At 51.0% G+C, this 288,358-nt stretch overlaps 4 protein-coding genes across 9 annotated transcripts; 2 read left to right on the forward strand and 2 right to left on the reverse strand.

Moving 5' to 3' along the window:
• Positions 1-4,874: 4,874 nt before the first annotated feature.
• DUSP14 (dual specificity phosphatase 14) lies at positions 4,875-7,903 on the forward strand. 3 transcript variants are annotated; one of them, XM_073648796.1, is made up of 3 exons: positions 4,875-5,024; positions 5,271-5,931; positions 6,692-7,903. In XM_073648796.1, exon 3 carries the CDS (start codon positions 6,764-6,766, stop codon positions 7,421-7,423), a length of 660 nt encoding a protein of 219 aa, XP_073504897.1. In that variant the 5' UTR covers positions 4,875-5,024; positions 5,271-5,931; positions 6,692-6,763; the 3' UTR covers positions 7,424-7,903. The 3 variants fall into 3 exon arrangements, with proteins under 3 accessions (XP_073504897.1, XP_073504898.1, XP_073504899.1); XM_073648797.1 differs by having other exon boundaries at positions 5,276-5,931; XM_073648798.1 differs by lacking the exon at positions 5,271-5,931 and having other exon boundaries at positions 4,888-5,024.
• A 695-nt stretch (positions 7,904-8,598) lies between these two features.
• HIRIP3 (HIRA interacting protein 3) lies at positions 8,599-35,121 on the reverse strand. 3 transcript variants are annotated; one of them, XM_073648792.1, is made up of 9 exons: positions 34,966-35,121; positions 24,554-24,674; positions 15,202-15,313; positions 13,871-15,084; positions 13,259-13,816; positions 13,025-13,184; positions 12,833-12,931; positions 9,225-9,295; positions 8,599-9,152 (listed from the first exon to the last, which is right to left on the reverse strand). In XM_073648792.1, exons 1-9 carry the CDS (start codon positions 35,082-35,084, stop codon positions 9,006-9,008), a joined length of 2,601 nt encoding a protein of 866 aa, XP_073504893.1. In that variant the 5' UTR covers positions 35,085-35,121; the 3' UTR covers positions 8,599-9,005. The 3 variants fall into 3 exon arrangements, with proteins under 3 accessions (XP_073504893.1, XP_073504891.1, XP_073504892.1); XM_073648790.1 differs by having other exon boundaries at positions 13,259-15,084; XM_073648791.1 differs by lacking the exon at positions 9,225-9,295 and having other exon boundaries at positions 13,259-15,084.
• A 60-nt stretch (positions 35,122-35,181) lies between these two features.
• INO80E (INO80 complex subunit E) lies at positions 35,182-38,867 on the forward strand. Of its 2 annotated transcripts, none has more exons than XM_073648794.1 (8): positions 35,182-35,326; positions 35,598-35,683; positions 35,774-35,844; positions 37,148-37,200; positions 37,645-37,723; positions 37,814-37,907; positions 38,092-38,220; positions 38,304-38,867. In XM_073648794.1, exons 1-8 carry the CDS (start codon positions 35,317-35,319, stop codon positions 38,514-38,516), a joined length of 735 nt encoding a protein of 244 aa, XP_073504895.1. In that variant the 5' UTR covers positions 35,182-35,316; the 3' UTR covers positions 38,517-38,867. The 2 variants fall into 2 exon arrangements, with proteins under 2 accessions (XP_073504895.1, XP_073504896.1); XM_073648795.1 differs by having other exon boundaries at positions 35,251-35,423.
• Positions 38,868-40,017: 1,150 nt separating this feature from the next.
• On the reverse strand, positions 40,018-132,223 carry DOC2A (double C2 domain alpha). Its single transcript, XM_073648799.1, has 11 exons — positions 132,064-132,223; positions 121,695-121,952; positions 113,641-113,720; positions 112,627-112,701; positions 108,824-108,933; positions 107,019-107,145; positions 92,715-92,774; positions 51,318-51,475; positions 43,985-44,066; positions 43,775-43,871; positions 40,018-43,551 (listed from the first exon to the last, which is right to left on the reverse strand). The coding sequence occupies exons 2-11, from the start codon at positions 121,942-121,944 to the stop codon at positions 43,415-43,417; spliced, it is 1,176 nt and encodes a 391-aa protein (XP_073504900.1). The 5' UTR covers positions 121,945-121,952; positions 132,064-132,223; the 3' UTR covers positions 40,018-43,414.
• Positions 132,224-288,358: the final 156,135 nt, after the last annotated feature.

A 288,358-nucleotide genomic window follows, 5' to 3' on the forward strand; every position in this document is an offset into this window, starting at 1 on the left:
GCGCCCCCTGCAGGATGGATTAGTAATGTCTGTGCTGTATGGACTGTACATGTGTGCGCCCCCCGCAGGATGGATTAGTAATGTCTGCTGTGTATGGACTGTACATGTGTGCGCCCCCTGGAGGATGGATTAGTAATGTCTGCAGTTTATGGACTGTACATGTGTGCGCCCCCCGCAGGATGGATTAGTAATGTCTGCAGTGTATGGACTGTACATGTGTGCGCCCCCTGCAGGATGGATTAGTAATGTCTGTAGTTTATGGACTGTACATGTGTGCGCCCCCTGCAGGATGGATTAGTAATGTCTGTGCTGTATGGACTGTACATGTGTGCGCCCCCTGCAGGATGGATTAGTTATGTCTGTGCTGTATGGACTGTACATGTGTGCGCCCCCCGCAGGATGGATTAGTAATGTCTGTAGTGTATGGACTGTACATGTGTGCGCCCCCTGCAGGATGGATTAGTAATGTCTGCAGTGTATGAACTGTATATGTGTGCGCCCCCTGCAGGGTGGATTAGTAATGTCTGTGCTGTATGGACTGTACATGTGTGCTCCCCCCGCAGGATGGATTAGTAATGTCTGCAGTGTATGGACTGTACATGTGTGCGCCCCCTGCAGGATGGATTAGTAATGTCTGGACTGTATGGACTGTACATGTGTGCGCCCCCTGCAGGATGGATTAGTAATGTCTGGACTGTACATGAGTGCGCCCCCTGCAGGATGGATTAGTAATGTCTGCCGTGTATGGACTGTACATGTGTGCGCCCCCCGCAGGATGGATTAGTAATGTCTGCAGTGTATGGACTGTACATGTGTGCGCCCCCCGCAGGATGGATTAGTAATGTCTGTAGTGTATGGACTGTACATGTGTGCGCTCCCTGCAGGATGGATTAGTAATGTCTGCAGTGTATGGACTGTACATGTGTGCGCCCCCCGCAGGATGGATTAGTAATGTCTGTAGTGTATGGACTGTACATGTGTGCGCCCCCTGCAGGATGGATTAGTAATGTCTGCAGTGTATGGACTGTATATGTGTGCGCCCCCTGCAGGATGGATTAGTAATGTCTGTGCTGTATGGACTGTACATGTGTGCGCCCCCTGCAGGATGGATTAGTAATGTCTGCAGTGTATGGACTGTACATGTGTGCACCCCCTGCAGGATGGATTAGTAATGTCTGCAGTGTATGGACTGTATATGTGTGCGCCCCCTGCAGGGTGGATTAGTAATGTCTGTGCTGTATGGACTGTACATGTGTGCGCCCCCTGCAGGATGGATTAGTAATGTCTGGACTGTACATGTGTGCGCCTCCCGCAGGATGGACTAGTAATGTCTGGACTGTACATGTGTGCGCCGCCTGCAAGATGGATTGGTAATGTCTGGACTGTACACGTGTGCGCCTACTGCAGGATGGATTAGTAATGTCTGGACTGTACATGTGTGCGCCGCCTGCAGGATGGATTAGTAATGTCTGGACTGTACACGTGTGCGCCCCCTGCAGGATGGATTAGTAATGTCTGGACTGTACATGTGTGTGCCCCCCACTGGATGGACTAGTAATGTCTGGACTGTATATGTGTGCGCCCCCCGCAGGATGGACTAGTAATGTCTGGACTGTACATGTGTGCCCCCCGCAGGATGGATTAGTAATGTCTGGACTGTACATGTGTGCTCCCCCCCCGCAGGATGGACTAGTAATGTCTGGACTGTACATATGTGCGCCCCCTGCAGGATGGATTAGTAATGTCTGGACTGTACATGTGTGCGCCCCCTGCAGGATGGATTAGTAATGTCTGGACTGTACATGTGTGCGCCCCCTGCAGGATGGATTAGTAATGTCTGTACTGTACATGTGTGCGCCCCCTGCAGGATGGATTAGTAATGTCTGGACTGTACATGTGTGCGCCCCCTGCAGGATGGATTAGTAATGTCTGGACTGTACATATGTGCGCCCCCTGCAGGATGGATTAGTAATGTCTGGACTGTACATGTGTGCTACCCCGCAGGGTGGACTAGTAATGTCTGGACTGTACATGTGTGCGCCCCCTGCAGGATGGATTAGTAATGTCTGGACTGTACATGTGTGCGCCCCCTGCAGGATGGATTAGTAATGTCTGGACTGTACATGTGTGCGCCCCCCGCAGGATGGATTAGTAATGTCTGGACTGTACATGTGTGCGCCCCCTGCAGGATGGATTAGTAATGTCTGTACTGTACATGTGTGCGCCCCCTGCAGGATGGATTAGTAATGTCTGGACTGTACATGTGTGCGCCCCCTGCAGGATGGATTAGTAATGTCTGCAGTGTCTGGACTGTACATGTGTGCGCCCTCCGCAGGATGGATTAGTAATGTCTGGACTGTACATGTGTGCGCCCCCCGCAGGATGGATTAGTAATGTCTGGACTGTACATGTGTGCGCCCCCTGCAGGATGGATTAGTAATGTCTGTACTGTACATGTGTGCGCCCCCTGCAGGATGGATTAGTAATGTCTGGACTGTACATGTGTGCGCCCCCTGCAGGATGGATTAGTAATGTCTGCAGTGTCTGGACTGTACATGTGTGCGCCCTCCGCAGGATGGATTAGTAATGTCTGGACTGTACATGTGTGCGCCCCCTGCAGGATGGATTAGTAATGGCTGGACTGTACATGTGTGCGCCCCCTGCAGGATGGATTAGTAATGGCTGGACTGTACATGTGTGCGCCCCCTGCAGGATGGATTAGTAATGTCTGGACTGTACATGTGTGCGCCCCCCTGCAGGATGGATTAGTAATGTCTGGACTGTACATGTGTGCGCCCCCCGCAGGATGGATTAGTAATGTCTGGACTGTACATGTGTGCGCCCCCCACAGGATGGATTAGTAATGTCTGGACTGTACATGTGTGCGCCCCCCGCAGGATGGATTAGTAATGTCTGGACTGTACATGTGTGCGCCCCCCGCAGGATGGATTAGTAATGTCTGGACTGTACATGTGTGCGCCCCCCGCAGGATGGATTAGTAATGTCTGGACTGTACATGTGTGCGCCCCCCGCAGGATGGATTAGTAATGTCTGGACTGTACATGTGTGCGCCCCCCGCAGGATGGATTAGTAATGTCTGGACTGTACATGTGTGCGCCCCCTGCAGGATGGATTAGTAATGTCTGTACTGTACATGTGTGCGCCCCCTGCAGGATGGATTAGTAATGTCTGGACTGTACATGTGTGCGCCCCCTGCAGGATGGATTAGTAATGTCTGGACTGTACATGTGTGCGCCCCCTGCAGGATGGATTAGTAATGTCTGCAGTGTCTGGACTGTACATGTGTGCGCCCCCTGCAGGATGGATTAGTAATGTCTGCAGTGTCTGGACTGTACATGTGTGCGCCCCCCGCAGGATGGATTAGTAATGTCTGGACTGTACATGTGTGCGCCCCCTGCAGGATGGATTAGTAATGGCTGGACTGTACATGTGTGCGCCCCCTGCAGGATGGATTAGTAATGGCTGGACTGTACATGTGTGCGCCCCCTGCAGGATGGATTAGTAATGTCTGGACTGTACATGTGTGCGCCCCCCTGCAGGATGGATTAGTAATGTCTGGACTGTACATGTGTGCGCCCCCCCGCAGGATGGATTAGTAATGTCTGGACTGTACATGTGTGCGCCCCCCGCAGGATGGATTAGTAATGTCTGGACTGTACATGTGTGCGCCCCCTGCAGGATGGATTAGTAATGGCTGGACTGTACATGTGTGCGCCCCCTGCAGGATGGATTAGTAATGGCTGGACTGTACATGTGTGCGCCCCCTGCAGGATGGATTAGTAATGTCTGGACTGTACATGTGTGCGCCCCCCTGCAGGATGGATTAGTAATGTCTGGACTGTACATGTGTGCGCCCCCCGCAGGATGGATTAGTAATGTCTGGACTGTACATGTGTGCGCCCCCTGCAGGATGGATTAGTAATGTCTGGACTGTACATGTGTGCGCCCCCTGCAGGATGGATTAGTAATGTCTGCAGTGTCTGGACTGTACATGTGTGCGCCCCCCGCAGGATGGATTAGTAATGTCTGGACTGTACATGTGTGCGCCCCCTGCAGGATGGATTAGTAATGGCTGGACTGTACATGTGTGCGCCCCCCGCAGGATGGATTAGTAATGTCTGGACTGTACATGTGTGCGCCCCCCGCAGGATGAATTAGTAATGTCTGGACTGTACATGTGTGCGCCCCCTGCAGGATGGATTAGTAATGTCTGTACTGTACATGTGTGCGCCCCCTGCAGGATGGATTAGTAATGTCTGGACTGTACATGTGTGCGCCCCCTGCAGGATGGATTAGTAATGTCTGCAGTGTCTGGACTGTACATGTGTGCGCCCCCCGCAGGATGGATTAGTAATGTCTGGACTGTACATGTGTGCGCCCCCTGCAGGATGGATTAGTAATGGCTGGACTGTACATGTGTGCGCCCCCCGCAGGATGGATTAGTAATGTCTGGACTGTACATGTGTGCGCCCCCCGCAGGATGGATTAGTAATGTCTGGACTGTACATGTGTGCGCCCCCTGCAGGATGGATTAGTAATGTCTGTACTGTACATGTGTGCGCCCCCCGCAGGATGGATTAGTAATGTCTGTGCTGCATGTACATGTCTGTGCCCCCTGGGCTCAGTGTCGCCCCCCAGTGCTGCTGGTCCATCTGTAGGTTGGTGTTGCTGGCGCCCCTCTTATTTGTGTGCGCTGTTATGTCGGACCCCCCAGCACGGAGCCCCCCGTCCTTCCTGTCGTGTTCTTTTTTTGCACTTTCCATTTACAGTCAGGATTTGTCGCCGTGGAAACACAAATAAGCCGATGACATCCGCCGAGAGATTGCAGCGGATTGGCCAATTACTGTGTATGTGATGATGTCATAAGTCTTTGCACCCCTCCCCGCCCCCACCTGACATCACAGTCACCGGAAGAGCCGCTAACTGCCAGGTGAAGGGGAGCTGCTGGGGGCGCGATGCTCTGCAGAGGGAGCGATGCTCTGAAGGACGACGTGCAGTGAGAGGTGTGACGCGTGTGATCAATACTGTATGATAGGGAGGGGGGAGATCCCAGGGGCATGTGAAGGGTTAATAGGCAGAGGGCGCTGCAGCCTGGCGGCGCGGCCCTCCGCTACTCTCTAGTGCAGCGGCTGAGGGGTTAACGGAAGCGGCTCATAGCTCCTGGCATGAATATGTATAGCAGTGAGGGGGCATCATGTGTCCCTGCCTCTCACACGCCCCCCTCACACCCTGCATCATCCTCTCCGCAGAGCAGCACATAAAGCCGGAGGAGCCGCGCACGCTGCACCCACTGTATCCAGGACGCACTGTACCCGGCGCACCCACGACCCGCTGCACCCGGCACCTGCTCTCCCTAGGACCCGCTGTACCCGGCGCCCAGGACCTAACTCTACCCGGCACACGCTGCACCCAGGACCCACTGTATCCAGGACGCACTGTACCCGGCGCACCCACGACCCGCTGCACCCGGCACCTGCTCTCCCCAGGACCCGCTGTACCCGGCGCCCAGGACCTACTCTACCCGGCACACGCTGCACCCAGGACCCGCTGTACCCAAGACGCACCCGGCACCTGCTCTCCCCAGGACCCGCTGTACCCGGCGCCCAGGACCTACTCTACCCGGCACACGCTGCACCCAGGACCCACTGTATCCAGGACGCACTGCACCCGGCGCACCCACGACCCGCTGCACCCGGCACCTGCTCTCCCCAGGACCCGCTGTACCCGGCGCCCAGGACCTACTCTACCCAGCACACGCTGCACCCAGGACCCGCTGTACCCAAGACGCACTGTACCCGCCCCCCACGACTTGCTGCACCTGGGACCTGCTGTACCCAGGACTTATTCTACCCGGCACACGCTGCACCCAGGACCCGCTGCACCTAGCCGGCATGAGACTGCGCCAAGAAGGTAAGACACAGAGGAGGGCATCCACCGTGTTGTGGTGTACTCTGCCAGGCTGTGCCAAGCCCCGTACCATCACTGCCCTGTACTGTCAGTGCCACCCATACACACCACCTTTTGCCAGCATCTGCCATCTATACACCGCCCCGTACAGTCAGCGCCTCCCGTACACCGCCTGGTACCAGGGGAATAGGACTGGCAATCCTTATAGCCACTTCATGTACGCTGGTTGTGAGTTCCCGTGTGGCATGGGCGCCCCGGCCGGCAGCAGTGGGCAGCGCTTTACACATAGTGGCAGCCATGTGACACTGAGGACAGCGCCGGTGAGTCCCAGATGCGCCGTCACCCGCTGCTCCACCCCCGCCGGCCTCTGATTCACTGCGTGACTCGCACGGGCCCTTCATACCTCGCTGGTACCTTGACCCCCAGAACCTGCAGACATGGTGCTCGCAGGGCCGGACCGCCGACATCAGCAGCGTGACGCCATCACCCCGAGGATCAGGCCGCCAGAGTTCTGCACCTTCACACCATCTCTGCTTGCTGTCAGTGATCGGACCTTGCTTTGACTAGAATTGCTGGATACATTGTGACAAACCCTCCGCTGTGTGTAGCATTAGGTCTGCGGAGGGTCTCGGTGATTTCCATTACCTGACAGCGAGCAGAGTGTGGTCTCTAGGTGATGACTGGGAACTTTAGTGTTTGGGGTCTGATGTTCGGGGGTCTCCGATGTTTTGTGTGATTTCACCCCCCTCATTTTGTGTTGCAGGTTGTGAGCAGTGATTGACAGCTGCCCCAGACCCGGAGCGCCGCCTGCCACCCGCCTGCCCGGAGCCGCTCTATGCGCCTGCAGCTGCCTACCATGAATTTCCGCAGTCACCGGCTCCTGCGCCGCTCTCCTCCCCCGGCCCCAGCTCTGTCCACCAAACCCACGGCGGCGGGGGGAGCGTCCAGCACCGGACTGTCCAGCCTCGGCAGCATCGCCCAGATCAGCCCCTGCCTCTACCTCTCCAGCGGGAACGCGGCGGGCAGCCGGCAGCTTGTCTACGCCCGCAACGTCACCTGCATCGTCAACGCCACGCTGGAGATTCCCAACTCCAACTGGCCGGACGTGGATTACATCAAGGTGCCCGTACCGGACCTGCCGCACGCCCCGCTCGCCCTTTACTTTGATTCGGTGGCGGACCGGATCCACCAGAATGGGAAGAGGAACGGCAGGACATTGGTGCACTGTGTGGCAGGGGTGAGCCGCTCCGCCACGCTCTGCATCGCCTACCTGATGAAGTACCACCGCCTGTCACTGCTGGACGCCCACCAGTGGGTGAAGACCCGGAGGCCGGTGGTGCGGCCCAACGCCGGCTTCTGGCAGCAGCTCATCCAGTACGAGAAGAAGCTCTTCGGTAAAAACACGGTGCGGCTGGTGCCGTCTCCGCTCGGACTCATCCCCGACATCTACGAGCGGGAAACCCGCAACCTCATCCCCGTCTGGAGCTTCAGATGAAGCCGCTCCGACCGCCACAAGGACAATCACTGGTGCTACTGCTCCAGCCCACCAGGGACAACGGACACCAGACCCCCGGTCCAGACTTCTGGGAGCAAATCCTCATCTGCAACGTCCTACTACTGTAAGATCTCTGCTGGCCGTCTCCAGATCTGAACATCTGAGGGTTTGTTACATTCGCGTCCAGTCTTCGAACAATCCACAGCAGCACAAATCCCTTCCCGATAGTTCGCTACAATGTATCGGGGCAGGTAAAAACGTATCAGTCCAGGACTGTGGAGACCGGGCACATTGTAACAGACCCTCAGCTGTGACAAGCATTAGCTTAGTAATGTTTCCCTTCCCTGACAGCAAGCAGAGATCTGAAAAATGAGGAAGGATAAAAAAATTATTGGGCGTCCGACGTCTAGAGAACGTGCGGCCTTATATTAATACGACTAAATATCGGGCCGTGCACGAAGGGCGCCGCCTCGTAAGGACTAAGAAGGCGTAAGAAGTTGTGACTCTCTGCCAGGGCCGCAGAGGGCGGCGGGCCAGGGCCGCAGAGGGCGGCGGGCCCGGGCCGCAGGGGGCGGCGGGCCAGGGCCGCAGGGGGCGGCGGGCCAGGGCCGCAGGGGGCGGCGGGCCAGGGCCGCAGGGGGCGGCGGGCCAGGGACGCAGAGGACGGCGGGCCAGGGACGCAGAGGGCGGCGGGCCAGGGACGCAGAGGGCGGCGGGCAGCAGGGGGCGGCGGGCCAGGGACGCAGAGGGCGGCGGGCCAGGGACGCAGAGGGCGGCGGGCCAGGGACGCAGAGGGCGGCGGGCCAGGGACGCAGAGGGCGGCGGGCCAGGGACGCAGAGGGCGGCGGGCCAGGGACGCAGAGGGCGGCGGGCCAGGGACGCAGAGGGCGGCGGGCCAGGGACGCAGAGGGCGGCGGGCCAGGGACGCAGAGGGCGGCGGGCCAGGGACGCAGAGGGCGGCGGGCCAAGGACGCAGAGGGCGGCGCGTCGTGCAGAACGTTACAAGATATAGTTGATTTATTTTTCTGTGATTGTATGGAGGACGGCGGCGTCTCCCCCCGCGGCCCCTCGTTTATTTTTTTCGTGCAGACGACTTCTCTCTATAGGATCCTTATTTTTCAGCCGTGGGGGCGACATCAATGTAGATTTCTAAATAAAGATGAATTTACCAAATATTTGTGGAAAAAAAAAAAAAAAGTTTATTTACAACAAAAACAAAACATGTAAAAGTGAATTAAAAAAGCAGAAATATCACAACGGACGGAGGCGGACCGGAACAGACCAAACATATACAGATGGGGGGGACGCAATACTACACCCAGTGACAGGGGGCACCGGGGACCCCGCACCTCGCCAAATACACAAGATCACCAGATTCCACATGGCCCAAATGGCAGATCCTAGCATACTAGGAATGCTGGGTGTTGTAGTCCTTCCCCGGAGTGCAGCATGTACAGTAATGGGGCTGCCGGAGATGGTTTTCTTGGCGATGACGTCTCCAATTATTTCTTCTGAGTCCTATGTACAAGAGATCCGAGATTAACCCCTCAATCACTGTCGCCATCGTCACTGATGATCCCCTTTAGGCCGGACCAGTCCATTGGCCTCTTTTTGCGGGGTGGACCTTCCTCTCCTTCGGAGTCAGATCCCACAGTTTTCCTATAGGGGGAGTCGTCACGGACTGGGGATGCCTGATAGGGATTCCAGGTGTTTCGACGTCGAGGTCGTCCTACAGAAGAAACAGGTCGTCAGAAACACTGCACCAGAGCATGCTGGGAAATGGAGATAGGTCTTTACACACCCAGACTGGCAGGCACTCTCCACGTCCCACAATGCAGCACAGCAAAATAGTGAGTGCAGCTCTGGAGGTGACTGGAGTAAAGGACAATATAGTACAGGATTGGTAAAGCAAAGTTACTGGACAGTTCTACAATAAAATGTTGCCTATAGCCACCACTAGGGGGAGCTCCTTGTATACAGGGATACATGATAAGATTCTGTCTGCAGTCACCACTAGGGGGAGCTCCCTGGATACAGAGATACATGATAAGATCCTGTCTGCAGCCACCAATAGGGGAAGCTCCCTGTATACAGAGATACATGATAAGATCCTGTCTGCAGCCACCACTAGAGGGAGCTCCCTGTATACAGAGATACATGATAAGATCCTATCTGCAGCCACCACTAGGGGGAGCTCCCTGTATACAGAGATACATGATAAGATCCTGTCTGCAGTCACCACTAGGGGGAGCTACCTGTATACAGAGATACATGATAAGATCCTGTCTGCAGCCACCACTAGAGGGAGCTCCCTGTATACAGAGATACATGATAAGATCCTGTCTGCAGCCACCACTAGGGGGAGCTCCCTGTATACAGAGATACATGATAAGATCCTGTCTGCAGCCACCACTAGGGGGAGCTCCCTGGATACAGAGATACATGATAAGATCCTGTCTGCAGCCACCAATAGGGGAAGCTCCCTGTATATAGAGATACATGATAAGATCCTGTCTGCAGCCACCAATAGGGGAAGCTCCCTGTATACAGAGATACATGATAAGATTCTGTCTGCAGTCACCACTAGGGGGAGCTCCCTGTATACAGAGATACATGATAAGATTCTGTCTGCAGCCATCAATAGGGGAAGCTCCCTGTATACAGAGATACATGATAAGATCCTGTCTGCAGCCACCACTAGAGGGAGCTCCCTGTATACAGAGATACATGATAAGATCCTATCTGCAGCCACCACTAGGGGGAGCTCCCTGTATACAGAGATACATGATAAGATCCTGTCTGCAGTCACCACTAGGGGGAGCTACCTGTATACAGAGATACATGATAAGATCCTGTCTGCAGCCACCACTAGAGGGAGCTCCCTGTATACAGAGATACATGATAAGATCCTGTCTGCAGCCACCACTAGGGGGAGCTCCCTGTATACAGAGATACATGATAAGATCCTGTCTGCAGCCACCACTAGGGGGAGCTCCCTGGATACAGAGATACATGATAAGATCCTGTCTGCAGCCACCAATAGGGGAAGCTCCCTGTATATAGAGATACATGATAAGATTCTGTCTGCAGTCACCACTAGGGGGAGCTCCCTGTATACAGAGATACATGATAAGATTCTGTCTGCAGTCACCACTAGGGGGAGCTCCCTGTATACAGAGATACATGATAAGATCCTGCCTGCAGTCACCACTAGGGGGAGCTCCCTGTATACAGAGATACATGATGAGATCCTGTCTGCAGCCACCACTAGGGGGAGCTCCCTGCATACAGAGATACATGATAAGATCCTGTCTGCAGCCACCACTAGGGGGAGCTCCCTGTATACAGAGATACATGATGAGATTCTGTCTGCAGCCACCACTAGGGGGAGCTCCCTGTATACAGAGATACATGATAAGATCCTGCCTGCAGTCACCACTAGGTGGAGCTCCCTGTATACAGAGATACATGATGAGATCCTGTCTGCAGCCACCACTAGGGGGAGCTCCCTGTATACAGAGATACATGATAAGATTCTGTCTGCAGTCACCACTAGGGGGAGCTCCCTGTATACAGAGATACATGATAAGATCCTGTCTGCAGCCACTACTAGGGGGAGCTCCCTGTATACAGAGATACATGATAAGATCCTGTCAGCAGCCACCACTAGGGGGAGCTCCCTGTATACAGAAATACATGATAAGATCCTGTCTGCAGCCACCACTAGGGGGAGCTCCCTGTATACAGAGATACATGATAAGATTCTGTCTGCAGTCACCACTAGGGGGAGCTCCCTGTATACAGAGATACATGATAAGATTCTGCCTGCAGTCACCACTAGGGGGAGCTCCCTGTATACAGAGATACATGATAAGATCCTGCCTGCAGTCACCACTAGGGGGAGCTCCCTGTATACAGAGATACATGATGAGATCCTGTCTGCAGCCACCACTAGGGGGAGCTCCCTGCATACAGAGATACATGATAAGATCCTGTCTGCAGTCACCACTAGGGGGAGCTCCCTGTATACAGAGATACATGATAAGATTCTGTCTGCAGCCACCACTAGGAGGAGCTCCCTGTATAGAGATACATGATAAGATTCTGTCTGCAGTCACCACTAGGGGGAGCTCCCTGTATACAGAGATACATGATAAGATCCTGCCTGCAGTCACCACTAGGGGGAGCTCCCTGTATACAGAGATACATGATAAGATCCTGTCTGCAGCCACCACTAGAGGGAGCTCCCTGTATACAGAGATACATGATAAGATTCTGTCTGCAGTCACCACTAGGGGGAGCTCCCTGTATACAGAGATACATGATAAGATTCTGTCTGCAGCCACCACTAGGGGGAGCTCCCTGTATACAGAGATACATGATAAGATCCTGTCTGCAGCCACCACTAGGGGGAGCTCCCTGTATACAGAGATACATGATAAGATTCTGTCTGCAGCCACCACTAGGAGGAGCTCCCTGTATAGAGATACATGATAAGATCCTGTCTGCAGCCACCACTAGGGGGAGCTCCCTGTATACAGAGATACATGATAAGATCCTGTCTGCAGCCACCACTAGGAGGAGCTCCCTGTATAGAGATACATGATAAGATCCTGTCTGCAGCCACCACTAGGGGGAGCTCCCTGTATAGAGATACATGATAAGATTCTGTCTGCAGTCACCACTAGGGGGAGCTCCCTGTATACAGAGATACATGATAAGATCCTGTCTGCAGCCTCCACTAGGGGGAGCTCCCTGTATAGAGATACATGATAAGGTTCTGTCTGCAGTCACCACTAGGGGGAGCTCCCTGTATACAGAGATATATGATAAGATCCTGTCTGCAGCCACCACTAGGGGGAGCTCCCTGTATACAGAGATACATGATAAGATCCTGTCTGCAGCCATCACTAGGGGAAGCTCCCTGTATACAGAGATATATGATAAGATTCTGTCTGCAGCCACCACTAGGGGGAGCTCCCTGTATACAGAGATATATGATAAGATTCTGTCTGCAGCCACCACTAGGGGGAGCTCCCTGTATACAGAGATATATGATAAGATTCTGTCTGCAGCCACCACTAGGGGGAGCTCCCTGTATACAGAGATACATGATAAGATCCTGTCTGCAGCCTCCACTAGGGGGAGCTCCCTGTATACATTTATACCGGGTTTGAGATGAGCATCGGCCTCTCCTCTGGAATGACTGATAACAGAAAACAATAGATTATATCCGTCAGCCTTGTGGATGGAAACACCGGAGATGTTCGGTGCATTTTGCAGCAGACAGGACGTTTCGTCGGCGCTCACATGAGCAGGGGGGCGCTGTGTGTCTGCACAGCCACGTTTTACCCCGTTTTGGGTGCGAGTGTGGTGTTACGGTACTGCCTCTTCCTCCCGCGGACTCACCGGCGGTGGCGATGATGTTGCCGGTGTCCAGCTCCGCCAGCTCGGCCGCCTCTTCCCTCTTCAGTCGCACCACGCGGCATTTCTCCAGCGACGGCTGCCCTGCAGGGAGAGATCAGGCTCGGTCACTACGCAGGACGCCCCCCAGTAACCCCGATTATTCCTCACTACCAATGACCCCTCCACCCATCTCACCCTTGACCCCCAGGTCCTCCAGCTCCTTCTTCAGCACCTCCACCATGGCCTTCACCGAGCGGCAGTCCTGGAACAGCTTCTTGTAGTTCCTCCGGGCCCCGCAGGTCAGGATGTACTTCTTGAGGCGCAGGATGGAGGGGTGCTCCTCCTTGGAGGCGACCTGTGAAGAGCGGAGGTCTCATATGGTGGACGGTCACGGCTTCCTCCCCTCCCCCACACTCCCGCGGACTCTACCTGTTTCTTGCCGCTCTTCCCCTTGGTGTCGGGCTCCGATCCGGCGGAGGAGTCACAGTCTTCATCTTTTGCTTTGGTTTTCTTCTTGGCTCTGTCCTTTGAGTCGCTCTCCGCTCTCTTGCCCTTCGCTCCTTTGCCGTCTGTCTCTCTGCGCTCACCGGCCGCAGTCTTGGGCTTCTTTGCCGTCTTCTCTTCGTCACTCTCTCTGTTCAGGTCGCTCTCGTCCTCCTCACTGTCACTCTTCGATATCTTTTTAGAGGGAGGTCTCTTATCTTGATTCTTACGGTCACTCTTTGGCACTCTCTTTCCAGGCCTCTCTTCTTCATCACTCTCGCTAGCACTATCTTTCTTGGCGGCTGCGCTCTCATCACTATCACTGCTGTCCTCTGATGCTCTGGTCTCTTCTGAGCTCACTTCCTCGTTGTCTTTCTTAGGAGTCTTTTTAATTGACACACTATTTTGTGCACTCTCGTCCTCTTCACTATCACTCTCTTTCTTAGCTGCTTTCTTTTTGGGTGCTCTCTTTCTAGCACTCTCTTCCTCCTCCTCACTATCACGCTCTTTCTTAGCCGCTTTCTTTCTAGCACGCTCTTCCTCCTCCTCACTATCACTCTCTTTCTTAGCCGCTTTCTTTCTAGCACGCTCTTCCTCCTCCTCACTATCACTCTCTTTCTTAGCCGCTTTCTTCTTGGGCGCTCTCTTTCTAGCAATCTCTTCCTCCTCACTATCACTCTCTTTCTTAGCTGCTTTCTTTTTGGGTGCTCTCTTTCTAGCACTCTCTTCCTCCTCCTCACTATCACTCTCTTTCTTAGCCGCTTTCTTTCTAGCACTCTCTTCCTCCTCCTCACTATCACTCTCTTTCTTAGCCGCTTTCTTCTTGGGCGCTCTCTTTCTAGCAATCTCTTCCTCCTCACTATCACTCTCTTTCTTAGCTGCTTTCTTTTTGGGTGCTTTCTTTCTTGTGTTCTCTTCCTCCTCCTCACTATCACTCTCTTTCTTAGCCGCTTTCTTTCTTGTGTTCTCTTCCTCCTCCTCACTATCACTCTCTTTCTTAGCCGCTTTCTTTCTTGTGTTCTCTTCCTCCTCCTCACTATCACTCTCTTTCTTAGCCGCTTTCTTTCTAGCACTCTCTTCCTCCTCCTCACTATCACTCTCTTTCTTAGCTGCTTTCTTTTTGGGTGATCTCTTTCTAGCACTCTCTTCCTCCTCCTCACTATCACTCTCTTGCTTAGCCCCTTTCTTCTTGGACGCTCTCTTTCTTGCGTTCTCTTCCTCCTCACTACCACTCTCACTCTCTTTCTTAGCTGCTTTCTTCTTCGGCCCTGTCTTTTTTGCACCCTCTTCATCACGGCCTTTTCCTTGCACTCTATTTATCTTGATTTGTGGTCTCTTCCCTCTCTCAGTCTTTCGCCCCGGTTCCTCTCCTTGGCTCTCGCTGTCGGTCTCATTTTTCGGCAGACTCTTCGCCGCCTTGGCTCTCTCTTTCCCGTCGGCACGTGCAGTCTCTTTGTGGCTGACCTTCGGCTTGATCGGCTCTGCCTCGCTGTCTGAGTCCAAGACCTGAAACTTCATGGCGGTCTTCTCTATGTCGCTGCGGGCAGTCACTTTTTTCTTGTCCGTCTCTTCCTCCGAGCTCTCTAGTGCGGTCCCTTTGCCTCTTTTAGGTGTCGTCTTTACCCTCCTCTTCGATCCGTCTCCTTTCTTCTCGGCCGCTGTCTCTTCTGCTTTTGTTGGGGTCGTCACGGACACTGGGGCCTCGGGGGAGCTCCCGGACAGTCTCTTGCTGTCTCGCTGCTCGATTCCAGAATCCTCTTCAGAGTCGTTACCTGCAGGGACAGACACCACATTAGTCCTGATCCGGCCGGACGGAGCGCTGACGCATCCATGGCTCCACTCCGGCACACGATCTATGGCTCTGCAGTCGGTAACACCGCGGTACATACCGCCCGTCTGCCGCTGTCTCTTCCCCGGGGGCTCCATGTCCTTGTCACTGTCCTGGCGGCCCCTCTTCTGCACTTTGATGATGAGGGGCTCGTCGTCACTGGCGTCTTCCTCCTGTCAGTGATCGCACAAGACCCAGGTCACATTGATTGATATAATAATTACATTATATGTGTAATCGCTGCCAATCACCATTATGGTACAAACACGTCAAATACAGTCATGACCGGAAGTGATGGCGCCCTTGAAATTATTCCAGAAAATGAGTATTTCTCCCAGAAAATTATGGTAATTCCACGTTTTGTTATACACAGGTTTATTTCCTTTGTGTGTATTGGGATGCGCCATTTCAGGGGCCGTTGAGGGCTGATATTATTACCTCGGAGGGGGCCAGGATCCATGGTCCCTTCCCTGGCTATTACATCAGCTCACAGCAGCCTATTTAGCCTTTGCTGGTAAGATTTTATAGGGGGACCCTACGCCAATTTTTTATTGGGGTCCCCCTGTGATGTAGCCAGTAAACACTAATCAAACAGCTGTGAGCTGTTATTAATAGCCAGGGAACATCTTTGGTTAATGGTCCCTTCCCTGGCTAGTAATCTCAGCCCCCAGCGGTCAGGTTTCCCTCTTCTGGTTATGAAAATGATGCGGGAGCCCACGCCGTTTTTTTTTTTTTTTTAATTTAATTCTTCATTTTCTTTCATTTATAAAAAATCCCATGCCCACTGTACTTTTTTTTTTTTTTTTTTTTTTTGACGCTGCGTAAACTTACCTGCAGCATGTCAACTTCTGTAGTGGAGACAACTCTACACTGCAGATTTTAACTGGATCCGCATGTACTGGAACACAAGTGCGGCATTATAGCGCGGCGTTTTGGACACAGCGAAAATAAACTGCATCCAAACCGCTGCTGGTTGCTAATCGTGGGGACCTAGCAACTAACCAAACAGCTGTGAGCTGTTATTAATAGCCAGGGAACATGTTGGCCTAATAGCCCCTTCCTAGGCTAAAAATATCAGCCCTCAGCTGCCCCAGAAATTACATATCATATTTGAATGGGATTGGGGCTAATGGGATTAGGTGTCACTGACACAAAGCCCTTTGTTTAGTGATGAAGAGGTGTCAACCAGACACCATCATTACTAAACCTGTAAGTAAAGAGTTAAATAAACACAGAATAAAACACTTTTTTTGAAATACAACAGACATTCTTTAATCATTTAAATTAACCAAATATACTCACCCAGGTCCGACCGTAATCCAAGCATTCATTGCTGTACAAAAACGCACCAAATCACGGCCAAAAAAAACCACACTTTTTTTCCCACAGCATTTTTGCTGCCAAGAGGTGCAGAAACCATCAAATACTGAACGTGTGCACAGAGCCTTGGACTCAGAATCTATGGGTCATTGGTTGCAAGGACAACCCCAATGGTCGGAAAATCGGGGTCGTGTGTATACACAGGGACCTTTGGGAGTATTCGACAGTGGAGGTTACCTTTTCCACTCCGTGTGGGGATATTAAACATACAGTGGGAGTGGTAAATACTCTTCCATACTGGACTGTTTTGGGACGAGATTTGCCCCTGTTCTGGTCCCTATAGGAGAGCAAAAGTAAGCCTCCCAAGGCAAAGGTATATCCGGGCACTGAATCTAAAGATCCCGAGTCAGAAAAAGCACCATCATAGGGAAGGAGTGTGAACCCGATAGGTTTCCCCTAGAGGTATTGGCAGGAGAGGTCGAGGAGACCACATCCGCTCCGGAGCTGAAGTGTCTCGGCACAGCTCAGCTTCAGGATCCTACACTATCCCGGGAACAGGCGATAATGATAAATGGGGTGGCACAGCAACCTGGGGCAGAGGATGTTTTTCCTTGTATGGTGGCCAACTAGAAGTTATACCAGGTTGACAAAATAATAGAGCAGGTGGTAGTGCCCCAATCGAACCTTTTGAGCGGATTGCTATGGATCTGGTAGGGCCAATAGTGAAATCAGCCCAAGGCCACCAACACATATTGGTCGTAGTGGATTATGCTACTCGTTAACCGGAAGCGATTCATCTCAGTCATTCCTCGGCGAAACGTATTGCCCGGGAGCCGTTTGCCATCTTCTTTCGCCTTGGGCTACCAAAAGGAGATCCTTACGGATCAGGGGACTCATTTTATGTCCAAGGTCACTAAAGGATTGTGTAAACTGCTCCAGATCAAAACAGTTGCGCATGTTGGTGTACCACCAACAAACCAATGGTCTAACAGAAAAAGATTTAATAAGACCCTAAAATCTATGTTAAAAAAAGGCTGAAGCTAAAGATGGGAAGGACTGGGATAAGTTATTGCCGTCTCTACCGGGAGGTACCGCAGCCCTCAACAGGCTTCTCTTCTAACTATTATATTGTAGACATCCCAGGGGCATGCGGGACACCGCCAAAGAGACATGGGAACAGGAGCCTACGCCCCATAAAAGCGTTAGAGAACGTTGCGAGTATGCAGGACCGGATTACGGTCAGAGCAGAGGCTACAATAGGAAGGTCACTATTAGATCCTTTAAACAAGGGGATAACGTGTTGGGTTTTGGTAACCACCGCAGAAAGTAAGTTTTTGGACAGATGGAAGGCCCATGTGAAGCCCGGTAAAAATTTGGGGAGGTGAGCTACAGGGTATATCAGCCTGGGAAGAGGAAACCTGAGCAAATTTACCATGTCAATCTACTAAAAGCATGGAAATGTTTGGTTACAGAGGAGACTCCGGTCACATCTCCTATGGTCCCTCCGACACCGGCCCAGGAAGAGGCGGCGAGAGACTCCGGTCACATCTCCTATGGTCCCTCCGACACCGGCCCAGGAAGAGGCGGCGAGAGACTCCGGTCACATCTCCTATGGTCCCTCCGACACCGGCCCAGGAAGAGGCGGCGAGAGACTCCGGTCACATCTCCTATGGTCCCTCCGACACCGGCCCAGGAAGAGGCGGCGAGAGACTCCGGTCACATCTCCTATGGTCCCTCCGACACCAGCCCAGGAAGAGGCGGCGAGAGACTCCGGTCACATCTCCTATGGTCCCTCCGACACCGGCCCAGGAAGAGGCGGCGAGAGACTCCGGTCACATCTCCTATGGTCCCTCCGACACCGGCCCAGGAAGAGGCGGCGAGAGACTCCGGTCACATCTCCTATGGTCCCTCCGACACCGGCCCAGGAAGAGGCAGCGAGAGACTCCGGTCACATCTCCTAAGGTCCCTCAGACACCGGCCCAGGAAGAGGCGGCGAGAGACTCCGGTCACATCTCCTATGGTCCCTCCGACACCGGCCCAGGAAGAGGCGGCGAGAGACTCCGGTCACATCTCCTATGGTCCCTCCGACACCGGCCCAGGAAGAGGCGGCGAGAGACTCCGGTCACATCTCCTATGGTCCCTCCGACACCGGCCCAGGAAGAGGCGGCGAGAGACTCCGGTCACATCTCCTATGGTCCCTCCGACACCGGCCTAGGAAGAGGCAGCGAGAGACTCCGGTCACATCTCCTAAGGTCCCTCAGACACCGGCCCAGGAAGAGGCGGCGAGAGACTCCGGTCACATCTCCTATGGTCCCTCCGACACCGGCCCAGGAAGAGGCGGCGAGAGACTCCGGTCACATCTCCTATGGTCCCTCCGACACCGGCCCAGGAAGAGGCGGCGAGAGACTCCGGTCACATCTCCTATGGTCCCTCCGACACCGGCCCAGGAAGAGGCAGCGAGAGACTCCGGTCACATCTCCTAAGGTCCCTCAGACACCGGCCCAGGAAGAGGCGGCGAGAGACTCCGGTCACATCTCCTATGGTCCCTCCGACACCGGCCCAGGAAGAGGCGGCGAGAGACTCCGGTCACATCTCCTATGGTCCCTCCGACACCGGCCCAGGAAGAGGCGGCGAGAGACTCCGGTCACATCTCCTATGGTCCCTCCGACACCGGCCCAGGAAGAGGCAGCGAGAGACTCCGGTCACATCTCCTAAGGTCCCTCAGACACCGGCCCAGGAAGAGGCGGCGAACGAGGTAAAGATTATGCAATGCCTCGGGTGGACAAGCTGATTGAGAGACTGGAGCAGGTCGAGTACTTCACCACGCTCGATCTGACCAAGGGTTACTGGCAGGTACCACTGACAGAGTAGGCAAAAGTAAAGACCGCCTTTGTAACACCGGAGGGTCTCTATCACTATGTCGTCCTGCCTGTTTGGTTACGTGGGACCCCAACCACCTTCCAGAGGCTGATGGACATAGTGTTAGAGCCCCATCAGAAGTACGCGTCTACGTACTTAGATGATATCATCTATAGTACCGACTGGCATACACACTTGTCCCAGGTGCAAGCGGTAGTGGATTCGTTCAGAGCCGCGGACTTCACAGGGAACCAGAAAAAAAATGTGCGATAGGTCTTGAGAAAGCCCGATGCTTGGGGTACGTAATTGGCCACGGGATTGTCACACCCCAAATAAATAAGATCGAGGCCATTCAAAACGGGCCCTGGCCTCTCACTACGGAACATGTGAGAGCGTTCCTCACCATCATGGGATATTATAGACAGTTTGTACCTAATTTTGCTGGGAGATCGGCACAGCTAAAAGATCATGGGCACCCTTTATGGTGACAGGTGTTCAACCCCACAAGTTTAAACAGAGAGGGGTAGGGGGGATATGCGAGGGCCATTATGTATCCCCCAGGATGCGCATAGAGGCATAGATTGAACCGCTGGTGTGCACTGTAATCTTAGCCACGGCTGTGCTTACCATTAAAATACGTGTGGACTGGGTCAAATTGTTAGGAAAACTTGTATCGGGCTTTTATTTTTGTAGAGATCTGCAGGATGGTAGTGGGGCGGATCTCTCCAGCCCGGGTCTTACAAGTGGTCCGTAGCCACAGTTTTCATTTAAACCTGCAGTTAAGGTTTGGGTTTGTCAATTTTGTGTTTGGCGTCACCATGTAGCAGAGCTGAATGTGCTGTGGATGTATCCCTGGCTGTGTGAAGCTAATACAGACCAGAGCCGGCGACATGAGCAAACACATTAGCACCCGAGAAACTAACGGGTGCAAGTGCCGGCGGCACTGGACTTTAGATACGTATTCCCGGCTGAGATCCGGAGGGGAGCAATTTCATGTGTGCAGAATTTGGAATATAAAGGATGTTTGATGTAACTTGCCTGGGTCACTGTCTCACTAAATTCACTGGAGAAACGCCGCTGCCTTCCACCATCAACAAGCTTCTTACACCTCTCAGCTGGAATCTTGGACTCTTCTTAGGCTGTGTTCCCACGATGCGTTTTTTAAGCGTTTCCGCAGAGGCAATTCCACTGCAGAAACGCTTAAAAAAAACGCATGGTAGAAGGTCTGCCATGTTCCCCAATGATAATCCTCATTTGCTGTGCACATGCTGCAGAAATTTCCGCTGCGGATTATCATTGCGGAAAAATATGCAGCATTACCAATTATTTTGCGTAATCGCGGCGTTTTCGCCGCCATTGACTTGCATTAAATCGCATAATATCCGCATGACTACATCTTCAGGTGTGGATACCATGCGATTCAATGTGCGGATGGTACCCGGGTTTGGAGAAGAGGAGACTCATCCAGACCCGGGTACCATAGTACCTGTAAAAAAAATAATAAAAATAAATAAAATAAAAAATATACATTATACTCACCTTCTGATGGCCCACGGTCTCCATAGCGATCCGTCCGGTGTCCCCAGCAGCTCGCGATGGTCTAAAAGGAACTTCCATGACATAATTTAGTCATGCGACAGGTCACACGACCGCTAACATCGACGTGCTGCCACCACGTTTCACTGTGGGGATGGTGTTCTTGGGGTCATGAGCTGTGTTGGTTTGGCACCAAACATAGCGTTTACCTTGATGGGCAAAAAGTTCCGTTTTGGTCTCCTCTGACCACAGCACCTTCCTCCATATATTTGGGGAGTCTCCCATATGTCTTTTGGCAAACTCCAAATGAGCCTTCCAATTTTTGTGTGTAAGTAAATGCTTTTTCTGCCCGCTCTTCCATAAAAGCCACCTCTATGGAGTATACGGCTTATTGTGGTCGTATGGACAGATACTCCAGTCTCTGCTTGGGAACTCTGCAGCTCCTTCAGGGTTACCTGTGGTCTGTGCTGCCTCTCTGATTAATGCCCACCTTGCCCGGGCTGAGAGTTTTGGTGGGCGCCCTCTCTTGGCAGGTTTGTTTGGGTACCATGTTCTTTCCATTTGAGAATGGATTTGCTGGTGCTCCGGGGAATCATCAGAGATTGGGATATTATTTTTTATAACCCAACCCTGACTTGTACTTCTCAACAACTTTATTCCTGACTTGCTCGGAGATCTCCTCGGTCTTCATGGTGTTGCTCGGAGATCTCCTCGGTCTTCATGGTGTTGCTCGGAGATCTCCTCGGTCTTCATGGTGTTGTTTGGAGATCTCCCCGGTCTTCATGGTGTTGTTTGGAGATCTCCCCGGTCTTCATGGTGTTGTTTGGAGATCTCATTGGTCTTCATGGTGTTGCTTGGTTAGTGCTGCCTCTTGTTAATGGTGTTGCAGCCTCCGTGGCCTGTCAGAAAAGGTAAAGTGTATATACTGACAGACATGTGACATTAGATTGCACACAGGGGGACGTCCTGTCACTAAGCATGGGACTTGATGAAATTTTTAGGGGTTTCATAGCAAAAGGTGTGAATACATATGCACATGCCAATTTTTATTGATCCCATAAATTTAATTTTTGCCTATATTTTTCTCACTTCACCAATTTAGACTACTTATTTGCAAGCCACTGTATAGCCGCACACAAAATGCCCTCGCCATTACCCTATGTGGTAACTAATCTGGAATATTGGTCTTTGCAGGTGTCTCGTTTGGTGTAAATCTATTCTAGGCCTATTTTTTTTTTTTGCTTATAAGCCCTCTTTAGGATCCCCCTTGGGATTTCCTCTTTCAAGGAATCTTTCCTTCAGATCTTTTGCCTGTTTTCTGAATGTCTTAACACATTAACAGTTCCTTCATATCTGTAAATATGACCCTTATGGGATCCCCCTTTTCAAGGTGATTCCTGCCCCCATCTTAATCTAGGAAGTTTATGGCTCTGCCATTTAACCCGGTTACACATTCCAAAAACTATTACGTTGACCATTTCCAGATGAGAAAAATGTCGTGAATATAACCAGCCCACAAATCTATCATCCCTGTGGATGGGTCAGGGTCACTTCTGAAGACCCCCGGTCCCCTCCCACCAGCCCAGGAGCAGATGAGATCCTTTAGGGCCCCTCCGTCATTGACACCTGATGAAGGGTTTAATTGGACGGTTATATCCAACCCTTCCAATATCCCTCTGTCTGGGATGTTATATCACGTGTTTGTACCATGATGGAGAATTGTCTGTAGGGCGTCATCAACAGGGAAGGAACGCAGGGCGTCTACACATACAGTGGTGAGAAAAAGTATTTGCCCCCTTCCTGATTTCTTATTCTTTTCCATGGTTGTCACAAATGTTTCAGATCACAAATGTAAATATTAGACAAAAGATAACACAAGTAACCACAAAATGCAGTTTATAAATGAAGGTCTTTATTATTAAGGGAAAAAGAAATCCAAACCTACAGGGCCCTGTGTGAAAAAGTGATTGCCCCCTAAACCTAATGGCTGGTTGGACCCTTAGCAGCAACAACTGTAATCAAGCGTTTGTGATAACTGGCAATGAGTCTTTACAACGCTCTGGAGGAATTTTGGCCGCTCATTTTTGCAGAATTGTTGTAATTCAGCCACATTGGAGGGTTTCAAAGCATTAACCGCCTATTTAAGGTCATCTCACAGCATCTCAATCGGATTAAGGTCAGGACTTTGACTAGGCCACTCCAAAGTCTTAATTTTGTTTTTCTTAAGCCATTCAGAGGCAGACTTGCTGGTGTGTTTTGGATCACTGTCCTGCTGCATAACCCAAGTGCGCTTCAGCTTGAGGTCAGGAACAGATGGCCGGATATTCTCCATCAGGATTTTTTGGTAGACAGCAGAATTCATGGTTCCATTTACCACAGTAAGTCTTCCAGGTCCTGAAGCAGCAAAACAGCCCTAGACCATCAACTACCACCACCATATTTTACTGTTGGTATGATGTTCCTTTTCTGAAATGCTGTGTTACTTCTATGCCAGATGTAATGGGACATACTCCTTCCAAAAAGTTCAGCTTTTGTCTCGTCAGTCCACAGAGTATTCTCCCAAAAGTCTTGGCGATCATCAAGATGTTTTCTGGCAAAACTGAGACGAGCCTTTATGTTGTTTTTGCTCAGCAGTGGTTTTTGTCTTGAAACACTGCCATGCTGTCATTTTTGCCCAGTCTGTGTCTTAGGCTACGGCCCCACTATCAGTATTTGATGAGTATTTTTCCTCAGTATTTATAAGCCAAAAAAAGGTGAGGAATAATCAGAGAAAAGTTATAAAATAGGAACAAGTGCACCAATTCTGCATTTTTGACCCACTCCTTGTTTTGGCTTACAAATACTGATGGAAAATACTGACCGAAAACTGACCATATACTGATAGTGGGGCTGTCGCCTTATTGCGGAGTCATGAACACTTACCTTAACTGAGACAAGTCAGGCCTGCAGTTCTTTGGATGTTGCTGTGGGGTCTTTTGTAACCTCTTGGATGAGTCGGTGCTGCGCTCTTGGAGTAATTTTGGTCGGCCGGCCACTCTTGGGAAGGTTCACCACTGTTCCATGTTTTCACCATTTGTGGATAATGGCTAATACTGTGGTTCGCTGGAGTCCCAAAGCTTTAGAAATGGCTCTATAACCTTTTCCAGACTTTGTTTCTCATTTGTTCCTGAATTTTTTTGGATTGCAGCATGATGTCTGGCTTTTGAGGATCTTTTGGTCTACTTCACTTTGTCAGGCAGGTCCCATTTACGCGATTTCTTGATTGAGAACAGTTGTGGCAGTAATCAGGCCTGTGTGTGGATGGGGAAAGTGAACTCAGCTTCCCAAAAGAGGTGATAAATCACAGTTAATTTATGTTTGGGGGAGGGGGGGCAATCACTTGTTCACACAGGACCCTGTAGGTTTGGATTTCTTTTTTTCTTAATAATAAAGACCTTCATTTATAAACTGCATTTTGTGGTTACTTGTTTTATCTTTGTCTAATATTTACATTTGTTTTGTGATCTGAAACATTTAAGTGACAAACATGCAAAAGAATAAGTAATCAGTAAGGGGGCAAACACTTTCGCACCACTGTATATACACCGGCGACTGCACGTATATACACAGGGCTTTGTGTGTGGAGCCAAGCAGCCGCAGAGATGTGACTGGAGCAGTGATGGTGGCAGTGCAGGTGGTCCCCGGAGCCCCCCCATCACCTGCATCCTCAGCAGCTCTTCCTCCACTATTTTCTTCAGAATTTGCCTCTCCGGGGAGGACAGCGCTGATCGTCCGCAGTGAGACAAGAAGCTGGAGCGCACCGACGACTGGGACAGGATGCTGCGGACAGAGGAGAGTCATGTGACTACCACCCGCCATGACATCACACAAAGTGCAAACGGCGATGTCACCCCCTGCAGGGCTGTGGAGGTGGTATAAAATGGACAGACTCATACACTATGTAATACAGGAGTACAATGCAGGATGGGATGTATAAACGTCCGTTCTGTTCCTGATCTGAGGATCTAGGCCAGGGATCTCAAACACGTGGCCCCTCAGGTTGCTTCATGAAGCCCGCAGGCACCGGAGCCCCTGTGATGATTGTGGCCCGGTCCAGGGGGCCGCCGCCGTCTGTGTTTTTTTCAATTGAATGTGCGTCCTCGTGATGGAGACACCAGCTCTCTGCATCGCAATACCAATACGAGCCACCGGCCAATCAGAGAGCGGCAGCTGACGTCGGCAGGCAGGCGCAGGCAGCGTGTGACGTCACTGCCGTGCACCGCCCAGGCTGCGGAGGAGAAGAGGACGCTGCTCGCTGAGGGAGCGAGCTCAGGGAAGGAGGACTTTTTTTTTTAATGTGTATGTGAAGCGTGGCAGAATTGGGGACATTAACTCAAAATGGGGACCAGGGTGGGACATTACTACAAGGTGCTGACCCCCCCCCCCCACCGTGATTTAAACTGTTTGAAATACTCACCTCTCCCTGTTCCTCCGCAGCCCGGTGTCTCCTGACTCTGACGTCTCAGGGCAGAGGGAGCGATGACGTCACTACAGCACGCCCTCTACGCTGAGCACTGCAGACAGCCAGAAGACGCTGAAGACACAGGACCTGCGGCCAGCGGGGAGCGAGGAGAGACGAGTGTTTCATTTTTTTTAATGTATGGAGCATTAGATGGGGCCCACTATTCTGTATGGAGCATTATATGGTGTCCACTATTCTGTATGAAGCATTATATGGGGCCCACTATTCTGTATGGAGCATTATATGGGGCCCACTATTCTGTATGGAGCATTATATGGGGCCCACTATTCTGTATGGAGCATTATATGGGGCCCACTATTCTGTATGGAGCATTATATGGGGCCCACTATTCTGTATGGAGCATTATATGGGGCCCACTATTCTGTATGGAGCATTATATGGGGCCCACTATTCTGTATGGAGCATTATATGGGGCCCACTATTCTGTATGGAGCATTATATGGGGCCCACTATTCTGTATGAAGCATTATATGGGGCCCACTATTCTGTATGGGGCATTACATGGTGCCCACTATTCTGTATAAAGCATTACATGGTGCCCACTATTCTGTATGGAGCATTATATGGTGCCCACTATTCTGTATAAAGCATTACAAGGGGCCCACTATTCTGTATAAAGCATTACAAGGGGCCCACTATTCTGTATGGAGCATTATATGGTGCCCACTATTCTGTATAAAGCATTACAAGGGGCCCACTATTCTGTATGGAGCATTATATGGTGCCCACTATTCTGTATAAAGCATTACAAGGGGCCCACTATTCTGTATGGAGCATTATATGGTGCCCACTATTCTGTATAAAGCATTACAAGGGGCCCACTATTCTGTATGGAGCATTATATGGGGCCCATTATACTGTATGGAGCACTATGCGGGGCCCATTATACTGTATGGAGGACTATGCGGGGCCCATTATACTGTATGGAGGACTATGCGGGGCCCATTATACTGTATGGAGGACTATGCGGGGCCCATTATACTGTATGGAGGACTATGCGGGGCCCATTATACTGTATGGAGGACTATGCGGGGCCCATTATACTGTATGGAGGACTATGCGGGGCCCATTATACTGTATGGAGGACTATGCGGGGCCCATTATACTGTATGGAGGACTATGCGGGGCCCATTATACTGTATGGAGGACTATGCGGGGCCCATTATACTGTATGGAGGACTATGCGGGGCCCATTATACTGTATGGAGGACTATGCGGGGCCCATTATACTGTATGGAGGACTATGCGGGGCCCATTATACTGTATGGAGGACTATGCGGGGCCCATTATACTGTATGGAGGACTATGCGGGGCCCATTATACTGTATGGAGGACTATGCGGGGCCCATTATACTGTATGGAGGACTATGCGGGGCCCATTATACTGTATGGAGGACTATGCGGGGCCCATTATACTGTATGGAGGACTATGCGGGGCCCATTATACTGTATGGAGGACTATGCGGGGCCCATTATACTGTATGGAGGACTATGCGGGGCCCATTATACTGTATGGAGGACTATGCGGGGCCCATTATACTGTATGGAGGACTATGCGGGGCCCATTATACTGTATGGAGGACTATGCGGGGCCCATTATACTGTATGGAGGACTATGCGGGGCCCATTATACTGTATGGAGGACTATGCGGGGCCCATTATACTGTATGGAGGACTATGCGGGGCCCATTATACTGTATGGAGGACTATGCGGGGCCCATTATACTGTATGGAGGACTATGCGGGGCCCATTATACTGTATGGAGGACTATGCGGGGCCCATTATACTGTATGGAGGACTATGCGGGGCCCATTATACTGTATGGAGGACTATGCGGGGCCCATTATACTGTATGGAGGACTATGCGGGGCCCATTATACTGTATGGAGGACTATGCGGGGCCCATTATACTGTATGGAGGACTATGCGGGGCCCATTATACTGTATGGAGGACTATGCGGGGCCCATTATACTGTATGGAGGACTATGCGGGGCCCATTATACTGTATGGAGGACTATGCGGGGCCCATTATACTGTATGGAGGACTATGCGGGGCCCATTATACTGTATGGAGGACTATGCGGGGCCCATTATACTGTATGGAGGACTATGCGGGGCCCATTATACTGTATGGAGGACTATGCGGGGCCCATTATACTGTATGGAGGACTATGCGGGGCCCATTATACTGTATGGAGGACTATGCGGGGCCCATTATACTGTATGGAGGACTATGCGGGGCCCATTATACTGTATGGAGGACTATGCGGGGCCCATTATACTGTATGGAGGACTATGCGGGGCCCATTATACTGTATGGAGGACTATGCGGGGCCCATTATACTGTATGGAGGACTATGCGGGGCCCATTATACTGTATGGAGGACTATGCGGGGCCCATTATACTGTATGGAGGACTATGCGGGGCCCATTATACTGTATGGAGGACTATGCGGGGCCCATTATACTGTATGGAGGACTATGCGGGGCCCATTATACTGTATGGAGGACTATGCGGGGCCCATTATACTGTATGGAGGACTATGCGGGGCCCATTATACTGTATGGAGGACTATGCGGGGCCCATTATACTGTATGGAGGACTATGCGGGGCCCATTATACTGTATGGAGGACTATGCGGGGCCCATTATACTGTATGGAGGACTATGCGGGGCCCATTATACTGTATGGAGGACTATGCGGGGCCCATTATACTGTATGGAGGACTATGCGGGGCCCATTATACTGTATGGAGGACTATGCGGGGCCCATTATACTGTATGGAGGACTATGCGGGGCCCATTATACTGTATGGAGGACTATGCGGGGCCCATTATACTGTATGGAGGACTATGCGGGGCCCATTATACTGTATGGAGGACTATGCGGGGCCCATTATACTGTATGGAGGACTATGCGGGGCCCATTATACTGTATGGAGGACTATGCGGGGCCCATTATACTGTATGGAGGACTATGCGGGGCCCATTATACTGTATGGAGGACTATGCGGGGCCCATTATACTGTATGGAGGACTATGCGGGGCCCATTATACTGTATGGAGGACTATGCGGGGCCCATTATACTGTATGGAGGACTATGCGGGGCCCATTATACTGTATGGAGGACTATGCGGGGCCCATTATACTGTATGGAGGACTATGCGGGGCCCATTATACTGTATGGAGGACTATGCGGGGCCCATTATACTGTATGGAGGACTATGCGGGGCCCATTATACTGTATGGAGGACTATGCGGGGCCCATTATACTGTATGGAGGACTATGCGGGGCCCATTATACTGTATGGAGGACTATGCGGGGCCCATTATACTGTATGGAGGACTATGCGGGGCCCATTATACTGTATGGAGGACTATGCGGGGCCCATTATACTGTATGGAGGACTATGCGGGGCCCATTATACTGTATGGAGGACTATGCGGGGCCCATTATACTGTATGGAGGACTATGCGGGGCCCATTATACTGTATGGAGGACTATGCGGGGCCCATTATTCTGTATGGAGGACTATGCGGGGCCCATTATACTGTATGGAGGACTATGCGGTGCCCATTATACTGTATGGAGGACTATGCGGTGCCCATTATACTGTATGGAGGACTATGCGGTGCCCATTATACTGTATGGAGGACTATGCGGGGCCCATTATACTGTATGGAGGACTATGCGGGGCCCATTATACTGTATGGAGGACTATGCGGGGCCCATTATACTGTATGGAGGACTATGCGGGGCCCATTATACTGTATGGAGGACTATGCGGGGCCCATTATACTGTATGGAGGACTATGCGGGGCCCATTATACTGTATGGAGGACTATGCGGGGCCCATTATACTGTATGGAGGACTATGCGGGGCCCATTATACTGTATGGAGGACTATGCGGGGCCCATTATACTGTATGGAGGACTATGCGGGGCCCATTATACTGTATGGAGGACTATGCGGGGCCCATTATACTGTATGGAGGACTATGCGGGGCCCATTATACTGTATGGAGGACTATGCGGGGCCCATTATACTGTATGGAGGACTATGTGGGGCCCATTATACTGTATGGAGGACTATGTGGGGCCCATTATACTGTTTGGAGGACTATGTGGGGCCCATTATTCTGTATGGAGGACTATGTGGGGCCCAATATTCTGTATGGAGGGCTATGTGGGGCCCAATATTCTGTATGGAGGACTATGTGGGGCCCATTATTCTGTATGGAGGACTATGTGGGGCCCATTATACTGTATGGAGGACTATGTGGGGCCCATTATTCTGTATGGAGGACTATGTGGGGCCCATTATACTGTATGGAGGACTATGTGGGGCCCATTATACTGTATGGAGGACTATGTGGGGCCCATTATACTGTATGGAGGACTATGTGGGGCCCATTATACTGTATGGAGGACTATGTGGGTCCATTATACTGTATGGAGGGCTATGTGGGGCCCAATATTCTGTATGGAGGACTATGTGGGGCCATTATACTGTATGGAGGGCTATGTGGGGCCCATTATTCTGTATGGAGGGCTATGTGGGGCCCATTATTCTGTATGGAGGGCTATGTGGGGCCCATTATTCTGTATGGAGGGCTATGTGGGGCCCATTATTCTGTATGGAGGACTATGTGGGGCCATTATACTGTATGGAGGACTATGTGGTGCCCATTATACTGTATGGAGGACTATGTGGTGCCCATTATACTGTATGGAGGACTATGTGGTGCCCATTATACTGTATGGAGGACTATGTGGTGCCCATTATACTGTATGGAGGACTATGTGGGGCCCATTATTCTGTATGGAGGACTATGTGGGGCCCATTATTCTGTATGGAGGACTATGTGGGGCCCATTATTCTGTATGGAGGACTATGTGGGGCCCATTATTCTGTATGGAGGACTATGTGGGGCCCATTATTCTGTATGGAGGACTATGTGGGTCCATTATACTGTATGGAGGACTATGTGGGGTCCATTATTCTGTATGGAGGACTATGTGGGGCCCATTATACTGTATGGAGGACTATGTGGGGCCCATTATACTGTATGGAGGACTATGTGGGGCCCATTATACTGTATGGAGGACTATGTGGGGCCCATTATACTGTATGGAGGACTATGTGGGGCCCATTATACTGTATGGAGGACTATGTGGGGCCCATTATACTGTATGGAGGACTATGTGGGGCCCATTATACTGTATGGAGGACTATGTGGGGCCCATTATACTGTATGGAGGACTATGTGGGGCCCATTATACTGTATGGAGGACTATGTGGGGCCCATTATACTGTATGGAGGACTATGTGGGGCCCATTATACTGTATGGAGGACTATGTGGGGCCCATTATACTGTATGGAGGACTATGTGGGGCCCATTATACTGTATGGAGGACTATGTGGTGCCCATTATACTGTATGGAGGACTATGTGGTGCCCATTATACTGTATGGAGGACTATGTGGGGCCCATTATTCTGTATGGAGGACTATGTGGTGCCCATTATACTGTATGGAGGACTATGTGGGGCCCATTATTCTGTATGGAGGACTATGTGGGGCCCATTATTCTGTATGGAGGACTATGTGGTGCCCATTATACTATATGGAGGACTATGTGGTGCCCATTATACTGTATGGAGGACTATGTGGGGCCCATTATTCTGTATGGAGGACTATGTGGGGCCCATTATTCTGTATGGAGGACTATGTGGGGCCCATTATTCTGTATGGAGGACTATGTGGGGCCCATTATTCTGTATGGAGGACTATGTGGGGCCCATTATTCTGTATGGAGGACTATGTGGGGCCCATTATTCTGTATGGAGGACTATGTGGGGCCCATTATACTGTATGGAGGACTATGTGGTGCCCATTATACTGTATGGAGGACTATGTGGTGCCCATTATACTGTATGGAGGACTATGTGGTGCCCATTATACTGTATGGAGGACTATGTGGTGCCCATTATACTGTATGGAGGACTATGTGGGGCCATTATACTGTATGGAGGACTATGTGGGGCCATTATACTGTATGGAGGACTATGTGGGGTCATTATACTGTATGGAGGACTATGTGAGACCCATTATACTGTATGGAGGACTATGTGGGGTCATTATACTGTATGGAGGACTATGTGAGACCCATTATACTGTATGGAGGACTATGTGGGGCCCATTATTCTGTATGGAGGACTATGTGGGGCCCATTATTCTGTATGGAGGACTATGTGGGGCCCATTATTCTGTATGGAGGACTATGTGGGGCCCATTATTCTGTATGGAGGACTATGTGGGGCCCATTATTCTGTATGGAGGACTATGTGGGGCCCATTATTCTGTATGGAGGACTATGTGGGGCCCATTATTCTGTATGGAGGACTATGTGGGGCCATTATACTGTATGGAGGACTATGTGGGGCCCATTATACTGTATGGAGGACTATGTGGGGCCCATTATTCTGTATGGAGGGCTATGTGGGGCCCATTATTCTGTATGGAGGACTATGTGGGGCCCAATATTCTGTATGGAGGACTATGTGGGGCCCAATATTCTGTATGGAGGACTATGTGGGGCCCATTATACTGTATGGAGGACTATGTGGGGCCCATTATACTGTTTGGAGGGCTATGTGGGGCCCATTATACTGTTTGGAGGGCTATGTGGGGCCCAATATTCTGTATGGAGGACTATGTGGGGCCATTATACTGTTTGGAGGGCTATGTGGGGCCCAATATTCTGTATGGAGGACTATGTGGGGCCATTATACTGTTTGGAGGACTATGTGGGGCCCATTATTCTGTATGGAGGACTATGTGGGGCCCATTATTCTGTATGGAAGTCTATGTGGGGCCCATTATTCTGTATGGAGGGCTATGTGGGGCCCAATATTCTGTATGGAGGACTATGTGGGGCCCATTATACTGTATGGAGGACTATGTGGGGCCCATTATACTGTATGGAGGACTATGTGGGGCCCATTATACTGTATGGAGGACTATGTGGGGCCCATTATACTGTATGGAGGACTATGTGGGGCCCATTATACTGTATGGAGGACTATGTGGGGCCCATTATACTGTATGGAGGACTATGTGGGGCCCATTATACTGTATGGAGGACTATGTGGGGCCCATTATACTGTATGGAGGACTATGTGGGGCCCATTATACTGTATGGAGGACTATGTGGGGCCCATTATACTGTATGGAGGACTATGTGGGGCCCATTATACTGTATGGAGGACTATGTGGTGCCCATTATACTGTATGGAGGACTATGTGGTGCCCATTATACTGTATGGAGGACTATGTGGGGCCCATTATTCTGTATGGAGGACTATGTGGGGCCCATTATTCTGTATGGAGGACTATGTGGGGCCCATTATTCTGTATGGAGGACTATGTGGTGCCCATTATACTATATGGAGGACTATGTGGTGCCCATTATACTGTATGGAGGACTATGTGGGGCCCATTATTCTGTATGGAGGACTATGTGGGGCCCATTATTCTGTATGGAGGACTATGTGGGGCCCATTATTCTGTATGGAGGACTATGTGGGGCCCATTATACTGTATGGAGGACTATGTGGTGCCCATTACACTGTATGGAGGACTATGTGGTGCCCATTATACTGTATGGAGGACTATGTGGTGCCCATTATACTGTATGGAGGACTATGTGGTGCCCATTATACTGTATGGAGGACTATGTGGGGCCATTATACTGTATGGAGGACTATGTGGGGCCCATTATACTGTATGGAGGACTATGTGAGACCCATTATACTGTATGGAGGACTATGTGGGGTCATTATACTGTATGGAGGACTATGTGAGACCCATTATACTGTATGGAGGACTATGTGGGGCCCATTATTCTGTATGGAGGACTATGTGGGGCCCATTATTCTGTATGGAGGACTATGTGGGGCCATTATACTGTATGGAGGACTATGTGGGGCCCATTATTCTGTATGGAGGACTATGTGGGGCCCATTATTCTGTATGGAGGACTATGTGGGGCCCATTATTCTGTATGGAGGGCTATGTGGGGCCCAATATTCTGTATGGAGGACTATGTGGGGCCATTATACTGTATGGAGGACTATGTGGTGCCCATTATACTGTATGGAGGACTATGTGGGGCCCATTATTCTGTATGGAGGACTATGTGGGGCCCATTATTCTGTATGGAGGGCTATGTGGGGCCCAATATTCTGTATGGAGGACTATGTGGGGCCATTATACTGTATGGAGCACTATGTGGTGCCCATTATTCTGTATGGAGCACTATGTGGTGCCCATTATTCTGTATGGAGGACTATGTGGGGCCCATTATTCTGTATGGAGGACTATGTGGGGCCCATTATTCTGTATGGAGGACTATGTGGTGCCCATTATACTGTATGGAGGACTATGTGGTGCCCATTATTCTGTATGGAGGACTATGTGGGGCCCATTATACTGTATGGAGCACTATGTGGTGCCCATTATTCTGTATGGAGGACTATGTGGGGCCCATTATTCTGTATGGAGGACTATGTGGGGCCCATTATACTGTATGGAGGACTATGTGGTGCCCATTATACTGTATGGAGGACTATGTGGGTCCATTATACTGTATGGAGGACTATGTGGTGCCCATTATACTGTATGGAGGACTATGTGGGGCCATTATACTGTATGGAGGACTATGTGGGGCCATTATACTGTATGGAGGACTATGTGGGGCCCATTATTCTGTATGGAGGACTATGTGGGGCCCATTATTCTGTATGGAGGACTATGTGGGGCCCATTATTCTGTATGGAGGACTATGTGGGGCCCATTATTCTGTATGGAGGACTATGTGGGGCCCATTATTCTGTATGGAGGACTATGTGGGGCCCATTATTCTGTATGGAGGACTATGTGGGGCCCATTATTCTGTATGGAGGACTATGTGGGGCCCATTATTCTGTATGGAGGACTATGTGGGGCCCATTATTCTGTATGGAGGGCTATGTGGGGCCCATTATTCTGTATGGAGGGCTATGTGGGGCCATTATACTGTATGGAGGACTATGTGGGTCCATTATACTGTATGGAGGACTATGTGGTGCCCATTATTCTGTATGGAGGACTATGTGGGTCCATTATACTGTATGGAGGACTATGTGGTGCCCATTATACTGTATGGAGGACTATGTGGTGCCCATTATTCTGTATGGAGGACTATGTGGGTCCATTATACTGTATGGAGGACTATGTGGGTCCATTATACTGTATGGAGGACTATGTGGTGCCCATTATTCTGTATGGAGGACTATGTGGGTCCATTATACTGTATGGAGGACTATACTATCCGGTCTGCACTGTGCGCTGCGGAGATTCTCCGGTTTCGGAGCCATTGTAGAAGTTACTATAGATATCACTCATGTAATGTTAGTCAGTGAAACCTTGAGCCGGCCCTGCCCCCTTTACACACAGTGACGTCACTCCCGGTACAGGCCGCGCACGGTGACGTGCTTCCCGCGCACAGGTGACCCGGATGACGTCCCCGCTCCACTCTCACCTCAGGTCCGGGCTGCGCTGGAAAAGCCCCCGGGTGAAGAGCCGCATCTCCCGCTCCACATCTCCCGCCATGTTTAAACCCCGCTCTCCGCCACACGGGCCGCGCCCCCCGCCTCTCATTGGTCTGCACCGGCTGCTGATTTCTGATTGGTGGATACTAGGAGGCTTTAGACTTGGCGTTTCTGATTGGAGGATACCTAACTCCGCCCACTGTGTCACAGGGTGGCCGCCATTTTGTCGGAGGTTCACAGTGTTCCCCGTTCACTCATGGCGGCAGGACGGATGTGTGGTGTATCCTCACGGGAAGTGACGTCATGTTACCAAAGTGACGGGGCGGGGCCTGCGCTCCTGGATGTGGGGAGGTGAGAGAGCCAAACAATGAGCGACAGTCCGGGAACTACAAGTCCCAGCGTGCGTCCTGTGCTCTGGACTGAAGGAAGGGCGGCCTATACTCGCTGAGTATGTGTCTGTGCTCAGCGTGTAACAGCAACCAATCGGATCGCGGTTTTCACTCTCCAGAGATGAGAGCTCGTCTCTGATTGGCTGATGCCAACACATGACCCCAGCGCTGCATTGGTTAACCCTTTCCTGCCTGCAGTGGTCTTGCTGATGGTTTCCTTGTATGTTTTGCAGTGAGGATGAACGGCCAGGCTGACGGGGAGGTGGATTACAAGAGGAGGTACAAGAACCTGAAGCGCAAACTCAAGTTTCTGATCTATGTGAGTGCTGGGGAGCGAAGGGGACCGGCCCCGGGTACGTCTGCTGCTCCGGGTGTGACTGGAGCCATCACTTATGTGTTATGTGTCTAGGAGCAAGAATGTTTCCAGGAGGAGCTGCGGAGGGCCCAGAGGAAGCTGCTGAAAGTGTCCCGGGACAAGAGGTAAGTGGGGGGCTGTGTGGGAGGGCGCAGGGTCGCCCCCGGCCTCACCACCCAGCCTCGCCTCTGCCCCGCGCCATCCCATAGGGGGGCCCTCGCCTCTGCCCCGCGCCATCCCATAGGGGGGCCCTCGCCTCTGCCCCGCGCCATCCCATAGGGGGGCCCTCGCCTCTGCCCCGCGCCATCCCATAGGGGGGCCCTCGCCTCTGCCCCGCGCCATCCCATAGGGGGGCCCTCGCCTCTGCCCCGCGCCATCCCATAGGGGGGCCCTCGCCTCTGCCCCGCGCCATCCCATAGGGGGGCCCTCGCCTCTGCCCCGCGCCATCCCATAGGGGGGCCCTCGCCTCTGCCCCGCGCCATCCCGTGGGGGGGGCCCTCGCCTCTGCCCCGCGCCATCCCATAGGGGGGCCCTCGCCTCTGCCCCGCGCCATCCCGTGGGGGGGCCCCTCGCCTCTGCCCCGCGCCATCCCGTGGGGGGGCCCCTCGCCTCTGCCCCGCGGCATCCCGTGGGGGGGGGGGGGCCTCGCCTCTGCCCCGCGGCATCCCGTGGGGGGGGGGCCTCGCCTCTGCCCCGCGGCATCCCGTGGGGGGGGGGGGGCCTCGCCTCTGCCCCGCGGCATCCCGTGGGGGGGGGCCTCGCCTCTGCCCCGCGGCATCCCGTGGGGGGGGGGCCTCGCCTCTGCCCCGCGGCATCCCGTGGGGGGGGGGCCCTCGCCTCTGCCCCGCGGCATCCCGTGGGGGGGGGCCCTCGCCTCTGCCCCGCGGCATCCCGTGGGGGGGGGCCCTCGCCTCTGCCCCTCGCCATCCCGTGGGGGGGGGGCCCTCGCCTCTGCCCCTCGCCATCCCGTGGGGGGGGGGCCCTCGCCTCTGCCCCTCGCCATCCCGTGGGGGGGGGGGCCCTCGCCTCTGCCCCTCGCCATCCCGTGGGTGGGGGGCCCTCGCCTCTGCCCCGCGCCATCCCGTGGGTGGGGGGCCCTCGCCTCTGCCCCGCGCCATCCCGTGGGGGGGGCCCTCGCCTCTGCCCCGCGCCATCCCGTGGGGGGGGCCCCCGCCTCTGCCCCGCGCCATCCCGTGGGGGGGGCCTCGCCTCTGCCCCGCGCCATCACATAGGGGGGCCCTCGCCTCTGCCTCGCGCCATCCCGTGGGGGGGGCCTCGCCTCTGCCTCGCGCCATCCCGTGGGGGGGGCCTCGCCTCTGGCCTCTGCCCTGCGCCATCCCGGGTGGGGGGGCCCCTCGCCTCTGCCCCGCGCCATCCTGGGGGGGAGGGGGCTCTCCTCATCTCACCACCCCGCCTCTCTCTCCTCAGCTTCCTATTGGACCGGATCATCCAGTACGAGAACGTCGACGACGACTCATCAGGTACAGGTGACAGGAGGAGCAACTGAGAGACCCGGTAAATAGTGATGGGCAGTCTGGCACTTTTGGATCCTTATTAAATATGTGTTCACCATAGGTGAACACATATTTAAGATGACGATGATGATGATGCTGAAACTCCGCCCACCCATGGTCGTAACTCCGCCCACTCACACTTAGCCAATTACATTGGAGGGTGGGTTACTTCCAACAACCCCCAGAATTTTACGCCCAGTGAGAGCCATTCAGAGAAGTTAGTGGCTCTCACTGGTGTGCCGGCTCCCATCAGTCACAGCCGGAGCCGGCTCTTTGTGTCGGATCGTTCGCGACCGACGCATCGCTACCGGGAAATAATGGAGGACTGGCGTAAAGAGGCTGCCGGGACCCAGCTGTTTGCTGATGACCGCGCCTGCTACAGGAGGAGTAACATCCTCTTCTCACTTGCAGATTCTGACCTGACGGCGTCTTCAGATAACAACAGCGACACGGAGGGCGGCCGCGACACCAGCACCCCCACCACCAAGAGGTGAGTCCAGGAAATCATCCACACACTCAGATCTGCTCGCCGGCAGCCAGCGGAGGTCTCAGCAGTGATGATTACGCTTCATTTCCGCAGAAAGAGGAGCCCCTCCGCCGGCCCGGCTTCCCCGCCCCCGTCTTCCTCCTCGGCTTTGTCCCTGCACGCGTCTGGGGGCCCCTACCTGAGCGCGGTGAGTACGATCGCGGACCCCCCAGAGAGACGGAAACCTTCCCATTGCACCAGGGCATGATGGGAGGTGTATGGTTACGTTGGGTGGGGGGGCGGCCATATTGCTGGGGATGTGACATGACTTCTCCCCCTCCCTCATCCCATTTCATGATTTGTGTTTTCTCCACCCCTCCCCCGTCCATCAGATGAGCTCACCCCCCTACACCCCGTTCCCCTCGGAATATCTGGCTCCTCTCCCCAACTCCACGTCCCCCAAACCCGAGCGAGTCAAGAGAGACAGAAGGAGTCGCGGGGTTAAGCCCAGGAAGCCCAAGGTACTGGTGAGAGCAGCTGTGTGTGAGCGTGGTCCCCGCCGGCCGCCACCGCTCCACTCTGACCACCTCTCCTCTGCCCACAGATTGCTATGAGCTCGCCCTCGGGGGTCCTGCCCTTCAGCCCCCGGTCATCCGGACTGCCCCCGCTGTCGTCCTCCAGCAAGCACGCCCCTCCCCCGCCTGTCCTCAGCACCGTGCCCCAGCAGATGTTCAGCGATGGCGGGGAGGGCAGCGGAGATGAGGGGCCCATGGACGGGGACGAGGAGGACGACCTGGTCATAGACATCCCGGAGTAAGGGCGTGGGAGGCTGCTCCTGTCACTGCGAGCGCCGGCTGCTCCTGTCACTGCGAGCGCCGGCTGCTCCTGTCACTGCGAGCGCCGGCTGCTCCTGTGCAGGGCATAAGTCGGAGCGCTGCTGCAGATACACTACATCTCCTGCAATGCAGAGCGCACCCCCTGATCCTGAGGGAGCATAGAGTGCCACAGTGCATTGTAACTCGACATTTCCCACAATGCAGCACAGCAGAGCACGCCCCTTGTAATGACTCTAAAAGATCCTGGAGTTGTGGCCCCGGGTCCTACTTTTACAGCAGACATGAAACATGTTTACAAGGAGTCTGCGGAGGAGCGGCCGCTGCTGAAGGGGTGGGGGTGGGGGTGGGGGAGGGGGAGGGAAGGGAGCTGCCTCCGTTTTGCAGCGGCTGCACCATTTAGTATGTTTTTTTTTTTTTTTTATTATTATTGTAGTGCCACCTCGTGGTGACAGGATGACACTGCAACAAGATTAAATTCTGTATCAGTGATTGTAATCATGATTGAATAAAGATAAAAATACTCGAGAGTCTGATATCTATGATCTTCCTCATGTTACATATCGGCCGGTGGTGCAGAGCTCACGGATACCAGCGCGTTCCTGTAATAGGAGCCACCGGGGGAACAAGTACGTCCATGACATTTCTTCCTCTTGAATCTTCCTCCTCGATCTTAGTGTGAGTGATATTTAGAAATGAAAGGAACCAAAGCACATCGGCCACGAAGTGAAGACCCCTTAACTTTAACGAGCGGGGGGCCGAGTGCTGAAGAGCAGAGGGCAATAAAGTCCCCACTTCTCTGCTGACCCCAAAGCTGCAGCGTCCAGACCTCCTTTGGTATCAAACACTGCGCCCCCGCCGGGAACTTCATGGCCGAGCAGCTGTATGCAGCCGTACATCACCAAGCACAATGCCGAGAGTTGGATGGAGTGGTGTAAAGTCGCCACCGCTGGACTCTGGAGGAGACGTGTTCTGTGCAGTGATGGATCGCACGTCTCTATCTGCGTCTGATGGACCTTTTCCGTTCCTCATTACTGTGCTCGGTGCACAAAGTCCATACATACATGGGGGGAGAATGTGAGCCTGGCTTCCCCCTACATCAGGGTCTGACCTCACAAATGCTCTTTTGTATGAAGGGGCAAAAATTCCCATAGATGCCTCCAAAATACAGAGGGGCAGCTCTATTAATGTCTAGAGGTGGAGGACAGAGAAGCCCCCGGAGGTGGATGTTGGGGGAGGCACATACGTTCTCCATTTACAATACTGCAGTACTCACCTCTGACCAGTAGAGGGCAGGCGAGCAGCACAATGGTGTCATCTCTCGCTGTATAATAAACATTTTGGGATCTGAGCGGTAAGGTTCCTCCTTGTGGAGAGTGACAGGCCAGGTCTGGCATGCCAGTGTGAGGAGACTTAAACACGTGAACTTTTTGGGGGAGTTAGGTTTTTGTAACACACGACACAGGACAACTCAAGATTTTGCCTTTATTGAGTGCAGTTATCAGGAGGAGGCTGTGACATGCAAATATGGGGTGCTTCGCCTCCAGCGCACCCCGATCCAAACCTGACACACACGACACAAAACACAATCAGCCCAATGGTATAAAATCGGGCAATACTCAGTGGTGCCATACCCCATTATCATTACGGTGTCAGAGCCCAATATACATGGCAGCCCCAGCTCTGTCACTGTCCCTTTTTAAATCTCATCCACTTCCCCGGGTCCAGGTGTCTGACGCCCTTCAGTACAGAAGACGGGCCTTGGGACAAGCGGACCGCCTGGTTTTTGATACAGGAAGGGGTCTGTTTGCTTGGTAGAAGTCGTGCTCGCTCTAGGGTTGCCATGGTAACATCCACAGACCAGTCCTACTTAAGACTTCCTGTCATGTGTTTGTATGAGTAAAGGTCACATGACATGAAGTTCATGTTTGTTGCTTCCATGACAACCCCAGAGCAAGCACAATAGCGACATGGGTGTCGGCTGTCACGGTTCTAGCACAGGCCTTCTGACGATGGCTCTTACGTCCATTGATAGTAATAGCGGACGCGCCTGTGTCAGGTGACCGCGGTATAGCGTGTACAGAACATGGCGTCTTCTTGTTCAGTCATTAAGGATGCTCATCTACCCTCCACCCTGGAAGTTTTACGGGTTTCCGCCAGCTGACGTTCTGACCACTCCCACTTTGTCAGCGGGAAACAAATAGAGTATGTAATAAAGTTACAAAAGACACGATTTTGCATAAACGCAGTGCCGGCGTGCGAAGATCGAGCACTGACTCCCCCTGCCCCATTGTACAAAACAGATCACACACACGTTCCCCTCCCCCCACGTACAAAACGCGAAGTCACAAAACATAAAAAAAAAACAAGACGTGCAAAGAGTGAAAGTGTGAGCTGTGTGCATAGCCCGAGCCACGGGTGTGCATAGTGGGCGCCGTGGTATCGGCGGACGCACGTCCTCGCCATCTTGTCCAAATGTGGAAAGACCAATCAGAGCCCTCCTAGCATCATCTAACCGTCACTGGAGTCTGGTTGTTATGGAGGTGCTGCCCATAGCAACCATAGTTGTCAACAGCTCGGATACACGAGGTCTAATCTGTCCTGAGCCGCCATCTTGTCTGGGATGTCACCCCATTACAAATTATGCAGCCAATCAGATGCAAGCGGGATTGCTGGTTAGAGAACGCAGCGGCTCTTTCACCGCGTGAGAAGTGAATTGATCGTCGGGGCGAGTTGGTAATCATGGACGACTGACGGTGTGTGCTCGCTCCTGGGTTGTATGGCTGCGTCTGCCCCTGCATAGATCCATTTTATTGTGCGCCATAGTGGCGCCGTCACTCGGGTTCACAGCAATGGGAATTAGGTCTATCTATAATTTCTGATCCTCTCAAACATGGCCGCCAAGTTGCCGGATTAATGGAAGTTTCAGTGCGCGTACCTTTATTGCCAAGAGGTAAATGGCGGCTGTGAGGAACGTTTGTGGTGATACTAACGTGTACTTTTTTTTTTCGTGTCGCTGGGGGGGTTCGATCATCTAGGAAAACGTCTGCGTCGCCCATAGCAACAGCTGTTATTGGCAGAGTTGTGCTGAATGGTTGCTATGGTCGACTGCGGCATGTTCTGTCAGATCAGGCTTCGGGCCTTCACTGTCCTCCCGCTCGCACATAATGGCATTAGCCTGACAGAAGCCGCGGATCGCTTACAGATTAGCAGCGCTCAGCCGCCATGTGACCCGACAGGCGCGAGGCCTAATTAAATCCAATTACCAGACTGAAATCTCAGATAATGAGAGACGAGGCGCTGTCTTATCCGCCGCGGAGTAATGAGGCCTCACCAGGCGGGAGCGGCGCCGGGCGGCCGTCCCCAAACCTCATGGAAAATACTAATTGATCTCAATATTATAGATTTGGCCTTTTCCTTAGCGGATTCAGCCATTTTGTGAGAGTAACACTGTAGATTCGTCCATTTTCTGGAAGTCATAGACTGGACTCCACGATTTTGTGGCAGTCAGCCCACCGTCTTTGGAGCATAATACTGTAGACTTGTCCATTTTGTCATTCGCTTGGTTCTTTCCACCATTTTGTGGCAATCGTAGACAAGATTACACCTCTTTGTGAGAGTAACACTGAAGATTCGTCCATTCTGTTAGTCATTTCTGCCATTTTGGGATTGGCATAAATTGGATTCCACCAATTTGTGTCAGTCCGCCATTTCGAGAGAGTAACAATGTAAACTTGTCCATTTTGTGGCAATCATATACTGGGTTACACCATTTTGTGGCAATCATATACTGGGTTACACCATTTTGTGGCAATCGTATACTGGATCACTCCATTTTGTGGCACTTGTATACTGGATGACTCCATTTTGTGGCAATCGTATACTGGATCACACCATTTTGCGGCAATCGTATACTAGATTCCTCCATTTTGTGGCACTTGTATACTAGATGACTCCATTTTGTGGCAATCGTATACTGGATTACACCATTTTGTGGCAATCGTATACTGGATTACATCATTTTGTGGCAATCGTATACTAGATTCCTCCATTTTGTGGCACTCTTATACTGGATTACACCAATTTGTGGCAGTCATATGCTGGATTACGCTATTTTTTTGGCAATTGTATACTGGATCACATTATTTTGTGGCAGTCGTATGCTGGATTACACCATTTTGTGTCAGTCAGTCCACCATTTTGGGAAAATAACACTGTAGATTTGTCCATTTTGTTAGGCCCTTGGTTGTTTATGCCATTTTGTCGCAGTCATAGACAGGATTGCACCATTTTGTGGTCTTGTTCTTCAGTGACTTCTCTAGGTCTTACAAAATGGCGGCGTTCATTGCGATCCCAGGCCTCCATTTTTTGGCTTCTACTATCAATATGTTACCACCTGAGATATACTATTGCCCCCTACTGACCACTCAGAGGTAATTTTTTTGAGTAATTAAAGGGGTATTCCTTGCCATTTAAAGGGCTGAAGTCCTTTTCACACCCGAGACTCCAAGTGAGCACCTGCTTGTGGTGACAGTGGACCGGATCTGATGCTGGATTGGTTCAGGACAGTTCTGATCGGCGATTCCCACACAATGAGGTCATTATGAAGCAGCCATTTATATTGATATGAATATTTACATCATCAGTCATTGCTTACGGCGGGTGAGGACATTTATCACTCTATTGTCGCCTCCTCTCCAAAATCCAGCAGCGAAAGAATAAACAGGTAACGTCTTGTTATGGCGCAGACGTACACATAATCATCCATCCTCCCAGCAGCCATCTTTACGAAGACCATAACTTTCCATGAAGTGCATTTGGTGGGGTGAGTGTGCAGGTGAGTGATCTCTCTCTGCTTCCCGCCATCTCTCCACGTTCTTCTTTAGTCAGTGAAGGTGGATCCCGGAAGCTCATTGGTCAACGTATGCCAGTGTTCTGCCCTCTGATTTGTGGAAGAGAGACACTCCATCCAGTGTTTAAGACACTCTCCTTTTGCGTTCATGCCGAGCGTAACGCCCCCTAGAATACAGAAGAAGAATAAGATTATGGGGTGGATGACACAGCAGGCGCCCTACAGGTTCAATTCGAAATGGTGGATGCGTCCGAGCTGTCTTGTCTAATCAGAGCATTTCGGTGATTTTCATGATGTCCTCAAACCCTGTCTACGGGGCTTAAGCCAACCCGTGAGGCCTGTCATCCACGTGTAGCTGGCGACTTCCATGGCAGCCATTTTAAAACTCACCTATGAAATCGTTGGACTTTCCCAGGTCATAATCCCACACGGTCACCTCCAAGCTCCTCTTCTGCAGCTCATGGAGAGCGATTTTGTAGAAGAACTCCTGAATAACAACAGGATGATGATAATTACAATGGCGTCAGCCATTTTAAAAGATGAAACTCTCAATTACAAGATGGCCGCCAATACTGTGACCCCCCAACCTTACAATTTTACCTCATTAAATTCCGGGTTCAGCGTCTTCTTCTTCACCGCCGTCTTGTGCTTTGACTTTTTCTCCACATCTGGCTTCAGATAACTGGAAGACAAGAAGAGACGAATGTTTCCCATACATATCCTGCCGGGACAAAGTGGACAATCCATTTAAGGATGACCTCAAAGATGGAGGCCAGTTGTTGACAACCATATGTCTTTTGCATCTTCTTATCATCTGTACATGTGGGGTCCCCAGAACTAGGACCACCACCCTGCTCCTTCAGTCCTCTACCCTGCTAGTCTCCCACACATCTGCCTACACTTGGAGGGGACCCGAATTACTGTCGCCTCTCTTCCCACAGCTAAGAATAAGCCACTTGTCCCCAGGGGCCGAGGCAGACTGAAGCTTCAACGGAGGGATATGTAGGGCCGATTTATATGTTTAAGGGTCTGAGCCCCCTATTTACTTAGGACCCTTGAAAAAGGAACCTCAGGAGCAGATGAAAATCACGTATTCAGCGTGGTATGGTGGTATTCTTCAATGGCGGTAATATTTGTATACTGCACGTAATGTATACGCTATAGGATGGTATTATATATCTGTATATGGCAGTGTCGTCATCAGGGCATGACGTTGGGATTAGATCCAGCAGATTAGCTATTTCACACGATAGGCTGAGATACATTACTTTGTGCATAGGATTAGATGTGTATCTCTGTTCTGTATCCTCCCCTCACTTCCATTGTGTCGGCAGTGGGGAGACGGCTGAGGAACCGTGCGGGATCCAGGGCGAGAGTGAGGCGCAGCTTCCAGCCATTCTCTGCGGTGGGATTACTCACAGGTGCAGGAAAATCCTGAAGACTACAATTAAATCCATGAGTGTATGAGATGAGTCACGACGTCCTTGTAGACGGAGTCATATATGGTGGGATGTGAGGAGTAATTACTGCTGGGCACTGGGTGTGAAGAGGGAGAATGAGCCCAGTCAATGATGCAGCCCTCCGCCATGTCCGCCCTGCTCCAGCGGAGACCTGCGATTTACCAGGGTCTCTCCAGGGGGGCGACTTCTGTTTGGAATAAGTCATAATTCGTTGCGCTCGTCTGTAGGTGATCTCCACTCGGCAACATGGCTGCTGACTGCTAATTAATTATCACTCTGCGTTGTTCACTGAAGAATCATAATAGGGAATTGTAAACCAGTGGTGGAAACTGAGCCTTCGCCCTAAATATAGAGGACCCCTGACCAGTCAGCCGCACTGACACCGCACAATGTGTGCACCAGACCCAAAAATACATCATTGCAGCTGGCCGGTCCTATTCTGCAGCTTTGTGTTTCAATTCCTCTCCCATTCGCAAGGTCATCTCTTACTGTCAGCAAATGAGAACAATGTGCAAATGCAGAATGAGAAAACCAGTTCAGACCAACTCTCTCCACAGCTGAGGGTTTGTTGCATTGTTGTATCCAGTGTAGTCAATCCTTTGTGAGGTAAACACATCAGCAGCACAAGTCTCAAGTCTGGCTGGAGAAGACATGAAGATGAGACCAGTCATACATGATCACTGGCTGGAGAAGGTATGAAGAGGTGACCATTCATACCTCCTGGCCAAAGAAGAAGTGGAGAGGTGACCACTCATGCATGATCACTGGCCAAAGAAGATGTGGAGAGATGACCACTCATGCATGATCACTGGCCAAAGAAGATGTGGAGAGATGACCACTCATACATGATCAATGGCTGGAAGTGACTAGTCATACATGATCACTGGTTAGAAAAGATATAGATAGGTGAGCACTGATAGATGATCACTGGCTAGACAAGACATGGAGAGGTGACCACTCATACATGATCACTGGCTGGAGAAAATGTAGAGAGGTGAGCACTGATACATGATCACTGGCTAGATAAGACATGAAGAGGTGACCATTCATACCTCCTGGCCAAAGAAGAAGTGGAGAGGTGACCACTCATACATGATCACTGGCCAAAGAAGATGTGGAGAGATGATCAATGGTTGGAAGTGACTAGTCATACATGATCACTGGCTGGAGAAGACGTGGAGAGGGACCATTCATACATGATTACTGACAGGAGAAAACATGAAGTGACCACTCACACATGATCACTGGCTGGAGAAGACATGAAGATGAGACCACTCATATATGATCACTGGCTGGAGAAGATATGAAGAGGTGGCAATTCAAACATGATCACTGTCTGGAGAAGACCTTGTGAGGTGACCACTTATATGATCACTGGCTGGAGAAGACATAGAGAAGTGACCATTCATACATGATCACTCTCTGAAGAAGACTTGGAGAGGTGACCAGTCATATAAGATCACTGGCTGAAGAAGACATGGAGAAGTGACCACTCGTATATGATCACTGGATGGAGAAGATGAGGAGAGGTGACCACTCATACATGATCACTGGCTGGAGAAGGGACCACTCACACATGATCACTGGCTGGAGAAGACGTGGAGAGGTGACCACTCATACATGATCACTGGCTGGAGAAGACGTGGAGAGGTGACCACTCATACTTGATCACTGGCTGGAGAAGATATGTAGAGTTGACCACTCAGTCATGATCACTGGCTGGAGAAGACATGGAGAGGCGACCTCTCATGCATGATCACTGGCAGGAGAAGACATAGAAAAGTGACCACTCATATATAATGACAAGCTGGAGAAGCATTGAGAAGTGACTGCTCATACATGATCACTGGACACAGAAGAGGTGGCCACTCATACATGATCACTGGCTGGAGAAGACAAAGTTTTGTGACCTCAGGTCTAAATTATGACTGATCACACAAGAGTAGAAACTGAACAGTCTCTCACATCTAGGACCTCTCTAGGACCATTCTCTGATGTAGACTACTTTTTAATCGTCTCTAAGCTGGGGCAACATCCTGCAGACTTTCTGAATGTCAAGACCTTGACCATCACTCTCTTTGATTCACTCCATTTCTTTAAGCCTGAGGAACTTCGCAGGTAGGAATAAGTCAAAATGTGATGTCTCATTGCCTCCGCTGCATCTCCTCCAGATCTTCAGGCTTCAAAATCTGGTGACCTATTCCAGCTTAATGAACCGATAATACATGGACCACCATGATGAATAGGATCTTCTGTAGATGACGTGTGGCTCTAGTGCTGCAAAACTACATCCTTCAGTGGCTTCTGCTGCCCTGGTTGATAGTTAGGAGAAAGACCAGTTTTTTTGCCATCATTCTATTAGTAAAGCCACAGCAGTGTTACCGTTAGACCTGTCACACCATCGGCTCCTTATATCCTGTCCCTCCTGGAGCCTCGAAGTACCACAAGTCACTAATTTACCCACAAGTCTATATAATATCTAGTTATCTTTCTGTCTTATTTTTTTTCACTCTTACTACATAAAAGGTTAAGTCCTAGATGTGAATAAATTATCAAGCCCTCCGTGTATTGACGCCCCGTGTGCATGTGATTAACAACGTTCTAATGTGCTGAGATAAGTGAACCCAGGCAACCATCCCAGAGCTGCTATTCGGTAATTTGCCTGAAATAATTGTGCTTAATATAGGTGCTACATAGTGACATTGCCACAAATGCCGAAACCCGGTTCACGCCTCAGCCCTGCATACAATTAGCCTTTCATGCAGAAACACTCAGTGCCGGGGGGTCTCATAGCCTGATAGCGTGTGAGCAGCATTGCACCAGGGAGCCGCCAAAGAACGCAGGCAGATGACAGAAACAAGATAACGCCACGAAAATCCAAAAATCAACCATTACTCATCCTGTGTGCGGCATCATTCGATTTCAGTCAGAGGCTTATGGGAGCCACCGGGTCCGACCAACCTATTTGTATATGTGACTCCAACCTATCATCTATATCCTAAGCTTCCCAGCTCATGAGCGGACTACCAGGGCTACTGTCGAGAATGGTACATGGGTAGACAATAAATATAGAAGAGGAGGGTCCGACCAACCTATTTGTATATGTGACTCCAACCTATCATCTATATCCAAAGCTTCCCAGCTCATGAGCGGACTACCAGGGCTACTGTCGAGAATGAGACATGGGTAGACAATAAATATAGAAGAGGAGGGTCCGACCAACCTATTTGTATATGTGACTCCAACCTATCCTCTATATCCTAAGCTTCCCAGCTCATGAGCGGACTACCAGGGCTACTGTCGAGAATGGTACATGGGTAGACAATAAATATAGAAGAGGAGGGTCCGACCAACCTATTTGTATTTGTGACTCCAACCTATCCTCTATATCCTAAGCTTCCCAGCTCATGAGCGGACTACCAGGGCTACTGTCGAGAATGGTACATGGGTAGACAATAAATATAGAAGAGGAGGGTCCGACCAGCCTATTTGTATATGTGACTCCAACCTATCCTCTATATCCTAAGCTTCCCAGCTCATGAGCGGACTACCAGGGCTACTGTCGAGAATGGTACATGGGTAGACAATAAATATAGAAGAGGAGGGTCCGACCAACCTATTTGTATATGTGACTCCAACCTATCCTCTATATCCAAAGCTTCCCAGCTCATGAGCGGACTACCAGGGCTACTGTCGAGAATGGTACATGGGTAGACAATAAATATAGAAGAGGAGGGTCCGACCAACCTATTTGTATATGTGACTCCAACCTATCCTCTATATCCAAAGCTTCCCAGCTCATGAGCGGACTACCAGGGCTACTGTCGAGAATGAGACATGGGTAGACAATAAATATAGAAGAGGAGGGTCCGACCAACCTATTTGTATATGTGACTCCAACCTATCCTCTATATCCAAAGCTTCCCAGCTCATGAGCGGACTACCAGGGCTACTGTCGAGAATGAGACATGGGTAGACAATAAATATAGAAGAGGAGGGGTGCAGCGACATAACAATGCCGGTTTATATGTCAATAGGGGTCATTGGAAAGCTCAGTCCATGGCTAGGCAGCTGTTTGTGTCTCAACCCTGAAGACCACAAAGGTTACTGATTGGTATCTCAGGTCCTTTCACAATATATATCACACAAACCCAAAAGTTACACTACAGCCTCTATATAAACAATAACGTTAAAACCCCTAAAATTTGGATAAAACCTCCAGAATGTGACTTGCAGCAGAGTTAAGAAGTAAGGAAAGAAGATAGATGCCGAGAAAGAGAAGAACGTCAACTCATTGAGAACAGAAATGAGTAAAAAAAAAATCAAGATAGCAGAGGCATTGAGAGCAATAGCAGGAATTACACTAGAAATAAAGTCAAGGACAAGACTAAAGACAAAGGAAAAACCAGAGCCAAAATGTAAAACCAAGAGCAGAATTATATCCAAACTAAAGCCAATGACAACACTGGAGAAGAGGCCAAAAGAAAACGGGGAAGCCGTCATCTAAGACCAATCGAAGTAATATGTCTCAAACTAAAGGTGAAGACAGTTCTAGAGAAGAGGTCAAAAGAAAGGTTGGAGCCACCGTCTAAAACCAAGAGACCTAGAACTAAAGCCAATGACAGGCTGGGAGATAAGACCAAATGAAAGGTTGGAGCCACCATCCAAGAGCACATTTTAAGGCGAAGACAAGAATGAAGAAGAGGCCAAAGAGAAACTAGAGCAACTATGCAAAAGCAGAAATATGTTTAAAACTGAAGGCAAAAGAAAAGACTCGAGACAAACCCCAAATGAAAGACTGGAGCCACCAACTAAAAGAAGAATTGAATCTAGCATTCAAGCCAGTGACAAGACTGGAGATGATGGTAAAGGGAAGATTGAAGCCACCATCTAAAACCAAAAGCAGAAATAAGTCTCCAAGTCTACAATTAAAAGCAAAGACAAGATCGGAGAAGATCGGAGCTCTAAAATCAAGAGCAAAAATACAGCTAGAACTTCAGTCTATGACAAGACTGGAGAGGAGGCCAAAAGAAAGTTTGGCCTCCAAAGTTTGGCTACGACACAAAATCAAGAGCAAACATATGTTTAGAACTGAAGGCAAAGACGAGAAGGAGATGAGGGCAAATGAAAGGCTGGAGCCACAATCTAAGATCAAGAACAGAAAAATGTCTAAAACAGAAGGAAAAGACAAGACTATAGAAGCCGTCAAAAGAAAGGTTGGAGCCACCGTCCAAGACCGAGAGCAAACATATGTCTAGAATTAAAGCTAACAACAAGACTGGAGAAAAGAGCAAAAGAAAAGCTGGAGCCACCATCTAAGTTCAAGAACAGAAATCTGTCCAGAACTGAAGGGAAATACAAATTTACAGACAAGGCCTATATAAAGACTGAAGCCACCATCCAAAAAGCAGAGGATAACATCTAGAATTAAAGCCAATGGCACAACATAAGTGCAAAGGAAAGGTAGGAGCCACCATCTAAAACCAAGAGCAAATATAATATACATTTAGGACTAAAGCCAATGACAAGACCGGAGAAGAGGCCAAAGGAAAGGTAGGAGCCAATATATTTAGAACTGAAAGTAAATACAAGAATGGATGAACAGCACGAGGAAAGTCTGGAACCACCATCCAAGAGCAGAAGCAGTTTAGAACTTATGCCAATCAGCAAGACTGGGATGGGACCAAATGAAAGGCCGCAGAATTCGCTCAAGAGCAGAAATACATCTATACTTAAAGCCAATTACTAGACTGCAGATGAGACTGAAGGAAAGGTTGGAGCCACCATGTAAGACCAAGAGCAAAATTACATCTATAACTAAAGTCTATGACCAGCCTGGAGAAGAAGCCAAAAGGAAGTCTAAAGCCACCATTTAAAAAGCATGAACTAGAACTGAAAGCAAAGAGAAGACCAGGAGCCACCATCCAAGGGCAGAAATACATCTAGAACTAAATCCAAACACAGGACAAAGAGATTAGGGCAGAAGAAAGGCTGGAGCTACCATCGAAAAGCCAAAATACATCTAAAACTAAAGTCAGTGAGAAGCCTGGAGAAGAGGCCAAGCGAACAAGGTTAAAGCAACCATCCAAAAGCAGAAGAATGACATTGGGGTAGGAGCCACGACCAAGAGGAAAAAAGATTTCTAAGAAGATAGCCAATGAATTCAAGAAACATTGGGGATCTACTAGGAAAAAGTGGAGGAAGAAGGAGGAACAACTAAGAATGAAGAGAAGACCGAAGAATTAAGAACTACTAGAAGATAAGATCCATCCACCATCGGACCACAGAAAATCAACTGAGTCGCAATCTAGACTGGATTCCACCGATGAATTTTTAAAACCAGGACAGAAATGTATTTGTTTACAAGATCTCACTTATCACATAAAAAATCCATAAAACTGGAGTATTGCGAGATGACCTCCAATGATCCCCTCGTTCTCGGGACCTCCGCACTGATGTCAGTGTCTACTTACGTTTTGACGTAAGGGTCTGAAAATCCATTGACGTCCATAGCAGCGAGATGGGCGCAACGCATGATGCCGACTACGAGTCCCCCGCGTTCAGTGTTGTATGTGAGAGACAGAAGGAGCCGTCCTCGTTCCTCTAGTTCCCACTCCTGACAGCGCTCCAGCTGAGGACATAGAGAAGGGGGCACGTATTCATTTTCCGTAATAGGATTTTAGATTCTTAATTTATAGTATTATTACACAAGAACTGGTAAAAAGTATGAAGCCGTTGCACAGGGATTAAATATACATTGCTTCGGGCATTCAAGAACAGCGCCCCCTCCTGTCCACAGGATGTGTCTGATATTGCAGCTGAGCCCTATTGACCTGAATAGAGCAGAGCAGCAGTACCAGACGCAACCCAGGGCTCAGTGAGGTGGGGTTTTCTTTTAATATTTCCCCTTTAGATTCAATATCCCCGATGCAGCATTATATATTGGCTGAGAGCGCAGAGAGACACCTACATAACGCAGCAGCGAGAGAGTTCAGGGACATCCGCAGAAGCTGTCACTGTGCTTCACTCTGAAGCTGTTCCCAACCCCCGCAGGTGCCAAAGAAAAGTGCATGGAAAGCAGAAGAAAGGGAGATGTGGGGGAGACAGACGGAGGCTACAGACAGGGGAGGGGGTAGGTTCTAGAAAAGAGCTACAGAAGAGATGAGACAGGTAGGGAAATGGGGGAAGGGGGCGCTGTCTATAATGCAGGAGAACATCCCCACCAGGGGCAGCACTGAGTACACAGAGGAGGGGGCGCTGTCTATAATACTGGAGGACATCCCCACCAGGGGCAGCACTGAGTACACAGAGGAGGGGGTGCTGTCTATAATGCAGGAGAACATCCCCACCAGGGGCAGCACTGAGTACACAGAGGAGGGGGCGCTGTCTATAATACTGGAGGACATCCCCACCAGGGGCAGCACTGAGTACACAGAGGAGGGGGTGCTGTCTATAATGCAGGAGAACATCCCCACCAGGGGCAGCACTGAGTACACAGAGGAGGGGGCGCTGTCTATAATAGAGGAGTACATCCCCACCAGGGGCAGCACTGAGTACACAGAAGAGGGGGCGCTGTCTATAATGCAGGAGAACATCCCCACCAGGGGCAGCACTGAGTACACAGAGGAGGGGGCGCTGTCTATAATGCAGGAGAACATCCCCACCAGGGGCAGCACTGAGTACACAGAGGAGGGGGCGCTGTCTATAATACAGGAGGACATCCCCACCAGGGGCAGCACTGAGTATACAGAGGAGGGGGCGCTGTCTATGATACAGGAGGACATCCACACCAGGGGCAGCACTGAGTACACAGAGGAGGGGGCGCTGTCTATAATAGAGGAGTACATCCCCACCAGGGGCAGCACTGAGTACACAGAGGAGGGGGCGCTGTCTATAATGCAGGAGAACATCCCCACCAGGGGCAGCAGTGAGTACACAGAAGAGGGGGCGCTGTCTATAATACAGGAGAACATCCCCACCAGGGGCAGCACTGAGTACACAGAGGAGGGGGCGCTGTCTATAATACTGGAGGACATCCCCACCAGGGGCAGCACTGAGTACACAGAGGAGGGGGTGCTGTCTATAATGCAGGAGAACATCCCCACCAGGGGCAGCACTGAGTACACAGAGGAGGGGGCGCTGTCTATAATGCAGGAGACCATCCCCACCAGGGGCAGCACTGAGTACACAGAGGAGGGGGCGCTGTCTATAATAGAGGAGTACATCCCCACCAGGGGCAGCACTGAGTACACAGAAGAGGGGGCGCTGTCTATAATGCAGGAGAACATCCCCACCAGGGGCAGCACTGAGTACACAGAGGAGGGGGCGCTGTCTATAATGCAGGAGAACATCCCCACCAGGGGCAGCACTGAGTACACAGAGGAGGGGGCGCTGTCTATAATACAGGAGGACATCCCCACCAGGGGCAGCACTGAGTATACAGAGGAGGGGGCGCTGTCTATGATACAGGAGGACATCCACACCAGGGGCAGCACTGAGTACACAGAGGAGGGGGCGCTGTCTATAATAGAGGAGTACATCCCCACCAGGGGCAGCACTGAGTACACAGAGGAGGGGGCGCTGTCTATAATGCAGGAGAACATCCCCACCAGGGGCAGCACTGAGTACACAGAAGAGGGGGCGCTGTCTATAATACAGGAGAACATCCCCACCAGGGGCAGCACTGAGTACACAGAGGAGGGGGCGCTGTCTATAATACTGGAGGACATCCCCACCAGGGGCAGCACTGAGTACACAGAGGAGGGGGTGCTGTCTATAATGCAGGAGAACATCCCCACCAGGGGCAGCACTGAGTACACAGAGGAGGGGGCGCTGTCTATAATGCAGGAGTACATCCCCACCAGGGGCAGCACTGAGTACACAGAGGAGGGGGTGCTGTCTATAATGCAGGAGAACATCCCCACCAGGGGCAGCACTGAGTACACAGAGGAGGGGGCGCTGTCTATAATGCAGGAGAACATCCCCACCAGGGGCAGCACTGAGTACACAGAAGAGGGGGCGCTGTCTATAATGCAGGAGAACATCCCCACCAGGGGCAGCACTGAGTACACAGAGGAGGGGGCGCTGTCTATAATGCAGGAGAACATCCCCACCAGGGGCAGCACTGAGTACACAGAGGAGGGGGCGCTGTCTATAATACAGGAGGACATCCCCACAGGGGCAGCACTGAGTATACAGAGGAGGGGGCGCTGTCTATGATACAGGAGGACATCCCCACCAGGGGCAGCACTGAGTACACAGAGGAGGGGGCGCTGTCTATAATGCAGGAGGACATCCCCACCAGGGGGAGCAGTGAGTACACAGAAGAGGGGGCGCTGTCTATAATACAGGAGAACATCCCCACCAGGGGCAGCACTGAGTAAACAGAGGAGGGGGCACTGTCTATAATACAGGAGTACATCCCCACCAGGGGGAGCAGTGAGTACACAGAAGAGGGGGCGCTGTCTATAATACAGGAGAAAATCCCCACCAGGGGCAGCAGTGAGTACACAGAAGAGGGGGCGCTGTCTATAATACAGGAGAACATCCCCACCAGGGGCAGCACTGAGTACACAGAGGAGGGGGCGCTGTCTATAATGCAGGAGGACATCCCCACCAGGGCAGCACTGAGTACACAGAGGAGGGGGCGCTGTCTATAATAGAGGAGGATATCCCCACCAGGGGCAGCACTGACTACACAGAGGAGGGGGCGCTGTCTATAATACAGGAGGACATCCCCACCAGGGGCAGCACTGAGTACACAGAGGAGGGGGCACTGTCTATAATACTGGAGGATATCCCCACCAGGGGCAGCACTGAGTACACAGAGGAGGGGGCGCTGTCTATGATAAAGGAGGACATCCCCACCAGGGGCAGCACTGAGTACACAGAGGAGGGGGTGCTGTCTATAATACAGGAGAACATCCCCACCAGAGGCAGCACTGAGTACACAGAGGAGGGGGCGCTGTCTATAATGCAGGAGAACATCCCCACCAGGGGCAGCACTGAGTACACAGAGGAGGGGGCGCTGTCTATAATGCAGGAAAACATCCCCACCAGGGGCAGCACTGAGTACACAGAGGAGGGGGCGCTGTCTATAATACAGGAGGACATCCCCACCAGGGGCAGCACTGAGTACACAGAGGAAGGGGTGCTGTCTATAATACAGGAGGACATCCCCACCAGGGGCAGCACTGAGTACACAGAGGAGGGGGCGCTGTCTATAATACAGGAGGACATCCCCACCAGGGGCAGCACTGAGTACACAGAGGAGGGGGCGCCATCTATAATATGGGAGGACATCCCCACCAGGCGCAGCACTCAGTACACAGAGGAGGGGGCGAAGTCTATAATACTGGAGGACATCCCCACCAGGGGCAGCACTGAGCACACAGAGGAGGGGGCGCCGTCTATAATAGAGGAGGATATCCCCACCAGGGGCAGCACTGACTACACAGAGGAGGGGGCGCTGTCTATAATACAGGAGGACATCCCCACCAGGGGCAGCACTGAGTACACAGAGGAGGGGGCACTGTCTATAATACTGGAGGATATCCCCACCAGGGGCAGCACTGAGTACACAGAGGAGGGGGCGCTGTCTATAATACAGGAGGACATCCCCACCAGGGGCAGCACTGAGTATACAGAGGAGGGGGTGCTGTCTATAATACAGGAGGACATCCCCACCAGGGGCAGCACTGAGTACACAGAGGAGGGGGCGCTGTCTATAATACAGGAGAACATCCCCACCAGGGGCAGCACTGAGTACACAGAGGAGGGGGCGCTGTCTATAATAAAGGAGGACATCCCCACCAGGGGCAGCACTGAGTACACAGAGGAGGGGGCGCTGTCTATAAAACGGGAGGACATCCCCACCAGGCGCAGCACTGAGTATACAGAGGAGGGGGCGCTGTCTTTAATACAGGAAATCATCCCCACCAGGGGCAGCACTGAGTACACAAAGGAGGGGGTGTTGTCTTTAATACAGAAGAACATCCCCACCAGGGGTAGCACTGAGTACACAGAGGAGGGGGGCGCTGTCTATAATACAGCAGGACATCCCCACCGGGGCAGCAGTGAGTACATAGAGGAGGGGGTGCTGTCTATAATACAGGAGGACATCCCCAACAGGGGCAGCACTGAGTACACAGAGGAAGGGGTGCTGTCTATAATACAGGAGGACATCCCCACCAGGGGCAGCACTGAGTACACAGAGGAGGGGGCGCTGTCTATAGTACAGGAGGACATCCCCACCAGGGGCAGCACTGAGTACACAGAGGAGGGGGCGCCGTCTATAATATGGGAGGACATCCCCACCAGGCGCAGCACTGAGTACACAGAGGAGGGGGCGAAGTCTATAATACTGGAGGACATCCCCACCAGGGGCAGCACTGAGCACACAGAGGAGGGGGTGCCGTCTATAATAGAGGAGGATATCCCCACCAGGGGCAGCACTGACTACACAGAGGAGGGGGCGCTGTCTATAATACAGGAGGACATCCCCACCAGGGGCAGCACTGAGTACACAGAGGAGGGGGCACTGTCTATAATACTGGAGGATATCCCCACCAGGGGCAGCACTGAGTACACAGAGGAGGGGGCGCTGTCTATAATACAGGAGGACATCCCCACCAGGGGCAGCACTGAGTACACAGAGGAAGGGGTGCTGTTAATAATACAGGAGGACATCCCCACCAGGGGCAGCACTGAGTACACAGAGGAGGGGGTGCTGCCTATAATACAGGAGGACATCCCCACCAGGGCAGCACTGAGTACATAGAGGAGGGGGCGCCGTCTATAATGCAGGAGAACATCCCCACCAGGGGCAGCACTGAGTACACAGAGGAGGGGGCGATGTCTATACTAGAGGAGAACATCCCCACCAGGGGCAGCACTGACTACACAGAGGAGGGGGCGCTGTCTATAATACTGGAGGACATCCCCACCAGGGGCAGCACTGAGTACACAGAGGAGGGGGCGCTGTCTATAATACAGGAGAACATCCGCACCAGGGGCAGCACTGAGTACACAAAGGAGGGGGCGAAGTCTATAATACTGGAGGACATCCGCACCAGGGGAAGCACTGAGTACACAGAGGAGGGGGTGCTGTCTATAATACAGGAGAACATCCCCACCAGGTGCAGCAGTGAGTATACAGAGGAGGGGGCGCTGTCTATAATACTGGAGGACATCCCCACCAGGCGCAGCACTGAGTACACAGAGGAGGGGGCGAAGTCTATAATACTAGAGGACATCCGCACCAGGGGCAGCACTGAGTACACAGAGGAGGGGGGCGCTGTCTATAATACAGCAGGACATCCCCACCGGGGCAGCAGTGAGTACATAGAGGAGGGGGCACTATCTATAATGCAGGAGGACATCCCCACCAGGGGCAGCACTGAGTACACAGAGGAGGGGGTGCTGTCTATAATGCAGGAGGATATCCCCACCAGGGGCAGCACTGAGTACACAGAGGAGGGGGCTCTGTCTTTAATACAGGAAATCATCCCCATCAGGGGCAGCACTGAGTACACAGAGGAGGAGGAGCTGTCTTTACAACTGGAGGACATCCCCACCAGGCGCAGCACTGAGTACACAGAGGAGGGGGTGCAGTCTATAATACAAGAGAACATCCCCACCAGGGGCAGCACTGAGTATACAGAGGAGGGGGCGCTGTCTATAATACAGGAGAACATCCCCACCAGGGGCAGCACTGAGTACATAGAGGAGGGGGCGCTGTCTATAATGCAGGAGGACATCCCCACCAGGGGCAGCACTGAGTACACAGAGGAGGGGGTGCTGTCTATAATACAGGAGAACATCCCCACCAGGGGCAGCACTGAGTACATAGAGGAGGGGGCGCTGTCTATAATACAAGAGAACATCCCCACCAGGGGCGGCACTGAGTTCACAGAGGAGGGGGCGCTGTCTATAATAGAGGAGGACATCCCCACCAGGGGCAGCACTGAGTACACAGAGGAGGGGGCGCTGTCTATAATACTGGAGGACATCCCCACCAGGTGCAGCACTGAGTACACAGAGGAGGGGGCGCTGTCTATAATACAAGAGAACATCCCCACCAGGGGGAAGCACTGATTAAACAGAGGAGGGGGCGCTGTCTATAATACAGGAGAACATCCCCACCAGGGACAGCACTGAGTACACAGAGGAGGGGGCGCCATCTATAATACAGGAGAACATCCCCACCAGGGGCAGCACTGAGTACACAGAGGAGGGGGCGCTGTCTATAATACAGGAGAACATCTCCACCATGGGCAGCACTGAGTACACAGAGGAAGGGGTGCTGTCTATAATACAGGAGGACATCCCCACCAGGGGCAGCACTGAGTACACAGAGGAGGGGGCGCCGTCTATAATACAGGAGAACATCCCCACCAGGGGCAGCACTGAGTACACAGAGGAAGGGGTGCTGTTAATAATACAGGAGGACATCCCCACCAGGGGCAGCACTGAGTACACAGAGGAGGGGGTGCTGCCTATAATACAGGAGGACATCCCCACCAGGGCAGCACTGAGTACACAGAGGAGGGGGCGCCGTCTATAATGCAGGAGAACATCCCCACCAGGGGCAGCACTGATAACACAGAGGAGGGGGCGATGTCTATACTAGAGGAGAACATCCCCACCAGGGGCAGCACTGACTACACAGAGGAGGGGGCGCTGTCTATAATACTGGAGGACATCCCCACCAGGGGCAGCACTGAGTACACAGAGGAGGGGGCGCTGTCTATAATACAGGAGAACATCCGCACCAGGGGCAGCACTGAGTACACAGAGGAGGGGGCGAAGTCTATAATACTGGAGGACATCCGCACCAGGGGCAGCACTGAGTACACAGAGGAGGGGGTGCTGTCTATAATACAGGAGAACATCCCCACCCGGGGCAGCACTGAGTACACAGAGGAGGGGGCGCTGTCTATAATACAGGAGGACATCCCCACCAGGTGCAGCAGTGAGTATACAGAGGAGGGGGCGCTGTCTATAATACTGGAGGACATCCCCACCAGGCGCAGCACTGAGTACACAGAGGAGGGGGCGAAGTCTATAATACTAGAGGACATCCGCACCAGGGGCAGCACTGAGTACACAGAGGAGGGGGTGCTGTCTATAATACAGGAGAACATCTCCAACAGGGGCAGCACTGAGTACACAGAGGAGGGGGTGCTGTCTATAATACAGGAGGACATCCCCACCAGGGGCAGCACTGAGTACACAGAGGAAGGGGCGCCGTCTATAATACAGGAGGACATCCCCACCAGGTGCAGCAGTGAGTATACAGAGGAGGGGGTGCTGTCTATAATACTGGAGGACATCCCCACCCGGGGCAGCACTGAGTACACAGAGGAGGGGGTTCTGTCTATAATACAGGAGGACATCCGCACCAGGGGCAGCACTGAGTACACAGAGGAGGGGGTGCTGTCTATAATACTGGAGAACATGCCCACCCGGGGCAGCACTGAGTACACAGAGGAGGGGGCGCTGTCTATAATACAGGAGGACATCCCCACCAGGTGCAGCAGTGAGTATACAGAGGAGGGGGTGCTGTCTATAATACTGGAGGACATCCGCACCAGGGGCAGCACTGAGTACACAGAGGAGGGGGTGCTGTCTATAATACAGGAGGACATCCCCACCAGAGGCAGCACTGAGTACACAGAGGAGGGGGCGCCGTCTATAATGCAGGAGAACATCCCCACCAGGGGCAGCACTGAGTACACAGAGGAGGGGGCGCTGTCTATAATAGAGGAGGACATCCCCACCAGGGGCAGCACTGAGTACACAGAGGAGGGGGCACTGTCTATAATAAAGGAGGACATCCCCACCAGAGGCAGCACTGAGTACACAGAGGAGGGGGCGCTGTCTATAATACTGGAAGACATCCCACCAGGGGCAGCACTGAGTACACAGAGGAGGGGGCGAAGTCTATAATATTGGAGGACATCCGCACCAGGGGCAGCACTGAGTACACAGAGGAGGGGGTGCTGTCTATAATATAGGAGAACATCCCAACCATGGGCAGCACTGAGTACACAGAGGAGGGGGTGCTGTCTATAATACAGGAGGACATCCCCACCAGGTGCAGCAGTGAGTATACAGAGGAGGGGGTGCTGTCTATAATACTGGAGGACATCCGCACCAGGGGCAGCACTGAATACACAGAGGAGGGGGTGCTGTCTATAATACAGGAGGACATCCCCACCAGGGGCAGCACTGAGTACACAGAGGAGGGGGCGCCGTCTATAATGCAGGAGAACATCCCCACCAGGGGCAGCACTGAGTACACAGAGGAGGGGGCGCTGTCTATAATAGAGGAGGACATCCCCACCAGGGGCAGCACTGAGAACACAGAGGAGGGGGCGCTGTCTATAATACAGGAGGACATCCCCACCAGGGGCAGCACTGAGTACACAGAGGAGGGGGCACCGTCTATAATGCAGGAGAACATCCCCACCAGGGGCAGCACTGAGTACACAGAGGAGGGGGCGATGTCTATACTAGAGGAGAACATCCCCACCAGGGGAAGCACTGACTACACAGAGGAGGGGGCGCTGTCTATAATACTGGAGGACATCCCCACCAGGGGCAGCACTGAGTACACAGAGGAGGGGGTGCTGTCTATAATACTGGAGGACATCCGCACCAGGGGCTGTACTGAGTACACAGAGGAGGGGGTGCTGTCTATAATACAGGAGAACATCCCCACCCTGGGCAGCACTGAGTACACAGAGGAGGGGGCGCTGTCTATAATACAGGAGGACATCCCCACCAGGTGCAGCAGTGAGTATACAGAGGAGGGGGCGCTGTCTATAATACTGGAGGATATTCCCACCAGGCGCAGCACTGAGTACACAGAGGAGGGGGCGAAGTCTATAATACTGGAGGACATCCGCACCAGGGGCAGCACTGAGTACACAGAGGAGGGGGTGCTGTCTATAATACAGGAGAACATCCCCACCCGGGGCAGCACTGAGTACACAGAGGAGGGGGCGCTGTCTATAATACAGGAGGACATCCCCACCAGGGGCAGCACTGAGTACACAGAGGAGGGGGCGCTGTCTACAATACTGGAGGACATCCCCACCAGGTGCAGCAGTGAGTATACAGAGGAGGCGGTGCTGTCTATAATACTGGAGGACATCCGCACCAGGGGCAGCACTGAGTACACAGAGGAGGGGGCTCTGTATATAATACTGGAGGACATCCCCACCAGAGGCAGCACTGAGTACACAGAGGAGGGGGCGCTGTCTATAATAAAGGAGGACATCCGCACCAGGCACAGCACTGAGTACACAGAGGAGGGGGCGCTGTCTATAATAGAGGAGGACATCCCCACCAGGGGCAGCACTGAGTACACAGAGGAGGGGGCGCTGTCTATAATAGAGGAGGACATCCCCACCAGGGGCAGCACTGAGTACACAGAGGAGGGAGCGCTGTCTATAATACAGGAGGACATCCCCACCAGAGGCAGCACTGAGTACACAGAGGAGGGGGCGCTGTCTATAATACTGGAAGACATCCCACCAGGGGCAGCACTGAGTACACAGAGGAGGGGGCAAAGTCTATAATATTGGAGGACATCCGCACCAGGGGCAGCACTGAGTACACAGAGGAGGGGGTGCTGTCTATAATATAGGAGAACATCCCCACCATGGGCAGCACTGAGTACACAGAGGAGGGGGTGCTGTCTATAATACAGGAGGACATCCCCACCAGGTGCAGCAGTGAGTATACAGAGGAGGGGGTGCTGTCTATAATACTGGAGGACATCCGCACCAGGGGCAGCACTGAGTACACAGAGGAGGGGGTGCTGTCTATAATACAGGAGGACATCCTCACCAGGGGCAGCACTGAGTACACAGAGGAGGGGGCGCCGTCTATAATGCAGGAGAACATCCCCACCAGGGGCAGCACTGAGTACACAGAGGAGGGGGCGCTGTCTATAATAAAGGAGGACATCCGCACCAGGGGCAGCACTGAGTACACAGAGGAGGGGGCGCTGTCTATAATAAAGGAGGACATCCGCACCAGGCGCAGCACTGAGTACACAGAGGAGGGGGCGCTGTCTATAATAGAGGAGGACATCCCCACCAGGGGCAGCACTGAGAACACAGAGGAGGGGGCGCTGTCTATAATACAGGAGGACATCCCCACCAGGGGCAGCACTGAGTACACAGAGGAGGGGGCACCTTCTATAATGCAGGAGAACATCCCCACCAGGGGCAGCACTGAGTACACAGAGGAGGGGGCGATGTCTATACTAGAGGAGAACATCCCCACCAGGGGAAGCACTGACTACACAGAGGAGGGGGCGCTGTCTATAATACTGGAGGACATCCCCACCAGGGGCAGCACTGAGTACACAGAGGAGGGGGTGCTGTCTATAATACTGGAGGACATCCGCACCAGGGGCTGTACTGAGTACACAGAGGAGGGGGTGCTGTCTATAATACAGGAGAACATCCCCACCCTGGGCAGCACTGAGTACACAGAGGAGGGGGCGCTGTCTATAATACAGGAGGACATCCCCACCAGGTGCAGCAGTGAGTATACAGAGGAGGGGGCGCTGTCTATAATACTGGAGGATATTCCCACCAGGCGCAGCACTGAGTACACAGAGGAGGGGGCGAAGTCTATAATACTGGAGGACATCCGCACCAGGGGCAGCACTGAGTACACAGAGGAGGGGGTGCTGTCTATAATACAGGAGAACATCCCCACCCGGGGCAGCACTGAGTACACAGAGGAGGGGGCGCTGTCTATAATACAGGAGGACATCCCCACCAGGGGCAGCACTGAGTACACAGAGGAGGGGGCGCTGTCTATAATACTGGAGGACATCCCCACCAGGTGCAGCAGTGAGTATACAGAGGAGGCTGTGCTGTCTATAATACTGGAGGACATCCGCACCAGGGGCAGCACGGAGTACACAGAGGAGGGGGCGCTGTGTATAATACTGGAGGACATCCCCACCAGAGGCAGCACTGAGTACACAGAGGAGGGGGCGCTGTCTATAATACAGGAGGACATCCCCACCAGGGGCAGCACTGAGTACACAGAGGAGGAGGTGCCATCTATAATACAGGAGGACATCCCCACCAGGGGCAGCACTGAGTACACAGAGGAGGGGGCACTGTCTATAATAGAGGAGGACATCCCCACCAGGGGCAGCACTGAGAACACAGAGGAGGAGGCGCCATCTATAATACAGGAGGACATCCCCACCAGGGGCAGCACTGAGTACACAGAGGAGGGGGCACTGTCTATAATACTGGAGGACATCCGGAGGGGGCGCTGTCTATAATACGGGAGGACATCTCCACCAGGCGCAGCACTGAGTACACAGAGGATGGGGCTCTGTCTATAATACTGGAGGACATCCCCACCAGGCGCAGCACTGAGTACACAGAGGAGGGGATGCTGTCTATAATACAGAAGAACTTCCCCACCAGGGGCAGCACTGAGTACACAGAGGAGGGGGCTCTGTCTTTAATACAGGAAATCATCCCCACCAGGGGCAGCACAGAGTACACAGAGGAGGGGGCTGTCTATAAAACTGTAGGACATCCCCACCAGGCGCAGCACTGAGTATACAGAGGAGGGGGCGCTGTCTATAATACAGGAGAACATCCCCACCAGGGGGAAGCACTGATTACACAGAGGAGGGGGCGCAGTCTATAATAGAGGAGGACATCCCCACCAGAGGCAGCACTGAGTACACAGAGGAGGGGTGCTGTCTATAATACTGGAAGACATCCCCACCAGGGGCAGCAGTGAGTACACAGAGGAAGGGGTGCTGTCTATAATACAGGAGGACATCCCCACCAGGGGCAGAACTGAGTACACAGAGGAGGGGGCGCCGTCTATAATACAGGAGAACATCCCCACCAGGGGCAGCACTGAGTACACAGAGGAAGGGGTGCTGTCTATAATACAGGAGGACATCCCCACCAGGGGCAGCACTGAGTACACAGAGGAAGGGGTGCTGTCTATAATACAGGAGGACATCCCCACCAGGGCAGCACTGAGTACACAGAGGAGGGGGCGCCGTCTATAATGCAGGAGAACATCCCCACCAGGGGCAGCACTGAGTACACAGAGGAGGGGGCGCTGTCTATAATACTGGAGGACATCCCCACCAGGGGCAGCACTGAGTGCACAGAGGAGGGGGCGATGTCTATACTAGAGGAGAACATCCCCACCAGGGGCAGCACTGACTACACAGAGGAGGGGGCGCTGTCTATAATACTGGAGGACATCACCACCAGGGGCAGCACTGAGTACATAGAGGAGGGGGCGCTGTCTATAATACAGGAGAACATCCCCACCAGGGGCAGCACTGAGTACACAGAGGAGGGGGCGAAGTCTATTATACTGGAGGACATCCGCACCAGGGGCAGCACTGAGTACACAGAGGAGGGGGTGCTGTCTATAATACAGGAGAACATCCCCACCAGGGGCAGCACTGAGTAAACAGAGGAGGGGGCGCTGTCTATAATACAGGAGGACATCCCCACCATCGGCAGCACTGAATACACAGAGGAAGGGGTGCTGTCTATAATACAGGAGGACATCCCCATCAGGGGCAGCACTGAGTACACAGAGGAGGGGGCGCCATCTATAATACAGGAGAACATCCCCACCAGGAGCAGCACTGAGTACACAGAGGAAGGGGTGCTGTCTATAATACAGGAGGACATCCCCACCAGGGGCAGCACTGAGTACACAGAGGAGGGGGTGCTGCTTAAAATACAGGATGACATCCCCACCAGGGGCAGCACTGAGTACAAAGAGGAGGGGGCGCTGCCTATAATACTGGAGGACATCCCCACCAGGGCAGCACTGAGTACACAGAGGAGGGGGCGCCATCTATAATGCAGGAGAACATCCCCACCAGGGGCAGCACTGAGTACACAGAGGAGGGGGCGATGTCTATACTAGAGGAGAACATCCCCACCAGGGGCAGCACTGACTACACAGAGGTGGGGGCGCTTTCTATAATACTGGAGGACATCCGCACCAGGGGCAGCACTGAGTACACAGAGGAGGGGGTGCTGTCTATAATACAGGAGAACAACCCCACCCGGGGCAGCACTGAGTACACAGAGGAGGGGGCGCTGTCTATAATACAGGAAGACATCCCCACCAGGTGCAGCACTGAGTACACAGAGGAGGGGGCGAAGTCTATAATACTGGAGGACATCCGCACCAGGGGCAGCACTGAGTACACAGAGGAGGGGGTGCTGTCTATAATACAGGAGAACATCCCCACCCGGGGCAGCACTGAGTACACAGAGGAGGGGGCGCTGTCTATAATACAGGAGGATATTCCCACCAGGTACAGCAGTGAGTATACAGAGGAGGGGGTGCTGTCTATAATACTGGAGGACATCCGCACCAGGGGCAGCACTGAGTACACAGAGGAGGGGGAGCTGTCTATAATACAGGAGGACATCCCCACCAGGGGCAGCACTGAGCACACAGAGGAGGGGGCGCCGTCTATAATGCAGGAGAACATCCCCACCAGGGGCAGCACTGAGTATACAGAGGAGGGGGCGATATCTATACAAGAGGAGAACATCCCCACCAGGGGCAGCACTGACTACACAGAGGAGGGGGCGCTGTCTATAATACTGGAGGACATCCCCACCAGGGGCAGCACTGAGTACACAGAGGAGGGGGTGCTGTCTATAATACAGGAGAACATCCCCACCCGGGGCAGCACTGAGTGCACAGAGGAAGGGGCGCTGTCTATAATACAGGAGGACATCCCCACCAGGTGCAGCAGTGAGTATACAGAGGACAGGGCGCTGTCTATAATACTGGAGGACATCCCCACCAGGAGCAGCACTGAGTACACAGAGGAGGGGGCGAAGTCTATAATACAGGAGAACATCCCCACCCGGGGCAGCACTGAGTGCACAGAGGAAGGGGCGCTGTCTATAATACAGGAGGACATCCCCACCAGGCGCAGCACTGAGTACACAGAGGAGAGGGCGCTGTCTATAATACTGGAGGACATCCCCACCAGGCGCAGCACTGAGTACACAGAGGAGGGGGTGAAGTCTATAATACTGGAGGACATCCCCACCAGGGGCAGCACTGAGTACACAGAGGAGGGGGCGCTGTCTATAATACAGGAGGACATCCCCACCAGGTGCAGCAGTGAGTACACAGAGGAGGGGGTGCTGTCTATAATACAGGAGGACATTCTCACCAGGGGCAGCACTGAGTAAACAGAGGAGGGGGTGCTGTCTATAATATGGGACGACATCCCCACCAGGGGCAGCACTGAGTACACAGAGGAGGGGGCGCTGTCTATAATACAGGAGAACATTCCCACCATTGGCAGCACTGAGTACACAGAGGAGGGGGCGCTGTCTATAATACAGGAGAACATTCTCACCAGGGGCAGCACTGAGTACACAGAGGAGGGGGTGCTGTCTATAACACAGGAGGACATCCCCACCAGGGGCAGCACTGAGTACACAGAGGAGGGGGCGCTGTCTATAATACTGGAGGACATCCGGAGGGGGCGCTGTCTATAATTCGGGAGGACATCCCCACCAGGCGCAGCACTGAGTACACAGAGGAGGGGACGCTGTCTATAATACAGGAGAACTTCCCCACCAGGGGCAGCACTGAGTACACAGAGGAGGGGGCTCTGTCTTTAATACAGGAAATCATCCCCACCAGGGGCAGCACAGAGTACACAGAGGAGGGGGCGCTGTCTATAAAACTGGAGGACATCCCCACCAGGCGCAGCACTGAGTATACAGAGGTGGGGGCGCTGTCTTTAATACAGGAAATCATCCCCACCAGGGGCAGCACTGAGTACACAGAGGAGGGGGTGTTGTCTTTAATACAGGAGAACATCCCCACCAGGGGTAGCACTGAGTACACAGAGGAGGGGGCGCTGTCTATAATGCAGGAGGACATCCCCACTAGGGGCAGCACTGAGTACAGAGAAGAGGGGGCGCTGTCTATAATACAAGAGAACATCCCCACCAGGGGCAGCACTGAGTACACAGAAGAGGGGGCGCTGTCTATAATACAGGAGGACATCCCCACCAGGGGCAGCACTGAGTATACAGAGGAGGGGGTGCTGTCTATAAAACAGGAGAACTTCCCCACCAGGGGCAGCACTGTGTACATAGAGGAGGGGTCGCTGTCTATAATACAGGAGAACATCCCCACCGGGGCAGCACTGAGTACATACAGGAGGGGTTGCTGTCTATAATACAGGAGAACATCCCCACCAGGGGCAGCACTGAGTATACAGAGGAGGGGGTGCTGTCTATAAAACTGGAGAACTTCCCCACCAGGGGCAGCACTGAGTACTCAGAGGAGGGGGCTCTGTCTTTAATACAGAAAATCATCCCCACCAGGGGCAGCACTGAGTACACAGAGGAGGGGGCGCTGTCTTTAAAACTGGAGGACATCCCCACCAGGGGCAGCACTGAGTACACAGAGGAGGGGGTGCAGTGTATAATACAAGAGAACATCCCCAGCAGGGGCAGCACTGAGTACACAGAGGAGGGGGCTCTGTCTTTAATACAGGAAATCATCCCCACCAGGGGCAGCACAGAGTACACAGAGGAGGGGGCGCTGTCTATAAAACTGGAGGACATCCCCACCAGGCGCAGCACTGAGTATACAGAGGTGGGGGCGCTGTCTTTAATACAGGAAATCATCCCCACCAGGGGCAGCACTGAGTACACAGAGGAGGGGGTGTTGTCTTTAATACAGGAGAACATCCCCACCAGGGGTAGCACTGAGTACACAGAGGAGGGGGCGCTGTCTATAATGCAGGAGGACATCCCCACTAGGGGCAGCACTGAGTACAGAGAAGAGGGGGCGCTGTCTATAATACAAGAGAATATCCCCACCAGGGGCAGCACTGAGTACACAGAAGAGGGGGCGCTGTCTATAATACAGGAGGACATCCCCACCAGGGGCAGCACTGAGTATACAGAGGAGGGGGTGCTGTCTATAAAACAGGAGAACTTCCCCACCAGGGGCAGCACTGTGTACATAGAGGAGGGGTCGCTGTCTATAATACAGGAGAACATCCCCACCGGGGCAGCACTGAGTACATAGAGGAGGGGTTGCTGTCTATAATACAGGAGAACATCCCCACCAGGGGCAGCACTGAGTATACAGAGGAGGGGGTGCTGTCTATAAAACTGGAGAACTTCCCCACCAGGGGCAGCACTGAGTACTCAGAGGAGGGGGCTCTGTCTTTAATACAGAAAATCATCCCCACCAGGGGCAGCACTGAGTACACAGAGGAGGGGGCGCTGTCTTTAAAACTGGAGGACATCCCCACCAGGGGCAGCACTGAGTACACAGAGGAGGGGGTGCAGTGTATAATACAAGAGAACATCCCCAGCAGGGGCAGCACTGAGTATACAGAGGAGGGGGCGCTGTCTATAATACAGGAGAACATCCCCACCAGGGGCAGCACTGAGTACATAGAGGAGGGGGCGCTGTCTATAATACAAGAGAACATCCCCACCAGGCGCAGCACTGAGTACACAGAGGAGGGGGTGCTGTCTATAATACAAGAGAACATCCCCACCAGGGGCAGCACTGAGTACACAGAGGAGGGGGCGCTGTCTATAATACAGGAGGACATCCGCACCAGGTGCAGCAGTGAGTATACAGAGGAGGGGGTGCTGTCTATAATGCAGGAGGACATCCCCACCAGGGGCAGCACTGAGTACACAGAGGAGGGGGCGAAGTCTATAATACATGAGAACATCCCCACCAGGGGCAGCACTGAGTACACAGAGAAGGGGGTGCTGTCTATAATACAGGAGAACATCCCCACCAGGGGCAGCACTGAGTACACAGAGGAGGGGGCGCTGTCTATAATACAGGAGGACATCCCCACCAGGGGCAGCACTGAGTACACAGAGGAGGGGGCGCTGTCTATAATATGGGAGGACATCCCCACCAGGCGCAGCACTGAGTACACAGAGCAGGGGGCGCTGTCTATAAAACTGGAGGACATCCCCACCAGGCGCAGCACTGAGTACACAGAGGAGGGGGCGCTATCTCTAATACAGGAGAACTTCCCCACCAGGGGCAGCACTGAGTACACAGAGGAGGGGGTACTGTCTATGATACAGGAGGACATCCCCACCAGGGGGAGCAGTGAGTACACAGAGGAGGGGGCGCTGTCTATGATACAGGAGGACATCCCCACCAGGGGCAGCACTGAGTACACAGAGGAGGGGGCGCTGTCTATGATACAGGAGGACATCCCCACCAGGGAGAGCAGTGAGTACACAGAGGAGGGGGCGCTGTCTATAATGCAGGAGAACATCCCCACCAGGGGCAGAAGTGAGTACACAGAGGAGGGGGCGCTGTCTATAATGCAGGAGAACATCCCCACCAGGGGCAGCACTGAGTACACAGAGGAGGGGGTGCTGTCTATAATACAGCAGTACATCCCCACCAGGGGCAGCACTGAGTACACAGAGGAGGTGGAGCTGTCTATAATAGAGGAGGACATCCCCACCAGGGGCAGCACTGAGTACACAGAGGAGGGGGCGCTGTCTATAATACAGGAGTACATCCCCACCAGGGGGAGCAGTGAGTACACAGAGGAGGGGGCGCTGTCTATGATACAGGAGGACATCCCCACCAGGGGCAGCACTGAGTATAGAGAGGAGGGGGCGCTGTCTTTAATACAGGAGGACATCCCCACCAGGGGCAGCACTGAGTACACAGAGGAGGGGGCGATGTCTATACTAGAGGAGAACATCCCCACCAGGGGAAGCACTGACTACACAGAGGAGGGGGCGCTGTATATAATACTGGAGGACATCCCCACCAGGGGCAGCACTGAGTACACAGAGGAGGGGGTGCTGTCTATAATACTGGAGGACATCCGCACCAGGGGCTGTACTGAGTACACAGAGGAGGGGGTGCTGTCTATAATACAGGAGAACATCCCCACCCTGGGCAGCACTGAGTACACAGAGGAGGGGACGCTGTCTATAATACAGGAGGACATCCCCACCAGGTGCAGCAGTGAGTATACAGAGGAGGGGGCGCTGTCTATAATACTGGAGGATATTCCCACCAGGCGCAGCACTGAGTACACAGAGGAGGGGGCGAAGTCTATAATACTGGAGGACATCCGCACCAGAGGCAGCACTGAGTACACAGAGGAGGGGGTGCTGTCTATAATACAGGAGAACATCCCCACCCGGGGCAGCACTGAGTACACAGAGGAGGGGGCGCTGTCTATAATACAGGAGGACATCCCCACCAGGGGCAGCACTGAGTACACAGAGGAGGGGGCGCTGTCTACAATACTGGAGGACATCCCCACCAGGTGCAGCAGTGAGTATACAGAGGAGGCGGTGCTGTCTATAATACTGGAGGACATCCCACCAGGCACAGCACTGAGTACACAGAGGAGGGGGCACTGTCTATAATAGAGGAGGACATCCCCACCAGGGGCAGCACTGAGTACACAGAGGAGGGGGCGCTGTCTATAATAGAGGAGGACATCCCCACCAGGGGCAGCACTGAGTACACAGAGGAGGGGGCGCTGTCTATAATACAGGAGGACATCCCCACCAGAGGCAGCACTGAGTACACAGAGGAGGGGGCGCTGTCTATAATACTGGAAGACATCCCACCAGGGGCAGCACTGAGTACACAGAGGAGGGGGCAAAGTCTATAATATTGGAGGACATCCGCACCAGGGGCAGCACTGAGTACACAGAGGAGGGGGTGCTGTCTATAATATAGGAGAACATCCCCACCATGGGCAGCACTGAGTACACAGAGGAGGGGGTGCTGTCTATAATACAGGAGGACATCCCCACCAGGTGCAGCAGTGAGTATACAGAGGAGGGGGTGCTGTCTTTAATACTGGAGGACATCCGCACCAGGGGCAGCACTGAATACACAGAGGAGGGGGTGCTGTCTATAATACAGGAGGACATCCCCACCAGGGGCAGCACTGAGTACACAGAGGAGGGGGCGCCGTCTATAATGCAGGAGAACATCCCCACCAGGAGCAGCACTGAGTACACAGAGGAGGGGGCGCTGTCTATAATAAAGGAGGACATCCGCACCAGGGGCAGCACTGAGTACACAGAGGAGGGGGCGCTGTCTATAATAAAGGAGGACATCCGCACCAGGCGCAGCACTGAGTACACAGAGGAGGGGGCGCTGTCTATAATAGAGGAGGACATCCCCACCAGGGGCAGCACTGAGAACACAGAGGAGGGGGCGCTGTCTATAATACAGGAGGACATCCCCACCAGGGGCAGCACTGAGTACACAGAGGAGGGGGCACCGTCTATAATGCAGGAGAACATCCCACCAGGGGCAGCACTGAGTACACAGAGGAGGGGGCGATGTCTATACTAGAGGAGAACATCCCCACTATGGGAAGCACTGACTACACAGAGGAGGGGGCGCTGTCTATAATACTGGAGGACATCCCCACCAGGGGCAGCACTGAGTACACAGAGGAGGGGGTGCTGTCTATAATACTGGAGGACATCCGCACCAGGGGCTGTACTGAGTACACAGAGGAGGGGGTGCTGTCTATAATACAGGAGAACATCCCCACCCTGGGCAGCACTGAGTACACAGAGGAGGGGGCGCTGTCTATAATACAGGAGGACATCCCCACCAGGTGCAGCAGTGAGTATACAGAGGAGGGGGCGCTGTCTATAATACTTGAGGATATTCCCACCAGGCGCAGCACTGAGTACACAGAGGAGGTGGCGAAGTCTATAATACTGGAGGACATCCGCACCAGGGGCAGCACTGAGCACACAGAGGAGGGGGTGCTGTCTATAATACAGGAGAACATCCCCACCCGGGGCAGCACTGAGTACACAGAGGAGGGGGCGCTGTCTATAATACAGGAGGACATCCCCACCAGGGGCAGCACTGAGTACACAGAGGAGGGGGCGCTGTCTATAATACTGGAGGACATCCCCACCAGGTGCAGCAGTGAGTATACAGAGGAGGCGGTGCTGTGTATAATACTGGAGGACATCCGCACCAGGCGCAGCACTGAGTACACAGAGGAGGGGGCGAAGTCTATAATACTGGAGGACATCCGCACCAGGGGCAGCACTGAGTACACAGAGGAGGGGGTGCTGTCTATAATACAGGAGAACATCCCCACCCGGGGCAGCACTGAGTACACAGAGGAGGGGGCGCTGTCTATAATACAGGAGGACATCCCCACCAGGGGCAGCACTGAGTACACAGAGGAGGGGGCGCTGTCTATAATACTGGAGGACATCCCCACCAGGTGCAGCAGTGAGTATACAGAGGAGGCGGTGCTGTCTATAATACTGGAGGACATCCGCACCAGGGGCAGCACGGAGTACACAGAGGAGGGGGCGCTGTGTATAATACTGGAGGACATCCCCACCAGAGGCAGCACTGAGTACACAGAGGAGGGGGCGCTGTCTATAATAAAGGAGGACATCCGCACCAGGCACAGCACTGAGTACACAGAGGAGGGGGCGCTGTCTATAATAGAGGAGGACATCCCCACCAGGGGCAGCACTGAGAACACAGAGGAGGAGGCGCCATCTATAATACAGGAGGACATCCCCACCAGGGGCAGCACTGAGTACACAGAGGAGGGGGCACTGTCTATAATACTGGAGGACATCCGGAGGGGGCGCTGTCTATAATACGGGAGGACATCTCCACCAGGCGCAGCACTGAGTACACAGAGGATGGGGCTCTGTCTATAATACTGGAGGACATCCCCACCAGGCGCAGCACTGAGTACACAGAGGAGGGGATGCTGTCTATAATACAGGAGAACTTCCCCACCAGGGGCAGCACTGAGTACACAGAGGAGGGGGCTCTGTCTTTAATACAGGAAATCATCCCCACCAGGGGCAGCACAGAGTACACAGAGGAGGGGGCGCTGTCTATAAAACTGTAGGACATCCCCACCAGGCGCAGCACTGAGTATACAGAGGAGGGGGCGCTGTCTATAATACAGGAGAACATCCCCACCAGGGGGAAGCACTGATTACACAGAGGAGGGGGCGCAGTCTATAATAGAGGAGGACATCCCCACCAGAGGCAGCACTGAGTACACAGAGGAGGGGTGCTGTCTATAATACTGGAAGACATCCCCACCAGGGGCAGCAGTGAGTACACAGAGGAAGGGATGCTGTCTATAATACAGGAGGACATCCCCACCAGGGGCAGAACTGAGTACACAGAGGAGGGGGCGCCGTCTATAATACAGGAGAACATCCCCACCAGGGGCAGCACTGAGTACACAGAGGAAGGGGTGCTGTCTATAATACAGGTGGACATCCCCACCAGGGGCAGCACTGACTACACAGAGGAAGGGGTGCTGTCTATAATACAGGAGGACATCCCCACCAGGGCAGCACTGAGTACACAGAGGAGGGGGCGCCGTCTATAATGCAGGAGAACATCCCCACCAGGGGCAGCACTGAGTACACAGAGGAGGGGGCGCTGTCTATAATACTGGAGGACATCCCCACCAGGGGCAGCACTGAGTACACAGAGGAGGGGGCGATGTCTATACTAGAGGAGAACATCCCCACCAGGGGCAGCACTGACTACACAGAGGAGGGGGCGCTGTCTATAATACTGGAGGACATCACCACCAGGGGCAGCACTGAGTACATAGAGGAGGGGGCGCTGTCTATAATACAGGAGAACATCCCCACCAGGGGCAGCACTGAGTACACAGAGGAGGGGGCGAAGTCTATTATACTGGAGGACATCCGCACCAGGGGCAGCACTGAGTACACAGAGGAGGGGGTGCTGTCTATAATACAGGAGAACATCCCCACCAGGGGCAGCACTGAGTAAACAGAGGAGGGGGCGCTGTCTATAATACAGGAGGACATCCCCACCATCGGCAGCACTGAATACACAGAGGAAGGGGTGCTGTCTATAATACAGGAGGACATCCCCATCAGGGGCAGCACTGAGTACACAGAGGAGGGGGCGCCGTCTATAATACAGGAGAACATCCCCACCAGGAGCAGCACTGAGTACACAGAGGAAGGGGTGCTGTCTATAATACAGGAGGACATCCCCACCAGGGGCAGCACTGAGTACACAGAGGAGGGGGTGCTGCTTATAATACAGGATGACATCCCCACCAGGGGCAGCACTGAGTACAAAGAGGAGGGGGTGCTGCCTATAATACTGGAGGACATCCCCACCAGGGCAGCACTGAGTACACAGAGGAGGGGGCGCCATCTATAATGCAGGAGAACATCCCCACCAGGGGCAGCACTGAGTACACAGAGGAGGGGGCGATGTCTATACTAGAGGAGAACATCCCCACCAGGGGCAGCACTGACTACACAGAGGTGGGGGCGCTTTCTATAATACTGGAGGACATCCGCACCAGGGGCAGCACTGAGTACACAGAGGAGGGGGTGCTGTCTATAATACAGGAGAACAACCCCACCCGGGGCAGCACTGAGTACACAGAGGAGGGGGCGCTGTCTATAATACAGGAAGACATCCCCACCAGGTGCAGCACGGAGTACACAGAGGAGGGGGCGAAGTCTATAATACTGGAGGACATCCGCACCAGGGGCAGCACTGAGTACACAGAGGAGGGGGTGCTGTCTATAATACAGGAGAACATCCCCACCCGGGGCAGCACTGAGTACACAGAGGAGGGGGCGCTGTCTATAATACAGGAGGATATTCCCACCAGGTGCAGCAGTGAGTATACAGAGGAGGGGGTGCTGTCTATAATACTGGAGGACATCCGCACCAGGGGCAGCACTGAGTACACAGAGGAGGGGGAGCTGTCTATAATACAGGAGGACATCCCCACCAGGGGCAGCACTGAGCACACAGAGGAGGGGGCGCCGTCTATAATGCAGGAGAACATCCCCACCAGGGGCAGTACTGAGTATACAGAGGAGGGGGCGATATCTATACAAGAGGAGAACATCACCACCAGGGGCAGCACTGACTACACAGAGGAGGGGGCGCTGTCTATAATACTGGAGGACATCCCCACCAGGGGCAGCACTGAGTACACAGAGGAGGGGGTGCTGTCTATAATACAGGAGAACATCCCCACCCGGGGCAGCACTGAGTGCACAGAGGAAGGGGCGCTGTCTATAATACAGGAGGACATCCCCACCAGGTGCAGAAGTGAGTATACAGAGGAGAGGGCGCTGTCTATAATACTGGAGGACATCCCCACCAGGCGCAGCACTGAGTACACAGAGGAGGGGGCGAAGTCTATAATACAGGAGAACATCCCCACCCGGGGCAGAACTGAGTGCACAGAGGAAGGGGCGCTGTCTATAATACAGGAGAACATTCTCACCAGGGGCAGCACTGAGTAAACAGAGGAGGGGGTGCTGTCTATAATATGGGACGACATCCCCACCAGGGGCAGTACTGAGTACACAGAGGAGGGGGCGCTGTCTATAATACCGGAGAACATTCCCACCATTGGCAGCACTGAGTACACAGAGGAGGGGGCGCTGTCTATAATACAGGAGAACATTCTCACCAGGGGCAGCACTGAGTACACAGAGGAGGGGGCGCTGTCTATAATACAGGAGGACATCCCCACCAGGGGCAGCACTGAGTACACAGAGGAGGGGACGCTGTCTATAATACAGGAGAACTTCCCCACCAGGGGCAGCACTGAGTACACAGAGGAGGGGGCTCTGTCTTTAATACAGGAAATCATCCCCACCAGGGGCAGCACAGAGTACACAGAGGAGGGGGCGCTGTCTATAAAACTGGAGGACATCCCCACCAGGCGCAGCACTGAGTATACAGAGGTGGGGGCGCTGTCTTTAATACAGGAAATCATCCCCACCAGGGGCAGCACTGAGTACACAGAGGAGGGGGTGTTGTCTTTAATACAGGAGAACATCCCCACCAGGGGTAGCACTGAGTACACAGAGGAGGGGGCGCTGTCTATAATGCAGGAGGACATCCCCACTAGGGGCAGCACTGAGTACAGAGAAGAGGGGGCGCTGTCTATAATAAAAGAGAACATCCCCACCAGGGGCAGCACTGAGTACACAGAAGAGGGGGCGCTGTCTATAATACAGGACGACATCCCCACCAGGGGCAGCACTGAATACACAGAGGAAGGGGTGCTGTCTATAATACAGGAGGACATCCCCATCAGGGGCAGCACTGAGTACACAGAGGAGGGGGCGCCGTCTATAATACAGGAGAACATCCCCACCAGGAGCAGCACTGAGTACACAGAGGAAGGGGTGCTGTCTATAATACAGGAGGACATCCCCACCAGGGGCAGCACTGAGTACACAGAGGAGGGGGTGCTGCTTATAATACAGGATGACATCCCCACCAGGGGCAGCACTGAGTACAAAGAGGAGGGGGCGCTGCCTATAATACTGGAGGACATCCCCACCAGGGCAGCACTGAGTACACAGAGGAGGGGGCGCCATCTATAATGCAGGAGAACATCCCCACCAGGGGCAGCACTGAGTACACAGAGGAGGGGGCGATGTCTATACTAGAGGAGAACATCCCCACCAGGGGCAGCACTGACTACACAGAGGTGGGGGCGCTTTCTATAATACTGGAGGACATCCGCACCAGGGGCAGCACTGAGTACACAGAGGAGGGGGTGCTGTCTATAATACAGGAGAACAACCCCACCCGGGGCAGCACTGAGTACACAGAGGAGGGGGCGCTGTCTATAATACAGGAAGACATCCCCACCAGGTGCAGCACTGAGTACACAGAGGAGGGGGCGAAGTCTATAATACTGGAGGACATCCGCACCAGGGGCAGCACTGAGTACACAGAGGAGGGGGTGCTGTCTATAATACAGGAGAACATCCCCACCCGGGGCAGCACTGAGTACACAGAGGAGGGGGCGCTGTCTATAATACAGGAGGATATTCCCACCAGGTGCAGCAGTGAGTATACAGAGGAGGGGGTGCTGTCTATAATACTGGAGGACATCCGCACCAGGGGCAGCACTGAGTACACAGAGGAGGGGGAGCTGTCTATAATACAGGAGGACATCCCCACCAGGGGCAGCACTGAGCACACAGAGGAGGGGGCGCCGTCTATAATACAGGAGAACATCCCCACCAGGGGCAGTACTGAGTATACAGAGGAGGGGGCGATATCTATACAAGAGGAGAACATCCCCACCAGGGGCAGCACTGACTACACAGAGGAGGGGGCGCTGTCTATAATACTGGAGGACATCCCCACCAGGGGCAGCACTGAGTACACAGAGGAGGGGGTGCTGTCTATAATACAGGAGAACATCCCCACCCGGGGCAGCACTGAGTGCACAGAGGAAGGGGCGCTGTCTATAATACAGGAGGACATCCCCACCAGGCGCAGCACTGAGTACACAGAGGAGAGGGCGCTGTCTATAATACTGGAGGACATCCCCACCAGGCGCAGCACTGAGTACACAGAGGAGGGGGCGAAGTCTATAATACTGGAGGACATCCCCACCAGGGGCAGCACTGAGTACACAGAGGAGGGGGCGCTGTCTATAATACAGGAGGACATCCCCACCAGGTGCAGCAGTGAGTACACAGAGGAGGGGGTGCTGTCTATAATACAGGAGGACATCCCCACCAGGGGCAGCACTGAGTACACAGAGGAGGGGGCGCTGTCTATAATACAGGAGAACATTCCCACCATTGGCAACACTGAGTACACAGAGGAGGGGGCGCTGTCTATAATACAGGAGAACATTCTCACCAGGGGCAGCACTGAGTAAACAGAGGAGGGGGTGCTGTCTATAATATGGGACGACATCCCCACCAGGGGCAGCACTGAGTACACAGAGGAGGGGGCGCTGTCTATAATACCGGAGAACATTCCCACCATTGGCAGCACTGAGTACACAGAGGAGGGGGCGCTGTCTATAATACAGGAGAACATCCCCACCAGGAGCAGCACTGAGTACACAGAGGAAGGGGTGCTGTCTATAATACAGGAGGACATCCCCACCAGGGGCAGCACTGAGTACACAGAGGAGGGGGTGCTGCTTATAATACAGGATGACATCCCCACCAGGGGCAGCACTGAGTACAAAGAGGAGGGGGCGCTGTCTATAATACTGGAGGACATCCCCACCAGGGCAGCACTGAGTACACAGAGGAGGGGGCGCCATCTATAATGCAGGAGAACATCCCCACCAGGGGCAGCACTGAGTACACAGAGGAGGGGGCGATGTCTATACTAGAGGAGAACATCCCCACCAGGGGCAGCACTGACTACACAGAGGTGGGGGCGCTTTCTATAATACTGGAGGACATCCGCACCAGGGGCAGCACTGAGTACACAGAGGAGGGGGTGCTGTCTATAATACAGGAGAACAACCCCACCCGGGGCAGCACTGAGTACACAGAGGAGGGGGCGCTGTCTATAATACAGGAAGACATCCCCACCAGGTGCAGCACTGAGTACACAGAGGAGGGGGCGAAGTCTATAATACTGGAGGACATCCGCACCAGGGGCAGCACTGAGTACACAGAGGAGGGGGTGCTGTCTATAATACAGGAGAACATCCCCACCCGGGGCAGCACTGAGTACACAGAGGAGGGGGCGCTGTCTATAATACAGGAGGATATTCCCACCAGGTGCAGCAGTGAGTATACAGAGGAGGGGGTGCTGTCTATAATACTGGAGGACATTCGCACCAGGGGCAGCACTGAGTACACAGAGGAGGGGGAGCTGTCTATAATGCAGGAGGACATCCCCACCAGGGGCAGCACTGAGCACACAGAGGAGGGGACGCCGTCTATAATACAGGAGAACATCCCCACCAGGGGCAGTACTGAGTATACAGAGGAGGGGGCGATATCTATACAAGAGGAGAACATCCCCACCAGGGGCAGCACTGACTACACAGAGGAGGGGGCGCTGTCTATAATACTGGAGGACATCCCCACCAGGGGCAGCACTGAGTACACAGAGGAGGGGGTGCTGTCTATAATACAGGAGAACATCCCCACCCGGGGCAGCACTGAGTGCACAGAGGAAGGGGCGCTGTCTATAATACAGGAGGACATCCCCACCAGGCGCAGCACTGAGTACACAGAGGAGAGGGCGCTGTCTATAATACTGGAGGACATCCCCACCAGGCGGAGCACTGAGTACACAGAGGAGGGGGCGAAGTCTATAATACTGGAGGACATCCCCACCAGGGGCAGCACTGAGTACACAGAGGAGGGGGCGCTGTGTATAATACAGGAGGACATCCCCACCAGGTGCAGCAGTGAGTACACAGAGGAGGGGGTGCTGTCTATAATACAGGAGGACATCCCCACCAGGGGCAGCACTGAGTACACAGAGGAGGGGGCGCTGTCTATAATACAGGAGAACATTCCCACCATTGGCAGCACTGAGTACACAGAGGAGGGGGCGCTGTCTATAATACAGGAGAACATTCTCACCAGGGGCAGCACTGAGTAAACAGAGGAGGGGGTGCTGTCTATAATATGGGACGACATCCCCACCAGGGGCAGCACTGAGTACACAGAGGAGGGGGCGCTGTCTATAATACCGGAGAACATTCCCACCATTGGCAGCACTGAGTACACAGAGGAGGGGGCGCTGTCTATAATACAGGAGAACATTCTCACCAGGGGCAGCACTGAGTACACAGAGGAGGGGGTGCTGTCTATAACACAGGAGGACATCCCCACCAGGGGCAGCACTGAGTACACAGAGGAGGGGGCGCTGTCTATAATACTGGAGGACATCCGGAGGGGGCGCTGTCTATAATTCGGGAGGACATCCCCACCAGGCGCAGCACTGAGCACACAGAGGAGGGGACGCTGTCTATAATACAGGAGAACTTCCCCACCAGGGGCAGCACTGAGTACACAGAGGAGGGGGCTCTGTCTTTAATACAGGAAGTCATCCCCACCAGGGGCAGCACTGAGTACACAGAGGAGGGGGTGTTGTCTTTAATACAGGAGAACATCCCCACCAGGGGTAGCACTGAGTACACAGAGGAGGGGGCGCTGTCTATAATGCAGGAGGACATCCCCACTAGGGGCAGCACTGAGTACAGAGAAGAGGGGGCGCTGTCTATAATACAAGAGAACATCCCCACCAGGGGCAGCACTGAGTACACAGAAGAGGGGGCGCTGTCTATAATACAGGAGGACATCCCCACCAGGGGCAGCACTGAGTATACAGAGGAGGGGGTGCTGTCTATAAAACAGGAGAACTTCCCCACCAGGGGCAGCACTGAGTACATAGAGGAGGGGTCGCTGTCTATAATACAGGAGAACATCCCCACCCGGGGCAGCACTGAGTACATAGAGGAGGGGGTGCTGTCTATAATACAGGAGAACATCCCCACCAGGGGCAGCACTGAGTATACAGAGGAGGGGGTGCTGTCTATAAAACTGGAGAACTTCCCCAACAGGGGCAGCACTGAGTACTCAGAGGAGGGGGCTCTGTCTTTAATACAGAAAATCATCCCCACCAGGGGCAGCACTGAGTACACAGAGGAGGGGGCGCTGTCTTTAAAACTGGAGGACATCCCCACCAGGGGCAGCACTGAGTACACAGAGGAGGGGTTGCAGTGTATAATACAAGAGAACATCCCCAGCAGGGGCAGCACTGAGTATATAGAGGAGGGGGCGCTGTCTATAATACAGGAGAACATCCCCACCAGGGGCAGCACTGAGTACATAGAGGAGGAGGCGCTGTCTATAATACAAGAGAACATCCCCACCAGGCGCAGCACTGAGTACACAGAGGAGGGGGTGCTGTCTATAATACAAGAGAACATCCCCACCAGGGGCAGCACTGAGTACACAGAGGAGGGGGCGCTGTCTATAATACAGGAGGACATCCCCACCAGGTGCAGCAGTGAGTATACAGAGGAGGGGGTGCTGTCTATAATGCAGGAGGACATCCCCACCAGGGGCAGCACTGAGTACACAGAGGAGGGGGCGAAGTCTATAATACAGGAGAACATCCCCACCAGGGGCAGCACTGAGTACACAGAGAAGGGGGTGCTGTCTATAATACAGGAGAACATCCCCACCAGGGGCAGCACTGAGTACACAGAGGAGGGGGCGCTGTCTATAATACAGGAGGACATCCCCACCAGGGGCAGCACTGAGTACACAGAGGAGGGGGCGCTGTCTATAATATGGGAGGACATCCCCACCAGGCGCAGCACTGAGTACACAGAGGAGGGGGCGCTGTCTATAATACTGGAGGACATCCCCACCAGTCGCAGCACTGAGTACACAGAGGAGGGGGCGCTATCTCTAATACAGGAGAACTTCCCCACCAGGGGCAGCACTGAGTACACAGAGGAGGGGGTGCTGTCTATGATACAGGAGGACATCCCCACCAGGGGGAGCAGTGAGTACACAGAGGAGGGGGCGCTGTCTATGATACAGGAGGACATCCCCACCAGGGGCAGCACTGAGTACACAGAGGAGGGGGCAAAGTCTATAATATTGGAGGACATCCGCACCAGGGGCAGCACTGAGTACACAGAGGAGGGGGTGCTGTCTATAATATAGGAGAACATCCCCACCATGGGCAGCACTGAGTACACAGAGGAGGGGGTGCTGTCTATAATACAGGAGGACATCCCCACCAGGTGCAGCAGTGAGTATACAGAGGAGGGGGTGTTGTCTTTAATACTGGAGGACATCCGCACCAGGGGCAGCACTGAGTACACAGAGGAGGGGGTGCTGTGTATAATACAGGAGGACATCCCCACCAGGGGCAGCACTGAGTACACAGAGGAGGGGGCGCCGTCTATAATGCAGGAGAACATCCCCACCAGGGGCAGCACTGAGTACACAGAGGAGGGGGCGCTGTCTATAATAAAGGAGGACATCCGCACCAGGGGCAGCACTGAGTACACAGAGGAGGGGGCGCTGTCTATAATAAAGGAGGACATCCGCACCAGGCGCAGCACTGAGTACACAGAGGAGGGGGCGCTGTCTATAATAGAGGAGGACATCCCCACCAGGGGCAGCACTGAGAACAAAGAGGAGGGGGCGCTGTCTATAATACAGGAGGACATCCCCACCAGGGGCAGCACTGAGTACACAGAGGAGGGGGCACCGTCTATAATGCAGGAGAACATCCCACCAGGGGCAGCACTGAGTACACAGAGGAGGGGGCAATGTCTATACTAGAGGAGAACATCCCCACCAGGGGAAGCACTGACTACACAGAGGAGGGGGCGCTGTCTATAATACTGGAGGACATCCCCACCAGGGGCAGCACTGAGTACACAGAGGAGGGGGTGCTGTCTATAATACTGGAGGACATCCGCACCAGGGGCTGTACTGAGTACACAAAGGAGGGGGTGCTGTCTATAATACAGGAGAACATCCCCACCCTGGGCAGCACTGAGTACACAGAGGAGGGGGCGCTGTCTATAATACAGGAGGACATCCCCACCAGGTGCAGCAGTGAGTATACAGAGGAGGGGGCGCTGTCTATAATACTGGAGGATATTCCCACCAGGCGCAGCACTGAGTACACAGAGGAGGGGGCGAAGTCTATAATACTGGAGGACATCCGCACCAGGGGCAGCACTGAGTACACAGAGGAGGGGGTGCTGTCTATAATACAGGAGAACATCCCCACCCGGGGCAGCACTGAGTACACAGAGGAGGGGGCGCTGTCTATAATACAGGAGGACATCCCCAACAGGGGCAGCACTGAGTACACAGAGGAGGGGGCGCTGTCTATAATACTGGAGGACATCCCCACCAGGTGCAGCAGTGAGTATACAGAGGAGGCGGTGCTGTGTATAATACTGGAGGACATCCGCACCAGGGGCAGCACTGAGTACACAGAGGAGGGGGCGCTGTGTATAATACTGGAGGACATCCCCACCAGAGGCAGCACTGAGTACACAGAGGAGGGGGCGCTGTCTATGATAAAGGAGGACATCCGCACCAGGCACAGCACTGAGTACACAGAGGAGGGGGCGCTGTCTATAATAGAGGAGGACATCCCCACCAGGGGCAGCACTGAGAACACAGAGGAGGAGGCGCCATCTATAATACAGGAGGACATCCCCACCAGGGGCAGCACTGAGTACACAGAGGAGGGGGCACTGTCTATAATACTGGAGGACATCCGGAGGGGGCGCTGTCTATAATACGGGAGGACATCTCCACCAGGCGCAGCACTGAGTACACAGAGGATGGGGCTCTGTCTATAATACTGGAGGACATCCCCACCAGGCGCAGCACTGAGTACACAGAGGAGGGGATGCTGTCTATAATACAGGAGGACATCCCCACCAGGGGCAGCACTGAGTACACAGAGGAGGGGGCGATGTCTATACTAGAGGAGAACATCCCCACCAGGGGCAGCACTGACTACACAGAGGAGGGGGCGCTGTCTATAATACTGGAGGACATCACCACCAGGGGCAGCACTGAGTACATAGAGGAGGGGGCGCTGTCTATAATACAGGAGAACATCCCCACCAGGGGCAGCACTGAGTACACAGAGGAGGGGGCGAAGTCTATTATACTGGAGGACATCCGCACCAGGGGCAGCACTGAGTACACAGAGGAGGGGGTGCTGTCTATAATACAGGAGAACATCCCCACCAGGGGCAGCACTGAGTAAACAGAGGAGGGGGCGCTGTCTATAATACAGGAGGACATCCCCACCATCGGCAGCACTGAATACACAGAGGAAGGGGTGCTGTCTATAATACAGGAGGACATCCCCATCAGGGGCAGCACTGAGTACACAGAGGAGGGGGCGCCGTCTATAATACAGGAGAATATCCCCATCAGGAGCAGCACTGAGTACACAGAGGAAGGGGTGCTGTCTATAATACAGGAGGACATCCCCACCAGGGGCAGCACTGAGTACACAATGGAGGGGGTGCTGCCTATAATACAGGATGACATCCCCACCAGGGGCAGCACTGAGTACAAAGAGGAGAGGGCGCTGCCTATAATACTGGAGGACATCCCCACCAGGGCAGCACTGAGTACACAGAGGAGGGGGCGCCATCTATAATGCAGGAGAACATCCCCACCAGGGGCAGCACTGAGTACACAGAGGAGGGGGCGATGTCTATACTAGAGGAGAACATCCCCACCAGGGGCAGCACTGAGTACACAGAGGTGGGGGCGCTTTCTATAATACTGGAGGACATCCGCACCAGGGGCAGCACTGAGTACACAGAGGAGGGGGCGCTGTCTATAATAGAGGAGGACATCCCCACCAGGGGCAGCACTGAGTACACAGAGGTGGGGGCGCTGTCTATAATAGAGGAGAACATCCCCACCAGGTGCAGCACTGAGTACACAGAGGAGGGGGCGCTGTCTATAATACAGGAGAACTTCCTCACCAGGGGCAGCACTGAGTACACAGAGGAGGGGGCGCTGTCTATAATACTGGAGGACATCCCCACCAGGGGCAGCACTGAGTACACAGAGGAGGGGGCGCTGTCTATAATAGAGGAGGACATCCCCACCAGGGGCAGCACTGAGTACACAGAGGAGGGGGCGCTGTCTATAATACAGGAGAACTTCCTCACCAGGGGCAGCACTGAGTACACAGAGGAGGGGGCGCTGTCTATAATACTGGAGGACATCCCCACCAGGGGCAGCACTGAGTACACAGAGGAGGGGGCGCTGTCTATAATAGAGGAGTACATCCCCACCAGGGGCAGCACTGAGTACACAGAGGAGGGGGCGCTGTCTATAATACAGGAGGACATCCCCACCAGGGGCAGCACTGAGTACACAGAGGAGGGGGCGCTGTCTATGATAGAGGAGGACATCCCCACCAGGGGCAGCACTGAGTACACAGAGGAGGGGTCGCTGTCTATAATGCAGGAGGACATCCCCACCAGGTGCAGCATTGAGTACACAGAGGAGGGGGCGCTGTCTATAATACAGGAGAACTTCCCCACCAGGGGCAGCACTGAATACACAGAGGAGGGGGCGCTGTCTATAATACTGGAGGACATCCCCACCAGGGGCAGCACTGAGTACACAGAGGAGGGGTCGCTGTCTATAATAGAGGAGGACATCCCCACCAGGGGCAGCACTGAGTACACAGAGGAGGGGGCGATGTCTATAATAGAGGAGTACATCCCCACCAGGGGCAGCACTGAGTACACAGAGGAGGGGGCGCTGTCTATAATACAGGAGGACATCCCCACCAGGGGCAGCACTGAGTACACAGAGGAGGGGGCGCTGTCTATAATACAGGAGGACATCCCCACCAGGGGCAGCACTGAGTACACAGAGGAGGGGTCGCTGTCTATAATAGAGGAGGACATCCCCACCAGGGGCAGCACTGAGTACACAGAGGAGGGGGCAATGTCTATAATAGAGGAGTACATCCCCACCAGGGGCAGCACTGAGTACACAGAGGAGGGGGCGCTGTCTATAATACAGGAGGACATCCCCACCAGGTGCAGCAGTGAGTACACAGAGGAGGGGGTGCTGTCTATAATACAGGAGGACATCCCCACCAGGGGCAGCACTGAGTACACAGAGGAGGGGGCGCTGTCTATAATACAGGAGAACATTCCCACCATTGGCAACACTGAGTACACAGAGGAGGGGGCGCTGTCTATAATACAGGAGAACATTCTCACCAGGGGCAGCACTGAGTAAACAGAGGAGGGGGTGCTGTCTATAATATGGGACGACATCCCCACCAGGGGCAGCACTGAGTACACAGAGGAGGGGGCGCTGTCTATAATACCGGAGAACATTCCCACCATTGGCAGCACTGAGTACACAGAGGAGGGGGCGCTGTCTATAATACAGGATGACATCCACACCAGGGGCAGCACTGAGTACAAAGAGGAGGGGGCGCTGCCTATAATACTGGAGGACATCCCCACCAGGGCAGCACTGAGTACACAGAGGAGGGGGCGCCATCTATAATGCAGGAGAACATCCCCACCAGGGGCAGCACTGAGTACACAGAGGAGGGGGCGCTGTCTATAATACAGGAAGACATCCCCACCAGGTGCAGCACTGAGTACACAGAGGAGGGGGCGAAGTCTATAATACTGGAGGACATCCGCACCAGGGGCAGCACTGAGTACACAGAGGAGGGGGTGCTGTCTATAATACAGGAGAACATCCCAACCCGGGGCAGCACTGAGTACACAGAGGAGGGGGCGCTGTCTATAATACAGGAGGATATTCCCACCAGGTGCAGCAGTGAGTATACAGAGGAGGGGGTGCTGTCTATAATACTGGAGGACATCCGCACCAGGGGCAGCACTGAGTACACAGAGGAGGGGGAGCTGTCTATAATGCAGGAGGACATCCCCACCAGGGGCAGCACTGAGCACACAGAGGAGGGGGCGCCGTCTATAATACAGGAGAACATCCCCACCAGGGGCAGTACTGAGTATACAGAGGAGGGGGCGATATCTATACAAGAGGAGAACATCCCCACCAGGGGCAGCACTGACTACACAGAGGAGGGGGCGCTGTCTATAATACTGGAGGACATCCCCACCAGGGGCAGCACTGAGTACACAGAGGAGGGGGTGCTGTCTATAATACAGGAGAACATCTCCACCCGGGGCAGCACTGAGTGCACAGAGGAAGGGGCGCTGTCTATAATACAGGAGGACATCCCCACCAGGCGCAGCACTGAGTACACAGAGGAGAGGGCGCTGTCTATAATACTGGAGGACATCCCCACCAGGCGGAGCACTGAGTACACAGAGGAGGGGGCGAAGTCTATAATACTGGAGGACATCCCCACCAGGGGCAGCACTGAGTACACAGAGGAGGGGGCGCTGTCTATAATACAGGAGGACATCCCCACCAGGTGCAGCAGTGAGTACACAGAGGAGGGGGTGCTGTCTATAATACAGGAGGACATCCCCACCAGGGGCAGCACTGAGTACACAGAGGAGGGGGCGCTGTCTATAATACAGGAGAACATTCCCACCATTGGCAGCACTGAGTACACAGAGGAGGGGGCGCTGTCTATAATACAGGAGAACATTCTCACCAGGGGCAGCACTGAGTAAACAGAGGAGGGGGTGCTGTCTATAATATGGGACGACATCCCCACCAGGGGCAGCACTGAGTACACAGAGGAGGGGGCGCTGTCTATAATACCGGAGAACATTCCCACCATTGGCAGCACTGAGTACACAGAGGAGGGGGCGCTGTCTATAATACAGGAGAACATTCTCACCAGGGGCAGCACTGAGTACACAGAGGAGGGGGTGCTGTCTATAACACAGGAGGACATCCCCACCAGGGGCAGCACTGAGTACACAGAGGAGGGGGCGCTGTCTATAATACTGGAGGACATCCGGAGGGGGCGCTGTCTATAATTCGGGAGGACATCCCCACCAGGCGCAGCACTGAGCACACAGAGGAGGGGACGCTGTCTATAATACAGGAGAACTTCCCCACCAGGGGCAGCACTGAGTACACAGAGGAGGGGGCTCTGTCTTTAATACAGGAAATCATCCCCACCAGAGGCAGCACTGAGTACACAGAGGAGGGGGTGTTGTCTTTAATACAGGAGAACATCCCCACCAGGGGTAGCACTGAGTACACAGAGGAGGGGGCGCTGTCTATAATGCAGGAGGACATCCCCACTAGGGGCAGCACTGAGTACAGAGAAGAGGGGGCGCTGTCTATAATACAAGAGAACATCCCCACCAGGGGCAGCACTGAGTACACAGAAGAGGGGGCGCTGTCTATAATACAGGAGGACATCCCCACCAGGGGCAGCACTGAGTATACAGAGGAGGGGGTGCGGTCTATAAAACAGGAGAACTTCCCCACCAGGGGCAGCACTGAGTACATAGAGGAGGGGTCGCTGTCTATAATACAGGAGAACATCCCCACCCGGGGCAGCACTGAGTACATAGAGGAGGGGGTGCTGTCTATAATACAGGAGAACATCCCCACCAGGGGCAGCACTGAGTATACAGAGGAGGGGGTGCTGTCTATAAAACTGGAGAACTTCCCCAACAGGGGCAGCACTGAGTACTCAGAGGAGGGGGCTCTGTCTTTAATACAGAAAATCATCCCCACCAGGGGCAGCACTGAGTACACAGAGGAGGGGGCGCTGTCTTTAAAACTGGAGGACATCCCCACCAGGGGCAGCACTGAGTACACAGAGGAGGGGTTGCAGTGTATAATACAAGAGAACATCCCCAGCAGGGGCAGCACTGAGTATATAGAGGAGGGGGCGCTGTCTATAATACAGGAGAACATCCCCACCAGGGGCAGCACTGAGTACATAGAGGAGGGGGCGCTGTCTATAATACAAGAGAACATCCCCACCAGGCGCAGCACTGAGTACACAGAGGAGGGGGTGCTGTCTATAATACAAGAGAACATCCCCACCAGGGGCAGCACTGAGTACACAGAGGAGGGGGCGCTGTCTATAATACAGGAGGACATCCCCACCAGGTGCAGCAGTGAGTATACAGAGGAGGGGGTGCTGTCTATAATGCAGGAGGACATCCCCACCAGGGGCAGCACTGAGTACACAGAGGAGGGGGCGAAGTCTATAATACAGGAGAACATCCCCACCAGGGGCAGCACTGAGTACACAGAGAAGGGGGTGCTGTCTATAATACAGGAGAACATCCCCACCAGGGGCAGCACTGAGTACACAGAGGAGGGGGCGCTGTCTATAATACAGGAGGACATCCCCACCAGGGGCAGCACTGAGTACACAGAGGAGGGGGCGCTGTCTATAATATGGGAGGACATCCCCACCAGGCGCAGCACTGAGTACACAGAGGAGGGGGCGCTGTCTATAATACTGGAGGACATCCCCACCAGTCGCAGCACTGAGTACACAGAGGAGGGGGCGCTATCTCTAATACAGGAGAACTTCCCCACCAGGGGCAGCACTGAGTACACAGAGGAGGGGGTGCTGTCTATGATACAGGAGGACATCCCCACCAGGGGGAGCAGTGAGTACACAGAGGAGGGGGCGCTGTCTATGATACAGGAGGACATCCCCACCAGGGGCAGCACTGAGTACACAGAGGAGGGGGCAAAGTCTATAATATTGGAGGACATCCGCACCAGGGGCAGCACTGAGTACACAGAGGAGGGGGTGCTGTCTATAATATAGGAGAACATCCCCACCATGGGCAGCACTGAGTACACAGAGGAGGGGGTGCTGTCTATAATACAGGAGGACATCCCCACCAGGTGCAGCAGTGAGTATACAGAGGAGGGGGTGCTGTCTTTAATACTGGAGGACATCCGCACCAGGGGCAGCACTGAGTACACAGAGGAGGGGGTGCTGTGTATAATACAGGAGGACATCCCCACCAGGGGCAGCACTGAGTACACAGAGGAGGGGGCGCCGTCTATAATGCAGGAGAACATCCCCACCAGGGGCAGCACTGAGTACACAGAGGAGGGGGCGCTGTCTATAATAAAGGAGGACATCCGCACCAGGGGCAGCACTGAGTACACAGAGGAGGGGGCGCTGTCTATAATAAAGGAGGACATCCGCACCAGGCGCAGCACTGAGTACACAGAGGAGGGGGCGCTGTCTATAATAGAGGAGGACATCCCCACCAGGGGCAGCACTGAGAACAAAGAGGAGGGGGCGCTGTCTATAATACAGGAGGACATCCCCACCAGGGGCAGCACTGAGTACACAGAGGAGGGGGCAATGTCTATACTAGAGGAGAACATCCCCACCAGGGGAAGCACTGACTACACAGAGGAGGGGGCGCTGTCTATAATACTGGAGGACATCCCCACCAGGGGCAGCACTGAGTACACAGAGGAGGGGGTGCTGTCTATAATACTGGAGGACATCCGCACCAGGGGCTGTACTGAGTACACAGAGGAGGGGGTGCTGTCTATAATACAGGAGAACATCCCCACCCTGGGCAGCACTGAGTACACAGAGGAGGGGGCGCTGTCTATAATACAGGAGGACATCCCCACCAGGTGCAGCAGTGAGTATACAGAGGAGGGGGCGCTGTCTATAATACTGGAGGATATTCCCACCAGGCGCAGCACTGAGTACACAGAGGAGGGGGCGAAGTCTATAATACTGGAGGACATCCGCACCAGGGGCAGCACTGAGTACACAGAGGAGGGGGTGCTGTCTATAATACAGGAGAACATCCCCACCCGGGGCAGCACTGAGTACACAGAGGAGGGGGCGCTGTCTATAATACAGGAGGACATCCCCAACAGGGGCAGCACTGAGTACACAGAGGAGGGGGCGCTGTCTATAATACTGGAGGACATCCACACCAGGTGCAGCAGTGAGTATACAGAGGAGGCGGTGCTGTGTATAATACTGGAGGACATCCGCACCAGGGGCAGCACTGAGTACACAGAGGAGGGGGCGCTGTGTATAATACTGGAGGACATCCCCACCAGAGGCAGCACTGAGTACACAGAGGAGGGGGCGCTGTCTATGATAAAGGAGGACATCCGCACCAGGCACAGCACTGAGTACACAGAGGAGGGGGCGCTGTCTATAATAGAGGAGGACATCCCCACTAGGGGCAGCACTGAGAACACAGAGGAGGAGGCGCCATCTATAATACAGGAGGACATCACCACCAGGGGCAGCACTGAGTACACAGAGGAGGGGGCACTGTCTATAATACTGGAGGACATCCGGAGGGGGCGCTGTCTATAATACGGGAGGACATCTCCACCAGGCGCAGCACTGAGTACACAGAGGATGGGGCTCTGTCTATAATACTGGAGGACATCCCCACCAGGCGCAGCACTGAGTACACAGAGGAGGGGATGCTGTCTATAATACAGGAGGACATCCCCACCAGGGGCAGCACTGAGTACACAGAGGAGGGGGCGATGTCTATACTAGAGGAGAACATCCCCACCAGGGGCAGCACTGACTACACAGAGGAGGGGGCGCTGTCTATAATACTGGAGGACATCACCACCAGGGGCAGCACTGAGTACATAGAGGAGGGGGCGCTGTCTATAATACAGGAGAACATCCCCACCAGGGGCAGCACTGAGTACACAGAGGAGGGGGCGAAGTCTATTATACTGGAGGACATCCGCACCAGGGGCAGCACTGAGTACACAGAGGAGGGGGTGCTGTCTATAATACAGGAGAACATCCCCACCAGGGGCAGCACTGAGTAAACAGAGGAGGGGGCGCTGTCTATAATACAGGAGGACATCCCCACCATCGGCAGCACTGAATACACAGAGGAAGGGGTGCTGTCTATAATACAGGAGGACATCCCCATCAGGGGCAGCACTGAGTACACAGAGGAGGGGGCGCCGTCTATAATACAGGAGAACATCCCCATCAGGAGCAGCACTGAGTACACAGAGGAAGGGGTGCTGTCTATAATACAGGAGGACATCCCCACCAGGGGCAGCACTGAGTACACAGAGGAGGGGGTGCTGCCTATAATACAGGATGACATCCCCACCAGGGGCAGCACTGAGTACAAAGAGGAGAGGGCGCTGCCTATAATACTGGAGGACATCCCCACCAGGGCAGCACTAAGTACACAGAGGAGGGGGCGCCATCTATAATGCAGGAGAACATCCCCACCAGGGGCAGCACTGAGTACACAGAGGAGGGGGCGATGTCTATACTAGAGGAGAACATCCCCATCAGGGGCAGCACTGAGTACACAGAGGTGGGGGCGCTTTCTATAATACTGGAGGACATCCGCACCAGGGGCAGCACTGAGTACACAGATGAGGGGGCGCTGTCTATAATAGAGGAGGACATCCCCACCAGGGGCAGCACTGAGTACACAGAGGTGGGGGCGCTGTCTATAATAGAGGAGAACATCCCCACCAGGTGCAGCACTGAGTACACAGAGGAGGGGGCGCTGCTATAATACAGGAGAACTTCCTCACCAGGGGCAGCACTGAGTACACAGAGGAGGGGGCGCTGTCTATAATACTGGAGGACATCCCCACCAGGGGCAGCACTGAGTACACAGAGGAGGGGGCGCTGTCTATAATAGAGGAGGACATCCCCACCAGGGGCAGCACTGAGTACACAGAGGAGGGGGCGCTGTCTATAATACAGGAGAACTTCCTCACCAGGGGCAGCACTGAGTACACAGAGGAGGGGGCGCTGTCTATAATACTGGAGGACATCCCCACCAGGGGCAGCACTGAGTACACAGAGGAGGGGGCGCTGTCTATAATAGAGGAGTACATCCCCACCAGGGGCAGCACTGAGTACACAGAGGAGGGGGCGCTGTCTATAATACAGGAGGACATCCCCACCAGGGGCAGCACTGAGTACACAGAGGAGGGGGCGCTGTCTATGATAGAGGAGGACATCTCCACCAGGGGCAGCACTGAGTACACAGAGGAGGGGGCGCTGTCTATAATGCAGGAGGACATCCCCACCAGGTGCAGCATTGAGTACACAGAGGAGGGGGCGCTGTCTATAATACAGGAGAACTTCCCCACCAGGGGCAGCACTGAATACACAGAGGAGGGGGCGCTGTCTATAATACTGGAGGACATCCCCACCAGGGGCAGCACTGAGTACACAGAGGAGCGGTCGCTGTCTATAATAGAGGAGGACATCCCCACCAGGGGCAGCACTGAGTACACAGAGGAGGGGGCGATGTCTATAATAGAGGAGTACATCCCCACCAGGGGCAGCACTGAGTACACAGAGGAGGGGGCGCTGTCTATAATACAGGAGGACATCCCCACCAGGGGCAGCACTGAGTACACAGAGGAGGGGGCGCTGTCTATAATACAGGAGGACATCCCCACCAGGGGCAGCACTGAGTACACAGAGGAGGGGGCGCTGTCTATAATAGAGGATCGCCAATGAATACAGAAGGTTATGGAGCATCAGTCACTGATTAAAGGTCTCACCTCTTTCAGGTAACAAGAAATTCCCCGGAGAGCGGCCGACATTGATGAAGGGGAGGCCAACTACAAGAGAGGGAGGACGAGATCTCACACACTATAATGTCACATAGCGTAGATGTCACTGCTCCTGAGTATAGCAGGGGCCGTCCACACTGCGCCGACTGTCTCCTCTACTACTGATGTCTCCTCTACTAGTGATGTCTCATCGTAGTGATGTCTCCTCTAATACTGATGTCTCATCGTAGTGATGTCTCCTCTACTAGTGATGTCTCATCTTAGTGATGTCTCCTCTACTAGTGATGTCTCATCTACTAGTGATGTCTTGTAGTAGTGCCGTCTCTCTCAGTAGTGATTTCTCCTGGCAGTGCCGTCTCTCTCAGTAGTGAGGTCTCTCTCAGTAGTGATGTCTCCTAGCAATGAGTTCTCTCAGTAGTGATGTCTCCTAGCAGTGACGTCTCTCTCAGTAGTGATGTCTCCTAGCAGTGAGGTCTCTCTCAGTAGTGATGTTTCCTAGCAGTGACGTCTCTCAGTAGTGATGTCTCCTAGCAGTGACGTCTCTCTCAGAAGTGATGTCTCCTAGCAGTGAGGTCTCTCTCAGTAGTGATGTTTCCTAGCAGTGACGTCTCTCTCAGAAGTGATGTCTCCTAGCAGTGAGGTCTCTCTCAGTAGTGATGTTTCCTAGCAGTGACGTCTCTCTCAGTAGTGATGTCTCCTAGCAGTGACGTCTCTCTCAGAAGTGATGTCCCCTAGCAGTGAGGTCTCTCTCAGTAGTGATGTCTCCTAGCAGTGACGTCTCTCTCAGTAGTGATGTCTCCTGGCAGTGAGGTCTCTCTCAGTAGTGATGTCTCCTAGCAGTGATGTCTCTCTCAGTAGTGATGTCTCCTAGCAGTGACGTCTCTCTCAGTAGTGATGTCTCCTAGCAGTGACGTCTCTCTCAGTAGTGATGTCTCCTAGCAGTGCCGTCTCTCTCAGTAGTGATGTTTCCTAGCAGTGACGTCTCTCTCAGTAGTGATGTCTCCTAGCAGTGACGTCTCTCTCAGAAGTGATGTCCCCTAGCAGTGAGGTCTCTCTCAGTAGTGATGTCTCCTAGCAGTGACGTCTCTCTCAGTAGTGATGTCTCCTGGCAGTGAGGTCTCTCTCAGTAGTGATGTCTCCTAGCAGTGATGTCTCTCTCAGTAGTGATGTCTCCTAGCAGTGACGTCTCTCTCAGTAGTGATGTCTCCTAGCAGTGACGTCTCTCTCAGTAGTGATGTCTCCTAGCAGTGCCGTCTCTCTCAGTAGTGATGTCTCCTAGCAGTGACGTCTCTCTCAGTAGTGATGTCTCCTAGCAGTGACGTCTCTCTCAGAAGTGATGTCTCCTAGCAGTGACGTCTCTCTCAGTAGTGATGTCTCCTAGCAGTGAGGTCTCTCTCAGTATTGAGGTCTCTCTCAGTAGTGATGTCCCCTAGCAGTGACGTCTCTCTCAGTAGTGATGTCTCCTAGCAGTGACGTCTCTCTCAGTAGTGATGTCTCCTAGCAGTGACGTCTCTCTCAGTAGTGATGTCTCCTAGCAGTGATGTCTCCTAGCAGTGATGTCTCTCTCAGTAGTGATGTCTCCTGGCAGTGACGTCTCTCTCAGTAGTGATGTCCCCTAGCAGTGACGTCTCTCTCAGTAGTGATGTCCCCTAGCAGTGACGTCTCTCTCAGTAGTGATGTCTCCTAGCAGTGACGTCTCTCTCAGTAGTGATGTCTCCCAGCAGTGACGTCTCTCAGTAGTGATGTCTCCTAGCAGTGACGTCTCTCTCAGAAGTGATGTCTCCTAGCAGTGACGTCTCTCTCAGCAGTGACGTCTCTCAGTAGTGATGTCTCCTAGCAGTGCCGTCTCTCTCAGTAGTGATGTCTCCCAGCAGTGACGTCTCTCTCAGCAGTGACGTCTCTCAGTAGTGATGTCTCCTAGCAGTGCCGTCTCTCTCAGTAGTGATGTCTCCCAGCAGTGACGTCTCTCTCAGCAGTGACGTCTCTCAGTAGTGATGTCTCCTAGCAGTGACGTCTATCTCAGTAGTGATGTCTCCTGGCAGTGATGTCTCACTCAGTAGTGATGTCCCCTAGCAGTGCCGTCTCTCTCAGTAGTGATGTCTCCTAGCAGTGACGTCTCTCTCAGTAGTGATGTCTCCTAGCAGTGACGTCTCTCTCAGCAGTGACGTCTCTCAGTAGTGATGTCTCCTAGCAGTGCCGTCTCTCTCAGTAGTGATGTCTCCCAGCAGTGACATCTCTCTCAGTAGTGATGTCTCCGAGCAGTGACGTCTCTCTCAGTAGTGAGGTCTCTCTCAGTAGTGATGTTTCCTAGCAGTGCTGTCTCTCTCAGTAGTGAGGTCTCTCTCAGTAGTGATGTCTTCTACCAGTGCCATCTCTCTCAGTAGTGATGTCTCCTAGCAGTGCCGTCTCTCTCAGTAGTGATGTCTCCTAGCAGTGCCGTCTCTCTCAGAAGTGATGTCTCCTAGCAGTGACGTCTCTCTCAGTAGTGATGTCTCCCAGCAGTGACGTCTCTCTCAGTAGTGATGTCTCCCAGCAGTGACGTCTATCTCAGTAGTGATGTCTCCTGGCAGTGAGGTCTCTCTCAGTAGTGATGTCTCCTAGCAGTGATGTCTCTCTCAGAAGTGATGTCTCCTAGCAGTGACGTCTCTCTCAGAAGTGATGTCCCCTAGCAGTGACGTCTCTCTCAGTATTGAGGTCTCTCTCAGTAGTGATGTCTACTAGCAGTGAGGTCTCTCTCAGTAGTGATGTCTCTTAGCAGTGCCGTCTTTCTCAGTAGTGATGTCTCCTAGCAGTGACGTCTCTCTCAGTACTGATGTCTCCTAGCAGTGACGTCTCTCTCAGTAGTGATGTCTCCTGGCAGTGAGGTCTCTCTCAGTAGTGATGTCTCTTAGTAGTGACATCTCTTTTATAGTGATGTCTCCTAGCAGTGAGGTCTCTCTCAGTAGTGATGTCTCCTAGCAGTGAGGTCTCTCTCAGTAGCGATGTCTCTTAGTAGTGACATCTCTATCAGTAGTGATGTCTCCCATCAGTCACGTCTCTCTCAGTAGTGATGTCTCCCAGCAGTGCCGTCTCTCTCAGTAGTGATGTCTCCTAGCAGTGATGTCTCTCTCAGTAGTGATGTCTCCTGGCAGTGAGGTCTCTCTCAGTAGTGATGTCTCCTAGCAGTGATGTCTCTCTCAGTAGTGATGTCTCCTGGCAGTGAGGTCTCTCTCAGTAGCGATGTCTCTTAGTAGTGACATCTCTATCAGTAGTGATGTCTCCCAGCAGTGCCGTCTCTCTCAGTAGTGATGTCTCCCAGCAGTGCCGTCTCTCTCAGTAGTGATGTCTCCTAGCAGTGATGTCTCTCTCAGTAGTGATGTCTCTCTCAGAAGTGATGTCTCCTAGCAGTGTCATCTCTCTCAGTAGTGATGTCTCCTAGCAGTGACGTCTCTCTCAGTAGTGATGTCTCCTAGCAGTGAGGTCTCTCTCAGTAGTGATGTCTCCTAGCAGTGCCGTCTCTCTCAGTAGTGATGTCTCCTAGCAGTGCCGTCTCTCTCAGTAGTGATGTCTCCTAGCAGTGACGTCTCTCTCAGTAGTGAGGTCTCCTGGCAGTGAGGTCTCTCTCAGTAGTGATGTCCCCTAGCAGTGACGTCTCTCTCAGTAGTGAGGTCTCTCTCAGTAGTGATGTCTCCTGGCAGTGAGGTCTCTCTCAGAAGTGATGTCTCCTAGCAGTGTCGTCTCTCTCAGTAGTGATGTCTCCTGGCAGTGAGGTCTCTCTCAGAAGTGATGTCTCCTAGCAGTGTCGTCTCTCTCAGTAGTGATGTCTCCTAGCAGTGACGTCTCTCTCAGTAGTGATGTCTCCCAGCAGTGACGTCTCTCTCAGTAGTGATGTCTCCTAGCAGTGAGATCTCTCTCAGTAGTGATGTCTCCTAGCAGTGCCGTCTCTCAGTAGTGAAGTCTCCTAGCAGTGCCGTCTCTCTCAGTAGTGATGTCTCCTAGCAGTGCCGTCTCTCTCAGTAGTGATGTCTCCCAGCAGTGCCGTCTCTCTCAGTACTGATGTCTCCTGGCAGTGACGTCTCTCTTATAGTGATGTCTCCTAGCAGTGAGGTCTGTCTCAGTAGTGATGTCTCCTAGCAGTGAGGTCTCTCTCAGTAGTGATGTCCCCTAGCAGTGACGTCTCTCTCAGTAGTGATGTCTCCTAGCAGTGACGTCTCTCTCAGTAGTGATGTCTCCTAGCAGTGACGTCTCTCTCAGTAGTGATGTCTCCTAGCAGTGCCCTCTCTCTCAGTAGTGATGTCTCCAAGCAGTGAGGTCTCTCTCAGTAGTGATGTCTCCTAGCAGTGTCGTCTCTCTCAGTAGTGATGTCTCCTAGCAGTGTCGTCTCTCTCAGTAGTGATGTCTCCTAGCAGTGTCGTCTCTCTCAGTAGTGATGTCTCCTAGCAGTGTCGTCTCTCTCAGTAGTGATGTCCCCTAGCAGTGACGTCTCTCTCAGTAGTGATGTCTCCTAGCAGTGTCGTCTCTCTCAGTAGTGATGTCCCCTAGCAGTGATGTCTCTCTCAGTAGTGATGTCTCCTAGCAGTGTCGTCTCTCTCAGTAGTGATGTCCCCTAGCAGTGACGTCTCTCTCAGTAGTGATGTCTCCTAGCAGTGAGGTCTCTCTCAGTAGTGATGTCTCCCAGCAGTGCCGTCTCTCTCAGTAGTGATGTCTCCTGGCAGTGACGTATCTCAGTAGTGATGTCTCCTAGCAGTGACTTCTCTCTCAGTAGTGATGTCTCCTGGCAGTGACGTCTCTCTCAGTAGTGATGTCTCCTAGCAGTGCCGTCTCTCTCAGTAGTGATGTCTCCCAGCAGTGCCGTCTCTCTCAGTAGTGATGTCTCCTAGCAATGCCGTCTCTCTCAGTAGTGATGTCTCCTAGCAGTGCCGTCTCTCTCAGTAGTGATGTCTCCTAGCAGTGTCGTGTCTCTCAGTAGTGATGTCTCCTAGCAGTGCCGTCTCTCTCAGTAGTGATGTCTCCTAGCAGTGCCGTCTCTCTCAGTAGTGATGTCCCCTAGCCGTGCCATCTCTCTCAGTAGTGATGTCTCCTAGCAGTGTCGTCTCTCTCAGTAGTGATGTCTCCTGGCAGTGCCGTCTCTCTCAGTAGTGATGTCTCCTGGCAGTGAGGTCTCTCTCAGTAGTGATGTCTCTTAGTAGTGACATCTCTCTTACAGTGATGTCTCCTAGCAGTGAGGTCTCTCTCAGTAGTGATGTCTCCTAGCAGTGACGTCTCTCTCAGTAGTGATGTCTCCTGGCAGTGAGGTCTCTCTCAGTAGTGATGTCTCTTAGCAGTGACATCTCTCTCAGTAGTGATGTCTCCTAGCAGTGAGGTCTCTCTCAGTAGTGATGTCTCTTAGCAGTGACATCTCTCTCAGTAGTGATGTCTCCTAGCATTGAGGTCTCTCTCAGTAGCGATGTCTCTTAGTAGTGACATCTCTATCAGTAGTGATGTCTCCCAGCAGTCACGTCTCTCTCAGTAGTGATGTCTCCCTGCAGTGCCGTCTCTCTCAGTAGTGATGTCTCCTAGCAGTGATGTCTCTCTCAGTAGTGATGTCTCCTGGCAGTGAGGTCTCTCTCAGTAGTGATGTCTCCTGGCAGTGATGTCTCTCTCAGTAGTGATGTCCCCTAGCAGTGACGTCTCTCTCAGTAGTGATGTCTCCCAGCAGTGCCGACTCTCTCAGTAGTGATGTCTCCTAGCAGTGATGTCTCTCTCAGTAGTGATGTCTCCTGGCAGTGAGGTCTCTCTCAGTAGTGATGTCTCCTAGCAGTGATGTCTCTCTCAGTAGTGATGTCTCCTGGCAGTGAGGTCTCTCTCAGTAGTGATGTCTCCTAGCAGTGATGTCTCTCTCAGTAGTGATGTCTCCTGGCAGTGATGTCTCTCTCAGTAGTGATGTCTCCTAGCAGTGACGTCTCTCTCAGTAGTGATGTCTCCTAGCAGTGACGTCTCTCTCAGTAGTGATGTCTCCTAGCAGTGACGTCTCTCTCAGTATTGATGTCTTCTAGCAGTGAGGTCTCTTTCAGTAGTGATGTGTCCTAGCAGTGACGTCTCTCTCAGTAGTGATGTCTTGTAGTAGTGCCGTCTCTCTCAGTAGTGATGTCTCCTAGCAGTGAGGTCTCTCTCAGTAGTGATGTCTCCTAGCAGTGCAGTCTCTCTCAGTAGTGATGTCTTGTAGTAGTGCCGTCTCTCTCAGTAGTGATGTCCCCTAGCAGTGCAGTCTCTCTCAGTAGTGATGTCCCCTAGCAGTGACGTCTCTCTCAGTAGTGATGTCCCCTAGCAGTGACGTCTCTCTCAGTAGTGATGTCCCCTAGCAGTGCCGTCTCTCTCAGTAGTGATGTCCCCTAGCAGTGCCGTCTCTCTCAGTAGTGATGTCTCCTAGCAGTGCAGTCTCTCTCAGTGGTGATGTCTTGTAGTAGTGCCGTCTCTCTCAGTAGTGATGTCCCCTAGCAGTGCAGTCTCTCTCAGTAGTGATGTCCCCTAGCAGTGCAGTCTCTCTCAGTAGTGATGTCTCCTAGCAGTGCAGTCTCTCTCAGTAGTGATGTCTTGTAGTAGTGACGTCTCTCTCAGTAGTGATGTCTCCTAGCAGTGCCGTCTCTCTCAGTAGTGATGTCCCCTAGCAGTGCCGTCTCTCTCAGTAGTGATGTCTCCTAGCAGTGCCGTCTCTCTCAGTAGTGATGTCTCCTAGCAGTGACGTCTCTCTCAGTAGTGAGGTCTCTCTCAGTAGTGATGTCTCCTAGCAGTGCCGTCTCTCTCAGTAGTGATGTCCCCTAGCAGTGACGTCTCTCTCAGTAGTGATGTCTCCTAGCAGTGACGTCTCTCTCAGTAGTGATGTCTCCTGGCAGTGCCGTCTCTCTCAGTAGTGATGTCTCCTAGCAGTGACGTCTCTCTCAGTAGTGATGTCTCCTAGCAGTGCCGTCTCTCTCAGTAGTGATGTCTCCTAGCAGTGACTTCTCTCTCAGTAGTGATGTCTCCTGGCAGTGACGTCTCTCTCAGTAGTGATGTCTCCTAGCAGTGACGTCTCTCTCAGTAGTGATGTCTCCTAGCAGTGACGTCTCTCTCAGTAGTGATGTCTCCTAGCAGTGCCGTCTCTCTCAGTAGTGATGTCTCCTAGCAGTGACGTCTCTCTCAGTAGTGAGGTCTCTCTCAGTAGTGATGTCTCCTAGCAGTGATGTCTCTCTTTGTAGTGATGTCTCCTAGCAGTGATGTCTCTCTCAGTAGTGATTTCTCCTGGCAGTGAGATCTCTCTCAGTAGTGATGTCTCCTAGCAGTGACGTCTCTCTCAGTAGTGATGTCTTCTAGCAGTGAGGTCTCTCTCAGTAGTGATGTCTCCTGGCAGTGATGTCTCTCTCAGTAGTGATGTCTCCTGGCAGTGACGTCTCTCTCAGTAGTGATGTCTCCTAGCAGTGATGTCTCTCTTTGTAGTGATGTCTCCTAGCAGTGATGTCTCTCTCAGTAGTGATTTCTCCTGGCAGTGAGATCTCTCTCAGTAGTGATGTCTCCTAGCAGTGACGTCTCTCTCAGTAGTGATGTCTTCTAGCAGTGAGGTCTCTCTCAGTAGTGATGTCTCCTGGCAGTGATGTCTCTCTCAGTAGTGATGTCTCCTGGCAGTGACGTCTCTCTCAGTAGTGATGTCTCCTAGCAGTGACGTCTCTCTCAGTAGTGATGTCTCCTAGCAGTGACGTCTCTCTCAGTAGTGATGTCCCCTAGCAGTGACGTCTCTCTCAGTAGTGATATCTCCTAGCAGTGACGTCTATCTCAGTAGTGATGTCTCCTGGAAGTGACGTCTATCTCAGTAGTGATGTCTCCTAGCAGTGATGTCTCTCTCAGTAGTGATGTCTCCTAGCAGTGATGTCTCTCTCAGTAGTGAGGTCTCTCTCAGTAGTGATGTCTCCTAGCAGTGTCGTCTCTCTCAGTAGTGATGTCTCCTTGCAGTGCCGTCTCTCTCACTAGTGATGTCTCCTAGCAGTGTCGTCTCTCTCAGTAGTGATGTCTCCTAGCAGTGTCGTCTCTCTCAGTAGTGATGTCTAATAGCAGTGCCGTCTCTCTCACTAGTGATGTCCCCTAGCAGTGCCGTCTCTCTCACTAGTGATGTCTCCTAGCAGTGACGTCTCTCTCAGTAGTGATGTCTCCTAGCAGTGACGTATCTCTCAGTAGTGATGTCCCCTAGCAGTGACGTCTCTCTCAGTAGTGATGTCTCCTAGCAGTGCCGTCTCTCTCAGTAGTGATGTCTCCTAGCAGTGACGTCTCTCTCAGTAGTGATGTCCCCTAGCAGTGACGTCTCTCTCAGTAGTGATGTCTCCTGGCAGTGAGGTCTCTCTCAGTAGTGATGTCTCCCAGCAGTGACGTCTCTCTCAGTAGTGATGTCTCCCAGCAGTGACGTCTCTCTCAGTAGTGATGTCTCCTAGCAGTGTCGTCTCTCTCAGTAGTGATGTCTCCTAGCAGTGTCGTCTCTCTCAGTAGTGATGTCTCCTAGCAGTGTCGTCTCTCTCAGTAGTGATGTCCCCTAGCAGTGTCGTCTCTCTCAGTAGTGATGTCTCCTAGCAGTGTCGTCTCTCTCAGTAGTGATGTCTTCTAGCAGTGACGTCTCTCTCAGTAGTGATGTCTCCTAGCAGTGTCGTCTCTCTCAGTAGTGATGTCTCCTAGCAGTGCCGTCTCTCTCAGTAGTGATGTCTCCTAGCAGTGCCGTCTCTCTCAGTAGTGATGTCTCCTAGCAGTGCCGTCTCTCTCAGTAGTGATGTCTCCTAGCAGTGCCGTCTCTCTCAGTAGTGATGTCTCCTAGCAGTGCCGTCTCTCTCAGTAGTGATGTCTCCTAGCAGTGACGTCTCTCTCAGTAGTGATGTCTCCTAGCAGTGAGGTCTCTCTCAGTAGTGATGGCTCCTAGCAGTGAGGTCTCTCTCAGTAGTGATGTCTCCTAGCAGTGCTGTCTCTCTCAGTAGTGATGTCTCCTAGCAGTGCCGTCTCTCTCAGTAGTGATGTCTCCTAGCAGTGAGGTCTCTCTCAGTAGTGATGTCCCCTAGCAGTGTCGTCTCTCTCAGTAGTGATGTCTCCTACCAGTGACGTCTCTCTCAGTAGTGATGTCTCCTAGCAGTGTCGTCTCTCTCAGTAGTGATGTCTCCTAGCAGTGTCGTCTCTCTCAGTAGTGATGTCTCCTAGCAGTGTCGTCTCTCTCAGTAGTGATGTCTCCTAGCAGTGTCGTCTCTCTCAGTAGTGATGTCTCCTAGCAGTGTCGTCTCTCTCAGTAGTGATGTCTCCTAGCAGTGTCGTCTCTCTCAGTAGTGATGTCTCCTAGCAGTGTCGTCTCTCTCAGTAGTGATGTCCCCTAGCAGTGTCGTCTCTCTCAGTAGTGATGTCTCCTAGCAGTGTCGTCTCTCTCAGTAGTGATGTCTCCTAGCAGTGACGTCTCTCTCAGTAGTGATGTCTCCTAGCAGTGTCGTCTCTCTCAGTAGTGATGTCTCCTAGCAGTGCCGTCTCTCTCAGTAGTGATGTCTCCTAGCAGTGCCGTCTCTCTCAGTAGTGATGTCTCCTAGCAGTGCCGTCTCTCTCAGTAGTGATGTCTCCTAGCAGTGCCGTCTCTCTCAGTAGTGATGTCTCCTAGCAGTGCCGTCTCTCTCAGTAGTGATGTCTCCTAGCAGTGACGTCTCTCTCAGTAGTGATGTCTCCTAGCAGTGACGTCTCTCTCAGTAGTGATGTCTCCTAGCAGTGAGGTCTCTCTCAGTAGTGATGTCTCCTAGCAGTGAGGTCTCTCTCAGTAGTGATGTCTCCTAGCAGTGCCGTCTCTCTCAGTAGTGATGTCTCCTAGCAGTGCCGTCTCTCTCAGTAGTGATGTCTCCTAGCAGTGCCGTCTCTCTCAGTAGTGATGTCTCCTAGCAGTGCCGTCTCTCTCAGTAGTGATGTCTCCTAGCAGTGCCGTCTCTCTCAGTAGTGATGTCTCCTAGCAGTGACGTCTCTCTCAGTAGTGATGTCTCCTAGCAGTGAGGTCTCTCTCAGTAGTGATGTCTCCTAGCAGTGAGGTCTCTCTCAGTAGTGATGTCTCCTAGCAGTGCTGTCTCTCTCAGTAGTGATGTCTCCTAGCAGTGCCGTCTCTCTCAGTAGTGATGTCTCCTAGCAGTGAGGTCTCTCTCAGTAGTGATGTCCCCTAGCAGTGTCGTCTCTCTCAGTAGTGATGTCTCCTACCAGTGACGTCTCTCTCAGTAGTGATGTCTCCTAGCAGTGTCGTCTCTCTCAGTAGTGATGTCTCCTAGCAGTGTCGTCTCTCTCAGTAGTGATGTCTCCTAGCAGTGTCGTCTCTCTCAGTAGTGATGTCTCCTAGCAGTGTCGTCTCTCTCAGTAGTGATGTCTCCTAGCAGTGTCGTCTCTCTCAGTAGTGATGTCTCCTAGCAGTGTCGTCTCTCTCAGTAGTGATGTCTCCTAGCAGTGTCGTCTCTCTCAGTAGTGATGTCCCCTAGCAGTGTCGTCTCTCTCAGTAGTGATGTCTCCTAGCAGTGTCGTCTCTCTCAGTAGTGATGTCTCCTAGCAGTGACGTCTCTCTCAGTAGTGATGTCTCCTAGCAGTGTCGTCTCTCTCAGTAGTGATGTCTCCTAGCAGTGCCGTCTCTCTCAGTAGTGATGTCTCCTAGCAGTGCCGTCTCTCTCAGTAGTGATGTCTCCTAGCAGTGCCGTCTCTCTCAGTAGTGATGTCTCCTAGCAGTGCCGTCTCTCTCAGTAGTGATGTCTCCTAGCAGTGCCGTCTCTCTCAGTAGTGATGTCTCCTAGCAGTGACGTCTCTCTCAGTAGTGATGTCTCCTAGCAGTGACGTCTCTCTCAGTAGTGATGTCTCCTAGCAGTGAGGTCTCTCTCAGTAGTGATGTCTCCTAGCAGTGAGGTCTCTCTCAGTAGTGATGTCTCCTAGCAGTGCCGTCTCTCTCAGTAGTGATGTCTCCTAGCAGTGTCGTCTCTCTCAGTAGTGATGTCTCCTAGCAGTGAGGTCTCTCTCAGTAGTGATGTCCCCTAGCAGTGTCGTCTCTCTCAGTAGTGATGTCTCCTAGCAGTGACGTCTCTCTCAGTAGTGATGTCTCCTAGCAGTGTCGTCTCTCTCAGTAGTGATGTCTCCTAGCAGTGTCGTCTCTCTCAGTAGTGATGTCTCCTAGCAGTGCCGTCTCTCTCAGTAGTGATGTCTCCTAGCAGTGCCGTCTCTCTCAGTAGTGATGTCTCCTAGCAGTGCCGTCTCTCTCACTAGTGATGTCTCCTAGCAGTGACGTCTCTCTCAGTAGTGATGTCCCCTAGCAGTGTCGTCTCTCTCAGTAGTGATGTCTCCTAGCAGTGTCGTCTCTCTCAGTAGTGATTTCTCCTAGCAGTGAGGTCTCTCTCAGTAGTGATGTCCCCTAGCAGTGCCATCTCTCTCAGTAGTGATGTCTCCTAGCAGTGCCGTCTCTCTCAGTAGTGATGTCTCCTAGCAGTGCCGTCTCTCTCAGTAGTGATGTCTCCTAGCAGTGACGTCTCTCTCAGTAGTGATGTCTCCTAGCAGTGACGTCTCTCTCAGTAGTGATGTCCCCTAGCAGTGTCGTCTCTCTCAGTAGTGATGTCTCCTAGCAGTGTCGTCTCTCTCAGTAGTGATTTCTCCTAGCAGTGTCGTCTCTCTCAGTAGTGATGTCTCCTAGCAGTGTCGTCTCTCTCAGTAGTGATGTCTCCTAGCAGTGCCGTCTCTCTCAGTAGTGATGTCTCCTAGCAGTGCCGTCTCTCTCAGTAGTGATGTCTCCTAGCAGTGCCGTCTCTCTCACTAGTGATGTCTCCTAGCAGTGACGTCTCTCTCAGTAGTGATGTCCCCTAGCAGTGTCGTCTCTCTCAGTAGTGATGTCTCCTAGCAGTGTCGTCTCTCTCAGTAGTGATTTCTCCTAGCAGTGAGGTCTCTCTCAGTAGTGATGTCCCCTAGCAGTGCCATCTCTCTCAGTAGTGATGTCTCCTAGCAGTGCCGTCTCTCTCAGTAGTGATGTCTCCTAGCAGTGCCGTCTCTCTCAGTAGTGATGTCTCCTAGCAGTGACGTCTCTCTCAGTAGTGATGTCTCCTAGCAGTGACGTCTCTCTCAGTAGTGATGTCCCCTAGCAGTGTCGTCTCTCTCAGTAGTGATGTCTCCTAGCAGTGTCGTCTCTCTCAGTAGTGATTTCTCCTAGCAGTGAGGTCTCTCTCAGTAGTGATGTCCCCTAGCAGTGCCGTCTCTCTCAGTAGTGATGTCTCCTAGCAGTGCCGTCTCTCTCAGTAGTGATGTCTCCTAGCAGTGCCGTCTCTCTCAGTAGTGATGTCTCCTAGCAGTGTCGTCTCTCTCAGTAGTGATGTCTCCTAGCAGTGCCGTCTCTCTCAGTAGTGATGTCTCCTAGCAGTGCCGTCTCTCTCAGTAGTGATGTCTCCTAGCAGTGCCGTCTCTCTCAGTAGTGATGTCTCCTAGCAGTGCCGTCTCTCTCAGTAGTGATGTCTCCTAGCAGTGCCGTCTCTCTCAGTAGTGATGTCTCCTAGCAGTGCCGTCTCTCTCAGTAGTGATGTCTCCTAGCAGTGTCGTCTCTCTCAGTAGTGATGTCTCCTAGCAGTGCCGTCTCTCTCAGTAGTGATGTCTCCTAGCAGTGCCGTCTCTCTCAGTAGTGATGTCTCCTAGCAGTGCCGTCTCTCTCAGTAGTGATGTCTCCTAGCAGTGCCGTCTCTCTCAGTAGTGATGTCTCCTAGCAGTGCCGTCTCCCTCAGTAGTGATGTCTCCTAGCAGTGTCGTCTCTCTCAGTAGTGATGTCTCCTAGCAGTGCCGTCTCTCTCAGTAGTGATGTCTCCTAGCAGTGCCGTCTCTCTCAGTAGTGATGTCTCCTAGCAGTGCCGTCTCTCTCAGTAGTGATGTCTCCTAGCAGTGTCGTCTCTCTCAGTAGTGATGTCTCCTAGCAGTGTCGTCTCTCTCAGTAGTGATGTCTCCTAGCAGTGTCGTCTCTCTCAGTAGTGATGTCTCCTAGCAGTGTCGTCTCTCTCAGTAGTGATGTCTCCTAGCAGTGTCGTCTCTCTCAGTAGTGATGTCTCCTAGCAGTGCCGTCTCTCTCAGTAGTGATGTCTCCTAGCAGTGCCGTCTCTCTCAGTAGTGATGTCTCCTAGCAGTGCCGTCTCTCTCAGTAGTGATGTCTCCTAGCAGTGTCGTCTCTCTCAGTAGTGATGTCTCCTAGCAGTGCCGTCTCTCTCAGTAGTGATGTCTCCTAGCAGTGCCGTCTCTCTCAGTAGTGATGTCTCCTAGCAGTGCCGTCTCTCTCAGTAGTGATGTCTCCTAGCAGTGTCGTCTCTCTCAGTAGTGATGTCTCCTAGCAGTGCCGTCTCCCTCAGTAGTGATGTCTCCTAGCAGTGCCGTCTCTCTCAGTAGTGATGTCTCCTAGCAGTGTCGTCTCTCTCAGTAGTGATGTCTCCTAGCAGTGCCGTCTCCCTCAGTAGTGATGTCTCCTAGCCGTGCCGTCTCCCTCAGTAGTGATGTCTCCTAGCAGTGCCGTCTCTCTCAGTAGTGATGTCTCCTAGCAGTGCCGTCTCTCTCAGTAGTGATGTCTCCTAGCAGTGTCGTCTCTCTCAGTAGTGATGTCTCCTAGCAGTGCCGTCTCTCTCAGTAGTGATGTCTCCTAGCAGTGCCGTCTCTCTCAGTAGTGATGTCTCCTAGCAGTGCCGTCTCTCTCAGTAGTGATGTCTCCTAGCAGTGCCGTCTCTCTCAGTAGTGATGTCTCCTAGCAGTGCCGTCTCCCTCAGTAGTGATGTCTCCTAGCAGTGTCGTCTCTCTCAGTAGTGATGTCTCCTAGCAGTGCCGTCTCTCTCAGTAGTGATGTCTCCTAGCAGTGCCGTCTCTCTCAGTAGTGATGTCTCCTAGCAGTGCCGTCTCTCTCAGTAGTGATGTCTCCTAGCAGTGTCGTCTCTCTCAGTAGTGATGTCTCCTAGCAGTGTCGTCTCTCTCAGTAGTGATGTCTCCTAGCAGTGTCGTCTCTCTCAGTAGTGATGTCTCCTAGCAGTGCCGTCTCCCTCAGTAGTGATGTCTCCTAGCAGTGTCGTCTCTCTCAGTAGTGATGTCTCCTAGCAGTGTCGTCTCTCTCAGTAGTGATGTCTCCTAGCAGTGCCGTCTCTCTCAGTAGTGATGTCTCCTAGCAGTGCCGTCTCCCTCAGTAGTGATGTCTCCTAGCAGTGCCGTCTCCCTCAGTAGTGATGTCTCCTAGCAGTGCCGTCTCCCTCAGTAGTGATGTCTCCTAGCAGTGCCGTCTCCCTCAGTAGTGATGTCTCCTAGCCGTGCGGTCTCACTGGTGCGGTCTCTTACAGGGATCTGCCGCTCCAGGCAGAGGTTGAAGTGCTTCTTCTCCCCCGGCTTCAGCCGCCGCAGTGGGACTCGCGTTTCTCCTATGAACTCGTTATGACTCAGTTTGTCTTCATCACAGACCGAGATCCTGAGGAGACAGAGCGGAGTCTGGTGAGGATGATGAAGGTGTCCGCCGCACTCAGCATCTTATGGATTCATGCAGAACAACGGCCGCAAATCCACCGATCCCACACACACGTAACAATATCCGCCGTATAATACCGCCAAATGGTATCAAGATAGTACTGCAATATAAAGCCCACATAATACCACCCCATGGTGCCGAAATAATATAAAGCGTCCTATAAAAATACCCCGTATTACTGCCATATAGTGCTAACCTAATACTGACAGATACAGCACACATAACACTGCCATATAGTGCTAACCTAATACTGACATATACAACAAACATAACACTGCCATATAGTGCTAACCTAATACTGACATATACAGCACACATAACACTGCCACAGAGCTCCAAATAACTTACAATATCCAATAATACTACCTTGAATATTCGTTATAATACCACCATATGGTGAAACATAATACTGCTATATAGAACCCCTATAATACCTCCATAAAGTGCCCAAATCGTATGCAGTATTCCATTTTACTCACTTTAAGAAACCTCATATAAAAAACTTATAGTGCAAACATTATGCTGCCATATGCCACCTACAAAATACCATATTATAGTGTGGTGTTCCATATATTCCATTAAAGTGCCCTTATAATACCGCCATATAGTTCCAAGATAATACTATAATTTACATTATGTGTAATAATTGTGCCCATATAATATGCAGCATCACATAGTACTCCCATAAACAGTACCCACATTGTCATCATAAACTGCCAAAATAATACTGCCAAACAGTCCACACAACACCACAATATACCGTCTATATCTTATGCAACGTCCAATCAAACTTCCTACTATTGCCTTATAGTATCAATGTAATATTGACATATACAGTTCACACAACATCACCATATAGTGCCCCAAATGCGCAGTGTCTCATCATACGTCTTTATAGAGCCCCCATAATACCGCCATATAGTCCTCATCATCACATACTGTGTAATTATACTGGCGGTGAGGTCACAGTGGTCCCTTCGGTATCGTGGGCCTGGCAATGCACCCTATAAAATTAGATTACCGACAACCCCTCTTCGAGGCTTCAAGTGCAGCCAGATGGGTTGCACCAATCTTTCCCAAAAAAAAAACAGTTTTGGTGCCTTCAAAGGGGACCTGTCACCAAGGAAAAAGTGGCCGATTTTGCGCTCATTTTTTTTCCCGCTCCTCTTCTGAGTATTCTGTTTTTTGTTTTTTATAAATCCGCCATACGGTTCTAGAGATATGGGCCTTTATGGCCTTTACTAAGGGGGTGTGACTCTTAAAGACACGCCCCTGAGGATCTGTAAGCCACGCCCCCTTCAGCAAAACCATAGAAATTAGCACTAAATAAAAAGGCCTATATCTCTGGAACCGTATGGCGGATTTAAAAAAAATAAGGAAAGAAATACTCAGGCGAACAGAGGGAATAAAACAAGTATAAAAACTGGACACTTTTGATCAGGAGACAGGACCCCCTTTAAATTCTTGTGACCTTTAATTGTCGCACACATGCTGTCTTTTTTCTATCTGGTGATTATGGTTCGGGTCACATCACCGGCCGGGGCTCATCTCATGCCAACGATCTGCTGTAAAGCCACAGGAAACATGTGGTGGTGCGCCACCTGACGCTCTGCCCGCTCACCTCAGGATCTTCTTGGCCATGTCCTCGGGGGTGATGCCGCAGTAGGTGAGACTTTCGTTCCACGTGGGGTTCAGGGTGTTCCTCACGATTCGCGTCTTCAGCTTGTTTGCCTGGGAGAAGAACGTGGGTCATTGCTTATAGCAGGGTCTCATTATACGGGGTCGGCGGGGGCGGTTCTTATGTGTTATATATCAGGGATCCCCCCGAAAGCTCTTCCTGTCGTTACTCTCAGGGCCGGAGACCTCACATGCCCACAGTTTCCAGCCAGACCTGACTAATCGGATGATCGATGATACGATTAGCATCGATCCAGGCCTGACTAGCGGAGCGCAGAAGCGGATTGCTGAGATGGAGGTTATTACATTAGGCCCTAATAGGCGAGCCCAGAGAGACTCATTAATCTAGTGGCAGACTTGGCTGTGGCAGCAGCTCGGAGGGGTCGGCAGGGCAGCAGCACTGATGGCACAGTGACCGGCTCAGTGTGGAATAAAGGGTTAAGAAGGACACACACAGAGTGGGCACAGGGTGGGCAGGGGCACTGCAGACAGGATTAGTCAGGTCAATGCCCGCACAGCTCTCTCTGGCACTGCCATCACCCTAGCAATGCCATGTTACTCCATCAGGGTGGTGACAATCTACACTGTTAGTTTAGTGCCAACCTACACTACCTTGGATGTGCCAATCTACATCACTGAGACAGTGACCATTTATACCACCTGGGCACTGCCAACCTACAGCTCCTTAGACGTGTCAGTCTACCTCACCTGGGCAGTGCCATACCGCATGATCCAGGCGGTGCCAAGCTTCAGTATCTTGGAAGTGTCAATCTGCATTACATGGAGAGCAGCAACCTGCACAACCTGGGCATTGCCAATCAAAACCACTTGTGCACTTACAACCTATACCACCTTGGAAGTGCCAGCCTAGATCACACGTGCAGTGCCAACCTATGTAATCTGGATAGCAGCAATTACATCACTCACGCAGTCCCAAACTACTCCACCCAGGGGGTGCCAACCTACAGCACCTTGGAAGTGCCAGTCTACATCACAGCAGCCATGCAAATCTACATCACATGGTCCGTGCCAGCCTCACATCACATGGGCAGTGACAGCCTACATGACATGAGCAGTACTAGTCTACATGACAGGGGCCATGCCAGCCTACATCACATAGGACCTACCAGTCTACATCACAAGGGCAGTGCCACTGTACATAACATGGGCAGTGCCAGCTTACATCACAGGGGCAGTGCCAGCTTACAATACATGGGCAGTGCCAGCCTACATCACAAGGGCAATGCTACTGTACATAACATGGGCAGTGCCAACCTACATCACAAGGACAGTGCCACTGTACATAACATGGGTAGTGCCAGCTTACAATACATGGGCAGTGCCAGCCTACATCACAAGGGCAATGCTACTGTACATAACATGGGCAGTGCCAACCTACATCACAAGGACAGTGCCACTGTACATAACATGGGCAGTGCCAGCTTACATCACAGGGGCAGTGCCAGCCTACATCACATGGGCAGTGCCCGCCTACATCACAGGGGCAGTGCCAGCCTACATCACATGGGCAGTGCCAGTCTACATCTCATGGGCAGTGCCCGCCTACATCTCATGGGCAGTGCCAGCCTACATCACATGGGCAGTGCCCGCCTACATCACATGGGCAGTGCCAGTCTACATCATATGGGCAGTGCCAGCTTACAATACATGGGCATTGCCAGCCTACATCACATGGGCCGTGCCATCCTCACATCACATGGGCAGTGCCAGCCTACATGACATGGGCAGTACCAGTCTACATGACAGGGGCCATGCCAGCCTACATCACATAGGACCTGCCAGCCTACATCACATAGGACCTACCAGCCTACATCACATGGGCAGTGCCAGCTTACATCACAAGGACAGTGCCACTGTACATAACATGGGCAGTGCCAACCTACATCACAAGGACAGTGCCACTGTACATAACATGGGCAGTGCCAGCTTACATCACAGGGGCAGTGCCAGCCTACGTCACATGAGCAGTGCCAGTCTACATCACATGGGCGGTGCCAGCCTACATCACACGGGCAGTGCCAGTCTACATCACATGGGCGGTGCCAGCCTACATCACACGGGCAGTGCCCGCCTATATCACATGGGCAGTGCCAGCTCACAATACATGGGCAGTGCCAGTCTACATCACATGGCCAGTGCCAGCTTACATCACAGGGGCAGTGCCAGCCTACATCAAATGGGCAGTGCCAGCCTACATCACAAGGGCAGTGCTACTGTACATAACATGGGCAGTGCCAACCTACATCACAAGGACAGTGCCACTGTACATAACATGGGCTGTGCCAGCTTACATCACAGGGGCAGTGCCAGCCTACATCACATGGGCAGTGCCAGTCTACATCACATGGGCGGTGCCAGCCTACATCACATGGGCAGTGCATGCCTACATCACATGGGCAGTGCCAGCTTACAATACATGGGCATTGCCAGCCTACATCAAATGGGCAGTGACAATCTACATAACAGGGGCAGTGCCAGCTTACATCACATGGGCAGTGCCAGTATATATCACAGGGGCAGTGACAACTTACATCACATGGGCAGTGCCAGTATACATCACAGGGGCAGTGCCAGTCTATATCCCAGTGGCAGTGCCAGGCTATATAGCAGGGGCAGTGCCATCCTACATCACATGCGCAGTGCCAGGCTATATAACAGGGGCAGTGCCAGCTAACAATACATGGGCAATGCCAGCCTACTTCACATGGACAGTGCCAGCCTACAATACAGGGGCAGTGCAGGCTATATAACAGGGGCAGTGCCAGCCTACATCACATGGGCAGTGCCAGCTAACAATACATGGGCAGTGCCAGGCTATATAAAAGGGGCAGTGCCAGTGTACATCACATGAGCAGTGCAGGCTATATAACAGGGGCAGTGCCAGCCTACAATACAGAGGCAGTGCCAGCTTACATCACATGGGCAGTGCCAGGCTATATAACAGGGGCAGTGCCAGCCTACATCACATGGGCAGTGCCAGGCTATATAATAGGGGCAGTGCCAGCCTACAATAGAGGCAGTGCCAGCTTACATCACATGGGCAGTGCCAGGCTATATAACAGGGGCAGTGCCAGCCTACATCACATGGGCAGTGCAGGCTATATAACAGGGGCAGTGCCAGCCTACAATACAGAAGCAGTGCCAGCTTACATCACATGGGCAGTGCCAGGCTATATAACAGGGGAAGTGCCAGCCTACAATACAGGGGCAGTGCCAGTCTATATAACAGGGGCAGTGCCAGCCTACATCACATAGGCAGTGCCAGGCTATATAACAGGGGCAGTGCCAGGCTATATAACAGGGGCAGTGCCAGCCTACATCACATAGGCAGTGCCAGGCTATATAACAGGGGCAGTACCAGTCTACAATACAGGGGCAGTGCCAGTCTACAATACAGGGGCAGTGCCAGCCTACATCACATAGGCAGTGCCAGTCTATATAACAGGGGCAGTGCCAGTCTACAATACAGGGGCAGTGCCAGCCTACATCACATAGGCAGTGCCAGGCTATATAACAGGGGCAGTGCCAGTCTACAATACAGGGGCAGTGCCAGTCTACAATACAGAGGCAGTGCCAGGCTATATAACAGGGGCAGTGCCAGTCTACAATCCAGGGGCAGTGCCAGTCTACAATCCAGGGGCAGTGCCAGCCTGCAGGGCATGTACTGTGGTGCTCTACGCCCTACAGTGCCAGTCTGTACGTTGCAGCGAGTAACGTGGGCCGCACCTTGCAGGCTCCTGGCAGGAGATGGATCTTCACGTACGGGTCAGCGAGGCCGTTGAAGTCCATTGGTTTCAGTCCCTAAAAAGTAGAAGAGAGAAGTGAGCGGCTCCCTGCCCCGGTCTCCAGTCACCGCCCCACAGCATCCTGCAGCTGCAGAACCTCTTGCCTCACTGCTGCCCTCTATGGGTTCAGCGTCTGTACACGGCGCGCTCTGCTGTAGTGCATTCGGGGGGATGTAGTGCTCACATAAGGTAAGTGGGTGATTTGGGACTGCAGCTTATGGTGTGACTAGAGCAGCGGACGCCATCAGTGTGAGGGGTCGTATCTTCGCCTCCAGTATTAGGATTTCCCATGTTTCCGGCGTCACGACCTGACCACGGATCCCCGGTGGCGCTCATGGCGCTGAGCCACGCGATCTGTGTCACTAACAGGCTTAGTGGATTTCATGTGTCCGCCGGGGATTATGGGTAATAGCTGCTGGGGATTATGGAGGAGCGGGGATTATAGGGGCCGATCAGCCGCCCCCGCAACCAGCACCGTACCCTGCAGGATGGCAGCAGCCCCGAGTCACCCGCCGGTGCCATCCTCGGCCCAGGACCACAGCAGACACCACCCACAGGGGCAGCGGCGGAGGTCATTGTGTGGTGCCCTACAGTATACGGGGCAGGCGAGCAGTCACCAGGGGCCTCCAGCACTATAGGTGCCGTACAGGTCGTGCCGGGGGCTTCACTCCTCACATGTAATAAATCTGCGGTGCCGGATACATCACTCGGCATTACCGGCGGCCACAAGACACAGGGGAGGCACATGACTGATACCCCATATACAGTGCAGTCACGTTCTCATCCAGGGTAATTATATCAGGATTAGATACATGTATCACACCATGTATCACACTCTGCACAGTGGGTACATGACAGATGTCAGCAGGCAGGCCGCGCAGACAGCTCATTAGAAGAGACAGGCGCAGACATGGCCGCCTCATCATACCGCGCCCCCGTCATGGCGGCCGCCCACCTTCGCTCTCAGGATTTCGCACTGTAAGATGCATTTTTCTTGATCATAAAATAATTCAAATTCCAGAGTTCCCAGCGAAGCTGCAACGACAAGAAGATGAAATGTCAGAAATAAGACGTCCCCTCCCCCGCCGGCCCCCGCACAGCGCAAATATCCATCAAACGTGGTGGAATACTGCAATCATATCTACTCCAGTCACACCCAGAGCTGCATCCATAATTCTGCTATATCATATGTCTTCTACTCCAATCACACCCAGAGCTGCATCCATAATTCTGCTATATCATATGTCTTCTACTCCAGTCACACCCAGAGCTGCATCCATAATTCTGCTATATCATATGTCTTCTACTCCAGTCACACCCAGAGCTGCATCCATAATTCTGCTATATCATATGTCTTCTACTCCAGTCACACCCAGAGCTGCATCCATAATTCTGCTATATAATATGCCTTCTACTCCAGTCACACCCGGAGCTGCATCCATAATTCTGCAATATAATATGTCTTCAACTCCAGTCACACCCGGAGCTGCATCCATAATTCTGCAATATAATATGCCTTCTACTCCAGTCACACCCGGAGCTGCATCCATAATTCTGCAATATAATATGCCTTATACTCCAGTCACGCCCGGAGCTGCATCCATAATTCTGCTATATAATATGTCTTCAACTCCAGTCACACCCGGAGCTGCATCCATAATTCTGCAATATAATATGCCTTCTACTCCAGTCACACCCGGAGCTGCATCCATAATTCTGCAATATAATATGCCTTATACTCCAGTCACGCCCGGAGCTGCATCCATAATTCTGCTATATAATATGTCTTCAACTCCAGTCACACCCAGAGCTGCATCCATAATTCTGCTATATCATATGTCTTCTACTCCAGTCACACCCAGAGCTGCATCCATAATTCTGCTATATCATATGTCTTCTACTCCAGTCACACCCAGAGCTGCATCCATAATTCTGCTATATAATATGCCTTCTACTCCAGTCACACCCAGAGCTGCATCCATAATTCTGCTATATCATATGTCTTCTACTCCAGTCACACCCAGAGCTGCATCCATAATTCTGCAATATAATATGTCTTCAACTGCAGTCACACCCGGAGCTGCATCCATAATTCTGCAATATAATATGCCTTCTACTCCAGTCACACCCGGAGCTGCATCCATAATTCTGCAATATCATATGCCTTATACTCCAGTCACACCCGGAGCTGCATCCATAATTCTGCTATATAATATGTCTTCAACTCCAGTCACACCCAGAGCTGCATCCATAATTCTGCTATATAGTATGTCTTCTGCTCCATTCACACCCGGAGCTGCATCAATAATTGTGCAATATAATATGTTTTCTACTCCAGTCACACCCGGAGCCGCATCCATAATTCTGCAATATAATATGCCTTCTACTCCAGTCAAACCCGGAGCTGCATCCATAATTCTGCAATATAATATGTCTTCTACTCCAGTCACACCCGGAGCTGCATCCACAATTCTGCTATATAATATGTCTTCAACTCCAGTCACACCCGGAGCTGCATCCATAATTCTGCAATATAATATGCCTTCTACTCCAGTCAAACCCGGAGCTGCATCCATAATTCTGCAATATAATATGTTTTCTACTCCAGTCACACCCGGAGCCGCATCCATAATTCTGCAATATAATATGCCTTCTACTCCAGTCAAACCCGGAGCTGCATCCATAATTCTGCAATATAATATGTCTTCTACTCCAGTCACACCCGGAGCTGCATCCATAATTCTGCAATATAATATGCCTTCTACTCCAGTCACACCCGGGGCTGCATCCATAATTCTGCTATATAATATGTCTTCAACTCCAGTCACACCCGGAGCTGCACCCATAATTCTGCTATATAATATGTCTCCTACTCCGCTCACTGCATCCATAATTCTGCTGTTACATCAGGTGATGTCAGGTGTCGGCTCCGGGACGACTTGACCTGAACATCTCTCTGATCTAATGAACTATTGGTCCAAATCTGAGAGGATGAGCGGCGGAGGCTCATTAGCTGCTGAGCGGCGTGCACGGCCCCTGCTGATGCTTGGTCATCCTTGTACCAGGCTCACGGGACCTCATCTTATCCCCCAGTATTCCCACATAGAGCACAGCTCCCGGCTACCTGTCTCACCCCATGGTTATAACCAAAGGTCTGCACCTTCCACTCAAATGAATGGACACCACCAGTTGTATTATCAGCTCCTAGGACGTATGTGGGCGGTCATGTGTCCTTACCAGGCCCCTTATGCTGTGCAGCCATGCGACTATAATGCCTACCTCTCCAATTACTCAGAAAAACCACCATAGTGCAGGAGCCAATGCAATATACTCACATCACAGGAGGCAGAGGGGCCACAGCTGGTCAGTGACCCTACTGACTGCTAATGAAAGTGATCGAGAAAATCCCTTATTGTGCATACAGCACTATAATCATTAGTCTGTATAATCGGAGGTGGGAAGCAGCCTGTTTGAGAGTGGAGGGGTGGGGAGCAGTCTGTCAGAGAGAGGAGGGATGGGGAGCAGTCTGTGTGAGAGAGGGGTGGGAAGCAGTCTATGTGAGAGAAGCTGGGTGGGGAGCAGCCTGTGTGAGAGTAGAGGGATGGGGAGCAGCCTGTGAGAGAGAAGAGGGGTGGGGAGCAGCCTGTGAGAGAGAAGAGGGGTGGGGAGCAGCCTGTGTGAGAGTGGAGGGGTGGGGAACAGTCTGTGTGAGAGAAGAGGGGTGGGGAGCAGTCTGTGTGAGAGAAGAGAGGTGGGGAGCAGCCTGTGTGTGAGAGAAGAGGGGTGAGGAGCAGCCTGTGTGTGAGAGAAGAGGGGTGAGGAGCAGCCTGTGTGAGAGAAGAGTTGTGGGGAGCATCCTGAGTGAGAGAGGAGGGGTGGGGAGCAGCCTGTGTGAGAGAAAATGGGTGGGGAGCAGCCTGTGTGAGAGAAAGGGGATGGGGAGCAGCCTGTGTGAGAGAAAGGGGATGGGGAGCAGCCTGTATGAGAGAAAGGGGATGGGGAGCAGCCTGTGTGAGAGAAAGGGGATGGGGAGCAGCCTGTGTGAGAGTGGCGGGGTGGGGAGCAGCCTGTATGAGACAAGAGGGGTGGAGAGCAGCCTGTGTGAGAGGAGGGGTGGGGAGCAGCCTGTGTGAGAGAAGAGGGGTGGAGAGCAGCCTGTGTGAGAGAAGAGGGTTAGGGAGCAGCCTGTGTGAGAGTGGGGGGTGGTGAGGAGCAGTCTGTGTGAGAGAAGAGGGGTGGGGAGCAGCCTGTGTGAGAGAGGAGGAGTGGGGAGCAGCCTGTGAGAGAGAAAAGGGGTGGGGAGCAGCCTGTGTAAGAGAGGAGGGACGTGGAGCAGCCTGTGTGAGAGAAGAGGGGTGGGGAGCAGCCTGTATGAGAGAAGAAGGTGGGGAGCAGCCTGTGTGAGAGAAGAGGGGTGGGGAGCAGCCTGTGTGAGAGAGGAGGGGTGGGGAGCAGCCTGTGTGAGACAAGAGGGGTGGGGATCAGCCTGTATGAGACAAGAGGGGTGGGGAGCAGCCTGTGTGAGAGGAGGGGTGGGGAGCAGCCTGTGTGAGAGTGGTGGGGTGGGGAGCAGCCTGTATGAGACAAGAGGGGTGGGGAGCAGCCTGTGTAAGAGGAGGGGTGGGGAGCAGCCTGTGTGAGAGAAGAGGGGTGGGGAGCAGCCTGTGTGAGAGAAGAGGGTTAGGGAGCAGCCTGTGTGAGAGTGGGGGGGGGTGAGGAGCAGCCTGTATGAGAGAAGAAGGTGGGGAGCAGCCTGTTTGAGAGTGGAGGGGTGGGGAGCAGTCTGTCAGAGAGAGGAGGGATGGGGAGCAGTCTGTGTGAGAGAGGGGTGGGAAGCAGTCTATGTGAGAGAAGCTGGGTGGGGAGCAGCCTGTGTGAGAGTAGAGGGATGGGGAGCAGCCTGTGAGAGAGAAGAGGGGTGGGGAGCAGCCTGTGTGAGAGTAGAGGGGTGGGGAACTGTCTGTGTGAGAGAAGAGGGGTGGGGAGCAGTCTGTGTGAGAGAAGAGGGGTGGGGAGCAGCCTGTGTGTGAGAGAAGAGGGGTGAGGAGCAGCCTGTGTGAGAGAAGAGTTGTGGGGAGCATACTGAGTGAGAGAGGAGGGGTGGGGAGCAGCCTGTGTGAGAGAAAATGGGTGGGGAGCAGCCTGTGTGAGAGAAAAGGGATGGGGAGCAGCATGTGTGAGAGAAAAGGGATGGGGAGCAGCCTGTGTGAGAGAGGAGGGGTGGGGAGCAGCCTGTGTGAGAGTGGCGGGGTGGGGAGCAGCCTGTATGAGACAAGAGGGGTGGGGAGCAGCCTGTGTGAGAGGAGGGGTGGGGAGCAGCCTGTGTGAGAGAAGAGGGGTGGAGAGCAGCCTGTGTGAGAGAAGAGGGTTAGGGAGCAGCCTGTGTGAGAGTGGGGGGGTGAGGAGCAGTCTGTGTGAGAGAAGAGGGGTGGGGAGCAGCCTGTGTGAGAGAGCAGGAGTGGGGAGCAGCCTGCGAGAGAGAAAAGGGGTGGGGAGCAGCCTGTGTAAGAGAGGAGGGACGTGGAGCAGCCTGTGTGAGAGAAGAGGGGTGGGGAGCAGCCTGTATGAGAGAAGAAGGTGGGGAGCAGCCTGTGTGAGAGAAGAGGGGTGGGGAGCAGCCTGTGTGAGAGAGGAGGGGTGGGGAGCAGCCTGTGTGAGACAAGAGGGGTGGGGATCAGCCTGTATGAGACAAGAGGGGTGGGGATCAGCCTGTATGAGACAAGAGGGGTGGGGAGCAGCCTGTGTGAGAGGAGGGGTGGGGAGCAGCCTGTGTGAGAGTGGCGGGGTGGGGAGCAGCCTGTGTGAGACAAGAGGGGTGGGGATCAGCCTGTATGAGACAAGAGGGGTGGGGATCAGCCTGTATGAGACAAGAGGGGTGGGGAGCAGCCTGTGTGAGAGGAGGGGTGGGGAGCAGCCTGTGTGAGAGTGGCGGGGTGGGGAGCAGCCTGTATGAGACAAGAGGGGTGGGGAGCAGCCTGTGTAAGAGGAGGGGTGGGGAGCAGCCTGTGTGAGAGAAGAGGGGTGGGGAGCAGCCTGTGTGAGAGTGGGGGGTGTGAGGAGCAGCCTGTATGAGAGAAGAAGGTGGGGAGCAGCCTGTGTGAGAGAAGAGGGGTGGGGAGCAGCCTGTGTGAGAGTGGAGGGGTGGGGAGCAGCCTGTGTGAGAGTGGAGGGGTGGGGAGCAGCCTGTGTGAGAGAAGAGGGGTGGGGATCAGCCTGTATGAGACAAGAGGGGTGGGGAGCAGCCTGTGTGAGAGTGGAGGGGTGGGGAGCAGCCTGTGTGAGAGAAGAGGGGTGGGGAGCAGCCTGTATGAGAGAAGAGAGGTGGGGAGCAGCCTGTGTGAGAGAAGAGTTGTGGGGAGCAGCCTGTGTGAGAGTGGAGGGGTGGGGAGCAACCTGTGTGAGAGAAGAGGGTTAGGGAGCAGCCTGTGTGAGAGTGGAGGGGTGGGGAGCAGTCTGTGTGAGAGAAAGGAGGGGTGGGGAGCAGTCTGTGTGTGAGAGAAGAGGGGTGGGGAGCAGTCTGTGTGAGAGAAGTGGAGTGGGGAGCAGCCTGTGAGAGAGAGGAGGGGTGTGGAGCAGTCTGTGTGAGAGAAGAGGGGTGGGGAGCAGTCTGTGTGAGAGAAGAGGGGTGGGGAGCAGTCTGTGTGAGAGAAGAGGGGTGGGGAGCAGTCTGTGTGAGAGAAGTGGAGTGGGGAGCAGCCTGTGAGAGAGAGGAGGGGTGTGGAGCAGTCTGTGTGAGAGAAGAGGGGTGGGGAGCAGCCTGTGTGAGAGAGAAAAGGGGTGGGGAGCAGCCTGTGTAAGAGAGGAGGGACGTGGAGCAGCCTGTGTGAGAGAAGAGAGGTGGGGAGCAGCCTGTGTGAGAGAAGAGTTGTGGGGAGCAGCCTGTGTGAGAGTGGAGGGGTGGGGAGCAGCCTGTGTGAGAGAAAGGAGGGGTGGGGAGCAGTCTGTGTGAGAGAAAGGAGGGGTGGGGAGCAGTCTGTGTGTGAGAGAAGAGGGGTGGGGAGCAGTCTGTGTGAGAGAAGAGGGGTGGGGAGCAGTCTGTGTGAGAGAAGAGGGGTGGGGAGCAGTCTGTGTGAGAGAAGAGGGGTGGGGAGCAGTCTGTGTGAGAGAAGAGGGGTGTGGAGCAGTCTGTGTGAGAGAAGAGGGGTGGGGAGCAGTCTGTGTGAGAGAAAGGGGATGGGGAGCAGCCTGTGTGAGAGAAGAGGGGTGGGGAGCAGCCTGTGTGAGAGTGGAGGGGTGGGGAGCAGCCTGTGTGAGAGTGGAGGGGTGGGGAGCAGCCTGTGTGAGAGAAGAGGGGTGGGGATCAGCCTGTATGAGACAAGAGGGGTGGGGAGCAGCCTGTGTGAGAGTGGAGGGGTGGGGAGCAGCCTGTGTGAGAGAAGAGGGGTGGGGAGCAGCCTGTATGAGAGAAGAGAGGTGGGGAGCAGCCTGTGTGAGAGAAGAGTTGTGGGGAGCAGCCTGTGTGAGAGTGGAGGGGTGGGGAGCAGCCTGTGTGAGAGAAGAGGGTTAGGGAGCAGCCTGTGTGAGAGTGGAGGGGTGGGGAGCAGTCTGTGTGAGAGAAAGGAGGGGTGGGGAGCAGTCTGTGTGTGAGAGAAGAGGGGTGGGGAGCAGTCTGTGTGAGAGAAGTGGAGTGGGGAGCAGCCTGTGAGAGAGAGGAGGGGTGTGGAGCAGTCTGTGTGAGAGAAGAGGGGTGGGGAGCAGTCTGTGTGAGAGAAGAGGGGTGGGGAGCAGTCTGTGTGAGAGAAGAGGGGTGGGGAGCAGTCTGTGTGAGAGAAGTGGAGTGGGGAGCAGCCTGTGAGAGAGAGGAGGGGTGTGGAGCAGTCTGTGTGAGAGAAGAGGGGTGGGGAGCAGCCTGTGTGAGAGAGAAAAGGGGTGGGGAGCAGCCTGTGTAAGAGAGGAGGGAGGTGGAGCAGCCTGTGTGAGAGAAGAGAGGTGGGGAGCAGCCTGTGTGAGAGAAGAGTTGTGGGGAGCAGCCTGTGTGAGAGTGGAGGGGTGGGGAGCAGCCTGTGTGAGAGAAAGGAGGGGTGGGGAGCAGTCTGTGTGAGAGAAAGGAGTGGTGGGGAGCAGTCTGTGTGTGAGAGAAGAGGGGTGGGGAGCAGTCTGTGTGAGAGAAGAGGGGTGGGGAGCAGTCTGTGTGAGAGAAGAGGGGTGGGGAGCAGTCTGTGTGAGAGAAGAGGGGTGGGGAGCAGTCTGTGTGAGAGAAGAGGGGTGTGGAGCAGTCTGTGTGAGAGAAGAGGGGTGGGGAGCAGTCTGTGTGAGAGAAAGGGGATGGGGAGCAGCCTGTGTGAGAGAAGAGGGGTGGGGAGCAGCCTGTGAGAGAGAGGAGGGGTGTGGAGCAGTCTGTGTGAGAGAAGAGGGGTGGGGAGCAGTCTGTGTGAGAGAAGAGGGGTGTGGAGCAGCCTGTGAGAGAGAGGAGGGGTGTGGAGCAGTCTGTGTGAGAGAAGAGGGGTGGGGAGCAGTCTGTGTGAGAGAAGAGGGGTGTGGAGCAGTCTGTGTGAGAGAAGAGGGGTGGGGAGCAGTCTGTGTGAGAGAAAGGGGATGGGGAGCAGCCTGTGAGAGAGAGGAGGGGTGGGGAGCAGCCTGTGTGAGAGAAGAGGGGTGGGGAGCAGCCTGTGTGAGAGAAGAGGGGTGGGGAGCAGTCTGTGTGAGAGAAGAGGGGTGGGGAGCAGTCTGTGTGAGAGAAAGGGGATGGGGAGCAGCCTGTGTGAGAGAAGAGGGGTGGGGAGCAGCCTGTGTGAGAGAAGAGGGGTGGGGAGCAGTCTGTGTGAGAGAAGAGGGGTGGGGAGCAGTCTGTGTGAGAGAAGAGAGGTGGGGAGCAGTCTGTGTGAGAGAAGAGAGGTGGGGAGCAGTGTGTGTGTAAGAGAGGAGGGATAGGGAGCAGAGAGATTCCTACACTTTCTGTGACATCCTATTGAAGAACACTTTAGTCACCTCTCCCCAGTAATGGCTGATAACAGAAAACAATAGAGTTCATGCACTCTCAGTCCCTGTGTATTTTACATAAATACGTACTGCCATCGTCGGAGTCATAGTTGTCTAGGTCATCTGCGTCGTCCACGTGTTCGGCCTCCTGATGCGGTATGTCCAGTGGTGAGAGGTTGTGGGGTTGTCCTGTGGGGGACGGGGCGCCCTCCGGCCACGGACTGTATCTCGGGAAGTAGTCAGAGATTTGCTGGATGGGTCGGATGGGTCCGGGGCACACGTTTATGGCCATGTGCTCCTGGATGCTGATGGGAACCTTATCACCGCGCCGCACCGTCATCAGGGTGTCTGTGGGCGAGAGAGAAGGGTGAGAACAGAGACATCATGCATGAGCTTAGATACAAATGTGCAATTTGATAAATGATTAGATGCATACACGCTAATATAGACGAAGATAGACACATGAGATTAGATACATGACATACAGAAAACAGTGAGATTAGATACATGACATACAGAAGACAGTGAGGTTAGATACATGACATACAGAAGACAGTGAGATTAGATACATGACATACAGAAGACAGTGAGATTAGATACATGACATACAGAAGACAGTAAGATTAGATACATGACATACAGAAGACAGTAAGATTAGATACATGACATACAGAAGACAGTAAGATTAGATACATGACATACAGAAGACAGTGAGATTAGATACATGACATACAGAAGACAGTAAGATTAGATACATGACATACAGAAGACAGTGAGATTAGATACATGACATACAGAAGACAGTGAGATTAGATACATGACATACAGAAGACAGTAAGATTAGATACATGACATACAGAAGACAGTGAGATTAGATACATGACATACAGAAGACAGTAAGATTAGATACATGACATACAGAAGACAGTGAGATTAGATACATGACATACAGAAGACAGTGAGATTAGATACATGACATACAGAAGACAGTAAGATTAGATACATGACATACAGAAGACAGTAAGATTAGATACATGACATACAGAAGACAGTGAGATTAGATACATGACATACAGAAGACAGTAAGATTAGATACATGACATACAGAAGACATTAAGATTAGATGCATGCCATACAGAAGACAGTAAGATTAGATACATGACATACAGAAGACAGTAAGATTAGATACATGACATACAGAAGACAGTAAGATTAGATACATGACATACAGAAGACAGTGAGATTAGATACATGACATACAGAAGACAGTGAGGTTAGATACATGACATACAGAAGACAGTGAGATTAGATACATGACATACAGAAGACAGTAAGATTAGATACATGACATACAGAAGACAGTGAGATTAGATACATGACATACAGAAGACAGTGAGATTAGATACATGACATACAGAAGACAGTGAGGTTAGATACATGACATACAGAAGACAGTGAGATTAGATACATGACATACAGAAGACAGTGAGATTAGATACATGACATACAGAAAACAGTGAGATTAGATACATGACATACAGAAGACAGTGAGGTTAGATACATGACATACAGAAGACAGTGAGGTTAGATACATGACATACAGAAGACAGTGAGATTAGATACATGACATACAGAAGACAGTAAGATTAGATACATGACATACAGAAGACAGTAAGATTAGATACATGACATACAGAAGACAGTAAGATTAGATACATGACATACAGAAGACAGTGAGATTAGATACATGACATACAGAAGACAGTGAGATTAGATACATGACATACAGAAGACAGTAAGATTAGATACATGACATACAGAAGACAGTGAGATTAGATACATGACATACAGAAGACAGTAAGATTAGATACATGACATACAGAAGACAGTGAGATTACATACATGACATACAGAAGACAGTAAGATTAGATACATGACATACAGAAGACAGTGAGATTAGATACATGACATACAGAAGACAGTAAGATTAGATACATGACATACAGAAGACAGTGAGATTAGATACATGACATACAGAAGACAGTGAGATTAGATACATGACATACAGAAGATAGTGAGATTAGATACATGACATACAGAAGACAGTAAGATTAGATACATGACATACAGAAGACAGTAAGATTAGATACATGACATACAGAAGACAGTGAGATTAGATACATGACATACAGAAGACAGTAAGATTAGATACATGACATACAGAAGACAGTGAGATTAGATACATGACATACAGAAGACAGTGAGATTAGATACATGACATACAGAAGACAGTAAGATTAGATACATGACATACAGAAGACAGTAAGATTAGATACATGACATACAGAAGACAGTAAGATTAGATACATGACATACAGAAGATAGTGAGATTAGATACATGACATACAGAAGACAGTAAGATTAGATACATGACATACAGAAGACAGTAAGATTAGATACATGACATACAGAAGATAGTGAGATTAGATACATGACATACAGAAGACAGTAAGATTAGATACATGACATACAGAAGACAGTAAGATTAGATACATGACATACAGAAGACAGTAAGATTAGATACATGACATACAGAAGACAGTAAGATTAGATACATGACATACAGAAGATAGTGAGATTAGATACATGACATACAGAAGACAGTAAGATTAGATACATGACATACAGAAGACAGTAAGATTAGATACATGACATACAGAAGATAGTGAGATTAGATACATGACATACAGAAGACAGTAAGATTAGATACATGACATACAGAAGACAGTAAGATTAGATACATGACATACAGAAGATAGTGAGATTAGATACATGACATACAGAAGATAGTGAGATTAGATACATGACATACAGAAGACAGTGAGATTAGATACATGACATACAGAAGACAGTAAGATTAGATACATGACATACAGAAGATAGTGAGATTAGATACATGACATACAGAAGACAGTAAGATTAGATACATGACATACAGAAGACAGTAAGATTAGATACATGACATACAGAAGATAGTGAGATTAGATACATGACATACAGAAGACAGTAAGATTAGATACATGACATACAGAAGACAGTGAGATTAGATACATGACATACAGAAGACAGTGAGATTAGATACATGACATACAGAAGACAGTGAGATTAGATACATGACATACAGAAGACAGTAAGATTAGATACATGACATACAGAAGACAGTGAGATTAGATACATGACATACAGAAGATAGTGAGATTAGATACATGACATACAGAAGACAGTGAGATTAGATACATGACATACAGAAGACAGTGAGATTAGATACATGACATACAGAAGACAGTAAGATTAGATACATGACATACAGAAGACAGTGAGATTAGATACATGACATACAGAAGATAGTGAGATTAGATACATGACATACAGAAGACAGTAAGATTAGATACATGACATACAGAAGACAGTAAGATTAGATACATGACATACAGAAGATAGTAAGATTAGATACATGACATACAGAAGACAGTAAGATTAGATACATGGCATACAGAAGACAGTAAGATTAGATACATGACATACAGAAGACAGTGAGATTAGATACATGACATACAGAAGACAGTAAGATTAGATACATGACATACAGAAGACAGTGAGATTAGATACATGACATACAGAAGACAGTAAGATTAGATACATGACATACAGAAGACAGTGAGATTAGATACATGACATACAGAAGACAGTAAGATTAGATACATGGCATACAGAAGACAGTAAGATTAGATACATGACATACAGAAGACAGTAAGATTAGATACATGACATACAGAAGACAGTGAGATTAGATACATGACATACAGAAGACAGTAAGATTAGATACATGACATACAGAAGACATTAAGATTAGATGCATGCCATACAGAAGACAGTAAGATTAGATACATGCCATACAGAAGACAGTAAGATTAGATACATGACATACAGAAGACAGTGAGATTAGATACAGGACATACAGAAGACAGTGAGGTTAGATACATGACATACAGAAGACAGTGAGATTAGATACATGACATACAGAAGACAGTAAGATTAGATACATGACATACAGAAGACAGTGAGATTAGATACATGACATACAGAAGACAGTGAGATTAGATACATGACATACAGAAGACAGTGAGGTTAGATACATGACATACAGAAGACAGTGAGATTAGATACATGACATACAGAAGACAGTGAGATTAGATACATGACATACAGAAGACAGTAAGATTAGATACATGACATACAGAAAACAGTGAGATTAGATACATGACATACAGAAGACAGTGAGGTTAGATACATGACATACAGAAGACAGTGAGGTTAGATACATGACATACAGAAGACAGTGAGATTAGATACATGACATACAGAAGACAGTAAGATTAGATACATGACATACAGAAGACAGTAAGATTAGATACATGACATACAGAAGACAGTAAGATTAGATACATGACATACAGAAGACAGTGAGATTAGATACATGACATACAGAAGACAGTAAGATTAGATACATGACATACAGAAGACAGTGAGATTAGATACATGACATACAGAAGACAGTAAGATTAGATACATGACATACAGAAGACAGTGAGATTACATACATGACATACAGAAGACAGTAAGATTAGATACATGACATACAGAAAACAGTGAGATTAGATACATGACATACAGAAGACAGTAAGATTAGATACATGACATACAGAAAACAGTGAGATTAGATACATGACATACAGAAGACAGTGAGGTTAGATACATGACATACAGAAGACAGTGAGGTTAGATACATGACATACAGAAGACAGTGAGATTAGATACATGACATACAGAAGACAGTAAGATTAGATACATGACATACAGAAGACAGTGAGATTAGATACATGACATACAGAAGACAGTGAGATTAGATACATGACATACAGAAGACAGTAAGATTAGATACATGACATACAGAAGACAGTAAGATTAGATACATGACATACAGAAGACAGTGAGATTAGATACATGACATACAGAAGACAGTAAGATTAGATACATGACATACAGAAGACAGTGAGATTAGATACATGACATACAGAAGACAGTAAGATTAGATACATGACATACAGAAGACAGTGAGATTAGATACATGACATACAGAAGATAGTGAGATTAGATACATGACATACAGAAGACAGTGAGATTAGATACATGACATACAGAAGACAGTGAGATTAGATACATGACATACAGAAGACAGTAAGATTAGATACATGACATACAGAAGACAGTGAGATTAGATACATGACATACAGAAGATAGTGAGATTAGATACATGACATACAGAAGACAGTAAGATTAGATACATGACATACAGAAGACAGTAAGATTAGATACATGACATACAGAAGACAGTAAGATTAGATACATGACATACAGAAGACAGTGAGATTAGATACATGACATACAGAAGATAGTGAGATTAGATACATGACATACAGAAGACAGTGAGATTAGATACATGACATACAGAAGACAGTGAGATTAGATACATGACATACAGAAGACAGTAAGATTAGATACATGACATACAGAAGACAGTGAGATTAGATACATGACATACAGAAGACAGTAAGATTAGATACATGACATACAGAAGACAGTGAGATTAGATACATGACATACAGAAGACAGTAAGATTAGATACATGACATACAGAAGACAGTAAGATTAGATACATGACATACAGAAGACAGTGAGATTAGATACATGACATACAGAAGATAGTGAGATTAGATACATGACATACAGAAGACAGTGAGATTAGATACATGACATACAGAAGACAGTGAGATTAGATACATGACATACAGAAGACAGTGAGATTAGATACATGACATACAGAAGACAGTGAGATTAGATACATGACATACAGAAGACAATGAGATTAGATACATGACATACAGAAGACAGTGAGATTAGATACATGACATACAGAAGACAGTGAGATTAGATACATGACATACAGAAGACAGTGAGATTAGATACATGACATACAGAAGACAGTGAGATTAGATACATGACATACAGAAGACAGTGAGGTTAGATACATGACATACAGAAGACAGTGAGATTAGATACATGACATACAGAAGACAGTGAGATTAGATACATGACATACAGAAGACAGTGAGATTAGATACATGACATACAGAAGACAGTGAGATTAGATACATGACATACAGAAGACAGTGAGATTAGATACATGACATACAGAAGACAGTGAGGTTAGATACATGACATACAGAAGACAGTGAGATTAGATACATGACATATAGAGAAAATTGTGACTTGATCTGGAAATCAGAGGATAAATGCAGAAGATGAAGAACGTGAGGCTCGGATATACCGGGACCAGTACAGAGATGTGGTGGGGGCAGCAGTTATTGGATATCAGAGTATCAGCGGATCGGGGCGGTAGGATTTATGGGGTGATGGTAAGGGATGGGATTGTGCAGACTCCAGTAATCCAGAACAGATGAGACCAGGGGATATTGAAGAATTGGCTGGTAAGAAAGGAAGATTGAGGAGATAATGAGGATGGAGAGCGGAGGGAAGAGCAGCTCCTGCAGATAGACTGCAGCACATAGCATTCATACATATATGAGGGAGAGGGGTCTGCACCATGGATGGCAACAGGTCATATATAATAACAGGAGTGCAGGAAATGAGAGCATGCAAACGAAGAGAGTACATGAGAGAGTAGAGGATCAGGCAGCTAGAGCGCAGAAGAGAGTAGAGGGTCAGGCATGTAAAGCGCAGGAGGTGGTTTAAATTTGGGCAGGTAGAGCGCAGAATGCAATAGAAGGTCGGGCTGCTAGAGTGCAGGAGAGAGTAGAGGGTCAGGCAGGTAGAGCACAGGAGAAGGTAGGAAGGTCAGGCAGGTAGAGTGCAGGAGAGTAGAGGGTCAGGCAGGTAGATCACAGGAGAGAGTAGAGGGTCAGGCAGGTAGATCACAGGAGAAGGTAGGAAGGTCAGGCAGGTAGAGTGCAGGAGAGTAGAGGGTCAGGCAGGTAGATCACAGGAGAAGGTAGGAAGGTCAGGCAGGTAGAGTGCAGGAGAGTAGAGGGTCAGGCAGGTAGATCACAGGAGAGAGTAGAGGGTCAGGCAGGTAGAGCACAGGAGAAGGTAGGAAGGTCAGGCAGGTAGAGTGCAGGAGAGTAGAGGGTCAGGCAGGTAGATCACAGGAGAAGGTAGGAAGGTCAGGCAGGTAGAGTGCAGGAGAGTAGAGGGTCAGGCAGGTAGATCACAGGAGAGAGTAGAGGGTCAGGCAGGTAGATCACAGGAGAAGGTAGGAAGGTCAGGCAGGTAGAGAGCAGGAGATAGTAGAGGGTCAGGCAGGTAGATCACAGGAGAAGGTAGGAAGGTCAGGCAGGTAGAGAGCAGGAGAGAGTAGAGGGTCAGGCAGGTAGATCACAGGAGAAGGTAGGAAGGTCAGGCAGGTAGAGTGCAGGAAAGTAGAGGGTCAGGCAGGTAGATCACAGGAGAGAGTAGAGGGTCAGGCAATTAAAGCACAGGAGAAGGTAGGAAGGTCAGGCAGGTAGAGAGTAGATGGTCAGGCAGGTAGAGAGCAGGAGAGAGTAGAGGGTCAGGCAGGTAGAGCACAGGAGAAGGTAGGAAGGTCAGGCAGGTAGAGAGTAGATGGTCAGGCAGGTAAAGCACAGTAAACACAAGAGGGTCAGGCAGATAGAGAACAAGATAATGTAGAAAGGTCAGGCAGGTAGAGCACAGTAGAGAGCAGAGGTTCAGGCAGGTAGAGAGTAGGAGAGTGTAAAGGGTCAGTCAGTTAGAGAGAGTAGAGGGTCAGGCAGGTAGAAAGCAGGAGGGAATAGGGGGTCAGGAAGGTAGAAAGCAGGAGAGAATAGGGGGTCAGGGAGGTAGAAAGCAGGAGAGAGTAGGGGGTCAGGGAGGTAGAAAGCAGGAGAGAGTAGGGGGTCAGGGAGGTAGAAAGCGGGAGAGAGTAGAGAGTCAGGAAGGTACAGCACAGGAGAAGGTAGAGAGCGGGAGAGAGTAAAGGGTCAGACAGGTGGAGATTGGGAGAGAATAGAGGGTCAGGTAGGTAGAGTGCAGGAGTGAGCAGAGGGTCAGACAGTTAGAGAGTAGGAGAGTGTAAAAGGTCAGGCAGGTAGAGTGCAGGACAGAGTAAGATATGCGGTGCGCCGTGGAGAGTATAGGGTCAGACAGGAAAGGGCAGGAGAGAAGCATGTAGGAGAGTAGAGATCAGATAGGCAGAGCACAAGAGAGAGTAGAGGATCAGGGAGGAATAGAGAAGGAGACCGTAAAAGGTCAAGCAGGTAGAGAGTGGGAAAGAGTATAGTGTCAGGCAGATAGAGTGCAGGAGAGAGTATAGGGAATATATGTGGCACGCTGTTAAGAGTATAGGGTCAGGCAGGAAGAGGAAAGGACAGAGTAGAAGATCAGGCAGGAGAGAGTACAGGGTCAGGCAGGTGTAGCAGAGGATAGAGTAGATTGTCAAGAGAGTAGCATTCTGGAGAGAATAGAGGGTTAGACAGGTATAGAACACATATTTATAAATTTTTTGCAAAAAAATGTGTCAACTAAATACCCTGATTTTTATCACCTTTTTACTAGCACTTGCTGTTTACTGTTACTTTTCCACAACAGAGTATTTTTATATGTTTGTTTTACTGTGTCCTTGTGTGTTTCAGTCTTTTGGCGGTGTGAACACTGTCCTACAGACTTGTTCACCATGTGCATGGCCCATGTGTTTGTATTCCATAGAACAGACGAGAGTATAGAGTCAGGCAGGTATAGAGCACGAGAGAGTAGAGGGTCAGGCAGGTGTAAAGCAGGAGACTAAAGGGTCAGGCAGGAAAGAATAGAGGGTCAGGCAGGTGAAGAGCAGGAGAGTAGAGGGTCAGGCAGGAGAGAGTAGCGGTTCAGGCAGGTGTAGAGCAGGAGAGTAGAGGGTCAGGCAGGAGAGAGTAGCGGTTCAGGCAGGTGTACAGCAGGAGAGTAGAGGGTCAGGCAGGAGAAAGCAGAGGATCAGGCAGGAGAGTAGAGGGTCAGGCAGGAGAAAGCAGAGGATCAGGCAGGAGAGTAGAGGGTCAGGCAGGAGAGTAGAGGGTCAGGCAGGAGAAAGCAGAGGGTCAGGAAGGAGAGTAGAGGGTCAGGCAGGAGAAAGCAGAGGATCAGGCAGGAGAGTAGAGGGTCAGGCAGGAGAAAGCAGAGGGTCAGGAAGGAGAGTAGAGGGTCAGGAAGGAGAGTAGAGGGTCAGGCAGGAGAATGCAGAGGATCAGGCAGGAGAGTAGAGGGTCAGGCAGGAGAAAGCAGAGGATCAGGCAGGAGAGTAGAGGGTCAGGCAGGAGAGTAGAGGGTCAGGCAGGAGAAAGCAGAGGATCAGGCAGGAGAGTAGAGGGTCAGGCAGGAGAAAGCAGAGGATCAGGCAGGAGAGTAGAGCGTCAGGCAGGAGAAAGCAGAGGATCAGGAAGGAGAGTAGAGGGTCAGGCAGGAGAAAGCAGAGGGTCAGGCAGAAGAGTAGAGGGTCAGGCAGGAGAAAGCAGAGGATCAGGCAGGAGAGTAGAGGGTCAGGCAGGAGAAAGCAGAGGGTCAGGAAGGAGAGTAGAGGGTCAGGCAGGTAAAGAGCAGGAGAGAGTAGAGGGTCAGGAAGGAGAGAGTAGAGGATCAGGCAGGAGAGTAAAGGGTCAGGCAGGAGAGTAGAGGGTCAGGCAGGTAAAGAGCAGGAGAGAGTAGAGGGTCAGGAAGGAGAGTAGAGGGTCAGGCAGGTAAAGAGCAGGAGAGAGTAGAGGGTCAGGAAGGAGAGTAGAGGGTCAGGCAGGTAAAGAGCAGGAGAGAGTAGAGGGTCAGGAAGGAGAGAGTAGAGGGTCAGGCAGGAGAGAGTAAAGGGTCAGGCAGGAGAGTAGAGGGTCAGGCTCTAGTGCGACCCTTCAGGTTGTAGGTGATGGGTGGTTGTGTGCAGGTTCTGGTGGAGGAGTGCGACAAGTCCTAGAATTCGGATAAGAAATGGAAGACAGCGAGTAGATTTTGGTTTGGGGTCATGCAGACAGAAGAGCTGGGTCACCAGAGCCGGGTCCTGTCCTGTAGTGTCCTGCACATGGACCTTATATTCTGTACCTAGTCATGAACTTCTCCCCATCTCTGCACCGTCGCACCTTCCTGTTCTGTTCTGCAGAGCATTACCTCCGGAACTTCAAAGAAAAGCCGCAGAATGCACACGAAGAGCGTTTCGCCGTTAACCCCTTCCGCGCCAGTATTCCTCGCATATCCATGCAACTCCAACCCCATCCTCCCCCGCCAACCCGCCACATAAGTGCAACCTGAGGAATATCGCCCGGGACCCCTTTCGTCTTGTCTCATTAACCCTTTAAGTTGAACTTACCTCTCACCCCGGGAAGCCCGAGGACCACAGGTGGAGAGAAGAGCGGATCTGAGGAAAGATGCAGAGGAGATGTGGAAGAGGGGAAGGGCTGGATCGCCTCTGTTGCTGTTGCTCTCTCCCTCACTGCTGTGTTTCACAGCAGGAGATGGAGGGAGGGTAAGAGGCAGAGGAGGAGACAAAGATAGAGAGCAAATGAATAAAGAGCAAGAAAGAAAAGAGTGTAGACAGAGGTGAAGGAAAACAACCACAGGAGAGCAGACACTGCCACCGCTGCCTTAACCACTTGATGATCTGCTCATCTCAGAGATCATCCATCAGCCTGGACATAACAGGAAATTGTCTGGAGCTCACAGATAAGCCTTCAAAGATGCCTCCAGAGATGCCCTTAGAGAAGCCTCCAAAGATGTTTCCACAGATGCTCACAGAGATGCCCTCAGAGATGCCTCCAGCCAGAGATGCCCTCAGAGATACCTCCAGCCAGAGATGTCCTCAGACATGCCCTGAGATGTCTCCAGAGATGCCTCCAGCCAGAGATGCCCTCAGAGATGCCTCCAGCCAGAGATGCCCTCAGAGATGCCTCCAGCCAGAGATGCCCTCAGAGATGCCTCCAGCCAGAGATGCCCTCAGAGATGCCTCCAGCCAGAGATGCCCTCAGAGATACCTCCAGCCAGAGATGCCCTCAGAGATACCTCCAGCCAGAGATGCCCTCAGAGATACCTCCAGAAATGCCCCCAGAGATGCCTCCAGCCAGAGATGCCCTCAGAGATACCTCCAGCCAGAGATGTCCTCAGACATGCCCTGAGATGTCTCCAGAGATGCCTCCAGCCAGAGATGCCCTCAGAGATGCCTCCAGCCAGAGATGCCCTCAGAGATGCCTCCAGCCAGAGATGCCCTCAGAGATGCCTCCAGCCAGAGATGCCCTCAGAGATACCTCCAGCCAGAGATGTCCTCAGACATGCCCTGAGATGTCTCCAGAGATGCCTCCAGCCAGAGATGCCCTCAGAGATGCCTCCAGCCAGAGATGCCCTCAGAGATACCTCCAGCCAGAGATGCCCTCAGAGATACCTCCAGAAATGCCCCCAGAGATGCCTCCAGCCAGAGATGCCCTCAGAGATACCTCCAGCCAGAGATGTCCTCAGACATGCCCTGAGATGTCTCCAGAGATGCCTCCAGCCAGAGATGCCCTCAGAGATGCCTCCAGCCAGAGATGCCCTCAGAGATGCCTCCAGCCAGAGATGCCCTCAGAGATACCTCCAGCCAGAGATGTCCTCAGACATGCCCTGAGATGTCTCCAGAGATGCCTCCAGCCAGAGATGCCCTCAGAGATGCCTCCAGCCAGAGATGCCCTCAGAGATGCCTCCAGCCAGAGATGCCCTCAGAGATACCTCCAGCCAGAGATGCCCTCAGAGATACCTCCAGCCAGAGATGCCCTCAGAGATACCTCCAGAAATGCCCCCAGAGATGCCTCCAGCCAGAGATGCCCTCAGAGATACCTCCAGCCAGAGATGTCCTCAGACATGCCCTGAGATGTCTCCAGAGATGCCTCCAGCCAGAGATGCCCTCAGAGATGCCTCCAGCCAGAGATGCCCTCAGAGATGCCTCCAGCCAGAGATGCCCTCAGAGATGCCTCCAGCAGAGATGCCCTCAGAGATACCTCCAGCCAGAGATGCCCTCAGAGATACCTCCAGCCAGAGATGCCCTCAGAGAAACCTCCAGAAATGCCCCCAGAGATGCCTATAGAGATGCCTCCAGCCAAAGATGTCTCCAAAGATACCTCCAGAAATGCTCTCAGAGATACCTCCAGAAATGCCCTCAGAGATGCCTCCAGAAATGCTCTCAGAGATACCTCCAGAAATGCCCTCAGAGATACCTCCAGAAATGCCCTCAGAGATGCCTCCAGAAATGCCCTCAGAGATGCCTCCAGAAATGCCCTCAGAGATGCCTCCAGAAATGCCCTCAGAGATGCCTCCCTGCTTTGTCCCAATGGGAATTTCCCCCCCTCGTTAATCTCCTAATTGCAGGATTTCATGTCAATATTTGAGTGTTTGTTGACGCAGAGCCTCGTGTGCGCAGCTCGGTCATCACATGCAATGCGCCGTTCCTCGGCTTGTTTAATGAGGAGGACGAATCTGAGCAGACGTGGAGCAATAATCTGCGGGCAATAATGCAGCAGATATTGTGGCTTCTTAGGCTTTTATTGTGATCATGCCGCTCAGTTTCCAGGCACCAGTTCATGAGAAGGACATAGTCTTTTTGTAGTATGCAGTGGTTAGCCACCCGAGCATGGTCGCACGATCTCAGTCACAGGGCCCCATGGTAAAGATAAAAATGAGCCCCCTTTCAGGAGCTGGTTGACTCTATCACACTCCCAGCCGCCCCTGACAGGAGGTCTTGGTACATCAGGACAGGTCGAACATAGTTTATATTTTCTTTTTTTATTACAATGCAGCAAATGTTATCTATAGCAAAAGGATTTTTTACAGTAAGAGCATTTCTTCTAGAGTAATTGACTCATAGAAGTCACTAAACACTATTTAACCACATTCATCTATTGTCAGTGGAAAAAAATAGAATTATTATCTTCGGTAGTGGGAGGACTTCTTTGTAGTAAGAGCAGTTAAACTTTTTGATTAGATAAAATTAAGGAAAAAAATAGTGAAATGGTGTTAAGAGTAACCATTAGTTGAGAGTGCAGGCATGGCTTTAAGTATGGGAAGAGGTCAAGATTAAGTGCTACCAACACCATCCAAAAACTAGCTGTAAAATACTAGGATGGAAAGGATTATTTACAGTAAGAGCAAATAAACATTGGAATTTTTAAACATTCTTCCCAAAAAAAAATCCAGGTGCATCTTACAAAATTAGAATATCATCAAAAAGTTAATTTATTTCAGTTCTTCAGTACAAAGTTGGAGACTGAAAAAATTTTTAAGGAACAATCGTTCACTGAATTATAAATTCTCACTCGTCAACTCTAGGTTTATTCAGTAAAGAGAAAATATAAATAATAAGTAAATTGTCCACACACAAATAGATCAAAGAACCTGTTATAACCAAGTGCTCCATAAGATTCATTACATCTGATTTTGTAAGGGCAAAAAATTCAGATTTGGGAAGGGTTCTTCACAGTAAAGGCAGTTTATTTTTGCTGCATGTGTGAACAAATCCAGACTTATACTCTACATAGAAATAAGTAAGCACGTATGATTATACTTTTTAAGTAGTAGGCACAGAATATCTGAGATAAGCAGTTTCAGAAATATCATATGAAGTATTGGAAAGGATTTTTTATAGTAAGAGCAGTACAACTCTGAAAACTTAAGTTTTATGGATCCATCTGATAATAATTGGTGTTTAGGTTGTAGGGAAGTTAAACTCAATCCTTTATCTAAGGAAGCTGAGGTGGGGGCTGCTGTATGTGGGTCCTAACGATGAAGAGATGTCGAGGCTTTTTTTTTAGAATACATTTTCATGTGCATTTTCCGCAGGAAAGAGAAAGATTAAGCCTTCCAATATGGCTGTAATAGCTGAGCAGGGAATACCGGCTGTCCATCTGTCTGCGGCAGCGGCAGGGCGTGCATATAATAAGCAGCGCAGCGCCTCGGACTCAGGATCTGTGGAGTCATAAGACTTCGGGATGTAATGAGAATGACTTATCCGCTCGTTGGGAAAATCTTTCTTAAGGATCATTAAGCCGATCACTAATTATTTTTGTGGGGCATTGGTTGCATTCTTAACACCCTCACACTTGATAGTCTGGGGTTAGAAATAGATCATAGCCCATGTCATGAAACAGCACCCACTTTTGGGTCAGACCTTGCAGCTCTCTGGCGCCCCCTTATCCTGCTGGTCACACACGGTATTGACCGAGGATAAGCACGGGTGCAGCTGCTCTATTTTCTGTCGACTATTGCGGCACGTGATGTGACAGGACGTATATATACCACCAGTTCCTTCCAGGAACGTATATATACCTCCGACCAGCCACCCTCAAACCACAATATCACATAAATACTGGTATACTGCCACCACCGATCGCTTAACAGGTGGATCGGGTACCTGGTAGGTAACGTGAATTAGCGGGTGAGGAACGTGTTTGCTCGACATAGGACAAGAAGAACGAAACTGGTAAATAATAATGATTTACTCCCAAAAGGGGGCAGTGTTTACAAAAGATATACAAGATATTATAAAAGAGACAATTTACATATATGCATAAACAGTTATTAAAATAAAAGGGATAAGTGATAGCAAAACCTGCGCCACGTGGTGATGGTCTCAGATTCTATGGGGGGGACGGCTCCCCGGAAAGTAGATGTGATTCCTTCATGCAGCGTGTAGGGCATGCGTCTGACGTCCCTGGTTGGAATGACTTGGAAAATGGCCGTTCTGGTTTTTACTAAAGGGGCCAAATGATTAGGAGACACCCATATTGTTTACCTCACACCGGGGCTCGGTTTTGTGAAACCACCCAGCTGCATAGAACATAAAAACCTTCAGATTTCATATCTTGGTGTGGGGGGGTCCCACATCCAAGATGGAGACATCATGTTGGCCGTCACCACTATTCATGAAGATTGATATCAAATATGAAATCGCTATGACGCTCAGAAGCTCAGAATCCATTATCCCAGTTCCCGGTCGTTTCTCAGTTATGCAAGATATACTATTATAATGGGAAAAAGGTGAGCATTCCAAAAATGTGGTCCCTGTGTTTGTGACCGTCATGTGCGTTTTTAAATTCTACATTAACTGTACAAACTTTTAAACAATGGGAATTTTGGAGGGAATAACTATTTTGAACTAGAAGCTGCTCTGCGCTGAGGGTTTACGACGGTAATAAAAATTCTTAGGGTGGGGGCAAGCACTGCAGTTCTATGTCTTACAAATGGACAGGGGGGGTGGAAATTTGAGACAGCTCTCATTTTTTTTAAAGCTAGGACCAAAAATACATTTTGCCTGACAGCCCATATTAGAATCACTGGTGCAACCCAAAATATTTACCCAATTCTATCTGATATGTAAAAGGAGACAATGAGGTGACGACCGGGACAGAGAGGAAGAAGCTCCAACAGCCAGAAAGAAGAACCTGAAACAACTCTTACTCCACCATAAGGAAAGTACAAGCCGTCTGAGATCTACCCTCCTGATACAGAGCTCCAAATCCACTGCTAATATAAAGAGTTACATGATAAATCCTGTCTGCCTGGAGCAACCACCAGAGGGAGCACAATCCTTATCATGTATCTCTGTATACAGGGAGCTCCCCCTAGTGGTGACTGCAGACAGAATCTTATCATGTATCTCTGTATACAGGGAGCTCCCCCTAGTGGGGCTGCAGACATAACCTTATCATGTATCTCTGTATACAGGGAGCTCGCCCTAGTGGAGGCTGCAGACAGTATCTTATCATGTATCTCTTTACACAAGGGAGCTCCCCCTAGTGGTGACTGCAGACAGAATCTTATCCTGTATCTCTGTATACAGGGAGCTCCCCCTAGTGGTGGCTGCAGACAGAATCTTATCATATATCTCTTTACACAAGGGAGCTCCCCCTAGTAGTGACTGCAGACAGAATCTTATCATGTATCTCTTTACACAAGGGAGCTCCCCCTAGTGGTGGCTGCAGACAGAATCTTACCATGTATCTCTGTATACAGGGAGCTCCCCCTAGTGGTGGCTGCAGATAGAATCTTATCATGTATCTCTGTATACAGGGAGCTCCCCCTAGTGGTGGCTGCAGACAGGATCTTATCATGTATCTCTGTATACAGGGAGCTCCCCCTAGTGGTGGCTGCAGACAGATTCTTATCATGTATCTCTGTACACAGGAGCTCCCCCTAGTGGTGACTGCAGGCAGAATCTTATCCTGTATCTCTGTATACAGCGAGCTCCCCCTAGTGGTGGCTGCAGACAGAACCTTATTATGTATCTCTTTACACAAGAGAGCTCCCCCTAGTGGTGTCTGCAGACAGAATCTTATCATGTATCCCTGTATACAGGGAGCTCCCTCTAGTGGTGGCTGCAGACAGGATCTTATCATGTTTCTCTGTATACAGGGAGCTCCCCCTAGTGGTGGCTGCATACAGAATCTTATCATATATCTCTGTATACAGGGAGTTCCTCCTAGTGGTGGCTGCAGACAGAATCTTATCATGTATCTCAGTATACAGGGAGCTCCCCCTAGTGGTGGCAGCAGACAGGATCTTATCATGTATCTCTGTATACAGGGAGCTCCCCCTAGTGATGACTGCAGACAGAATCTTATCATGTATCTCTGTATACAGGGAGTTCCTCCTAGTGGTGGCTGCAGACAGAATCTTATCATGTATCTCTGTATACAGGGAGCTCCCCCTAGTGATGACTGCAGACAGAATCTTATCATGTATCTCTGTATACAGGGAGCTCCCCCTAGTGGTGGCTGCAGACAGAATCCCATCATGTATCTCTGTGTACAGGGAGCTCCCCCTAGTGGTGGCTGCAGACAGAATCTTATCATGTATCTCTGTATACAGGGAGTTCCTCCTAGTGGTGGCTACGGACAGGATCTTATCATGTAACTACTTCACCACCTTGGTGCTTCATTTCCTTTCCGCTGACATCCCCACTATCATGGGTGACTTCAACATCCCCATTGACACTTCCCACTCATCTGTCCCTAAGCTTCTATCCCTCACTTCCTCCTTAAGCCTTGCTCGGTGGTCTTTGGCTCCCACTCACAAAGATAGACACACACTGGACCTCATCTTCACCTGCCTCTGCTCCCTATCTAAAGTCTCTAACTCACCTCTCCCTCTCTCTGACCACAACCTACTTACATTCTCTACCCTCTCCTCTCCAGGTGCACAATCCCCACTCCACCAACTTGCACACCCTCGCAGAAAACTCAAACACCTTCACCTACACTCACTTTCTGAATCCCTTCTCCCTCTTACAGACATTAGTTCCTTACATGATGCAGATGTTGCTGTCACTTTATACAACACCACAACAGCTGCAGCTCTCAATTTGGTCGCCCTCCTCACACATACCAAAGCTCGCACAATCAACAGACAACCCTGGCACACCAGCCTAACCAAAGAATTGCGACGGGCCTCCAGGGTTACTTAGTGGAAATGGAAAAGGTCCCACTCCAACGAGCATTTCATCACATTCAAACAATCCCACACTACTTTCGGGTCCACATTTACTGCAGCAAAACAAACATACTTCTCATCTCTCATATCATCCCTGTCTCACAACCCTAAACAGCTATTCAACACTTTCAATTCTCTCCTTCGTCCCCCAGCACCTCCTCCCTCTTCTCTCATCTCAGCCGAAGACTTTGCCTCATTCTTCAATCAGAAGATTGACACCATCAGACAAAGCTTTTGCCTAAAGTCCCCACAGCCCCTCCTCATATCTACTCAACCCTCCTCCTCCAAAACCAGCTTCTCCACCATTACGATCAACTTTCCTCTTTACTCTCCAAATCACACCTCAACACCTGTGAACTTGACCCAATCTCGTCCCACCTCATCCCTAACCTCACCACAGTCCTCATCCCAACCCTAACCCACCTTCAAACATGCCTCGATCACACCCATCCTCAAAAAGCCTTCCCTTGATCCATCCTCTCTGACTAGCTATCGCCCCATATCATTTCTCCCTTACACCTCAAAACTACTGGAACAACACGTCCATTTTGAACTGTCCTCCCACCTCTCCTCCTGCTCCCTCTTTGACCGCCTACAATCTGGCTTCCGACGGCACCACTCCACTGAAACTGCCCTGATTAGAGTCACCAACGACCTACTAATCACCAAATCGAAGCGTCACTGCTCTGTCCTCCTCCTCCTGGACTTGTCATCGGCCTTTGACACAGTGGACCATTCCCTCTTACTACAGACTCTCATCTCTCGGCATCACAGACTTAGCCCTATCTTGGATCTTCTCATATTTAACAGACCGGACATTCAGTGTCTCCCACTCACACACCACCTCCTCATCTCGCCCCCTATATGTCGGTGTCCCCCAAGGTTCAGTTATAGGACCCCTGCTCTTCTCCATCTACACCTTTGGCCTGGGACAGCTCATAGAGTCTCATGGCTTTCATTATCACCTCTATGCTGATGACACACAGATCTACCTCTCTGGACCCGCTATCTCCTCCTTACTAACCAAAATCCCACAATGTCTGTCCGCCATCTCATCCTTCTTCTCTGCTAGATTCCTAAAACTTAACCTGGATAACACTGAATTCATCATCTTTCCACCATCTTATTCATCCCCCCAACTGACCTATCCATCAAAGTCAATGGCTGCCCACTCTCCCGAGTCCCGCAAGCTCGCTGCCTCGGGGTAACCCTGGACTCTGAACTCTCCTTCAAACCTCATATCCAAGCCCTTCCCACTTCCTGCCGACTCCAACTCAAAAATATCTCCCGGATCCGCTCATTCCTCAACCATGAATCTGCAAAAACCCTAGTGCACGCCCTCATCATCTCCCACCTTGACTACTGCAACCTCCTGCTCTGTGGCCTCCCCTCTAACACTCTCGCACCCCTCCAATCTATCCTAAACTCTGCTGCCCGACTAATCCACCTGTCCCCCCGCTATTCCCCGGCCTCTCCTCTCTGTCAATCTCTTCACTGGCTCCCCATTGCCCAGAGACTCCAGTTCAAAACCCTAACCATGACATACAAAGCCATCCACAACCTGTCTCCTCCATATATTTGTGACCTAGTCTCCCGGTACATACCTGCACGCAGCCTCCGATCCTCACAAGATCTCCTTCTCTACTCCCGTCTTATCCCCTCTTCCCACAACCGTATATAAGATTTCTCCTGTGCTTCCCCCCTACTCTGGAACTCTCTACCCCAACACATCAGACTCTCGCCTACCATGGAAGCCTTCAAAGGGAACCTGAAGACCCACCTCTTCCGACAAGCCTACAACCTGCAGTAACCCTTGCTCCACCATACTGCTGCACGACCATCTCTACTCTCACCTACTGTATCCTCACCCATCCCCTGTAGATTGTGAGCCCTCGCGGGCAGGGTCCTCGCTCCACCATACCGCTGCACGACCATCTCTACTCTCACCTACTGTATCCTCATCCATCCCTTGTAGATTGTGAGCCCTCGCAGGCAGGGTCCTCTCTCCTCCTGTACCTCCACCATACCGCTGCACGACCAGCTCTACCCTCACCTACTGTATCCTCACCCATCCCCTGTAGATTGTGAGCCCTCGCAGGCAGGGTCCTCGCTCCACCATACCGCTACACGACCAGCTCTACCCTCACCTACTGTATCCTCACCCATCCCCTGTAGATTGTGAGCCCTCACAGGCAGGGTCCTCGCTCCACCATACCGCTGCACGACCAGCTCTACCCTCACCTACTGTATCCTCATCCATCCCTTGTAGATTGTGAGCCCTCGCAGGCAGGGTCCTCGCTCCACCATACCGCTGCACGACCAGCTCTACTCTCACCTACTGTATCCTCATCCATCCCTTGTAGATTGTGAGCCCTCGCAGGTAGGGTCCTCGCTCCACCATACCGCTGCACGACCAGCTCTACCCTCACCTACTGTATCCTCACCCATCCCCTGTAGATTGTGAGCCCTCGCGGGCAGGGTCCTCGCTCCACCATACCGCTACACGACCAGCTCTACCCTCACCTACTGTATCCTCATCCATCCCCTGTAGACTGTGAGCCCTCGCAGGCAGGGTCCTCGCTCCACCATACCGCTGCACGACCAGCTCTACCCTCACCTACTGTATCCTCACCCATCCCCTGTAGATTGTGAGCCCTCGCGGGCAGGGTCCTCGCTCCACCATACCGCTACACGACCAGCTCTACCCTCACCTACTGTATCCTCATCCATCCCCTGTAGACTGTGAGCCCTCGCAGGCAGGGTCCTCGCTCCACCATACCGCTGCACGACCAGCTCTACCCCCACCTACTGTATCCTCACCCATCCCCTGTAGACTGTGAGCCCTCGCGGGCAGGGTCCTCGCTCCTCCTGTACCAGTCACCGACTTGTATTTTTCAAAATGTATTGTAATTGTTTGTGCTATGTATATCCCTTTCACATGTAAAGCGCCATAGAATTAATAGCGCTATAATAATAAATAATAATAATGTATCCCTGTATACAGGGAGCTCCCCCTAGTGGTGACTGCAGACAGAACCTTATCATGTATCTCTGTATACAGGGAGCTCCCCCTAGTGGTGGATACAGACAGGATCTTATCATGTATCTCTGTATACAGGGAGCTCTCTCTAGTGGTGACTGCAGACAGAATCTTATCATGTATCTCTGTATACAGGGAGCTCCCCCTAGTGGTGACTGCAGACAGAATCTTATCATGTATCTCTATATACAGGGAGCTCCCCCTAGTGGTGGCTGCAGACAGGATCTTATCGTTTATCTCTGTATTCAGGGAGCTCCCCCTAGTGGTGACTGCAGACAGAATCTTATCATGTATCTCTGTATACAGGGAGCTCCCCCTAGTGGTGACTGCAGACAGAATCTTATCATGTATCTCTATATACAGGGAGCTCCCCCTAGTGGAGACTGCAGACAGGATCTTATCATGTATCTCTGTATACAGGGAGCTCCCACTAGTGGTGGCTGCAGACGGGATCTTATCATGTATCTCTGTATACAGGGAGCTCCCCCTAGTGGTGGCTGCAGACAGAATCTTATCATGTATCTCTGTATACTGGGAGCTCCCCCTAGTGGTGTCTGCAGACAGGATCTTATCATGTATCTCTGTATACAGGGAGGTCCCCCTAGTGGTGGCTGCAGACAGAATCTTATCATGTATCTCTGTATACAGGGAGCTACCCCTAGTGGTGACTGTAGACAAGATCTTATCATGTATCTCTGTATACAGGGAGCTCCCCCTAGTGATGGCTGCAGACAGAATCTTATCCTGTATCTCTGTATACAGGGAACTCCCCCTAGTGGTGGCTGCAGACAGAATTTTATCATGTATCTCTGTATAAATGGAGCTCCCCTTAGTGGTGGCTGCACAAAGGATCTTATCGTGTATCTCTGTATACAGGGAGCTCCCCCTAGTGGTGGCTGCAGACAGAATCTTATCATGTATCGCTGTATACAGGGAGCTCCCCCTAGTGGTGGCTGCAGACAGAATCTTATCCTGTATCTATGTATACAGGGAGCTCCCCCTAGTGGTGGCTGCAGACAGAATCTTATCATGTATCTCTGTATACAGGGAGCTCCCCCTAGTGGTGACCGCAGACAGTATCTAATCATGTATCTCTGTATACAGGGAGCTCCGCCTAGTGGTGGCTGCAGACAGAATCTTATCATGTATCTCTGTATACAGGGAGCTCCCCCTAGTGGTGGCTCCAGACAGAATCTTATCATGTATCTCTGTATACAGGGAGCTCCCCATAGTGGTGGCTGCAGACAGGATCTTATCATGTATCTCTGTATACAGGGAGCTCCTCCTAGTGGTGAATGCAGACAGAAGCTTATCATGTATCTCTGTATACAGGGAGCTCCCCCTAGTGGTGGCTGCAGACTGGATCTTATCATGTATCTCTGTATACAGGGAGCTCCCCCTAGTGGTGACTGCAGACAGGATCTTATCATGTATCTCTGTATCTAGTTAGAACTTCATGACATATAAACTGACTATACTTTTGCATTGGCTCATAACTTTTACAAGATAAGTAATGTAATGTATATACAGTGACTGCACTAGCAGAATAGTGAGTGCAGCTCTGGAGTATAATACCGGATATAACTCAGGATCAGTAATGCAATGTATGTACACAGTGAGTGCACCAGCAGAATAGTGAGTGCAGCTCTGGACTATAATACAGGAGGTAACTCAGGATCAGTAATGTAATGTATGTACACAGTGACTGCACTAGCAGAATAGTGAGTGCAGCTCTGGAGTATAATACCGGATATAACTCAGGATCAGTAATGTAATGTATGTACACAGTGACTGCACTAACAGAATAGTGAGTGCAGCTCTGGGGTATAATACAGGATGTAACTCAGGGTCAGTAATGTAATGTATGTACACAGTGACTGCACCAGCAGAATAGTGACTGCAGCTCTGGAGTATAGTACCGGATATAACTCAGGATCAGTAATGTAATGTATGTACACAGTGACTGCACCAGCAGAATAGTGAGTGCAGCTCTGGAGTATAATACAGGAGGTAACTCAGGATCAGTAATGTAATGTATGTACACAGTGAGTGCACCAGCAGAATAGTGAGTGCAGCTCTGGAGTATAATGCAGGAGGTAACTCAGGATCAGTAATGTAATGTATGGACACAGTGAGTGCACCAGCAGAATAGTGAGTGCAGCTCTGGAGTACAATACAGGAGATAACTCAGGATCAGTAATGTAATGTATGCACACAGTGAGTGCACCAGCAGAATTGTGAGTGCTGCTCTGGAGTATAATACAGGATGTAACTCAGGATCAGTAATGTAATATATGTACACAGTGACTGCACCAGCAGAATAGTGAGTGCAGCTCTGGAGTATAATACAGGATGTAACTCAGGATCAGTAATGTAATGTATGTACACAGTGACTGCACCAGCAGAATAGTGAGTGCAGCTCTGGAGTATAATACAGGATGTAACTCAGGATCAATAATGTAATGTATGTACACAGTGACTACACCAGCAGAATAGTGAGTGCAGTGAGTGCAGCTCTGGAGTATAATACAGAAGGTAACTCAGGATCAGTAATATAATGTATGTACACAGTGACTACACCAGCAGAATAGTGAGTGCAGCTCTGGGGTATAATTCAGGATGTAACTCAGGATCAGTAATGTAATGTATGTACACAGTGACTGCACCAGCAGAATAGTGAGTGTTGCTCTGGAGTATAATACAGGATGTAACTCAGGATCAGTAATGTAATGTATGTACACAGTGACTGCACCAGCAGAATAGTGAGTGCAGCTCTGGAGTGTAATACAGGATGTAACTCAGGATCAGTAATGTAATGTATGTACACAGTGACTGCACCAGCAGAATAGTGAGTGCAGCTCTGGGGTATAATACAGGATGTAACTCAGGATCAGTAATGTAATGTATGTATACAGTGACTGCACCAGCAGAATAGTGAGTGCAGCTCTGGAGTATAATACAGGATGTAACTCAGGATCAGTAATGTAATGTATGTACACAGTGACTGCACCAGCAGAATAGTGAGTGCCGCTCTGGAGTATAATACAGGATGTAACTCAGGATCAGTAATGTAATGTATGTACACAGTGACTGCACCAGCAGAATAGTGAGTGCAGCTCTGGAGTATAATACAGGAGGTAACTCAGGATCAGTAATGTATGTACACAGTGACTGCACCAGTAGAATAGTGAGTGCAGCTCTGGGGTATAATACAGGATGTAACTCAGGATCAGTAATGTAATGTATGTACACAGTGACTGCACCAGCAGAATAGCGAGTGCCGCTCTGGAGTATAATACAGGATGTAACTCAGGATCAGTAATGTAATGTATGTACACAGTGACTGCACCAGCAGAATAGTGAGTGCAGCTCTGGAGTATAATACAGGAGGTAACTCAGGATCAGTAATGTATGTACACAGTGACTGCACCAGTAGAATAGTGAGTGCAGCTCTGGGGTATAATACAGGATGTAACTCAGGATCAGTAATGTAATGTATGTACACAGTGACTGCACCAGCAGAATAGTGACTGCAGCTCTGGAGTATAATACAGAAGGTAACTCAGGATCAGTAATATAATGTATGTACACAGTGACTACACCAGCAGAATAGTGAGTGCAGTGAGTGCAGCTCTGGAGTATAATACAGAAGGTAACTCAGGATCAGTAATATAATGTATGTACACAGTGACTACACCAGCAGAATAGTGAGTGCAGCTCTGGGGTATAATACAGGATGTAACTCAGGATCAGTAATGTAATGTATGTACACAGTGACTGCACCAGCAGAATAGTGAGTGTTGCTCTGGAGTATAATACAGGATGTAACTCAGGATCAGTAATGTAATGTATGTACACAGTGACTGCACCAGCAGAATAGTGAGTGCAGCTCTGGAGTGTAATACAGGATGTAACTCAGGATCAGTAATGTAATGTATGTACACAGTGACTGCACCAGCAGAATAGTGAGTGCAGCTCTGGAGTATAATACAGGATGTAACTCAGGATCAGTAATGTAATGTATGTACACAGTGACTGCACCAGCAGAATAGTGAGTGCCGCTCTGGAGTATAATACAGGATGTAACTCAGGATCAGTAATGTAATGTATGTACACAGTGACTGCACCAGCAGAATAGTGAGTGCAGCTCTGGAGTATAATACAGGAGGTAACTCAGGATCAGTAATGTATGTACACAGTGACTGCACCAGTAGAATAGTGAGTGCAGCTCTGGGGTATAATACAGGATGTAACTCAGGATCAGTAATGTAATGTATGTACACAGTGACTGCATCAGCAGGATAGTGAGTGCAGCTCTGGGGTATAATACAGGATGTAACTCAGGATCAGTAATGTAATGTATGTACACAGTGACTGCAGCAGCAGAATAGTGAGTGCAGCTCTGGAGTATAATACAGGATGTAACTCAGGATCAGTAATGTAATGTATGTACACAGTGACTGCACCAGCAGAATAGCGAGTGCCGCTCTGGAGTATAATACAGGATGTAACTCAGGATCAGTAATGTAATGTATGTACACAGTGACTGCACCAGCAGAATAGTGAGTGCAGCTCTGGAGTATAATACAGGAGGTAACTCAGGATCAGTAATGTATGTACACAGTGACTGCACCAGTAGAATAGTGAGTGCAGCTCTGGGGTATAATACAGGATGTAACTCAGGATCAGTAATGTAATGTATGTACACAGTGACTGCACCAGTAGAATAGTGAGTGCAGCTCTGGGGTATAATACAGGATGTAACTCAGGATCAGTAATGTAATGTATGTACACAGTGACTGCACCAGCAGAATAGTGAGTGCAGCTCTGGAGTATAATACAGGATGTAACTCAGGATCAGTAATGTAATGTATATACACAGTGACTGCATCAGCAGGATAGTGAGTGCAGCTCTGGAGTATAATACAGGATGTAACTCAGGATCAGTAATGTAATGTATGTACACAGTGACTGCACCAGCAGAATAGTGAGTGCAGCTCTGGAGTATAATACAGGATGTAACTCAGGATCAGTAATGTAATGTATGTACACAGTGACTGCACCAGCAGAATAGTGAGTGCAGTTCTGGAGTATAATACAGGATGTAACTCAGGATCAGTAATGTAATGTATGTACACAGTGACTGCCCCAGCAGAATAGTGAGTGCAGCTCTGGAGTATAATACAGGATGTAACTCAGGATCAGTAATGTAATGTATGTACACAGTGACTGCACCAGCAGAATAGTGAGTGCAGCTCTGGAGTATAATACAGGATGTAACTCAGGATCAGTAATGTAATGTATGTACACAGTGACTGCACCAGCAGAATAGTGAGTGCAGCTCTGGAGTATAATACAGGATGTAACTCAGGATCAGTAATGTAATGTATGTACACAGTGACTGCACCAGCAGAATAGTGAGTGCAGCTCTGGAGTATAATACAGGATGTAACTCAGGATCAGTAATGTAATGTATGTACACAGTGACTGCACCAGCAGAATAGTGAGTGCAGCTCTGGAGTATAATACAGGATGTAACTCAGGATCAGTAATGTATGTACACAATGACTGCACCAGCAGAATAGTGAGTGCAGCTCTGGGGTATAATACAGGATGTAACTCAGGATCAGTAATGTAATGTATGTACACAGTGACTGCACCAGCAGAATAGTGAGTGCAGCTCTGGAGTATAATACAGGATGTAACTCAGGATCAGTAATGTAATGTATGTACACAGTGACTGCACCAGCAGAATAGTGAGTGCAGTTCTGGAGTATAATACAGGATGTAACTCAGGATCAGTACATGGTCAGTAATGCATGCACACAGTGACATACATACTATAGCTAATACTTGTATGTACAGTGGGGCTCAGAAGTGGACATTCCCTTGAAGCCTTAATAAAGATGTTTAGCTGCAAGCAGACAATCTCTTTTCCTCGTGATTTCCTTATATTGAATCTCCTCGTCTCTTTGCCTCGCTCCATTTCCATGTAACTATCGAGTTATTATAGTCTGGTATAAAATATTCGCGGTCGGCGGCGCTCATGTCAGGCTGTCACATTCTCTTATTGTTCATTCGGAGACTGTAACCCGTCCTTCCATAAATCCTTTTTCTGCCTTTCATCTGGATACAATTTCCTTTCCTCATCCTTCAAAAAGCAGAATTACTGGAGATATTACATATTAGCGGCAGCTTAGAGGAGGCCTCCTGGCATGGATTTATGCTGTAATGCGGTATGACATGTATATACCATGTGTGATCATATACAATAACCCTGGATAATCACAATGTGTAACATCAGCCGAATTCCTGTACCCGGCACTAGTGACAGCTGAACGGCGGCAGATGATCAAATATCCTGGATTTTTGGTGGAAGTCAGTGTGAACATGAGCATGTATAGGAAGTGTTGGACATCGGCCTGTTGCTCCCATTTCCTGCCTTTTTTCACAGAGCAGCAGTTTGTGCTTCAGAGCTGCTCTTCTTACTATCACAATGTAAGGTATACTCACACAGTTCCAATTCTAATCCTTTGAAAGGGGTCCTTTTTGGGTGAGTCATGTGACTGAAGGTCCCCTTTAAAACATCTTATTTATGAATGATGATGAGTTCGGGGTCCTGATTCTGCAGCCGGGATATTGTACATCGCAGATATAAGTCCCCCGTTCTCTACTTGCAGCGACAGTGACGCTCACCGCATCTGACATGTCGCTCATTAGAAGACTTTGCCTATAGCTTTACTGTCAATTTCCTAAAATAAGCGGAGCGATTTCATCAGCCGCTGCTGTTGGACGGTGGCACCAAATGACGGGTGCTCAGGAGCTGTCAATCTAAGGGTCCAGGTGTCCGCTCCAGCGTCCATTAGGCCCTTTCCCGCCTTGTTGTATTGCAGTATATAGGTCGCAGATTCAAGTTCTCAAAAGGGGACTAAAAAAATAAAGTGAAAAGTGTAAAAAAAAAAAAGTTTATAAAAACAAAAAACTTAAGAATTCCAATCAAGCCCCCTTTTTAAAAAATATCCATGTCTGTAATCGTTGCATTTGCAAAAGTCTGGTCTATCAAAACTCAGCAAACAGTATTAAGCAAAAAAATAAGTAAAATTAGGTATACTGTATATATAAACAACTGGAGGCAGCAAACCCACAAAATATGAAAGATAGTGAATTTTAATAGCCCATTGTGGCGGCGTTTCAGTCCATAGTGTGAACCTTTCTATCAAAACTAAATTATTTAACCTGTACAGCAAAATAATAAAAAAAATAATAATATATATATATATATATATATATATATATATATATATATATATATATATATATACAGTGGTGTGAAAAAGTGTTTGCCCCCTTCCTGATTTCTTATGTTTTTGCATGTTTGTCACTTAAATGTTTCAGATCACAAAACAAATGTAATTAGATAAAGATAACACAAGAAAACACAGAATGCAATTTTTAAATGAAGGTCTTTATTATTAAGGGAAAAAGAAATCCAAACATACAGGGCCCTGTGTGATTTTGATTGCCCCCTAAACCTAATAACCGGTTGGGCCTTAGCAGCAATAACTGTAATAAAGCGTTTGCGATAACTGGCACTGAGTCTTTACAACACTCTGGAGGAATTTTGGCCACTCATCCTTGCAAAATTGTTGTAATTCAGCCACATTGGAGGGTTTCCGAGCATGAACCGCCTTTTTAAGGTCTGGCCACAGCATCTCAATCGGATTAAGGTCAGGACTTTGACTAGGCCACTCCAAAGTCTTAATTTTGTTTTTCTTAAGCCATTCAGAGGCGAACTTGCTGGTGTGTTTTGGATCACTGTCCTGCTCCATAACCCAAGGGTGTTTCAGCTTGTGGTCACGAACAGATAGTCGCACATTCTCCTTCAGGATTTTTTGGTAGACAGCAGAATTCATGGTTCCATTTACCACAGTAAGTCTTCCGGGTCCTGAAGCAGCAAAACAGCCCCAGACCAGGATACTACTACCACCATATTTTACTGTTGGTATGATGTTCCTTTTCTAAAATGCTGTATTACTTCTACGCCAGATGTAATAGGACATACACCTTCCAAAAAGTTAAACTTTTGTCTCGTCAGTCCACAGAGTATTCTCGCAAAAGTCTTGGTGATCAAGATGTTTTCTGGCAAAACTGAGACGAGCCTTTATGTTCTTTTTGCTCAGCAATGCAATGCATGCCATTTTTGCCCAGTCTCTTTCTTATGGTGGAGTCATGAACACTGACCTTAACTGAGGCAAGTGAGGCCTGCAGTTGTTTGGGTGCTGTTGTGGGGTCTTTTGTGACCTCTTGGATGAGTGATCGCTGTGCTCTTGGGGTCATTTTGGTCAGCCGACCACTGCTGGGAAAGTTCACCACTGTTCCATGTTGTCGTCATTTTTGGATAATGGCTTTCACTGCGTTTTTTTTTTTAACCCTTTGAATTGAAAAAAATAAACATAAAAAACAACTTTATAAATTTGCTCTCATCGCATTGACCTATAAAATCACATTTTTAGGTCATTTTTACCACAAAATGATCGCCGTATACACAAAACCTGGAAAACGAGGTCGAAATTATGTTTTTTTTTTCCACCATTTTACTGCACTTGGACATCTGCTGGCGCCATCGTTACCGCAGACTACTATCCGGACTGTAGTTATTTGTGATTCCCCCTAGGGCCTAAAGGATATGGAGGGATTGCTGAGCGCTGAGTCCCAAAAATAATGAAAAATCCTCTGTAAATATAAGATCTAGTGCGGCCGTTTTCAGTCATGTCTTAATTATGTTTGATTACAGGAAAGCTGGGTGACAACCAATATGGCGGCCGTTACAGATGTGTTTCCAATAGCAACCAATCACAGAACAGCTTTCATTTTAACAGAGCCGTTTAAAAAACGAAAGCTGAGCTCTCATTGGTTGATATAGACACAAGGACAGTTTTGCTAAAGATGGCGCTCCCACTGTGTTACTCCGTCTTTGGCTTTGTTGCCCTTAGCAACCAATCATAGGGCAACTTTCATTTTTTAAAAGTAGAATATGAAATGAAAGCTGCGCTGTGATTGGTTGCTAAGAGCAACAAAGCCAATTTTTCTCCTAGACAGTTCTGTTATATCTATGCAAGGAATTTGGAGCCGTTTTATCTGGAAACTTTGAGTCCTGACTGCTAAGATGGTGTTAATAAGGGTTGGATTGATATAGATCAGGAAAAACTACTCAATGGGCGTGGCTTAGCATGAAATGGGTGTGGCTTATCGGGAAAGGGGGTGTGATAAAGTTGCGCCAAATGTATTATCCCCCTCTCATTTGGTCTGATTCTAAGCTGTGTACGCGGCGCTTTTCATTTTCACCTTTCTTTCTTCCAAGACCCATAAATTTTATATTTTTCAGTCACCACCGCCATATGAGGGCTTGTTTTTTTTGCCGGATGAGTTGTCGTTTTGAATGACGCCATTCATTTTGCAATATAGAATTCTGAAAAATGGGGAAAAATTTTCAAGTGCGGTTAAAAAGTGAAAAAAAACCACAATTCTGCGTGGTTTTTTTTGGGGGGGTTTCATTTTTACGGCATTCATAACCTGGTGATCCGATTCTCCAGGTCAGTACGATTACGGCAAGAGTTTTTTTTTTTTTACATTAAAGAGATTGACCTGCTCAAAAATTAACCCTAAATCACCTTGAAATAGCAAGTTATCTTCTGATCTTCGGCCGTGAGTCCTGATGGCTTCACTTCCGGTTTGTAAGGTGACAATACGGCTTTTCCGGTGTCAGCATGTGACAAGTGCTGCGTATGAAGAGGGATGGTTGACTGCTCAACTGAATAGCTAAATCGGCCCCCTTCTCTGTCACAGCCAGTACAATGACAAAGGAGGGGGCTGGCTTAGGTATTGAAATGAGCAGTCAGCCAGCTTTCTTCACACTCGGCATTGGTCTCATGCCGAAGCCGGAAAAGCTGTTCTGTCATGGAACAAAGCAGAAGTGGAGCTACCAGGACATGAGGCCGTGCTGATAACTGGAGATGGGGCACCTGTAATAAGTAATATAAATGACTACTTTGTGTTTCTTGCTAATTTAAGCACATTTAAGGATAATTTTTGAGCAGTACAGCCCCGATAAGATGTCCATGACTCTACATGTAAGTTTTTTTATGATTGGGGTCTCTTCTTTTCCTTCTTTCTCCATGGCGGTCAGACATGTGCAACCCCCCATCCCGACAAATAGAGAATATCTGATCATTAATCTCTCCGTCTGGAAATAATCCTTTGTTATCCTCAGAGAGCTGGAGAGATCTACAGCTTGGATTTATCCCTTCTTCTCCTGGAGCAAAGCACATGGAGAGCAGGGATCACAACCACTGATGGGATGTGGCAGCCATGGTGGATAGAACTTAAGGGTGTGGGGATGAGGACTAAACACCTGTAAAGAAGAGAGGAACTCACAGTGAAGATTGAAATACACACCATTCACCATCCCAAATCCACACCCCATTAGCCCTGTGCAGGATCCCAGAGCCCTTTACAATGCGGAAATGTCCTATAATAGCACCAGTAAAAGGCATGGTGTGTGTGTTTATGATACATGTTCCTCTATGGCACGTTTTCCTTTATGGTACTTGCTCCTCTATAGTACATGCTCCTCTATGGTACACATGCTCCTCTATGGTACATGCACCTTAATGGTACATGTTCTTCAATGGTATGTGCTCCTCTATGGTATGTGCTCCTCTATGGTAAGTGCTCCTCTATGGTAAGTGCTCCTCTATGGTACATGCTCTTCTATGGTACATGCGCCTTAATGCTACATGCTCCTCTATGGTACATGCTCCTCTATGGTACACATGCTCCTCTAAGGTGCATGTGCCTTAATGGTACATTTTCTTCAATGGTATGTGCTCCTCTATGGTATATGCTCCTCTATGGTACATGCTCTTCTATGGTACATGCGCCCTAATGCTACATGCACCTTAGTGCTACATGCTCCTCTATGGTACATGCACCTTAATGGTACGTGCTTTTTTATGGTATGTGCTCCTCTGTGGTACATGTTCCTTAGTGCTACAAGCTCCTCTATGGTACGTGCTCCTCTATGGTACTTGTTCCTCTATGGTACATACACCTTTATAGTATCTGCACCCTTCAGGTGACATTGGCGCTGATATTGTAATAGTCCATTGCCATACACATGACTGACTGTATCGTGCCCATTACAAGTACTGAGAAGGAGAGGGCTATCTTAGACCTCCTCTGTATAGGAGAACATTGTGGTATTTGCCGATTGCTACAGGCCGCTATACATAGTCATATAAGAAAATCTCTTTTCGAGCTGAAAGAATGAATGTTCTTCTCTCTTTACAGCGCCTTAATGCTCCTGGGTGTAATCTAGTGGCGTACGGGAGAGTGGGGACACAATAATTTTGTGCAGACATCTCTAACAACTTCTGTAGAAGAGCGGCGCCACTTATCAATTCTCCCGCTGCCAACACGCAGCGTCTTAGAAGGAAGAAACTCACAGTCCATGTGGGGAATGTTCTCCATCTCTTCAATCATCTACCAGTACATATAGTTATGGCATATTCTAAATTAAGTGCCCCCCTTTCTTGAGCACTCGTAGCCATCAGGATTCATGCGGCATGGTGAGTGGGCTTTACGCTTCAATCAGGATATTGACGTCAGCTCTGAGGCCTCCATTGATGAAGTCTCAGTGGCCATTTCTCCATTGGGACCAATTAACATGCCTGAAGTCTTTGCATTGGTCTAAGGATCCCTCCAATGAGATCATTGTTAAAGGAGCCGACTTCTTGACTTCGATGTTATCATGGAAGGAGCCTTCATCGCTGCCGGGTGACTCTGGACTAATATGCTGGAGACCTAAGTTGGGTCCTTCAGAGAAAGAGACCCTCTTTCCAGCTGTTCGTGAGATGCTCACATTGAGTAATTCCACTTCTTATATTATCCTCTCCTACAATGAACACAAGATTTGGGAGACAGCGCCCTGCAGAGCCGACTACAGGTGAATAATGACATGAACCAGGGATATGTATTTTTTCTGCACGAGACGTATACAATATATCCTTGGATGGACCCGTGGACTTGAGCTCTTCACACATTCACTCCGCATCGAGGCCGCCTGTAATGGGTGACATATTTCATGAAGATCTGGTTATAAATGTCCGCCTTTCCACAAATCTTATAGAACTGAGAGGAATATCACTAAGGCGCTAAAGTATAAATCTTCTAGTATCCACTTCCAGGATAATGTTGAACGGTTGCCAATGGCCGTGTATTGCTATTAGTGGGTAGAGGCAAAATAATGGCCCAAAAGGCCTGGATAAAGAGAGGGGTGAATGTAGACAACTGTGGAGAAGTGAGGATGGAAGACAGTGAGAATGGAGGATGAGGCAGAGGGATGGACTGATGGAAGTAATGGAGGTAAAAGAAGAAGTGAGGATGGAGGAGAGGAAGAGTGGAGGATGAGGCAGAGGGATGGACTGATGGAAACAATGGAGGTAAAAGAAGAAGAGAGGATGGAGGAGAAAGGGAGCGGAGGATGAGAGGGAGCAGAGGATGAAGCTAAGGGAAGGACTCATGGAAGCAATGGAGGTAAAAGAAGTGAGGAATGAGGATAGGGAGAACGGAGGATGAGGCGAAAAAAGGACTGATGGGGAAAATAGAGGTAAAAAAAGAGGATAGTTGAGAGGCAGAGTGGAGGATGAGGCCAAGGGAAGGTCCCATGGAAGCAATGGAGGTAAAAGAAGAAGAGATGATAGAGGAGAGGGAGAGCGGAGGATGAGTCAGAGAGAATGACTTATAGAAACAATGGAGGTGGAAGAAGGGAGGATGGAGGAGAAGGAAAGTGGAGAATGAGGCAGAGGGATGGACTGATGGAAGTAATAGAGGTAAAAGAAGTGAGGAAGGAGGAGGGGGAGAGCGGGGGATGAATCAGAGAGAAAGAGTGATGGAACAATGGAGGTAAAAGAAATGAGAAAGGAGGAGAGGTAGAGCGGAGGATGAGTTAGGGAGAAGGACTGATGGAAGCAATGGAGGTAAAGAAAGAGGATGGAGAAGAGGTAAAGCAGAGGATGAGTCAGAGCGAAGGACTGATGGATGCAATGAAGATGAAAGAAGAAGAGAGGTTGCAGGAGAGGGAGAGTGGAGGATGGGGCAGAAGGGAGGACTGATGGAAGCAATAGAGGTAAAGGAAGAAGAGAGGATGGAGGAGAGTGGAGGGTGAGGCTGACGAAAGGACTGATGGAAGTAATGGAGGTAAAAGAAGAGGAGAGGATGGAGGAGAAGGAGAGCGGAGGATAAAGATAAAGGAAAGACTGATGGACGCAATGGATGTAAAAGAAGTGAGGATGGGGGAGAGCGGAGAATGAGGCTAAAGGAAGGACTGATGGAAGCAATGGAGGTAAAAGAAGTGAGGAATGAGGATAGGGAGAACGGAGGATGAGGCGAAAAAAGGACTGATGGGGAAAATAGAGGTAAAAAAAGAGGATGGTTGAGAGGCAGAGTGGAGGATGAGGCCAAGGGAAGGTCCCATGGAAGCAATGGAGGTAAAAGAAGAAGAGATGATAGAGGAGAGGGAGAGCGGAGGATGAGTCAGAGAGAAGGATTGATGGAAGCAATGGATGTAAAACAAAAGAGGATGGATGAGAAGGAAAGTAGAGGATGAGGTCGATGGATGGACTGATGGAGGTTAAAGAAGTGAGCAAAGAGGACAGGGAGAGCAGAGAAAGAGTCAGGGAGAAGGACTGAAAGACGCAATGGAGGTAAAAGTATGGAAGAGAGGGAGAGCGGAGAATGAGTCAGAGAGAAGGACTTATATAAACAATGCAGGTAGAAGAAGAGAAGATGGAGGAGAAGGGAAGTGGAGAATGAGGCCAAGGTATGGACTGATGTCAGTAATGCAGGTAAAAGAAGTGAGGAGGGAGGAGAGGGATAGTGGTGGATGAATCAGAGAGAAGACTGATAGAAGCAATGGAGGTAAAGAAAGTGGATGGAGGAGAGGGAGAGCAAAGGATGAGTGAGGGTGAAGGACTGATGGAAGCAATGGAGGTAAAAAAAGAAGAGAGGATGGAGGAGAGGGAGAGCTGAAGATGAGTTAGGGAGAAGGACTGATGGAAGCAATGGAGTTAAAATAAGAGAGTATGGAAGAGAGGGAGAGGGGAGGATGAGTTAGAAAGAAGGATCTATAGAAACAATGAAGGTAAAAGAAGAATGGATGGAGGAGAAAGAAAGTGGAGAATGAGGCAGAGGGATGAACTGATGGAGGCAATGGAGGTAAAAGAAGTGAGGAAGGAGGTGAGGAAGCAGGAGAGGGAGAGCAGATAATGAGGCCGAGTGATAGACTGATGGAAACAATGGAGGTAAAAGAAGTGAGGAAGGAAAAGAGGGAGAATGGAGGTTGAATCAGAGAGAAAAAGTGATGGAACAATGGAGGTAAAGAAAGTGGATGGAGGAGAGGGAGAGCAAAAGATGAGTGAGGGAGAAGGATTGATGTAAGCAATGGAGGAAAAGGAGAAGAGAGGATGGAGGAGAGGGAGAACTGAGAATGAGGCCCAGGGAAAGAGTGATGAAAACAATGGAGATGACAACCACCCTCATCACTGCAGTCCCATCTACAACCACTGCTAATGTCCCCTCTAATCCTTCATGACCTCGACCACCACCCATCATGACCACCACTACCAGTAATGTCTCATCAAATCCTTCATAACCACCACTGATGTCACCTCTTCTCCTTGACCAATGGTACTGCTTTGGTCTCATCTACTCCTTCATGATTATCACCATCTACAGTATGTCACCTCTCCTCCTACATGACCACCACCACCACCACTGATGTTCTTTCTACTCTTTCATGGCCCTCCACTTTCCTCTGTACTCCTTTATGATTGGTCCATCCCTGGTCCATAGAGCAGCCATACGTGTAATGGTAAAATTCCCATTCACATGCTGCATAAATTGTGGGTTTACGGGCATTTTTCCATCACTGCATGATGCTCACCCCCCACTAATCCCCATTATCACCCTCTGCCTCCCTGTATTGTGCCCCCTCTCTCCCCCAATTTAACGTCGCTGCTCTTCTGCTACATGTGACCTCAGCTGGTTCAGGGGATGTTGGTTGCTGTTGTGAATTAATTGTGCGCTGTGAATCGCAGCTGAAGGGATCTTTATCCGGGAAAGCGAGAGCCTTGGGGAATATGGGGATTCCAGAGAAGGAGGGAGCGAGAGGGAGGAGGAGGGAGCTCGCCATCCGCAGACATGGGCACTCAGATAAATCCTCAATGCCGAGAAAAACAGATGGAGGAAAAAAGAAAAAAAACGAAAAGTGGCAAATACTAATATAGGGGATGAGAAGGCGGAAAATGTGCAGGGACATGGAGGGATTCCTGTCTCACGGATTGATGCTATTGATTAGTTGTCATTGATCTGCGGCTACTCGAGCGTTCACTGCTCACGGCAAATAAACATCCACAGTGCGAACTGAGCTGATCAATGACATAACCCCTGTGCTGCCGGCAGCAACCGGACCTAAAGCCACACACCTGCTTTATGTGCCCAGCCTGCAGGACCCAAAAGGAGCTGTCCTTTCAGCACCAGCGTTAAAGTGGATGCCACCATTAAACACAATTTATTTTTTTATCCATCTATATGTCAAGGACTCAAACAGATTCTAAGTTGCAGCGTGAATAATACTTCAGAGCTGCACTCACTATTCTGCTGGTGCAGTCACTGTGTACATACATTACATTACTGATCCTGAGTTACATCCTGTATTATACCCCCCAGAGCTGCGCTCACTATTCCGCTGGTGCAGTCACTGTGTACATACATTACATTACTGATCCTGAGTTACCTCCTGTATTATACTCCAGAGCTGCACTCACTATTCTGCTGGTGCAGTCACTGTGTACATACATTACATTACTGATCCTGAGTTACCTCCTGTATTATACTCCAGAGCTGCACTCACTATTCTGCTGGTGCAGTCACTGTGTACATACATTACATTACTGATCCTGAGTTACATCCTGTATTATACCCCCCAGAGCTGCGCTCACTATTCCGCTGGTGCAGTCACTGTGTACATACATTACATTACTGATCCTGAGTTACCTCCTGTATTATACTCCAGAGCTGCACTCACTATTCTGCTGGTGCAGTCACTGTGTACATACATTACATTACTGATCCTGAGTTACCTCCTGTATTATACTCCAGAGCTGCACTCACTATTCTGCTGGTGCAGTCACTGTGTACATACATTACATTACTGATCCTGAGTTACATCCTGTATTATACCCCCCAGAGCTGCGCTCACTATTCCGCTGGTGCAGTCACTGTGTACATACATTACATTACTGATCCTGAGTTACCTCCTGTATTATACTCCAGAGCTGCACTCACTATTCTGCTGGTGCAGTCACTGTGTACATACATTACATTACTGATCCTGAGTTACATCCTATATTATACCCCCCAGAGCTGCGCTCACTATTCCGCTGGTGCAGTCACTGTGTACATACATTACATTACTGATCCTGAGTTACATCCTGTATTATACTCCAGAGCTGCAATCACTATTCTGCTGGTGATCCTGAGTTACATCCTGTATTATACTCCAGAGCTGCACTCACTATTCTGCTGGTGCAGTCACTGTGTACATACATTACATTACTGATCCTGAGTTACCTCCTGTATTATACTCCACAGCTGCACTCACTATTCTGCTGGTGCAGTCACTGTGTACATACATTACATTACTGATCCTGTACTGATCCTGAGTTACATCCTGTATTATACTCCAGAGCTGCACTCACTATTCTGCTGGTGGAGTCACTATGTACATACACTATACACTATATTACTGATCCTGAGTTACATCCTGTATTATACTCCAGAGCTGCACTCACTATTCTTTTGGTGCAGTCACTGTGTACATACATTACATTACTGATCCTGAGTTACATCCTGTATTATACTCCGGAGCTGCACTCACTATTCTGCTGGTGCAGTCACTGTGTATATACATTACATTACTGATCCTGAGTTACCTCCTGTATTATACCCCAGAGCTGCACTCACTATTCTGCTGGTGCAGTCACTGTGTACATACATTATATTACTGATCCTGAGTTACATCCTGTATTATACTCCGGAGCTGCACTCACTATTCTGCTGGTGCAGTCACTGTGTACATACATTACATTACTGATCCTGAGTTACATCCTGTATTATACTCCGGAGCTGCACTCACTATTCTGCTGGTGCAGTCACTGTGTATATACATTACATTACTGATCCTGAGTTACCTCCTGTATTATACCCCAGAGCTGCACTCACTATTCTGCTGGTGCAGTCACTGTGTACATACATTACATTACTGATCCTGAGTTACATCCTGTATTATACTCCAGAGCTGCACTCACTATTCTGCTGGTGCAGTCACTGTGTACATACATTACATTACTGATCCTGAGTTACATCCTGTATTATACCCCAGAGCTGCACTCACTATTCTGCTGGTGCAGTCACTGTGTACATACATTACATTACTGATCCTGAGTTACATCCTGTATTATACTCCAGAGCTGCACTCACTATTCTGCTGGTGCAGTCACGGTGTACATACATTACATTACTGATCCTGAGTTACCTCCTGTATTATACTCCAGAGCTGCACTCACTATTCTGCTGGTGCAGTCACTGTGTACATACATTACATTACTGATCCTGAGTTACCTCCTGTATTATACTCCAGAGCTGCACTCACTATTCTGCTGGTGCAGTCACTGTGTACATACATTACATTACTGATCCTGAGTTACATCCTGTATTATACCCCCCAGAGCTGCGCTCACTATTCCGCTGGTGCAGTCACTGTGTACATACATTACATTACTGATCCTGAGTTACCTCCTGTATTATACTCCAGAGCTGCACTCACTATTCTGCTGGTGCAGTCACTGTGTACATACATTACATTACTGATCCTGAGTTACATCCTATATTATACTCCAGAGCTGCAATCACTATTCTGCTGGTGATCCTGAGTTACATCCTGTATTATACTCCAGAGCTGCACTCACTATTCTGCTGGTGCAGTCACTGTGTACATACATTACATTACTGATCCTGAGTTACATCCTGTATTATACTCCAGAGCTGCGCTCACTATTCCGCTGGTGCAGTCACTGTGTACATACATTACATTACTGATCCTGAGTTACATCCTGTATTATACTCCAGAGCTGCAATCACTATTCTGCTGGTGATCCTGAGTTACATCCTGTATTATACTCCAGAGCTGCACTCACTATTCTGCTGGTGCAGTCACTGTGTACATACATTACATTACTGATCCTGAGTTACCTCCTGTATTATACTCCACAGCTGCACTCACTATTCTGCTGGTGCAGTCACTGTGTACATACATTACATTACTGATCCTGTACTGATCCTGAGTTACATCCTGTATTATACTCCAGAGCTGCACTCACTATTCTGCTGGTGGAGTCACTATGTACATACACTATACACTATATTACTGATCCTGAGTTACATCCTGTATTATACTCCAGAGCTGCACTCACTATTCTTTTGGTGCAGTCACTGTGTACATACATTACATTACTGATCCTGAGTTACATCCTGTATTATACTCCGGAGCTGCACTCACTATTCTGCTGGTGCAGTCACTGTGTATATACATTACATTACTGATCCTGAGTTACCTCCTGTATTATACCCCAGAGCTGCACTCACTATTCTGCTGGTGCAGTCACTGTGTACATACATTACATTACTGATCCTGAGTTACATCCTGTATTATACTCCGGAGCTGCACTCACTATTCTGCTGGTGCAGTCACTGTGTATATACATTACATTACTGATCCTGAGTTACCTCCTGTATTATACCCCAGAGCTGCACTCACTATTCTGCTGGTGCAGTCACTGTGTACATACATTACATTACTGATCCTGAGTTACATCCTGTATTATACCCCAGAGCTGCACTCACTATTCTGCTGGTGCAGTAGTTACATCCTGTATTATACTCCAGAGCTGCACTCACTATTCTGCTGGTGCAGTCACTGTGTACATACATTACATTACTGATCCTGAGTTACATCCTGTATTATACTCCAGAGCTGCACTCACTATTCTGCTGGTGCAGTCACTGTGTACATACATTACATTACTGATCCTGAGTTACTTCCTGTATTATACCCCAGAGCTGCACTCACTATTCTGCTGGTCCAGCCGCTCCCTCTCTCCTCACACACATATTATACATATATACAGAATAATAGCTACTTACACTGTGACATCTGGTCCGGTTACCAAACAAATAATAACAATATAATAAGTAAAATAAACCATAGCTAACAAAATGATATACAAACTAATATATACACTTTTTTTTTTTTATAAAATAAATACTAACTATACAAATATATACAAAACAAAACAAAACCCCCCACACTCGAGCCCACCAGTCCCTCCCCGGCACTGACCTGAGAGCTGGTCCTGCGTCTCATGCCTCAGTCCAACGTCCATAGGACAGATCAGGCAGTGCCAGTTTTTCCCCCAAATAACCAGTGTCCCACAAGATGAACCCACCTCCCCCCTTTTCCCACCACCCAACCTAACACCTACACCCAAACCCATATATACAATATATACAGAAACAAACAATACAATAACCACAACTGACAAAGCCCAAGTTCGGCGCCTGCAGCCCTACATCACTGTCTACTGATCAATAAAACAAAAATCTATGGTATCAGCAGCAGCCCACCACCAGGAGAGGAGATGACCAGACTAGGGCACACTAAAAGAAAAGCCCCTCCAGAGGAGAGCGGCCCTCCGTGTACCCAGTCTCTCATACTCCAGAGAACGCACCTTCACCAGGTCACCGAGTATGGTCCTAAACACATCGTCCACTGGGAGGATTTTCCGCTGCGTCGATACTAAGCACCGTGCGTTCCACGTGTGATACCTAACCACTGTGCTAACTAGAAATAAGGTGCAGCGGTCCCGACCACCCAGGTCCCCGAATGCTCCATAGGCCCATTCCGCATAAGATCGACCGGCCAGCCGGGGCCAGCCAATGGAGGCGCCCACCCTGTTGTACACCTCTGTGTTAAAGGGACAACGAAGCAGGAAGTGGTCTATGCTTTCAAGCATGGTACCACAGTGATCCCGAGGACAGTTCCTGTCCTCAGAGCTCCTACACTTCAGATTGTCCCTCACACACAGTTTCCCATGGAAGCAGCGCCAAGCCAAGTCCCAAAACTTCGAGGGGATCCTGATAGAATTCAAAAGATGCAGACCCACCCCAAGATCCTGACTTGGGCAATCCCTGAGCGCCAGAGGCCTCTGAATATGGGTCAACAGAACCCTTTTGTCAAGGAGCTTCCTTGGCAGAGTCCTGACCTCCCACATTCCCAGACCCCACCGGCGAATTACCTTCATAACCACGGTAGCGTAAGCCGGGAGATGTCCATGCGGTGTGCGTAGATCCTTCACTTGCCATCCTGTCTCCCATTCCTGGAAGAAAGGCTGAAACCATCCCTTACAGGAGAATACCCACGGAGGAGCCCTCTCTTTCCAGAGGTTTGCAATATTGATCTTAATGAAGGTATTCACAAGGAATACCACAGGGTTGACCATACGCAACCCTCCTAATCTCCTCGTACGGTAAGTAACCTCCCTCTTGACCAGGTTCAGTCTATTCCCCCATAATAGTTGGAAGAACAAACTGTAGACCCGAGTCCAGAGAGGCTCCGCAAGATGCACACACTGCCCAGATAGATCAGCAAAGGGAGCAGGTAAGTTTTGATCAGGTTTATCCTTTCCCTTAGGGTCAAAGACCAACCCTTCCATTGGTTCACCTTCTCAGTGGCGATCTCTAGCCTGCTGTCCCAATTTTGTTTGGGGTAATCCCCCTGGCCAAATTCGATGCCAAGAACTTTTGCAGAGACTTTGGGTCCTGGAAGGGTGTCCGGGAGATCAAAACCAGGATCTCCTCCTCCCAACCAGAGACTCTCACACTTATCCCGGTTGATCTTGGACCCGGAAGCCTCCGAGTAGCGATTTACCTCTGACATCAGCCATTCTGCCTCCCCATCAGAGGAAACAAAAACAGTGACGTCATTGGCATACGCCACCACTCTCAGAGTGGCTTCCGGTGCTGCCTGGTCCATCCCGATCCCAGCCAACGGTCCACGCTCCACCCTCCTAAGAAGCGGGTCAATCGCAAACACGTACAGCAGCGGGCTCAAGGGACAACCCTGGCGAACACCACACCCAACCTCAAAAGAGCTACCAATCCAACCGTTCACAAGCGGGAAACTCTCTGCCCCAGCGTACAAGGTCTTAAGCCAATCAACAAACCCCCCCGGCAGGCCATACCTCAGAAGGACAGACCAGAGGTACTCATGGTTAACCCGATCAAACGCTTTTGCATGGTCCAATGACAGCATGTACCCCTCCCAGTGGCCAGCCCTACCCTGCTCCACCGCCTCTCGGACACAGAGTACAGCACTAATTGTACTGCGGCCCGGAACTGAGCAATGCTGGGCTCCCGAAAGGAGTCGGGGCACAAATTTCACCAGCCGATTAAACAGCACCTTTGCCAAAACCTTCCTGTCTGCATTGAGAAGCGCTATGGGACGCCAATTCTCAATGCAAAATGGGTCCTTACCCTTTGACAAGATGATCAGGGCAGACCTCCTCATTGACTTTCGCAGAGTGCCCGAGGAAAGACACTCATCGAATACCTCAGTCAAGAGGGGAACCAAGGCGTCCTTAAAGGTCTTATAGAATTCAGATGTTAAGCCATCTGGACCGGGAGATTTCTTTAGGGCAAGCCCTTCAATCGCCAACTTAACTTCCTCTTCCCTGATCATCTCTGTCAAAATGCCAAGAGAGGAGTCTACCCCTGGTTCGGGGACGGCTTCTGCCAGAAAAGCCGACATCTCATCCCAATCCAGATCCCTCTTCCCCAAGAGGTGCGAGTAGAAGGATCTGACGACCTCCAGGATCCCTGATCTGGATCTTTTCAGGGAACCCACAGAGTCAACCAGTCCTGTAACAACTTTACTATTCACTGACATCTTGCAGTTTCTGTAAGGGTTGGGCGAGAGGTACTTCCCATAATCCCTCTCAAAAACCAAAGATGCGTGTCTGTCATATTGACACCTCATTAGCAAAGATTTCACTCTGGAGATCTCCTCGCGGCTACCTCCAGTTGAGACAAGATGCTCGAGTTTCCTCCTCAGTCCCTGATACAGGCGGTACCTGTCCAGGCTCCTGAGGCTCGAGAGCTGGCGGAAGAATCTCGCCACCCTTTTCTTGAACATCTCCCACCACTCTGACTTACTACTACAAAGATCCAGTAAGGGTACCTGGCTCTGAAGAACATCCTCAAAGGACTGTTTTATCTCCGCTTCTTCCAAGAGAGACGAATTGAGCCTCCAAAAGCCTCTTCCCATCCGGGGAGTCTCTGTAACATTCAGGGAAAACAAAATCATACAGTGATCGGAGAACTCCACCTCAACAACAGAAACTGCTGAAGAGACGGCTTCCTCCTTTAAATAAAACCTCTCTATCCTGGACCTACAGTTACCGCTATGATAGGTGAACCCCTCGTGGCCTGCGGTGTGCCGGATGTGGACATCCACCAGGCGAGCCTCACTAGCTATACTATTAAGGGCGACGCTATCATAAGTCAGCTTGTCTCTGGAACCTCCTCTATCCCGGGGCCTCGTGACAGTGTTGAAGACCCCTCCAAAAACGACCTGCCGACTCGTAAAAAGGTAGGGCTTGATCCTCGTAAAGAGACACTTCCAGTCCCACTTAGATTGGGGACCATAGATGTTAATGAGCCGAAGCTCCTGTCCCTTCATGAGGACAACTAATATCAGGCACCTCCCCATTTCTAACTCAATAACCCGTCGGCATTCTACCGGTGCGGTAAAAAGGACCGCCACTCCGCTATACGGCTTGGCCGCAAGAGACCAATAGGAGGGCCCGAGTCTCCACTCACTCTTAGCTATAAACACCTCTGCCATATTTGGCAGCCTGGTCTCTTGCAAAAAGAAAATGTCAGCTTCAACCCGGCTGAGAAAATCAAAGGCCGCATATCTAGCCATATTTGACTTAATGCTGGCGACCTTAATGGACGCCAGCGTCAACGGAGTGGGTACCGCCATCACTGGTGATTGAGTTAGATGGCTTTCTTCTTCCCACTCCCCTTATCCTCTGCCTCAGAGGAGGAATCCTTCCCCCTCTTTAATGACATAGAGGTGTCCATTTCAGCATTTTTCCTTCTTTTTTCGTCCTCGTCTCCGGACTCTGGGCCAGTCCCTCCCCCCAAGGACCTTGCATCCCCAGGAGAAGGAGACTCGGCGCCCCCTGTAAGCTCCACCAAAGCCGGAACCTCACCCTCAGCCTCCTCTTCTGAGGAAGAGATGTTATCAAGGGCTTGGAACCGGTTAGAAAGACCAACTAGAGGGGAGTCAGTTTTACCTTCCTTAGGTACCTTGGTCAGAGCGGGAGAAGATGTTTTATCTGCCTTCTTTCTCTTCTTTTTGGTGCCGAGCTTACGCTTGTGCTCTAGCCACCGCTTATTATCCTCATCCATACTTTCATAATGGGAGGATTCCGAGGCAGAGGCAGTTTCCTCCCTGTGGATCCTCCTGACCTCCTCATCCAACTCATCATCCCTCGGGGCCTCAGCAGCAACACTGGCATCCAGGACAGGGGCCGCCCCAGTATCCTGTGGCTCGCCTCGCTCCCTCTCCTGTCTGCGCTTGTCTAGACGCCTCAGCTGGGCAGGCGTCTTTTTATTGCTTTTCTTCCCTGGCCCCTCTGCTCCCCCACCCCTGCTTGTCCCCTCCCCAGCAGAATCGGCCTCACGGCTTTCTCCCACCAGGGTCTCGACTGCATTAGCGAAGGAGCGAGGATAACGGCTGAATGGGTGACCTAACTCACCACACAGGTGGCACCTAATCTCCGCACAAGAGGCAGCAAGATGGCCGACACCCCCACACAAAGCACATTTCTGCACAGTGCAGTTTGCACTGAAGTGTGTGGGGTCACCGCACCTGTGACAGAGCTTCGGTTGCCCCTGGTAGAAGACCAGGATACGATCCCTACCCAGGAAGGCAAATGATGGAATGTGGGTAACCATACCACCTGAACGCTTAAGTTTTACCATAAGCGTCCAGGCCCCTGACCAGATACCAAACTCGTCGCGGTTTTTCTTTGGCATCTCCACCACCTCTCCATACCGACCAAGCCACGTCATGATGTCATAGCAAGAAAGCGACTCGTTACGAGTCATCACGGTCACTTTCTTGATCTGGTTTTGGCGAGACACTGCCTGAACGACAAGGTCTCGCCAGCCGGGCTCATTTTTTGCCAACTCATAATTCGTCCAGAAGAGCTCAAGCCCCTCCTGCCGAGCAAAGCTGACATCAAACTCAGGCGTGGAATAGGGATGTATCAAGGCGTAGATGTCAATCGCCTTGAAGCCCATCCTCAGCAGGAGCTCCACAACTTTAGACCTTGGAGGACATGCATCACTGCCCCTCCGCCGAAGACGGACCACATTCCTACGCACACTGCCTGGCCCGGCTGTTGGGAGGGACCACACTGTATCCCCCCCTTTTTGCTCTCGGAAGGCCCCGAGGCCATGCCTCTCTATGCAGAAGGATAGATCAACCTCTCGACCCTCTACCATTAGTGATCTCTCCCCCCTTCTTTAGAGCCTCCAGAAGGCGCCGTTGCAACATGCTGTCCCCAAAGCCCGGAGACGAGGAGGATGCCCTATTTGCCCCGGAGGTAACACTGGCATAACTCTGGACAGGAGTTGCCACCGCCAGGGGGGGGGGGCAACCGGACCAGTGACTACATCAGCCCCAACAGCATCATTATTACCCACCTCCATCTCACCCTCCACCAAACCAGCAACAACACCACTAGACAATGAATTGGCCTCATTCACACCCACCACCACATTCATTCCTGCTGGACCAGTGACAATGGTGGATGACCTTTTGACCTCTGCATCAGGCACAAGGGGCTCAGTCACCTCCATAGAACTGGAGGCGACCTCACCCCTGGTCTTGCGTGTGCCCTCCACATCATCAGTCGGTAATTTCCGCTGTTTTGAATTTGTAGTGATGCGCCGCTGATCTTTAGCCACTGTGAGGTGCCGCTGATCTCTAGCATCAGGATCTTCCTGACCAGCGACGCCAACACAGAATAGCACTTTGGTGGAAGGACTGAAACGCTCAGCCCCGACAGCCCCCTTACACTGCCGCCGCTCCTCAACTAAGTGATCAGCGGCAACAGCATTCAGAGGTGCCGAGGCTACCGGAGCTGCCCCCGACACCGGGCTGCTCCCCCCTCCCACTGAGGAGCGCACCACAGCATCGTGGCCTGACCGAACGCCCGCCGCCGGGCCGCCCTCACTGTCCAGCCTCTCGGCTGATGCACCTCCTGCTGCGTCCATGCTACTACAAGCAGAGACGGAGCTCTGCGGGTCACTACCGCGCTCTGTAATCTCCCCGCGCCTTTACACTGGATCCACAGCAGAACCCGGGCTGGGCTGGGCAACGGGGCTTATACAGCGAGCTGAGCCTGCCGCCGACTCAGGGGGTACAGGGAGCGGGGTATATACATAGCTTACCGCTTCCTGCAGCTTTGGCTTGATCTTCTTAGCCTTTTTGTGGCCCCCAGGTGCCTTTTCTGGTAGATCGTCACCAAGATGGAAGTTTTGGAGGCACACTTGGGACTCCAGGAGCTTAAACTCCGCCATTAGCGCCCCTCCCTGGCCGGTGCTGTCACTGTCCTCCCCAGAGCCGGCAGAACTGTGACCGGATGCCATTGCCACCTGTCCTGCAAGGAGCTCGCTGCACCTGGCCTGCGGGTGACTTTGCAGGCTGCCAGGTGGGGCTTCCTGCTGGTCATCATCACTCTCATCATCCACCTGGCTCTCAGGCTACAGCCCCATCTGCCTTTGCTCTCTGTTATCAGCCATTTCTCCGTAGTGGTCTTCATTTATCAGTTTTTCCTTGAATGGACCACTCTACTCTCTGATTGTGGCTTTCCTAAGTTCCAGCAGGTGAATCTCGCTGGTGAGCCTCTTTACCTCAGCCTGGAGTTTAGCCTTCCTCTGTTTGGAGGCCCCCGCAGCTTTGGCGCTTGTGCAGCGCAGATCCTCCCGAAGTCTCCTGACGAGCTTACTCACATCTTCATACTCACGGAGGTGGATCATGACCCGGGAGGCATAGGTGGACACAGAATCCTGGAGTGCCTGCAGCGCCCAACCCCCCTCAGTGAGGTCGGCCTCACCTCCGTGAGCACTCAGCTTTCCTCCGGAAGGAGCGCCATCATGCATGCCGCTGTCAGGCTTTACCTCCATGCTGGAAGCCTTGCGGCTTCTGGGAGTCTCCACAGTCCCGGGGGGGAGTAGGAGCCACATTGCTGCGACTTCTGGTGGAGCGTCTCGCCCCGAAGTCCTCCGATGTGCAGGCCGGTTGTTGGTTTCTCCTGCCCCCCGCCGGCCTGGTTCGGTAAGCAGAAGCCTGGGACTTGGCTCCATCACTCATCCCAGAAACCCGCTCCCTCGCTGGGTAGGAGAGAAAGCAGGTCCCCAGGTGGAGAGGTGTTGGTTCTCAGAGATCAGGAGCACACAGCAGGATCTGCAGCCACCACACCCGCAATCACCACAGTGAGCAACAGCTGATCAGAGCTGCACTCACTATTCTGCTGGTGCAGTCACTGTGTGCATACATTACATTACTGATCCTGAGTTACATCCTGTATTATATTCCAGAGCTGCACTCACTATTCTGCTGGTGCAGTCACTGTGTACATACATTACATTACTGATCCTGAGTTACATCCTGTATTATTCTCCAGAGCTGCACTCACTATTCTGCTGGTGCAGTCACTGTGTACATACATTACATTACTGATCCTGAGTTACATCCTGTATTATCCTCCAGAGCTGCACTCACTATTCTGCTGGTGGAGTCACTGTGTACATACATTACATTACTGATCCTGATGTAATGTAATGTACGTACACAATGATTGCACCAGTAGAATAGTGAGTGCAGCTCTGGAGTATAATACATCTCTTCTATATGAACCCATTTTCTTGTGTTACACAGTATTAAGGCTACGTTCACACATTCAGTATTCGGTCAGTAATTTGTAAGCTAAATCCAGGAGAGGATAAGTATAATAGAAACGGGTCACCACTCCTGTAGTTATCACCCACTCCTGGTTGTGGCTACAGATACTGATGTAATATACTGACCAGGGTTCGCTCACAGTAGCGTATAAGATATCGGTCCGTTCTCCTCTTGGATAGTGGGGCGGTTTTTCCTTGTTTGTCTTCCGTGTGCCGTCTGTGTACAATCTGTTTTTTTCCTCAGCAGTTGTTAATCTTTTACGGGGCCATTTACAGTTTCCTACACTACGGAGTTGTAATGTATCTGTAATATACTGATGGTCCATACAACGTGCCATTATTTTCTTGCACTGTAATGATTTCGGAGTGAAATCGCAGCCGAATACAACTGAGAGAAAATCCGCCGATCTGCACGGCCTCATTGGATAACATTGGTCCGAGTGCTTATTTATCAGATTGCACTCATGCGATTTACACTCCAGTGTGAACGAGCCCTTACACTCATCTCTGTCGCTCCCGCTCACCAGTTGCCCCTGTTTCCGGCCTCCTCGGTTCCTTCTCCTCCGCACTCATTATGAGCAGCTTTCTTCTCTGCCTCCTCCAGGTAATGGGGTCTCTAGTGTCAGCCCCGGGGCTTATTGGCGGTCTCACCTGTCAGTCATGTATCGCCTGTAGCTTTTGACTCGCTAGGAAACTTTTTCCAGCCAGACTGGATAGAGAATTTGTAGAACTTCTGCCCAATAAATATTTCAGCGGCTCCATGTTGCTCCGGCTTTAGAAAGCAGAATCATAGCGGAGACACTTCCAGACTAAATATAAACCCCGGCAGACGGCTGCTGGAAGCTGCCTGTTACCCCCTCACAGCGTGACCCCATTTCACTCTCCGCCAGGAGCTGGGTTATGAAACAGAGAGTTAGAAGCACGAAATAAAAAAATCCCCCTCAATCTGTCTCTGTTTATCTCAGATTTTCCCATTCATTTCCTTGTCTGACTGTCCTCTCCCCCACTCGAAAATCAATACACCATCATCCTATTGAGTTCTCGACAGTCATCCCCTTCCTCCACATGTCTCAGGCATCTATAAGCTCTAAAGCCACCTGTTCCTGTATTTACATAAATTTCCCAGGGAGCATTGCCTGAGAGTCTCCCTATTTTATTAAGGTGTGGGAGAGTTATTAATTATAATGTCTCTTTCATAGCTCTCCTACACCTCTCTTCTATGCCTCTCTCTTCCATGTCTCTCTCTCTTCGTCTCTCTCTTCGTCTCCCTCTCTTCTGCGTCTCTCTCTTTGTCTCTCTTCTGCGTCTCTCTCTTCGTCTCTCTCTCTTCTGCGTCTCTCTCTTCATCTCTCTCTCTTCTGCGTCTCTCTCTTCGTCTCTCTCTTCATCTCTCTCTCTTCTGCGTCTCTCTCTTCTGCATCTCTCTCTTCGTCTCTCTCTCTTCTGCATCTCTCTCTTCGTCTCTCTCTTCGTCTCTCTCTCTTCTGCGTCTCCCTCTTCGTCTCTCTTTCTTCTGCGTCTCTCTCTTCGTCTCTCTCTTCATCTCTCTCTCTTCTGCGTCTCTCTCTTCGTCTCTCTCTTCATCTCTCTCTCTTCTGCGTCTCTCTCTTCGTCCCTCTCTTCATCTCCCTCTCTTCTGCGTCTCTCTTCATCTCTCTCTCTTCTGCGTCTCTCTCTTCGTCCCTCTCTTCGTCTCTCTCTTCGTCTCTCTCTTCGTCTCTCTCTTCGTCTCCCTCTCTTCTGTGTCTCTCTCTTCTGCGTCTCTCTCTTCGTCTCTCTCTTCTATGTCTCTCTCTTCTATATCTTTGTCTTCTGTGTCTTTCTATTCTATATCTCTCTCCTGTGTTTCTCTCTCCTGTGTTTCTCTCTTCTATCTCTCTCTTCATCTCTCTCTTCTGTGTCTTTTTTTCTGTGTTTCTCTTTTCCATGTCTCTCTCTTCATCTCTCTCTCTTCTGCGTCTCTCTCTTCGTCTCTCTCTTCTATGTCTCTCTCTTCTATATCTTTGTCTTCTGTGTCTTTCTATTCTATATCTCTCTCCTGTGTTTCTCTCTCCTGTGTTTCTCTCTTCTATCTCTCTCTTCATCTCTCTCTTCTGTGTCTTTTTTTCTGTGTTTCTCTTTTCCATGTCTCTCTCTTCATCTCTCTCTCTTCTGCGTCTCTCTCTTCGTCTCTCTCTTCTATGTCTCTCTCTTCTATATCTTTGTCTTCTGTGTCTTTCTATTCTATATCTCTCTCCTGTGTTTCTCTCTCCTGTGTTTCTCTCTTCTATCTCTCTCTTCTGTGTCTCTCTCTTCTGTGTCTTTTTTTCTGTGTTTCTCTTTTCCATGTCTCTCTCTTCGTCTCTCTCTCTTCTGTCTCTCTCTCTTCTGTGTCTTTTTTCTGTGTTTCTCTCTTCTATGTCTCCCTCTTCTAAGTCAAATCAAATCAAATCAAATGGGCCTTATTGGCAGGACTAAGTGTGACACCCCAGGGGTCTGGTTGCCACAGTGATAGAGATATTATGTCTGAGAGCAGGTGGGAGGTCCTTTGGTCAGGGATCCTGTGCATGCCACACCTCCTGCCCAGTCTTGGGAGGGGAAGAACTTCCCCTATATAAACCCGGGGCTGAAGCAGGGTTAGTAGTCAAGGAGAGTAGAGACAAGAAACAGTCACAGGAAGAAACAGCAGAAGCTCAGTGGGAGCAATACTACTACAAGTCAGGGGCTGGCAGCTGCAGAGCTCGCCCTGACTGAGAAGCTTTCTTACCGGACCCGGCGTCCGAGGCTGTGGGGACTAACTCTTACCCAGCAGCAGAAGCCGACCGGCAGGGGATTTCAGGTCCTCAGGCCCAGAAACCCGAAGGCACGGTCACACGCGTGGGACCAGCACCGCCATCGTGGAGCGGAAGCCATTAGAAGGCCCCGAGTCACCGGCCATACGGGTGAGCACCACACGGTACACTCAGGGACGTGGGCTACTTATATCCGCTTCTAGCAAGGTAGCCAGAAGAGTACAGTCAGTTTGGGAGGCCTACAACTCCGCCTGGCCAGGGGAGATCCCATCTGCTCAAGGACTGACCAGGCCCCGTTCACTAGCAAGTACTCCGGGAGGGTCTATCGTTGTTACCAGTAAAGACCCTGAATTACACCGCACCGTCTCTGAGTGGTTCCTGCTACCCCCATCATCCACATCTGCTGCCCTGAGGCCATACCCCTCCCGTTGGGGGTTATACCATCTACGCTGCACCATCCATCCACCGGCCTCAGCGGACTGTCTTGCAGCGGCAGCTCCATAGCTGCATTCAACGGGTGGCGTAGTCGTCCTACATCTACCGCTGTTACATCGCCGCTCAGTTTGACTCCCTGGGCACGGACCGGGTCACCGCCACGAGACTACAACCCTCAAGAGATCCGGCTCCGGGTAAGCTCCCGCGTGCGCAACGCAGCGTGACACAGGCCCAGGGGCGCGTCAACTTTGGCGTAGTCGGCAGGATTTCGTGCCCGCAACCACCGGGTACTGCGTGCCTGAAAAAGAGACTTTTCAAACTTACCTGTGGTGAAGATTCCCGCCATCCGGCGCCATCTTCAGCCTTCTTCCCGCCATCGGTGAAGTTTCCCGCCATCCGGCGCCATCTTCTGCCTTCTTCCCGCCATCCGTGGAGTTTTCCCGCCATTGGACGCCATCTTGAGGACGCCGCGCGGGAAGAAGAGGGGCGTGGACTCCGAAAGCGCGCGAGAACTGAAGCCCCGCCTCACGTCCGGACGTTGCGTAAGGTCCTGGAAGGAGCCCAGCAGACGCCGACGTCACAGGAGCGCGACGGAAGGTCCTCAACCCTGACGATCCACTGCGGAGCCGCGGCCTACGGAAGAGGATCATTGCAAGGTAGGCCACGGTCCACTAGGGGGGAGGAAGATGTCGGATACGGAGGAGAGCTTCACTGCCTCAACCCCCGCCAGCGCTACCGCTGCTGCAGTTATGCCCTTCACCATGCCCTATATCCCGGGAGCAGCTTGGCTACCCCAGTACTCAGGGGAGTCACATACCCTGCATGACTTTAGAGAAAAGCTGGATAGCCTCTTCCAGGTGTACCCCCTCACAGAAGAGCAAAAAGTGAGCATCCTGGTGGCCCAACTAACCGGGGCAGCCAAAAGGGAAGTAAAATCCTGGCCACCTGGGAGGAAGACTGTCGCAGGGATACTAACCCGGCTGAAGGACACCTTTGATACCCGCACCTCAGCCGAGATTAAGCTTAGATTCTACGGGTGCAAGCAGCGAGCGCATGAGAGTATAAGGGACTATGCACTAAACCTACAAGAGGCCCTGAGGGCCATTAAGCAGACCGACCCTGATGGAGTGGGAAACGAGGACAGGTTGTTGACCGAACAGTTTATAGAGGGACTGTATTGTAATACCCACCGAACCCAGTTGCGGGCAATGGCCTTACAGGATCCCCATCTGGGCTTTGCACAGTTCAAGGACAGAGCCATCCGGGTGCTCCGAGAACCGGCACCGGGTGGCGTTGTGACCCACAAGCGCCCTGCTATCACTTACCACCAGGAGGCGGCGCCCTTGTCGGCAGGGCCTGTGGGAGCTGATGCGCAGGCTTTGGACAATGACCCGGCTCCAGACCTACACCATCAGGTCCAAGAGCTAGCTAAGAGCGTTGCTGCGCTAACCCGAACTGTGCAGTCTTTACAGGCTTCCACCCCAGGGAAGGTCCAGCTGGCATCCGGACCGGAGGACATCCCGTGGCGTCGACCAAGGAGGACCCCACCGGCCAGAGGAAGACCCAGTGACCGATACAGCGAGGACGGACGACCCATCTGCCGCCGCTGCAATCAACCTGGACACATGGCAAGGTACTGTTCTTTAAACGGGCACAACCTGGGGTAGAGGGCCAACCCCCCGGAAAAAGATCACCAGGCCCATCGAACTGGCGCGACAGATATGTGGGAGGACGTCCAGTCTTGCCTGTGGTACTGGATGGCATTCCCATGAGTGCCCTACTGGACACCGGGTCACAGGTCACCACCATCCCGTACGTGCTCTTTAAGCAGTACTGGAATGACTCGGATATTACCCGCTACCCTGACGACGACTTGAGTATCATCGCCAGCAATGGCCAGCCCGTGCCACAGATCGGATTTAAAGAGGTGACCATCAAAATCGGTAGAGTCGAACTGGCAGCACAGGGACTGATCATTGTAGATATTGACAAACATGAGAGTCACCCAAAAATAACTCTAGGAACTAATGTAATTGAAAATTGTCTTGCAGAGGTGATTTTCCTTTTACAGCAGGTTGCCAAGAACGCCAGCTCCGGCGAGCAGCGGGTGCTCCAGAAAGAGATCCGGGCACTGATGCGACGGCAACAGGTGGAACTCTCCGGCGGTGAGATTGGTAGCGTAAGAATGAGTGACCCTTTTCCTATTACCATGCCCCCAAAAAGTGAAATGATGATTTGGTGCCGGGCAGCTATTGGTCTGAGAGGTAGAGATTACCAGGCAATGGTAGAACCAGTTTACTCAGACAGTAGGCCCACCATTTTGACAGCACGGGGGGTGGTCAATGTACGCCATGGGAGGGTGCCCGTTCGCATAATCAATATCGGGGAGAGGGAAGTGTACCTGCCCCGGTATGCCACGCTAGCCAAATTATATACCATTAACCAAAATGCTATACAATCTGTGGAACCCTTGCCTCCATCTCAACCGGAGGAAGGTAACGGCTCTAAGAAAACAAAGGAGGACTGGTGTCAGCAACTACATTTGGGTACTGACTCCACTCCCTCACATCAGAAACAGGGAGTCTATCGGGTGGTTCAAGAGTACGAGAGAGTGTTTAGTAAACACCCGTTAGACTTCGGGCGAGTCAAGGGGGTAGAACACCACATCCCCACGGGAGACCATCCTCCCATAAAAGAGAGGTATCGACCCGTACCCCCTGCACACTACCAACACGCCAAGGGGATGCTTAGAGACATGAAGGAGGCTGGGGTGATCAGGGATAGCTGTAGCCCCTGGGCAGCTCCACTAGTCTTAGTCCGAAAGAAAGACAACACCATGAGGATGTGTGTAGATTACCGGAAAATCAATCGTATCACACACAAGGATGCGTACCCCTTACCAAGGATAGAGGAGTCATTGGCTGCTTTAAGATCTGCTAACTTCTTCTCTACCTTGGATCTCACTAGCGGGTACTGGCAGGTTCCTGAAGCAGAGGCGGACCGGGAGAAGACCGCATTCACCACCCCGATGGGACTTAGCGAGTTCACCTGCATGCCGTTCGGACTCTGCAACGCACCGGGAACCTTCCAACGACTAATGGAGTGTTGTCTGGGCCACAGAAACTTCGAGACGGTCCTGTTGTACCTGGACGATGTCATCGTATATTCCAAGACGTATGAGGACCACCTGAAACACCTGGCGGAAGTGTTCGAAGCTCTGGCAAGTTACGGCCTAAAGGTGAAACCCTCCAAGTGTCACCTCCTGAAACCAAAGGTACAGTACCTGGGACACGTGGTGAGCGCTGACGGAGTGGCTCCCGACCCTGATAAGATCACCGCAATTAAGGAATGGCCAAGCCCCTCCAGCGTAAAAGAAGTGCGGCAGTTCCTCGGGTTGGTAGGCTACTACCGAAGGTTTATTCCCGGTTTCACCAAAAAGGCAGCACCTATGCAGGACCTCCTGATAGGCCAGTCCCGGAAGGCCAAGAACCAGAAGCCGCCCTTCAAATGGGAGGAGCTGGAAGAAGAGTCCTTCCGCCAGCTGAAGATGGCCCTCACGGGGGACAAAATCCTGGCGTACCCGGATTATAGCCAGCCCTTTATCCTCTACACCGACGCCAGTAACATCGGGCTAGGAGCCGTACTGTCCCAGATCCAGCAGGGGAAGAAACGAGTAATCGCCTACGCCAGCCGAAAACTGCGACCCACCGAAAGGAACCCCGAGAATTACAGCTCATTTAAGCTAGAGTTCCTGGCCGTAGTATGGGCAGTCACCGAGCGCTTTAAGCATTACCTCGCTTCTTCCCGGTTCACCGTGTACACGGATAACAACCCGTTGACACACCTGGACACGGCAAGACTCGGTGCCCTGGAGCAGAGGTGGATGGCCCGTCTGTCCAACTACGAGTTCACAATCAAATACCGGGCAGGACGCTCCAATACCAACGCGGACGCCCTGTCCAGGATGCCCAACCTGCCGGACGGAGGAGAAGATCCGGAGGGACTGGAAGAAGTTGAACTCCCTGCGTTCCACCGTCATGGGACTATTCAGTATTCCCACCAGGTAAGGAGTAAGCAGACTGCTACGTTGAACCCCTTACCTCACTACAACTGGGCGGAAACGCAAGACAGCGACCCTGCCGTCCGACTGGTGAAGGAGATGCTGACTCGCCCGGAGGCTTGCCTTGAACCAGACGCTCCGGAGGAAGCCAAACAACTATGGGCGGAGAGGAGTCGACTGTTCCTTTACAAGGGGAAGTTGTGCCGCAGAATGGTTAACTCCCGGACGCATGAACTACTCTGGCAAGTAGTGGTGCCACGAAGAGACGCAGCCATGGTGATGGAGGCATACCACGACGGAGCTGGACACTTCGGGTGGAAGAAGCTGGAGTTCCTGCTGCGCGAGCGGTTCCACTGGGTAGGCATGAGGGGAACCATCGAGAAGTGGTGCAGAGACTGTGGCCCGTGCAACCTGAGAAGGAAGGACTGTGCCAGCCAGAAGACTCCCCTGCAGTCCATCGTCACCCGGCAACCGTTGGAACTGGTAGCCTTGGATCATGTAAAACTGACCCCAAGCAGAAGTGGCTACGTCTACGCGTTAACCATCGTGGATCATTACTCCCGGTTTCTGGTTGTCATCCCCGTCAAGGACTTAACGGCTCAAACAGCAGCTAGAGCCTTCCAGCAGCACTTTTGCCGTCCACACGGGTACCCGGACCAAGTGCTGACGGACCAGGGACCTGCCTTTGAAGCGGAGGTCTTCCAGGAATTCTGCAATCTGTATGGCTGCCGGAAGATAAGGACGACACCCTACCATCCGCAAACTAATGGACTTTGTGAGAAAATGAACCAGGTGGTAATGGATCTTCTAAAAACGTTGCCCCTGGAAGAACGCAGTCTGTGGCCTGAGAAGTTGCCCGATCTGGTGGACCTATACAACCACATCCCGGTAGGTTCCACCAACTGTACCCCGGCTTACCTAATGAGGGCAAAACCTGGTAAGTTACCTGTTGACCTGGAAATGGGAGTCCTGACACCCGAGGACACTTCACCAGAAGCAGACTGGGACACAGAGAGGCAGCAGCAGTACCGGAGAGTACAGGAGAGCGTGGAGCGAAGTCTCTGTCAGGCTAGGGAAAGACAAGAGAAAACTTACAACCAGTATGCTCCCGCTGTTCCCCTGGTACCCGGAGAGCAGGTCTTGAAGAGGAAGAGACGGCTCCACAAGTTGGACGACCAGTGGGAGAAGGACCCGTACACCGTACTGCCCTCAAGCCACGAGAACCCGAAGGTTTGTACCATCAGTAAAGACGGAGGGGAAACTACAGCCATTGTATCCCGGGACCACCTGAAGAAGTGTCCCGAACAACTGAGGAACCCTGAAGAGGAACAAGAAGTCCATCGACCCGTAGAGGAAAGGGAAGATATGGTTAGTACTGTGCTCGGGGACTTCCCTCGGTCTTGGACTCAAGTCAATGGTGCAGTTGTGGTACCCGTACTCACCTTCCTCCAACCAGCATCCCAAGCACCTACGGAGCAACAGGTAGAGCTGGAAGAACAGCCGGTCCAGGAGGCAGAAGACTCCACACAAGCAGAACAGGAGGATCAACCCTCTGCTTATAGTGAGCCTGCCGTACCCCTAGTGAGACAAAGAGCCGGTAGACAGCTGCCCAGTTTACCCTTGACAGCTCCTACACCCTGTAGTTCAGGGCCAGACAGTCAGCTCCGTAGGTCCACTAGGGCCACTAGGGGCCAGTTACCCGCACGCTGGAGTATTTGAAGTGTATAAATTGTTTTATTTATGTTTATCTGTGTATTGTTGCTTGTGTATAATTTTGTGTTTCCAGTTATTTTTAGGAATCCTTGGTGGATTTACCGGGAATCCTTGTACATAGTTGGAGCGTAACCCAGGATGGACTAGAGACTGTTAAGGACTCGGGGTAGGACAGACCCCTACCTGGTTACGTCTCCCTGTTTTGGTGAAATGGACACCTTGCTTTCTTCAAAGACTGCACCCGGTTACGGACATGCCGTGACCACCTTTATGTGTTTCTTTATTGTATTGTTATTGTTATATCTTGTTATGTTTTTCTAAAATATGTTTAGTCCCGGAGTACTAAATTTCACTAGGGGGGAATGTGACACCCCAGGGGTCTGGTTGCCACAGTGATAGAGATATTATGTCTGAGAGCAGGTGGGAGGTCCTTTGGTCAGGGATCCTGTGCATGCCACACCTCCTGCCCAGTCTTGGGAGGGGAAGAACTTCCCCTATATAAACCCGGGGCTGAAGCAGGGTGAGCAGTCAAGGAGAGTAGAGACAAGAAACAGTCACAGGAAGAAACAGCAGAAGCTCAGTGGGAGCAATACTACTACAAGTCAGGGGCTGGCAGCTGCAGAGCTCGCCCTGACTGAGAAGCTTTCTTACCGGACCCGGCGTCCGAGGCTGTGGGGACTAACTCTTACCCAGCAGCAGAAGCCGACCGGCAGGGGATTTCAGGTCCTCAGGCCCAGAAACCCGAAGGCACGGTCACACGCGTGGGACCAGCACCGCCATCGTGGAGCGGAAGCCATTAGAAGGCCCCGAGTCACCGGCCATACGGGTGAGCACCACACGGTACACTCAGGGACGTGGGCTACTTATATCCGCTTCTAGCAAGGTAGCCAGAAGAGTACAGTCAGTTTGGGAGGCCTACAACTCCGCCTGGCCAGGGGAGATCCCATCTGCTCAAGGACTGACCAGGCCCCGTTCACTAGCAAGTACTCCGGGAGGGTCTATCGTTGTTACCAGTAAAGACCCTGAATTACACCGCACCGTCTCTGAGTGGTTCCTGCTACCCCCATCATCCACATCTGCTGCCCTGAGGCCATACCCCTCCCGTTGGGGGTTATACCATCTACGCTGCACCATCCATCCACCGGCCTCAGCGGACTGTCTTGCAGCGGCAGCTCCATAGCTGCATTCAACGGGTGGCGTAGTCGTCCTACATCTACCGCTGTTACATCGCCGCTCAGTTTGACTCCCTGGGCACGGACCGGGTCACCGCCACGAGACTACAACCCTCAAGAGATCCGGGTAAGCTCCCGCGTGCGCAACGCAGCGCAACACAGGCCCAGGGGCGCGTCATAAGCATGTTAGCATTGCCAAAGCAAGTGGTAGAATAATGGGGGGATGGGGATAGGGACACATCCAGGGTGGGGTATCGGGGGGATGGGGATAGGGACACATCCAGGGTGGGGTATCGGGGGGATGGGGATAGGGACACATCCAGGGTGGGGTATCGGGGGGATGGGGATAGGGACACATCCAGGGTGGGGTATCGGGGGGATGGGGATAGGGACACATCCAGGGTGGGGTATCGGGGGGATGGGGAGAGGGACACATCCAGGGTGGGGCATCGGGGGGATGGGGATAGGGACACATCCAGGGTGGTGTATCGGGGGGATGGGGATAGGGACACATCCAGGGTGGGGCATCGGGGGGATGGGGAGAGGGACACATCCAGGGTGGGGTATCGGGGGGATGGGGAGAGGGACACATCCAGGGTGGGGTATCGGGGGGATGGGGATAGGGACACATCCAGGGTGGTGTATCGGGGGGATGGGGATAGGGACACATCCAGGGTGGGGCATCGGGGGGATGGGGAGAGGGACACATCCAGGGTGGGGTATCGGGGGGATGGGGATAGGGACACATCCAGGGTGGGGTATAGACGTCCATGACATATCAGGCTCGTCTTAGTCTGTGTCTGGCACTGACATATTGCTCTGCTATGGCCGCTGCACTTTCCTCTTCCCCCAGTAGTATCGGCAGTTTGTCCTCCTCCTCCATGGAGGTGAAGTCTGAGAGGAGATCGGACAGTCTCATGAAGTGAGTGTCCCTCACTGTGGAGTATTTGGGGCAACTCAGCAAGAAGTGGGCCTCATCCTCCACGGCCTCCTGGGGGCGCTGCTGGCAGAGTCTGTGCTCTCGGGGCTTGTAGTTCTGTCGGTGCCGCCCGGATTCGATGAATAGGCTGTGGGCGCTCAGTCTGTACCGGCTCTGGATCTGGCGGTCTCTGGGGTCTGGGAGTTTCTCTAGATATGGGGCCAGTCTGTATTCCCTGTGTAGGTTCTGGTATATCCTCAGTCTGTACTGGCTCTGGATCTGGCGGTCTCTGGGGTCCGGGAGTTTCTCTAGATATGGGGCCAGTCTGTATTCCCTCTGTAGGTTCTGGTATATCCTCAGTCTGTACCGGCTCTGGATCTGGGGTCCGGGAGTTTCTCTAGATATGGGGCCAGTCTGTATTCTCTCTGTAGGTTCTAGTATATCCTCAGTCTGTACTGGCTCTGGCGGTCTCTGGGGTCCGGGAGTTTCTCTAGATATGGGGCCAGTCTGTATTCTCTCTGTAGGTTCGGGTATATCCTCAGTCTGTACTGGATCTGGATCTGGCGGTCTCTAGGGTCCGGGAGTTTCTCTAGATATGGGGCCAGTCTGTATTCCCTATGTAGGTTCTGGTATATCCTCAGTCTGTACCGGCTCTGGATCTGGCGGTCTCTAGGGTCCGGGAGTTTCTCTAGATATGGGGCCAGTCTGTATTCCCTCTGTAGGTTCTGGTATATCCTCAGTCTGTACTGGCTCAGGATCTGGCGGTCTCTGGGGTCCGGGAGTTTCTCTAGATATGGGGCCAGTCTGTATTCCCTCTGTAGGTTCTGGTATATCCTCAGTCTGTACTGGCTCTGGCGGTCTCTGGGGTCCGGGAGTTTCTCTAGATATGGGGCCAGTCTGTATTCTCTCTGTAGGTTCTGGTATATCCTCAGTCTGTACTGGCTCTGGATCTGGCGGTCTCTGGGGTCCGGGAGTTTCTCTAGATATGGGGCCAGTCTGTATTCCCTCTGTAGGTTCTGGTATATTCTCAGTCTGTACTGGCTCTGGATCTGGCGGTCTCTGGGGTCTGGGAGTTTCTCTAGATATGGGGCCAGTCTGTATTCTCTCTGTAGGTTCTGGTATATCCTCAGTCTGTACTGGCTCAGGATCTGGCGGTCTCTGGGGTCCGGGAGTTTCTCTAGATATGGGGCCAGTCTGTATTCCCTCTGTAGGTTCTGGTATATCCTCAGTCTGTACTGGCTCTGGCGGTCTCTGGGGTCCGGGAGTTTCTCTAGATATGGGGCCAGTCTGTATTCTCTCTGTAGGTTCTGGTATATCCTCAGTCTGTACTGGCTCTGTATCTGGCAGTCTCTGGGGTCCGGGAGTTTCTCTAGATATGGGGCCAGTCTGTATTCCCTCTGTAGGTTCTGGTATATTCTCAGTCTGTACCGGCTCTGGATCTGGCGGTCTCTGGGGTCCGGGAGTTTCTCTAGATATGGGGCCAGTTTGTACTCCCTCTGTAGGTTCTGGTATATCCTCAATCTGTACTGGCTCTGGCGGTCTCTGGGGTCCGGGAGTTTCTCTAGATATGGGGCCAGTCTGTATTCCCTCTATAGGTTCTGGTATATCCTCAGTCTGTACTGGCTCTGGATCTGGCGGTCTCTGGGGTCCGGGAGTTTCTCTAGATATGGGGCCAGTCTGTATTCCCTCTGTAGGTTCTGGTATATCCTCAGTCTGTACTGGCTCAGGATCTGGCAGTCTCTGGGGTCCGGGAGTTTCTCTAGATATGGGGCCAGTCTGTATTCCCTCTGCAGGTTCTGGTATATCCTCAGTCTGTACTGGCTCTGGCAGTCTCTGGGGTCCGGGAGTTTCTCTAGATATGGGGCCAGTCTGTATTCTCTCTGTAGGTTCTGGTATATCCTCAGTCTGTACTGGCTCAGGATCTGGCAGTCTCTGGGGTCCGGGAGTTTCTCTAGATATGGGGCCAGTCTGTATTCCCTCTGTAGGTTCTGGTATATCCTCAGTCTGTACTGGCTCTGGATCTGGCGGTCTCTGGGGTCCGGGAGTTTCTCTAGATATGGGGCCAGTCTGTATTCTCTCTGTAGGTTCTGGTATATCCTCAGTCTGTACTGGCTCAGGATCTGGCGGTCTCTGGGGTCCGGGAGTTTCTCTAGATATGGGGCCAGTATGTACTCCCTCTGTAGGTTCTGGTATATTGTCAGTTTATGTGATTTGTTAATGTCATTCCTCCAGACGCTGAGATATTCCTCTTTGCCTTTGTGTGCCATCTTCCAGATTTCGCCTTTTGTCAGGAGATGCAGGTTGGTGGCCTGGTCAGGCTGGTTTGGGGTGATTTGTGTTGGGGGGCTTCGTTCTCCTGGGGGTTTCTGGTGCAGCTAGGCATTGTGATGGTAGGAGCTGGGGCTACTACTTTTAGATGAGCCTTGAATGATAGCGCCTTCTGCTGGATCGCAAGGTGTAGCGGGAATCTGCCCAGCTCTGCAGGCACTGTTTGATGAGCTCCGATGGGCTTGGAGGAGTTGTCTGCAGAACTCTAGGTGGAATATTTCTGTAGGTCCAGCGTCCCACTTTGACCAGTTTGTACGAGACTGGACCCCAGACTTCGCTACCATACAGAAGGATTGAGGCAATGATGGTATCAAAGATTTTTAGCCAGACTGTTACAGGTGCCTTCTGATGGCATAGAAGGCTTTGCATGCCTTGTCTTTCAGCAACTGTATGGCTTGCTTAAAAGCTCCCTGATTGGCTGAGTTCTAGGCCCAGGTAGGTATTCTTGTTGGTTTCTGTAAGTAGGCAGTTCTCTATTATGAAGGGTGGGTGGCCTGCTGGTTTCTGCTTTCTTTTTTGGAACACCATGATATTAGTTTTCTTCCGGTTGATTGGCAGTGCCCATGTGGTGCTGAAGGTCTCTAGGATTTTCAGATTATCTTGGAGGCGTTTCTAAGTTGGTGATCACAGCATAGGTCATCAGCATACAGCAGAAATGTCACCTCTGTGTCATGGAGGGTGAGTCCTGGTGCTGAGGAGGACTCCAGAGCCACCGCCAGCTCGTTGATGTAAATGTAGAAGAGCGTTGGACTGAGGCTGCGGCCCTGTCGCACTCCTCGGCTCTGTTGGAATACGCCGTCCTCCTTCCATTTACCCTTACGCTGCAGCTGTTCTCAGTGTAGGAGCTTCAGATAACATCATATGTTTTGCCTCCTATTCCGCTCCCTAGCAGTTTTAGGAATAGTCCTGGGTGCCGCACTGAGTCGAATGCCTTCTTGAAGTCCACAAAGCAGGCATAGATCCTCCCAGGGCCGGCTCCAGGTTTTTCTGGGCCCCTTTAACACATACCACGATTCATGATGCACAGATACCGCAGAGAAATATATATATATATATATATATATATATATATACAATGCAAAGATTTCACTTCTTACATTACATGAGTGATATCTATTGTAAATTCCACAATAGCTCAGAAACCGGTGAATCACTCCACACAGTATACTGGCCCCCATATAAGGCTCCATACGGAATACTGGCCCCCATATAAGGCTCCATACGGAATACTGGCCCCCATATAAGGCTCCATACGGAATACTGGCCCCTATATAAGGCCCCATACGGAATACTGGCCCCCATATAAGGCTCCATACGGAATACTGGCCCCCATATAAGGCCCCATACGGAATACTGGCCCCCATATAAGGCTCCATACGGAATACTGACCCCATATAAGGCCCCATACGGAATACTGGCCCCCATATAAGGCCCCATACGGAATACTGGCCCCCATATAAGGCTCCACACAGAATACTGACCCCCATATAAGGCCCCATACGGAATACTGGCCCCCATATAAGGCCCCATACGGAATACTGGCCCCCATATAAGGCTCCATACGGAATACTGGCCCCTATATAAGGCCCCATACGGAATACTGGCCCCCATATAAGGCTCCATACGGAATACTGGCCCCCATATAAGGCCCCATACGGAATACTGGCCCCCATATAAGGCCCCATACGGAATACTGGCCCCCATATAAGGCCCCATACGGAATACTGGCCCCCATATAAGGCCCCATGCGGAATACTGGCCCCTATATAAGGCCCCATACGGAATACTGGCCCCCATATAAGGCTCCATACGGAATACTGGCCCCCATATAAGGCCCCATACGGAATACTGGCCCCCATATAAGGCCCCATACGGAATACTGGCCCCCATATAACGCTTCATACGGAATACTGGCCCCCATATAAGGCCCCATACGGAATACTGGCCCCCATATAAGGCCCCATAAGGAATACTGGCCCCCATGTAAGGCTCCATGCGGAATACTGACCCCCATATAAGGCTCCATACGGAATACTGGCCCCCATATAAGGCTCCATACGGAATACTGGCCCCCATATAAGGCTCCATACGGAATACTGGCCCCCATATAAGGCTCCATACGGAATACTGGCCCCCATATAAGGCTCCATACGGAATACTGGCCCCTATATAAGGCTCCATACGGAATACTGGCCTCCATATAAGGCTCCGTACAGAATACTGGCCCCCATATAAGGCTCCATACGGAATACTGGCCTCCATATAAGGCTCCATACGGAATACTGGCCCCCATATAAGGCTCCATACAGAATACTGGCCCCCATATAACGCTCCATACAGGATACTGGTCCCCTTATAAAGCTCTATACAGGATACTGGCCCCCATATAACGCTCCATACAGGATACTGGTCCCCTTATAAAACTCCATACAGGATACTGGCCCCCATATAACGCTCCATACAGGATACCGGTCCCCTTATAACGCTCCATACAGGATACTGGCCCCCATATAATGCTGCATGCAGGCTGTTACCCCCCACATAATGCCCCATACAGGCTGTCCCCCCCTTAAAATGCTCCATGCAGGCTGTTACCCCCCACATAATGCCCCATACAGGCCCCCCCCTTTTAATGCTCCATGCAGGCTGTTACCCCCCACATAATGCCCCATACAGGCTGCCCCCCCCTTATAATGCTCCATGCAGGCTGTTCCCCCCCACATAATGCCCCATGCAGGCTGCCCCCCCCCTTTATAATGCCCAATGCAGGCTGTTCCCCACCTTATAATGCCCCATGCAGGATGTCACCCCCCCCCTCTTTATAATGCCCCATGCAGGATGTCCCCCCCTCTCTTTATAATGCCCCATGCAGGATGCCCCCCCCTCTTTATAATGCCCCATGCAGGATGTCCCCCCCTCTCTTTATAATGCTCCATGGAGGATGCCACCCCCCCTTCTCTTTATAATGCCCCATGCCTCCATACATTAAAAAAAAAAAATCAAATACTCACCTCCCTTCTCCTCACCTGCTACCTGCTGCCCGCTGCCCGCTGCTCGGGTCCGAACTCCAGCGTTGTCGGCGTCTTCCCGCTCAGCGCTCCCTGTGACGGCTCAGGGGAGGGCGCGGTGTAAAGACGTCACCGCGACCTCTGACCTGAGACGTCACAGGGAGCGCAGAGCGGGAAGACAGCTGATCTGCGGAGGCACGGGGAGAGGTAAGTATCCAGCTGCCGGGGCCCTGAGCAAGCGGCGGAGAAGGGCGGGCGCTGACACCGTTCTCCTCCGCCCATAGCCCAGCGGGGTGCGCGACCGCCAGTGGGCCCCTCTGCCTGCTCAGGGCCCCGGCATTTGCCCGGGTGCGCCGGGTGCTGACGCCGGCCCTGGATCCTCCCATGCTTTGTATGGTGGACGTGCTTCTTGATGAGGCTGTGCAGGGTGTAGATGTGGTCGGTGCTGCGGTGGTTCGGCACGAAGCCTGCTTGGCTCTTGCTGAGGACGTTGTGCTCGGTGAGGATCCTCTTGTTCAGGACACAGTTGAAGAGTTTCCCCAGGTTACTGCTGACACATATTCCCAGTTTGCTGGGTCGTACTTGTCCCCGATTTTGTGTATCGGGGTTATGAGTCCTTGCTTCCAGTTTTTGGGGAAATAGCCAGCGTGCAGTACAATATTGAATCGTTTTGCTATCGCAGCCTGGATGTCTGGCGGGCTGTATTTCAGCATTTCGGGGAGGATCACATCTGGGCCGCTGCCTTTTTTACCTTTTATCAGAGTGATCCTTTCTGTTATTTCTGGCAATGTAATTGGTGTGTCTAGTGGGTTTTGGAAGTCTTTGAATTTTTCCTCCATATCCTTCAGTTTGTTCACAAGCTCTATTTGTGCCGGGTTCAGGTCTTAACTTGGGATGTCTTTGTAAAGGTCCTTGAAGTACTGGAGCCAGATGTTGCCGCTCTGGATGTGGAGGTTGTTGCTTTTCCGGTTGGATCCTAGGTGGTTCCATAGTTCCCAAAAGCTGTTGCCTTCAAGGGCATCTTGGAGTTGGAGGAGTTTGGTGGAAATGTGGTTTTGCTTTTTCTTTTTGAGGATGGATTTGTAATTTCGTTGTATGGTGAGGTAGGCTTCTCTCAGGGTGGGGTTGTTTGGGTCTCTGTGTTTTTTATTTGAAGCCGTGCTAAGGGCCTTCCTTATAGCTTTACATTCCTTGTCAAACCAGTTGCTGACATTTTGCTTACTCTGCCATGGCATAGAGTATGTCACTAAGGTCCCTTACTGCTAGGTGTACTCCTTCTGGGTTAAGTTCATACACGTTATTATGGAAGTGTTGGAGCTTATCCTTGATCTCTGGTCTGTTGATGGCATCTGTATATTTCCCATGCTCATAGCCTTAATTTGGAGTGACTGGAGGACGAGTGGAATGTCGCTACGACCCCGACACTTGGACCATTTGAAGGATGGAGGCAAGCTAAAAGTCTCCCTTGTTGTGGCCGTTAAGGATACGAAGTCCGAGGCTTCGGCATAGGTTCAGCAGTGTTCTGCCACTTTTATTCACTGTGCCATCATAGCTGTTCCTCTCAGTGTGCACTGGGTTGTCACAGTCTGTATCCGCTCCAAATAAATAGACGTTTCCCTCAGTGGTCAGGTAGTCTCTCTCCCTTCCTGTTCTTGCATTGAGGTCTACGTAGATGAGAACGTTGCCAAGAGTCTGGAAGTGGGCAGATTCGCTCTGTAGGGTCTCAAAGCTGTCTGGGTTGAAGTATGCTGCACAAAGGTAGATATTGGCCCGAGAAGTGAGGATGGAGCGGCTTATTCTTACCCAGATGTGACTGTCTCCTCTCTTCACTGCTCTGATATGTTCATGAAGCTCCTCTTTGTACCAAACTAATATTCCTCCTGAGCTTCGGCCCTGTTTTTGAGTTTTTGTTTTTTAGGGCTGGGACAGAGAGTTCCTTGTATCCGGTGGGGACAACGGATTCATTATCTGCTTTAGTCCATTTTCCAGGAGGATCTGTATATCAATGTTTTCTGGGTCGTCTGTCTTATGTTCAAAGGCTGAGGTGTTCAGGCCCTGGATGTTCCAGCTACTAAAGGTTAGAGGTGGCATTGTATGGCTATATACCTTGTAATGAGCTGCCCTGCATAGAATAATTTGGATCGCTGACTGGTGGCCATGTTATAGGCAATTGGTCCAGTCACCTGAGTTTTATGCACAGAGAGCTGAGAGCATGGTCTTTATCTCCTCCATGTCACTGCTCTGCTTTACTCTGTGGGGCGGCTGGTGTTTTCCATGGTTTCTGTCTCTCATGGCCTAATTTTGGGTACAGGTTCCAGTTTACAGTTTGCTGAGCATATTCAGTGTTAGGTCTATTTGTTGGTGGTGCTCTTTGTACAGGTTTTTGGTTCATGAGGGCTTCATGTCCTGGGACTCTATTGAGCACTAGGTCTTTGAGTTCCTTGGCTAGAAGGCTTGGTTGTTGAGATGTTTATTATCATACAGGCATAGGCGGATTATAATGAGGGCAATCCAGGCGACCGCCCGGGACCCCGAGCCTGCAGGGGGCCCGCGACTCTGGGCGGGGTGTCTAATGCCGGATTGCCCTCATTATATGTGCGGGCCGCCACGGCACATACCGGTAGCAGTGGCGGGAGGGGGGCCCCGTACCGCTCCCCCAGCAGCGGCCGTCGCTACTTCTTCATCGGCCGGGCCAGCACTGCAGCAGTTAACTTCCCTGTGCTGGCCCGGCCGCGTCACTGCTAGGAGACACGGCCCTGTGCGCGGCCGTGTCTCCTAGCTGTGACGTCACGCAGTGCGCGCCGGGCTGTACTGCTACTTACCACTGGAGAGGAGAGAGAGCAGGCAGGAGGAATGGAGCCGGGGGATGGTGAGTGTGTGTATGTGGGCAGATGTGTGTGTGTGGGCAGGTGTGTGTGTGTGTGGGCAGATGTGTGTGTGTGTGTGTGTGGGCAGATGTCTGTGTGGGCAGGTGTGTGTGTGTGTGGGCAGGTGTGTGTGTCTGTGTGTCTTTGTGGGCAGGTGTGTGTGTGTGTGTGTGGGCAGGTGTGTGTGTGTGGGCAGGTGTGTGTGTGTGTGGGCAGGTGTGTGGGCAGGTGTGTGTGGGCAGGTGTGTGTGTGGGCAGGTGTGTGTGTATGTGTGTGTGTGTCTGTGTGGGCAGGTGTGTGTGTGTGTCTGTGTGGGCAGGTGTGTGTGTGTCTGTGTGGGCAGTTGTGTGTGTGTGTGTGTGGGCAGGTGTGTGTGTCTGTGTGGGCAGGTGTGTGTCTGTGTGGGCAGGTGTGTGTCTGTGTGGGCAGGTCTGTGTGGGCAGGTGTGTGTGTGTGTGTGGGCAGGTGTGTGGGCAGGTGTGTGTGTGCTGAGTATAGTTGGCGCCGTGCGGCCTCCTGATGTCTCTGGGGGGGGCGCCGTGCGGCCCCCCACTGTGTATAGATGGCTACGTGCGGCCCCTCGCTGTGTATAGATGGCTACGTGCGGCCCCCCGCTGTGTATAGACGGTGCCATGCGGCCCCCCGCTGTGTATAGATGGCTACGTGCGGCCTCCCGCTGAGTATAGATAGCGCTGTGCGGCCTCCTGCTGTCTCTGGGGGGAGCGCCGTGCGGCATCTATACTCAGCAGGAGGCCGCACGTAGCCATCTATACACGTATACACAGCGGGAGGCCGCACATAGCCATCTATACACAGCGGGAGGCCGCACGGCGACATCTATACTCAGCGGGGGGCCGCACGTAGCCATCTATACACAGCGGGGGGCGCACGTAGCCATCTATACACGTATACACAGCGGGAGGCCGCACATAGCCATCTATACACAGCGGGAGGCCGCACGGCGACATCTATACTCAGCGGGGGGCCGCACGTAGCCATCTATACACAGCGGGAGGCCGCATGGCGCCATCTATACACAGCGGGAGGCCGCACGGCGCCATCTATACACAGCGGGAGTCTCAGTGCTTTGCAAGAGCAGTCAATAAATTCTGCTTGACTAATTCTGAGCACCATAAAGTCTGGTTCGCTTCTAACCTGCTGTCTTCATTTTCAGCTTGCTGAATTCTAACTCATTTACTGTCATTCGAGACGATGCCTTTGCTGGTCTCTTTCACCTTGAATACCTGTAAGTGCTCCACTTAATGTCATATTTTTGATTCTGTTCTTCTTCATCTTTTGGCATGTGCAATTGTATGAGCAAGTATTCATATGAATTTATGACCTACTTAAACCTTTGAGGACCTTAAATTTTATTCAATCAAATTTTTTTCCAGTTTAAAACTATGGGACATATATGTGCCTTGGTCCTCAAAGGGTTTTTAAAGGGGCTGCAAACATAAATACGAAAAAAATAATTCAATTAGTGCTTTTTGTGTTCATTTAATTTTTATTTGAAGTCCATTTTTTTTATATACCTTGAAATTAAGCCCTACCCCATGGAATGAAGCCCTACCTACATGACATCTGAGAGCTACATGGATCCCGCTTGTGAGGTGCCTGTCCGTCACTACTATTCAGTTTTAGGGTCCACTCACTAAGCCATATATTCTCTCATGAAAGAGAATAGGGCCAATTATGCTAATGACACTCGGCTCAAACTCTGTCAGAGCTTCAACTGAGTGTGATCCGATTCTCTCGCAGCACAGATATGGAGAAGATGGAGAACTTGCTTTCTCAATCTTCTCCATAGTCTCTATGAGTGTTCATCGGACTGCACTTGGGTGACATCCGAGTGCAGTCTAATGTTTTACGTGCACCCATAGACTTGTATGGGTGCACATGGTCCGAATATCGAATGAGATTATTTTCTCATGCCGATAATCGCAGATCTGCACTGTCCCATAGTATAACATAGGGCCGAGTCCTATCCGATAAAACATCACATAGCATTCGGCCGTGTTATACGACAGTGTGAGTGAGCCCTTAGAGTCAAGGAATATTTACATGCAGATGATGATATTACTCTCCAAGTGTATATTTTTTTAGGCGAGTTCATAGTAAATGCTTTGCCTTTTTGACATGTGATCAACTAAAGAACAAGAAAGATTTAGGACCTCCCCTATAGAGAAACGGAAAATAGTTTGGAGGACTTGCATGTCCTTTTTTATTTATTATGAGAAAATCATAAAAGATCCCGTTTTTTAACCATGCTGTGACTTTCTGCTGAGGGAGAGGGAGAGAGCTGCCCTATTCAGAATCTGTAATAAGACCTGCTGACAAAAGTGTTGAAGATACAGTCTAATGTGAATTAACAATGAAAAAAAGTTAACTTTTTTGTCTTTACAGCTCCTTTAAAGGGAATCTGTCATCAGGTTTTTGCCACCTAATCTGAGAGCAGCATAATGTAGGGTTAGAGGCACTGATTCCAGTAATGTGTCACTTACTGGGCTGCTTAGTGTTGTTTTGATAAAATCATTGATTTGTCAGAAGGTAATTATCACTAGATGACTAGTAAGTTCTGTAGGACCCCACCCCCATCACTGATCAGTAGATTTCTGTGTACACTGAGCATGGGCAGAAAGCTGCCAATCAGTGGTGTGGGCGGGGCTATACAGAGCTCAGCATTCAGAGAGCTGCTAGATCTGCAGCAGATAAAACGGTGATTTTCTCAAAATGACAACAAGCAGCTGAAAAAGTGACACATCGCTGGAATCAGGGTATCTGCCCCTATATTGTGCTGCTCTCAGATGAGGCAGCACAATTAATATTGTGCCAAATTAATTTCCCGTGAACTATCACATGATCTATCACAGGGGATCATGTGACATGTCACGTGATAAATCAGGTGTGGGGGGGGGGCCCGCGCCTTCTAAACTGCCCGGGGCCCTTGCTACTCTTAATCCACCCCTACATACAGGTGATGGAGGTTTATAGCAGGATGTTGTGCCAGAGTGATGTCTGGCGTTGAGGTGATCTTGGCTGCTAGCTCTCTGTTAACGTCTTGGGTAATGTGTCTGGGGACATCTTTTCTTGGCAGCAGAGATGACAGGATGATCTTACAACCAGGGAACCTCTGTCGCATGGTCTTTGCTAGCTGGCACAATTGTCCTGCTTTTAGCTGGTGCTGGCCCTGGAGGTTGTTGGTGCCTGTATGCAGGGCCGGCTCCAGGTTTTTCTGGGCCCCGGGCGAAAGAGTCTCAGTGGGCCCTTTTAACACATACCATGATTCATGATGCAGAGATATGGTGGAGAAATAAATATATATATATATATATATATATATATATTTATTTATTTATTTATTACACATGGCCCAGCCTGCCCCCTCATCCTTCACATACGCAGACATATGCACACGCACACACGGTACGCAGACATATGCACACGCACACACGGTACGCAGACATATGCACGCACACACGGTACGCAGACATATGCACACGCACACACGGTACGCAGACATATGCACGCACACACGGTACGCAGACATATGCACACGCACACACGGTACGCAGACATATGCGCGCGCACACACGGTACGCAGACATATGCACGCACACACGGTACGCAGACATATGCACGCACACACGGTACGCAGACATATGCGTGCGCACACACGGTACGCAGACATATGCACGCACACACACGGTACGCAGACATATGCGTGCGCACACACGGTACGCAGACATATGCACACACACGGTACGCAGACATATGCACGCACACACGGTACGCAGACATATGCACACGCACACACGGTACGCAGACATATGCACGCACACACGGTACGCAGACATATGCACACGCACACACGGTACGCAGACATATGCACGCACACACGGTACGCAGACATATGCACGCACACACAGTACGCAGACATATGCACACGCACACACGGTACGCAGACATATGCACGCACACACGGTACGCAGACATATGCGTGCGCACACACGGTACGCAGACATATGCGCGCGCACACACGGTACGCAGACATATGCACGCACACACACGGTACGCAGACATATGCACGCACACACGGTACGCAGACATATGCGTGCGCACACACGGTACGCAGACATATGCACGCACACACACGGTACGCAGACATATGCGTGCGCACGCACGGTACGCAGACATATGCGTGCGCGCACACGGTACGCAGACATATGCGTGCGCGCACACGGTATGCAGACATATGCGCGCGCGCACACGGTACGCAGACATATGCACGCACACACACGGTACGCAGACATATGCACGCACACACGGTACGCAGACATATGCGTGCGCACACACGGTACGCAGACATATGCGTGCGTACACACGGTACGCAGACATATGCGCGCGCACACACGGTACGCAGACATATGCGCGCGCACACACGGTACGCAGATGTAGCACCCTGAGGATTCGGCTGCTACAGGGGTATTGCACCTCAACCCAGAGGTGTGATATTCCACTCTCGGGTAAGGAAGGAGTGTGGAACTGAGCTCGGTAGGCTGCATGCACTACACACATCCCATTTCCGGGGAACAGACCAACGGTACTCCCACTTAGAAATGTGCAGGTACGACCGAGTCTGTTCCTGGCTGGAGTGGGAGGGGGGTGGTACATCCCAAGTAGTGTAGGGGCAGATAGGGGGAGCAGCCTGGGTAAAGATAGGAGCTCATTGGGTGCTGGTCACCTGAGCTCACACATAGAGGGTGTATATAAGGTGGGCACCAACTAAGAACAGGGTCAGATGCAGAGGGTCAGATGCAGAGAGTCAGCTGCAGAGAACAAGTCAGGAGCAGAGGAGAGAAGAAAGACAAAGACCCAGAGTGAGAGAGGAGAAAAGAGAGAGACCCAGAGGCACAGAAGAGAAGGACTCTGAGATCCCAACTAAAATCCCCGGGTGAAGAGTCGGCATCAGGGTACCGGAACCCAAGCTGGTGGGGGTAAAAACATTCCCCAGCCAGAGACCGGAGATCGTGGGCAGCGTTTGCCACGGTCACCCATCACATCCACCCCGAAGGCACACCACATGAAGGGTCAGGGAACCCAGGGCCAAGGGTGTCCCAACAGAAGGCCCGAGGGAGCTGGACCTAGGTGGATTACTGGTGGGGTCGGCCAGAGAACGGGACAGAAAGAGAGCTCAGGGCCACGCTCCGGACTTGTTTGGGGGTTGGCTGGATCCAGGACCTGGTGGACGCAGCACGGCTCGGGTGGTCACTCGAAGCTGGAGTGACCAGTACAACATCTGCAGTAAGTAACCACCCTTAACTGCACAACCCGACTCTGTCTTCACTGCCGTCTGCACTACACCACCACAACCCCCATCCTCTGCACCTGTCCCCTCTGAGGCTATACCCCTCCCGTTGGGGGTTATCCCACCAAGCTGCGCACCCACCATCAGCCTCAGCGGACCCTGCTGCAGCGGCGGCCACAGTGACCGCATCACAACGGGTGGCGTAGTCGACACAAAAGAACTCTTAACAACATCTGTAGGACTGCCACATAACACTGAGCTTGACGCCCTGGGCACGGGCCGGGTCACAGCCGCTCGGAGACTACAACCCCCCATCTGATCCGGTGCCGGGTATTCCCCTCAAAAAGGAATATGTCCCAGGGGGCGCGTCAACTTTGGCGTAGTCGGCAGGATAGAACTCTTAACAACATCTGTAGGACTGCCACATAACACTGAGCTTGACGCCCTGGGCACGGGCCGGGTCACAGCCGCTCGGAGACTACAACCCCCCATCTGATCCGGTGCCGGGTATTCCCCTCAAAAAGGAATATGTCCCAGGGGGCGCGTCAACTTTGGCGTAGTCGGCAGGATTACGTGCCCGCAACACCCGGGTACTGCGTGCCTGAAGAAAAGAACGAGTTTACCTCAGAAAGAAGTCTCCCGCCGGTTCCGGAGGGTCCACGCCATCGGACCCCATCACAGGTCGTTTCCCGCCGATTGTCTGCCATTTCCAGCTTGTTCCCGCCATCTGCAGAGTTTCCCGCCACTGGGCGACGCTTCCCGCCAAAACCGCAGATTTCCCGCCTTGGAAGAGCAGCGGACGCCATTATGGGCGTGCCAAAGGAGGGCAAGAGGCCACCTCCCATCATGGGCCAGGACAGAAAATGGCGCCAAAAGTGGAAACCGCCCCCACCAACAGAGACTGTGATGCTGGAGGTGTCTGTCAGCGTGAAAGAACTACCCCTGGAGCTGACAGTCACCGAGTTGCCCCGGGACCGCCCTCTAAGTGGGAGGAGACGAAAGAAAAGAGCGAAGATGGGTGCCGCCTGGAGCAGTCTGGAGCGAGCGCACCCGGAGACAAGAAGTCTGGAGAGGAGTAGCAGAGAAGCTCACCCGGAGATGTCCAGAGAGCAGAGCAGCACCGGCCCGCTGGCCAGGAGCCTGCTGGAAGAAGAGCAGAGCAGCACCGACCCGTTGGTCAGGAGCCTGCTGGACACCACGACCCCACTAGGCCTAGTGGAGGTCCTTGCACAGCTCCCCCGAGACCGGGAGTGTGCACAGACTGCCCTGGAGGGCCTCGCACGGAGGATGGCCCGGGTACAGCGCGAGATATTGGCGGAATGGAGCCGGGAGATGGCCCAGCAAGCTGAAACCAAGACGCAAGCTGAAACCAAGACCCGGAGCACGCCAGCCGAGATGAGGAAGCAGACCGCCTCTGAGGATGGCGCGGGAGGACCCAAGGCCGGAGACGGCGCCGAGGAGGGAGCCGAACGCATGGAGGCAGGTAAAGGGGACGTCTATACCCCAAACCAGGACACCGCTTACCTGCCCCAGCTCCCCGTCGCAGAGCCCGAAAGTCCCCCTGCTGTGCCCGAAAACGCCGTGTCACCGACGCAGACTAGGCCCCAACCGGAAGCCGCCGCCGCGACCCCTGTGACGCCATGCGCACCGACCCCGAGCGTGGCAAAACAGGAAGTAACACCAGCCTGGTCGCAGGGCCTAGAATTCCCAGGCGTCGCATCACCAACAGCGCCCCCTACCTCCGCGGAGCCTCCGGCCTGGCCGCAAGGCCAGGTAGCCCAGGGCGCCGCCGTCCTAACGGTGCCCTTCACCTTCCAGGTGCCTCAGGCCTGGCCGCAAGGCCTGGGCAACCCGGGCGCCACCACCACCGCGCCCGCACCCGTAAAACCAAGGGTGCCGCGTCTGGGAGAGGACTTGTTTGCCCAGCACACGTGGCCGGACGGGCAGCCTTCCATCTGGCCCCAGAGGTATTATGAACTGGAGCACCAGAGGAGAGTTGGGGCCATGTGTGCACCCCTGATTCCGGCTCCGAAGCCCGTAATAAGGATCTCGCCCCCGCTAGCGGAAGCGCAGTTTGAGTGGGACCCCACCGGAGAAGATCTAATGGGGTTCACTCAGGAAACCAGGGCAGCTGCAGCAGAGCGCGCTGAGTGTTGCCGACAGCAGCATGAAGAGTTCGCGAGGGAGCGGAGAGAGAGGCGGGTCCGGGAACAGCAGGCCCAAGTACGGAGTGCCGAGCAGAAGAGCCGGACCAGGAGGGACCCCCGTGCAGCGCATTGTCCCCGCACCATCGGGACAGTGATCAAGTTCAACCAGCAGCACGGGTGGGGCTTCATTCGAGACAACAACACCCCCGGCGACGTCTTTGTCACGCGCAGAGACGTGGAGTCCCATCTGCCGGAGGGGCACAGAGGTCGTGACCTCTACATCGGAGACGAGGTCACCTTCACCCGGCACATGTGTGCCAAAGGACCTTATGCCCTCCACGTACACCGCCTGACGGAGGAGGAGTTGCAGTGCGGGGAGGAGGAGCAAGAGGACCCGGACGGGTCTGAAGTTACAATCAGCTATAAGCAAAGAGCAGGAGGAAGACGCCGTTGAGTGCGGCAGAGAAGTGATGTAAATAGTTACCCGACCGGGTACCAAAGAAACTGTTGATACATATATATAGTCCCCGTTGGGACCAGCTGAGTGAACTGTTTACCCGTTAACCCCTTCATCCCACAGGCTGAGGACTGTGAGCAGCCATTCCCTTCCCTCTACCTGGCCGAGGACTGAGAGCGGCCAACTTCCCCTGTATATAGTTGCGCTTCCTAAAGCGCCCCCTACCGGTTTTATAGGAAAACCAGTTTTTCTAAGAGACTGTCGCACTTTTCCCGGACACACGTTGCACAGTGACCGGAGGAGGAGCCAGAGGCGACGAGAATGTTTTATTTGCTAATATATGTTGTTTTATATGTTTATGAAAAAAAAAAAAAAATGTATGTTTTTGGTGTTATTTATGTCTTACAGCCCGAGGACGTGCTGTGATTTACCAGGGGGGAATGTAGCACCCTGAGGATTCGGCTGCTACAGGGGTATTGCACCTCAACCCAGAGGTGTGATATTCCACTCTCGGGTAAGGAAGGAGTGTGGAACTGAGCTCGGTAGGCTGCATGCACTACACACATCCCATTTCCGGGGAACAGACCAACGGTACTCCCACTTAGAAATGTGCAGGTACGACCGAGTCTGTTCCTGGCTGGAGTGGGAGGGGGGTGGTACATCCCAAGTAGTGTAGGGGCAGATAGGGGGAGCAGCCTGGGTAAAGATAGGAGCTCATTGGGTGCTGGTCACCTGAGCTCACACATAGAGGGTGTATATAAGGTGGGCACCAACTAAGAACAGGGTCAGATGCAGAGGGTCAGATGCAGAGAGTCAGCTGCAGAGAACAAGTCAGGAGCAGAGGAGAGAAGAAAGACAAAGACCCAGAGTGAGAGAGGAGAAAAGAGAGAGACCCAGAGGCACAGAAGAGAAGGACTCTGAGATCCCAACTAAAATCCCCGGGTGAAGAGTCGGCATCAGGGTACCGGAACCCAAGCTGGTGGGGGTAAAAACATTCCCCAGCCAGAGACCGGAGATCGTGGGCAGCGTTTGCCACGGTCACCCATCACATCCACCCCGAAGGCACACCACATGAAGGGTCAGGGAACCCAGGGCCAAGGGTGTCCCAACAGAAGGCCCGAGGGAGCTGGACCTAGGTGGATTACTGGTGGGGTCGGCCAGAGAACGGGACAGAAAGAGAGCTCAGGGCCACGCTCCGGACTTGTTTGGGGGTTGGCTGGATCCAGGACCTGGTGGACGCAGCACGGCTCGGGTGGTCACTCGAAGCTGGAGTGACCAGTACAACATCTGCAGTAAGTAAACACCCTTAACTGCACAACCCGACTCTGTCTTCACTGCCGTCTGCACTACACCACCACAACCCCCATCCTCTGCACCTGTCCCCTCTGAGGCTATACCCCTCCCGTTGGGGGTTATCCCACCAAGCTGCGCACCCACCATCAGCCTCAGCGGACCCTGCTGCAGCGGCGGCCACAGTGACCGCATCACAACGGGTGGCGTAGTCGACACAAAAGAACTCTTAACAACATCTGTAGGACTGCCACATAACACTGAGCTTGACGCCCTGGGCACAGGCCGGGTCACAGCCGCTCGGAGACTACAACCCCCCATCTGATCCGGTGCCGGGTATTCCCCTCAAAAAGGAATATGTCCCAGGGGGCGCGTCACAGACATATGTACACATACAGACATACACATAGATAAAACAGACATATATATACACAGTCATATACACTGACATTCACATATATGCACTCACACAGACCCATTACTAATATTTTTAATATGGGGATTGGGGACGCCTCACTCACCTGTCCCCGGTCCAGTGTCCTGTCCAGCAGCTCCTCGGGTATGGGGCAGTGCAGGGCCCCCGGCGTGTCACAGACTTCATGGCCCTGGAACATCAGAGGGGCCCACTTGCGGTCGGGTCCGGGCCCCTCCCGCCCATCTGTGCAGGACCTCCGCACCGACGGTGTTTGATTGCCGACACTCCCCCAGACATGGCCGCGCGCTGTGCGGCTGTGTCTGCTAGTAATGACGCGGCAGGAGCGACACACAAGCACAATTAAAGGTGCAGTGCCGTCGACCCTGCCGTGTCATTACTAGCAGACACAGCCGCACAGCCCGCGGCCATTTCTGGGGGAAGTGCCGGCAATCAAGCAGCGCTTGCGTCCCTGAACAGTTGCCGAGGAAGCGGCCAGGGCCCCGACAGTGAGTGGGCGGGTGGGTGTGTGGGCCCGGCCCCGACAGTGAGTGGGCGGCTGGGTGTGTGGGCCCGGCCCCGACAGTGAGTGGGCGGGTGGGTGTGTGGGCCCGGCCCCGACAGCGTGTGGGCCCGGCCCCGACAGTGAGTGGGCGGGTGGGTGTGTGGGCCCGGGCCCCGACAGTGAGTGGGCGGCTGGGCCCCTCTGATTTTCCAGGGCCCCGGCACTTGCCCGGGTACGCCGGGTGCTGACGCCGGCCCTGCCTGTATGTATTATGATGTGGTTTGAGTCCGTGAAATATGGATTATTGATTACGGCTGTTGCTTGTTCTATGGTTGAGCAGCGGATTTTGGAAACCCTTTTTCCTGGGAAGAGTCGCCTTGTGTTAAGGTATTTTCCATTGGAGTCTATAATCAGAACTGTATCCGGACATGGTGAATGGCTGCTTCCGTGTGGTTCCTTAGTCTCTCTCTTCTATCTCTCTCTTCCATGTCTCTCTCTCTTCTGTGTCTCTCTCTTCTCTGTCTCTCTCTTCCATGTCCCTCTCTTCTGTGTCTCTCTCTCCCATGTCCCTCTCTTCTGTGTCTCTCTCTTCTGTCTCTCTCTCCTGTGTCTCTCTCTTCTGTGTCTTTATCTTTTGTGTCTTTCTCTTGCCGTGCCTCTCTCTCCTGTGTCTCTCTCTCCTGTGTCTCTCTCTTCTGTGTCTCTCTCTTCTATGTCTCTCTTCTGTGTCTCTCTCCTGTGTCTCTCTCTTCCATGCCTCTCTCTTCTGTGGCTCTCTTTTCTACGTCCCTCTCTTCTGTGTGTCTCTCTTCTGTCTCTTTCTATTCTATGTTTCTCTCTCCTGTGTTTTTATCTTCTGTGTCTCTCCTCTGTCTCTCTCTTCTGTGTCTCTCCTCTGTCTCTCTCTTCTGTGTCTCTCTCTTCTGTCTCTCTCTCCTGTGTCTCTCTCTTCTGTGTCTCTTTTCTATGTCCCTCTCTTCTATGTCTGTCGTCTGTGTCTCTTTTCTTTGTCCTTCTCTGTGTCTCTCTCTTTTGTGTCTTTCTCTTCTGTCTCTCTCTTCCATGTCTCTATCTTCTGTCTCTCTTTTCTACGTCCCTCTTTTCTGTGTGTCTGTCTTCAGTGTCTCTCTTTTCTTTGTCCCTCTCTTCTGTGCCTCTCTCTTCTGTGTCTCTCTCTTCTGTGTATCTCTTTTCTACGTTCCTCTCTTCTGTCTCTCTCTGCTGTGTCTCTCTCCTGTGTCTCTCTCCTGTGTCTCTCTTTTGTGTGTCTCTCTCTTCTATGCCTCTCTCTTCTGTGTCTCTCTCTTCTGTGTCTCTCTCGTCTGTCTCTTTCCTATGTCCCTCTCTTCTGTGTCTCTCTTTTCTATGTCCCTCTCTTCTGTGTATCTCTTTTCTACGTGTCTCTCTTCTGTGTCTCTCTTTTCTACATCCCTCTCTTCTGGGTCTCTCTATTCTATGTCCCTCTCTTCTGTGTCTCTCTCCTGTGTTTTTCTCTCCTGTGTCTCTCTCTTCTGTGTCTCTCTTTTCTACATCCCTCTCTTCTGTGTCTCTCTTTTCTACGTCCCTGTCTTCTGGGTCTCTCTTTTAAACGTGCCTCTCTTGTGTGTCTCTCTCTCCTGTCTCTCTCTCTCCTCTGTCTCTCTCTCCTGCATCTATCTATTCTATATCCCTCTCTTCTGTGACTCTCTCTCCTGTGTCTCACTCTCCTGTGTCTCTCTCTTCTGTGTCTCTTTTTTCTACGTCCCTCTCTTCTGTGTCTCTCTTTTCTGTGTCTCTCTTTTCTACGTCCCTCTCTTCTGTGTCTCTCTCTCTTCTATGTCTTTCTCTTCTGTGTCTCTCTCTCTTCTGTGTCTCTCTCTTCTGTGTCTCTCTCGTCTGTCTCTTTCCTAAGTCCCTCTCTTCTGTGTCTCTCTTTTCTACGTCCCTCTCTTTTGTGTATCTCTTTTCTACGTGTCTCTCTTCTGTATCTCTCTCTTTTGTGTCTCTCTTTTCTACGTCCCTCTCTTCTGTGTCTCTCTTTTCTACGTCTCTCTCTTCTATGTCTCTCTCTCTTGTGTCTCTCTCTCCTTTGTCTCTCTTCTGTCTCTCTTTTCTACGTCCCTCTCTTCTGTGTCTCTCTTCTGTGTCTCTCTCTCCCGTGTCTCTCTCTTCTGTGTCTATCTTTTCTGTGTCTCTCTCTTCCATGCCTCTCTCTTCTATGTCTCTCTCTTCTGCGTCTCTCTCTCCTGTGTCTCTCTCTTCTGTGTCTCTCTTTTCTATGTCTCTCTCTTCTGGGTCTCTCTATTCTATGTCCCTCTCTTCTGCGTCTCTCTCTCCTATGTCTCTCTCTCATGTGTCTCTCTCTTCTGTGTCTCTCTTTCCTACGTGCCTCTCTTTTCTACGTCCCTCTCTTCTGTGTCTCTCTTCTGTGTCTCTCTCTCCTGTGTCTCTCTCTTCTGTGTCTCTCTTTTCTATGTCTCTCTCTTCTGGGTCTCTCTATTCTATGTCCCTCTCTTCTGCGTCTCTCTCTCCTATGTCTCTCTCTCATGTGTCTCTCTCTTCTGTGTCTCTCTTTCCTACGTGCCTCTCTTTTGTGTCCCTCTCTTCTGTGTCTCTCTTTTCTACATCCCTCTCTTCTGCGTCTCTCTTCTATGTCTCTCTCTTCTGTGTCTCTTTCTCCTCTCTCTCTCTCTCCTGTGTCTCTCTTTTCTATGTCCCTCTCTTCTGTGTCTCTCTTTTCTACATCCCTCTCTTCTGAGTCTCCCTTTTCTATGTCCCTCTCTTCTGTGTCTCTTTCTTCTGTGTCTTTCTCTTCTGTGTCTCTCTCTTTTGTGTCTCTCTCTTTTTTGTCTCTCTCTTCTGTGTCTCTTTCCTACGTCCCTCTCTTCTACGTGCCTCTCTTCTGTGTCTCTCTTTTGTACGTCCCTGTCTTCTGGGTCTCTCTTTTCTACGTGCCTCTCTTCTGTGTCTCTCTCTTCTGTGTCTCTCTTTTCTACGTCCCTCTCTTCTGTGTCTCTCTTTTCTACATCCCTCTCTTTTGTGTCTCTTTTCTACGTCCCTCTCTTCTTGGTCTCTCTATTCTATGTCCCTCTCTTCTGTGTCTCTCTCTTCTGTGTCTCTCTTTTCTACGTCCCTCTCTTCTGTGTCTCTCTTTTCTACGTCCCTCTCTTCTGTGTCTCTCTCTTTTCTACATCCCTCTCTTCTGTGTCTCTCTCTTCTGTGTCTCTCTTTTCTACATCCCTCTCTTCTGTGTCCCTCTCTTCTGTGTCTCTGTTTTCTACATCCCTCTCTTCTGTGTCTCTCTTTTCTACGTCTCTCTCTTCTGTGTCTCTGTTTTCTACATCCCTCTCTTCTGTGTCTCTCTTTTCTACGTCCCTCTCTTCTGTGTCTCTCTTTTCTACGTCCCTCTCTTCTGTGTCTCTCTTTTCTACGTCCCTCTCTTCTGTGTCTCTCTTTTCTACGTCCCTCTCTTCTGTGTCTCTCTTTTCTACATCCCTCTCTTCTACGTGCCTCTCTTCTGTGTCTCTCTTTTCTACATCCCTCTCTTCTACGTGCCTCTCTTCTGGGTCTCTCTTTTCTACGTCCCTGTCTTCTGGGTCTCTCTATTCTATGTCCCTCTCTTCTGTGTCTCTCTCTTCTGTGTCTCTCTTTTCTACGTCCCTCTCTTCTGTGTCTCTCTTTTCTACATCCCTCTCTTTTGTGTCTCTCTTTTCTACGTCCCTCTCTTCTGTGTCTCTGTTTTCTACATCCCTCTCTTCTGTGTCTCTCTTTTCTACGTCCCTGTCTTCTGGGTCTCTCTTTTCTATGTCCCTCTCTTCTGTGTCTCTCTTTTCTACGTCCCTGTCTTCTGGGTCTCTCTTTTCTACGTCCCTCTCTTCTGTGTCTCTCTTTTCTACATCCCTCTCTTCTGTGTCTCTCTTTTCTACGTCCCTCTCTTCTGTGTCTCTCTTTTCTACGTCCCTCTCTTCTGTGTCTCTCTCTTTTCTACATCCCTCTCTTCTGTGTCTCTCTTTTCTACGTCCCTCTCTTCTGTGTCTCTGTTTTCTACATCCCTCTCTACTGTGTCTCTCTTTTCTACGTCTCTCTCTTCTGTGTCTCTGTTTTCTACATCCCTCTCTTCTGTGTCTCTCTTTTCTACGTCCCTCTCTTCTGTGTCTCTCTTTTCTACGTCCCTCTCTTCTGTGTCTCTCTTTTCTACGTCCCTCTCTTCTGTGTCTCTCTTTTCTACGTCCCTCTCTTCTACGTGCCTCTCTTCTGTGTCTCTCTTTTCTACGTCTCTCTTTTCTACGTGCCTCTCTTCTGGGTCTCTCTTTTCTACGTCCCTGTCTTCTGGGTCTCTCTATTCTATGTCCCTCTCTTCTGTGTCTCTCTCTTCTGTGTCTCTCTTTTCTACGTCCCTCTCTTCTGTGTCTCTCTTTTCTACATCCCTCTCTTTTGTGTCTCTCTTTTCTACGTCCCTCTCTTCTGTGTCTCTGTTTTCTACATCCCTCTCTTCTGTGTCTCTCTTTTCTACGTCCCTGTCTTCTGGGTCTCTCTTTTCTATGTCCCTCTCTTCTGTGTCTCTCTTTTCTACGTCCCTGTCTTCTGGGTCTCTGTTTTCTACATCCCTCTCTTCTGTGTCTCTCTTTTCTACGTCCCTGTCTTCTGGGTCTCTCTTTTCTATGTCCCTCTCTTCTGTGTCTCTATTTTCTACGTCCCTGTCTTCTGGGTCTCTCTTTTCTATGTCCCTCTCTTCTGTGTCTCTCTTTTCTACGTCCCTGTCTTCTGGGTCTCTCTTTTCTACGTCCCTCTCTTCTGTGTCTCTCTTTTCTACGTCCCTCTCTTCTGTGTCTCTCTTTTCTACATCCCTCTCTTCTACGTGCCTCTCTTCTGTGTCTCTCTTTTCTACGTCCCTCTCTTCTACGTGCCTCTCTTCTGGGTCTCTCTTTTCTACGTCCCTGTCTTCTGGGTCTCTCTATTCTATGTCCCTCTCTTCTGTGTCTCTCTCTTCTGTGTCTCTCTTTTCTACGTCCCTCTCTTCTGTGTCTCTCTTTTCTACATCCCTCTCTTTTGTGTCTCTCTTTTCTACGTCCCTCTCTTCTGTGTCTCTGTTTTCTACATCCCTCTCTTCTGTGTCTCTCTTTTCTACGTCCCTGTCTTCTGGGTCTCTCTTTTCTATGTCCCTCTCTTCTGTGTCTCTCTTTTCTACGTCCCTGTCTTCTGGGTCTCTCTTTTCTACGTCCCTCTCTTCTGTGTCTCTCTTTTTTACATCCCTCTCTTCTGTGTCTCTCTTTTCTACGTCCCTCTCTTCTGTGTCTCTCTTTTCTACGTCCCTCTCTTCTGTGTCTCTCTCTTTTCTACATCCCTCTCTTCTGTGTCTCTCTCTTCTGTGTCTCTCTTTTCTACGTCCCTCTCTTCTGTGTCCCTCTCTTCTGTGTCTCTGTTTTCTACATCCCTCTCTACTGTGTCTCTCTTTTCTACGTCTCTCTCTTCTGTGTCTCTGTTTTCTACATCCCTCTCTTCTGTGTCTCTCTTTTCTACGTCCCTCTCTTCTGTGTCTCTCTTTTCTACGTCCCTCTCTTCTGTGTCTCTCTTTTCTACGTCCCTCTCTTCTACGTGCCTCTCTTCTGTGTCTCTCTTTTCTACGTCTCTCTTTTCTACGTGCCTCTCTTCTGGGTCTCTCTTTTCTACGTCCCTGTCTTCTGGGTCTCTCTATTCTATGTCCCTCTCTTCTGTGTCTCTCTCTTCTGTGTCTCTCTTTTCTACGTCCCTCTCTTTTGTGTCTCTCTTTTCTACATCCCTCTCTTCTGTGTCTCTCTTTTCTACGTCCCTGTCTTCTGGGTCTCTGTTTTCTACATCCCTCTCTTCTGTGTCTCTCTTTTCTACGTCCCTGTCTTCTGGGTCTCTCTTTTCTATGTCCCTCTATTCTGTGTCTCTCTTTTCTACGTCCCTGTCTTCTGGGTCTCTCTTTTCTATGTCCCTCTCTTCTGTGTCTCTCTTTTCTACGTCCCTGTCTTCTGGGTCTCTCTTTTCTACGTCCCTCTCTTCTGTGTCTCTCTTTTCTACGTCCCTCTCTTCTGTGTCTCTCTTTTCTACGTCCCTCTCTTCTACGTGCCTCTCTTCTGTGTCTCTCTTTTCTACGTCTCTCTTTTCTACGTGCCTCTCTTCTGGGTCTCTCTTTTCTACGTCCCTGTCTTCTGGGTCTCTCTATTCTATGTCCCTCTCTTCTGTGTCTCTCTCTTCTGTGTCTCTCTTTTCTACGTCCCTCTCTTCTGTGTCTCTCTTTTCTACATCCCTCTCTTTTGTGTCTCTCTTTTCTACGTCCCTCTCTTCTGTGTCTCTGTTTTCTACATCCCTCTCTTCTGTGTCTCTCTTTTCTACGTCCCTGTCTTCTGGGTCTCTCTTTTCTATGTCCCTCTCTTCTGTGTCTCTCTTTTCTACGTCCCTCTCTTCTGTGTCTCTGTTTTCTACATCCCTCTCTTCTGTGTCTCTCTTTTCTACGTCCCTGTCTTCTGGGTCTCTCTTTTCTATGTCCCTCTCTTCTGTGTCTCTCTTTTCTACGTCCCTGTCTTCTGGGTCTCTCTTTTCTACGTCCCTCTCTTCTGTGTCTCTCTTTTCTACATCCCTCTCTTCTGTGTCTCTCTTTTCTACGTCCCTCTCTTCTGTGTCTCTCTTTTCTACGTCCCTCTCTTCTGTGTCTCTCTCTTTTCTACATCCCTCTCTTCTGTGTCTCTCTCTTCTGTGTCTCTCTTTTCTACGTCCCTCTCTTCTGTGTCTCTGTTTTCTACATCCCTCTCTACTGTGTCTCTCTTTTCTACGTCTCTCTCTTCTGTGTCTCTGTTTTCTACATCCCTCTCTTCTGTGTCTCTCTTTTCTACGTCCCTCTCTTCTGTGTCTCTCTTTTCTACGTCCCTCTCTTCTGTGTCTCTCTTTTCTACGTCCCTCTCTTCTGTGTCTCTCTTTTCTACGTCCCTCTCTTCTACGTGCCTCTCTTCTGTGTCTCTCTTTTCTACGTCTCTCTTTTCTACGTGCCTCTCTTCTGGGTCTCTCTTTTCTACGTCCCTGTCTTCTGGGTCTCTCTATTCTATGTCCCTCTCTTCTGTGTCTCTCTCTTCTGTGTCTCTCTTTTCTACGTCCCTCTCTTCTGTGTCTCTCTTTTCTACATCCCTCTCTTTTGTGTCTCTCTTTTCTACGTCCCTCTCTTCTGTGTCTCTGTTTTCTACATCCCTCTCTTCTGTGTCTCTCTTTTCTACGTCCCTGTCTTCTGGGTCTCTCTTTTCTATGTCCCTCTCTTCTGTGTCTCTCTTTTCTACGTCCCTGTCTTCTGGGTCTCTGTTTTCTACATCCCTCTCTTCTGTGTCTCTCTTTTCTACGTCCCTGTCTTCTGGGTCTCTCTTTTCTATGTCCCTCTCTTCTGTGTCTCTATTTTCTACGTCCCTGTCTTCTGGGTCTCTCTTTTCTATGTCCCTCTCTTCTGTGTCTCTCTTTTCTACGTCCCTGTCTTCTGGGTCTCTCTTTTCTACGTCCATCTCTTCTGTGTCTCTCTTTTCTACGTCCCTCTCTTCTGTGTCTCTCTTTTCTACATCCCTCTCTTCTACGTGCCTCTCTTCTGTGTCTCTCTTTTCTACGTCCCTCTCTTCTACGTGCCTCTCTTCTGGGTCTCTCTTTTCTACGTCCCTGTCTTCTGGGTCTCTCTATTCTATGTCCCTCTCTTCTGTGTCTCTCTCTTCTGTGTCTCTCTTTTCTACGTCCCTCTCTTCTGTGTCTCTCTTTTCTACATCCCTCTCTTTTGTGTCTCTCTTTTCTACGTCCCTCTCTTCTGTGTCTCTGTTTTCTACATCCCTCTCTTCTGTGTCTCTCTTTTCTACGTCCCTGTCTTCTGGGTCTCTCTTTTCTATGTCCCTCTCTTCTGTGTCTCTCTTTTCTACGTCCCTGTCTTCTGGGTCTCTCTTTTCTACGTCCCTCTCTTCTGTGTCTCTCTTTTCTACATCCCTCTCTTCTGTGTCTCTCTTTTCTACGTCCCTCTCTTCTGTGTCTCTCTTTTCTACGTCCCTCTCTTCTGTGTCTCTCTCTTTTCTACATCCCTCTCTTCTGTGTCTCTCTCTTCTGTGTCTCTCTTTTCTACGTCCCTCTCTTCTGTGTCCCTCTCTTCTGTGTCTCTGTTTTCTACATCCCTCTCTACTGTGTCTCTCTTTTCTACGTCTCTCTCTTCTGTGTCTCTGTTTTCTACATCCCTCTCTTCTGTGTCTCTCTTTTCTACGTCCCTCTCTTCTGTTTCTCTCTTTTCTACGTCCCTCTCTTCTGTGTCTCTCTTTTCTACGTCCCTCTCTTCTACGTGCCTCTCTTCTGTGTCTCTCTTTTCTACGTCTCTCTTTTCTACGTGCCTCTCTTCTGGGTCTCTCTTTTCTACGTCCCTGTCTTCTGGGTCTCTCTATTCTATGTCCCTCTCTTCTGTGTCTCTCTCTTCTGTGTCTCTCTTTTCTACGTCCCTCTCTTTTGTGTCTCTCTTTTCTACATCCCTCTCTTCTGTGTCTCTCTTTTCTACGTCCCTGTCTTCTGGGTCTCTGTTTTCTACATCCCTCTCTTCTGTGTCTCTCTTTTCTACGTCCCTGTCTTCTGGGTCTCTCTTTTCTATGTCCCTCTATTCTGTGTCTCTCTTTTCTACGTCCCTGTCTTCTGGGTCTCTCTTTTCTATGTCCCTCTCTTCTGTGTCTCTCTTTTCTACGTCCCTGTCTTCTGGGTCTCTCTTTTCTACGTCCCTCTCTTCTGTGTCTCTCTTTTCTACGTCCCTCTCTTCTGTGTCTCTCTTTTCTACGTCCCTCTCTTCTACGTGCCTCTCTTCTGTGTCTCTCTTTTCTACGTCTCTCTTTTCTACGTGCCTCTCTTCTGGGTCTCTCTTTTCTACGTCCCTGTCTTCTGGGTCTCTCTATTCTATGTCCCTCTCTTCTGTGTCTCTCTCTTCTGTGTCTCTCTTTTCTACGTCCCTCTCTTCTGTGTCTCTCTTTTCTACATCCCTCTCTTTTGTGTCTCTCTTTTCTACGTCCCTCTCTTCTGTGTCTCTGTTTTCTACATCCCTCTCTTCTGTGTCTCTCTTTTCTACGTCCCTGTCTTCTGGGTCTCTCTTTTCTATGTCCCTCTCTTCTGTGTCTCTCTTTTCTACGTCCCTCTCTTCTGTGTCTCTGTTTTCTACATCCCTCTCTTCTGTGTCTCTCTTTTCTACGTCCCTGTCTTCTGGGTCTCTCTTTTCTATGTCCCTCTCTTCTGTGTCTCTCTTTTCTACGTCCCTCTCTTCTGTGTCTCTGTTTTCTACATCCCTCTCTTCTGTGTCTCTCTTTTCTACGTCCCTGTCTTCTGGGTCTCTCTTTTCTATGTCCCTCTCTTCTGTGTCTCTCTTTTCTACGTCCCTGTCTTCTGGGTCTCTCTTTTCTATGTCCCTCTCTTCTGTGTCTCTCTCTCCTGTGTCTCTGTGACGCCTCTACTCGAAAGCCCTTTTCTTTACCCTGGGAGATGGGGGACTTGGAGTCGGGTCCTGTGATGGAGAGATGGGGTGCAGCCGTGGCCCGGACCTGACCCGTGCTCAGGGCCGTCACAATTAAAAGGATGGTGTGGGCTTATCCGGGTTGAGTGGCTGATTCCGACTACGCCACCTGTGGCACCTGGTGAAGGCCACCAGCGCCGCCGCAGTCCGCTGAGGCATGGTGGTATAGCGGCCAGAGTTATTACTACTCCCCACAGGCGGAGCAAGGCCTCAGGGCAGAGAGACAGGAGGATAGGGGTAGTAGTAGAGGAGTACAAGCGCCGCGTCGTGCGGTGTGGCGCAGAATAAACAGTCCAGAGGCCATAGGGGTGAACTTCCAAGGCTTTACTCACATTCGAGATGGCAGAAGGAAGGCGACTCCCTGCTCCCCGCGGAGTCCTGCGGTCACCAGGGACGGGGGTCCAACTACCTCCGAGCAAGTCCAGCATTCAATCAGGACCCTGCACCAGAGTGTTCCTGAACTACAGACCGAATCCTTTCCTGTCCGTGTGTGTGGATAGGCCGGGTCTCCCTCTGAACTCCTCTCAGAACAAGGGCACGGGTGGCAGCTCCGCTCCGTCCGATACCTGGTGGGATCCTCAGGGCCTACCGGGCTTTCCCGACCAGGACATGGAGTAGCAAGGTTGGGTGTCGGGGGCCGGTACCCCTCTTGCAGCTGGAATCCCTCTGAATAGATCAGGTAGGCGAGGACAGGTGGCATACTCCGCTCCGTCTGCATCCTCCCTGGGATCCATTTGCTATGGAGCTACACTCTTAAGCTCTGGGCCTTCTTGGTCGTGGTCCTTGACCGGGTTGAGACATTCCTCGTCTGCAACCTGCCCCTCGTTCCAAGGCCGGGTACGAGGGCTGTGTCCCCATCCGCTGCAGGTACGTACAGGATCCACTTTCAGGGTAGGAGATCACAGTACATGACAGCCAGGCAAGTTGACTAACCGGGACCGTCAAAGAACTAAACTACAAGGACCAGCGAAAGACCACGAACCAAGATGGCTTTTTATTAAATATGAAATTTACAGTGTCACTAAATTGTAAGTCCTCCACCCTCACCCACTAACTGGTTCCCCTAACTCTTGGTTCCCCAGTCTCCCTGTAACCAGGAGGGCAGCACCTAGTGCATACTAGCCCCCTCTGGTGGAGGAGTGTGGTGTTGGATGTAAAGGAAGGGTCCTGACCATCACACTGATCTTACCTCAGAGGAGGAATACTACACTCCATTAAAGAAGTGCAGCATCCCTGTGGCGGTCGAACCCTCAGGGGCGCCACATCTCTCTCTCCTGTGTCTCTCTCTTCTGTCTCTCTTTTCTCTTCCATGCAGCTCTCTTCTATGTCTCTCTCTTCTGTGTCCCTCTCTTCTGTGTTTCTCCTGTGTCTCTCTCTTCTGTGTCTCTTTTCTATGTCCCACTCTTCTGTGTCTCTCTCTTCTGTGTCTCTCTCTTCTGTCTCTCTCTTCTGTGTCTCTTTTCTATATCTCTCTCTTCTGTCTCTCTCTTCTGTGTCTCTCTCTCCTGTGTCCCTCTCTTCTGTGTCTCTCTTTTCTATGTCCCTCTCTCTTGTGTCTCTCTCTTTCATGCCTATCTTTTCTGTCTCTCTCTTCTGTGTCTCTCTCTTCTGTCCCTCTCTTCTGTGTCTCTCCTGTGTCTCTCTCTTCTGTGTCTCTCTTTTCTATGTCCCTCTCTTCTATGCCTCTCTCTTCTGTGTCTCTCTTCTGTGTCTCTCTTCCATGCCTCTCTCTTCCATGCCTCTCTCTTCCATGCCTCTCTCTTCTGTGTCTCTCTCTTCTATGTCTCTCTTTTCTATGTCCCTCTATTCTGTGTCTCTCTCTCCTGTGTCTCTCTCTTCCATGCCTCTCTCTTCTATGTCTCTCTCCTGTGTCTCTTTCTTCGATGCCTCTCTCTTCTGTGTCTCTCTCTTCTATGTCCCTCTCTTCTATGCCTCTCTCTTCTATGTCCCTCTCTTCTATGTCTCTCTCTTCCATGCCTCTCTCTTCTATGCCTCTCTCTTCTGTGTCTCTCTTCCATGCCTCTCTCTCCTGTGTCTCTCTCTTCCATGCCTCTCTCTTCCATGCCTCTCTCTTCCATGCCTCTCTCTTCTATGCCTCTCTCTTCTATGTCCCTCTCTTCTGGGTCTCTCTCTCCTGTGTCTCTCTCTTCCATGCCTCTCTCTTCTGTGTCTCTCTTTTCTATGTCCCTCTCTTCTGTGTCTCTCTTTTCTACGTCTCTCTCTTCCATGCCTCTCTCTTCTATGCCTCTCTCTTCTGTGTCTCTCTCTTCTATGTCTCTCTCTTCTATGCCTCTCTCTTCTATGTCCCTCTCTTCTATGTCTCTCTCTTCTATGTCTCTCTCTTCTATGTCCCTCTCTTCTATGCCTCTCTCTTCTATGCATCTCTATTCTATGTCTCTCTTCTGTGTCTCTCTCTTCCATGCCTCTCTCTTCTGTGTCTCTCTTTTCTATGTCCTTCTCTTCTGTGTCTCTCTTTTCTACGTCTCTCTCTTCTGTGTCTCTCTCTTCCATGCCTCTCTCTTCTATGCCTCTCTCTTCTGTGTCTCTCTCTTCTATGTCTCTCTCTTCTATGCCTCTCTCTTCTATGTCTCTCTCTTCTATGTCCCTCTCTTCTATGCCTCTCTCTTCTATGTCTCTCTTCTGTGTCTCTCTCTTCCATGCCTCTCTCTTCTGTGTCTCTCTTTTCTATGTCCCTCTCTTCTGTGTCTCTCTTTTCTACGTCTCTCTCTTCTGTGTCTCTCTCTTCCATGCCTCTCTCTTCTATGCCTCTCTCTTCTGTGTCTCTCTCTTCTATGTCTCTCTCTTCTATGCCTCTCTCTTCTATGTCCCTCTCTTCTATGTCTCTCTCTTCTATGTCCCTCTCTTCTATGTCCCTCTCTTCTATGCCTCTCTCTTCTATGCCTCTCTCTTCTATGTCTCTCTTCTGTGTCTCTCTCTTCTATGTCTCTCTCTTCCATGCCTCTCTCTTCTGTGTCTCTTTTTTCTATGTCCCTCTCTTCTGTGTCTCTCTTTTCTACGTCTCTCTCTTCTGTGTCTCTCTCTTCCATGCCTCTCTCTTCTATGCCTCTCTCTTCTGTGTCTCTCTCTTCTATGTCTCTCTCTTCTATGCCTCTCTCTTCTATGTCTCTCTCTTCTATGTCTCTCTCTTCTATGTCCCTCTCTTCTATGCCTCTCTCTTCTATGCCTCTCTATTCTATGTCTCTCTTCTGTGTCTCTCTCTTCCATGCCTCTCTCTTCTGTGTCTCTCTTTTCTATGTCCTTCTCTTCTGTGTCTCTCTTTTCTACGTCTCTCTCTTCTGTGTCTCTCTCTTCCATGCCTCTCTCTTCTATGCCTCTCTCTTCTGTGTCTCTCTCTTCTATGTCTCTCTCTTCTATGCCTCTCTCTTCTATGTCTCTCTCTTCTATGTCCCTCTCTTCTATGCCTCTCTCTTCTATGTCTCTCTTCTGTGTCTCTCTCTTCCATGCCTCTCTCTTCTGTGTCTCTCTTTTCTATGTCCCTCTCTTCTGTGTCTCTCTTTTCTACGTCTCTCTCTTCTGTGTCTCTCTCTTCCATGCCTCTCTCTTCTATGCCTCTCTCTTCTGTGTCTCTCTCTTCTATGTCTCTCTCTTCTATGCCTCTCTCTTCTATGTCCCTCTCTTCTATGTCTCTCTCTTCTATGTCCCTCTCTTCTATGTCCCTCTCTTCTATGCCTCTCTCTTCTATGCCTCTCTCTTCTATGTCTCTCTTCTGTGTCTCTCTCTTCTGTGTCTCTCTCTTCCATGCCTCTGTCTTCTGTGTCTCTCTTTTCTATGTCCCTCTCTTCTGTGTCTCTCTTTTCTACGTCTCTCTCTTCTGTGTCTCTCTCTTCTATGCCTCTCTCTTCTATGTCTCTTTCTTCTATGTCTCTCTCTTCTATGCCTCTCTCTTCTATGCCTCTCTCTTCTATGTCTCTCTTCTGTGTCTCTCTCTTCTATGCCTCTCTCTTCTATGTCTCTCTCTTCTATGTCTCTCTCTTCTATGCCTCTCTCTTCTATGTCCCTCTCTTCTATGCCTCTCTTCTGTGTCTCTCTTTTCTATGTCTTCTCTCTTCTGTGTCTCTCTTTTCTATGTGTCTCTCTTCTGTGTCTCTCTCTTCTATGTCCCTCTCTTCTATGCCTCTCTCTTCCATGCCTCTCTCTCCTGTGTCTCTCTTGTGTGTCTCTGTTCTATGCCTTTCTCTTCTATGTCCCTCTCTTCTATGCCTCTCTCTTCTATGTCTCTCTACTGTGTCCCTCTCTTCCATGCCTCTCTCTATTGTCTCTCTCTTCTATGTCCCTCTCTTCCATGCCTCTCTCTTCTGTGTCTCTCTCTTCCATGCCTCTCTCTTCTATGCCTCTCTCTTCTATGTCTCTCTCTTCTATGTCTCTCTCCTGTGTCCCTCCCTTCCATGCCTCTCTCTTCCATGCCTCTCTCTTCTATGTCCCTCTCTTCTATGCCTCTCTCTTCTATGCCTCTCTCTTCTATGTCCCTCTCTTCTATGCCTCTCTCTTCTATGCCTCTCTCTTCTATGCCTCTCTCTTCTGTGTCTCTCTTTTCTATGTCTTCTCTCTTCTGTGTCTCTCTTTTCTATGTGTCTCTCTTCTGTGTCTCTCTCTTCTATGTCCCTCTCTTCTATGCCTCTCTCTTCCATGCCTCTCTCTCCTGTGTCTCTCTTCTGTGTCTCTCTTCTATGCCTCTCTCTTCTGTGTCTCTCTCTTCTATGTCTCTCTCTTCTGTGTCTCTCTCTTCCATGCCTCTCTCTTCCATGCCTCTCTCTTCTATGCCTCTCTCTTCTATGCCTCTCTCTTCTATGCCTCTCTCTTCTGTGTCTCTCTTCTGTGTCTCTCTCTTCTGTGTCTCTCTCTTCTATGCCTCTCTCTTCTATGCCTCTCTCTTCTATGCCTCTCTCTTCTATGTCCCTCTCTTCTATGCCTCTCTCTTCTATGTCCCTCTCTTCTATGCCTCTCTCTTCTATGCCTCTCTCTTCTATGTCTCTCTTCTGTGTCTCTCTCTTCCATGCCTCTCTCCTCTGTGTCTCTCTTTTCTATGTCCCTCTCTTCTGTGTCTCTCTTTTCTACGTCTCTCTCTTCTGTGTCTCTCTCTTCTATGCCTCTCTCTTCTATGCCTCTCTCTTCTGTGTCTCTCTCTTCTATGCCTCTCTCTTCTATGCCTCTCTCTTCTATGTCTCTCTCTTCTATGTCCCTCTCTTCTATGCCTCTCTCTTCTATGCCTCTCTCTTCTATGTCTCTCTTCTGTGTCTCTCTCTTCCATGCCTCTCTCTTCTGTGTCTCTCTTTTCTATGTCCCTCTCTTCTGTGTCTCTCTTTTCTACGTCTCTCTCTTCTGTGTCTCTCTCTTCCATGCCTCTCTCTTCTATGCCTCTCTCTTCTGTGTCTCTCTCTTCTATGTCTCTCTCTTCTATGCCTCTCTCTTCTGTGTCCCTCTCTTCTATGTCTCTCTCTTCTATGTCCCTCTCTTCTATGCCTCTCTTCTGTGTCTCTCTTTTCTATGTCTTCTCTCTTCTGTGTCTCTCTCTTCTGTGTCTCTCTTCTATGTCCCTCTCTTTTATGTCCCTCTCTTCTATGCCTCTCTCTTCCATGCCTCTCTCTCCTGTGTTTCTCTTCTGTGTCTCTCTTCTATGCCTCTCTCTTCTATGTCTCTCTCCTGTGTCCCTCTCTTCCATGCCTCTCTCTTCTGTCTCTCTCTTCTATGTCCCTCTCTTCTATGCCTCTCTCTTCTGTGTCTCTCTCTTCCATGCCTCTCTCTTCTATGCCTCTCTCTTCTATGTCTCTCTCCTGTGTCCCTCTCTTCCATGCCTCTCTCTTCCATGCCTCTCTCTTCTATGTCCCTCTCTTCTATGCCTCTCTCTTCTGTGTCTCTCTCTTCTATGCCTCTCTCTTCTATGCCTCTCTCTTCTATGTCCCTCTCTTCTATGCCTCTCTCTTATATGCCTCTCTCTTCTATGCCTCTCTCTTCTGTGTCTGTCTTTTCTGTGTCCCTCTCTTCTATGCCTCTCTCTTCTATGCCTCTCTCTTCTGTGTCTCTCTCTTCTATGCCTCTCTCTTCTATGCCTCTCTCTTCTATGCCTCTCTCTTCTATGTCCCTCTCTTCTATGCCCCTCTCTTCTATGCCTCTCTCTTCTATGCCTCTCTCTTCTGTGTCTCTCTCTTCTATGCCTCTCTCTTCTGTGTCTCTCTTTTCTGTGTCTCTCTGCTGTGTCTTTCTCTTCTATGTCCCTCTCTTCTATGCCTCTCTCTTCCATGCCTCTCTTCTATGCCTCTCTCTTCTGTGTCTCTCTTCTATGCCTCTCTCTTCTGTGTCTCTCTCTTCTGTGTCTCTCTTCTATGCCTCTCTCTTCTATGTCCCTCTCTTCTATGCCTCTCTCTTTTATGCCTCTCTCTTCCATGCCTCTCTCTTCTATGCCTCTCTATTCCATGCCTCTCTCTTCTGTGTCTCTCTTCTATGCCTCTCTCTTCTGTGTCTCTCTCTTCTATGCCTCTCTCTTCTATGCCTCTCTCTTCCATGCCTCTCTCTTCTATGCCTCTCTCTTCTATGCCTCTCTCTTCTATGCCTCTCTCTTCCATGCCTCTCTCTTCTATGCCTCTCTCTTCTATGCCTCTCTCTTTTGTCTCTCTCCTTTTGGTTGCGGTCTCTTCCTCCTCACTCTTTATATTTTCTCTCTTCTATGCCTCTCTCTTCTATGTCTCTCTCTTCTATGTCTCTCTCTTCTATGTCTCTCTCTTCTGTGTCTCTCTCTTCTATGTTTCTCTCTTCTATGCCTCTCTCTTCTATGTCCCTCTCTTCTATGCCTCTCTCTTCTATGTCCCTCTCTTCTGTGTCTCTCTCTTCCATGCCTCTCTCTTCTGTGTCTTCTATGCCTCTCTCTTCTGTGTCTCTCTCTTCCATGCCTCTCTCTTCTATGCCTCTCTCTTCTATGCCTCTCTCTTCTATGTCTCTCTCCTGTGTCCCTCTCTTCCATGCCTCTCTCTTCCATGCCTCTCTCTTCTATGTCCCTCTCTTCTATGTCCCTCTCTTCTATGCCTCTCTCTTCTGTGTCTCTCTCTTCTATGCCTCTCTCTTCTATGCCTCTCTCTTCTATGTCCCTCTCTTCTATGCCTCTCTCTTCTATGCCTCTCTCTTCTATGCCTCTCTCTTCTGTGTCTCTCTTTTCTGTGTCCCTCTCTTCTATGCCTCTCTCTTCTATGCCTCTCTCTTCTATGCCTCTCTCTTCTGTGTCTCTCTCTTCTATGCCTCTCTCTTTTATGCCTCTCTCTTCTATGCCTCTCTCTTCTATGTCTCTCTCTTCTATGTCCCTCTCTTCTATGCCCCTCTCTTCTATGCCTCTCTCTTCTATGCCTCTCTCTTCTGTGTCTCTCTCTTCTATGCCTCTCTCTTCTGTGTCTCTCTTTTCTATGTGTCTCTCTGCTGTGTCTCTCTCTTCTATGTCCCTCTCTTCTATGCCTCTCTTCCATGCCTCTCTCTTCTATGCCTCTCTCTTCTGTGTCTCTCTTCTATGCCTCTCTCTTCTGTGTCTCTCCCTTCTGTGTCTCTCTTCTATGCCTCTCTCTTCTATGTCCCTCTCTTCTATGCCTCTCTCTTCTATGCCTCTCTCTTCCATGCCTCTCTCTTCTATGCCTCTCTCTTCCATGCCTCTCTCTTCTGTGTCTCTCTTCTATGCCTCTCTCTTCTGTGTCTCTCTCTTCTATGCCTCTCTCTTCCATGCCTCTCTCTTCTATGCCTCTCTCTTCCATGCCTCTCTCTTCTATGCCTCTCTCTTCTGTCTCTCTCCTTTTGGTTGCGGTCTCTTCCTCCTCACTCTTTATATTTTCTCTCTTCTATGCCTCTCTCTTCTATGTCTCTCTCTTCTATGTCTCTCTCTTCTGTGTCTCTCTCTTCTATGTCTCTCTCTTCTATGCCTCTCTCTTCTATGTCCCTCTCTTCTATGCCTCTCTCTTCTATGTCCCTCTCTTCTGTGTCTCTCTCTTCCATGCCTCTCTCTTCTGTGTCTCTCTTCTATGCCTCTCTCTTCTGTGTCTCTCTCTTCCATGCCTCTCTCTTCTGTGTCTCTCTTCTATGCCTCTCTCTTCTATGCCTCTCTCTTCCATGCCTCTCTCTTCTATGCCTCTCTCTTCCATGCCTCTCTCTTCTATGCCTCTCTCTTCTGTCTCTCTCCTTTTGGTTGCGGTCTCTTCCTCCTCACTCTTTATATTTTCTCTCTTCTATGCCTCTCTCTTCTATGTCCCTCTCTTCTATGCCTCTCTCTTCTATGCCTCTCTCTTCTATGTCTCTCTTCTGTGTCTCTCTCTTCTATGTCTCTCTCTTCCATGCCTCTCTCTTCTGTGTCTCTGTTTTCTATGTCCCTCTCTTCTGTGTCTCTCTTTTCTACGTCTCTCTCTTCTGTGTCTCTCTCTTCCATGCCTCTCTCTTCTATGCCTCTCTCTTCTGTGTCTCTCTCTTCTATTTCTCTCTCTTCTATGCCTCTCTCTTCTATGTCTCTCTCTTCTATGTCTCTCTCTTCTATGTCCCTCTCTTCTATGCCTCTCTCTTCTATGCCTCTCTATTCTATGTCTCTCTTCTGTGTCTCTCTCTTCCATGCCTCTCTCTTCTGTGTCTCTCTTTTCTATGTCCTTCTCTTCTGTGTCTCTCTTTTCTACGTCTCTCTTCTGTGTCTCTCTCTTCCATGCCTCTCTCTTCTATGCCTCTCTCTTCTGTGTCTCTCTCTTCTATGTCTCTCTCTTCTATGCCTCTCTCTTCTATGTCTCTCTCTTCTATGTCCCTCTCTTCTATGCCTCTCTCTTCTATGTCTCTCTTCTGTGTCTCTCTCTTCCATGCCTCTCTCTTCTGTGTCTCTCTTTTCTATGTCCCTCTCTTCTGTGTCTCTCTTTTCTACGTCTCTCTCTTCTGTGTCTCTCTCTTCCATGCCTCTCTCTTCTATGCCTCTCTCTTCTGTGTCTCTCTCTTCTATGTCTCTCTCTTCTATGCCTCTCTCTTCTATGTCCCTCTCTTCTATGTCTCTCTCTTCTATGTCCCTCTCTTCTATGTCCCTCTCTTCTATGCCTCTCTCTTCTATGCCTCTCTCTTCTATGTCTCTCTTCTGTGTCTCTCTCTTCTGTGTCTCTCTCTTCCATGCCTCTGTCTTCTGTGTCTCTCTTTTCTATGTCCCTCTCTTCTGTGTCTCTCTTTTCTACGTCTCTCTCTTCTGTGTCTCTCTCTTCTATGCCTCTCTCTTCTATGTCTCTCTCTTCTATGTCTCTCTCTTCTATGCCTCTCTCTTCTATGCCTCTCTCTTCTATGTCTCTCTTCTGTGTCTCTCTCTTCTATGCCTCTCTCTTCTATGTCTCTCTCTTCTATGTCTCTCTCTTCTATGCCTCTCTCTTCTATGTCCCTCTCTTCTATGCCTCTCTTCTGTGTCTCTCTTTTCTATGTCTTCTCTCTTCTGTGTCTCTCTTTTCTATGTGTCTCTCTTCTGTGTCTCTCTCTTCTATGTCCCTCTCTTCTATGCCTCTCTCTTCCATGCCTCTCTCTCCTGTGTCTCTCTTGTGTGTCTCTGTTCTATGCCTTTCTCTTCTATGTCCCTCTCTTCTATGCCTCTCTCTTCTATGTCTCTCTACTGTGTCCCTCTCTTCCATGCCTCTCTCTATTGTCTCTCTCTTCTATGTCCCTCTCTTCCATGCCTCTCTCTTCTGTGTCTCTCTCTTCCATGCCTCTCTCTTCTATGCCTCTCTCTTCTATGTCTCTCTCTTCTATGTCTCTCTCCTGTGTCCCTCTCTTCCATGCCTCTCTCTTCCATGCCTCTCTCTTCTATGTCCCTCTCTTCTATGCCTCTCTCTTCTATGCCTCTCTCTTCTATGTCCCTCTCTTCTATGCCTCTCTCTTCTATGCCTCTCTCTTCTATGCCTCTCTCTTCTGTGTCTCTCTTTTCTATGTCTTCTCTCTTCTGTGTCTCTCTTTTCTATGTGTCTCTCTTCTGTGTCTCTCTCTTCTATGTCCCTCTCTTCTATGCCTCTCTCTTCCATGCCTCTCTCTCCTGTGTCTCTCTTCTGTGTCTCTCTTCTATGCCTCTCTCTTCTGTGTCTCTCTCTTCTATGTCTCTCTCTTCTGTGTCTCTCTCTTCCATGCCTCTCTCTTCCATGCCTCTCTCTTCTATGCCTCTCTCTTCTATGCCTCTCTCTTCTATGCCTCTCTCTTCTGTGTCTCTCTTCTGTGTCTCTCTCTTCTGTGTCTCTCTCTTCTATGCCTCTCTCTTCTATGCCTCTCTCTTCTATGCCTCTCTCTTCTATGTCCCTCTCTTCTATGCCTCTCTCTTCCATGTCCCTCTCTTCTATGCCTCTCTCTTCTATGCCTCTCTCTTCTATGTCTCTCTTCTGTGTCTCTCTCTTCCATGCCTCTCTCCTCTGTGTCTCTCTTTTCTATGTCCCTCTCTTCTGTGTCTCTCTTTTCTACGTCTCTCTCTTCTGTGTCTCTCTCTTCTATGCCTCTCTCTTCTATGCCTCTCTCTTCTGTGTCTCTCTCTTCTATGCCTCTCTCTTCTATGCCTCTCTCTTCTATGTCTCTCTCTTCTATGTCCCTCTCTTCTATGCCTCTCTCTTCTATGCCTCTCTCTTCTATGTCTCTCTTCTGTGTCTCTCTCTTCCATGCCTCTCTCTTCTGTGTCTCTCTTTTCTATGTCCCTCTCTTCTGTGTCTCTCTTTTCTACGTCTCTCTCTTCTGTGTCTCTCTCTTCCATGCCTCTCTCTTCTATGCCTCTCTCTTCTGTGTCTCTCTCTTCTATGTCTCTCTCTTCTATGCCTCTCTCTTCTGTGTCCCTCTCTTCTATGTCTCTCTCTTCTATGTCCCTCTCTTCTATGCCTCTCTTCTGTGTCTCTCTTTTCTATGTCTTCTCTCTTCTGTGTCTCTCTCTTCTGTGTCTCTCTTCTATGTCCCTCTCTTCTATGTCCCTCTCTTCTATGCCTCTCTCTTCCATGCCTCTCTCTCCTGTGTTTCTCTTCTGTGTCTCTCTTCTATGCCTCTCTCTTCTATGTCTCTCTCCTGTGTCCCTCTCTTCCATGCCTCTCTCTTCTGTCTCTCTCTTCTATGTCCCTCTCTTCTATGCCTCTCTCTTCTGTGTCTCTCTCTTCCATGCCTCTCTCTTCTATGCCTCTCTCTTCTATGCCTCTCTCTTCTATGTCTCTCTCCTGTGTCCCTCTCTTCCATGCCTCTCTCTTCCATGCCTCTCTCTTCTATGTCCCTCTCTTCTATGCCTCTCTCTTCTGTGTCTCTCTCTTCTATGCCTCTCTCTTCTATGCCTCTCTCTTCTATGTCCCTCTCTTCTATGCCTCTCTCTTATATGCCTCTCTCTTCTATGCCTCTCTCTTCTGTGTCTGTCTTTTCTGTGTCCCTCTCTTCTATGCCTCTCTCTTCTATGCCTCTCTCTTCTGTGTCTCTCTCTTCTATGCCTCTCTCTTCTATGCCTCTCTCTTCTATGCCTCTCTCTTCTATGTCCCTCTCTTCTATGCCCCTCTCTTCTATGCCTCTCTCTTCTATGCCTCTCTCTTCTGTGTCTCTCTCTTCTATGCCTCTCTCTTCTGTGTCTCTCTTTTCTGTGTCTCTCTGCTGTGTCTTTCTCTTCTATGTCCCTCTCTTCTATGCCTCTCTCTTCCATGCCTCTCTCTTCTATGCCTCTCTCTTCTGTGTCTCTCTTCTATGCCTCTCTCTTCTGTGTCTCTCTCTTCTGTGTCTCTCTTCTATGCCTCTCTCTTCTATGTCCCTCTCTTCTATGCCTCTCTCTTCTATGCCTCTCTCTTCCATGCCTCTCTCTTCTATGCCTCTCTATTCCATGCCTCTCTCTTCTGTGTCTCTCTTCTATGCCTCTCTCTTCTGTGTCTCTCTCTTCTATGCCTCTCTCTTCTATGCCTCTCTCTTCCATGCCTCTCTCTTCTATGCCTCTCTCTTCTATGCCTCTCTCTTCTATGCCTCTCTCTTCCATGCCTCTCTCTTCTATGCCTCTCTCTTCTATGCCTCTCTCTTTTGTCTCTCTCCTTTTGGTTGCGGTCTCTTCCTCCTCACTCTTTATATTTTCTCTCTTCTATGCCTCTCTCTTCTATGTCTCTCTCTTCTATGTCTCTCTCTTCTATGTCTCTCTCTTCTGTGTCTCTCTCTTCTATGTTTCTCTCTTCTATGCCTCTCTCTTCTATGTCCCTCTCTTCTATGCCTCTCTCTTCTATGTCCCTCTCTTCTGTGTCTCTCTCTTCCATGCCTCTCTCTTCTGTGTCTCTCTTCTATGCCTCTCTCTTCTGTGTCTCTCTCTTCCATGCCTCTCTCTTCTATGCCTCTCTCTTCTATGCCTCTCTCTTCTATGTCTCTCTCCTGTGTCCCTCTCTTCCATGCCTCTCTCTTCCATGCCTCTCTCTTCTATGTCCCTCTCTTCTATGTCCCTCTCTTCTATGCCTCTCTCTTCTGTGTCTCTCTCTTCTATGCCTCTCTCTTCTATGCCTCTCTCTTCTATGTCCCTCTCTTCTATGCCTCTCTCTTCTATGCCTCTCTCTTCTATGCCTCTCTCTTCTGTGTCTCTCTTTTCTGTGTCCCTCTCTTCTATGCCTCTCTCTTCTATGCCTCTCTCTTCTATGCCTCTCTCTTCTGTGTCTCTCTCTTCTATGCCTCTCTCTTTTATGCCTCTCTCTTCTATGCCTCTCTCTTCTATGTCTCTCTCTTCTATGTCCCTCTCTTCTATGCCCCTCTCTTCTATGCCTCTCTCTTCTATGCCTCTCTCTTCTGTGTCTCTCTCTTCTATGCCTCTCTCTTCTGTGTCTCTCTTTTCTATGTGTCTCTCTGCTGTGTCTCTCTCTTCTATGTCCCTCTCTTCTATGCCTCTCTTCCATGCCTCTCTCTTCTATGCCTCTCTCTTCTGTGTCTCTCTTCTATGCCTCTCTCTTCTGTGTCTCTCCCTTCTGTGTCTCTCTTCTATGCCTCTCTCTTCTATGTCCCTCTCTTCTATGCCTCTCTCTTCTATGCCTCTCTCTTCCATGCCTCTCTCTTCTATGCCTCTCTCTTCCATGCCTCTCTCTTCTGTGTCTCTCTTCTATGCCTCTCTCTTCTGTGTCTCTCTCTTCTATGCCTCTCTCTTCCATGCCTCTCTCTTCTATGCCTCTCTCTTCCATGCCTCTCTCTTCTATGCCTCTCTCTTCTGTCTCTCTCCTTTTGGTTGCGGTCTCTTCCTCCTCACTCTTTATATTTTCTCTCTTCTATGCCTCTCTCTTCTATATCTCTCTCTTCTATGTCTCTCTCTTCTGTGTCTCTCTCTTCTATGTCTCTCTCTTCTATGCCTCTCTCTTCTATGTCCCTCTCTTCTATGCCTCTCTCTTCTATGTCCCTCTCTTCTGTGTCTCTCTCTTCCATGCCTCTCTCTTCTGTGTCTCTCTTCTATGCCTCTCTCTTCTGTGTCTCTCTCTTCCATGCCTCTCTCTTCTGTGTCTCTCTTCTATGCCTCTCTCTTCTATGCCTCTCTCTTCCATGCCTCTCTCTTCTATGCCTCTCTCTTCCATGCCTCTCTCTTCTATGCCTCTCTCTTCTGTCTCTCTCCTTTTGGTTGCGGTCTCTTCCTCCTCACTCTTTATATTTTCTCTCTTCTATGCCTCTCTCTTCTATGTCTCTCTCTTCTATGTCTCTCTCTTCTGTGTCTCTCTCTTCTATGTCTCTCTCTTCTATGCCTCTCTCTTCTATGTCCCTCTCTTCTATGCCTCTCTCTTCTATGTCCCTCTCTTCTGTGTCTCTCTCTTCCATGCCTCTCTCTTCTGTGTCTCTCTTCCATGCCTCTCTCTACTGTGTCTCTCTCTTCCATGCCTCTCTCTTCCATGCCTCTCTCTTCCATTCCTCTCTCTTCCATGCCTCTCTCTTCTGTGTCTCTCTCTTCTATGCCTCTCTCTTCTATGTCCCTCTCTTCTGGGTCTCTCTCTCCTGTGTCTCTCTCTTCCATGCCTCTCTCTTCTGTGTCTCTCTTTTCTATGTCCCTCTCTTCTGTGTCTCTCTTTTCTAAGTCTCTCTCTTCTGTGTCTCTCTCTTCCATGCCTCTCTCTTCTATGCCTCTCTCTTCTGTGTCTCTCTCTTCTATGTCTCTCTCTTCTATGCCTCTCTCTTCTATGTCCCTCTCTTCTATGTCTCTCTCTTCTATGTCCCTCTCTTCTATGTCCCTCTCTTCTATGCCTCTCTCTTCTATGCCTCTCTCTTCTATGTCTCTCTTCTGTGTCTCTCTCTTCTATGTCTCTCTCTTCTGTGTCTCTCTTTTCTATGTCCCTCTCTTCTGTGTCTCTCTTTTCTACGTCTCTCTCTTCTGTGTCTCTCTCTTCCATGCCTCTCTCTTCTATGCCTCTCTCTTCTGTGTCTCTCTCTTCTATGTCTCTCTCTTCTATGCCTCTCTCTTCTATGTCTCTCTCTTCTATGTCTCTCTCTTCTATGTCCCTCTCTTCTATGCCTCTCTCTTCTATGCCTCTCTCTTCTATGTCTCTCTTCTGTGTCTCTCTCTTCCATGCCTCTCTCTTCTGTGTCTCTCTTTTCTATGTCCCTCTCTTCTGTGTCTCTCTTTTCTACGTCTTTCTCTTCTGTGTCTCTCTCTTCTATGCCTCTCTCTTCTATGCCTCTCTCTTCTATGTCTCTCTTCTGTGTCTCTCTCTTCCATGCCTCTCTCTTCTGTGTCTCTCTTTTCTATGTCCCTCTCTTCTGTGTCTCTCTTTTCTACGTCTCTCTCTTCTGTGTCTCTCTCTTCCATGCCTCTCTCTTCTATGCCTCTCTCTTCTGTGTCTCTCTCTTCTATGTCTCTCTCTTCTATGCCTCTCTCTTCTGTGTCCCTCTCTTCTATGTCTCTCTCTTCTATGTCCCTCTCTTCTATGCCTCTCTTCTGTGTCTCTCTTTTCTATGTCTTCTCTCTTCTGTGTCTCTCTCTTCTGTGTCTCTCTTCTATGTCCCTCTCTTCTATGTCCCTCTCTTCTATGCCTCTCTCTTCCATGCCTCTCTCTCCTGTGTCTCTCTTCTGTGTCTCTCTTCTATGCCTCTCTCTTCTATGTCTCTCTCCTGTGTCCCTCTCTTCCATGCCTCTCTCTTCTGTCTCTCTCTTCTATGTCCCTCTCTTCTATGCCTCTCTCTTCTGTGTCTCTCTCTTCCATGCCTCTCTCTTCTATGCCTCTCTCTTCTATGCCTCTCTCTTCTATGTCTCTCTCCTGTGTCCCTCTCTTCCATGCCTCTCTCTTCCATGCCTCTCTCTTCTATGTCCCTCTCTTCTATGCCTCTCTCTTCTGTGTCTCTCTCTTCTATGCCTCTCTCTTCTATGCCTCTCTCTTCTATGTCCCTCTCTTCTATGCCTCTCTCTTATATGCCTCTCTCTTCTATGCCTCTCTCTTCTGTGTCTGTCTTTTCTGTGTCCCTCTCTTCTATGCCTCTCTCTTCTATGCCTCTCTCTTCTGTGTCTCTCTCTTCTATGCCTCTCTCTTCTATGCCTCTCTCTTCTATGCCTCTCTCTTCTATGTCCCTCTCTTCTATGCCCCTCTCTTCTATGCCTCTCTCTTCTATGCCTCTCTCTTCTGTGTCTCTCTCTTCTATGCCTCTCTCTTCTGTGTCTCTCTTTTCTGTGTCTCTCTGCTGTGTCTTTCTCTTCTATGTCCCTCTCTTCTATGCCTCTCTCTTCCATGCCTCTCTCTTCTATGCCTCTCTCTTCTGTGTCTCTCTTCTATGCCTCTCTCTTCTGTGTCTCTCTCTTCTGTGTCTCTCTTCTATGCCTCTCTCTTCTATGTCCCTCTCTTCTATGCCTCTCTCTTCTATGCCTCTCTCTTCCATGCCTCTCTCTTCTATGCCTCTCTATTCCATGCCTCTCTCTTCTGTGTCTCTCTTCTATGCCTCTCTCTTCTGTGTCTCTCTCTTCTATGCCTCTCTCTTCTATGCCTCTCTCTTCCATGCCTCTCTCTTCTATGCCTCTCTCTTCTATGCCTCTCTCTTCTATGCCTCTCTCTTCCATGCCTCTCTCTTTTATGCCTCTCTCTTCTATGCCTCTCTCTTTTGTCTCTCTCCTTTTGGTTGCGGTCTCTTCCTCCTCACTCTTTATATTTTCTCTCTTCTATGCCTCTCTCTTCTATGTCTCTCTCTTCTATGTCTCTCTCTTCTATGTCTCTCTCTTCTGTGTCTCTCTCTTCTATGTTTCTCTCTTCTATGCCTCTCTCTTCTATGTCCCTCTCTTCTATGCCTCTCTCTTCTATGTCCCTCTCTTCTGTGTCTCTCTCTTCCATGCCTCTCTCTTCTGTGTCTCTCTTCTATGCCTCTCTCTTCTGTGTCTCTCTCTTCCATGCCTCTCTCTTCTATGCCTCTCTCTTCTATGCCTCTCTCTTCTATGTCTCTCTCCTGTGTCCCTCTCTTCCATGCCTCTCTCTTCCATGCCTCTCTCTTCTATGTCCCTCTCTTCTATGTCCCTCTCTTCTATGCCTCTCTCTTCTGTGTCTCTCTCTTCTATGCCTCTCTCTTCTATGCCTCTCTCTTCTATGTCCCTCTCTTCTATGCCTCTCTCTTCTATGCCTCTCTCTTCTATGCCTCTCTCTTCTGTGTCTCTCTTTTCTGTGTCCCTCTCTTCTATGCCTCTCTCTTCTATGCCTCTCTCTTCTATGCCTCTCTCTTCTGTGTCTCTCTCTTCTATGCCTCTCTCTTTTATGCCTCTCTCTTCTATGCCTCTCTCTTCTATGTCTCTCTCTTCTATGTCCCTCTCTTCTATGCCCCTCTCTTCTATGCCTCTCTCTTCTATGCCTCTCTCTTCTGTGTCTCTCTCTTCTATGCCTCTCTCTTCTGTGTCTCTCTTTTCTATGTGTCTCTCTGCTGTGTCTCTCTCTTCTATGTCCCTCTCTTCTATGCCTCTCTTCCATGCCTCTCTCTTCTATGCCTCTCTCTTCTGTGTCTCTCTTCTATGCCTCTCTCTTCTGTGTCTCTCCCTTCTGTGTCTCTCTTCTATGCCTCTCTCTTCTATGTCCCTCTCTTCTATGCCTCTCTCTTCTATGCCTCTCTCTTCCATGCCTCTCTCTTCTATGCCTCTCTCTTCCATGCCTCTCTCTTCTGTGTCTCTCTTCTATGCCTCTCTCTTCTGTGTCTCTCTCTTCTATGCCTCTCTCTTCCATGCCTCTCTCTTCTATGCCTCTCTCTTCCATGCCTCTCTCTTCTATGCCTCTCTCTTCTGTCTCTCTCCTTTTGGTTGCGGTCTCTTCCTCCTCACTCTTTATATTTTCTCTCTTCTATGCCTCTCTCTTCTATGTCTCTCTCTTCTATGTCTCTCTCTTCTGTGTCTCTCTCTTCTATGTCTCTCTCTTCTATGCCTCTCTCTTCTATGTCCCTCTCTTCTATGCCTCTCTCTTCTATGTCCCTCTCTTCTGTGTCTCTCTCTTCCATGCCTCTCTCTTCTGTGTCTCTCTTCTATGCCTCTCTCTTCTGTGTCTCTCTCTTCCATGCCTCTCTCTTCTGTGTCTCTCTTCTATGCCTCTCTCTTCTATGCCTCTCTCTTCCATGCCTCTCTCTTCTATGCCTCTCTCTTCCATGCCTCTCTCTTCTATGCCTCTCTCTTCTGTCTCTCTCCTTTTGGTTGCGGTCTCTTCCTCCTCACTCTTTATATTTTCTCTGTTCTATGCCTCTCTCTTCTATGTCTCTCTCTTCTATGTCTCTCTCTTCTGTGTCTCTCTCTTCTATGTCTCTCTCTTCTATGCCTCTCTCTTCTATGTCCCTCTCTTCTATGCCTCTCTCTTCTATGTCCCTCTCTTCTGTGTCTCTCTCTTCCATGCCTCTCTCTTCTGTGTCTCTCTTCCATGCCTCTCTCTACTGTGTCTCTCTCTTCCATGCCTCTCTCTTCCATGCCTCTCTCTTCCATGCCTCTCTCTTCCATGCCTCTCTCTTCTGTGTCTCTCTCTTCTATGCCTCTCTCTTCTATGTCCCTCTCTTCTGGGTCTCTCTCTCCTGTGTCTCTCTCTTCCATGCCTCTCTCTTCTGTGTCTCTCTTTTCTATGTCCCTCTCTTCTGTGTCTCTCTTTTCTAAGTCTCTCTCTTCTGTGTCTCTCTCTTCCATGCCTCTCTCTTCTATGCCTCTCTCTTCTGTGTCTCTCTCTTCTATGTCTCTCTCTTCTATGCCTCTCTCTTCTATGTCCCTCTCTTCTATGTCTCTCTCTTCTATGTCCCTCTCTTCTATGTCCCTCTCTTCTATGCCTCTCTCTTCTATGCCTCTCTCTTCTATGTCTCTCTTCTGTGTCTCTCTCTTCTATGTCTCTCTCTTCTGTGTCTCTCTTTTCTATGTCCCTCTCTTCTGTGTCTCTCTTTTCTACGTCTCTCTCTTCTGTGTCTCTCTCTTCCATGCCTCTCTCTTCTATGCCTCTCTCTTCTGTGTCTCTCTCTTCTATGTCTCTCTCTTCTATGCCTCTCTCTTCTATGTCTCTCTCTTCTATGTCTCTCTCTTCTATGTCCCTCTCTTCTATGCCTCTCTCTTCTATGCCTCTCTCTTCTATGTCTCTCTTCTGTGTCTCTCTCTTCCATGCCTCTCTCTTCTGTGTCTCTCTTTTCTATGTCCCTCTCTTCTGTGTCTCTCTTTTCTACGTCTTTCTCTTCTGTGTCTCTCTCTTCTATGCCTCTCTCTTCTATGTCTCTCTTCTGTGTCTCTCTCTTCCATGCCTCTCTCTTCTGTGTCTCTCTTTTCTATGTCCCTCTCTTCTGTGTCTCTCTTTTCTACGTCTCTCTCTTCTGTGTCTCTCTCTTCCATGCCTCTCTCTTCTATGCCTCTCTCTTCTGTGTCTCTCTCTTCTATGTCTCTCTCTTCTATGCCTCTCTCTTCTGTGTCCCTCTCTTCTATGTCTCTCTCTTCTATGTCCCTCTCTTCTATGCCTCTCTTCTGTGTCTCTCTTTTCTATGTCTTCTCTCTTCTGTGTCTCTCTCTTCTGTGTCTCTCTTCTATGTCCCTCTCTTCTATGTCCCTCTCTTCTATGCCTCTCTCTTCCATGCCACTCTCTCCTGTGTCTCTCTTCTGTGTCTCTCTTCTATGCCTTTCTCTTCTATGTCCCTCTCTTCTATGCCTCTCTCTTCTATGTCTCTCTCCTGTGTCCCTCTCTTCCATGCCTCTCTCTTCTGTCTCTCTCTTCTATGTCCCTCTCTTCTATGCCTCTCTCTTCTGTGTCTCTCTCTTCCATGCCTCTCTCTTCTATGCCTCTCTCTTCTATGCCTCTCTTCTATGTCTCTCTCCTGTGTCCCTCTCTTCCATGCCTCTCTCTTCCATGCCTCTCTCTTCTATGTCCCTCTCTTCTATGCCTCTCTCTTCTGTGTCTCTCTCTTCTATGCCTCTCTCTTCTATGCCTCTCTCTTCTATGTCCCTCTCTTCTATGCCTCTCTCTTCTATGCCTCTCTCTTCTATGCCTCTCTCTTCTGTGTCTCTCTTTTCTGTGTCCCTCTCTTCTATGCCTCTCTCTTCTATGCCTCTCTCTTCTGTGTCTCTCTCTTCTATGCCTCTCTCTTCTATGCCTCTCTCTTCTATGCCTCTCTCTTCTATGTCCCTCTCTTCTATGCCCCTCTCTTCTATGCCTCTCTCTTCTATGCCTCTCTCTTCTGTGTCTCTCTCTTCTATGCCTCTCTCTTCGGTGTCTCTTTTCTGTGTCTCTCTGCTGTGTCTTTCTCTTCTATGTCCCTCTCTTCTATGCCTCTCTCTTCCATGCCTCTCTCTTCTATGCCTCTCTCTTCTGTGTCTCTCTTCTATGCCTCTCTCTTCTGTGTCTCTCTTCTGTGTCTCTCTTCTATGCCTCTCTCTTCTATGTCCCTCTCTTCTATGCCTCTCTCTTCTATGCCTCTCTCTTCCATGCCTCTCTCTTCTATGCCTCTCTCTTCCATGCCTCTCTCTTCTGTGTCTCTCTTCTATGCCTCTCTCTTCTGTGTCTCTCTCTTCTATGCCTCTCTCTTCTATGCCTCTCTCTTCCATGCCTCTCTCTTCTATGCCTCTCTCTTCTATGCCTCTCTCTTCTATGCCTCTCTCTTCCATGCCTCTCTCTTCTATGCCTCTCTCTTTTGTCTCTCTCCTTTTGGTTGCGGTCTCTTCCTCCTCACTCTTTATATTTTCTCTCTTCTATGCCTCTCTTCTATGTCTCTCTCTTCTATGTCTCTCTCTTCTATGTCTCTCTCTTTTGTGTCTCTCTCTTCTATGTTTCTCTCTTCTATGCCTCTCTCTTCTATGTCCCTCTCTTCTATGCCTCTGTCTTCTATGTCCCTCTCTTCTGTGTCTCTCTCTTCCATGCATCTCTCTTCTGTGTCTCTCTTCTATGCCTCTCTCTTCTGTGTCTCTCTCTTCCATGCCTCTCTCTTCTATGCCTCTCTCTTCTATGTCTCTCTCCTGTGTCCCTCTCTTCCATGCCTCTCTCTTCCATGCCTCTCTCTTCTATGTCCCTCTCTTCTACGTCCCTCTCTTCTATGCCTCTCTCTTCTGTGTCTCTCTCTTCTATGCCTCTCTCTTCTATGCCTCTCTCTTCTATGTCCCTCTCTTCTATGCCTCTCTCTTTTATGCCTCTCTCTTCTATGCCTCTCTCTTCTATGCCTCTCTCTTCTATGTCCCTCTCTTCTATGCCCCTCTCTTCTATGCCTCTCTCTTCTATGCCTCTCTCTTCTGTGTCTCTCTCTTCTATGCCTCTCTCTTCTGTGTCTCTCTTTTCTATGTGTCTCTCTGCTGTGTCTCTCTCTTCTATGTCCCTCTCTTCTATGCCTCTCTTCCATGCCTCTCTCTTCTATGCCTCTCTCTTCTGTGTCTCTCTTCTATGCCTCTCTCTTCTGTGTCTCTCCCTTCTGTGTCTCTCTTCTATGCCTCTCTCTCCTATGTCCCTCTCTTCTATGCCTCTCTCTTCTATGCCTCTCTCTTCCATGCCTCTCTCTTCTATGCCTCTCTCTTCCATGCCTCTCTCTTCTGTGTCTCTCTTCTATGCCTCTCTCTTCTATGCCTCTCTCTTCCATGCCTCTCTCTTCTATGCCTCTCTCTTCCATGCCTCTCTCTTCTATGCCTCTCTCTTCTGTCTCTCTCCTTTTGGTTGCGGTCTCTTCCTCCTCACTCTTTATATTTTCTCTCTTCTATGCCTCTCTCTTCTATGTCTCTCTCTTCTATGTCTCTCTCTTCTATGTCTCTCTCTTCTGTGTCTCTCTCTTCTATGTCTCTCTCTTCTATGCCTCTCTCTTCTATGTCTCTCTCTTCTATGCCTCTCTCTTCTATGTCCCTCTCTTCTGTGTCTCTCTCTTCCATGCCTCTCTCTTCTGTGTCTCTCTTCTATGCCTCTCTCTTCTGTGTCTCTCTCTTCCATGCCTCTCTCTTCTGTGTCTCTCTTCTATGCCTCTCTCTTCTATGCCTCTCTCTTCTGTCTCTCTCCTTTTGGTTGCGGTCTCTTCCTCCTCACTCTTTATATTTTCTCTCTTCTATGCCTCTCTCTTCTATGTCTCTCTCTTCTATGTCTCTCTCTTCTGTGTCTCTCTCTTCTATGTCTCTCTCTTCTATGCCTCTCTCTTCTATGTCCCTCTCTTCTATGCCTCTCTCTTCTATGTCCCTCTCTTCTGTGTCTCTCTCTTCCATGCCTCTCTCTTCTGTGTCTCTCTTCCATGCCTCTCTCTACTGTGTCTCTCTCTTCCATGCCTCTCTCTTCCATGCCTCTCTCTTCCATGCCTCTCTCTTCTGTGTCTCTCTCTTCTATGCCTCTCTCTTCTATGTCCCTCTCTTCTGGGTCTCTCTCTCCTGTGTCTCTCTCTTCCATGCCTCTCTCTTCTGTGTCTCTCTTTTCTATGTCCCTCTCTTCTGTGTCTCTCTTTTCTACGTCTCTCTCTTCCATGCCTCTCTCTTCTATGCCTCTCTCTTCTGTGTCTCTCTCTTCTATGTCTCTCTCTTCTATGCCTCTCTCTTCTATGTCCCTCTCTTCTATGTCTCTCTCTTCTATGTCTCTCTCTTCTATGTCCCTCTCTTCTATGCCTCTCTCTTCTATGCCTCTCTATTCTATATCTCTCTTCTGTGTCTCTCTCTTCCATGCCTCTCTCTTCTGTGTCTCTCTTTTCTATGTCCTTCTCTTCTGTGTCTCTCTTTTCTAGGTCTCTCTCTTCTGTGTCTCTCTCTTCCATGCCTCTTTCTTCTATGCCTCTCTCTTCTGTGTCTCTCTCTTCTATGTCTCTCTCTTCTATGCCTCTCTCTTCTATGTCTCTCTCTTCTATGTCCCTCTCTTCTATGCCTCTCTCTTCTATGTCTCTCTTCTGTGTCTCTCTCTTCCATGCCTCTCTCTTCTGTGTCTCTCTTTTCTATGTCCCTCTCTTCTGTGTCTCTCTTTTCTACGTCTCTCTCTTCTGTGTCTCTCTCTTCCATGCCTCTCTCTTCTATGCCTCTCTCTTCTGTGTCTCTCTCTTCTATGTCTCTCTCTTCTATGCCTCTCTCTTCTATGTCCCTCTCTTCTATGTCTCTCTCTTCTATGTCCCTCTCTTCTATGTCCCTCTCTTCTATGCCTCTCTCTTCTATGCCTCTCTCTTCTATGTCTCTCTTCTGTGTCTCTCTCTTCTATGTCTCTCTCTTCTGTGTCTCTCTTTTCTATGTCCCTCTCTTCTGTGTCTCTCTTTTCTACGTCTCTCTCTTCTGTGTCTCTCTCTTCCATGCCTCTCTCTTCTATGCCTCTCTCTTCTGTGTCTCTCTCTTCTATGTCTCTCTCTTCTATGCCTCTCTCTTCTATGTCTCTCTCTTCTATGCCTCTCTCTTCTATGTCCCTCTCTTCTATGCCTCTCTCTTCTATGCCTCTCTCTTCTATGTCTCTCTTCTGTGTCTCTCTCTTCTATGTCTCTCTCTTCTGTGTCTCTCTTTTCTATGTCCCTCTCTTCTGTGTCTCTCTTTTCTACGTCTCTCTCTTCTGTGTCTCTCTCTTCCATGCCTCTCTCTTCTATGCCTCTCTCCTCTGTCTCTCTCCTTTAGGTTGCGGTCTCTTCCTCCTCACTCTTTATATTTTCTCTCTTTCGCTGATCCCATATTGTTCTTTCTCTCTTTCTTCTCTCTTCTCTTTTCCTCCGCTCTTCTTCCGTCTCTTCCTTTCTCTTCTCTTGTGTCTGTCCCCTTTTCACTTGCTGACTTATAATGTGCTCAGCGATAGTTGGCTGATTATTAGGGGAGTAAATCAGATTTGGAGGGTCGTAGGCTGAGTCCTGGGCTGCGGCACCGGATCGGGCACAATCTGCTGCCGGGACTGATGCCGCTTCTTTGCGTCGTGTTTCATCCTCTGATTAATCTCCGGTATTTCAGCAGTGAGATTAGAAATTAAGCGTCATCAGCAAATTTAAGGAGCGGGATTATACATCTGGAGCCCCCCGACGTGCTGACTCCCCCTGCTGTAAACCAGAAACACTGGGTGGGCATTTAAAGAAGCCTTCCTGATGATGATGATGATGATGGGGTTTATTACATACTGGGCCCAGTCCAAACTCTTAAAAGTGATGGCGCCTCCTTTCAGGCGAGTTCCCTGGATTCTGTATGCGGCACGGCCTGTACCCTTGTATTAGGCACCGTATCGTTGTCACCCACCTTTCCCGGACGTGTATATACACTGCGGAGCGAGTTGTCGAGCATTCAGAAGCATCCAGCATGTTCCAGTAGTGAGGGGGATGGGATAATGAGGTATTTTATTTCTTTGGCAGCAGTTTAATCAGCGCTCGGCGGCGCTTTTATAGCCGCGGCATATGTATAACGGCCTCCTGTCTGCCTGGCACACGGCTCCATTGTTCCTCCGGTATATTGGGCTATGGTGATAACGTTAGCCGCCCGCCATCCATCACTTGCTGCTGTCCTGTTCCTTCTCTTTTGCTTCTCCATTCATTTAGCAGAGTTTACGGAAATTACGCAAATCCGCGGGCAGCTCTCTTATAGGGGCGACTTGCAGAGTCACTCATATTTTATTGGCTGCAGCCCCCCTTATGTTCAACCTGATCCAACCAGTTCATGAATAGAATGCCAGAACCGCAGTAAAGACTGATGACAGTAGTGAGTAAATATAACTATCATGGTGTCTCCGATACAATTAGGTCCGACCAATTGAAATCTTCTGAATCGTTTATTCAATATATTACATTTACCCTCGGACGATTCTCCGGTCATAACGGTGTAATAATTAGCGGCTGCCTTCCCCACCTGATCGCCCGCTCCCCGCACAGCTCGGCGCCCTGTCTGCAGCCTCTCACCACTGACTCTCTCAGTTCCCCCCATCGTGCCCCCTCCTCGCTGCCGCTCTCTGGATGGCGGGGAATTAATACCCACAGCTTGTCATTTATTCATAGTGCTTTTACTTGCATCATCTCGCACATTATAATCGCTCTGTGCTCAGACAGCGCTGGGGGGCACTGCTTAATGAAGGGCACTCCTGGCACCGCGGCCACACAGCAACCACGGGTATCCCTATAGGAAAGGACAGCAATGAGGAGAAAGTGGCATCGGGCTACAGCCCCCAATGTTAAGAGGGGAAGTATCTATCTATCTATCTATCTGTCTGTCTGTCTGTCTGTCTGTCTGTCTGTCTCATTGTCACTCGCCTGTCCCAGCACAAGCCTTGTGCCCGGATCCCTTCTCCTCTGGCCGCCTCCCTTTACTGGAATCCATGTTGGGTTTGTCGGCGACCTCCTCTGACATCATTAGTTACCCTAGGCCTTTAGGGCCGACTCCGGCAGGGGTAACGTGCTTGTGTATTAAGTAGCATTGTCCACAGTTCACTGAAGATGGTTCAGAGATTTAATTTTTTTTACTTGGCTCAGCACCAGCCAGGTGTCTATCGTCTCCTCTATTACTGCTGACTTCCATGCTACAACCAGCGTTATTCCAAAGCTCAGTCCAATTTACTAGATGTAGTCCGCACCAACCTCTCAGCAAGCAACTTACCAACTCCTCACAACTGTTCTCAGTGCTGTGCATACATGGCTTCTGCAATCAAGGTAATGCATCTCTTCAAGCGAATGTCCAGTTTGCATTTACTTCTCTGCTACATTGCTGCTAGTAACTATTGTCCTGCTGAAAAGTACCAGACTGAATTTACTTCTCTGTTACATTGATGCTATTAACTATTGTACTGCTGGAAAGTACCAGACAGAATTTACTTCTCTGTTACATTGATGCTATTAACTATTGTCCTGCTTTAAAGTACCAGACTGAATTTACTTCTCTGTTACATTGATGCTATTAACTATTGTCATGCTGGAAAGTACCAGACTGAATTTACTTCTCTGTTACATTGATGCTATTAACTATTGTCCTGCTGGAAAGTACCAGACTGAATTTACTTCTCTGTTACATTGATGCTATTAACCATTGTCCTGCTGGAAAGTACCAGACTGCATTTACTAGTCTGTTAAATTGTTTATATTAACCATTGTACTTCTGGAAAGTACCAGACTGCATTTACTTGCCTGTTACATTGCTGCTATTAACCATTGCCCTGCCGGAAGATACCAGTTTCCTTTATAGTTACTGCTCTTGTGTGCATCCCCACACCTGGCTCTGCTTCATCTGTGCAGCCTGCTCCACTTGTTTGTCTGCTGTCTTACATACCCTGATATCCTGGTCCTCACTGATCCATGTGTCGCCCATCAAGACCCGCTCCGTTGCACAATCGCGCCAGGTCTGTGCTTCTCATCGAGGCCTGTGGCGTAGAGAATCCACATCACCACAAGAGTCCATAATGCTCATATTTATCTATATTTCAGCGTTCTTTCTCATGGCGCCGCTTCCTCCCGGGACTAAGGACAGTTGTGTCTGGTGCGGCTGTAACTTCCCTCATTAATCTCATGTAATTAATTCCCAGTGTCAGAGAAGAGTCTGGATTAACTCAGGGTCTTATTCCCTGTGGGCTGTGATGTGGCCACTCACTGATGGAATTACTGCAGAATCCTTCAGGGTTTTCAACCAAGACATGAATGAAAGGAGAGAATATCTGTGACCGAGTCAATTAAATCAATGACCCCTCCACTGCGGCCTCTGACAATGCTACCAAAATGGAGGCAGTAAGGGGATTGATTGATCGGTCAGCTGACCCCGGCGGTCTGGATCCCGCTAATTGAAGGCAATGATATCGATGGCAGGAGAATGTCACTTTCCATTATTTTCTACATTGGAGAGGACACAGGTTACTCTATGTTTCCTGCATATAATATATGCAACTAGTATAGATGAGCAGCCTGCCGATGATCTGTCTGTGATTACCTAATATTTAATTATGTTCACTGCTTTACACTGCAGCACTTCTTTCTATAGGAGGGATTATTAGCCAGGTTCACCCTGAATGTCATGGTTCATGAACAGAATCCCACAACTGCAGTGAAGACTGACACCTCGAAGAGGAAAAGGGAAATTGATATGCCATTCAAGGAGTGCGGAGAGCTGACTGCCAATTGCAGTGTGGAAAGTGGCGGTAAAACAAATGGATTGTGAGCTCTTGTGACCTGGGACTGTGAGGATAAGCAGCGGAGATTTCTGGAAAAGGCGAAGACACCAGACATTTATGAGCTGCCCTGATCCGTCGTAAGCTGCAAGGAGGAAAGAACTTTCCCTGAGGCTGCGGAGTCCCAGGAGCTCCCTGAAAGCTGCTCAAGGCCCGAAAGCTGACAAGCATGACGCCCGTCAGGTGCAGAGAGGATTATGGAGGTGTCACCCTCACCTGGGACTATATCTTCAGCTCACAGGAAAACATGTCCACTTAAGGGGATGACCTCCCCTCCCGAACAAAGTGACTGTCACCCTCTTCTGTAAGCTTCTGTATAAGTTGGAGGACAACTCTCATTCTCTGAGTCTTCGAAGCCCTGTTGGGAGCTGCAGTACCGCTGGTCAATGGCGCCCCCCTTAGTTTATTGTTATTATTTTCCCGCTGCTCTTCAGGAATGCAGCCTGTAGTGTAAAGCATGGAGGTGTTAATTTGGTTGTCATGGCTACGCACAGGGTAGACTAGATGCAGGTCCTCAGGTCTCTCTCCTCACGCCAGCATTTGACCCAATAGATGGTGAGCTCTTGGCGTTAGACTTTGGTCAGGGTTTCTTAAGATGGAGGATTTTATATGTCGTTCTTGTTCAGACATTTCCACCCAACCTCCTGCGTCTTCATCACAGGACTCCAGATCCCATAGCTCCACATATACAGTGACCACTGATCAGACAGGGCGGCCACCATAACCTGCCCCCCCGACTCCTCATGTGGTCTGTACAGGATGATCAGGCCGCACTCTCCATACCAACCAATCAGCACTCAGCTTTTATATTACCAGAGCAACCAATCAGAGCTCAGCTTTCACTTTACCTCAGCAGTGTTCGAAGGGACTGAAGCCATTGTCTCCTTCCTGTCAGTCGGTGTTTCTCTGTGGACAGCGGTCGGTCGTGTGTGAGTATTACATGGCGTATGTGATAGTGAAGGTGATGATGTAAGACAGGATCAGTCACAGACACACACGGCTGTTCTGGTGGTCAGTGTCAAGGATAACAGCCGGGGGGTCATGCAGATCCCACCACTGTTACCACTTTGTCACAGACGACACCAGAGAGATCACACAGGTCCCACTGCTGCCACCAGTTTGTCAAGGGAACACAACTCTGCTGCTTCCAATCGTCAGGACATTTATGCAATTGACTGACGAGTGATGAATGAGGCCGCGGCTGCTTCCACTACTAGGCCAGTTATTGGGGAACTTACAGTTAGCATATAGTATATACACCTCCAATTCCAAGGCATGGAATATATATATACCGTATACCCCGGTACGATCACTACCAACTCCACAATAACAAAAAGAACCACAAGCTGCCACCAGTTTGTCAAGTGAACACAACTCTGCTGCTTCCAATCATCAGGACAATTATGCAATTGACTGACGAGTGATGAACGAGGCCGCGGCTGCTTCCACTACTAGGCCGGTTATTGGGGAACTTACAGTTAGCGTATGGTATATACACCTCCAATTCCAAGGCATGGAATATATATATATATACCGTATACCCCGGTACGATCACTACCAACTCCAAAATAACAAAAAGAACCACAAGCTGCCACCAGCAATTGTTTATACAGGCCAATTGGACGCCCGTTTCATGTAGCGTATGGCTTCAGGGGAGCGGTTTACAGAGCAAGAGGAACAGAGCTATTAAATTTTATATATTTAATCCAGAAAGGTAGGCAGTGTTTATAAAAAAATATACAAAGATGATACAAAATGGGAATAAAACAATACGATATATACAATTACATAAAATAAAAAGAAATAACAAAAGAGAAGTACTAAACCTGATGTAACGGATATAGCTCAGAGAATAGCGGACGGAGGCACTCCTTAGGAAAAGGGACAGGACCCACAGCTTGCTTTACCTTCTAAAACTGACGAAAGACCTAAACTCAGATATTGCTTTTTATTAGATCAAGGTTATGCCTACATATTTCCCCTTGGTGAGCTCATGTGGGATGTGCTGTATCTGTTAGAATTTTATGAGATCCCCAAATTACAGGATATTTTCGCCCCTGGAGGTCCCAGGCAGTAGATATGTTTCTTATCGCGATTTTATCTTTACATACCGATGAAACATTACCTGGATAGCATCATCCATCGGACGGTTATTAACGGGAACCTGTCACCAGAAAAAATGCTATTAACCTGCAGATATGAGGTAAATCTGCAGGTTAATAGCGTCACTAAATTGCCCAGCGTCTGTAAGTAGCCGAACACTGCGGTGAGAAAATGAACTTTATTTTCCTTGGCAGCGTTTGGTTTCAGTCATGATGGCAGTGCTAGCACGGGTTCAGTCACCGCTCTGAGTACAGAGAGCGACGGCTGTAACCGTGCCGCCAGCCCTGACAGATAGCCTGCTCCAATGCAGAGGAAGTGTCACAGTCAGTGCAGGGGGCGCAGTTACAGCGACTGCTCTGTATACTCAGATCGGTGACTGAACCCGAGCGAGCACCGTTCCCTATGACTGAAACCGAACACTGCAGGGGACAATAAAGTTAATTTTCTCACTGCAGCGTTCGGCTACGTGCAGGCGCCGGGCAGGTTAGTGACTCTACTAACCTGCAGATTAACCCCATATCTGCAAGATAATAGTGTTTTTTTTTGGTGACAGGATCCCTTTAAGTTGGAGGGGTTCTGTTCGTCCCCTCACTACGACACTGAAAATATATATCCCATAATTATCGGATCAATTCAAACCTCAATATTCATCACTGACCGCTGGCTCCGATTGGTCTGCGATTAGTACTTGATCAGAGGATGCTCTATTCCTGGGAGCATACTTCTCCTTCTCTGTGCAAACAAATTTCAGACTTCGTGTCTTCTTCCCAGCAAATCTTCCTGCTGTAATTATCTAGTCACTGTAGGAGGTCCATACTTCAATGGATGATGGAGTGTTAGTTCTTTCTTCCCTAGCTATAATTAATCTCATGTGTTCATTGTGGGAGGTAATATGTCCAATCACTGGAGATGTCTTACGGATTTTTAATTTTTCATTATGACAGTCGGTGTCCGTTCCTTCTCGCTTCTAGTCACAGTCATGCTCCTGGTGGCAGCCCCACTCCTGGTCACAGTCCAGCTCCTGATCACAGCCTTGCTCCTGGTGACAGCCCCGCTCCTGGTCACAGCCCTGCTCCTGGTCACAGCCCCGCTCCTGGTCACAGCCCCGCTCCAGGTCATAGCCTCCCTCCTGGGTACAGCCCCACTCCTGGTCACAACCTTGCTCCAGTTCACAGCCCCGCTCCAGATCACAGCCCCGTTCCTGGTCACAGCCCCGCTCCTGGTCACAGCTCTGCTCCTGGTCACAGCCTCGCTTCAGATCACAGCCCCGCTCCAAGTAACAGCCACGCCCCTGGGCTCAGCCCCGCTCCTGATCACCGCTCCTGGTCACATCCTTGCTCCTTGTAGCATCGGCGTCTCTGCCCCCTGACAGGCAGAGACGTCGTCCGCCTTACCGCCGCTCTCCTGGCCCGGTATCTTCCGGCTGTCCTGCTGCTGCTGCCGGCGCGCGCAGCTTCCCGAGCACTGTGCTTAGGGCGCAATCGCTCCCTCCCTCTTAAAGGGGCCGCGCGCACCGTCCTAAGGACTCCCCGGCCAATGGCCGGAGGACCTCTCATATAAAAGGCACCTCCTCCAAAATGAAGGTGCCCGTGCAAGGTTGTAGCTCCGTGTTCTAAACTCTGCTTCAGCCCTCAGGTCCCGCTGCTAGTCTGACTACCAGTCCGCCAGCCTGACTACCAGTCCAGTCCGGCAGCCTGACTACCAGTCCAGTCTGCCAACCTGACTACCAGTCCAGTCCGCCAGCCTGTCTACCTGTGTCCGCCAGCCAAGTACATTCTCCAGCCCGACGGTCTGCCTACGGTCCAAACCTGCCAGTCTGTCTATGGGCCAAGCTTGCCTGCCTACCCGGAGAACGTACCAGTTACCTGCCGTCCTTTGTCTGAGCTGAGGGGTTCATTCTGCCTCAGGTCTATGCTTCTACTACGGGTTCAGTCTCTCTGCCCTTATCCATATGTATGTCACTTGACAGATGGTAAGGTTTTAATATTAGAGTTAGGACTGTCCCATAAGGGTTACCGTGACGTGGTGGGATGGCTTTTACATTATTTTGATCAAAATTATGTTAACTAAATACCCTTTATTATTTATCATTATTTTTGCACTGTGCGATTTATCCATTTACTTCCAGTTATTTGGGTATTTTGCTTGTTTTTGGTTTTTCTCTGTCTAGTGGCCTTATGTGAACATGCATTTACATTTTGCATGCACATCAATTTACGTTTCAGTTCAGACTCCCAGGTTTTTTCTTTGCAGTTACCTGCCGTGCCTACCAGCCAGCCTACCTGGAGGCTCCTGCCAGTTACCCGTGGTGTCTGCCAGTCCGTCTTCCCGGATCACCCGTCAGCCTGCCTGCCGTGTTCATCTGCTGTATAGGTCAGTCCCTGCCTTATGACCCGTGGGAGTTCCTTGCTCCTGTTGACAGCCCTGCCCCTGGTCAAAGCCCCGCTCCAGATCACAGCCCTGCTTCTGGTCACAGCCCCGCCCCTGATCACAGCCCCGCACCTGATCACAGCCTCACATCTGATCACAGCCTCGCTCCAGATCACAGCCCCGCTCCCGGTAACAGCACCGCTCCTGGTCTCAGCCCCACTCCTGATCACCGGTCATGGTCACATCAGTGCTCCTGTTCACAGCCCTGCTCCTGGTCCCCACTCCTGGTCAGCGCTCCTGGTCACAGTCCCACACTTGCTCACAGCCCCTTTCCTGATCACAGCCCCTCTCCTGCTCACAGCTCCTTTCCTGATCACAGCCCCGCTCCTTGTCACAACCTTGCTCCTGGTCACAGCTCCGCTCCTGATTACAGCTCTGCTCCTGGTCTCAGCCCCGATCCTGGTCACAACTTCCCTCCTGATCACAGCCCTGCTTCTGGTCATAGCCTCAGTATAGCTCAGGTTCAGAAATATAATGTTTGTACACAGTGACTGCTCTAGCAGAATAGTGAGCACAGCTCTGGGGTATAATACAGGATGTAACTCAGGATCAGTAATGTAATGTATGTACACAGTGACTGCACCAGCAGAATAGTGAGTGCAGCTCTGGAGTATAATACAGGAGGTAACTCAGGATCAGTAATGTAATGTATGTACACAGTGACTGCACCAGCAGAATAGTGAGTGCAGCTCTGGAGTATAATACAGGATGTAACTCAGGATCAGTAATGTAATGTATGTACACAGTGACTGCACCAGCAGAATAGTGAGTGCAGCTCTGGAGTATAATACAGGAGGTAACTCAGGATCAGTAATGTCATGTATGTACACAGTGACTGCACCAGCAGAATAGTGAGTGCAACTCTGGGGTATAATACAGGATGTAACTCAGGATCAGTAATGTAATGTATGTACACAGTGACTGCACCAGCAGAATAGTGAGTGCAGCTCTGGAGTATAATACAGGATGTAACTCAGGATCAGTAATGTAATGTATGTACACAGTGACTGCACCAGCAGAATAGTGAGTGCAGCTCTGGAGTATAATACAGGATGTAACTCAGGATCAGTAATGTATGTACACAGTGACTGCACCAGCAGAATAGTGAGTGCAGCTCTGGAGTATAATACAGGATGTAACTCAGGATCAGTAATGTAATGTATGTACTCAGTGACTGCACCAGCAGAATAGTGAGCACAGCTCTGGGGTATAATACAGGATGTAACTCAGGATCAGTAATGTAATGTATGTACACAGTGACTGCACCAGCAGAATAGTAAGTGCAGCTCTGGAGTATAATACAGGATGTAACTCAGGTTCAGAAATGTAATGTTTGTACACAGTGACTGTACCAGCAGAATAGTGAGTGCAGCTCTGGAGTATAATACAGGATGTAACTCAGGATCAGTACAGGATATGTAATGTAATGTATGTACACAGTGACTGCACCAGCAGAATAGTGAGCACAGCTCTGGGGTATAATACAGGATGTAACTCAGGATCAGTAATGTAATGTATGTACACAATGACTGCACCAGCAGAATAGTAAGTGCAGCTCTGGAGATAATACAGGATGTAACTCAGGATCAGTACAGGATCAGTAATGTAGTGTATGTACACAGTGACTGCACCAGCAGAATAATGAGTGCAGCTCTGGAGTATAATACAGGATGTAACTCAGGATCAGTAATGTAATGTGACTCGCCCAGGGGGGTATGGGGGAGACTCAGTACCCGGGCCTTGACGTTCTATGGGATGTAACGGTAGTCGGCTCCCGGGCCCGTACCCTGGGGTCACTCTTTAAAAGGGGGGTTTTGTTAACAGTTTTGTCTCGTGACGCCACCTGTGTGTAACATACCTGGCGGCGTCCTTGCATGGTGGTCCATCTCCCACTGTGCAAGAGCGCGCACTTGATCTCCAGTCCAGAATGTCTCTCTGGCTTCCCTCCTTGCTGTCTGTTTGTCTGTTTTGGCTGCATAGGGCGACGCCCGCTGAACTTCCTGTTTCTTGTACCTGCTGCGGACACGCCCCTGTTGCACCTTCAGCCTATTGCTGTCCATCTTTGGGTATTTATACCACCTTCTTCCTCAAGATGGCGCCTGAGCATTGTGTCCTGTCAGTCGGCTTTTTGTCGCTGACATGCCAGGTCCTATCCTGTTTTCCTGCCTGTTTTCCAGTTCTGTGTCTGAACTGTGGTCTGTTCTTGTGAACACGCTTCTTGCCTGTTCTTTCGCCTTCTAAGGGCCGTATTCCTAGATCTGCCTGTCTGTGCCTTGCGGTATCTGTTCCCGTCTGAACAGAGTCCTGTTTGTGTCTCTGCCTTGCGGTATCTGTTCCCGTCTGAACAGAGTCCTGTTTGTCTCCTGCCTTGCGGTATCTGTTCCTGTCTGAACGTAGTCCTGTCTATTTCTCCTGTCTTGCGGTATCTGTTCCTGTCTGAACTGAGTCCTGTCTATGTCTCCTGCCTTGCGGTGTCAGTTCCCGTGTCTGAACTGAGTCCTGTCTGTGTACTCTTGCCTGCTGCCTTTCCTGGAGGCTGTATTTCCAGGCCTGTCTGAACACGCTCCTAGCCTGTTCCTCCCGCTTTCTAGGGGCCGATTACCTAGATCCGTTCCTGTATCTTGTCTGTCCTGTCTGAACACGCTCCTTGCCTGTTCGTCCCGCCTCTCTGGGGGCCGTATTCCCAGACCCGCTCCTGTATCCCGCTGCAGTGTCGGTCTCTTTCGTACACTCAGTTCCAGTCTGAACTCTCTCCTATCCTTTACCTGTTTTGCCTCTATGTCCGTTCCTTTCCTTTTTCTGCAGAGTCTGAACTCGTACCAAACTCCTGCTTGTTGTCTCTGTACTCCCGTTTGTGAGTTTGTGGTCCACTTGCTACTTCACTGCAAATACCCTGTGGGTATCTGGCTCTGCCTTTCCCTTCCTGTCTGTTCCGTGTGAACAGAGCCCTGTCCGTCCTGCTCTGACTCCTTGCTCACTGCTCCGGCAGCCTTGCTCCGCTCTGACCCTTTTGCTCACTGCTCCGGCAGCCTTGCTCCGCTCTGACCCTTTTGTTCACTGCTCCGGCAGTCCTGTCCTGCCCTGCTTCTGCCCACTGCTCCGGCAGTCCTGTCCTGCCCTGCTTCTGCCCGCTGCTCCGGCAGTCCTGTCCTGCCCTGCTTCTGCCCGCTGCTCCGGCAGTCCTGTCCTGCCCTGCTTCTGCCCGCTGCTCCGGCAGTCCTGTCCTGCCCTGCTTCTGCCCGCTGCTCCGGCAGTCCTGTCCTGCCCTGCTTCTGCCCGCTGCTCCGGCAGTCCTGTCCTGCCCTGCTTCTGCCCGCTGCTCCGGCAGTCCTGTCCTGCCCTGCTTCTGCCCGCTGCTCCGGCAGTCCTGTCCTGCCCTGCTTCTGCCCGCTGCTCCGGCAGTCCTGTCCTGCCCTGCTTCTGCCCGCTGCTCCGGCAGTCCTGTCCTGCCCTGCTTGTGCTCGCTGCTCCTGCAGCCCCGTCCTGCTCTGTTCTTGCCCACCGCTTTGGGCGTTCCCTCTCTGCTGTGGTTGTCTACCGCATCTGCGGTTCTGTGACCCAGTCTGTACTGGGTCTTAACCTTTCTGTGCTCCAGCCCGTCCTTTCGGCCAGTACCTCCCTGCCTGCATACTCGCCTGTATCCACCCATCTGCATACCTGCCGTGTTTGCTTACATCCACCAGTCTGTGCCAGCCTAACCTGCCTGTTCCAGTAATCCCAGTGTGGGTCAACCCCCGTGTCCGGAGTTTGACCTGGAGTAGCACCTGGTCCCTCTGCCCGGTTTCTCCCTGGTGCACTGGCGTCGTATGCCGTCGTGCCACCTTGGTCGGATCGGCCAGATACTTAGTCACGCCCCTCCAGGCACTCTCCGGTCCATGGTCCAGTGGAACCACAACACCCGCACACGCCAGTCAGTCCGGGCGTGTGCATAACAGCATGCTCAGGCCATGGTTCCCGTTGAGCCCCATGGCCTTCGCTCTCTGAGAAGTTTTCCAGCGAATACATGCATTAAAAATAAATAAATAAAATTTATTTTTTTTTATCAGCTGAGTTCCAGGCGAATTACGCACCCGTCCAGATGGATCTATCTGCTCTCGTTCCTGCGGATCCGCCACGTTACTATGGGGATCCAAGACAAAGTCGTGCATTTGTGGAGCAATGCATGCTACACTTCAAGTTCTACCCTCTATGTTTTCCCACCGATCGGGTTAAGGTGGCATTCATTATGTCTTACCTGGCGGGTGATGCCTTGGAATGGATCAACCCCCTATATGAAACACAGGATCCGATCCTCCTGGACCTAATGGCCTTCCTGGTGGCCTTTCTAATGGTCTTCGATGATCCTAACCCGGAGGCTCCTGCTGAAGCTTCACCTCCCAATATCCCGGAGCAGCCCCGATGGGTAATGTGTGTGGGTAGCGCAATAGTCCTCCAGCCCAATGAGACTACTGCCCACCCAGAATCCTCACAGGGTGACTACGCTTTCCGGAATACTTCTCCCAACCTCAAGAGGCAGTCCAGACGTGCTATACTTAGAGGCAAGCCGTCACGCCAGGGTCTGTCCTCCCTGAGACCTCCTGACCCCAACCTTGAAGTCCCTACTGAAGCTTCATCTCCCTGTATCCCGGAGAAGCCCCAACGGGTAATGTGCGTGGGTAGTGCTCCGGTTCTCCTGCCCGAAGAGACTTCTGCCCATCCAGACTCCACACAGGAGAACTTCCTGCACCCGGCATCAGATGCTTCACCCACTTTAACCGGTGTGCATGTCCAAGGATGCTCCAAAGCTGTGGTTACCTCTGAGTCTGTGCACCTCTACTACCTGGCGGAGGACCCCCTGTTGCCTCCTGAATCCTCCGGGATACCACTCGATGACAAATGGAGAGAGACTTCTCTACACTCGGTACTCGATACTTTGTCCGCTTCGTCCTGTGAGCCTGACAATGGGTACCCCAAAGTGGTAGTTACCCCCGAGTCTCTACACCCCTCCGACCAGGCGGAGGACCTCCAGTTGTCTCCAGAACCCTTCGGGGTGCTACCTGGTAGCGAAAGGACAGAGACTCTCCTATACTCTGTACCTGATACCTCGCTCGCTTCGTCCAGTGAGTCCAACCTAGTGTACTCCGAAGCAGAGGTTACTCCCGAGTCTCTACACCCCTCCGACCAGGCGGAGGACCTCCAGTTGTCTCCAGAACCCTTCGGGGTGCTACCTGGTAGCGAAAGGACAGAGACTCTCCTTTACTCTGTACCTGATACCTCGCTCGCTTCGTTCAGTGAGTCCAACCTAGTGTACTCCGAAGCAGAGGTTACTCCCGAGTCTCTACACCCCTCCGACCAGGTGGAGGACCTCCAGTTGTCTCCAGAACCCTTCGGGGTGCCACCTGGTGGTGAATGGACAGAGACTTTCCTATATCCTGGATCTGATACCTCGCTTGCTTCGTCCAGTGAGTCCGACCTTGTGTACTCTGAAGCAGAGGTTACCCTTGAGTCTCTACACCCCTCTGACCAGGCGGAGGACCTCCAGTTGTCTCCAGAACCCTTCGGGGTGCCACCTGGTGGTGAATGGACAGAGACTTTCCTATACTCGGTACCCGATACCTCGCCTGCTTCCTCCAGTGAGTCCGACCTAGTGTACTCTGAAGCAGATGTTTTCTCTGAGCCTCTGCACTCTTCTGACCCGGCGGAGGACCTCCAGTTGTTTCCTGAATTCTCCGGGGTACCACTAGATAATAAAGAGACAGTGACTTTTCCTCATTATGTACCTGATAACCCGTCTATTTATTCCTGTGAGCTTGACAAGATGTACCTCGAAGCAGAGATTACCCCCAAGTCTCTGTCCCCCTCCAACCCGGTGAGGGACTTCCAGTTGTCTCCTGTACCCTCTGGGGTGCCACCTGAAAATATGTGGAGAGAGACTTCCTTGTGTGCTGTTCCTGGTACTCCACCCGTTTCGTCTGTTGCTAAGGATGGCTGGATAGGAGGTAGCATCCTAGCTAACCAGATGAGATCAATTTTTCCTGTGGACAGTGGAAGTGATCTCCTTGAAGTGAACGACTGGTCCTCGAATTCCCTGCGGAAGATTCTGGCAGGCCTGAAGAAGAGGGGGCGTAAGGGGGGGGGTACTGTAACATACCTGGCGGCGTCCTTGCATGGTGGTCCATCTCCCACTGTGCAAGAGCGCGCACTTGATCTCCAGTCCAGAATGTCTCTCTGGCTTCCCTCCTTGCTGTCTGTTTGTCTGTTTTGGCTGCATAGGGCGACGCCCGCTGAACTTCCTGTTTCTTGTACCTGCTGCGGACACGCCCCTGTTGCACCTTCAGCCTATTGCTGTCCATCTTTGGGTATTTATACCACCTTCTTCCTCAAGATGGCGCCTGAGCATTGTGTCCTGTCAGTCGGCTTTTTGTCGCTGACATGCCAGGTCCTATCCTGTTTTCCTGCCTGTTTTCCAGTTCTGTGTCTGAACTGTGGTCTGTTCTTGTGAACACGCTTCTTGCCTGTTCTTTCGCCTTCTAAGGGCCGTATTCCTAGATCTGCCTGTCTGTGCCTTGCGGTATCTGTTCCCGTCTGAACAGAGTCCTGTTTGTGTCTCTGCCTTGCGGTATCTGTTCCCGTCTGAACAGAGTCCTGTTTGTGTCCCTGCCTTGCGGTATCTGTTCCTGTCTGAACTGAGTCCTGTCTATGTCTCCTGCCTTGCGGTGTCAGTTCCCGTGTCTGAACTGAGTCCTGTCTGTGTACTCTTGCCTGCTGCCTTTCCTGGAGGCTGTATTTCCAGGCCTGTCTGAACACGCTCCTAGCCTGTTCCTCCCGCCTTCTAGGGGCCGATTACCTAGATCCGTTCCTGTATCTTGTCTGTCCTGTCTGAACACGCTCCTTGCCTGTTCGTCCCGCCTCTCTGGGGGCCGTATTCCCAGACCCGCTCCTGTATCCCGCTGCAGTGTCGGTCTCTTTCGTACACTCAGTTCCAGTCTGAACTCTCTCCTATCCTTTACCTGTTTTGCCTCTATGTCCGTTCCTTTCCTTTTTCTGCAGAGTCTGAACTCGTACCTAACTCCTGCTTGTTGTCTCTGTACTCCCGTTTGTGAGTTTGTGGTCCACTTGCTACTTCACTGCAAATACCCTGTGGGTATCTGGCTCTGCCTTTCCCTTCCTGTCTGTTCCGTGTGAACAGAGCCCTGTCCGTCCTGCTCTGACTCCTTGCTCACTGCTCCGGCAGCCTTGCTCCGCTCTGACCCTTTTGCTCACTGCTCCGGCAGCCTTGCTCCGCTCTGACCCTTTTGTTCACTGCTCCGGCAGTCCTGTCCTGCCCTGCTTCTGCCCACTGCTCCGGCAGTCCTGTCCTGCCCTGCTTCTGCCCGCTGCTCCGGCAGTCCTGTCCTGCCCTGCTTCTGCCCGCTGCTCCGGCAGTCCTGTCCTGCCCTGCTTCTGCCCGCTGCTCCGGCAGTCCTGTCCTGCCCTGCTTCTGCCCGCTGCTCCGGCAGTCCTGTCCTGCCCTGCTTCTGCCCGCTGCTCCGGCAGTCCTGTCCTGCCCTGCTTCTGCCCGCTGCTCCGGCAGTCCTGTCCTGCCCTGCTTCTGCCCGCTGCTCCGGCAGTCCTGTCCTGCCCTGCTTGTGCTCGCTGCTCCTGCAGCCCCGTCCTGCTCTGTTCTTGCCCACCGCTTTGGGCGTTCCCTCTCTGCTGTGGTTGTCTACCGCATCTGCGGTTCTGTGACCCAGTCTGTACTGGGTCTTAACCTTTCTGTGCTCCAGCCCGTCCTTTCGGACAGTACCTCCCTGCCTGCATACTCGCCTGTATCCACCCATCTGCATACCTGCCGTGTTTGCTTACATCCACCAGTCTGTGCCAGCCTAACCTGCCTGTTCCAGTAATCCCAGTGTGGGTCAACCCCCGTGTCCGGAGTTTGACCTGGAGTAGCACCTGGTCCCTCTGCCCGGTTTCTCCCTGGTGCACTGGCGTCGTATGCCGTCGTGCCACCTTGGTCGGATCGGCCAGATACTTAGTCACGCCCCTCCAGGCACTCTCCGGTCCATGGTCCAGTGGAACCACAACACCCGCACACGCCAGTCAGTCCGGGCGTGTGCATAACACTGTGGCTCCTGGTAATGAGTACCGGCGCTGCTGCAGACCTCCAGGGGTGATGGGATGGCAGCTGGGATGTTTCTGCTCCCCACAGGCGGAGCGGGCCCCCCGGGGCAGGGTTGATGAAAGGGATGCAAGTGAGAGGTGGCCCAGTCGGGTCAGGGGGAATGACGGACACGCACACAGGGGGTTCGCTTCAGTACCTTTACTGGTGTAACGGCAGGTATGGTCCAGGGTACTTGATAGGAAGGGTGCACTTCTGGACTCTCCCCAGTGAGCGGGTATAAGGCCTCCTGATCCGTTTCTTCCTCTCACTCTGAAGCTTCTGACCAGCCTGAAACTAGGTCTAGCTTCTGTACTGTTTCACTCTCTCACCTGTCTGCTTGTAGTAGAACTTTTCTTTGGCTACCACTATCCCTGGATGCTGGGGCCTTCGTGGTTCCTAGTTCTGTAAAATGATGGTAGCTTCAGGTTAACCAGGGATCTGGAATCCTCCTGGTATGCCGGTTGTCCCTACTGGGTGTAGAGGACCCTGTAGGCGCGGACCCGGTGTCCGGCTTGTGTCCTAGGGTGAGCTTCAGATGATCCTCTGCCCCCTTAACTCCTCTCTCTTCTCTCCTTGCCTCGGCCACACTCAGGGCCTTCAACACAGCAGCAGACGTGCTGCTTCTTCACTGATCTAAAGTGTCAGCACACTCTCTGACTACCTAACTCCTCCCTCCAGTATATATATCCCTCTGGTGGTATGAGGTGGAAGGGTGGAGGTGTCTGTTATGTAATGAGGGCCTCTTGTGGAGAAGTCCGTCCATGCACCCTTTTGGGTCCTGTGGTACCTGTATGTAGCAGAGTGCCACATAATGTATCTAACAGTGACTGCACCAGCAGAATAGTGAATACACCTCTGCGGTATAATACAGGATGTAACTCAGGATCAGTAATGTAATGTATGTACACAGTGACTGCACCAGCAGAATAGTGAGTGCAGCTCTGGAGTATAATACAGGATGTAACTCAGGATCAGTAATGTAATGTATGTACACAGTGACTGCACCAGCAGAATAGTGACTGCAGCTCTGGAGTATAATACAGGAGGTAACTCAGGATCAGTAATGTAATGTAATGTATGTACACAGTGACTGCACCAGCAGAATAGTGAGTGCAGCTCTGGAGTATAATACAGGATGTAACTCAGGATCAGTAATGTAATGTATGTACACAGTAACGGCAGCAGCAGAATAGTGAGTGCAGCTCTGGAGTATAATACAGGATGTAACTCAGGATCAGTAATGTCATGTATGTATACAGTGACTGCACCAGCAGAATAGTGAGTGCAGCTCTGGAGTATAATACAGGATGTAACTCAGGATCAGTAATGTCATGTATGTACACAGTGACTGCACCAGCAGAATAGTGACTGCAGCTCTGGAGTATAATACAGGAGGTAACTCAGGATCAGTAATGTAATGTAATGTATGTACACAGTGACTGCACCAGCAGAATAGTGAGTGCAGCTCTGGAGTATAATACAGGATGTAACTCAGGATCAGTAATGTAATGTATGTACACAGTAACGGCAGCAGCAGAATAGTGAGTGCAGCTCTGGAGTATAATACAGGATGTAACTCAGGATCAGTAATGTCATGTATGTATACAGTGACTGCACCAGCAGAATAGTGAGTGCAGCTCTGGAGTATAATACAGGATGTAACTCAGGATCAGTAATGTCATGTATGTACACAGTGACTGCACCAGCAGAATAGTGACTGCAGCTCTGGAGTATAATACAGGATGTAACTCAGGATCAGTAATGTCATATATGTACACAGTGACTGCACCAGCAGAATAGTGAGTGCAGCTCTGGAGTATAATACAGGATGTAACTCAGGATCAGTAATGTAATGTATGTACACAATGACTGCACCAGCAGAATAGTGAGTGCAGCTCTGGAGTATAATACAGGATGTAACTCCGGATCAGTAATGTAATGTATGTACACAGTGACTGCACCAGCGGAATAGTGAGTGCAGCTCTGGAGTATAATACAGGATGTAACTCAGGATCAGTAATGTAATGTATGTACACAGTGACTGCATCAGCAGAATAGTGAGTGCAGCTCTGGAGTATAATACAGGATGTAACTCAGGATCAGTAATGTAATGTATGTACACAGTGACTGCACCAGCAGAATAATGAGTGCAGCTCTGGAGTATAATACAGGATGTAACGCAGGATCAGTAATGTAATGTATGTACACAGTGACTGCAGCAGCAGAATAGTGAGTGCAGCTCTGCAGGATAATACAGGATGTAACTCAGGATCAGTAATGTAATGTATGTACACAGTGACTGCACCAGCAGAATAGTGAGTGCAGCTCTGGGGTATAATACAGGATGTAACTCAGGATCAGTACAGGATCAGTAATGTAATGTATGTACACAGTGACTGCACCAGCAGAATAGTGAGTGCAGCTCTGGAGGATAATACAGGAGGTAACTCAGGATCAGTACAGGATCAGTAATGTAATGTATGTACACAATGACTGCACCAACAGAATAGTGAGTGCAGCTCTGTAGTATAATACAGATGTAACTCAGGATCATTTCCAGATAAGTATTGTAATGGACAGTATGTACACAGTGACTGCACCAGCAGAATAGTGAGTGCAGCTCTGTAGTATAATACAGGATGTAACTCAGGATCAGTACAGGATCAGTAATGTAATGTATGTACACAGTGACTGCACCAGCAGAATAGTGAGTGCAGCTCTGGAGGATAATACAGGATGTAACTCAGGATCAGTACAGGATCAGTAATGTAATGTATGTACACAATGACTGCACCAGCAGAATAGTGAGTGCAGCTCTGTAGTATAATACAGATGTAACTCAGGATCATTTCCAGATAAGTATTGTAATGGACGGTATGTACACAGTGACTGCACCAGCAGAATAGTGAGTGCAGCTCTGTAGTATAATACAGGATGTAACTCAGGATCAGTAATGTAATGTACACATTGACTGCACCAGCAGAATAGTGAGTTCAGCTCTGGAGTATAATACAGGATGTAACTCAGGATCAGTACAGGATCAGTAATGTAATGTATGTACACAGTGACTGCACCAGCAGAATAGTGAGTGCAGCTCTGGAGTATAATACAGGATGTAACTCAGGATCAGTAATGTAATGTATGTACACAGTGACTCCACCAGCAGAATAGTGAGTGCCGCTCTAGAGTATAATACATGATGTAACTCAGGATCAGTAATGTAATGTATGTACACAGTGACTGCACCAGCAGAATAGTGAGTGCAGCTCTGGAGTATAATACAGGATGTAACTCACGATCAGTAATGTAATATATGTACACAGTGACTGCACCAGCAGAGTAGTTAGTGCAGCTCTGGGGTATAATACAGGATGTAACTCAGGATCAGTAATGTAATGTGTGTACACAGTGACTGCACCAGCAGAATAGTGAGAGCAGCTCTGGAGTATAATCAGGATGTAACTCAGGATCAGTAATGTAATGTCTGTACACAGTGACTGCACCAGCAGAATAGTGAGTGCAGCTTTGGGGTATAATACACGATGTAACTCAGGATCAGTAATGTAATGTATGTACACAGTGACTGCACCAGCAGAATAGTGAGTGCAGCTCTGGAGTATAATACAGGAGGTAACTCAGGATCAGTAATGTAATGTATGTACATAGTGACTGCACCAGCAGAATAGTGAGTGCAGCTTTGGGGTATAATACAGGATGTAACTCAGGATCAGTAATGTAATGTATGTACACAGTGACTGCACCAGCAGAATAGTGAGTGCAGCTCTGGAGTATAATACAGGATGTAACTCAGGATCAGTAATGTAATGTATGTACACAGTGACTGCACCAGCAGACTAGTGAGTGCAGCTCTGATCAGCTGTTGCTCACTGTGGTGATTGTGGGTGTGGTGGCAGCAGATCCTGCTGTGAGGTCCTGAGGTCTGTGAGAACCAACACCTCTCCATCTGGGGATCTGCTCTCTCTCCTACCTAGGGAGGGAGTGGGATTCCTGGGATGAGTGATGGAGCCAAGTCCCAGGCTTCTGCTTCCCAGACCAGGCCGGCGGGGGGCAGGAGAAACCAGCAACCGGCCTGCACATCGGAGGACTCGGGGGTGAGACGCTCCACCAGGAGTCGCAGCAATGTGGCTCCTACTCCCCCCGGGATTGTGGAGACTCCCAGAAGCCGCAAGGCTTCCAGCATGGAGGTAAAGCCTGACAGCGTGCATGATGGTGCTCCTTCCGGAAGAAAGCTGAGTGCTCATGGAGGTGAGGCCGTCCTCACTGAGGAAGGTTGGGGGCTGCAAAGTTCCCGGGAGTCTGTGTCCACCTATGCCTCCCGGGTCATGAGCCACCTCCGTGAGTATGAAGATGCGAGTAAGCTCGTCAGGAGGCTTCGAGAGGAGCTGCGCTGCACAAGCGCCAAAGCTGCAGGGGCCTCTAAATCGAGGAAGACTAAACTCCAGGCGGAGGTAAAGAGGCTAACAATTGAGATTAATGTGCTTGAACTTAGGAAAGCCACCATCAGGGAGCAGAGTGGTCCTTTTAAGGAAAAACTAATTAATGAAGACCGCTTCAGAGAAATGGCTGATAACAGAGAACAAAGGCAGATGGGGCTGCAGCCTGAGAGCCAGGTGGATGATGAGAGTGATGATGACCAGCAGGAAGCCCCACCTGGCAGCCTGAAAAGTCACCCGCAGGCCACGTGCAGCGTGCTCCCTGCAGGACAGGCGACAATAACATCCGGTCGCAGTTCTGCTGGCTCTGGGGAGGACAGTGACAGCAGCGGCCAGGGAGGGGCGCTAATGGCCGAGATAAAGCTCCTGGAGTCCCCAGTGTGCCTCCAAAACTTCCATCTTGGTGACGATCTACCAGATGAGACACCTGGGGGCCACAAAAAGGCTAAGAAGATCAAGCCAAAGCTGCAGGAAGCGGTAAGCTTTGTATATGCCCCCCTCCCTGTACCCCCTGAGTCAGCGGCAGGCTCAGCTTGCTGTATAAGCCCCGTTGTCCAGCCCAGCCCGGGTTCTGCTGTGGATCCGATGCAAAGGCGCGGGGAGATTACACAGCGTGGTAGTGAGGCGGTTTGTAGTAGCGGGGACGCAGCAGAAGGTGCATCAGCCGAGAGGCTGGACAGTGAGGGCGGCCCGACGGTGGGTGTTCGGTCAGGCCACAATGCTGTGGTGTGCTTCTCAGTGGAAGGGGGGAGCAGCCCGGTGTCGGGGGCAGCGCCGGTTGCCTCGGCGCCTCTGAATTCTGTTGCCGCTGATCACTTAGTTGAGAAGTGGCGGCAGTGTGAGAGGGCTGTCGGGGCTGAGCGTTCCAGTCCTCCCACGAGGATCGCTGGTCCGGAGGATCCTGATGCTAAAGATCAGCGGTGCCTCACAACAGCTAAAGATCAGCGGCGCATTATACCGAATGTCAAACAGAAATTACCGACTGATGATGTGGAGGGCACACATAAGACCAGGGGTGAGGTCGCCTCCAGTTCTATGGAGGTGACTGAGCCCCTTGTGCCTGATGATGCTGAGGTCAAAATGTCATCCACCATTGTTACTGGTCCAGCAGGAATGAATGTGGTGGTGGGTGTGAATGAGGCCAATTCATTGTCTAGTGGTGTGGTTGCTGGTTTGGTGGAGGCTGAGATGGAGGTGGGCAATGGTGATGCTGTTGGGGCTGATGTAGTCACTGGTCCGGTTGCCCCCCCGGTGGTGGCAACGCCTGTCCAGAGTTATGCCAGTGTCACCTCCGGGGCAAACAGGGCATCCTCCTCCTCCTCGTCTCTGGGCTTTGGGGACGGCATGTTGCAACGGCACCTTCTGGAGGCTCTAAAGAATGGGGAGAGATCACTAATGGTAGAGGGTCGAGAGGTTGATCTATCCTTCTGGATAGAGAGGCATGGCCTCGGGGCCTTCCGAGAGCAAAAAGGGGGGGATACAGTGTGGTCCCTCCCAACAGCCGGGCCAGGCAGTGTGCATAGGAATGTAGTCCGTCTTCAGTGGAGGAGCAGTGATGCATGTGACGCGCCCCTGGGCCTATGTCGCGCTGCGTTGCGCAGGCGGGAGCTTACCCGGAGCCGGATCTGTTGAGGGTTGTAGTCTCGTGGCGGTGACCCGGTCCGTGCCCAGGGAGTCAGACTAAGTGGCGCTGTATCAGCGGTAGATGTAGGACGACTACGCCACCCGTTGAATGCAGCTATGGAGCTGCCGCTGCAGGGCAGACCGCTGAGGCCGGTGGTAGGATAGTGCAGCGTAGATGGTATAACCCCCAACGGGAGGGGTATGGCCTCAGGGCAGCCGACGTGGAAGATGGGGGTAGCAGGAACCACTCAGAGACGGTGCGGTGTAATTCAGGGTCTTTACTGGTAACAACGATAGACCCTCCCGGAGTACTTGCTAGCGAACGGGGCCTGGTCAGTCCTTGAGCAGATGGGATCTCCCCTGGCCAGGCGGAGTTGTAGGCCTCCCAAACTGACTGTACTCTTCTGGCTACCTTGCTAGAAGCGGATATAAGTAGCCCACGTCCCTGAGTGTACCGTGTGGTGCTCACCCGTATGGCCGGTGACTCGGGGCCTTCTATGGCTTCCGCTCCACGATGGCGGTGCTGGTCCCACGCGTGTGACCGTGCCTTCGGGTTTCTGGGCCTGAGGACCTGAAATCCCCTGCTGGTCGGCTTCTGCTGCTGGGTAAGAGTTAGTCCCCACAGCCTCGGACGCCGGGTCCGGTAAGAAAGCTTCTCAGTCAGGGCGAGCTCTGCAGCTGCCAGCCCCTGACTCGTAGTAGTATTGCTCCCACTGAGCTTCTGCTGTTTCTTCCTATGCTGCTTCTCTTCTCTACTACTAACCCTGCCTCAGCCCCGGGTTTATACAGGGGAAGTTCTTCCCCTCCCAGGACTGGGCAGGAGGTGTGGCATGCATAGGATTCCTGACCAAGGGACCTCCCACCTGCTCTCAGACATAACATTACATTACTGTGGGAAACCAGACCCCTGGGGTGCCACATTCCCCCCTAGTGAAATTTAGTACTCCGGGACTAAACATATTTTAGAAAAACATAACAAGATATAACAACAATAACAGTACAATAAGAAGAAACACATAAAGGTGGTCACGGCATGTCCGTAACCGGGTGCAGTCTTTGAAGAAAAGCAAGGTGTCCATTTCACCAAAACAGGGAGACGTAACCAGGTAGGGGTTTGTCCTGCCCCGAGTCCTTAACAGTCTTTAGTCCATCCTGGGTTACGCTCCAACTATGTACAAGGGATTCCCGGTAAATCCACCAAGGACTCCTACAAATAACACAAAATTATACACAAGCAACAATACACAGGTAAACATAAATAAAACAATTTATACACTTCAAATCCTCCAACGTGCGGGTAACTGGCCTCTAGTGGCCCTAGTGGACCTACAGAGCTGACTGTCTAGCCCTGAACTACAGGGTGTAGGAGCTGTCAAGGGTAAACTGGGCAGCTGTCTACCGGCTCTTTGGCTCACTAGGGATATGGCAGGCTCACTGCAAGCAGAGGGTTGATCCTCCTGGTCTGCTGGTGTGGGGTCTTCTGCCTCCTGGACCGGCTGTTCTTCCAGCTCTACCTGTTGCTCCGTAGGTGCTTGGGATGCTGGTTGGAGGAAGGTGAGTACGGGTACCACAACTGCACCATTGACTTGAGTCCAAGACCGAGGGAAGTCCCCGAGCACAGTACTAACCATATCTTCCCTTTCCTCTACGGGTCGATGGTCTTCTTGTTCCTCTTCAGGGTTCCTCAGTTGTTCGGGACACTTTTTCAGGTGGTCCCGGGATACAATGGCTGTGGTTTCCCCTCCGTCTTTACTGATGGTACAAACCTTCGGGTTCTCGTGGCTTGAGGGCAGTACGGTGTACGGGTCCTTCTCCCACTGGTCGTCCAACTTGTGGAGCCGTCTCTTCCTCTTCAAGACCTGCTCTCCGGGTACCAGGGGAACAGCGGGAGCATACTGGTTGTAAGTTTTCTCTTGTCTTTCCCTAGCCTGACAGAGACTTCGCTCCACGCTCTCCTGTACTCTCCGGTACTGCTGCTGCCTCTCTGTGTCCCAGTCTGCTTCTGGTGAAGTGTCCTCGGGTGTCAGGACTCCCATTTCCAGGTCAACAGGTAACTTACCAGGTCTTGCCCTCATTAGGTAAGCCGGGGTACAGTTGGTGGAACCTACCGGGAAGTGGTTGTATAGGTCCACCAGATCGGGCAGCTTCTCAGGCCACAGACTGCGTTCTTCCAGGGGCAACGTTTTCAGAAGATCCATTACCACCTGGTTCATTTTCTCACAAAGTCCATTAGTTTGCGGATGATAGGGTGTCGTCCTTATCTTCCGGCAGCCATACAGAGTGCAGAATTCTTGGAAGACCTCCGCTTCAAAGGCAGGTCCCTGGTCTGTCAACACTTGGTCCGGGTACCCGTGTGGACGGCAGAAATGCTGCTGGAAGGCTCTCGCTGCTGTTCGAGCTGTTAAGTCCTTGACGGGGACGACAACCAAGAACCGGGAGTAGTGATCCACGATGGTTAGTGCGTAGACGTAGCCACTTCTGCTTGGGGTCAGTTTTACATGATCCAAGGCTACCAGTTCCAACGGCTGCCGGGTGACGATGGACTGCAGGGGAGTCTTCTGGCTGGCACGGTCCTTCCTTCTTAGGTTGCACGGGCCACAGTCTCTGCACCACTTCTCAATGGTTCCCCTCATGCCTACCCAGTGGAATCGCTCGCGCAGCAGGAACTCCAGCTTCTTCCACCCGAAGTGTCCAGCTCCGTCGTGGTATGCCTCCATCACCATGGCTGCGTCTCTTCGTGGCACCACTACTTGCCAGAGTAGTTCATGCGTCCGGGAGTTAACCATTCTGCGGCACAACTTCCCCTTGTAAAGGAACAGTCGACTCCTCTCTGCCCATAGTTGTTTGGCTTCCTCCGGAGCGTCTGGTTCAAGGCAAGCCTCCGGGCGAGTCAGCATCTCCTTCACCAGTCGGACGGCAGGGTCGCTGTCTTGCGTTTCCGCCCAGTTGTAGTGAGGTAAGGGGTTCAACGTAGCAGCCTGCTTACTCCTTACCCGGTGGGAATACTGGATAGTCCCATGACGGTGGAACGCAGGGAGTTCAACTTCTTCCAGTCCCTCCGGATCTTCTCCTTCGTCCGGCAGGTTGGGCATCCTGGACAGGGCGTCCGCGTTGGTATTGGAGCGTCCGGCCCGGTATTTGATTGTGAACTCGTAGTTGGACAGACGGGCCATCCACCTCTGCTCCAGGGCACCGAGTCTTGCCGTGTCCAGGTGTGTCAACGGGTTGTTATCCGTGTACACGGTGAACCGGGAAGAAGCGAGGTAATGCTTAAAGCGCTCGGTGACTGCCCATACTACGGCCAGGAACTCTAGCTTAAATGAGCTGTAATTCTCGGGGTTCCTTTCGGTGGGTCGCAGCTTTCGGCTGGCGTAGGCGATTACTCGTTCCTTCCCCTGCTGGATCTGGGACAGTACGGCTCCTAGCCCGATGTTACTGGCGTCGGTGTAGAGGATAAAGGGCTGGCTATAATCCGGGTACGCCAGGATTTCGTCCCCCGTGAGGGCCATCTTCAGCTGGCGGAAGGACTCTTCTTCCAGCTCCTCCCATTTGAAGGGCGGCTTCTGGTTCTTGGCCTTCCGGGACTGGCCTATCAGGAGGTCCTGCATAGGTGCTGCCTTTTTGGTGAAACCGGGAATAAACCTTCGGTAGTAGCCTACCAACCCGAGGAACTGCCGCACTTCTTTTACGCTGGAGGGGCTTGGCCATTCCTTAATTGCGGTGATCTTATCAGGGTCGGGAGCCACTCCGTCAGCGCTCACCACGTGTCCCAGGTACTGCACCTTTGGTTTCAGGAGGTGACACTTGGAGGGTTTCACCTTTAGGCCGTAACTCGCCAGAGCTTCGAACACTTCCGCCAGGTGTTTCAGGTGGTCCTCATACGTCTTGGAATATACGATGACATCGTCCAGGTACAACAGGACCGTCTCGAAGTTTCTGTGGCCCAGACAACACTCCATTAGTCGTTGGAAGGTTCCTGGTGCGTTGCAGAGTCCGAACGGCATGCAGGTGAACTCGCTAAGTCCCATCGGGGTGGTGAATGCGGTCTTCTCCCGGTCCGCCTCTGCTACAGGAACCTGCCAGTACCCGCTAGTGAGATCCAAGGTAGAGAAGAAGTTAGCAGATCTTAAAGCAGCCAATGACTCCTCTATCCTTGGTAAGGGGTACGCATCCTTGTGTGTGATACGGTTGATTTTCCGGTAATCTACACACATCCTCATGGTGTTGTCTTTTTTTCTGACTAAGACTAGTGGAGCTGCCCAGGGGCTACAGCTATCCCTGATCACCCCAGCCTCCTTCATGTCTCTAAGCATCCCCTTGGCGTGTTGGTAGTGTGCAGGGGGTACGGGTCGATACCTCTCTTTTATGGGAGGATGGTCTCCCGTGGGGATGTGGTGTTCTACCCCCTTGACTCGCCCGAAGTCTAACGGGTGTTTACTAAACACTCTCTCGTACTCTTGAACCACCCGATAGACTCCCTGTTTCTGATGTGAGGGAGTGGAGTCAGTACCCAAATGTAGTTGCTGACACCAGTCCTCCATTGTTTTCTTAGAGCCGTTACCTTCCTCCGGGTGAGATGGAGGCAAGGGTTCCACAGATTGTATAGCATTTTGGTTAATGGTATATAATTTGGCTAGCGTGGCATACCGGGGCAGGTACACTTCCCTCTTCCCGATATTGATTATGCGAACGGGCACCCTCCCATGGCGTACATTAACCACCCCCCGTGCTGTCAAGATGGTGGGCCTACTGTCTGAGTAAACTGGTTCTACCATTGCCTGGTAATCTCTACCTCTCAGACCAATAGCTGCCCGGCACCAAATCATCATTTCACTTTTTGGGGGCATGGCAATAGGAAAAGGGTCACACATTCTTACGCTACCAATCTCACCGCCGGAGAGTTCCACCTGTTGCCGTCGCATCAGTGCCCGGATCTCTTTCTGGAGCACCCGCTGCTCGCCGGAGCTGGCGTTCTTGGCAACCTGCTGTAAAAGGAAAATCACCTCTGCAAGACAATTTTCAATTACATTAGTTCCTAGCATTATCTTTGGGTGACTCTCGTGTTTGTCAATGTCTACAATAATCAGTCCCTGTGCTGCTAGTTCGACTCTACCAATTTTAATGGTCGCCTCTTTAAATCCGATCTGTGGCACGGGCTGACCATTGCTGGCGATGATACTCAAGTCGTCGTCAGGGTAGCGGGTTATATCCGAGTCATTCCAGTACTGCTTGAAGAGCACGTACGGGATGGTGGTGACCTGTGACCCGGTGTCCAGTAGGGCACTCATAGGGATGCCATCCAGTACCACAGGCAAGACTGGACGTCCTCCGACATATTTGTCGCGCCAGTTCGATGGGCCTGGTGATCTTTTTCCTGGGGGTTGGCCCTCTACCCCCAGGTTGTGCCAGTTTAAAGGACAGTACCTTGCCATATGTCCGGGTTGATTGCAGCGGCGGCAGATGGGTCGTCCGTCCTCGTTGTACCGGTCACTGGGTCTTCCTCTGGCCGGTGGGGTCCTCCTTGGTCGACGCCACGGGATGTTCTCCGGTCCGGATGCCAGCTGGATCTTCCCTGGAGTGGAAGCCTGTAAAGACTGCACAGTTCGGGTTAACGCAGCAACGCTTTTAGCTAGCTCTTGGACCTGATGGTGCAGGTCTGGAGCCGGGTCATTGTTCAAAGCCTGCGCATCAGCCCCTACAGGCCCTGCCGACAAGGGCGCCGCCTCCTGGTGGTAAGTGATAGCTGGGCGCCTGTGGGTCACAACGCCATCCGGTGCCGGTTCTCGGAGCACCCGGATGGCTCTGTCCTTGAACTGTGCAAATCCCAGATGAGGGTCCTGTAGGGCCATTGCCCGCAACTGGGTTCGGTGGGCATTGCAATATAAACCCTCTATAAATTGTTCAGTCAACAGCCTGTCCTCGTCTCCCACGCCGTCAGGGTCGGTCTGCTTAACGGCTCTCAGGGCCTCTTGTAGGTTCAGGGCATAGTCCCTTATACTCTCATGGGCCCGCTGTTTGCACCCGTAGAATCTAAGCTTGATCTCGGCTGAGGTGCGGGTATCAAAGGTGTCCCTCAGCCGGGTTAGTATCCCTGCGACAGTCCTCCCCCCAGGTGGCCAGGACTTTACCTCCCTTCGGGCTGCTCCGGTTAATTGGGCCACCAGGATGCTCACTTTTTGCTCCTCTGTGAGGGGGTACACCTGGAAGAGGCTATCCAGCCTTTCTCTAAAGTCCTGCAGGGTATGTGACTCCCCTGAGTACTGGGGTAGCCAGGCTGCCCCCGGGATATAGGGCATGGTGAAAGGCATGACCGCGACAGCGGTGGCGCTGGCGGGGGTTGAAGCGGTGAAGCTCTCCTCCGTATCCGACATCCTTCTCCCCCCTAGTGGACCGTGGCCTACCTTGCGATGATCCTCTTCCGTAGGCCGTGGCTCCGCAGTGGATCGTCAGGGTTGAGGACCTTCCGTCGCGCTCCGGTGACGTCGGCGTCTGCTGGGCTCCTTCCAGGACCTTACGCAACGTCCGGACGTGAGGCGGGGCTTCAGTTCTCGCGGGCTTTTCGGAGTCCACGCCCCTCTTCTTCCCGCGCGGCGTCCTCAAGATGGCATCCAACGGCGGGAAAACTCCACGGATGGCGGGAAGAAGGCTGAAGATGGCGCCGGATGGCGGGAATCTTCACAGATGGCGGGAAGAAGGCTGAAAATGGCGCCGGATGGCGGGAATCTTCACAGATGGCGGGAAGAAGGCTGAAAATGGCGCCGGATGGCGGGAATCTTCACCGATGGCGGGAAAACTTCACGGATGGTAAGTTTTAAAAGTCTCTTTTTCAGGCACGCAGTACCTGGTGGTTGCGGGCACGAAATCCTGCCGACTACGCCAAAGTTGACGCGCCCCTGGGCCTGTGTCGTGCTGCGTTGCGCAGGCGGGAGCTTACCCGGAGCCGGATCTGTTGAGGGTTGTAGTCTCGTGGCGGTGACCCGGTCCGTGCCCAGGGAGTCAGACTAAGTGGCGCTGTATCAGCGGTAGATGTAGGACGACTACGCCACCCGTTGAATGCAGCTATGGAGCTGCCGCTGCAGGGCAGACCGCTGAGGCCGGTGGTAGGATAGTGCAGCGTAGATGGTATAACCCCCAACGGGAGGGGTATGGCCTCAGGGCAGCCGACGTGGAAGATGGGGGTAGCAGGAACCACTCAGAGACGGTGCGGTGTAATTCAGGGTCTTTACTGGTAACAACGATAGACCCTCCCGGAGTACTTGCTAGCGAACGGGGCCTGGTCAGTCCTTGAGCAGATGGGATCTCCCCTGGCCAGGCGGAGTTGTAGGCCTCCCAAACTGACTGTACTCTTCTGGCTACCTTGCTAGAAGCGGATATAAGTAGCCCACGTCCCTGAGTGTACCGTGTGGTGCTCACCCGTATGGCCGGTGACTCGGGGCCTTCTATGGCTTCCGCTCCACGATGGCGGTGCTGGTCCCACGCGTGTGACCGTGCCTTCGGGTTTCTGGGCCTGAGGACCTGAAATCCCCTGCCGGTCGGCTTCTGCTGCTGGGTAAGAGTTAGTCCCCACAGCCTCGGACGCCGGGTCCGGTAAGAAAGCTTCTCAGTCAGGGCGAGCTCTGCAGCTGCCAGCCCCTGACTCGTAGTAGTATTGCTCCCACTGAGCTTCTGCTGTTTCTTCCTATGCTGCTTCTCTTCTCTACTACTAACCCTGCCTCAGCCCCGGGTTTATACAGGGGAAGTTCTTCCCCTCCCAGGACTGGGCAGGAGGTGTGGCATGCATAGGATTCCTGACCAAGGGACCTCCCACCTGCTCTCAGACATAACATTACATTACTGTGGGAAACCAGACCCCTGGGGTGCCACACATGTCCTCCAAGGTCTAAAGTTGTTGAGCTCCTGCTGAGGATGGACTTCAAGGTGATTGACATCTACGCCTTGATACATCCCTATTCCACGCCTGAGTTTGATGTCAGCTTTGTTCGGCCGGAGGGGTTTGAGCTTTTCTGGATTAATTATGAGTTGGCAAAAAATTAGCCCGGCTGGCGAGACTTTGCCGTTCAGGCAGTGTCTCACCAAAACCAGATCAAGAAAGTGACCGTGATGACTCGTAACGAGTCGCTTTCTTGTTATGACATCATGACGTGGCTTAGTCGGTATGGAGAGGTGGTGGAGATGCCAAAAAAAAAAACGCGACGAGTTTGGTATCTGATCAGGGGCCTGGACGTTTATAGTAAAACTTAAGAGTTCAGGTGGTACGGTTGCCCACATTCCATCATCTGCCTTCCTGGGTAGGGATCGTATCCTGGTCTTCTACCAGGGGCAACCGAAGCTCTGTCACAGGTGTCGACCAGGGGTGGATTAAGAGTAGCAAGGGCCCTGGACAGTTTAGCAGGCGCGCCCCCCCCCCCTCCCGCCTCATACACACACACCTGATGTATCACATGTCACATGATCCCCTGTGATAGATCATGTGATAGTTCACGTGAAATTAATTTGGCACAATATTAATTCTAATAATTTTTTTTAGGCTGTGTGTTCACTATGCATTTTTGAAGCGTTTCCACAGCGGCAATTCCGCTGCAGAAACGCTTAAAAAAACGCTTGGCAGAAGGTCTGCCATGTTCCCCAATGATAATCCGCATGTGCTGTGCACATGCTGCGGAAATTTCCGCTGCGGATTATCATTGCGGAAAAATCCGCAGCACTGCCAATTATTTTGCGGACGCGCGGCGTTTTCGCTGCCATTGACTTGCATTGGAACACATGACATCCGCATCACTGCATTTGTACATGCGGATTCCATGCGTTTCAATGTGCGGATGGTACCCGGGTGTGGAGGACAGGAGACTCTCCTCCGGACCCGGGTACCATAGAACCTGTAAAAAAAAAGAATAAAATAAAAAATAAATATTATACTTACCTTCTGACGGTCCCCGGTGTCTTTATCCGATGCATCCTGGCTCACCGGCAGCTCGCGATGGTCTGAAAAGGACCTGCCGTGACTTCATTTAGTCATATAACGGGTCATGCGACCGCTGACGTCGGCAGGCCATCAGAAGGTAAGTATATATTTATTTTTTATTTTTTATCATTCTTTATGGTCACACTATATAAATCCATGCTGGTTGCATGAATTTATATAGTGTGACCAAGTTGTCAAGCACTTTCCAAGTGATGCTAATATCGCTTGGAAAGCGCTTGTCAACCCGCATGCGGAAATGCATGTGAAGAACGCTTCACATCCGCATGTCCCTGGCAGGAAAAACACATGTACAATCCGCATGTACAATCCGCATGCGTTTTTTCTGCCAGGGAGATGCAGAAATGCTCAAAAAAAAATCCGGAGCATTTCTGCATCGTGGGCACATAGCCTTACATTAATTGTATGATTAATATTGAGCGCACGTAGCCATCTATACACAGCGGGAGGCCGCACGTAGCCGTCTATACACAGCGAGAGGCCGCACGTAACCATCTATACACAGCAGGAGGTCGCACATAGCCATCTATACAAGCGGGAGGCTGCACGTAGCCATGTATACACAGCAGGAGGCCGCACGTAGCCATGTATACACAGTAGGAGGCCGCACGTAGCCATCAATACACAGCAGGAGGCCGCACGGTGCCATCTATACACAGCAGGAGGCCACACATAGCCATCTATACACAGCAGGAGGCCGCACGTAGCCATCTATACACAGCAGGAGGCCGCAAGTAGCCATCTATACACAGCAGGAGGCCGCAAGTCGCCATCTATACACAGCAGGAAGCTGCACGTAGCCATCTATACACAGCAGGAGGCCGCACGTAGCCATCTATACACAGCAGGAGGCCGCAAGTATCCAACTATACACAGCAGGAGGCCGCACGTAGCCATCTATACACAGCAGGAGGCCGCAAGTAGCCATCTATACACAGCAGGAGGCCGCACGTAGCCATCTATACACAGCAGGAGGCCGCACGTAACCATCTATACACAGCAGGAGGCCGCACGTAGCCATCTATACACAGCAGGAGGCCGCACGTAGCCATCTATACGCAACAAGAGGCCACACGTAGCCATCTATACACAGTAGGAGGACGCACGTAGCCATCTATACACAGCAGGATGCCGCACATAGCCATCTATACACAGCAGGATGCCGCACGTAGCCATCTATACACAGCTTGAGGCCGCACGGCACCATCTATACACAGCGGGAGGCCGCACGTAGCCATCTATATACAGTGGGAGGCCGCACTTAGCCATCTATATACAGCGGGAGGCAGCACATAGCCATCTATGCACAGCAGGAGACCGCACGGCGCCCCCCCAGAGACAGCGGGAGGCCGCACTTAGCCATCTATATACAGCGGGAGGCAGCACATAGCCATCTATGCACAGCAGGAGACCGCACGGCGCCCCCCCAGAGACAGCGGGAGGCCGCACTCAGTCACACACACAAACATATACAGACATATACAGTACAGACCAAAAGTTTGGACACACCTTCTCATTTAAAGATTTTTCTGTATTTTCATGACTTTGAAAATTGTACATTCACACTGAAGGCATCAAAACTATGAATTAACACATGTGGAATTATATACTTAACAAAAAAGTGTGAAACAACTGAAAATATGTCTTATATTCTAGGTTCTTCAAAGTAGCCACCTTTTGCTTTGATGACTGCTTTGCACACTCTTGGCATTCTCTTGATGAGCTTCAAGAGGTAGTCACCGGAAATGGTTTTCACTTCACAGGAGTGCCCTGTCAGGTTTAATAAGTGGGATTTCTTGCCTTATAAATGGGGTTGGGACCATCAGTTGTGTTGTGCAGAAGTCTGGTGGATACACAGCTGATAGTCCTACTGAATAGACTGTTAGCTGCTTTTTTCTTGCCATAATGCAAATTCTAAGTAAAGAAAAACGAGTGGCCATCATTACTTTAAGAAATGAAGGAAATTCAGTCTGAAAAATTGGGAAAACTTTGAAAGTGTCCCCAAGTGCAGTTGGAAAAACCATCAAGCGCTACAAAGAAACTGGCTCACATGAGGACCGCCCCAGGAAAGGAAGACCAAGAGTCACCTCTGCTTCTGAGGATAAGTTTATCTGAGTCACCAGCCTCAGAAATCGCAGGTTAACAGCAGCTCAGATTAGAGACCAGGTCAATGCCACACAGAGTTCTAGCAGCAGACACATCTCTACAACAACTGTTAAGAGGAGACTTTGTGCAGCAGGCCTTAATGGTAAAATAGCTGCTAGGAAACCACTGCTAAAGACAGGCAACAAGCCGAAGAGACAAGTTTGGGCTAAAGAACACAAGGAATGGACATTAGACGAGTGGAAATCTGTGCTTTGGTCTGATGAGTCCAAATTTGAGATCTTTGGTTCCAACCACCGTGTCTTTGTGCGAGCAGAAAAGGTGAACGGATGGACTCTACATGCCTGGTTCCCACCGTGAAGCATGGAGGAGGAGGTGTGATGGTGTGGGGATGCTTTGCTGGTGACACTGTTGGGGATTTATTCAAAATTGAAGGCATACTGAACTAGCATGGGTACCACAGCATCTTGCAGCGACATGCTGTTCCATCCGTTTTGCGTTTAGTAGGACCATCATTTATTTTTCAACAGGACAATGACCCCAAACATACCTCCAGGCTGTGTAAGGGCTGTTTGACCAAGAAGGAGAGTGATGGGGTGCTAAGCCAGATGACCTGGCCTCCACAGTCACCAGACCTGACCCCAATCGAGATGGTTTGGGGTGAGCTGGACCACAGAGTGAAGGCAAAAGGGCCAACAAGTGCTAAGCATCTCTGGGAACTCCTTCAAGATTGTTGGAAGACCATTTCCGGTGACTACCTCTTGAAGCTCATCAAGAGAATGCCAAGAGTGTGCAAAGCAGTCATCAAAGCAAAAGGTGGCTACTTTGAAGAACCTAGAATATAAGACATATTTTCAGTTGTTTCACACTTTTTTGTTAAGTATATAATTCCACATGTGTTAATTCATAGTTTTGATGCCTTCAGTGTGAATGTACAATTTTCAAAGTCTTGAAAATACAGAAAAATCTTTAAATGAGAAGGTGTGTCCAAACTTTTGGTCTGTACTGTATATGTCTGTATATGTTTGTGTGTGTGACTGAGCGCAGTGCTAGCAGACATGGCCACGCACAGGGCCGTGTCTCCTAGCAGTGACGCGGCCGGGCCAGCACACAGGTAAGTTAACAGGTGCAGTGCTGGCCCGGCCGAAGAAGAAGTAGCGGCCGTGCGCCGCTGCTGGGGCAGCGGTCCGCGGGGCTCCCCCACCACTATCTGCCGGTATGTGCCGGCCGCACATATTATAATGAGGGCAATCTGGCCATGGAGCCCTGGGCCCCCTGGAGCCCCGGGCGGTAGCCCAGATTGCCCTCATTATAATCCGCCTATGGCGGCAACCCCACACACTTCAGTGCAAACTGCACTGTGAAGAAAAGTGCGTTGTGTGGGGGTGTCGGCCATCTTGCTGCCTCTTGTGTGGAGATTAGGTGCCACCTGTGTGGTGAGTTAGGTCACCTATTCAGCCGTTGTCCTCGCTCCTTCGCTAATGTAGTCGAGACCCCGGTGGGAGAAAGCCGTGAGGCCGATTCTGCAGGGGAGGAGACTAGCAGGGGTGGGGGAGCTGAGGGGCCAGAGAAGAAAAGCAATAAAAAGACGCCTGCCCAGCTGAGGCGTCTAGACAAGCGCAGATGGAGATTGAGCGGGGCGAGCTCTGGGCTACTGGGGCGGCCCCTGTCCTGGATGCCAGTGTTGCTGCTGAGGCCCTGATGGATGATGAGTTGGATGAGGAGGTCAGGAGGATTTAAAGGGAGGAAACCGCCTCTGCCTCAGAATCCTCCCATTATGAAAGTATGCATAAGGATAATAAGCTTTGGCTAGTGGACAAGCGTAAGATCGGCACCAAAAAGAAGAGAAAGAAGGGAGATAAAACATCTTCTCCCACTCTGACCAAGGTACCTAAGGAAGCTAAAACTGACTCCCCTCAAGTTGGTCTTTCTAACCGGTTCCAAGCCCTTGATAACATCTCTTCCTCTAAAGAGGAGGCTGAGGTTCCGACTTCGGCGGAGCTTACAGGGGGCGCCGAGTCTCCTTCTCCTGGGGATGCAGGGTCCTTGGGGTGAGGGACTGCCCCAGAGTCCGGAGGCGAGGACGAAAAAAGAAGGAAAAATGTGGGAATGGACACCTCTGTATCGTTAAAGAGGGGGAAGGATTCCTCGTCTGAGGCAGAGGATAAGGGGAGTGGGAAGAAGAAAGCCATCTATCTCAATCACCAATGATGGCAGTACCCACTCCGTTGACACTGGCGTCCATTAATGTCTCCAGCATTAAGTCAAATATGGCTAGATTTGCGGCCTTTGATTTTCTCACCGGGTTAAAGCTGACATTTTCTTTTTGCAAGAGACCAGGCTGCCAAATATGGCAGAGGAGTTTAAAGCAAAGAGGGAATGGAGACTCGGGCCCTCCTATTGGTCTCTTGCGGCCGAGCCGTATAGCGGAGTGGCGGTCCTTTTTATCGCACCGGTAGAATGCCGACGGGTTATTGAGTTAGAAATGGGGAGGTGCCTGATATTAGATGTCCTCATGAAGGGACAGGAGCTCCGGCTTGTTAATGTGGCGCCCTTGAGGGTTCAGTCGCCACAGAGGTACTGCACCTCACCCAGAGGTGTGGTGTCTCCTTCTCTCAGGTAAGGAGGGAGTGCTGCGCGGAACCCAAACACCCGCATTTGTGTCACCCCAGGGGTCTGGTTGCCACAGTGATAGAAATATCACGTCTGAGAGCAAGTGGGAGTTTCCTGGTCAGGAGCACTTAACATGCAACACCTCCTGTTCCCGTGCAGAGAGGGGAGGAACCTGCCCTTTATAAACTGGATCTGGGGCGGGGTTATCTAAGTTAGTTCCAGAGGGAGAGACAGAGCAGCAGCAAGGAGCTCTGTAGGAGCAGGAGCTGAAGACCAGGGACTGAAGCGGTCAGAGCTTGTCCTGGCAGAAGACGCTAAGAACCGGACACCGGAGTCCGAGGCTGTGAGGATTTACATATCCAGCAGCAGAAACCAGCCGGCAGGGGATTTCAGGTCCTCTGGCCATAGGAAGCCCGGAGGCTCAGTCACACGCAAGGGACCGGTACCGCCATCGAGGAGCGGAAGCTACCAGAGATTCCAAGTCACCAGCCATGCGGGTGAGCACCACACGGTACACTCAGGGACGTGGGCTACTACACGACTTCAGCAAGGTAGCCTGGAAGAGTGCAGTCAGACGGGAAGGCCTACAACTCCACCTGACCAGGGGGACTCTTGTTTGCTCACAGACTGACCAGGCCCCTAATGCTAGCCAGTACTCCCGAGAGGGTCTGCTTTATTACCACCAGTAAAGACCCTGAACTGCACTGCACGGATTCTGAGTCGTTTCTGCTGCGTACAGGTACCACAACCCTCACCATCTACACACGCTGCCCTGAGGCTATACTCCTCCCGTGGGGAGTCATACTACCCTCTGCTGCGCACACAACATCAGCCTCAGCAGTCTGCCCCACAGCGGCGGTTCTCAGTGACCGCAATCCACGGGTGGCGTAGTCGGACATTTAACCATTCAAAACCAACTAACAGATCCGCCACCGGTTTGACCACCCTGAACCACGGGACCGGGTCGCCGCCACAGAGACTACAACCCCCAGCATTACCAGAGACCCGGCTCCGGGTATTCCCCTACACACACACGGCCCAGGGGGCGCGTCACATTCAACACTACACTACTCCAGGCCGGCTGGAAGGGCAAGATGCAATGTGTTTACTGCTGAGCCCTGTCCCTGGCTGGAGTGGGGGGAACCAAAGAGAGGGGGAACCAGTAGTGGGTGTGGGTGGAGGATGTAGTGTAGGGTAGCACCATTGTAGGAGGTATATAAATGGAAGCCATCTTAGGGTGACAGAACAGAGAGAGATGGAAGTCAGTAAGAGGAGTGAGTGAAGACAGTCAGTCAGGGAGCAGAGTCTCTTCAGGAGCTCTGCTCCACAAGTGGGGCCTAGTACTAGAGGCTATGGAGGGGAGCAGAGGAGTAAGGCTCCGTTCTATAGAAAGGAGCCCAGGGGGTACGGCGAGTGCAGGACGGCACCCGTACGCCCCGAATCTGCCAGGTGTCAGAGGGATCAGGACGCAAGAAGGGGACCGGCCCCTGGACCAGCCGTGTTACTCCAGGTCTCGGCTGGAAAAACTGGAGGCTTCTGACTTTTATAGTGCAGTTGCCACAGCCTCATCCTAGTCACCGTGAGGGTCAAGTAGGTCCGGGAACTCCAAGTTGCCCAGAGGGACATCAGAGCACCCGATCGGGACTGTGTATGGGGAAGCGCAGGGCAGGAGGGAGAAGACCCAGCATGAGAAGTCGGTCTAGTGAGGAGCATAAGAAAGCGGGGTTCCGTCAAGTGCTCCTGACCTACCTGAGGAAGAGCTGAACCCCTGTTCTGGTAGACGCAGCGTGGCGTGGAAGGCTGCCACCCGCGCAGTGTACCTGTGGAACTTACATGAGAACTGTGAGCAAAAACTCGGATGACTGCACTGCACTGCCTCCGTCAGTTATACCAGCTGCGCCATCTTTCCCTCTGCACTACAACGCCCAGCATCACCACCATCTGCACCTACACAGCCCCGGTGGGCCCGCTTCGCCTGTGGGGAGCAGAAACATCCTAGCTGCCATCCAATCACCCCCCCGGAGGGCTGCAGCAGCGCTGGTAATCCTTACCAGGTACCACAGGTGGCGTCACGAACACTTCATAAAACTACAAACCCCATATAAATAATATCCCCCTTTTTGTTGACCGCCCTGGGCCACGGACAGGGCCAGCCAAAGTAACATATCCCTTTTCTCAGTGTCCACCGGCCCGGCTGCCGAGTACCCCACAGCCCTGGGGGCGCGCGTAATTAACATCTATGGTCCCCAATCTAAGTGGCACCGGAAGTGTCTCTTTATGAGGATAAAGCCCTACCTTTTTAGGGCAGGTCGTTTTTGGAGGGGACTTTAACACTGTCATGAGGCCCCGGGATAGAGGAGGTTCCAGAGACAAGCTGACATGATAGCGTCGCCCTTAATACTATAGCTAGTGAGGCTCGCCTGGTGGATGTCCACATCCGACACACAACAGGCCACGAGGGGTTCACCTATCATAGAGGAAACTGTAGGTCCAGGATAGACAGATTTTATTTAAAGGAGGAAGCCGTCTCTTCAGCAGTTTCTGTTGTTGAGGTGGAGTTCTCCGATCACTGTTTGATTTTGTTTTCCCTGAATGTTACAGAGACCCCCCGGATGGGAAGAGGCTTTTGGAGGCTCAATTGTCTCTCTTGGAAGAAGCGGAGATAAGACAGTCCTTTGAGGATTTTCTTCAGACCCAGGTACCCTTACTGGATATTTGTAGTAGTAAGTCAGAGAGGATTTTCTTGAGAGCCAGGTACCCTTACTGGATCTTTGTAGTAGTAAGTCAGAATGGTGGGAGATGGTCAAGAAAAGGGTGGCGAGATTCTTCCACCAGCTCTCGAGCCTCAGTAGCCTGGACAGGTACCGCCTGTATCAGGGCCTGAGGAGGAAACTCGAGCATCTTGTCTCAACTGGAGGTAGCCGCGAGGAGATCTCCAGAGTGAAATCTTTGCTAATGAGGTGTCAGTATGATAGACACGCATCTTTGGTTTTTGAGAGTGATTATGGGCAGTACCGCTTGCCCAACCCTTACAGAAACTGCAAGATGTCAGTGAATAGTAAAGTTGTTACAGGACTGGTTGACACTGCGGGTTCCCTGAAAAGATCCAGATCAGAGATCCTGGAGGTCGTCAGATCGTTCTACTCGCACTTCTTGGGGAAGAGGGATCTGGATTGGGATGAGATGTCGGCTTTTCTGGCTGAAGCAGTCCCCGAACCAGGGGTAGGCCCCTCTCTTGGTGTTTTGACAGAGATGATCAGGGAAGAGGAAGTTAAGTTGGCGATTGATGGGCTTGCCCTAAAGAAATCTCCCGGTCCAGATGGCTTAACATCTGAATTCTATAAGACCTTTAAGGACGCCTTGGTTCCCCTCTTGACTGAGATATTCAATGAGTGTCTTTCCTCGGGCACTCTGCCAAAGTCAATGAGGAGGTCTGCTCTGATCATCTTGTCAAAGGGTAAGGACTCATCTTGCATTGAGAATTGGCGTCCCATAGCGCTTCTCAATGCAGACTGGAAGGTTTTGGCAAAGGTGCTGTTTAATCGGCTGGTGAAATTTGTGCCCTGACTCCTTTCAGGGGGGCCAGCATTGCTCTGTTCCGGGCTGCAGTACAATTAGTGCTGTGCTCTGTGTCCGAGAGGCAGTGGACCAGGGTAGGGCTGGTCACTGGAAGGGGTACATGCTGTCATTGGACCAGGCAAAAGCATTTGATCGGGTTAATCATGAGTACCTCTGGTCTGTCCTTCTGAGGTATGGCCTGCCGGGGAGGGGGTTTGTTGATTGGCTTAAGACCTTGTACGCTGGGGCAGAGAGTTTCCTGCTTGTGAATAGTTGGATTGGCAGCTCCTTTGAGGTTCCATGTGGTGTTCGTCAGGGTTGTCCCTTGAGCCCGCTGCTGTACGTGTTTGCGATTGACCCACTTCTTAGGAGGGTGGAGCGTGGATTGTTGGCTGGGATCGGGATGGACCGGGCATCACCGGAAGCCACTCTGAGAGTGGTGGCCTATGCCAATGACGTCACCGTTTTTGTTTCCTCTGACGGGGAGGCAGAGTGGCTGTTGTCAGAGGTAAATCGCTACTTGGAGGCATCAGGGTCTAAGATCAACCGGGATAAGTGTGAGAGTCTCTGGCTGGGAGGAGGAGATCCTGGTTTTGATCTTCCGGACACCCTTCCAGGACCCAAAGTCTCTGCAAAAGTTCTTGGCATCGAATTTGGCCAGGGGGATTACCCCAAACAAAATTGGGACAGCAGGCTAGAGATCGCCACTCAGAAGGTGAACCAATGGAAGGGTTGGTCTTTGACCCTAAGGGAAAGGGTAAACCTGATCAAAACTTACCTGCTCCCTTTGCTGATCTATCTGGGCAGTGTGTGCATCTTGCCGGAGCCTCTCTGGACTCGGGTCTACAGTTTGTTCTTCCAACTGTTATGGGGGAATAGACTGAACCTGGTCAAGAGGGAGGTTACTTACCGTACGAGGAGACTAGGAGGGTTGGGTATGGTCAACCCTGTGGTATTCCTTGTGAATACCTTTATTAAGATCAATATTGCAAACCTCTGGAAAGAGAGGGCTCCTCCGTTGGTATTCTCCTGTAGGGGATGGTTTCAGCCTTTCTTCCAGGAATGGGAGACAGGAGGGCAAGTGAAGAATCTACGCACACCGCATGGACATCTCCCAGCTTACGCTACCGTGGTTCTGAAGGTAATTCGCCGGTGGCGTCTGGGAATGTGGGAGGTCAGGACTCTGCCAAGGAAGCTCCTTGACAAAAGGGTTCTGTTGACCCATTTTCAGAGGCCTCTGGCGCTCAGAGATTGCCCAAGTTGGGATCTTGGGGTGTGTCTGCATCTTTTGAATTCTATCAGGATCCCCTCGAAGTTTTGGGACTTGGCTTGGCGCTGCTTCCATGGGAACCTGTGTGTGAGGGACAATCTGAAGTGTAGGAGCTCTGAGGACAGGAACTGTCCTCGGGAGCATTGTGGTACCATGCTAGAAAGCATGGACCACGTCCTGCTTCGTTGTCCCTTTAACACAGAGGTGTACAACAGGGTGGGCGCCTCCATTGGCTGGCCCCGGCTGGCCGGTCTCTCTTATGCGGAATGGGCCTATGGAGCATTCGGAGACCTGGGTGGTCGGGACCGCTGCACCTTATTTCTAGTTAGCACAGTGGTTAGGTATCACTTGTGGAATGCACGGTGCTTAGTATCGACGCAACGGAAAATCCTCCCAGTGGACGATGTGTTTAGGACCATACTCGGTGACCTGGTGAAGGTGCGTTCTCTGGAGTATGAGAGACTGGGCACACGTAGGGCCTCTTTCCTCTGGAGGGGCTTTTCTTTTAGTGTACCCTAGTCTGGTCATCTCCTCTCCTGGTGGTGCGCTGCTGCTGACACCATAGATTTTTGTTTTGTTTTGATCAGTAGACAGTGATGTAGGGCTGCAGGCGCCGAACTTGGGCTTTGTCAGTTGTGGTTATTGTATTGTTTGCTATTGTATTGTTTGTTTCTGTATATATTGTATATAAGGATACGGATTTGGGTGTAGGTGTTAGGTTGGGTGGTGGGAAAAGGGGGGAGGTGGGTTCATCTTGTGGGGCTTTGGGACACTGCTTATTTGGGGGAAAAACTGGCACTGCCTGATCTGGCCTATGGACGTTGGACATGGACTGAGGCATGAGACGCAGGACCAGCTTTCAGGTCAGTGCCGGGGTTGGGAATGGTGGGCTTGAGTGTGGGGTGCTTAGTTTAGTCTTGTATATATTTGTATAGTTAGTATTTATTTTATATTATTTATAAAAAAAAAATGTATATATATTGTGACGGGGTATGCGGCAGAGCAAGAAGAGACCACCGGACTAAGAACGATCCAACGGGGTTTATTAAGGCAGGCAGCATACCAAATCAAAAATCCATGTTATTCCTAAGGTCCATAATAAGTCCACAATCACCGACGGGCGTGAGGTCTTGCCGCAGCTAAGAGCCCCCACTCTTCTTCCTCCAGAGATCTCCCAACACAACACTGGTCACACATAAGTCCATTGTCTTGGGCTACCGGGAACAGCCCAAGGGTAGGGGAGGAGAGGTTTCCCCCCTCCTAGTCGATGGTTTAGTCCATGGCATGGCTCCGATGTGTCTATAAAGATGTGTACTGTGAGTTCTCCCCCTGCTTAAGAGAACAATGGGGAGTCCTCTAGCGGTGTTGACTCAAGCCCAAGTTAAATTATGGTTGAGGAACAAAGATCTGGGAAAGGGCATGGGTACTTACATCACATCATGACTGTAGCATCGGCGTCTCTGCCCCGTACTAGGCAGAGACGCCGTCCTCACCTCCCCGCTCCTGGCGCGGCGTCCTCCAGCGCTTCTCTCCCCGCTGCTTCCGGCACGCGCTCCTTCCCCGGCAGTGTGCTTAGGGCGCGCGCGCGCGCGCACCCCCTCTCTTATAGGGACCGCGCGCGCCGTCCTATGGAGTCCCCGGCCAATTGCCGGAGGACCTCCCATATTTAAGGCACCTCCTCCAAAATGGAGGTGCCCGAGCAATGTTGTTGCAAAGCCTTCACTCTGCTTCAGCCCTCAGGTCCCGTTACCAGCCAGTCACCTGCCAGATTCCTGCTTGATACCTGCCTGATATCCGTTTACCTGCTTGCAAGCCTGCGGTCCGACGGTCTGCTTTCCTACACCTGTCAGTCTGTCTATGGACCAGCCTGCTCGCTCACCTGGGAGCGCTCACCTGCTACCTGTCTGCTAGCCTACCTGGAGGCTCCGCCGTCACTTGCCGTGACCACCTGCCTGTCCAGAGACTCTTGCCTGCTCACCTGGGAGCGCTCACCTGCTACCTGCCTGCTAGCCTACCTGGAGGCTCTGCTGTCACTTGCCGTGAGTACCCGTCCTTTTACCCAGAGACTGTCCCTGTCACTTGCCGTGACTACCTGCCCCTCTACCCAGAGACTGTCCCTGTCACTTGCCGTGACTACCTGCCCGTCTTCCCTGGGAGCCACCCGCTTCCTTACATGGACTGCCCCCTTGTATAGTTGCACAGAGGTTCCACCTCCCAGACCCGTTACAATGACATTTTATACAGAAATGCAGGACAGGGAAAACTATGTACCATGACAATTCCTTCCCCTCCAATTTTGTGTACGTACGAGGGACCTCTACAGGTCGCTTGTTAAGTACACACAGGCATGGCTGACCGGACTCAGGGCTCCTCCTGCCTGGACAGTCCATCTGCATTTTGGTGTTGGCTGCCTCTTCTATACTGTACTGTAAAGTTATAGGGTTGCAGAGCCAGGCTCCATCGTAGTAAGCGTCCATTGTCCCCAGAGGCTCTGTTCAGCCAAGTGAGGGGATTGTGATCAGTAACCTCAGTGAATTCTCATCCATACAGATACGGCTTTAGTTTCCGGAAGGCCCACACTATAGCCAGACATTCTTTTTCCACAGTTGCATAGGCGACTTCTCGGTCCAGCAGTTTCCTGCTGAGGTAGGCGACGGGGTGCTCGTCCCTCGCTGCATTCACCTGGCTGAGTACAGCTCCCAATCCATAAGCAGAGGCGTCCGTCTGCACAATGAATCGCCTCTTGTAGTCCGGAGCAGCCAGAGCAGGGTCACAGACCAGGGCGTCCTTCAGCCGGTTAAAAGCCTCCTCACAGGCTGGAGTCCAGATTACCAGCCTGGGCATCGTTTTCTTGGTCATGTCGGTAAGAGGCTTGGCCACAGTGCTAAAATGAGAAACAAATTTTCGGTAGTAGCTAGCAGTGCCCAAAAAAGCCATAACTTGTTTCTTAGTTTGGGGTACAGGCCAGTCTCTAATAGCCTGGATTTTTGCAGGTTCTGGACGAAGCTTCCCTCCCCCTACTCTATGCCCTAGGTACTGGACTTCACCCATCCCCAATTGACATTTATCGGGTCGAATGGTTAGGCCGGCTGCAATAATCAGGTCAAGAATAATGGCTACTTGATTCAGATGTTCCTCCCACGTCTGGCTGAAGACGGCGATATCATCTAAGTAGGCAAAAGCAAAGTCTCTACATCCCCGGAGGATCTGATCTACCATTCTCTGGAAGGTTGCCGGGGCATTTTTCATTCCAAAAGGCATGCTTAGAAATTCATACAGACCAAAGTGGGTTATAAAAGCGGACCGTCCTCTCCCTTCCTCCGTCAGAGGAATTTGCCAGTATCCCTTACTGAGATCTAAGGTAGTGACATATCGGGATCCAGCCATTCGGTCTAGAAGTTCGTCAATACGGGGCATTGGGTAAGGATCACTGACAGTATGGTCATTAAGTCGTCGGTAGTCCACACAAAATCGAGTACTCCCATCCTTCTTTGGTACTAACACCACAGGAGAGGCCCAAGGGCTATGAGAGGCCTGGATTACCCCCAGCTGTAACATCTCCTCTAGTTCGTGCTGCATGGTGTTTCGAACTGATTCAGGTATCCGGTAAGGAGCCTGTTGTATGGGACGGATACCCTGAGTGTCTACATGATGTTGGGTGATGGTGGTTCGACCTGGTTGAGATGAGAAAGCAGCCCGTCTCTGTTGAAGCACTCCCAGCATCTGGTCTTTCTGTAAGGGGTCCAGGTGATCTCCCAGAGGAACCTGTTCCACAGTGGACGGGGCTCTCGTGGCTTCCACGAGATCCGATAGGGAGTCCTCTTCCTCGGGACCGTCTTCTGAAGCTAGCCGACAGCTTGCTATCATTGGAAGGTTCCGGTCGTGGTATTCCTTAATCATATTCACATGGACAGTCTTTTGTCTTAGTCCCTGATCATCTAGAGCAAGAAGGTAATTGGTGTCATTTAGTTTCTTGAGAACCCGGAAGGGACCCTCCCACGTGGTCTGCAGTTTATTTTGTGGATGGGGAATAATCATTAAGACCGGTTGTCCTTTTACAAACTCCCGATAGCGTGCTTTACGGTCATACCAGGTCTTCTGTCGGGTTTGAGCCATATGCACATGACTCTGGGCGAAACTAGCAAGTTGAGCCAGGGTTTCTCACAGCTTTAGGACATAAGGGACAACAGGGGCTCCTGTATCTTCAACTTGCCCCACCCAGTATTCATTGAGCAGAGTTAAGGGTCCTCGGACCTTTCTTCCATAGAGGAGTTCAAAGGGGGAAAACCCGGTGGACTCCTGAGGAACTTCCCGATAGGCAAACAAGAGATGGGGCAGGTACTTCTCCCAGTCTGAATCTCTGTCCGTGAAGGCCCTCAGCATATTCTTCAGAGTGCCGTTAAATCGTTCACAAAGTCCATTTGTTTGTGAATGATACGGTGTCGTTCGAATCGCTCGTACGCCACAGGTACGCCACAGACACTGGACTAGTTCTGACATGAACTGGGAGCCTTGGTCCGACAAGATCTCAATGGGAAATCCTACTCTGGTGAAAATGGTAACCAGGGCCTCGGCCACCTTGGCTGCAGAAATACTGGACAAGGCCACAGCTTCCGGATATCGGGTGGCGTAGTCCACAACAGTGAGAATGTACTGCTTTCCTGATCTACTTGGCTTAGCTAGAGGCCCAATGATATCGACAGCTACTCTTTGAAATGGCTCTTCTATGCTAGGGAGTGGTTGCAGAGGGGCCTTTGGGTGATCTCCGGGTCGCCCTCTACGCTGACATATATCGCAAGTTCGGCAGAAATGCGCCACTGCCTGAGAAATCCCTGGCCAATAGAAGGTTTGAGTCAATCGTCTCTCGGTGCGGGTTTTGCCTTGATGGCCAGCAGTAGGGATATCATGAGCAAGGTGTAGTAGGGGAATCCTGTATTTCTGAGGAACAATCATCTGTTTGTTACAAGTCCAGGGCTTATCTGGGGAGGCAGCATTGGTAACCCTATACAAAAGTCCATTTTCTCGGATAATCCTTTGCCTGTTCTCCCCTAACTGCCCTGTCTCAGCTCGTGCTCTAAAACTAGCTAGGGTGGGGTCAGTATCGACCTCTTGTCGAAACTGAACTCTATCCCAGGTATCACTCACATTGTCCCCACAAGAAGAATCACTCACCGGCGGTGTCAGCGGTTCTGGTGGCCTCATTTCCATGGATGAGTTGTATGCGTCCCCATCTGCTGCTCTCTTGGCTTGACTTCTGGTTACCGCACCGACGAAGTGGCAATGCAGATGTCCCACATCATTTCCTAAAAGAACGTCTGCGGGGAGGCCGCTCATCACACCGACCACGCATTGTTTGGCCCCAAAGCCATAATCCAGGGTCACCCTCACTCTTGGAATATATCTCTGGGTGCCTCCAGCCAATTCAATGGCAATTCCTGGTCCCTTTTGAATTGCTTCTGGCTGAAGTACGCGGGGATCGGCTATGGTGAGAAAAGCCCCAGTGTCACGGAAGCCGACAACCTTTTGGCCATCCAGCACGACCTCCTGTAGATGTTTGTGCTGACGGTCAGAAGAACAGGTGGCTGGGGCTCGCACCCCATAGACTCCTGGTATGGGAGCCAGGGTATCGGAGTCACTTGGCAAGTCGTCAGGGACTGAATCCAGCTCTTCTCCTGGTGAGGGTGTCTGTAGATAATGAACCTGCAAAGGCGGTCTGTAGCTGTCCTGCCTCCGAACACCTGGACATTGGAATTGCAGATGCCCAGGCTGCCCACATCTATAACATCTGCGCTCTGGGATTCTTCCTCCACGTCGTAGTCCCGAAGGCGGAGCAGGAGTAATGCGAGGCACAGTCACACGGAGGTCACCATGAGTGGATGGTCTATTGGGATGGTAAGTATGGGAGGCCGAAGGACCAGGGGCCACCATCGTCGGGGGGGCTGGTAGTTCTTTTCTCACTGAGTAGTAGTTTTTTCCATTGAGGCTTGATGGTGAGAGCCTCATCCGCTAGAGCTGCAGCTTCCTCCACCGTGGCTGGTCTCCTTTCACGCACCCATTCTTGGATCTCAACGGGACACTTGAAGTAAAACTGCTCTTTCAAGATGACCTGGAGGAAGGCCCCCCAAGTTAAGGCCTCCTCTCCCTCCAGCCAGCGATGACATATTTGTTTGAGTCTGTGGGCATACATCTTGAAGGACACCTCCTCATCATAGGCCAAAGTACGAAACTGGGTCCTATAAGTGTCTGGGGTCACAGCGTAGTGTTCCAGAATAGTGCGTTTAATGTCTGCATACTCACAGTCCCCCCGAGGGTCCATAGCTCTATAGGCTGCGGCAGCTCCACCCGCTAAGAGCCCCACCAGATGTCGGACTCGCTCCCTTTCTGGGACTTCCATTAATCGACACTGATGCTCAAAGTCCTAGAAGAAGCCCTCAATGTCACCTGCAGCCTCCTGGAACGGCTTGAAATCTTTGCGGACACTCTGGGGAGTTCCGTCATGGTGGGTGCTGGGGTTACAGTCTGTCTGGCGCTTCTAGCTGCTTCCAAAGCTATCTGCCTCTCCAGCAATGCCATCTCCTTAGCTCCTCACATGACCTCCATCTGTAACGGGTCCGGGAGGCGGAACCTCTGAGCTACTATACAAGGGGGCGGCCCTTGTAAGGGAGCGGGTGGCAGTCTCTGGGTGAACGGACAGGGAGTTACGGCAAGTGATCAGGGCAGTCTCTGGGTAAGGGGTAGGTACGACCTGTGATGGCAGAGCCTCCGGGTAGGCTAGCAGGCAGATGGTAGATGTGTGCTCCCAGGTGAGCAAGCGAGAGTCACTGGAATAGCAGGTGATCACGGCACGTGACGGCGGAACCTCCGGGCTGGCAGGCAGGTAGGTAACGGAGAAGCGCTCCCAGGTGAGCGGGCAAGAGTCTCTGGAATAGCTGGTGGTCACCGCACGTGACAACGGGACCTCCGGGCTGGCAAGCAGGCAGGTAACGGAGATGCGCTCCCAGGTGAGCGGGCAAGAGTCTCTGAGATAGCTGGTGGTCACAGCACGTGACAACGGAGCCTCCGGGCTGGCAAGCAGGCAGATAACGGAGAAGCGCTCCCAGGTGAGCGGGCAAGCTGGTCCATAGACAGACTGACCGGAGTAGTAAGGCAGACCGTCGGACCTCAGGCAAGCAGGCAGGTAGCTGATATGCGCTCCCAGGTGAGCGGGCAGGCTGGTCCTTTAGACAGACTGACAGGAGTAGTAAGGCAGACCGTCGGACCTCAGACTGGCAGACAGGTAACAGGTATTCAGGCAGGAATCAGGCAGGTAACTGGCAGGAGACTGGCAGGTAACTGGCAGGTAACTGGCAACGGGACCTGAGGGCTGAAGCACAGGTGAGACACAGGTGCAAACAACATTGCTCGGGCACCTCCATTTTGGAGGAGGTGCCTTATATATGATGAAGTCCTCCGGCCATTGGCCGGGGACTCCTTAGGACGGCGCGCGCGGCCCCTTTAAGAGGAGGGGAGCGCGCGCGCGCGCGCCCTAAGCACAGGGGCCTGGAAGGAGCGCGCGCTGAGAGCAGAGCGGGAGGAGGACGCCGGGAAGGAGCGCGCGCTGACAGCAGAGCGGGGAGAGGACGCCGGGCACGGAGCAGAGCGGTGAGGGGAGCAGCGTCCCTGCCTAGCAGAGGGCAGGGACGCCAGCGCTACAGTACCCCCCCCTTTAGGCCCCCCCTTTTTTAGGCCAGACAGAAATTTAGCTAGGATGAGAGGGGCATGGATGTTCTCCCGGGGCTCCCACGTTCTCTCCTCAGGACCAAACCCCTTCCAATCTACCAGAAAAAAGGTCTTTCCTCTTACCCTTTTGGTGGCAAGAATGTTCTCTACCTCAAACTCGTCCTCAGCAGAAACCGGAGCAGGAGGCGTACCTGTAGACTTGGAAAAAGAGTTAAGCACCACAGGTTTGAGGAGAGACACATGGAAGGAGTTAGGGATCCGTAAGTTGGCCGGGAGTTTCAATTTATAGGCCACCGGGTTGATCTGACTGATGACCTCCAGTGGACCGATGAACCGAGGCCCTAACTTATAGGAAGGGATCTTGAGCCGGACATATTTGGACGAGAGCCAGACTTTATCCCCAGGGCGGAATTGAGGAGGGTCCAGACGTTTTTTGTCAGCGTGTCTTTTCATACGCTCGGATGACAGAAGGAGTGCGGACCGGGTACTCTCCCATATGGAGGAAAATTTGTTAACAAGAGATTCCGCAGCCGGATTGTCCGCCGAGGTGGAGACGGGAAACGGGATCCGAGGATGCTGACCGTAGACTACAAAAAACGGGGATTTGGAGGAAGACTCGCTCTCGTGATTGTTGTACGAGAATTCGGCCCATGGCAGGAGATCCACCCAGTCAGAATGGTGGGCATTAACGAAGTGCCGAAGGTAACTGGTCAGGTTCTGATTGATCCGCTCCACTTGACCATTAGACTGTGGGTGGTAAGCGGAGGAGAAGTCCAGGGTGACGTCCAGCAATTTACAAGTGGCTCTCCAGAAACGGGAAGTGAACTGTACCCCACGATCCGACACGATGTGACGGGGCAGGCCATGAAGACGGAAGATGTGGCGGATAAAGTCTTTAGCCAGCTCGGGTGCAGACGGAAGACCTGGCAGTGGAATGAAGTGAGCCATCTTGGAGAAGCGGTCAGCGACCACCCAAATGACCGTACAACCGGCAGAGACGGGCAGATCAGTAATGAAGTCCATCGCTATATGCTGCCAGGGGGCAGCAGGTACTGGCAGAGGTAGGAGGCGGCCGGCCGGCAGGTGTCTCGGAACTTTGTTGCGGGCGCAGGACACACAGGCAGAAACAAAGTCTATTACATCCTTGTGCAGGTTAGGCCACCAGTAGTGCCGGGTAATAAGCTGGAGGGTCTTTTTCTGACCGGCGTGGCCAGCTAGTTTAGACGAATGACCCCAGTGTAGGATCTTCTCCCGATCAGGTACTGGTACGAACGTCTTACCAGGAGGAAGACGATTTAGACTCACGGGAGCCACCTGCATTACTCTGGCGGGATCGATGATATGTTTCGGATCCTCCTCGAGATCAGACACCAGAAAGGACCGAGACAAGGCGTCCGCCTTGACGTTTTTGTCAGCCGGGCGAAAATGAAGGACAAAATCAAAACGAGCAAAAAACAAGGACCACCGGGCTTGGCGCGGGTTAAGTCTCTGGGCATGCTGGAGGTAAGCCAAGTTCTTGTGGTCAGTGTAAATTATTACCGGGTGAAGAGCCCCCTCGAGCAGGTAACGCCACTCCTCCAATGCCAGTTTGATGGCCAATAACTCTCGGTCTCCTATGGAATAGTTGCGCTCAGAGGAGGAGAAGAGTTTAGAGAAGAAGCCACAAGTTACCATCCTCCCGGAAGATGATTTTTGAGTAAGTACCGCTCCGGCTCCAGAGGAGGAGGCGTCAACTTCCAGGAAGAACTGCTTGTTGCCATCTGGGCGATGCAGCACCGGGGCGGAAGAGAAGGCCTGTTTAAGGGAAATAAAGGCCTCCTCTGCTTCGGGTGGCCACTCTTTGGGATTAGTACCTTTACGGGTGAGCGCAGAAATTGGGGCCGTCCGGGAAGAGAAGTGTGGTATGAAGAGGCGGTAGTAGTTGGCGAAGCCCAGGAATCGCTGAATGGCCTTCAACCCCTCCGGTCGGGGCCATTTCTCGATGGCAGACAGTTTCTCAGGATCCATTTGTAGGCCGGTCTGAGAGATAATGTAGCCCAGAAACGGAAGCGAGGTCTGCTCAAAGAGGCACTTCTCAAATTTAGCGTAGAGATGGTTCTGCCTTAGCCTGAGCAGGACCTGACGAACGTCCCTCCGGTGAGTCTGGAGATCCGGAGAGAAGACCAAGATGTCGTCCAGGTACACCACTACGCAGGAGTAGAGAAGGTCCCGGAAGATGTCATTGACCAACTCTTGAAAGACGGCAGGAGCGTTACAGAGACCAAAGGGCATTACCAGGTATTCATAGTGGCCGTCCCGGGTGTTGAATGCCGTCTTCCATTCATCCCCCTGACGAATACGAACCAGGTTGTACGCCCCACGAAGGTCCAGTTTGGTGAAGATCCTAGCCCCCCTCAGACGATCAAATAATTCAGGAATGAGCGGAAGGGGGTACTTATTCTTCACCGTGATCAGGTTTAGGCCTCTATAGTCTATACAGGGACGGAGAGAGCCGTCCTTCTTTTTGACGAAAAAGAAGCCTGCTCCCGCCGGGGAGGTAGATTTCCGGATGAATCCTCTGGCCAGATTCTCCTCAATATATTCGGACATTGACCGGGTCTCAGCAGCGGATAAAGGATAGATACGCCCACGGGGAGGAGTAGTACCGGGTAGCAGATCGATGGGACAGTCGTATGGTCTATGTGGTGGTAATGTCTCTGCCTCCTTTTTATTAAAGACATCTGCATAAGACCAATAAGGAATCGGAAGTCCAGGTAGATTGGCTGGGGTAGGAGAGGGACGGACGGGATGGACGGGAACCAGGCAGGTTTTATGACAGTCTTGTCCCCAGCGAAGGACCTCTCCGGTTTGCCAGTCTAGCACGGGTGCATGTCTCTGGAGCCAGGGCAGACCTAGCAAGAGGGCGTGAGAGAGTCCAGGCAGAACATGAAAGGAGATACTTTCAGAATGCAGCATTCCCACCTGCAGGGTAATGGATTCGGTGATGAGTTGAATGGGGCGAGGTAAGAGGCCCCCATCCACGGCAGCGACAGACAAGGGTACAGCCAGAGGTTTGGTGGGGATGCGGTATTTCTCAACCAGGGACTGTGAAATAAGGTTCCCGGCTGCTCCAGAGTCAAGTTGGGCTAGTTCGAAATAACGGTTCTCCCCGTAGATGATCGAAACTGACAACAGCAGGGATGGAGAGGATTTATTCTTGTCTAGGTGGACCTCTCTGAGCGAACCTAGACACAGGCGTTTCCCGACCTCTCCGGGCAGGCACGGATCCGGTGCTCCTTACTGCCACAGTAGAAGCAGCTCCCCTCGGCACGGCGTGAGTCCTGACGGGTTTTGACCATCTTGGTCTGGTCGACCTGCATAGGCTCAGGAGAATGTACCTGGGGAGAGATGGAGGGAATGACGGGTTTCTGGAAAGTAGGAGCTAAACGTGGAATCCTTCTCTCACGGGTGACCTCTTTGGCACGCTCCTGGAACCGTAGGTCAATCCGGGTGGCAAGAGTTATTAAGTCATCGAGAGTGGTAGGAATGTCCCGACCGGCAAGTTCATCTTTAATACGGCCGGACAGACCCTCCCAGAAGACGGAAACCAGAGCGTCGTTATCCCAGGCCAGCTCCGAGGCAAGGGTACGGAACCGTATGGCATATTGGCCCACGGTGAGACTCCCCTGACGGAGGCGAAGCAACGATGATGCAGATGAGGTCTTCCGTCCGGGTTCGTCGAAGACTTTCCGGAAAGCCGTGAGAAAAGCAGGCAAGTTGGACACCAGGGGGTCTCCTCTCTCCCATAGAGGATTCAGCCAGGCCAGGGCCTCCCCGGTGAGATGGGACATGATGAAGGCAATTTTGGCCCGGTCGGAGTTAAACTGGTAGGACAAAAGTTCAAAGTGCAGGGTGCACTGATTTAAGAAGCCCCGAGCCTGGACGGGGTCGCCTCCGAAGCGAGGAGGTGCAGAAAGCCGGGGTCCGGGGTAGGATACCAAAGTATTAGTGGGCAGCGGAGCTGCCGGATTGAAAGATATGGCACTGGCGGAGGTTGTTGGTGGATCAGACAGAGTGTTCAGGCGAGTATTAACATTCCGCAGGTGACCCAGGATGGCCTCCTGTTGGGACCTCTGACGGGACAGTTCAAGACAGAGGTCCGAGAGCGAGGGAGCTTGGGTGCCACCGGGTTCCATGGCCCGAGCAAACTGTAACGGGTCCGGGAGGCGGAACCTCTGAGCTACTATACAAGGGGGCGGCCCTTGTAAGGGAGCGGGTGGCAGTCTCTGGGTGAACGGACAGGGAGTTACGGCAAGTGATCAGGGCAGTCTCTGGGTAAGGGGTAGGTACGACCTGTGATGGCAGAGCCTCCGGGTAGGCTAGCAGGCAGATGGTAGATGTGTGCTCCCAGGTGAGCAAGCGAGAGTCACTGGAATAGCAGGTGATCACGGCACGTGACGGCGGAACCTCCGGGCTGGCAGGCAGGTAGGTAACGGAGAAGCGCTCCCAGGTGAGCGGGCAAGAGTCTCTGGAATAGCTGGTGGTCACCGCACGTGACAACGGGATCTCCGGGCTGGCAAGCAGGCAGGTAACGGAGATGCGCTCCCAGGTGAGCGGGCAAGAGTCTCTGAGATAGCTGGTGGTCACAGCACGTGACAACGGAGCCTCCGGGCTGGCAAGCAGGCAGATAACGGAGAAGCGCTCCCAGGTGAGCGGGCAAGCTGGTCCATAGACAGACTGACCGGAGTAGTAAGGCAGACCGTCGGACCTCAGGCAAGCAGGCAGGTAGCTGATATGCGCTCCCAGGTGAGCGGGCAGGCTGGTCCTTTAGACAGACTGACAGGAGTAGTAAGGCAGACCGTCGGACCTCAGACTGGCAGACAGGTAACAGGTATTCAGGCAGGAATCAGGCAGGTAACTGGCAGGAGACTGGCAGGTAACTGGCAGGTAACTGGCAACGGGACCTGAGGGCTGAAGCACAGGTGAGACACAGGTGCAAACAACATTGCTCGGGCACCTCCATTTTGGAGGAGGTGCCTTATATATGATGAAGTCCTCCGGCCATTGGCCGGGGACTCCTTAGGACGGCGCGCGCGGCCCCTTTAAGAGGAGGGGAGCGCGCGCGCGCGCGCCCTAAGCACAGGGGCCGGGAAGGAGCGCGCGCTGAGAGCAGAGCGGGAGGAGGACGCCGGGAAGGAGCGCGCGCTGACAGCAGAGCGGGGAGAGGACGCCGGGCACGGAGCAGAGCGGTGAGGGGAGCAGCGTCCCTGCCTAGCAGAGGGCAGGGACGCCAGCGCTACACCATCTTATAGTCTATGGAGACCTCCTCTCCCATCATTGCCATCTCCTCCTCGTACCACACAACCCACTGACTTTTTTGGGTATTTACCTCTGCCTGTCGCCTTTCCTCCATTGGCCGTTGAGGTGCTTCCTCAGCGTCCTCTTGCAGGCGAACTCCTTCCAAAGCCTCAGTTAGCTGCTCCTTTGAGAGTCCCTTGTAGCTGACCCCCAGTTCACGGGCCTTTGTTTGTAAGCTCACCACAGTCCAGTTCTTGTACTCTGAGGCTCTGGTTCCAGCAGTTGATGGGCCGTTGTCCTCCATTCCTTCTGCTCTGATCCCACCGCTGCCAACTAGTTTGTGACGGGGTATGCGGCAGAGCAAGAAGAGACCACCGGACTAAGAACGATCCAACGGGGTTTAGTAAGGCAGGCAGCATACCAAATCAAAAATCCATGTTATTCCTAAGGTCCATAATAAGTCCACAATCACCGACGGGCGTGAGGTCTTGCCGCAGCTAAGAGCCCCCACTCTTCTTCCTCCAGAGATCTCCCAACACAACACTGGTCACACATAAGTCCATTGTCTTGGGCTACCGGGAACAGCCCAAGGGTAGGGGTGGAGAGGTTTCCCCCCTCCTAGTCGATGGTTTAGTCCATGGCATGGCTCCGATGTGTCTATAAAGATGTGTACTGTGAGTTCTTCCCCTGCTTAAGAGAACAATGGGGAGTCCTCTAGCGGTGTTGACTCAAGCCCAAGTTAAATTATGGTTGAGGAACAAAGATCTGGGAAAGGGCATGGGTACTTACATCACATCATGACATTTTATACAGAAATGCAGGACAGGGAAAACTATGTACCATGACATGTATATATTAGTTTGTATATATTTTTGTTGGCTATTGTTTATTTTACTTATTATATTATTATTATTTTGTTTGGTAACCAAACCAGATGTCATAGTGTAAGTTGTTTATTCTGTATATATGTATAATATGTGTGTGAGGAGAGAGGGAGCGGCTGGACCAGTTTCATTACATTGTTTATTTTGTGGTTATTATTATTGTTATGCTTTTCATTTTTATAATAAAAAGATCTACAGGATGTAACTCAGGATCAGTAATGTAATGTATGTACACAGTGACTGCACCAGCAGAATAGTGAGTGCAGCTCTGGAGTATAATACAGAATGTAACTCAGGATCAGTAATGTAATGTATGTACACAGTGACTGCACCAGCAGAATAGTGAGTGCAGCTCTGGAGTATAATACAGGATGTAACTCAGGATCAGTACAGGATCAGTGATGTAATGTATGTACACAGTGACTGCACCAGCGGAATGTTGAGTGCAGCTCTGGAGTATAATACAGAATTTAACTCAGGATCAGTGTCAGGAAAAACCACTTGGTCAGACCTTGCAGCCCTCTGGCGCCCCCTGATCCTGCTGGTCAAACACGTTATTGACCGAGGATAAGCATGGGCGCAGCTGCTCTAATTTATGTCGTCTATTGTGGCACGTGATGTGACAGGACGTATATATACCACCAGTTCCTTCCAGGAACGTATATATACCTCCGTCCAGCCACCCTCAAACCACAATATCACATAAATACTGGTATACTGCCACCATCGATCGCTAACAGGTGGATCGGGTACCCGTTAGGTAACGTGAATTAGCGGGTGAGGAACGTGTTTGCTCGTCATAGGACAAGAAGAACGAAGCTGGTAAATAATAATGATTTACTCCCGAAAGTGGGCAGTGTTTACAAAAGATATACAAGATATTATAAAAGAGACAATGTACATATATGCATAAAACAGTTATTAAAATAAAAGGGGTAAATGATAGCAAAACCTGCGCCACAAGGTGATTGTCTCAGATTCTGTGGGGAGGACGGCTCCCCGGAAATTAGATGTGATTCTTCCACGCAGCGAGGAGTGCATGCGTCTGACGTCCCAGGGTAAGAATGAAGTAAAATGGCCGTTCTGGTTTTTTGTAAGGGGCCAAAACATTAGGAGACACCCATGTTGTTTACCTCACACGGGGGCTCGGTTTTGTGAACCCATCCAGCTGCATAAGACATAAAAATCCTTCAGATTTCCTATCTTGGTATGGGGGGGTCCCACATCCAAGATAGAGACATCATGTTTGCCGTCACCACTATTCATGAAGATGGATATCAAATATGATATCTCTATGACGCTCAGAAGCTCAGAACCCATTTCCCAGGTTCCTGGTGGTATCCCAGCCACGAAAACCACACCATCACAATTGGAAAAAGGTGAACATCTCAAAAATGTGGTCCCTGTGTTTGTGACAGTCATGTGCATTATTAAATTCGACATTAAAAGTTTGTACAGTTAGACAATAGGATTTTGGAGGGGATTTCCAGTTTAGACCAGAATGCTTGCTCTGGGCTGAGGCTTTATGGCGGTCATAAAAATTCCTGGTTTGGGGGAAAGCCAGAGTGAGTTCTATGTAGCCTCTTCCAAATGAGCAGGGGGTGGAGATTTAAGACATCTCTCATTTTTAAAATTAGGACAAAAATACATTTTGCCTGGCAATCAGTAATGTAATGTATGTACACAGTGACTGCACCAGTATAATAGTGAGTGCAGCTCTGGAGTATAATACAGAATGTAACTCAGGATCAGTAATGTAATGTATGTACACAGTGACTGCACCAGCAGAATAGTGAATGCAGCTCTGGAGTATAATACAGGATGTAACTCAGGATCAGTACAGGATCAGTAATGTAATGTATATACACAGTGACTGCACCAACAGAATAGTGAGTGCAGCTCTGGAGTATAATACAGGATGTAACTCAGGATCAGTAATGTAATGTATGTACACAGTGACTGCACCAGCAGAATAGTGAGAGCAGCTCTGGAGTATAATACAGGATGTAACTCAGGATCAGTAATGTAATGTATGTACACAGTGACTCCACCAGCAGAATAGTGAGTGCTGCTCTGGAGTATAATACAGGATGTAACTCAGTATCAGTAATGTAATGTATGTACCAAGTAACTGCACCAGCAGAATAGTGAGTGCAGCTCTGGAGTATAATACAGGATGTAACTCAGGATCAGTAATGTAATGTATGTACACAGTGACTGCACCAGCAGAATAGTGAGTGCAGCTCTGGAGTATAATACAGGAGGTAACTCAGGATCAGTAATGTAATGTATGTACACAGTGACTGCACCAGCAGAATAGTGAGAGCAGCTCTGGAGTATAATACAGCATGTAACTCAGAATCAGTAATGTAATGTATGTACACAGTGACTGCACCAGCAGAATAGTGAGTGCAGCTCTGGAGTATAATACAGGAGGTAACTCAGG

Source organism: Phyllobates terribilis, unplaced genomic scaffold (assembly GCF_046119375.1).
Source record: "Phyllobates terribilis strain yellow unplaced genomic scaffold, ASM4611937v1 Scaffold_9__5_contigs__length_417890890, whole genome shotgun sequence".
NCBI classification, from domain to species: Eukaryota; Metazoa; Chordata; class Amphibia; order Anura; family Dendrobatidae; genus Phyllobates; species Phyllobates terribilis.

What these genes read in the sequence shown, in the direction of transcription:
- HIRIP3 (XM_073648790.1), bottom strand. Translation starts at nt 35,084, where the DNA reads ATGAGAGGCGGGGGGCGCGGCCCGTGTGGCGGAGAGCGGGGTTTAAAC. An exon ending in AAGAGCTGCTGAGGATGCAG is followed by an intron (nt 15,314 to 24,553) that starts GTGATGGGGGGG and finishes GATCACTGACAG; the next exon opens with GAGGAAGACGCCAGTGACGA. An exon ending in GAGACAGCGGCAGACGGGCG is followed by an intron (nt 15,085 to 15,201) that starts GTATGTACCGCG and finishes CTGTCCCTGCAG; the next exon opens with GTAACGACTCTGAAGAGGAT.
- INO80E (XM_073648794.1), top strand. An exon ending in CGTCGACGACGACTCATCAG is followed by an intron (nt 37,201 to 37,644) that starts GTACAGGTGACA and finishes TCTCACTTGCAG; the next exon opens with ATTCTGACCTGACGGCGTCT. An exon ending in AGCACCCCCACCACCAAGAG is followed by an intron (nt 37,724 to 37,813) that starts GTGAGTCCAGGA and finishes TCATTTCCGCAG; the next exon opens with AAAGAGGAGCCCCTCCGCCG.
- DOC2A (XM_073648799.1), bottom strand. Translation starts at nt 121,944, where the DNA reads ATGACGGTGCGGCGCGGTGATAAGGTTCCCATCAGCATCCAGGAGCAC. An exon ending in GCCTGGAGCGGCAGATCCCT is followed by an intron (nt 92,775 to 107,018) that starts GTAAGAGACCGC and finishes CCTCTCTTGTAG; the next exon opens with TTGGCCTCCCCTTCATCAAT. An exon ending in TGAACCCGGAATTTAATGAG is followed by an intron (nt 43,872 to 43,984) that starts GTAAAATTGTAA and finishes GTTGTTATTCAG; the next exon opens with GAGTTCTTCTACAAAATCGC.
- DUSP14 (XM_073648796.1), top strand. Translation starts at nt 6,764, where the DNA reads ATGCGCCTGCAGCTGCCTACCATGAATTTCCGCAGTCACCGGCTCCTG.